Source organism: Trachypithecus francoisi, unplaced genomic scaffold, assembly GCF_009764315.1.
Source record: "Trachypithecus francoisi isolate TF-2019V2 unplaced genomic scaffold, Tfra_2.0 Lachesis_group2, whole genome shotgun sequence".
Taxonomy (NCBI): Eukaryota; Metazoa; Chordata; class Mammalia; order Primates; family Cercopithecidae; genus Trachypithecus; species Trachypithecus francoisi.
The window spans coordinates 75,709,177-75,997,534 of record NW_022681465.1 but is presented as its reverse complement, the minus strand read 5'-3'; the positions used below and the strand labels follow the sequence as shown (position 1 = coordinate 75,997,534).

General features: G+C 37.7%; 1 protein-coding gene across 1 annotated transcript; it reads left to right on the top strand.

Moving 5' to 3' along the window:
- Positions 1-61,554: 61,554 nt before the first annotated feature.
- PLCXD3 (phosphatidylinositol specific phospholipase C X domain containing 3) lies at positions 61,555-270,102 on the top strand. Its single transcript, XM_033179457.1, has 3 exons — positions 61,555-61,882; positions 191,373-192,081; positions 269,717-270,102. The coding sequence occupies exons 1-3, from the start codon at positions 61,780-61,782 to the stop codon at positions 269,868-269,870; spliced, it is 966 nt and encodes a 321-aa protein (XP_033035348.1). The 5' UTR covers positions 61,555-61,779; the 3' UTR covers positions 269,871-270,102.
- Positions 270,103-288,358: the final 18,256 nt, after the last annotated feature.

The window sequence follows — 288,358 nt, the reverse complement described above, 5'->3', positions numbered from 1 at the left end:
AGTCTGCATTAACCCACTGCATCGGACTACATAGAGGTGGGCTTGCTCAGATTGAAAACATCTCATTTGTTAGTAGAGAGAGACTAATAGCAGATAACACGGCATGAGTGGAGTGAACCCAGCCAAGTGAATATCTTATTATATGCACCCACATTTTAAAAAATTGCATGTATGTGGGGAGTGGTATATGGGAAAATATTAATATGAAAATTATGTATTAATTCCCTAGCTGATAGCTGTCTCCCAGGAAATCTGGCATACAGGTAAATTGTGTTGAAGATTAGTAAAATGTAAGCATATGCCTGGCTTCCTGAGTGTTGAGTGGGAAGATAAATCTGGCACTGAAGAGAGAGTATAACCACAGCAAACCTGGTGCAGCAGGAACAGCTAATAGCAGCTAAAGGCTCCCAAGTGAGTGCAGCTGATAGGTATTTAATAAATGTGAGTTCCCATCCTGATTCCCTTCCCATGTTGCTAAAATAAATCAGTTCTGCAGAATTATGTTTCATGTATGAAATACTTCTGAAGCACAGTTATATCTAAACAAATCAAGCCCGATCAGAAATTCTAATCTTTGTCTTTTTCTTTCAATTAAGAAGATCCAAACAGATATTTCACGGCAACTCTTTAAAAACTTCCTGTTTCTATTTCTTCCTACCCCTAAACTGGGAGTGTCTCATTGTTTGACCTCCCAAAAACATTGTACTCCATGCTATTCAGTGCTTATCTTAGTTCTAAGACAAACTCTTTTGTCTCTGTTATCTGTGACCCCATGACATGCTCTTGACATTTCAAGTCCCCTAGATGTAGTCAGGTTCCCAGGGAGTAGGGTGCTTCCTTTTGCACTATTTTCTCAAGAGAGTACACATGATGGGATTTTATCCTTTTTCTCCTTGATGAAGAAGGAAAGAAGCAGAAAATAATCAGGCAAAAGATGTCAGGAAAGGACTGCAAACCTCCCCACATTAAATGCTTTTATTCAATTATATACAATCTAATAAAACTACATTTGACTTTCTTGGATAGCACATTTCTCTTATCTCATCTCATTTAGATGACTACTGATTCTTCATTTGCAACCTATTACCCAAAATTGCTTGATGGTGATAGGTGACATATGATGTGGATGGGGAAACAACACTAAGATGAGAAACTTGCCTACAGGAGTTATCACTAAGAAATATAGGGAAATGTTTCTACATTTCTCTTTGCCCTAACATATCATTGTTCTTGCTACAACTATTTGACTCCTACTGATTTTTTAAGGCCACCTTTTATATTGTACCTCTACTGTGAACTCTTTTCTATCTTCCCCAGGGATAATCTCTTTGTTATTATGATACCACATGACTTATTACACAATTGTTTTTCTTTTCTTTTCTTTTCTTCTTTTCTTTCTTTTTTCTTTTCTTTTCTCCTTCCTTCCTTCCTTCCTTCCTTCCTTCCTTCCTTCCATCCTTCCGTTTTCAAAGTCTTGCTCTGTTGTCCAGGCTGGAGTGCAGTGTTGCCATCTTGGCTGACTGCAACCTCTGTCTCCCAGGTTCAAGTGATTCTCGTGCCTCAGCCTCTCAAGTAGCTGGAGCTACAGATGCATGTCACCACACCCAGCGAATTTTTGCATGTTTAGTAGAGAGGGGGTTTCCCAATGTTGGCCAGGCTGGTCTCGAATTCCTGGCCTCAAGTGATCTGCCTGCCTCAGCTTCCCAAAGTGCTGGGATTATAGGCATGAGCCATCGTGTTCGGCCATTACACAATTATTTCTGTGTTAGTGATTTGTAAATTGTTGATTTATCTATCTGTTGGCTTTTGGGCAAGGAATTTTATCATGAGAGTAAAGCATATTCCTAGCAAGTATTCTCTAAATAGTAAATATTTTTGAATATTTCTACATTTCAACTAAACTGAGGTTATCTATACTTTTCCATGTACTTTCAACTAAGTATAATGAAGACAATTGGGCCTCTGTAATTCCAAAAAGGATAATATCTTAACTCACTGGTTTAGGTTTTGTCTTTAGTGAGTTTTTACACGTAGTTTTTGATTAACTAGTATGACTGAGGCAGTGCATTTTGTGTGGCTGCTTAATTTCATAGTCCAAATGACCAGACCATCATCATGTTAGTAGGGATATTCTATTATCTGTCAGATGTAAATAAGTGGCTTCCCCTGAGGAAACAAGAAAAGCTTGGAGAGAGTAAAGAGATGGTGGAGATCATGCATTCAAAAAGACCATGACAAATAACCTAAAATGTGGCTTCTGGAGAGGGCTGGCAGCATCTGGCCCCTTTACACTCAGGTTTCCATCTGCTTCCTCTGAAGGACTGCCCTCCACTAGGCTTAGCCCAGTCATCCATGGACTAGAGCTCATCTTGGTTGGCTCTCTAAAGGTCTCTTTTACACCAGAGGCTTATTTTGTGTAAGGTCTGTGAATAAAATTAGTTAGGATATTTTGCCCTAGAAGGCTGTGAGACACATAAAGGCGATACTGAAGAGGAGTGGTAAGAATTGAGAAACTCCTCCTTGTACACATGACTGAGTGAAAAGATACCGAACTTCGAGACTGCAAAACCATCCTTGGTACACAAAAGTAACTGTGAGAAGTGTGTAGAAAGAGTCCTGCTTATTGCTGGCCCAAATATTGGTTTGCTGTTAAAGTACACAAGGATGGACATGACTTAATATCTTCTTGGAAAACTTGCAAGTTTGCATCAAACTGTATCTTTAACAAACATTTCCTAAGTTGATTGTCAGTTGTATTAACTTGAGTGAAGGTTACCCACTGGTATGCAAAATTGAATGGTCCAGAGCACTGGCCTCAAAGGGACACATTCTGACTGTTGCCAGAGCAGTTGAGCTACAGGTGTGTTCCTTCACCTAAAATGATAATAACAAGTTGCTAAAATTTTGGTGTTCTCCAGGTGACAGAATAAAAGTGCAGCTTCTATATTACAGACATAATGATAACAGCAATTATTGGTTCTGTTAACAGCAGGAATCCCAGAAAGCTAAAAGAATTTTAAAAGTGAAATTTAGGGGAGGCTGAAGTTGCTGGAAGAAAAATTAAGCACATTATCATTTGTCTTCCTTTTAGTCCTCCTCTGGGAAAAGAAGAAGGGCAGAAATTTTAAGTCAAACATTTTTATCAACAACATTTATACAGAAAGTGCATCAAATGGCTTCCCCCACCTTTCCCATGAATTAGGGTGAAACTGTTTGGGGCATTTTATCTCTTCAAGAACCAAGCCCACTATTGTCTACTAAGAACCTTTGGAATTCACAGCTTTGAAGAAGAGATTAGCTTAAAATAACACATTAATATCTGGCTTTACAGAGATTTTCAGCTTTGCTTTAAGTCATGAGGGTTCCCCCCCGCCCCGCCAAAACAATAAATAGACACAAAGGACAGAAAAGCAGATACTTAGAAGGTTAAATATATCACTAAAGACAGAATATGTGAACATTCTCAGCCTAATGTGCATATTTCCTTTAGGATCTCCTGTTAGCTTGTGGAATAGCTGGTAGAGTTGACATTGAACAGGAGTTCTGGAGGTGATTACTATCATGAGTGTGGAATACAATGAGGCATATTGTGGAGCAAGAAGAATTCCCTGATGGAATTATATAAAAAATCAGAACTGAATGATGAATATGAATTAATGTTGCAAGGAAGAGAATGAAATGTGTAAAGTATCTAGGCATAGAAACTGAAAGAATACTTATTTGGGCAGAATTTGTGTAGAGTTAGAAATGTGAGAAAACTGTTTTAGAGGTGCAAGTGGACCTGGAAGGGACTTTGAAGACATTTTTAGTGTTTTGGACTTTGTTGTATATATGGTAATAGAAAATGAGGGTTTTCCTTAGAGAAACAATTATGAGATTACACTTCTGCGGGAATGGAAAGATCATTCAAACTTAATGACTGATGCAAATGATAATATTCAGGGATGCTGTGGTGATTTTATGTGTCAATTTGGATAGGCTAAGGTATCCAGTGGTTTGGTCAACCACCATCTAGATGTTGCTATGAAAATCTTTTTTTTGTTTGTTTTTTTTTTTGTTGTTTTTTCAGGTGTATTAACATTTGAAATAGTAGAGTTTGAGTAAGCAGATTATCCTTCATAATGTGGGTAGGCATCATCTAATCAGTTGAATGTCTTAAGAGCAAAGACTGAGGTTTTCCAAAGAAGGAATTATCTTCAAGACTGCACCAGAGAAAACGCACCTTAGTTTAGAAAGATATAGATAGATATAATATATCTACAATTTACTTTCAAATAGTACAAATAAAAATGTGAACATATACAAACGATATATAAAAAGAGCAAAATGAAGCAAATATAATAAAATGTTAATAATTGTGGAATAGAAGTGAAATGAGGCTGGGCGAGGTGGCTCAAGCCTTTAATCCCAGCACTTTGGGAGGCTGAGGCAGCAGATCATGAGGTCAAGAGATCGAGATCACCCTGGCCAATACTGGTAAAACCTGGTCTCTACTAAAAATACAAAAATAAAATAACATAAAATAACTGGGCATGGTGGTGCACTCCTGTAGTCCTAGCTACTCAGGAGGCTGAGGCAGGAAAATCACTTGAACCCGGGAGGCAGAGGTTGCAGTGAGTTGAGATCATGCCACAGCACTCCAGCCTGGTGACAGAGCAAGACTTTGTCTCACAAAAAGCAAACAAAAATAAGAAGTGGAATGAATATGCATGTTCATCATTCATGGTTAAACCTCTTTAAATATTTTCATAATGAAAAGTTGGTCATAGAAAGGACAAGTATTATAGAATAGAGAGGAATTTAAAAAGGGTGGATGTCAGGCAGTCAGTTAGGTGGTTTTAGCAGTAGTTTAGCTAAGGCCTGGAGTATACATGAAGGGAGTGTTGGAAGAGACAGTCTGGCAAATTTAATCACTATTTTGGTAACAAAATGGATTAACAGAATAGATTAAAGATGATCATTTGGAATTGTGCCTGGAACATAGTAGGTACTCAATTGTCTCAATGAATAGATCATTGACTTGGAGTTAACATGGGATTAAAGAAGAGAGAGAAGTAAGAATGCCTTCCATATATTTTGCTTGAACAACTGAGGGCATAATAAGACCATTAATTAAAATTTTAAAAAAAAGGAAAAAAACAAGAAACACATTTTTAAAGGAGAATGATATGGACGGATTGAGTATGAGGTTTCTTATAGTTCACGAAAGAGAAGGCGCAGGACTGGTAGTTGTGTATAAAGCTCAGGAGCAAAGAATTTCAGAATTAGTGGTCAATCACATAATCAAAGCAATTAGAATAGAAAAAAAAAAATCCCAGGAAGAGTTTAGAGAGCAAGAGCTCAAGGAAAACAGTCCAGGACAAAGCCCAGAGGCACTCTGACACTTACTGTATGGGTAAAGCAAGGCAACTAGCCAAGAAAACTGGGGACCAGTGACCAGCGAAGTTGGAGACAAAACAAGAGAGAGTAGCAATAGGGAAATCAAAGGAGGAGTATTTTAAGAAGGAAGTAGGGGTCAACAGTGTCAAATACTATGGAGAGGTCAAACAAGATGGATCTGAAGAATGAATATAAAGCCCTGTAAAACTTTGGCTGTTGGCCTGAGAGAACAATTTTGGAAGAGTAATAAGGGCAGACATGAAATAGGACTGGGCTGCAAAGCTGAGTGAGCAGTAAGAAATGAGAAGAACGAGTGCAGCTAACTCCTTCAAGAATTTGGACTGTGAGGGGAAACAGACTAAGAATTGAAGGGAGGCATGGATAGAGGGAGAAATTCATTTTTAAAGGTGGGAGACATTTGAACATAAATAAATGCAAATTAGAAATAATAAGTTGTGAGGTAAAAATGTAGTTACAGAAGAGAAGGAATAATTGACAGTGCAAGTTCTCTGAGAAGACTGGAGATGGTACAGTCTAGGGGCAGAGGTATGGAAGGCAGGCTTAGATAGGAGAGATGGCTCTTCTAATACTGCAGAGGAATGGAAGAGAGCATGGATGCAGATTCTTGCTTGTTGCATGAATTTTAGAGTAGGAAAATGAGTGGTTTTTTGTCTGATGGCTTTTATCTTCTCCGAAAAGTAGGAGGCAAGGACATTTTCTGACAATGTGAGAGGGGTGAAGGTTTACGGAGGACATATGAAGACTGAGATAAGAACTGAAGAAGGAACATTGAGCTGATCAGAGGAAGAGCAAGATTTCTGGGCAGTGTTAAAAGTCTAGTGAGATGAGAGACCCCAAACCTTGAGTGAGATCACTATTTTGTTCTTAAATGACTGTATTCCAGTTGTCTGGATGAGGTTTAGGGTCATCAGATGGTTGGCCTCATTCAAGTTTGAAGTTTTCCTTGCAGAGTATAAGACATAGGAGTTTGGAACACTGGAAATATTGGCTGATATGTTGGTCCTGAAATCTAATCTTAAAAGAAGAGGACTTGGAGATAACAGAAGGCTAATGGACAGTGAGAAAATAGGGGTAACTGGTGAACTGAGAAGTTGAATAATAAGTTGCAAATAAAGGGGCTGTGGCCAAAGACAGTGACCAGGCAAACATTCTCTTAACCATGTTAGGCTTCAAGTTTTTATTCGTAAAATGAGGGCATGGACTGAAAAAAATTTCAATATTCTTTCTGGATCTACAATTTATATTTGTAAGTGTTTAGAGAAAGGTAGAGGACTTAGAGGATGGATCCTATTAGGCAGCAAGGGTGTAAAAAAGTCACATGATATCATCAATTTATAGGGTCAGAAATAACAGTCTTAGAGTGACTATTCCTGGAATATCACCTGTAGGAGGATGAAATGAATGGATCGACACCTGTGATAATCACTCTTAACCCTGAAGTGCTCCTTCGCACTATTCTCATCTGAGCAAGGACAGGAGGAAACCGAAATCAAATTACATTTTGCAGTTTTACCTATGGCTGGCCTTGCAACTATTAGAGCTGTAGAGTCACAGTAAAGATTTTTGTTTTGTAACTGGCAGTTGAACTTAACATTCCTTTTAGGATTGTTTTTATATGCAATTTTAGTAAAAGGGCTTGCCGGTCCTACACATCTTTTGGACTTCTATGATGACTGTGCCTGATATTAGAAGGTTTGAAATACTACACACTTAGAATAGGGACATAATGAAAAGATGAATTAGGAACAAGGCATGAAGGTGAATGGTGCAGTGGAAAGGATAAGGTGGTGAAATTGCAATTGGTAGGTACTGATACTGGTTGTGACTCCTGTAGGGGCCCAGGAGTCCATTTTTATTAATGCTAATGTAGATTATAACAATAATAATGATCATTTATTAAGGACTTACTATGTGCCAGGCACCATGCATGTTGTTCATTCTTCCATGTAATTGTTCTCAAAACAATCTTATGTGGTAATATCCTTATTCTTGTTTTGTTTTTTTAAAATGTCATAAAATATACATAACATAATATGTGCAATTTTATTCATTTTAAGTGGCGTTATGTACATTAACATTGTAGGATGATCTTCTATCTCCAGATTTTTTCTCCATATTCCCAAATGAAATTCTATGCCTACTTAACAGTTACTACCTATTTTTCCTCCTCCCTATTATTCCTGTTTTAAAGATAAGGCAGCTAAGTCTTACAGAATATAAAAACATTTTATAAGGGCACAGAGCTGGTATGTGCTCTCAAGTTGGGGTCTAGCCATGGCCTGGAAGTGCTTAATCTGCAGTGCATATGAATTTCTAGGCAGAATTTCCCATCAATGCCTTAAGTTCCTGGATTCATTGAAGAAAGATTGGGCTGAGAGTGTAAATAGATCTGAGATTGGAATACCAGAGTGTTTTTAGAACAGTTAACACATTACTCTTATAGACCTGCGTAAAGAGTTCATTATTCCACAGTCTTTCTTACTCACAGTCAATACGTGGGCCTTTATAATTATCTTTTGCTGGCCAAGAATAGCCTTTGGATGACCACCAGAAAACGTTCTTGAATTTCCTTTCAGGATAGAAGAGCTAGCCATGAAATAGTCTAGGAAAGTATATCACTTTACCCAAATGTACAAATTTCCCTAGAAATTAGTAATTTATTAAACAATAGTAGCCTGCCCATCATTTTTTAAAAAATTGAACAGAAAATAAAAGTAACAAACAAGCTGGGAAACTGTTATGCTTTCCCTCGTGATTTTATTTTGCTTTTTCTTTTTATGCCACTTGATTTCCTTACTTTTAACCTCTTTCTATAAAGTCAAGCTCACCTACAGACTGTACATACATCAGTTGGAAGCACATTTTAATGTGTTGCTTAGATACAGATGTTTGGAAATATAGGAGCACCATTTATACCTGATTCTGTTGCTAAGGAAACCGGAGAAACTTTGGGCTTTTCCTTCGAGACTCATGACTACAAACTGGAAAAAAAATTTATTATGAGTTTTAGAATAACTATATGTAAACAGTGATTTAATTGTATTTCTACACAGGCAAGTTAATTTTTATAAGTTTCTGTAATCTTTTCCTGCCTGTGGTATAAATATTTCTATGTAAGCCTTTTATAGTAAGTTTGATCACATTACATGGCATGTGGAGGTGGTCAGTATATTGAAATATAAACACAAACCACTCTTGTGAAACATTTCATAAAACAGGGTATAAATAAAATTATTGGTGCTTTAAGGGATAACATTTGAAGGATTTTGGTTCTACAAACTTTTCTTTCACATCAGAGCATAGGATTTGCAGGAGAAATTCTTTGCTAATGTCAGTTCTACTGTAAAATTAACTCCAGGAAAAACAAACAAGAAGTTAATTTGCAGCATCTATTTTGTTTCTCCAGCTACAAGGAAACATTATGACCATCTGAGAGGTTCCTTCAATCAAAACCCAGACAGGTTGCCTTAAAATTATTGAGGCTGACAGTGTGAGTCTGCCCAGTCTGGCTGACAGACCTTTTAACATGTATGTATCAGTGTGTGCTGGAATATAGCTATGCATGAAAATGAGAATGATCTCCTCTAGACAGTGTCTTTAAAAAAGCTCAGAGTTCTTTTCATAGCTTGTCGTCATCTAAAAATTGCCAGAGCCTGACTGTAGGAAGTACTTTGTCTCTGTACACAGAGCCCAAACAGTGCTAAAAAGGGAAATGGAACATATGGTAATAAACTCTGTGAAGCTTTAAAGTCGGGTTGTAATAAACAACCAGGGTGAGAGAGGCACCAGTAACCATGAACTCTCCCTCTAGGGTCTCATTAGCAAGGCCAACTGTACTGCAGTGGAGGAAACAGTATCACATACTTGAGGGAGATTGCAGCCATTCAAGGCAAACCCTAGATTTGTCTTTTACTGGGAGGAGCATGAATTGGATGGAAAGGAAACTTCAAAAAGGAGTTAGAAGAAAACCACCGCCTGAGTGGCCCCTTTACCAAAAGTGTCTTTGTTCATTTGGAAATAATATTCATGAGCTTTTGAAAGTTTACTGTGGTCAAATGTTGCATGTAGAGCATGGAACATGATGGATCTGAAGATTTATTCTTTGGTTACTCCACATTCTGACCATATGATGGTAGGAAGTCATTCTTTGCTTCAGCTTTCCCATAGGTGGCATAGGGATGAGAGTGTTGGACTCTGGGAGTGAGTGTACCTGGCCAAGGTATTATCTGGGATCTTCCTATGATCTCCCTAAGATCCTCCTTTACACAAAGGCACTGATTTGCAGACATATTTTCTAGAAGGACAAGAAGATGAAAAGGTAATTTTATGGACACTGTCATGTCAGTATTTCTGTACTTCATTTTAAATTTCGAAAGCCTTAGGTACAAGTTGTTCTGAGGGGCACATATATCTTCTTATACTGAGTACAATCCAACACCTCCTTTCCCTAACTGGATCTTTCTCCTCCTTCTCCTCTTTATCATTTTCTAACTTATTAAAGATAAATTTTCAAAATTTTTGGTACTATGTACTAAAAATACCACATCAAAATAAGACATGGAAAAGATTCAAGGTTGTATTAGGTTGGTGCAAAAGTAATTGCGGTTTTTGCTATTACTTTCAATGGCAAAACTTGGTTTTGCCAACTACTTTAGTCAAAGTAGCCTCTAGTTACCCATTCGCTATCAAATTTACTTATCTGTTTGTATCCAGGGTTTTGTTTGTTTTTTAACCTTTCATTTCATAACTTTATCTTACCTCTTTATCAACTTAAGTACCACTTCATTTTGCAACTTTCTTTTGATAATAATAATAATTATTAATCAGCAGTTATTTATTCTCTGCCTCCTACACTCTATATACAGCATCATAATTAATTATCAGAACAAGGCTTTGGTTTATTTCTGGGCTTTCTATTCTGTTCCATTAGTTGAAATGTGTGTTTTTATGCAAGTACCATACTGTTTTGCTTAGAATTGATATCAGAGAGTGTGAAATTAAGAGCCTCCAGCTTTATTCTTTCTGCTTAACATGACTTTGGTTATTGAGGTCTGTCTTTGTGGTTTCTTTAACCATTTTTAATTGGATTATTTGTTTTCTTACTATTGAGTTGTTTGAGTTATCTATTTTGAATATTAACCTTTTATCAGATGTATGGTTTGCAAATATTTTCTCCCATTCTGTGGATTATCTCTTTATTTTGTTAAGCATACAAATGATAGCAGGTACATGAAAAAAAAATGCTCAGCACCACCAATTATCAAGGAAATGCAACAATAAGATATGAACTCACACCTGTTAGAATGGCCTTTATCGAAAAGACAAAAGATAAGTGTTGAGAAGAATGAAGAGAAAAGGGAACTCTGGCACATTGTTAGTGGCAATGTGAATTAGTACAACCATTATGGAAAACAGTATGTAGGTTTCTCCAAAAATTGAAAATCAAGTTGCCATATGATCCAGTAATCCTACTTCTGAGTACATATCCATGGCAACTGAAATTAATATATTAAAAGGATATCTGCTCTTCCACATCCATTGCAGCATCTATCAGTGATAAATGAATAGAGAAAATGTGGTACATATACACGATGTACAGTTTGCCTGTTCCTATGTCCAGAATGGTATTGCCTAGGTTGTCTTCCAGGTTTTTTATAGTTTTGGGTTTTATATTTAAGTCTCTAATCCATCTTTGGTTGACTTTTGTATATGATGTAAAAAAGGGGTCCAGTTTCAATCTTCTAGCTAGCCAGTTATCACAGCAACATTTATTGAATAGGAAGTCCTTTTCCCCTTGCTTGTTTCTGTCAGCTTTGTTGAAGATCAGATGGCTGTTGGTGTGCAGCCTTACTTCTGAGCTCTCTATTATGTTCCATTGGCCTATGTGTCTATTTTTGTACAAGTATCATGCTGTTTAGGTTACTGTAGACCTGTAGTATAGTTTGAAGTTGGGTAGCATAATGCCTCTAGCTTTGTTCTTTTTGCTTAGGATTGCCTTGGCTATTCAGTCTCTTTTTTGGTTCCCTATGAATTTTACAATAGTTTCTTTTAGTTCTGTGAAGAATGTCATTGGTAGTTTGATATAAATAGCATTGAATCTATAAATTGCTTTGGGCAGTATGGTCATTTTAATGATATTGATTCTTCCTGTCCAAGAGCATGAAATGATTTTCTGTTTGTGTTATCTCTGATTTCTTTGAGCAGTGTTTTGTAATTCTTATTTCACCTCCCTGGTTAGCTCTATTTCTAGGTGTTTTATTCTTATTGTGGCAACAGTGAATGGAATTGTATTCCTGATTTTGGTCTTGGCTTGGCTGTTGTTGATGTATACAAATGCTAGTGATTTCTGCATTGATTTGTACACTGAGACTTCACTGAAATTGTTGATCAGCTGAAGAAGCTTTTGGGCCAACACTCTGGGGTTTTCTAAATATAAACTCATGTCATCATTTGGACATGGGGCCTCATGCCTGTAATCTCAACATTTTGGGAGCCTGAGGTTGGTGGATCACCTGAGGTCAGGAGTTCAAATCCAGCCTGGCCAACATGGCAAAACCCCATGTCTACTAAAAATATAAAAATTAGCCAGGTGTGGTGGCGTGTGCCTGGAGTCCCAGCTACTCAGGAGGCTGAAGACAGGATAACCACCTGAACCGGGGATGCAGAGGTTGCAGTGAGCTGAGATCGCATCACTGCACTCCAGTCTGGGCAATAGAGTGAGACTCCATCTCAAAAAAATTACATAATTGGCAAACAATGATACTTTGACTTCTCTCTTCCTATTTGAATGCCCTTTATTTCTTACTCTCACCACTATCCATGTTGCTGCAACTAAATGATAGGCATTTAGGTCAATTCCATGTCTTTGCTATTGTACATAGTGCTGTGATGAACATATGTGTGCATATGTTTTCATAGTAGAATAATTTATATTCCTTTGGATATATACTGATTAATGGGATTGTTGGGTGGAATGGTACTTCCGTTTTAAGTTCTTTAAGAAATCTCCAAATTGCTTTCCACAGTAGCTGACTAGTTTATATTCCCACCAGCAGTGTTTGAGCATTCTCTTGTTTTCTACAACCTCACCATCATCTGTTTTTTGTTTGTTTTTTTAGACTTTTTAATAATAGCCATTCTGACTGCATGAGGTTGTATCTCATTGTGGTTTTGGTTTGCATTTCTCTAGTGAATAGTGATGTTGAACTTTTTTTTATATGCTTGTTGGCCACATTTATGTCTCCTCTTGAAAAGTGTCTGCCCATGTCCTTTGCCCACTTTTTAATGGGGTTGTTTGGTTTTTGCTCACTGATTTAAGTTTCTTATAAATTCTGGATATTAGACCTTTGTCAGATGAATAACTTTCAATTTTTTCTCCCATTTTTCAGGTTGTCTTTTCCCTCTTTTGATAGTTTAGTTTGCTGTGCATAGTTTAACTAAGTCCCATTTGTCAAATTTTTGTTTTTGTTACAATTGCCTGCGGCTTCTTTGTAATGAAATCTTTGCTAGTTCCTATGTACAGAATGGCATTATCTAGGTTGTCTTCCAGGGTTTTTATAGTTCTGAGCTTTATGTTTAAATCCTCAATTTGACTTGAGTTGATTTTGTATATGGTGTAAGGAAGAGGTCCAGTTTTAATCTTCTGCATATGTCCAGCCAGTTATCCCAGTACCATTTATTGAATAGGGAGTCCCTTCCCCATTGCTTGTTTTTGTCAGCTTTGTCAAAACTCAGATGGTTGTAGGTGTGCGACCTTATTTCAGGGTCCTCTATTTTGTTCCACTGGACTAAGTGTCTGTTTGTGTACCACTATCATCTGTTTTGCTTACTGTAGCTCTGTAGTATAGTTTGAAGTCAGGTAACATGGTGCCTCCAGTTTTGTTCTTTTTGCTTAGGATTACTTTAGCTATTCAGGCTCTTTTTTGATTCCATATAAATTTTAAAATAGTTTTTTTCTGGTTCCATCAATAATGTCATTAGCAGTTACATAGGAATAGCATTAAGTCTGTAAATTGCTTTGGGTACTATGGCCATTTTATCAATTTTGATTTTCCCTTATCCATGTCCATGGAACGTTTTTAGAAACAAATCACTTAGACTTTTGTTCAGGTTTCTGCTCACACTACAACATAGGCTAGTTTGGCAGTGCACCTGCCAAGATGAGATATGGAGTATGGATGTTTATTCTCACACATACGGGCCCTTACAGTTAACTCTATACTGAACATCTAAATTTGTGTTTACAAATAAAACATTTGAAACTTAGTATGTCCACTGATTTCTTGGTGTTCTCTCTAGTATCAGCTGTTTCCATATTCTATATGTCTAGGTTATTGGCAACTGTCTTCTTTCATTTACTATAGCCAAAAACCTTGTTTCATTGTTGACTCATCTGTTTTATTTTTCTTCAGACCCCACAACCAAAATCTGTCGACAAGTTTCATTATTTGTACCTTCAAAAACTATCCAGAGGTGAGGTGCAATGGCTCATGCCTATAATTCCAGCTTTTAGGAAGCCAAGCTGGGCAGATCGTTTGAAGCCAAGAGTTTGAAATTAGCCTGGGTGACAAAGTGAAACTCTTAGCTCTACAAAAAGTTAAATCAATAATTTAGCCAGGTGTGTTGGCCTCTGCCTGTATTCCTAGCTACTCAGGAGGCTGAGGCAGCAGGATGACTTGAGCCTGGGAGGTTGAGGCTGCAGTAAGCCATGATCTTGCCACTGTACTCTAGCCTGGGCAAGAGAGCATGACCTTTTCTCTAAAAACTGAAAAAAGAAAAATCAGTTATGGACCACTAATCACTATACCAACTGTCAAACCACCATTATCTTTCATCAGGATTATTTCAATAGTCTTTTAAGCTGAATCCCTGCTTCCACCCTGCTCTCCTATATTCTAATTTCAATAGTTGCCAGAGAGGTCCTGTTAAGATGTAAGTGAGGTCATGTCATACTCTGGTCAAAACCCTCCACGGGCTTCCCATCTCACTTGGAATAAAAACCAAAATCTTTACAATCTGGTTCTCCTGTTACTTCTCAGAACTCATCTCCTAATATTTCACCCTTTTTTCACTCTGGTTCAGCTATACCAGCCCCTTTGCTGTTCTTTGAACATGTATGGTTTATTCTATGAGCCTTTGCACCTGCTCTTGTCCAACCATGCACTGGCTCCCTCATCTTCGGATCTTCGTGCCAATGTATTATTTTCAGTCAGACTTCTTTCAGCTACTCTATTTATACTACTTTTGACCTCCACCTCCTACCTACACACACATCCTCTTGAGTTTTCCTGCTTAATTTTTCTCATAGTGTGTGGTATGGGTAGAATTGTGTCCCTCAAAAGGATATGTTTAAGTCTTAACCTGAGGTACTTATGAAGGTGATCTATTTGGAAATAGGGGCTTTATAGATTTAATCAAGTTAAGACGATGTTATTAGGGTGAGCCCTAACCCAATATGACTATGTCTTTGCAACAAGAAGGAAACACCAAGTGAAGATGGAGACACACGGAGAGAATATATGTGATGACACAAGAAGAGATTGGAATGATGCAGCTGCAAGCCAAGGACAGCCAGGAGTGACAGTCACTGCCAGAAGCTATGAAGAAGCAAGGAAGGATTCTACTCAGAGCTCTAGAGAGAGCATAGATCTGCAGACAACTTGATTTCTGACAATTTTTTTATTGTTTTAAGCTACCCAGTTTGTGGTACTTTGTTATGGAGCCCTAGGAAACTAACACAGCATGTATCACTCTGAAACGCTACAAACTTTACTAATTTATTTTTGTTTGTTTATTGATTTTCTATCTCCTCAACGTTGTAATGTAAGCTTCAAAGCAGGCACAGGAGTTCTGGCCCTGTGTGTCCCACTGCCATTAACTCTACCGGGTTCTACTGAATTGACTTCTGCCTAAAGATTGATTGGTCTTAATGCTTCATGGGTGAACCTGCAAATGAATCTCTTGATGATAAGAACTGAACTCAAGGCAAGAAGTGAAAAATTCCAACTACTTCCCTAGAAGAATGGAAGAGTAATTTGGATTAGATAGAACCTTGGCAATTACAGAGACTTTGGTGCTACCACACAGTGGTATCTATTTGGACTCCATCTAATGATGACCATGAGCCCAGACCAACTGGTTAAAGTACCAAATACTTGACTGTGAATTAGGTAAAGAAAATACTAATGGATCAGTTAGATACAAAAGAAATATATACACCACTCATCTTTTGTACTTTCTCAAACTGTCAGTTTTAATAGCTTTTGATTTTTTCACAGTACTCAGTGTCTCAATAACACTTTGCCTCAAAGGGAAATGTATTAATTCTGTAACACAATATTTTATGCACTATTGAATTCTGAAGCAAAACATGTTAGAAAAGCAATGTGCGTTGTACAGCATAGTCTCTAGATTGCATCACAGCACTTAGAATGATAGTAAAATGAAATGTCCATCACTTAGGAGATATCCTTTATATTGTCCCTGGTCTGTAAATATAAATGGAAAATGTTAGGGGAAGAAAAAGTAGGAAAATGAGAACTCTTGGGGCAATACAGTGTGGTAGTTGGAGGAATAGATACCCGCAGTTAGACAGAACTGGACTTGAACTTTTGCTTCAAGACTTAGTAGCTGTGGATGGTCACTATCAGTTATATTTTCCAGGAATAATATCTACCTCAAAGTGTTATTGTGAGCTGTAGAGAAAACATACATGGAAAATAGCTCACTGCTCAGCAAATGGTACCCATTTTAGTTATGTCACACAATGAAATTTCTTGTAAGTGAGACTTATTTTAATGTATTGTGAAAGAGCATATAATGAGAAAAAGACTCAGCTCACTGCTGTAGAGCTGCTCAGAACCTCCTTTCAGGAAATGATCTGAGTGTGTTTGTTGACAGTAATTGTTATTGTGGGAAAGAAACCTTTCACAGTCTTTCTGATTAACTACTATATCACTTCCCATCATTATCCTTTTCATCTTACTTGACTATCAATATATAATTTAATGATCCTTTCATTGAAATAGTTTCTTTGATAACAGTATTTTCAAAGTGTTTTCCAGTCATGAATTAATTAGGCAGATCTGCCCATTTTTCTAGACTGTACCGTTGAGAAACTTAGCTTGGGGGAAGAGAAAACCTGCCCCTGATTTTCTAGCAGAGAAAGAGAGGTAGCCTCACAAATTTTAAAGCATCATGTAGAGGAGGGAAAAGGCTATTCCAGGAGTTAAACATTTTTACTGTTGCCTTATTAATTTTATTTATTTGCAAGTTCTCTTGAAAAACTTTTACCAACTGCCTGAATGACCATGGTCTATGATATGACAATTAGTCCCTCCCTAAAACTGTGATTTTCCTATTTTAATTATTTTCCTTTTTAAGACTTGATATCATAAATTCTGATTCCCCTGCATTACCTTCATCTCTCTGATTTTATGCTATGGCAAAGAGTTACCTAACCGAGCATTCAATTTCCTTTTTAACTAAGTAGGAATGGCTATTGGATAACTATACATTTAAAACTACCTAGCTAAGGGAAAATATCAACTGAACCAGGAACTTGATTGGATCTGAACTTTAGCTGGCAACCTGAACAGGGAGTGTGGCTGTCAACAAACGAGGCATGTTTTAACTAAGAATTTTTGTTACATCACAACAACACATGACAACAGTGTAGGTCTGGAGATTGTACCTTAGGTGCTTAATAAGTCTCTCCTGCCATAGGACTCTTACAAAATCCGACTTTTGCTGTTCCAGAAGATGATGAGAAAGAAAATATGCTGCCTTACTTTGCTTGCACAGTGGTTTAGAAAACCAGATTCTTTGAAATTGCAGAAAAATTGTCACTCTTCAAAATATTTATTTTTGGAAAAAGAGTATGAAATCATTGCCATGCCCTATGCAGGGAATCCACATCCCAAGAATGGAATGGATTATTTATCTTATATTATCAATAGTAGAAGTATGTATTAGTATTGGCTGAATTTTATAGCTAAGGAAACTAAAATTTAAATTAAAGAACTTGCTTAAAATCATTAAGTAATAAAAAGCAAAGTCAGTGGTTCAAAATCTGAAAACCTACCAGTGTAATACACCACATTAACAGAATAAAGAATTACAGTAAATAATTATTTCCATTGATACAGAAAAGCATTTGAAAACATTCAACACTCTTCCATGATATTAAAAAAAAAAAAAATTCAACAAACTAGGAATAGAAAACAAAAACAAAAACAAAAAAACCTGTTTCCGTAAAAAGAAACATAATAAAAGCCAAGTGTGAAAACCCCATTGCCAACATCATAGTCAATTGTGAAAGGCTGAAAACTTATCCTCTAAGATCAGGAACAGGGCAAGAACTTCCACTTTTACTGTTTCTATTCAACATGGTACTGGATGTCTTGGCAAGAATAACTATACAAGAAAAATAAATAAAATGCATCAAATTGGAGGGAAAGAAAATTATCTCTGTTCACAGATGACATGATCTTATATGTAGAAGACCCTAAAGCATCCATGCATGCCAAAAAAAAACCTATCAGAAATAAATTAAAAATTCAGTAAAGTTACAAAATACAAAGTTAAGATACACAAGTCAGTTACACATCTGTACACTAACAATGAACAACTCAAAAAGGAAATTAAAAAACCAATTTCACTTATAATAACATCAAAAAATACTTTGAAGCAAAATTAACTCAGGAGACAAAAGTATACCAAAATTATAATATATTGTTGAAATAAAATTAAATAACAAAAATAAATGAAAATATATTTCATGTTTTTGTTTCAGAAAATTTATTATTGTTAAGATGTCCAAAGTGATCTATGGATTCAATGCAACCCCTCTCAAAGTCCCAATATAGTTTATGATTTTTTTGTAGAAATGAAAAAAATCCATCCTAACATTTGTATGGCTATGCGACAGAGACCACAGGGGAACTCCTTGTTTCTCCCAAGTCCTGGAGCTAACGTGCAGAGAGGTTGGGAGATAAAGACACTGGGAAAAGCTGCAGGTATTTTTGTTTTTCAGACCTGGGACTGAGAGGATGACATCATTTTCTTTTTTTCTTTCTTTTTAAATTTTAGATTCAGGGGATGCAGAATTCTTACAAGGATATTTAGAGTAATGCTAAGGTTTGAGTTTCTAATGGTTGCATCACCCCAGGTAGTGAGCATAGTATCTGATAAGCAGTTTTTCCACCCTTGCTCCCTCTTTCCCTCCTCTCTTTTGGAATCCCCAGTGTCTATTGTTCTCATCTTTGCGTCTGTGTGTACTCAATGTTTAGTTCCCACTTATAAGTGCCACTTGTAAGTGAGAACATTTGGTATTTGGCTTTCTCTTTCTGCATTAATTCATTTAGAATAATGGCCTCCAGCTGTATTCATGTTGTTGGCAAATGATATGATGTCTTTTTTTCTTATGGCTACATAGTATTTCATGGTGTATATGTATCACACTTTCTTTATCCAATTCACCATTGATGGGTACCTGAGTTGATTCCATGTCTTTGTTATTATGCATAGTGCTGCAATAAATGAATGCAGATGTCTTTTTGGTAGAACAATTTATTTTCCTTTGGGTATATATGCAGTAATGGGATTGCTGGGTCAAATGGTAATTCTATCTTTACTTCTTCGAAAAATCTTCAAACTACTTTTCACAGGGGCTGAGCTAATATGTTATTTCCACCAACAGTGTATAACTGTTCCCTTTTCTCTGCAACGTCACCAATATTTGTTATTTTTTTACTTCCTAATAATAGCCATTCTGGCTGATAGAAGATAGTATCTCATTGTGGTTTTGATTTGCATCTCTCTGATGATTAGTGATAAGCATTTTTTCTTATGATTTTGGTCACTTGTACGTCCTTTTTTGAGAAGTGTCTGTTCACAGAGGACACCCATTTTCTTTTTTTTTTTTTTTTTTTTTTTTGAGACGGAGTCTCGCTGTGTCGCCCAGGCTGGAGTGCAGTGGCCGGATCTCAGCTCACTGCAAGCTCCGCCTCCCGGGTTTACGCCATTCTCCTGCCTCAGCCTCCAGAGTAGCTGGGACTACAGGCGCCCGCCACCTCGCCCGGCTAGTTTTTTTTTTGTATTTTTTAGTAGATACGGGGTTTCACCGTGTTAGCCAGGAGGGTCTCGATCTCCTGACCTCGTGATCCGCCCGCCTCGGCCTCCCAAAGTGCTGGGATTACAGGCTTGAGCCACCGCGCCCGGCCAAGACACCCATTTTCAGTCTGGGTTCATACAAAGTCAGTCATTGTTTGGTGACCTGGTAGCAACAGCTGCCACAGGCATATATCTTCAGCTGGAGATTCGAGCACTTGATCTGGAGTGAGAAAGGGCTCCTACAGCCAGAATTGAGAAATGAGTGTGGAGTGCGCTGTAGACATAGGCATTGGAATTGTGCTCTTTCCTGTCACTGAATTGGAGTAAGAAGAAAGTTGCTGAAGCTGTACTTTCTCCTGGGCTTGTGTGATTTGCAGCCAGGAGCAGCCATAAGGCATGGAACTGATCTGCGTGTGTCATTGCTAGGTGCCTCAGCTTGCTCCTTTAGTCAGTTAGGGGAGTGTTCCAAGGAGTGTTCCAGTTCCAAGGAGCAGGAGCAAGGCAGACCCCACTCTGGCTAGCCTGGATTGGCAGCAAGGGCCACACTTCCCTTCTCTTACAAGAACCAGATGCAATGGTGCCCCCTCCACCCACCACCTGGGCATATTTCCAGGCATTAGGTGCACTCACTTGCCAGGAATAGTGGCCTGAACTGCCCTTCCCTTCCACTACAAACACCCTGTTGTAATGGTGGTAACTCTGTTCCATAGTGGCTACTCTGCTGTTCTCTGGGCAACACATTTCCAGACATTTGGTGCAACTGCTTGCATGGATGAGGAGCTTGAGTCACCCCTCCCTTTCTGTGCAGAGATCTTGGTGCAGAGTGCCCTCTCTCCTCCATGCCCAGGAATATTTCCAGGCATTTGGTGCACTCATTTACCTGGATTAGGAGTCTTAGCTTCCTGTCTCTTCAGATGCAGAGATCTTGGTGTTGCCACTTGATGCCTAGTAGTATCTCCAGGCATTTGGAGCACCCACTCTTCTAGGTTAGGAATTAATGCTAGTCCTCCCTTTCCAGCAGAGAATGTGGGACAGCAGAAATTTCTCCACTTCATACCCCAGCATATCTCTGGGCGCTTGGCAACTGCCCCCAATCTCCAACTTGGAGCTCCTGCTTATGCTTGTCACTGGCAAAATGTAGGCACGCCTGCCCGGTGCAACCCTGTCCAGCCTGGTGCTCCTTGACTCCCTGTAGGTCTGAGCAGGTAGTTCAGAACAAGGCATATTCCATACGACAACTCACTGCCTGAGGAGACAGAGAGCTTCTCATAGTAAACAAAGATCAGGAATATACCCATCTGTATCCATAAGCAGTATATACTGGCCTGGAGGTTGAACTGCATAACCCAATAGAAAATCCACTGACATAAGTGCACAGCACTAGGGAATGAGATAAACTTCCTAAGACCTCTGTCACCCTGGCCCCACAGAAGGCAGTGAGCCCACTCACATGCCCAGTATATCACTGCTACAATCAGCATTTGGGAATGCCACCATACAAAGGCTATTTATAAGGAAGGAATTTATACAGAGTCTTGGCCACTGAAAACATCCAGAACCAAAGCCAAGGGACCCTACATAGTACACATTATAGTCACATTCTCAAGTGGGAAAATCCCATCCAAATGAAAGTGATTTTTATTTATTTATTTATTTTACAAAAGGAGAGAGAGATTATCCAGATGAGAAGGAACCAGGCAAACAATTCTAGAAGTATGAAAAAAATGTTACAACACCCCAAAATGATCATACTAACTCTCCAGCAATGGATTCTAACAAAATTGAAATCTGTAAAATATCAAATAAAGAATTAAAAATATTGATTTTAATGACACTCAATGAGATCCAAGAGAAAGTTGAAAACAAATGTAAAGAAATCAGAAAAAAATACACGATATAAAATAAAAGATTAAATACTATTTTAAAATTTTAAACAGAACTTCTGGAAATGAAAAATTCAATAAAGGAATTATAAAATACAGTTGGAAGCTTGAACAATACACTTGACCAGGCAGAAGAAATAATTTCAGAGCAGGAAGACAGGTCTTTCAAATTAACCCAGTCAGATTAAAAAAAGTTAATGAACAAAGCCTTTGAGAAATATGGTATTATGTAGTATCTAAACCTATGAGTTATAGGCATTCCAGGGGCAGAAGAAGAAAAAGTAAAAAGTATGGAAAACTATTTGAGAGAGTAATTCAGGAGAACTTCCCTGGTCTTTCTAGAGATCTAGATATCCAGATATAAGAAGCTCAAAGAACTCCTAGGAGATACATTGCAAATAGGCACTGGAGACTCCAAAACACCCACTCCAATTTCTGTGGCTAACGGGTCTGAAGTTTCACAAGTTAAATCTGCTGTTGATCTCTCAAGTCTAAGAGTTTGAACAAGCTAGTGCCCTTTTCCTTTTCTATCTCATATCGACTCAGAACTTTATAACCACTGACAGTTATACAGGAGGATGGGAAGGAGTTAGGAATGAAACACTACTTATTGTGTGCAATATTTGGATGAATGGCACACTAAAAGCCCAGACTTCACCACTATGCAAATATCTGTGGAACACAACTGCATTTGTACACATAAATCCATAAATATAATAAAAAAATAAATAAACACATGCAGCTACACAGTCAAGATTAATGTACTCTATGTGCTTTACTGGAAGTATGTTTTGCTTCAATTTAAAAGTAAGAAAAACTAAAAATTTGAATTTAGTGAAAGTAGTTTCAATTAAAGAATAATCAAGTGGTATAAAATCATACGGGTAAATCAACAAGTGGATGAACACAAATTCCAAATTTCACTTCTCATGCAGGCATGTACAGACCACCAAATTGCAACACTGTACTGAAACAGCAGGCAGCATGTACCGAAATCTGTGCAGAGTTTAGATTCACTAGAGGTCAGCAAATTTAGACAGCAAGCTTCAGTGGCAACAACCGTTCAGCTCTTGTCAGAGGCTCAGCTGACGCCAGATAGGCATGAATATTTCAAAAAGAGAAGAGCACCAGTAGCCCCGAGAGAAGAGGCAGCACAGCTGAACTCTCTACAGTCCAGTAGCCTCTAGCAACCAGAAATGAGCTTTGGGAGTTAATTTTTCCCTTTTCTCACTGGTGGACTTCCAGAGAATGCTTCTGGCATAGACTAATACATGATATTTACCTTTTGTTCATTACCCACAAAAAAGCAATTCTATTCTGTGTAGACCTTCTTTTTGATGGTGAGTTTTCTGGGCATGGTCAGTAGATCACCACTAGGTAATCTATTTAAGGACATTGTAAAACTATTTGCAATAAATTCTGATGAAAAATGTTGTTTAAAAATGGAAAAAGTATTTTGAATCACGTGTTTGGGTTTTTTAACACATCATCAAGCTTTGTTATAGAAAATGAATGAAATTACCAACCAAGGAACCTGGTCTAAACCATTGCTTTCTGTTGCTCTAATCTTGCTCACTGTGGATGCTGGCCCAAATTCTGAGCTGAATAAAGAACACAAACATAAAACTATAGTTTTTAGGAATGGGGCATTATGAAGAACAATAGAGTATTGTAATTGTAGCTCTTAGCCCAGCACACATTCATACTAATGTATATTATATATGTATAGCACTTCTCAATGTCAATATGCTTCTGTATACATTGTCTCATTTGATTCTCAAAATGTTCCATAAAATCGGTACCATATTGGTTGGAGATCACCCAGTAAGTGAAGGAGTTGGTACTAGAATCCAGATGTTTTATACTCCAATTTCTGTGGCTAGTGGGACTGAAGTTTCACAAGTTAAATCTGCTGTTGCTCTCTCAAGTCTGAGAGTTTGAACAAGCTAGTGCCCTTTTCCTTTTCTACCTCATATCGACTCAGAATTTTGTAACCGCTGACAGTTATACAGAAGGTGTTTATCACTCTATCCGATGAAGTAGGTTATACTAGGAACATGGACTACATGGAGATCTTGTTATATTTTCCAAAATTATTAGACATCTGTGATCAAAATAGGGAGCTGGTTAAAAAATAAAGCACATTTTGCTTTAGGATTAGAGAGTGTCAGAAAAACTTTTATGAAATCATAACTCCTGTCTCTAACACCTGGAAAGTAACACTAATTTTTTATAAAGTGTAAAATACAGAACCTAACTCTAAGAAGGAAATGAATTAGAAAAATTAAGTTCTCTGTAAGTTCATTCAGCATCTGAAGTGATTAATAATGGATATAATTCATGAACTATCACTATTTCCTGCACTGTCCTTGTTATTTTTCTCTGTTGTTTTATTAAGACATATAACACATATGGTTATATAAATACCAACAAAATTAATAAGCAGAACAGTCCCATTACTTCTCCAAATTCTATACCAATCTTGTTTTATGACTTTATACAATTATCTAAAGTGTATTTACAAACCATGACATCCTCACACATAGAAGTTAAGTTTGTATATGCCAAATATGTGTATATTTGGGCATTATTTGTACTAAGTTTACAGATTGGAAAATTGAGGTGAAGGGAGGTTGCGGTGGCTATTTATGTCCCTCCCTCCCCCATGAATTCACATGTTGAACGTAATCTCCAGTGTGATGGTATTAGGAGGTGGAGTGACTAAGTCATGAGTTCTCATGAATATGATGAGGGCCTTTATAAAAGAAGCCACAGAGAAGTCCTCTTTCCCTTCTGCTATGTGAAGAAAAAGTGACAATATGCCATCTATGAATCAGAAAGTAGGTCCTCACCACAATCTACTGTGCCATGATTTTGGACTTCCCAGCCTCCAGAACCATGAGAAATAAATGTCTGCTTTCTCTAAATCACTCAGGCTATGGTATTTTGTTACAACAGCCAAAACAGATGATACAGATGCAAATAATTTGCCTGAGTAGCAGAGCCATGGTTGAAAGCATGTCTAACTAGTGAATTATTATCACTACCCTGCTTATCCAGGGTATGCACAATTAAGATTTGGATATATAAATCTAAGGGCTATGCTATTTTATGTAGGTGGAGCTAAGAAATACCCTCAGTCAGAAAAGTAGAACCTGCTGGAGATAGACTACAACTCCCTAGTTATACAATAAATGTGTTGGTCTTCTTTTTTCTTTCACCACACAAATGCTTCTTCATCAATAATTTTTGACTTTTCCAACTGTGAGACTTTTCTTCTATATGAATACTGCTCTGATCTTACTGCAGACATTTGAATTGAATTTATAGAACTGTGGTGTATTTGTAGAAATGATTAATTCCACAGTTCTATGATTCTAGCTGCAATTTGATCATACAAGATGATTAGTTTTATCAATGGGCAAGCTATCCTGAATTGAAACCCCACAGAGGAAGAGGGGATTATTAATGAGACAAGCAAAAATTTGCTTCTTGTAGTATTATCCAACTGTGTAGATAGCAAGCATCATTATATTTTAACATGCTGGGAACACTCGTCTTGAATGAATGTTAGTCAATAAAAGTTCCCTTTTAAAGGATTGCTACTGTGGGATCTGCTTCTGTTTCCCAAAACTGTAGAGACATCCTGAGAATACAAAGAAAAGTATACTGTACAATAGTTAATAAAATTCTATAAAGTACTAAAGAAGTTCAGTCCCTTGTTTATTAAAAATGCAGTACATTTTTTGGAAAATTATATTTAATATCATGTGGGTAATTTTCTTCCTGGAAAATACTTAAATATTTTCATTAAATCTATAGTAGATTGACATGATAAAAATAATTAAATAAAAATTATAGTTACCAATTGGATATTAAGAGAATAAGAAGATAGGGAAATTTATAATAAAAATAAAACTCAAGAGAAATCAAACTCATTTCATTTGCAATTACAGGATGCATGTAAGTCACTATGTTATTCAGCATTGGCAGACCAGCTGAGCTAATTTATAGGTATTTAATAAAACCCATATGGTGAAGTTTCCTATTTGTTAATATAATATTTATATTGATAACTATAAAACTAGTTAAAAATGCAAAAGGAGACCTAAAGGAGTATGGTAAAGCCCATTTTTCTCTTAGACCACAAATGGTCCATATCATGTTGCAAAAATTGGCATAATGTTCAGGTAGAATGTTACTGAGAAATTTCAGTGGTGGAGGACATGAATGGAAAGGGAGAAAATAAAAAATGAAGCAAGAGTCCTTCCTTTTGTTTTATTTGTAGAGGGTTAAATGTTTGTGGTGTGGGAGCATCTCACTCTTTGTGACTTGTTTTCATTTTTTGGCCTTGCCTGAAAGTAGCATAAGACCCACAACAGGAAATGCCATATTCTTTAAAAGGTACAGACCGCATAATATTCCATGGTGTATATGTGCCACATTTTCTTAATCCAGTCTGTCACAGATGGACATTTGGATTGATTCCAAGTCTTTGCTATTGTGAATAGTGCTGCAATAAACATACGTGTGCATGTGTCTTTATAGCAGCATGATTTATAATCCTTTGGGTATATACCCAGTAGTGGGATGGCTGGGTCATATGGTATATCTAGTTCTAGATCCTTGAGGAATCGCCATACTGTTTTCCATAAGGGTTGAACTAGTTTACAATCCCACCAACAGTGTAAAAGTGTTCCTATTATGCAGCCATAAAAAAGGATGAGTTTGCATCCTTTGTAGGGACATGGATGCAGCTGGAAACCATCATTCTTAGCAAACTATCACAAGAACAGAAAACCAAACACCGCATGTTCTCACTCATAGGTGGGAACTGAACAATGAGATCACTTGGACTCGGGAAGGGGAACATCACACATCGGGGCTTATCATGGGGAGGGGGGAGGGGGGAGGGGGGAGGGGGGAGGGATAGCATTGGGAGTTATACCTGATATAAATGACGAATTAATGGGTGCTGACGAGTTGATGGGTGCAGCACACCAACATGGCACAAGTATACATGTGTAACAAACCTGCACGTTATGCACATGTACCCTAGAACTTAAAGTATAATAAAATATAATAATAATAATATTAAAATAAAAATAAAAGGTACAGACCACTAACGAATCAGTCAGCTCCTCAATTATATTTATCAATGCATGTTTTTTAACTTCTCTCACTTCCCTCATTTTCTACACAAGCACTTTTTTTCTCCAAATGTAAAAGCCTTTACATTTCTTTCTTCCCCCTTTCCCTTTAAGAACTGACTTAATTCTGGAATTCTCCCAAGAATCAGCCTGCATAGGCTACAGAACTCAGGAGATTATGAAACTAATTGTGCTCTCTCAGTATCAAAGAACCATATTGTTGAGTTTAGAGGGGAGAATGTTTCTGGTAAATAATCTATTAAACTCAAACTTCTCAGAGAAAATAATAGAAATGTAAACGAAGGTACTATTTACTTCACGATATTTATTGAGCATTTATGGGCAGAGTACAATGTCTGCACAATTTGCTCTTGGCTTCATTCTCCTTGTCTTTACAGAGCAATGTGGAGAGTGCTCATTTTCGAAATTGTCTTGAGTTAAAGCTGTGGTGGCTAACAAAAGTATTAGAGAAACTGCCAGTAGAGTAAATATATTTTTAAAAGAATAATAAACATTTTATTTACTACTCTGAAGTATGAAATCCTATACTATACCTATCTACTACAATACTCAAATCAGAGGTGAAGTGCAAGAAGACTCCTCCAGGATTTAATAACTAGTTCTTTAAAAGTAAGCTTCTTAGCCTGACATTTAATCAAATCTCAATAAACGTTCCCAGCCTCATCTCCTTCTTCCTGTGAAAATGAATAATGCTTCTCTGAGAAGAAGACTATGAAGATCAAAGACATGGTATGCCATTGGAGAAGAAAACCAGCTCTATTTAATAAGCAACTACTTCAAATTTTGTTTGCCCAGGTGCAGTACAGTATGTTCATATATATATATATATATATATATATACACACACACACACACACACACATATATATATATATAGTGGGAAAAGTTAAGGCCCATTGGTTAGATTTATTAGGCCAATGTCAGTTGTCCAAAACCAGATCATATTTTTTCATAATTCATTCTTTCTGGCATGAAGTCTCAACACTTAGTTTTCTGACACTTGAAGTTCAAAAATAAGATGCCATAAGGAATTAAAAAGTCCATATATAACAGGCACCTCAAGAATGATAGGTATTCAATACATTATCTCGTAATAATAGTTACTTGGGAGCTTGTTTGGAGGTTCTAGCAGGGGAGCGCAGCTACTCGTATACCCTTGACCGAAGACCGGTCCTCCTCTAGCGGGGATGGTCGTCCTCTTCGACCGAGCGCGCAGCTTTGGGAGGGACGCACATAGAGCGGTGAGGGAGGAAGGGGACACCCGCCTAGCCAGCCAGATCAGCCGAATCAACCCTGGCAATCAATGGGGTGACAGATGTCGCAGCCAGATCGCCCTCACATCCGATAATAGTTACTTGGAACATGCAATAGGTCTAAGCTGCAATATTAAGTCTAGTCAAAAGGCACTATTATCTAACACAAGTCATTTTCTACCATAAATTTTATTTAAGCTTATTGTTTTAGTTTATGTAACACGAATAAATTATATACCTCCAAATATATGTAGATAATTATGAACACTTTTATTTATTGTAAAAGTTTTCTAGAAAGTATCACTAGTAATTCTCAAAAAACTGAAAAGTTTTGATTAATAAAAAGTGTCAGCCATCATGTTTCATAAATGTTGAAGAAAAAATTATTCTGATTTTTGTTAAAATGATAAATAAGATTATTTAAAACTATTGGAATAAAATATTGCAATGGGGAGACAAACTGGGCTCAACTTTGAGTACAGCTAGACCAAAGAGAATTTATAATCAAGGGATCAGTAGATTAAAAAATCAGTAAGAGATTACATCAAGAGTAGGGGCACTCTTGATAAATAGACTTAGCAGTAATCTAACCCTGACAAGAAGACACCCAATGTTTCTCTGCCTTTGCAGCTGAGGTATAACTTTCATACTGTGATATGTATAGCTCTTCAATATACAGTTTGATAAGTTTTCACAAATTTATATTACATTTTAATGATGATATAACTATCACCCAAATAAAGATATAGAACTAAAAACTCATCTCAAAAAGTTTTGCAACTTTTTACAGTTAATCTTTCTCCAAGGTAATCATTGCTCTGAGTTTTTTTTTTTTTTTTTTTCCTTAAACTTATCTCAGTCCATCTAACTGAAACTTTGTACCCTTTGACCAACACCCCCTCAGTTCTTTCCAAACCTCAATCCCCTGGTGACCATCATTCTGTTCTTTTCTTCTGTGAGTTTGACATTTTTAGATCCCACTTACAAGTGACATAATGTGGTATTTTTCTTCCTATGCCTGGCTTATTTCACTTAACACAGTGTCCTCCAGGTTTATTAATGTTGTTGCAAATGACAATATTTTCTTTGTTTTTAAAACTGGATATTATTTCATTGTGTATATGCTATATTTTCTTTATCTATTCATCCATTGCTGGGGACTTACGTTAACTCTGTATCTTGGCTATTGTGAATAATGCTGAAATGAACATGGAAGTGCAGTTATCTCTTCAACATACTGATTTCATGTTTTTTGGATATATACCCAGTAGTGAGATTGCTGGATCATATGGTAGTTCTAGTTTTAATTTTTTGAGGAAGCTTCATACTGTTTCCATAAAGGCTATACTAATTTACACTCCCTCCAGCAACGTACAAGTGTTTCCTTTTGTCCATACCCTTGCCAACACTTATCTTTTGTCTTTTGAGAATAGCTCTTTTAATAGGTGTAAGGTGATAGCTTAGTGTTTCAATTTGCATTTCTCTGATGATTAACAATATAGAGCATTCTTTCATATGCTTGTTGGCCATTTGTATATCTCTCCTTTTGAGAAATGTCTATTCAGGTTTTTTGCTCATTTTAAAAATCAGGTTATTTGTTTTCTTGCTATTGTGTTGTTTGACTTTCTAAACATATTTTGGATATTGATTGCTTGTCAGATGCATGGCTTACAAATGTTTTCTCCCACTGTGTAGTTTGCCTCTTCACATTGTTGTTTCCTTTGCTGTACAGAAGTTTTTTAGTTTGACGGAATCCCATTCTCATATTTTTGCTTTATTTGTTTGTGCTTTTTGGATCATATAGAAAACAAAATTACTGGTCAGACTGATCTCAAGAAGCTTCTTCTCCTATGCTTTTGTGAACCTAAAATATCTGAGAAAATCTCAGTCAATTTAGAAAGTTTATTTCGCCAAGATTAAGGATGTGCCTGTGACATGGTTTAAAGAGGCCCTGATGACATGTGCCCAAGGTGGTTTGTATGCAGCTTGGTTTTATACATTTTAGGCAGACATAATATATCAATCAGTACAGGTAAGATTTATTGTGTTGATGCAAAAGTAATTGTGGCTTTTGTAATTAAATGTAATTTTACTTGTTATGTGTAAAATAATGTGACATACCACATTATGTCTCTTATATGTGGGATCTCAGCAGACTTAGCAGCAATCTAAGTAATCAAAAGTAATAATAAAATTGTAATTGCTTTTGCATCAACCACTCTGGAAGAGTGAAACAACTTTAGGGGCACTTCTACATCATAGGTAGATTGAAACACATTCTGATTGGCAATTGGTTGAGTTATTACCAGTAGAAAGGAATGTCTGGGTTAAGATAAGCGGTTGTAAAGACCAAGGTTTTATTATGCAGATGAAACCTCCAAGTAGCAGACTTTAGAGAAAATATATTGCAAATGTTTCTTATCAGACTTAAGGTCTCTGTTGATGTTAATGTTGGAGGGGCATAATAAGGCATGTCTGATCTCAACTTTCCATCATGGTATGAACCAGTCTTTCAGGTTACATTTAGAGTGCACTGGTCAAAGAGAGAGTCCATTCAGATGGTTGCAGGGGGCCCTTTGAATTTTATTTTTGGTTTACACTTTCTTCTAGTAGTTTTAAAGTTTCAGGACTTGTGTTTAAGTCTTTAATGCATTTTTAGTTAATTTTTGTATGAGATATGAGATAAAAGTCCAGTTTTATTCTTCAACAGGTAAATATCCAGTTTTCACATCAGTATTCATTGAAGAGACTTCCCCCATTGTGTGTTCTTGGCATACTTATTAAAGATTAATTACCTATAACATGGATTTATTTCTGGCCTTTAGATTGTGTTCCATTTATCTAGATGTCTGTTTTTAAGCCAGTATCATGCTGTTTTGATTACTATGACTTTGTAGTATATTTTGAAATCAGATAGTGTAATGCATTTAGCTTTGTTTCCTTGTTCTTAACTATTCACTTTTATGATGTTTATTGTCAGATTTTACTTAGTTTGTTTCTTTACTTCATTAGTTAATTGCTGCTACATACAAACCCCAAAACTCAATAACTTAAAACAACTCCTTATTTAATTCACAAATAAATGGATCAGCAATTTGGTCTGAATTTGTCTGTGTGGTTCTTGTTTCTGTTGGGCTCATGCAAGTATTTGTGATTAACTGCTAAGTCTGCAGCTCCAGGATGGCCTTGGTTATAACATTTTACCTCTACTTTATATGGTTTCTTATCCTTCTATTATTGGAAAGAGGTCCTGATCCAGACCCCAAGAGAGGGTCTTGGATCTCCATGCAGGAAATAATTCAGGATGAGTCTACAGAGTAAAGTGAAAGTAAGTTTATTAAGAAGGTAAAGAAGCAAAAGAATGGCTACTCCACAGGCAGAACAATGGCATGGTCTGCTCATCTGAGTATACTTATAGTTACTTCTTGATTATATGCTAAACAAGTTGTATTAGTCTGTTTTCATGCTGCTAATAAAGACATACCCGAGACTGGGTAATTTATAAAGAAAAAGAGGTTTAAGGGACTCAAAGTTCCATGTGGCTGGGGAGGCCTCACAATCACTGTGAAAGGCGAAAGGCATGTCTTGTATGGCAGCAAACAAGGGAGAATGGGAACAAAGCAAAAGGGGTTTCCACTTATAAAACCATCAGATCTCATGAGATGTATTCACTACCATGAGAATAGTATAGGGGAAACTACCCTCAAGATTCAATTATTTCCCACCAAGTCCCTCCCACAACACACTGGAATTATGGGAGGTTCAATTCAAGATGAGATTTGGGTGGGGACACAGTCGAACCATATCACAAGGGGTGAATAATTCATGAGTTTTCTGGGAAAGGAGTGGGCAGTTCCCAGAACTGAGAGTTCCTCTCTTTTTTAGGCCAAATAAGGTAACTTCCTGACATTGCCATAGCATTTGTAAACTGTCATGACACTCGTGGGAGTATCTTTTTGCATGTGAATGTATTATAATTAGCATCTAATGAGCAGTGAGGATGACAGAGATCACTTTCATCACCATCTTGGTTTTGGTAGGTTTTGGCTGGCTTCTTTACCACAAATTGTTTTATCAGCAAGGTCTTTGTGGCCTGTATCTTGAGTCAACCTCCTATCTCATCCTGTGACTAAGAATGCCTAACATTCTGGGAATGCAGCCAAGCAGGTCTCAGTCTTATTTTACCCAGCCCCTCCTTAAGATGGAATCACGCTGGTTTGAATGCCTCTGACACATCAGCAGACTATTTTGGGACTGCTCACATGGTGCCTAGATATGGTTCAGAGACAGAGTTGGGTATGTGAAGAATCTTGTCTGAGAACTGGTACACGATTACTCCCACTGCATTCAATTGACAAAAGTCACATTCCAGTCCAGATTGAAGAGGTGGACAACTAGCCACCTCTTGATGGATGGTTAAAAAAATATTGAGAAAGGTATGGATGTGAGAAAGAGTTATATGGTCATTTTTACTATTATCTTTATATAAAGGGAATAATATGGCATGTGTTCTTTTGTTTCTTCTGGTATTTTTTTCTGCTAACATAAAGTTTTTGAGGGTTATCCATATTGTTAAGTCAATCAGAGTGGCTTAAAACAACAGAAATGTATTATCTCATGGTTCTAGGGACTGGAAGTCTGAAATCAAGGTGTTGGCAAGGCCATGCTCTCTCCATGATCTCTAGGAGAGAGTATTTCCTTTCCTCTTCTAGCTTTGGTGTAAGGATTAAACTCTGACCGTATTTTTTTTTAATGTTATCTTGCTCAAATTCCTTTCTAAGGGGTCTGGAGAGCATGCCCTACAAACCATAAAGTCTCATTAGACGAGTTTTATTTAACTCTGTATAACATGGACTACTTTCCAACCTGACTGTGGCATGACATCACACAACAAATAAGGAAGGAAATCAAAATATTTTAACTCTAAATATATTTTCTTGTCATATCTTGAAATTGGCCTGCAAAGTCATCTCTTGTGGGAAAAATCTACATTCTGTAGAGAATCCACTTTTCAACTAAGAGTCAGGCACCCTTTTATGTCTGGTAAGAAATATTTTATAACCTATTTTCCCTGAAGTCTACTATGCGAAGGCTTCCTCTGCACAATAAAACTTTGACCTCCACAATCCTTTATTCTAACCCAAACATTTCTTTTCTATTGATCCCAGGCCTTTATATAAACTCTACCAATTGTCAACCAAAAAATGTTGAAATTTAGCTATAGTCTGAAAGCCACCTCTTCAAGTTGTCTTGTCTTTTTGAACCAAACCAATGTACATCTTAAATGTGTTTGGTTGATGTTTCATGTCTTCCTAAAATGTATAAAACCAGGCTCTTCCCTAACCACTTCAGGCACACGTTCTTAGGATCTCCTGATGGCTGTGTCACAGGACATAGTCATTCATATTTGGCTTAGAATAAATCTCTTCAAATATTTTAGAGTTTGACTCTTCGTTGACAGATATTTGCCAGCAAACTTTGGCATTCTTTGGCTTCCAGGTATATCATCACTCTAGTCATATAACTTTTCTCCCTGTCTGTCTTCACATCATCTTCACTCTGTGTGTGTCTTTGGACATATTTCCCTTTTAGGACAGCAGTCATATTGGATTAGAGTCTATCCTAATGACCTCATTTCTACTTGATGACCTCTGTAGTGATCCTATTTCCACGTAAAGTGATATTCTGAGTTACCCAGGGTTAGGATTTTAACATGTCTTTTTGGAAGGCTATAATTTGACCCATAATGGGGCTACTATAAGTAAAGTTGTTGCAAACATACTTGTATAATTCCCTTTGTGGTAATATACTTAATTATTCTGAGATATATATCCTGGAGTGAGTAATAGGTAAAGTGTATGTTTAACTTTATTGGAAGCAACCAAAGAGTTTTAAAGGGGTTGTATCATTTTACATATATATCAGAAATTCATGAGAGTTCCAATGATTCCACTTTCTTGCCAAGAATTGATACTCCTGGGGGCCGGACGCAGTGGCTCACACCTATAATCCCAACATTTTGGGAGCCCGAGGCGGGCAGATCATGAGGTCAGGAGTTCAAGACCAACCTGGCCAACATGGTGAAACCCTGTCTCTACTAAAAATACAAAAAATTAGCCAGACGTGGTTGTGGGTGCCTGTAATCCTAGCTTCTGGGGTGGCTGAGGCAGGAGAATCACTTGAAATTGGAAGGTGGAGTTTGTAGTGACCTGAGATCACACCACTGCACTCCAGCCTGGGCAACAAGAGCGAAACTCTGCCTCAAAACAAACAAACAACAACAAAAAGAATTGATATTGTCATCTTTTAAATTATTGCCATTCTAGTAGGTTTGTACTGATATCTCATTTGGCTCTAATTTTCATTTCTGTGATGACTAAGAATGATAAATACCTTTTCATGTGTTGACCATTCATATATTTTTTTGTGTGTGTGATATGTCTGCTCATATCAGACATGGCAGAAGACCTCCTATCTCATCCCATGACTAAGAATGACCTTTTTGGGGGCAAAGGATGTTGTTTACTTCTCTACCTTCAAAATGGTATAATTCAGTGCTATGCTTCTATAAAAACTTACCACACACATAGTGGCTTAAAAATAACAAGAGGAGGTCAGAATTTCAAAACGGGTCTTATGAGACTAAAACCAAGGTATTGGCAGAACTGCATTCCCTCTGACGGCCCTAGAAGGAAATCTATTTCTTTGCCTTTTCCAGATTCTAGAGGCTTCCTGCATGTGCATGCCTTGGCTTATGCCCTTTCCTCCATCCCCAAAGCCAGTGGAATAGCACCTTTAAATCTCCCTCTCATTTTCTCGCCTTCCTTCTTTCCCTCTCTCCCTCCTGCTTCTTTTTGCTTCTGACCTCACATCTCTTTCTTTGACTCTGACTTTCCTGCCTTCCTCTTATAAGGACATTTATACTTCTATTAAACACATTCAAATAATTTAGAATAGTCTCTCCATTTCAAGATCCTTAACTTATTTAAATCTGCCAAGTCTCATTTGCCATGTAAGGTAACATTTTCACAGGTTTCAAAGATTCAGATGTGGATACTGTTGGAGGTACCATTATTTTGTCTACCACACCTGCCGGTTACTAGGCTGTTCTTCCTTGGTAACAAATCCACTCTTCCATATCTCTGATCTGAGATAATGGAACTCTGCAAACTATACTTCTGTTTTTTTTTCAGCTGGTTCTTTGTCAGGTTCTGCCAATAGGGGGCACTAAGAGATACTGGAAGGCAGGAAGAGGAAGGAGGGACTTCAATTTTTTCTGTTTAGCTTGATGGTTTTATTGGTTGCCCTAGCAGTTCTTTCTCACTGGCAGCAGTAGAGGGGAAAGATTCCAGCTATTTTCTAAATGTCCAGAACGGTCACACTTCTAGAATGAGTCTCATCACCCTAAGAGGTGCCCATATAAGCTGGGCAATGTCAGTCTTTCAGAGGTACTGCTATTCAGAACCACTGCTCCAAGCATCTGGGTTCTGATAACCTCAGATTGTTGTCTTTACTTCCTCAGCCCTAGAGATGACAGCGGGTTCTTGCAATGATTACTGTAGTGTTCATTTTTAGATTTTTTTTTTTTTTTTCAGTTCTCCAGCATCTATTTAACAGTTTCCTTTTATTGAAATATCTTGGTTGAAAATACTTGGTGTACTTTTGTTCTCCTGTTACATTTGCACTATGATTAGTTATTCAACTCTCCCAATACATGGAGACAAAACTAAAGAATCATAGCCCAAGAAGAAATAGGTGGAAATAGCTGTGAGCAAGGAGAAATTATATCAAGTCGACTTCTTTTTCAGGAAGCTTCATGGCATAGAAAGACATGTCTATCTTCCCCAAAAAATCATTTCACAGGGCTATAGGGTCAAATTTTCTTTTTAATGTGGAGCATCCAAATTCCAAAAGTCACTCATATTGGTTTTGATTATTTTAAAACTGAAAAATTATTTAGAGGAATGCAATACAGGAGTATCACAAAGTTTAATCCAGCTAAAGTTAAAACTGTGCTGAAAACTTATTTAGATTGACTAAATTTAATATTTGTGAATTTTTTGAATATCAGTAATTTAATAGTCCATCTCAGTAAAGATCTTAATACAATTTTACACACACACACACACGCACACGGTATAGGGGGATGCAAAAGGAAAGAGATTTATAAATCATATAGCCTTATAGTCTTCAAATAAGCTACCCAAAGAAACTGTCCATTTGAATTTCTAGATGTATGCTATAGTGGAACAACACTCAAAATGTATGAACATTTATTGCAAATTTGAACATCTTTTGGACTACACTATTGCCAGAGACAAATGCATTCAATATAAAATAATAACGTTTCAATCATAGAAATGTGATCTTAATCATATTTAATCCTGCTTTTTATCCTCTAACCTTAATTAGTAACTCAGAGCCCTTTCTAACTTACACGCCCAGGCTTTGAGGAGGTTATTCATCAGATAGGAATACTGTTTGTCTAGGAGTGCACTTATCTTAATGGACTTAATTTGATCATTTAAAAAATATTCAGATCCTCCTCCTCCTCTTCTCCTCTCCCCAACTTTCTACCCAACTTCAATTTGACCTATATAAATGTTTCAGGTCTTTGGGACCCTGGGAAGAGGTGATGTAGAGTAAATCTATCTGGAACCTTGGCAATCAAGCACATACACGTTAAGACATAACACCGTGGAGGTTGAGTGGGAGGAATTGGGGACATGGAGAAATTCACACTGAAGGTTACCATATATCTGAAGTTGGGTTAAAACAAACAATGGCACTGTAAAGGGAAAATGATTCACAAAAGGAAAAGGAAAAACTGAAGTATATGAGCGTGAGGGCAGGAGAGAAGGGGGGGTTATAGAAGGTAAATAACATTACTGTATTCCAATCAGAAGTTTGGTGTCAGTGATAAGTAACCGAAAGAGGTTCTGTTGTGTAGAAACAGCTGGAGACCTGCCACACTCTCTCCCTCCTGCTGCTTCCTGTGTTATTGCTTATCCATCTGTTGCACCCTCCTCCTCAAATACAGAGCCTGGGAGTCAGTACAGAGCTCTTCTACACCGTTAAGAGAAGTTAGTTTACTAATAACTTAATAAGGGCTTACAATGAGATATTTATGCTATTGTCTAATATTTTGACCAACCATAGAAATAATCTTGATCTGGATTATTGTGCAATATAAAAGACTTAGGATGTATGCTAGTTAGAAAAGAAAGAAAAGGAGAGGAGAGGGAAAATATTAATTTAGGTTTGAAAAAAAATAAAGATGAACTAGAGGTACACAAATCTTGTCCTTGAGTTTTAAATTATTGAAGAATAATATCAAGCAGAGATATCTAGATTGGATTGAAGATCAAAGAAGGAGCTAAACGTTAAGAGCAAAACCCACCTACAAATGAATTTCAGGTTTATCAATCATACTCACGCTTCAAAACCACGGATGAACATCTAACTGGCAACTATGGTGCTATGCCTGGACTCTTCCACTCCTTTCCCCTTAATATCACAAGATAGTAAGCACAGAAGAAATGAAATTATTAGAAAAATATACTAAGAGATTGAAAAAAGGGCTATGGTTGTAGAGGGAAAATTTTGGCATATTTAATACATTAGCAAAAGAAACATGTAGATCATGGCTACAGTGAACCAAATGAGAAAAACATTTTGAGAGAATATCACTGGGACTTTTACATTTCTCAGACTCAATTTCAAGTTCGAGCCTGGAGATGGGGCCATGAACACTGACAGGTTAATGCATCTTAATCCCCATGTGAGGATATAACAGAATCATATACATAATGCTTTGTTAATTCTGGTGCCTACAGCATATATTCAGAACACAGTAACTGTCACCTAATATTATTAGTGGGCCTGGTTTCCACCCTGGCAGTTATTTTTTCAAATGGCAGCAAGTCTGTGTCACTGAATATGTCCAATTAATTTCTATTTTAGTTATGGCAGATGAAGATATATTTTAATACTATTTTTAAATATTTAAGTTAATTTTTAATATGTTATTTTTCACCCTCTTTTGGGTTGCCATATGTCCCTGACAAAACAAAAATTAGTACTTTTCATGCGTGTCTGTGTGAAGAGACCACCAAACAGGCTTTGTGTGAGCAACAAGGCTGTTTATTTCACCTGGGTGCAGGCAGGCTGAGTGTGAAAAGAGAGTCAGCGAAGGGAGATGGGGTGGGACCATTTTATAGGATTTGGGTAGGTAAAGGAAAATTACAGTCAAAGGAAGTTGTTCTCTGGCAGGCAGGGGTGGGGGGCCACAAGGTGCTCAGTGGGGGAGCTTTCCAGCCAGGATGAGCCAGGAAAAGGAATTTCACAAGGTAATGTCATCAGGTAAGGCAGGAACAGGCCATTTTCACTTCTTTTGTGGTGGAATGTCATCAGTTAAGGCAGGAACAGGCCATCTGGATGTGTACCTGCAGGTCACAAGAGATATGATGGCTTAGCTTTGATTAAGAGGCCTGACATTCCTGTCTTCTTACATTAATAAGAAAAATAAAACAAAATAGTGTTTAAGTGTTGGGGTGGTGAAAATTTTGGGGGGGTGGTATGGAGAAATAATGGGCGATGTTTCTCGGGGCTGCTTCAAGTGGGGTTGGGGCAGCATGGGAACTTAGAGTGGGAGAGATTAAGCTGAAGGAAGATTTTGTGGTAAGAGTGGAGTTGTTAGAATGAGCATTGGTTATATAGAATGATTGGTGATGGCCTGGATGTGGTTTTATATGAGTTGAAAAACTAAACAGAAGATACAAGGTCTGAATAAGAGAAGGAGAAAAAAACAGGTATTAAAGGATTAAGAATTGGGAGGACTTAGAACATCCAATTAGAGACAGCCTAAGGGGGTTCAGCGTAATTACTTGCTTGGTTGATGAGTTTTTAGGCTCTGTCTAAGTTTTTGGGATGCAGTTCAAGTTGGGCTGGTGTTTGGAATAAGACTGGAACCCAGTAAAAAGGAGTGTCCACACAGGAGCTCAAATGGGCTGTAACCTGTAGCATTCTGAGGACAGGCCTGAATTCTGAAAAGGGAAAGTGGTAAAAGTATTGTCTAGTCCTTTTTAAGTTGGTGACTGAGCTTGGTGAGGTGTGTTTTTAAAAGACTATTAGTCTGTTTTACTTTTCCTGAAGATTGAGGATGATAAAGGATATAAAGGTTTCACTGAATACTAAGTGCCTGAAAAACTACTTGGGGGATTTGACTGATAAAGGCCGGTCTGTTATTGGACTGTATAGAGGTGGGAAGGCTAAACTGAGGAATTATGTCTGACAGAAGGGAAGAAATGACCATGGTGGCCTTCTCAGACCCTGTGGGAAAGACCTCTACCTATCCAGTGAAAGTGTCTACCTAGACCAAGAGGTATTTTAGTTTCCTGACTCAAGGCATGTGAGTAAAGTCAATTTGCCAGTCCTAGGTGGGGGCAAATCCCAGAGCTTGATGTGTAGGAAAGGGAGGGGACTTGAACAATCCCTGAGGGGTAGTAGAATAGCAGATGGAACACTGAGAAGTGATTTCCTTGAGGATAAATTTCCATGATGGAAAGGAAATGAGAGGTTTTGAGAGATGGGCTAGTGGCTCGTAACCTAGGTGGAAGAGGTTATAAAATGACAACAAAATAGAATGGGCCTGTGAGGCTGGAAGGAGGTATTTTCCTTGGTCTAAGAACCACTTGCCTTGTTTGGGAAGAGATTGATAGGTGGAAGTTATGAGAACTGTAGAGTGAGTTGAGCATAGTTTGTGATTTTTAGGGCCTCTAAAAGTATTAAAGCAGCGGCATCTGCTGCATCCAGACATGAGGGCTAGGCTAAAACAGTAAGGTCAAGTTGTTTGGACAGAAAGGCTACAGGGTGCGGTCCTGGCTCTTGTGTAAGAATTCTGACTGCTCTAACCATGCCTAGGAAGGAAAGGAGTTGTTTTGTAGAAGGGATTGGGGTTTGGGAGATTAGCTGGACATGATCAGCAGGGAGAGCACATGTGTTTTTATGAGAATTATGCCGAGATAGATAACAGAAGAGGAAGAAATTTGGGCTTGACTGAAGTAATGGGGGCTGTCTGTGAAGCCTTGCGGCAGTACAGCCCAGGTAATTTGCTGAGCCTGATGGGTGTCAGGGTCAGTCCAAGTAAAAGTGAAGAGAGACTGGGATGAAGGGTGCAAAGGAATAGTAAAGAAAGCATGTTTGAGATCTAGAACAGAATAATGGACTGTGGAGGGAAGTATTGAGGATAGGAGAGTATATGGGTTTGGCCTCCTGAAGTGGCTAGGCAAAACAATTTGGTTGATAAGGCACAGATCCTGAACTAACTTGCAAGGCTTGTGCGGTTTTAGGACAGGTAAAATGGGGGAATTGTATGGAGAGTTTATAGACTTTAAAAGGCCATGCTGTAACAGGTGAGTGATAACAGGATTTAATCCTTTCAAGCATGCTGCGGGTTAGGATACTGGTGTTGAGCAGGGTAAGGGTGATTAGGTTTTAATGGGATGGTAAGGGGTGCATGATCGGTTGCCAAGGAGGTAGTAGAGGTGTCCTATACTTGTGGTTTAAGGTGGAGAGATACAAGAGGAGGATGTGAAGGAGGCTTTGAACTGGGGGAAAAGGCAACAATGACATGTGGTTGTAGCCTAGGAATAATCAGGGAAGCAGATAATTTAGTTAAAATGTCTTGGCCTAATAAGGGAACTGGGTAGGTGGGGATAAATAAAAAGGAGTACATAAAACAATGTTGTCCAAGTTGGCACCAGAGTTGGGGAGTTTTAAGAGGTTTAAAAGCCTGGCCATCAATACCCACAACAGTTATGGAGTCAAGGGAAACAGGCCTTTGAAAAGAAGGTAATGTGGAGTGGGTAGCCTCCCTATTGATTAAGAAGGGGACGGACTTACCCTCCACTGTAAGAGTTACCCAAAGCTCGGCGTCCGTGATGGTCCAGGGAGCTTACGAGGTGATCGGGCAGCATCAGTCTTCAGCTGCTAAGCTGAGGAGGTCTGGGAAGGATTCAGCCAAGGAACGTTGGGTTTGGGCTCCACGGGCTTTAGAAGTGGCAGCGATGTGAGTCGGACAGTCCTACCTCCAGTGGGGGCCCACACAGACAGGGCACAGACTAGGAGGAATCCCGGGCTGCAGGCATTCCTTGGCCCAGTGGCCAGGCTTTATAGCATTTGAAGCAAGGCCCATGAGGATGTTTTGAAAGAGCCCTGGGAGCTGTGGCTTGGATTTTTTGAATTTCTTTTATGCTGGAGACCTGGTTGTGGGTTGTCTTACGGTAGAGGCAAATAGCTGTAATTCAGTAATGCATTGTTGTCTGGCTACCTTGTCTCTGTTATTGTACACCTTGAAGGTGAGGTTAATTCCTGTTGTGGGGTTTGAGGTCTGGATTCCAATTTTTGAAGCTTTTCTTTTAATGTCTGAAGCTGACTGGGTGATACAATGCATATTAAGAATAAGGCAGCCTACTAGCCCCTCTGGATCTAGGGCAATAAAGCATCTAAGGGTTGCTGCTAAGCGGGCTGTGAACTGGGCTTAGTTTTTGTCTTTACCTTGGGTAGTTTTTTTAAGTTTGTCATAATTAACAGCTTTGTAACCTGCCTTTTTAAACCCTTCAACTAGGCAGCAAATCGTGTAATCTCACCTAGCTACACCTGGGGAATCTGCCTGATAGTTCCATTGGGGATCCTCTCGGGGAACTGCTATAATGCCTTCCTGGAGGTCTGGCTTGTGAAGCTGGTGGTTATCAGTGTGAGATTGGGCTAGAGAAAAAACTCTTTCCTGTTCATCTGGGGAGAGGGTAGAAGTCAGGATGACATTTAAGTCACTCCAGGTTAAATTGTAGGACAGTTAGATATTGGAATTCCTGTATATATTTAGTGGGGTCTGATGAGAAAGAGCCCAAATGCTGACTGATCTGAGAGAGGTCTCGTAGAGAAAAAGGTATATGTACCCTGACTATGCCTTCAGCTCCAGCCACTTCTCTAAGAGGGAATTGTTGGGTAGGTGGGGGAGAACTAGTCACAGAACTAAACTGTAAGCCAGACCGGGTGTGAGGAGGGGAAGTGATAGAAGGATTGTAGGGTGGAGGAGCAGAGGCTAAGGATGAATTGGGACTTAGCTCAGCTGGCAACAGGCAGCCTGGGGAGGAGGGGAGAGATCAGATGGATCTGTAGAAAAGGAAGACTGGAAAGACTCAGAGACGCTTGGGGGCTTGGGGTTGGGACTGAGGAGACAGGTGGGAGGGAAAGGAGGATTTGGGAGGAATCGCACTGGGAATAGAGACTAGGGAGGGAATGAAGCATAAAAAATGCCTGGATGTAAGGCACCTCAGATCATTTGCCCATTTTCCGACAAAAATTATTTAGGTCTTGTAGGATGGAGAAATCGAAAGTGCCATTTTCTGGCCATTTAGAACTAAGGGAGGAGACCATCCCTCATATTGTCTTATGCCCAATTTCTGCCTCCAAAGAAAGAAGAAGTAAAAATTAAAAGGCAGAAATGAAATCTACAGGCAGACAGCCAGCACCACACCCTGGGCCCGATAGTTAAAGGTCGACCCCTGACCTAATTGGTTCTGTTATCTATAGATTACAGACATTGTATAGAAATGCACTGTGGAAATCCCTATCCTGTTTTGTTCTAATCTAATTACCAGTGCATGCAACCCCCAGTCACGTACCCCCTCTTTGCTCAATCAATCACGACCCTCTCACATGCACCCCCTTAGAGCTGTGAGCACTTAAAAGCTCGGCTCTTGAGACAGAAGTCTTGCTGATGCCCCTGGCTGAATAAACCCCTTCCCTCTTTAACTTGGTGTCTGAGGAGTTTTGTCTGCCACTCATCCTGCTACATTTCTTGATTCCCTGACCGGGAAGCGAGGTGAATGGTGGATGGTCAAGGCAGCTTCTTAGGTGGCTTAAGCTTGCCCTGTGGAACATCCCTGATGGGGACTCCAACCAGCCCAAGCGATGCGCATCCTGAGAGCGCTCCAGGGTAGGCATTTGCCTCGGTGGGACGCCCCGTCAGAGCAGTGTGTGGCAGGCCCCCATGGAGGATCAACACAGTGACTGAACACCGGCAAGGAATGGGCACCTGGAGTCTGGACATCTAAAACTTGGTAAGACTAATCTTTGAACTTGCCCACTCCATTTGAGTGGAAGCATGGCTTGATCACCCATGGCGTGCCTTTACCGGCACTTTGGTTTTGATTTTGATTTGGTTTGAATTGCTTGACAGGACTGGTCTTGGGAACTTGCCCACTCCATTTGAGTGGAATTGTGGCCTGATCACCCATGGTGTACCTGTACTGGTACTTTGGTTTTTGTTTTTGACTTGACTTAGATTGTTTGATACTTTCGTTTTGGTTTTGACATGGCTTGGATTTCTGGATACTCTGATTTTGGTTTGGTGTAAACTACAAAAGTGTGTGTGTGTGCCCTTTTTACCTGTTCTTTGTTTTGTGGTGTTTTGTCTAGAGGAAACATGGGTGAGGCACAAAGTAAGCCCACCCCACTAGGAACTATGTTGAAAATTTTCAAAACAAAGATTTAAGGGAGACTATGGAGTACTATGACACCAGGAAAACGTAAAACTTTGTGTAAGATAGACTGGCCAGCGTGAGAGGTAGATTGGCCATTAGAAGGAAGCCTTGACAGGTCCCTTGTTTCAAAGGTATGGCACAAGGTAACCTGTAAGCCAGGGAACCCAGGCCAGCTTGTTTTAGATCCCCTGCCCCCAACATACAGTGGTTGAGAGAACAGCAGCAGAAGCGGCTGGCAGAGGCAAGAAAAGACCAGTAGAGTGAGAGAAAGGAAAGAGACAGAGAGGAAAAGAGGAAAAGAGAGAGAGAGAGGAAGAGATGGAGAGGAAGAGACAGACAAAGAGGGAGTCAACGAGAGAGAGAGAAAGACAGAGGCAGAGAGAGAGAGGAAGAGACAGAGGCAAAAGGAAAGTCAAAGAAAGAGAGACAAAGTCAAAGAGAGAAAGAAAGAGATATACAAGTAGTTGATAGGGAAAAAAAAGTGTACCTTGTTCCTTTAAAAGCCATCATACCAATTCTAATTTGGACAAAACAAGGTCGTATTAATAGCAAAGGATAATTAAAATCCCAAACTTACAAGGTTTTTAACAAAAGTAAAGTTTGTTAAAAGTTAACAGTGTAACATGTATTACAGTAATTCTATTCTTGTGGCCTTAGACAGTCTAGTCCACAGACATAAAAAAAGGCTCTCTTTGGAAAAGAATGGTTATTATCTTCGGAAAAAAAAAAAAAATAGGGGAAAAAAGGGCGGGGGGTTGAATTTATCTAAAAAGAGTATTATATGGTAAATTCTTGTCCTGAAATAAATTAACTGGTTGTTTAAAGAAATAAATGTTTGTAATAAGTCAGAAAGTTAAGGCATGTCAAAAAATTGCCTGTAAAATTCGTGAAAAAAAGTTATTTAAAAAGTGTATTAAAAAAAGAATTTATGCAAAAAATGTTGTATAATTTAAAAGTAACTAGGCTACCTGAATGTAAAACTGTTGAAAAAAAACAAAAACAAAAACAAAAAACAGTTTACGTGCAAGGTGTATAAGAAAAGCAAAATATAACTTTGGTAAAAGGATTATAAGGAGGCATAAGAATGTATATTTTTATCTACACTAAAAAGTTAAAAATTACTGTTTTGAAGGTTTCAGCAAGGTTTAAAACATTAATTGTAAAGAACATTCTGTGTGTAAACATATTAGCTAAATTTAAAGAAGTATCACCCAGTTCTTCTGTGAACTGGACATTAAAGTAAAAGCATAACAGGTTTTTCTTAAAGCACCAACCTGCTCTTTAGCAAAAATTATAAAAGATTAAAAAGAGTCTACAAAATCTTACCTTATTGTCAAACATTAAAAATTAAATAAAAATGTCTACAAGGTTTTATTAAAATTAGGTTTAACATTAATAACACACAAATATAAAGATAAAATGTAGCTTATCTTGTATAAAAATCATACAAGAAGCATTGCTAAATGTGAAATGGTATTTGGCTTTCTTTGGTTTAAAAACTAATAAAAATAGGTGCTAAAGGAAATTTCTCAGTAAAAAGGCACTAAGGACCTAAATCCACTGCCAAGGCCCCCACATTTAAAACAAAAGGTCATTTTCTTAAAAATTATGTACTTGGTTTATCTTCCACTTTCCTTTCTCACACACACACACACCACACACACACACACAAAACCCTAAAAGTCTTTTTTTTTTTTTTTTTTTTTTTGAGATGGGGTCTCACTCTGTCGCCCAGGCTGGAGTGCAGTGGCTAGTTTTCAGCTCACTGCAAGCTCCGCCTCCGCCATTCTCCTGCCTCAGCCTCCGAGTAGCTGGGACTACAGGCGCCCGCCACCTCGCCCGGCTACTTTTTTGTACTTTTTAGTAGAGACAGGGTTTCACCGTGTTAGCCAGGATGGTCTTGATCTCCTGACCTCGTGATCCGCCCGTCTTGGCCTCCCAAAGTGCTGGGATTACAGGCTTGAGCCACCGCGCCCGGCCCTAAAAGTCTTTTAGCACATGTACCACCCCTAGAATTTCCAGTAAACCAGCACCAGCCTGAAGATCATGTTCTCATCGAGAGGTAGAAAGAAGAAAAACTCGAGCCAGCCTGGGAAGGACGCTACCTTGTGCTGCTAACCACCAAGACTGCTGTTCGTACAGCAAAAAAAAAGGATGGACTCATCACACCCGAGTCAAGAAAGTGCCACCCCCTCCAGAGTCATTGGCCATAGTCCCAGGGGAAAACCCTACCAAACTAAAGCTAAGAAAAATTTAACTCTTTTAATCCATTCTGTTACTCTTTCTTCTTTCCTCATTCTATTGTTGACCATCTAGTTATTAATATAACCAAGTCAATTTTGCCTCAAACTATTGCATTTAATGCTTGCTTTGTTATACCCTGTGAGGACTTGCCAAGTCAAAGACAGCTTTCTACTTCTGAAAAGTACTTCTGTCCCTCCTGACTGTCCTCAGACTAGGCATTAGTAAAGTAGGACCATTTAATCTGGGGAGATTTCGATAAAGACCCCAGTGCCAACCAGGAGTGTTACCCCCCGATGTACAGCTTTCATGCCATAGTTGGTCCAACATTCTGTGGACCACTGAAGAGCAAGGATGGACTGCCCCAACTGGTTTTTGTAATTTCCCTAAAACCATACATTCATTTTACTAGAGGATCATAGAAGTTAAAGACTTAAAACAAACTTTAGCAATTAAGACAGGATACCAAGATGCAAATGCCTGGTTAAAATGGATTAAATATTCCATCTGCACATTAAACAAAAGCAATTGTTATGCTTGTGCACATGGCAGGCCAGAGGCCAGATTGTCTCCCTTCCACTAAGGTGGTCCTCCAGTCGACCAGGCATAGGCTGCATGATAGCTCTTTTCCAGGATTCTATAGCTTGGAGTAATAAGTCATGCCAGGCTCTCTCTGCTATATCCCAAAGTCCCTGTGGGTCAGTCCCCGAGGGCCATCCAGCTTCCGTCTCCCAACACTAAGTTCACTTTGTGTCTCTCACGGCAGGGAGGAAACTTAGCATTCCTTGGAGATCTGAAAGGATGCAGTGAGCTTAAGAATTTTCAAGAGCTTATCAATCAGTCAGCTCTTGTTCATCCCTGAGCAGATGTGTGGTGGTATTGTGGTGGACCTTTACTGGGCACTCTGCTGAATAACTGGAGTGGCACTTATACTTTAGTCCACTTGGCTATCCTTTTCAGCCTTGGCATTTCATCAACCAGAAGGAAAAAAAATAATAAGACATCATAAAGTGAGAGAAGCCCCCTATGGGCCTTTTGACTCTCATGTCTATTTAGACGCAATTGGGTTCCTACGAGAAATACCAGATCAATTTAAAGCTTGAAATCAAATAGCTGCAGGATTTGAGTCAATATTTTAGTATCAGAGAGCCCAGTTGAACATAACTATGTAGAGGTGTTGGACTCAGTTTATTCCAGCAGGCCCAACCTCCGAGACCATCCTTAAACATTAGTAGACTGTAAGCGGTACGTGGATGGGAGCAGCTTCGCCAACCCCTGCAAAGTGACTCTGAAGAAGATGACAAGCCCTGCTCCAGTCACACCCGGAAGCTGACTGGTCCACGCACGGCTGAAGCATGAGGAAACTCATTGTGGGATTCATTTTCCTTAAAATTTGGACTTGTACAGTAAGGACTTCAATTGACCTTCCTCAGACTGAGGGCTGTTCCCAGTGTGTACATCAAGTCACTGAGGACAAAAGGTTGCTATGGTCCTATTATTTTACGGTTATTATAAGTGTACTGGAACTCTGAAAAGAACTTGTTTGTATAATGTTATTCTATACAAGGTACGTATACCAGGAAATGACCAACCTGATGTGTGTTATGACCCATCTGAGCCTCCCATGACCACAGTTTTTAAAATAAGATTAAGGACTGAGGACTGGTGGGGACACATAAACAATATGAGTAAAGTGTTAGCCAAAACAGAGGAAAAAAAAGGGTGCCCAAACAAGTCACCTTAAGATTTGATACCTGTGCTGTCATTAATAGTAGTAAGTTAGGAATAAAGTGTGGTTTTCTTAATTAGAAAAGAGGCTATATGACAGAAAATAAGTACATCTGTCATAAATTAGGACTGTGTGGAAATAAATGTAAATACTGGTCTTGTGTCATTTAGGCCACTTGGATAAAAGGAAAAAAATGATGAAAAGGATCCAGTCCACCTTCAGAAAGGAAAAAATGGCCCTTCCTGTACTAAGGGACAATGTAACCCCTTAGAGCTAGTAATAACCAATACCCTTAATCCCTGCTGGTAAAAATAGGAGTGTGTGACCTTAGGAATTGACGGGGCCAGACTGGATCCTTGAGTAAATATCTTGGTTTGAGGAGAAGTTTACATACGTTCTTCTGAGCCAGTGTTTCAAACTTTTTATGATGAGCTAAATGTACCAGTACCAGAAATTCCAGAAAAAAAAAAAAAAACAAGAAATTTGTTTTTGCAATTAGCCGAGCATGTAGCCTAATTTCTCAATGTCACTTCATGTTATGTATGTGGATGAAATTTAATGGGAGATCAATGGCCATGGGAAGCCCGAGAATTAGTGCCTACAGACCCAGTTCCTGATGAATTCCCAGCTCAAAAGAATCACCCTGATAATTTCTGGGTCCTAAAAGCCTCAATTATTGGACAATATTGCATAGCTAGAGAAGAAAAGAATTCGCTCACCCTGTGGGACAACTTAGTTGTCTGGGACAGAAACCATATAATAGTACCACAAAAACAGTCACTTTGTGGAGTTCAAATCAAACAGAGAGGAATTCATTTAGCAGATTCCCAAAGTTGCAAATCATGTGGACCCACCCAGAGTCCCACCGGGAGTGGACAGCCCCCACTGGATTGTATTGGATATGTGGGCATCAAGTTTATACCAAATTACCTGACCAGTGGGCAGGTAGTTGTGTTATTGGCACTATTAAACCATCTTTCTTCCTACTGCCCATAAAAACAGGCGAATTCCTGGGCTTCCCTGTCTATACTTCCCGTGGAAAGAGAAGTATAGCTATAGGAAATTGGAAAGATGATGAATGGCTCCCTGAGAGAATCATACAATATTATGGGCCTGCTACTTGGGCACAAGACGGCTCATAGGGATACTGAACCCCCATTTACATGATCAACCGAATCATACGGTTACAAGCTGTCTTAGAAATAATCACTAATAAAACCGGCAGAGCCTTGAGTATTCTGGCCCGGCAAGAAACTCTGATGAGAAATGCTATCTATCAAAATAGATTAGCTCTTGACTATTTGCTAGCAGCTGAAGGAGAGATCTGCAAGGAAGTTTAACCTTACTAATTGCTGCCTACACATAGATAATCAAGGGCAAGTAGTTGAAGACATAGTTAAGAGATATGATAAAACTGGCACATGTGCCTGTGGAAGTGTGGCATGGATTTGATCCTGGGGCCATGTTTGGAAAATGTTTCCCAGCACTAGGAGGATTTAAAACTCTTATAATAGTGCTATAATAATAATAGGAACCTGCCTATTGTTTGATACCTGTACTTCTTTGAATGATAAAAAGCTTCATCGCTACCTTAGGTCACCAAAATGCCTCAGCACAAATGTACTATGTAAATCACTATCGATCTGTCTTGCAAGAAGACATGGGTAGTGAAAATGAAAGTGAGAAATCCCACTAATAAAATGAGTGAGAGTCTCAAAAGGGGGGAATAAGGGAGGAGACCACCCCTCATATTGTCTTATGCCCAATTTCTGCCTCCAAAGAATGAAGAAGTAAAAATTAAAAGGCAGAAATGAAATCCACAGGCAGACAGCCAGCGCCACACCTTGGGCCCGGTAGTTAAAGGTCGACCCCTGACCTAATTGGTTCTGTTATCTATAGATTACAGACATTGTATAGAAATGCACTGTGAAAATCCCTATCTTGTTTTGTTCTGATCTAATTACCGGTCATGCAGCCCCCAGTCACATACCCCCCGCTTGCTCGATCAATCACGATCCTCTCACATGCACCCCCTTAGAGTTGTGAGTCCTTAAAAGGGACAGGAATTGCTCACTTGGGGAGCTCGGCTCTTGAGACAGAAGCCTTGCCAATTGCCCCCGGCCAAGTAAACCCCTTCCTTCTTTAACTCAGTGTCTGAAGAGTTTTGTCTGCCACTCATCCTGCTACAGAACCATTGTCAAATTTGTATTGGGGCCAAGCGGTGTTGCAGAAGAAAATAAGATGCTTAGATTTTAGGTCAGGTGAGACTTGAAGAGGTTTTAAGTTCTTAAGAACACAGGCTAAAGGAAAAGAAGGAAGAATGGAGGATGGAAGGCTGCCCGTAGTGAAAGAGGCAAGTTTAAAGAGAAGGGTAGAGACACAGAGAAGGCAGGCGGGGAGAAACCCTGGGCTGCGATGTGGGTGAGCAGCCAAAGCAGGTGTCCCCACAATTGACTTGCCACCAAGGGAACGTGGGTGAATGACCAAGGCAGGTGTCCTCACGGAGATCAGACACCAATGGAACATGGGTGAATAATCAGGGAGGTATCCCTGCAATGATTAAACACCAAGGGAAAGCTGCCTTCCCGAATCTGTGACCAGTGCCGGAGTTTTGGGTCCACGGATAAAACGTGTCTCCTTTGTCTCTACCAGAAAATGAAAGGAATTGAAATAAGAGAAGGGAGATATTGAAGTGTGGTGCCACCACTGAAAGGAGAAAGAGGTTGAGGGATAGTGGGAGAGGTTGGAGAAGAGAGTAAAAAGAGACCACTAATCCAATTTAAAATCGGTGAGATGTTCCTTGGGCTGGTTGGTCTGAGGATCTGAGGTCGTAGGTGGATCTTTCTCACAGAGCACAGAGCAGGAGGACAGGGGATTGATCTCCCAAGGGAGATCCCCCAATTCCAGTCACAGCACCAAGTTTCATGTGCGTCTGTGTGAAGAGACCACCAAACAGGCTTTGTGTGAGCAACAAGACTGTTTATTTCACCTGGGTGCAGACAGGCTGAGTCTGAAAAGAGATAGAGGTGGGACCATTTTATAGGATTTGGGTAGGTAAAGGAAAATTACAGTCAAAGGGGGTTGTTCTCTGATGGGCAGGGGTGGCGGGGTCACAAGGTTCTCAGTGGAGGAGCTTTTCAGCCAGGATGAGCCAGGAAAAGGAATTTCACAAGGTAATGGCATCAGTTAAGGCAGGAACAGGCCATTTTTCACTTCTTTTGTGGTGGAATGTCATCAGTTAAGGCAGGAACAGGTCATCTGGATGTGTACATGCCGGTCACAGGGGATATGATGGCTTAGCTTTGGCTAAGAGGCCTGACAGTACTTGGGATTGATTTCTATTAAATGATATTTACTGCCAAAACATCTAAATGAAGAAAAAAATAAAAAACCTCAGGCTTTACTTATGTAAGCAAAATATCCAAATAATTGAATTAATTACCCCTATTTTAATCTGGGTGTTTTCTTAGAGGTTAGCTGTAGGGAGTATTCATGCAACAGAAAGTTAAGGGAAGAGGAACAAACTAATTAGTTTTATCAAATAAGAGTCTTGTAGAGTGAAATTTGATATCTTGATTTAAATTAGTCAAATTTTCTACAATAGTTATATTAGCTAAGTAATTTACAAATTTCTATTTTACTTTTTGTTGTAAAGAATGGTCAAAAATGTTCATGATTAATTTCATAATCATTCCATTTCGCCCTTTATCACAATTTCCCTCTAATTCTTCTTTCCTCTCCTTGACTTCCTTCTACAGTCCATTGCTTCCAGCACAGATTATATAGGCTAATCTATATGTTAACATTAAAATAGTTAATAATTAACAGGGACAGACCCTTGAAATGATTGGTTCTTGGTCTGAAACCATTGCATTACACTACTCATTAGTTGACCTGCCAATATTTGCTTTATATGAAATCTGTCCACATAATTTAAAAACTGTTTATATTTTAATTTCTCCCATGACTATTAACAAATGTCTTACTATCAAATCACTTCATTAAACACAATTACATACTGAAATGCACTTCCTTCAAATTGATTTATTATTATTTCCAACAACTATTTAGTGTATTTTATTTCACAATGGTTTTTGACTAGGCGCTGGTCTACCAATCCCCTTTATAGCCATTGTAATGAACTGCAGTCAATTCAGGCCCATTCTTTTTCTAATGCCGAATTTACCTAACCCTATGTCTCTTAGCCAAAAGCCACATCTTAGATTTTTCAATGCTTGTTAAAGAAGGCAAGAATAAGATGAAAACCAATAATAGTAAATATATTATTTTTCAATCTCGGTAATCAAAGTTGATGAGGTATAATAAGTAGTATCATTGTGGAAAATTATATCCACAATTATCATGTGTGAAGAATTTAAGTTTTATAATTACACAAAGTATATGACAATGCTGTGTTATAATTTTTTTGAAAAATTATAATGAGAGCAAACTCATTAATTTGGAGGATGAAAATTATAATGAGAGCAATCTCATTAATTTGGAGGATGAAAGCTTACTAATTTTATGAAGGTATCTCTATAACTTCCTCATCCCACCATGGTGTATATGCAGGGATTTCTTCTTGAGTTATATTTTTTCATCTGTCCTATTCTCTTCTACTATGCTTAAATTAGCAGAGTCTCACTCTGTTGCCCAGGCTGGAGTACAGTGGCACAATCTTGGCTCACTGCAGCCACTGCCTCCCGGGTTCAAGCGATCCTTCTGCCTCAGCCTCCCAAGAAGCAGGAATTACAAGTGTGCGCGACCACACCCGGCTAACTCTTATATTTTTCATAGAGATGGAGTTTCACTATCTCAGGCTGGTCTTGAACTCCTGACTTCAGGTGATCCACCCGCCTCAGCTTCCCAAAGTGCGGGGATCACAGGTGTGAGCCACCTCATCAGGCTTATAAATTGTTTTAAACAGAAAATAACTTCCTATTCTTAGCATAAGAATGGGATATTCTTCCTCTGTTGCTTAACAGCCTGCAGGTGGCCACATTACCTAACCATAAATTTGAGTATTGTATTTTCAAATTCCCATGCAAAATCAAGACTAGTCTTGTGACCCTTTGTGTCTGCAAACCTGCATTATTCACTTTAAGAAGTATGCCATTTTTCAGTGCCCTATGTGAACTTTCTACTAAACTCATTAATTTAGAGGATGAATGCTTACTAATTTTACGAAGGTATCTCTATAACTTCCTCATCCTACCATGATGTATATGCAGGGATTTCTTCTTCAGTTATATTTTTTCATCTGTCCTATTCTCTTCTACTACACTTTATAAATTAGAATCATTCAGTCAAGGAAATAAGGCATTGTGCTATTTGCAGGTCTTCTTTTGGACCTTTCTGTCAGTTGTTATATGATTTATGATAAATTTTGGCCTTCAACTTATCTGGACCCAAAATTTTTTTGCTGAAGCCAAGGAAGCTGCTCCTAAGCCATTTTGTATCCATAATTTTCTCTTATTTAATGTAGTAGAAATTTTATAACACTTTCTGCAGTGTGTGTAAAGGCAAGTTTATTAACAAGCTCTTTATATAACCTTTCAAAGATACGTTGATTCCAAATATAGCAATTTAGCACTCAGTTCAAATGTTATTTGTTATTATATAATTATTATGTAATGTATTCCTATGTCTTAGAAATATGCCATTTTTCTATAACAGTAAAAATGTCTTTATATATTAATAAGGACATCTGCAAATGTATTTTTAATATTTTGTTGAATGCTATTTCCAAGCTAAATGCAGTAATTAAATAAAATTATATTATTGCCCATATGTAAAATATATATGGCATAGTGAACAAGATGAGGACTAGATCCATTTGTTTATTAGAGATAGATGTATTTTATTTTGCTTTTTTTGGAAAAAAGGGACCAACATTGTGATAAAAATACACAAACTTCAATCATTTTAAAATAAAAGGTTTTACATTATTTGGAATAAAGGCAATGAGTATAGTACACTGTAATTGCAGTGATGATATACATGGATACAGGGAAACTAATTATCTTCTTAACAATGTATGTCCATAGTGATTACACAACTGGAGTTTGTGGTTACTTTGAATTTAGGATGGTCTATATTCATGAAGTTTTAATTTCACTTTTCATAATTTCCCTACGATGCAAGTCCTATGCATTTATCTACATATGAGTTAATAAAAAGAGAAGAGTGGCTGGGCACAGTGGCTCACGCTTGTAATCCTAGCACTTTGGGAGGCCGAGGTGGGTGCATCACCTGAGGTCAGGCGTTCAGGACTAGCCTGGCCAACATGGTGAAATCTCGTATCAGGAGGCGGAGGTTGCAATGGTCAACAGATTTTTTTTGTCTCCTGGGTGACAAAAAAAAAAAAAAAAAAAAAGGAGAGAACTTAAAACTTCAAATTTATATTGTATCCAGGTGACTAATCTGTTAAGTCAGAAAAATTTAATCAGTTAATTCAGCCAATCATTGGTGATTTTTAAATCTGAATGGGCTGTCTAGATACAATAGGTATTAATTTAATATATTTAAATATTATGGATTAAATATTGTTATCATATATGGACTTTACTTCAAAATAATCCAGCTTGGAAGGGAAGTACGTGATATAATTAAAATTGCCCATGAGCTGATAATTACTGAGATCAGTGAGGGAGATGTGGAGGTTTATTAACTGTACTTTCTACTTTTTTGTTTGAACTTTTTCATCACAAAATGTTTTCAAAGACAGGGCCAAAAGAAAGATTTGGTTGGGAACCACAAAAAAAAGTTTAGTATTTATCACCATACTGATGTAGTTACAGGCTTACAATAGAAGCCACAATAAACACATGCCCAGAGCAAATTATGAATCTGTTTGTATTCAGCACTGAAGTTGTGGACAGCTATTCAGTTTCTGTAGCTTATGACTTGATGCAAAATACCTCAAATTTTTGTGTTTTAAAAAAAAAAAAAACCAAACCTCGACATTTTATATTTTTTCTCAAGTTTTTGAAAATATAAATAACTTTTTAAATACAACTTTTTTCTCAAGGGATGAAGAAAAAATTAAATGCATTCTGCTTTATTTTCCCCCATGCTGCTCTCATCCTTAAAATCTCTTTGACAGGAGCGATGTGCCCACATATTACAGTGTTGATTAATAAAATCAAGGTGCTATAAATTATGTGGAATTAACCTCTTCAATTGAATAGGACATGGTAACATTTCCTTAATGCATGGTTACATTTGAGCCATTGAGCTCAAGTATGAAAATAAATAGCTCCAAATTTTAATTGTTCGTATGATGAAAACAAAAAGAAAAAATCATACTTATGGATTAGGGGGTTACATAAAGTTGTAAAGAAGAGTTTAGTACTGAATGGAGGTGACTGTTCTTTAGAGTAAAATTTTATTAGGCAAAGCTGTAGTCTTAAATGTTGCTAGACTGACAGCCAGAAAAAAAATCAATAATTACAAAAAATCAGTCTCTAATTCTTCTTTTTCCAAGGGCTTAGCATTGCTCTGAGTTCCCTGAACAGCAAGACATCTATCCCGCCTCTCACACCATGTCCATATTTCTGACACACTCTTCCACAGGCTGAACTGCAGTTCTAGGACTAGAGCTAGACTGAGAGCTCATTATCTAACTTTTCTTCTCAGAATCTCTTTCTCTACAGTGCCAGAGTGTCCCACAGCATTACCTGTGCCTGTCAGACAGCCCTAGATATAGATGATTGCCTTTGGGGTTTGCAAGAAGAGGCTGGAAAGAAATGCAAATTGAGTGAGTTACCTTGCAGCAGGGATTATCTTTGCTTCTGTGTAGCTGACAGACTATTTGAGAATGACAGAAATATACAAAAAGTCTTGGAGGGCATACTTGTGCAAGAACAACAATCAGTTTGCACACACAGGAATATAATTTACTTTGTTGCATCAATTTGCTCTTGCTATAAAATGTAAGTTAAAATGTCATTAATGGGAAGTACATGTCAAAGTTGCCAGTAGTGTCTATCATTGACAAAGGTCCACTAGACTAGCATTCTTGAAACCTCAAGTAAATGAGACTGGACTGTGTCCTTCTACTTATTTATGAGAAAGCACAAAATAGTCCCTGGCATCTAGGAGCTCTCCTGGTACTGTCAGCTAGGCCTTGGTGTCCACCTGTTGAACATACACATGCTCTGGATCATGAGCATTATACAGGTGACCTTGGTGAATCAAGAAGAGAAAAGAAAATGAAGTCTTTGTAATTATGCCTGAAAATAAAATATTAATATTGTCTTACACTGCAAAAATGACCCACGGTTCTATTCTAATGAATGACTCCTATTTATCATTTACAGATTTAGCCTTAGTTCAGTGTTTCTTCACTCTAGATGAGGTTTCTCATGATACCTAATTATAGAATTACCTTCTCCTCACTTTTTGACAGCATCCAAATCAGAGTGAAGCTCCACTTTCTTAAACTCTCTTTCAAATCACCTAATGCAAGCTCAAATATTTTAAGTTCTTTCTAACATCCTCTTTCTAAGGTGTCCCCAGGTTCCCATGGTGCACATTCTCACTCAGCGCAACAAGTGATAAGCTCAATTTGTTCAACTTGAGATGCGTTCTTGATAGTCATTAGCTGGAGAATAAACTATTATTAAAACTAAGTGGTTATAATGACAACTTTATAACTGAAAAAACAAATAGGGTAAATTTGTCCAACAGAGTCAATGGTCATTTTTTTATTTAGTAAAGTATACATAACATACAATTGACCATCTTAACCATTTTGGGTACAGTCCGGTGGCATTAAGAACGTTCACATTGTTGTGCAACCACCACTATCTATCTCCAGAAACTTTTCAGGATCCCAAACTGAAACTCTACCCGTTAAACAAAAAGTCCTTGTTTCTCCCTGCCCCAATCCCTGATAACTGCTATTCTATTTTCTGTCTCTATGAACTTGATTATTTTGGGAATCTCATATAAGTGGAATTATAAGATATTTGTCCTTTTGTGTCTGGCTTATTTCACATAGCATAATGTCTTCAAGTTTCATCCATGCTGTGGTAGGTGTTAGAATTTCACTCCTTTTTAAGGCTGAATAATATCCCATTGAATGTATATAACACATTTTGTTTATCTATTCATCTGTCAATTAACATTTGTGTTGTTTCCACCTTTGGGAATTGTGAATAATGCTTCCACAAGTATTGCTATACAATGGTCCTAAGTTTTTGGCAGTGATGGGTAGAAGAGTTCCAGGATTTTTTTTACTCTGCACATGAATTTAAAACAGTTTCCCTCTCCCTTCCCAGGCCACTTCCACCTCCACCAATGCCCAAGCTCTGAGAAATCAAACATTTTATAGTAATGACCCCCGGAAATCTAGAAGAATTTGTCATGTTATTTCCAAATTTATTCCCTATTGTATTAGGGGAAAATGCAATAGAGATGGGAAAGATTAAGGGAAAAAGTATAGAGAGACAAAACAATTCTTCCAATTTTTGTTTTAAGATGTATTTTCAAAACTAAGGTGTAAGTCTTTGGTGTTTTGCTACTTACCCAAGTGCTAAAAATAGGGATGCAAAATTTGGATTTTGCCATTGAGATAAGAGATACAGCCAAGTCATTTATTTATTGAGCCATAAAGCTATCATTTGCCACTTTCTGCCTGGAGCATCAAGTCAAAGAGTTCAGGGACTTGCTGCTCTATTTTTTCTGAGAGCACATAATAGACACTCAATAAATATTTATGAAATAAGTGAGTGAAACGAATGATTAGAATGAGCCCTTATTATGTCTTGGGCTCTGTGAAAGACATTAGAGAGTGTTAAATGACATCATCCTTGCCTACATTATGCTTTAAGACTAGCTAGAGAATGAGAGACACAATACTACAAACAAACAGCAATGGGTGTACAGAGATAAGAAAGATTACTTCTACTTACGGATAGTAAGGGAAATTGCAAAGAGGCGTTGGTTAGAATGGAAAGAATTTTGATAGATGAAAGCATGAAGTACATTCATTTCATGTCCATGAGCAAAGTCATGGTGGGAGCAAGAAGCATGAAAGTATAATTTTTCATGTTCCAGTCTGTTCAATAAACTTTAAATTCCTTACTTTATTAAGTTTCATAGCATCTTCCATTTCCCCACCTCCAGGAGAAAATAATCATTCTTTATATTTCAGAAAAAGATATGAAGAAACGCACAGTAATTGACTGGGAAGACCTGGATTTGAATCACCGCATTCTGTAACTGGTGGTTCCAGCCAATAGATTATATTCAGTGAGTATAAATTAGCTTGTTTAGGGCTGACATATAAAAGGTAGACTAGGGGAGGACAAGAGAGATAAGACAGAAAACTCTGCAGGGTTAAACTGGTGGTGAAAAGAGAGGGTCATCACTTTTTTCTACTGTGAATTTAAGTACAAAAGCATTTTTTGTCCTTAAAACACAGAAAAATTCTTTGGGTGGAATATCTAAATAAAAATTGTATAGTAAAAAAATTTGATTATTAATAGTTAATTTCACAAAGGTTCTTTATTGCCCTTTTGGATATGTTTTAAGTCTGACTCTGTAAGTGTATATTTTAGAATACTGTGTTTAAAAAAATAATTTGGCAGAATTGTTTTAAACAAAGTTCCTCTTTCAAAATATTCTTTGACTAAAATGTGTTCTAAAGTTTTCTGATCTATAAGAACCCTTGCTTTTCAGAGCATAATTCAAAATAAATCCAGTTACAAAAATAAAATATATATCTCCAATGATTAAGAAAGATTATGAAGTAATGGAAGAACATACATGGCAAAGAGTTATGCATTTTTATGGGTGGAGGAGGATATGAAGTAAGAAAATGTTCCAGATGAGTATCCATGTTCATCAACTTTGCATAGTATGAATTTGATGGACAGCAGAGCATTACACAAACAACTTTTGGTGGTAGCACGAAGCCACTGCAATGAGTCGTTTTTCTCTTTTCATTTATGCCTAAAAGCATTTGATTCTCAGAGGTAGACTACTATTAATGCCATAATTAAAAACCATTGGTGTTTTCTCATCTGTTTTGTGGGGGAAAAAATGTTGGTCTATATCTTGAGTTGTCTGCATGAATTAAAAATTGAAAGTAGGCCAGGCGCGGAGGCTCACGCTTGTAATCCCAGCAATTTGGGAGGCCGAGGCGGGCAGATCACGAGGTCAGGAAATCAAGACCATCCTGGCTAACACGGTGAAACTCCGTCTCTACTAAAAATACAAAAAAATGAGCCAGGCATGGTGGCGGGCTCCTGTAGTCCCAGCTACTAGGGAGGCTGAGGCAGGAGAATGGTGTGAACCTGGGAGGCGGAGCTTGCAGTGAGCCAAGTTTGCGCCACTGCACTCCAATCTGGGCGACAGAGTGAGACTCCATCTGAAAAAAAAAAAAAAAAAAAGAAAGAAAGAAAGTAAATATTACATGCCTCCTTTTGCTATTTTGAGCAGCTGTATAAATGGGAATCATAAAGAAAATAAAATGATAGAATAATAGAGTCAAAGGGGGCTTTAGAGTTTGGTAGTAACTTCTAGTCAATTTGCAAGTGGGTTTGATGGTTTATTTTATATGTCAATTAGGCTAGGATGTGATGCCCAATTGCTTGGTCAAACACTAGTGTAGATGTTGCTGTGAAGGTGTTTGTGGATGTGATTAACATTTATAATCATTTAACTTTGAGTAAAGTGCATTACCTGTTATAATGTGGGTGGGCCACATTAAATCAGTTGAAGGCCTTAAAAACAAAGACTAAAGCTATCTGAAGAAGCAGCGATTCTGCCTCAAAACTGTAACATAGAAGTCCTTCCTGAGTTCCTGCCTGCTGGTCTGTTCTGCAGATTTTGAACTCAAGACTGCAGGAAAATTCTTATCTCATGTTCCAGCCTTCCAGTTTGCCCTACATATATTGGACTTGCCAGCTCTCACAATCATATGAGACAATTTCTCTAAACTAAATCTCTTTTTCTCTCTATATACTACTGGTTCTGTTTCTCTGGAGAACCTTGATTAACCCAGTGATAAAATTAAAGCCCAGATAAATTATGTGATTGTTCTAATGTGTTTTAATAAATGGTAGCAGGGTTGGTGATAGAAAGATGGAGAAACTGGGTCATATAATTGCCCAAAATATTGTTTATAAGGTTGAGAAAGAAATTCACAACTATCAACTTTCAGGCCGTCTTTTTTCATGGGTTGCAAGCAGAAAATGATAATAACTTATATTAAACCAAGACATTTAAAATCCTGAAATCCAAATCAGACGAAACACAGAAGGGATTGTTTGTTTGTTTTGCCAAAAGATAATATGATTCTTTAGAGAGGGAAGTTTCCTTACCATTTAAGGTGGTTTCATTTTTCAAAAAATGCTTTGTAAACTTTTAGGGCCACATAAGCTCAGTATACTTTAACAGGGCACGTTTCTAAAATGTGTCTTATTAAAAATATACCCCAGATTCAATAATTATTTCATGCTCTTGAAAAAATATTTCATAAGTATAGAAAAGACAAAGAATGGTAAATACACATATCCTGTTATCTTAAACATATATGCACTCTCTTCTGGAAGCTTCACCACAAATCTCTGAGTTCTTATTACCACTTTATAATGGAGAAAACTGGTCCTAGCAGAGACTAGAGGACTTGCTCAAACTGCTCAGAGACAGAGCAGCTGACCGCTAGATTTGAACTTTCCTCATTGCCCTGCAATCATGCCCTTAGATCACCAGCATTAGGTGGTGTTTGTAGGTTTCTTACAGAAGGGTGGTGTTTGTAGATCTCTTTACCAGGAGTCCTATAGTAAGCTGAATTATCATCCTAATTAAAAGGATATGTGGATTCTGTTGTACTAGCATGTATATTAAGATTTGTTTGGGGAAAAAAATTCAGTACATCTCTTCCTCATCATTAAAGATAACTGTACCATGTTGTCTTGAAGGTATGAATTTATTTTATAAGGGAGATGGAAAATTTGATAACCAAAATGAGACATTACCTGTCCTCTATCTTTCCCATATTGCTCCCCATTTGGGGTGAATATTCTCAGGACTTAGCATCATTGCAGGAAATAAGCTAGGCTCTAGGTTTTTTTCTTATTTTTTTAATGCTATTTGGGATTAGATGGATTCACTAACCTTGAATAATTATTGTCATATTTTATGGCTCTCTTTGTCTCCTATGTTGATTTTCATTTCCCCAATCTAATAGCATTTCCCATAGAAAAATAAAAATTTACACAACCCTGGCATGAAAGAACAGAGGTCTCTTTATTGCATCTCCATTTCCTGGGTTGCAAAGGCCCAGCACACTTTCAGTTCATCTCCTATAATTCCTATTGAGGCCACTGCTGTTCTCATTACATTTGTAAAACTTCATCTCTCTCCTTCTACTCGTCTGAGAGCAGGTGGACCCAGACAGTTCTTTGGAGGCTCAGTGAGTGATTTCTCTTGAGAGAGGCACATCTTTCCAGTCTACAAAGAATGAAAATCCAGACAGTTACATAGATCACTTTGAATGGTACCAAATACATTCCAACAAATGCTACTGGCAATAATTGGAGCATGTCACTGGGAGATGTGGTGATTTTCTTCCAGCATAAGACTCCAGTCTTACCCTGAGTGCCATGAAACTGACAGGACTGAGGCAGTGTTCTCCATAGAAATAATATAGACTTCTCATGATCTGAGAAAAGAAGGGGGGACAGCATTTCTTGACTTTGAAATGTCTGGAGCAAGGTACCCAGGATTAGGTGGGAACCACCTAGAATTTACCATGCCCTTCACTGACCCACACTTACCAGATATTTCACAAAGTAGGCAAAAGAGTGAATAAAGATCATCATTTTTTTAATAAACAGGGTTGTGGTCTCTGGCTGAGGAAAGGTATAACCTGTTGTAGATTACAAAAAGGAAAGCTCTTTGATAGCGATGGAAAGCCCTGAAAGCCAGCATGAGAAGTCTGTTCCTCAGGAAGCAATAACATCTCAAAGTCTACTAGGATTTTAGGTTCAACTGCAAGACTGTCTTTCGTACAAACAGGACGAGAAAGTCACACCAAAGGACCGAGCAAGCCATGGGCAAAGCAGTTGGAAAAAAAAATGAATAGAAAAGAAAAATAAACCAGGGAAAGCTGCAGAATGGCGAGGAAAGGCAGAGACGCCTAGAAAGGGTAAGACGGGAGGAGGGAGTTGGAGAGGGAGGGGAGAGCGGAGAGAGCAGAGCACCGACGTCAGGAACAAAAGCTCCAGCGGAGTCTGGCGGAGGCACTAAGGGAGCACGGGGTGTTTTGAATAATTATTAAAATTAGCATGTGTCTGCGCCATCCTGTGGGTGTGGCGCACAGAGGAGTGTAAACTCTAGCGGGGCTGGAGCAAACATTGGATTAGCGGCAGCAGCCTGCCAACCTGCCCGAGGAGTGCTGGGACCAGCGCGCTGCACGCCGACTGCACGATGGCCTCGTCTCAGGGGAAAAACGAGCTGAAATTAGCCGACTGGATGGCAACTCTGCCGGAGAGCATCCACAGCATCCCCCTCACCAATTTAGCCATTCCAGGTAGGAGCGCAGGGGCTGCCGGCTAGGCGCTCGGCGCCCGCTCCACCTGCCCCGCCCTGCTTTATCTGCCACTAAGTGGTAACTTGCCACGATGCCCGTGGGAGGGAAACTCGTCTTCCAGGGTGGGTCTCAGGCCAGGCGAGCCCGCGCCGGGTAGCCTTGGGCTTCCTGGCGTTTTCCAGACCTCTAAGGACCGAGGCGCTAGAGTCAAGGTGACTGCTTTTATCCTGGGCGTTTGAAGCAGGTTATATGCGGAGGACTGGGGCAGAGGAGAAGCTGGGCTCCAGGATGGTGCCTCCTGACCCCCTCCTATGGTTTCCTCTGCAGATTTGGGGGAGTGGGAGCGATCTCTGGGTCTGTGGGGTGACAGTGTGCGGCGAACGCGAGCTAGTGTCAGGAGCTCGCCTCCGGTGCAAGGACCTGAGTCTATCCCTGGCATGGAATTGAGCGGATTTGATAGATTCTCGGCTAGAGTCATTAATATTCGTCCCCAATCTCCTTTAAAAAGACAAAGCGCTTCCCGAAGAGTGATGAAAGTTCAGGGACCAGAGGCGGCGTGATAGCTGTCCTTGAAAAGGAGCCGAAGGGGGCGACGGGCAGAGGGCACCGTTGCGTATTGGCATGCACCCCGGGGGCCCTGGCCAAGTGGTCGCCGTCTGGAGTCTGGTCCCAGTGCGTGTTGGCAACACACTTCGTCAGAAAAGCAAACCCTTGTGAACCGTGTGTTTGCTGCTCGGGACAGAAGCTGGGCAGGGGAACCTGGGTGACCTGCAGCGGAGGGGTGGGATTAATAGGCAAATTTTAGGGAAAAGGTGACTGAGAGTGTGCCCAGACAGCGTAGAAGGAAAGAAGCGTGGACAAAACGAGGAAGAGACCTGAGGGATCAAGAAGCTTCGGCTTGATGTGTGCGACTTGGACCATAGACTGGGCAGGTTTCTAGGGTGGGAGATTCTAGCAACCCCCAGATCAGGTATCCAGGAGTGAGGGTTGTTTCAGACAGTTTACAACAATGACAGCTGGGGACACGGCCATACTTTATTAGCAATTTGGCTATGCAGTTGGGCTACGAGAGCACACACCTGATCTTTTCAGAGCTGGGCTGGAGGGCAAATTACTCATGAACAGTCCACTTCTGGCCCTGAAGTAAGCTGGATTATTAAATTCAGCGTTCTGGTCTACCTCCTCTTGATCTGCTCCATCCAGCGCCCCCTCTCAGCTATTGGAGGAAAATATAATAAAGAACAAAACACAACAAAAACAAAAACAAAAGAAGGGTTATTTTGAAAATCACTAGATGCTTCAACCAACAGTGCTGCCATTGATTAGTCCCTCAAATCAATGGTTGTTAGTCAAGTGAATATTTGACAGCAATGGCAGGCACAGTCTCTGCTACAAGTGCTATCCACAGAAGGAGCTGTCTCCTTTTGTCCTTCTTCAACAGATAGCTTCCTAAGGGCCAGGGATCTCCAAGGAAAAGAACCAACCCGAGGTTCTCCATGCAGCACTTACTCTGCTACCTAGGTGAGCCTGGGGATTGCTCTTTTCAAGGAGACAGTAGAAAGCACAACTTTGGCATAACTCCATTCTCTCTTCTATAGGCATTCCCATTCCTTTTCCGTCTTCATTTTTATTTGGATTTTTGACAGTTTCTTTCACATGGTCTCCTCTGAATGTTTTTATATGCATAGAAGGTAAGAAGGGCAATCACTGTGATGCAAACCTTCTGGCAGGTGACTCTCTAGACATACAGGATTAAAAGCCTAAGTTTGCTTATGTAGTTTGAGAGATGGTGTGATACCTTTTTGAGTCTACCTTACATTTCTGTAATATTTCACTTTACAATCTCTGTTATGTACACCAGCTCACATAATCCTTCCAAAACCCCATAAAGTAGGCAGTGCTGGCACTATTACCTCCGTGTCACAGATGAAAAAACTGAAGCTAAGCAAAGACAAATGAAGATCCCTATCAGTTCAGGGATCTGACCCCTTAATTGGACCTTTGGGAAGATACCCTATGAATTTTGGAGGGAAAGGCTTTTTGATTTGTATCTGGATGATTCAGCAGCAACTGTGACTAACCAGGGTTAAGAAACAAGGAAGAAAGCATTAGTGGGAACAGAGTAATTTTCCTTTCCTCCCATGGACAAAATAAAAACCTGAAGTGAGAGATTTTGGTATCTGGGTGATCTTAGAGTACAGACATGAAGATGATGATGGCATTGGGCTTCCATGAGAATTTATATTGTTTTCCCAACTCCTCTTGGTATTACACTCAAATGGATCCTCTGTAAAACTTCTCCTTCTCACTCCAATACTTGTAAGAAAAAAATAGACACAACATATTTCATCAAATCTATACTCCTGAATACCCCCATGTTTCTGTAAATTGGTTTGGAAGATACATACATGTAAAAAACCAGGTTTAAAAACAGGTTTGGCACCTTTTTGTATAATTCAGCACTGAGAATTTTTGGAGGAAAAAAAGATATTCAAACTTTGATAGTCAGAGAAGACTAATTGGAGACTATTAAACACTAATGGAATAATTGCCTTAAAATCATGCTAATAGCTTCCTGGCTGCTACATGTTTACTTGGCCAGTTGCTACAGCTCAAATTAAGTAATTATCTCCACCATTTAAAACCACTCCTGGTGCACCACACAAGTGTTTCTGTTGAGGGGAACTGCTGCTCAGTCATCCTCAAAGCTTCAGGTTTTCTTAGGTAAAGCGGCTGGAAAATGAAGAGCTGCCTAATTATAAGGCTACCCACCTGGGGCAGCTGACCCAGATTACCCAGAGTTACAGAAGAAAACAACGTGCAGCTGTGTGATATTCCCCACCAGAGCACAGTTCTGGTGTCTTTAAATATTTCTCAAATCTCTGCATTTTGAATACTTTCAGAGTAATCTCTCAATAGCTGTTTTGCATTTAAATGGCTCCATGATATGATTGATATTGACTGGACTGAGGAATTAAGTTAGTAATTGGTGTTAGTATTTCACTTTGAATTTATTTTTTAAAGAAATGACACAGCCAGAACACATTGACAGTTACTCGAATTTCAGCCTTGTTTATCATTTCTTTCTCTCTCTGATGGCACTAACCTTAAGTGTTCATTCATGCATATTTGTTTAATAATGGCATTTTGGATTATGAATGATACTGCCCTTCACTATAAGCAGGTGAAAGAGCATAAACAGAGATGGGAGCAGGAAGACAAAGTATAAAATTTAGGTAAAAGTGAGACTGATGAAAATTCAGTTTCTCTGAAGCAGAGTTCTAACTCTGTAATCATGGTGGCTCCAGAACTATTGTAAAGAGGTTCATCATGGGAACAAGTAAGGTGTTGGTAATCTGCGTCTGAGTCTCTGTTCTTGTGTCTGATTTACTAGTTTTTAATTTCTTCCCCTAACAGTGATCCCTTCTTGTTGCTGCCTGTGTTCCTGGAGCCAACCATCTTCCTCCTCTTTGTAATTTTCTATTTCTATTTTACTTGGAACAAGTCAATCTCTAGGATGTATCTGGTACTGGGTCTAATTGTGCAAATTTCTAAAGAACAAAACAAGAGCAGTTCCCACCTCCCACCCCATTTTTTAGTGGATAGTGATACAGAAGTGAATCTTTCAAGAGAGTAAAAAAGCAACAATATTGTTTAGGATGAATATCTCTCTTGTTCTGCCTCTCTAATTCCCAGTTTTGTTTTTGGTTTTGTGAAAAAGGAAAAACTGAACAGTATCTGAAACACAATTTGTTCTACTAGGACTTTTCTGATGAATTGAATCCTTGACTATTTTTAATCAATGTAAAGTGTTATATATGCTATTTTACCATTCACAAAGTGTCTTCCTATGCACACATGTGCCTTCTCACCATTCTAACAATAATTTTCTAAGACCTTGGTACTCAAAGTTGGTTCAGGGACCAACAGCATCAACATACATGTGGGCTTGGTAGAAATGCTGCATCTCAGACTCCATGCATCACACATCAGATCTATTTAATTACAATCTACATTTCAACAAAATCCCTAGATGATTTATGTACACATTTAAAGTTTGAGAAAACTGCTTTAGTGTATCTCTAAAGAGGGCTTTTATGTAAATGTCAGAGCCAAATTTAAATATACATTTTTTTACTAGGCCCTTTCTATTGCACCATGCAGTCTATACATGTTTCCAAATTTATAATTAGGCATAAAGTCAGAACATCATATTTGACTCAAAGCTAATTGCACAAGTTAGGGACATTTCTGATAACTGACATTATAGGTCATCATGTACCTTGAGCAGTAAATGTGATTTAATTGCTACTTAACTCTTCAAATTAGGTCACTGTGATAAAAGTAAAATCTTTCCTCTCATTTCCTTAAAGTTCTGCTGCTTCTTATTGGCCATTCATAGCACTTACAATCAGCTCATCTGATGATGCTAGTGATCCCTAATGCCAATTTAGGAAACATCTCTATATTGGTTCTTTGTTCATTTGGAGTCGTTCTTTGTTGTGCATAAGACCAGCTCCTTCTGATATAAGTTGCAGGTTGATTCATTTTATTTATAAGCTAGAACTTTGCAATATTGTTCTTGAGTAAAAGTGGCATCATGAAATAATGCAAAATGTAGCATCAGAAAGCCATCAAAAGCATCAACATTAAAGGTAAACAGTAAATTGGTGTTCTTTTTTTTTTTTTTTTTAGACGGAGTCTCGCTCTGTCCCCAGGCTGGAGTGCAGTGGCCCGATCTCAGCTCACTGCAAGCTCCGCCTTCCGGGTTTACGCCATTCTCCTGCCTCAGCCTCCCGAGTAGCTGGGACTACAGGCGCCCACCACCTCGCCCGGCTAATTTTTTTATATTTTTTTAGTAGAGACGGGGTTTCACCGGGTTAGCCAGGATGGTCTCAATCTCCTGACCTCGTGATCCGCCCGTCTCGGCCTCCCAAAGTGCTGGGATTACAGGCTTGAGCCACCGCACCCGGCCAGTAAATTGGTTTTCAATAGAAAATGACCTATCTTGTTTGTGTTGGCAAGTCACATGTCATTTATTTGAAGCATAGCTTACATGGAGTACAGGCATATATAACAGTTTATAATCCACTAGATTGGATGTCAGTTGTTTGATACTATAATTGTTCTAAAATAGTTAAACTTCACACACACACACACACACGCACACACAGTCCTCCAATTGCTTAAATGGATATCACAATGTTCATAAATTAAGGCTCATAAACTTTACTCATATAAAGATTTATTATACCCTTACTTAGAGTTTATTTAGTCATATTTAATTCCAACTCTACCCAATGAGAATAGAAAGAGTAAATTATAAAGAAGATGAAAACTGTTGAGTGTCACACATCATTAATGACAATAGGGAATATTTATGAGGGGAGACTAACAAATGGAGATACACTGACACAAAACATAGTGTTCTCTACACTTTACCAGTCCAAAAGTAAAATCAGAATCACAGCAACTGTCAGTTGTTCAACTCCTCCCAAATACCACCTTAATGAACTTCCAAATAGTTTTAAAAATCTGGATGGATTCTTAAGTATGATCTACAAACCAGTCATTTGGGCTGGATTGAGAAACTAGTCCTTTAGGCTACAACATGGTATCTGTCATTTTCCTTCTTTCCTGTTTTGGGAAAGCTTTGGAGAGTTGTCACCCTTGCTCCTTTGACATATAGAGAAACTGTGCTTCTATAGTTTGATGCCCCAAATATCACTAACACTACTAATAGCTCCTCCAGAGCGTATTCTGTGTCTGCAGAGGCCCAACATTGAGCATGTTAATGTCTAACAAGAGTCAAAGGCTCCCAGAGCTTGATCCCCCATTGTGGAAGCTGCTGATGCCAACATCTATTGCTGACTCTGCCATCACTGCTGAAGCCCTGAGTGCTGGCACTGCCAAAACCAGGCATCTTTTTGCCTGGTTTATATTGATTATTTTGTTGTTGCTCCATTGCCCGGGGACTAACGTATGATTTTATGTGGCTGGGCAGAGGAAAAATATGTGGGACAAATTTTGTTCTGTACTCTGCATTATGCTCAATGTTAGCTCACTCTCTGCATTGGCACATATGTGTTTGTATTGACTTCCTCTTAAGAAAACTTCTTTTTCAGGAAGCGTCTTGATTTTTCCTATAAGTAAACTTCCAGTGGGTGCAATGTAATCATTCCTTTAGACAAATCTAGAGTGGGAGCACAGCTAGGGTCTATATTTTTCCCACTGAGCAGGCTGGGATAATGTAAACAGAGCCAATTAATCCCATGTCCCTAAAGTAATCCCTAAGGGCTCCATTGTATGAAATCACATTAGTAGCTAATTGATGTGCTCTGACCCATCAAGAAAAGGTTAAATCATTCACACACACACACACACACACACACACACGTGCACACACACACATTTTAATTCCTGTTGTTAAAGGGGAAAGCTCTGTTTTCTGGAAAACTTAACTATTACCACCAGTGAGGATGCCTCTCGCTCAAAAGTATTAGTTTTTGGAAACCAGAGAACATGACACCATGATGAGCACTCAAGGAAGTCCTAGACGTAATCATTGAAATTAATGTCCTCAAGAAGTTTATAGACTCTTCTCATGTCTTCTGGTTTGGATAGGGTTCAAATCGATCTCAGAAGAGTGGGGACCAAAAAATTATCTATATCGTATATTCTAGAAGGAAGGGAAATGTGAACAAAAAATTTAATCGTGGTTCAGATGGAATTTCGCTGCCAGAAGCTTTTCACAGTACCATATGTTTTTATTATGCTCTATTAAGAGAGGAAGATAGGTCAGTAAGAGAGGGGCAGGAGGAGATAGTTAAATATTCTTGAGAAGCAGCCAGGATTAGTCACCTCCGGAGGTCAGGTACTGAAACAGATGGCCCACGGATTTGTTAGATGCGCTCTTGTTATGTTCCTATATTTCATTACAGATCCTGGGAGTGGACAGCTCTTACAACACTCTATCTTAAATGCCAGCTAATGTTATTTTTTACATAGACGAATTATTTCCGTGAGTTTATTTTATTTTATTTTATTTTATTTTTTTTTGAGACGGAGTCTCGCTGTGTGGCCCAGGCTGGAGTGCAGTGGCCCGATCTCAGCTCACTGCAAGCTCCACCTCCCGGGTTCCCGCCATTCTCCTGCCTCAGCCTCCTGAGTAGCTGGGACTACAGGCGCCCACCACCGCGCCCGGCTAGTTTTTTGTATTTTTTTAGTAGAGACGGGGTTTCACCGTATTAGCCAGGATGGTCTCGATCTCCTGACCTCGTGATCCACCCGTCTCGGCCTCCCAAAGTGCTGGGATTACAGGCTTGAGCCACCGCGCCCGGCCTCTGTGAGTTAATTTTTATGAAGCAGTCACATTTATCCTTAATTATCATTATAAAGAAAAATTTGGTTCCTCCATTCACTTGAAAAATGTTCATTTCATGAGGCAAAGTGGATTATGATAAATGGTCATCTTAATTTCCTGCTATGCTTTCCTGGAACCCCCTATGGCTTGTTAGGTAGTGGAGAGAAAGATGCCCTTGTAGTCCTACTGGGCAAATAGGACTTATCTTCAATGCATGTCTCAGGCCATACACCCATGTTGCCATTTAGAGGAGGAAGAAGAGTAGGAGGAAGATAACCACAGCTGCCTTAGAGAGAAGTTAGCCCTAAATACACACCCATGTGACCTCTCCTGGCCCTTTCTCAAGAAAAGGTTGTCAGGGAATGTAAAGCTCCTGCCATGAATACTGCTAGAGAAGAAGGCTACAGAATGTGAAGTCTTGTTTAGTCTTCATCACCCCTTCGTGTCCTCATTTCTCTTCTGATAAAGCCAAATTTCTTGATCCAACATGAGATTCCCACCTTTGGAAATTATCTTAATTCTCTTGTCTCACTTTTTCTCTTCTATGTACCTGGAAAACCCCAATTCAGTTAAACTCAACTTTCTAATTACTCAGATACTAGAAAACTTCAGTGGATGAACATTGTTGGTGAGAAATTACACAGCTTGGATGACTGGACTCACTGGAAATTTCTGACCAGAAATTTTAAATGGGTATTCAATACAGACAGAGAGACTTACTACACTTCCCTAGTAAATTCATTTCTTGTTCTCTAAGATGAGAATTTTATAACTCTTCTTGATTTTCAAATCAGTACCTTCTTCCTACTTCATCTGTACTGATTACATCACATCTTATTTTATATTAAAGAAAGGGCTCCATTGTATTAAAGCACATTCACAGTTAATGAATGTGCTCTGACCTATCAAGAAAAGGTTAAATCACTCATACACACACACACATACACACACACACACACACACACACATAATTTTATCCTATTAATTCCTCTTTGCCACCTCTTCTAAACTGATTACTTCACCTCTGATTTTATATTTAAAAACTGGATGCAAACAGACAAGATCTTCCTCAGTTTTCCACCATTGAACCTACAATGCATCTATTTCTATATACTTCGGAATTCCTTTAGATAAGAGGAAGACCTGGACCTACTCATACCTAAGCTAAGTTTTCCCACTTGTGTTCTGGATCCCATCCACACAAATCTGTTCAAAGCTTACTTTTGAATTTATCCACTCTCTCTTTTCTGTGTCATTTTTCTCTACCTCTATGGGATCATTCCAATTAGCACACAAATATATGTAATAATGCCCCTTGTAAAAAAAAAAAAAAAAATTGTTACCACACTTGCCTCTCTATCAGTAAACTATTTCTCTTATTCTTGTAAAAATATCTTGTCTGCCTTCAGGTTGTTATATCTCTTTCTCTCCCTAGTCTATACTAATCTCATTAATTGTTCTTATCAAGGTAGCCAATGATCTGTATTTTGCCAAAGGTAATGGTTACTTCTCTGTCATCTTATTTGACCTTTCAGCAACATTGATGTGGTTCACCACACCTTTCTTCATGAAACATGTTCTTCCTTTGGCTTCTTAGCACACCTCATTTTTTTTTTATTATGATAAAACCATAACATCCATAACATGAAATTTACTTCTTAAAATTTTAAGTATACAATACAGTGTTGCTACCTGTAAGTACAATATTGTACAGCAGACCTCTAGAACTTTTTCATCTTGCATGACTAAAACTTGACACCTGTTGAATAGAAACTTCTCTTTTCCCCCTCTCTCCTCTCTGTCTCTGGCAACCACCATTCCGCTCTCTGCTTCAATGAGTTTGACTATTAGATACCTCATCTAAGTGGAATCATGCAGTATTTGTCCTTTTGTGACTAATTTATTTCACTTCACATAATGTCTTCAAGGTTTACCCATGTGGTAGCATATGACAGGATTTTATTCTTTTTATGACTGAATAATAGTACATTTGTATGTATATGCCATATTTATTAATCCATTCATCTGTTGATGTACATTTAGATTGTGAACAATACTGAAGTTTATTGCAGTGAGAATAGAAATCCCGATTCAAGATCTCAATTTCAATTCTTTTGGATAAATACCCCAAAGTGGGATTGCTGGATCATGTGGTAGTTCTATCTTTGAAATTTTGAGGTAATTCCATTCTGTTCTCTATAGAGGCTGCACAATTTTACATTTCCACTAACAGAATTTCAATTTCTCTACATCCTTGCTAACATTTATTATTTTATATATTTTTGATAGTAACCATCCTAACAGGTATTAGGTGATATCCCACTGTGGTTTTTATTTTCATTTCCCTGGTGATTAATGATTTTTGAGTTTCATAATCCTCTTAGCTATTTCATGTCTTCTTTAGAGAAATGTCTATATTTGTTCTTTGTCTAGTTTTAATAGGGTTATTTAGTTTCTGCTACTGAATTGTAGGAATTCCTTATATATTTTTGGAAATTAACCCCTTTTCATATATATGGTTTGCAAATATTTTCTCCTATTTCATTCTGTTGATTATTTCTTTTGCTGCAGAGAGGCTTTTTAGTTAGATGTAGTTCCACTTGTTTATTTACGCTTTTGGTACCTGTGGCTTTGATTTCATTTCCAAAAACTCATTGTCAAACCCAATTTCATAAATCTTTCCTCCTACATTTTCTTCCAGGAGTTTTACAGTTTCAGGTCTTATGTTTAAGTTGTGTGTGTGTGTGTGTGTGTATATATATATATATATAATATACACATTTATGGGATAAAATTGTATAGATTGAATAATGGTCAAGTCAGGCTTTTAGAGTATCTGTCATCCAAATAATGTACATTGTACCCATTAAGTAATTTCTCATTATCTCTCCCCTTTTATCCCCTTACTCTTCTGAGTTTCCATTATCTATCATCCCACTTGCTACATCCATACGTACACATATTTTAGCACCCACTTGTGAGTGAGAATATGCAATATTTGTCGTTCTGTGTCTGGCTTGTTTCACTTACAATGTGACCTCTACTTCCATTCATGTGGCTGCAAAAGAAGTGACCTTATTATTTTTTATGGCTGCATATTATAGTATTCTGTTGTGTATATATGCCACCTTTTCTTTATCCAATCGTCTATTGTTGGACACTAGTTTGATTCCATATCTTGGCTATTGTGAATAGTGCAGAGATAAACATTATGAGTGCAGGTGATCTTCCTCTTCTTCTTCTTCTTCTTCTTCTTCTTCTTTTTTTTTGATGTAGTGAATTCTTTTCATTTGGGTAGATGACCAATATGGGGTTGCTGGATTGAATGGCAGTTCTATTTTTAGTTCTTTGAGAAATAGCTATACTATTTTCCATAGAGGCTGTACTAATTTACATACCCACCAACAATGTCTAAGACTTGCCTTTTCTCTGCATCCTTGCCAACATCTATTGTTTTTTGTCTTTTTGACAATAATCATTCCAACTGGTGTAAGATGATATCTCATTGCACTTTTAATTTGCATTTCTTTGATAATTAGTGATATGGAACTTTATATATATACACACTTTATATATATACACTTACATATATAAAGTGTGTATATATACTTTATATATATACATATATACTTTATATATACACACTTTATATATGTAAGTGTATATATGTAAAGTGTATGTGTGTGTGTATATATATGTTGACCACTTGTATATCTTCTTTTGAAAAATGTCTATTCATGTCCTTTTCATTTTGAGTTGATTTTTGTGTACAGTGTAAGATAAGGATCCAAAATCATTATTTTTCATGTGGATATCTAGTTTCCCAACACCTTTGTTAAAGATACTATCCTTTCCTCATTGTGTATTCTTGGTATCTTGTCAAAGATAAGTTAATCGTGTATGTGAGGTTTTATTTCTGGTCTCTATTCTGCTTTATTGGTCTATATGTTGGTCTTTCTGCCAGAACCATACTGTTTTGATTACTGTGCTCTGTATAATGTTTTCAAATCAGAAAGTATGAGGCCTCCAGCTTTGTTTTCCTTTCTCAAAACTATGAGGGTTTTTGGAGTCCTATGTGGTTCCATATAAATTTAGGATTACTTTTTCTCTTTTTGGAAAAGGCCATGAGCTTTTCATAAGGATTGCATTAAATCTGTAGATTGCTTTGGGGAGTAGTAATATTTGAGCAATATTAAATCTTCCAGTCCATGAACATATGATGACTTTTCATTTGTTTGTGTCTTCTTTAATTTCTTTCTGCAATGCTTTGCAATTTTCATTGAAGTCTTTTGTCTCCTTTGTTAACTTTATTCCTAAGTATTTTGTTCTTTTTGATAATATTGTAAGTGGGATTGTTTTCTTAATTTTCTTTTCAGACTGTTCATTTTTAGTGTATAAAAACACAACTGATTTTTAATGTTGATCTTATCTTCTGCAATGTACTAGATTCACTTATTAATTCTAGCAAATTTATTTATTTATTGGAATCTAGGTTTTTACATATAAAATCATGTTATCTACAGAGACAATTTTGCTTCTTCCTTTTCTATTTAGATACCTTTTCCTTCTTTTTCTTTTCTTTTTTAATATAACTACTCTCACTAGGGTGTATAGTATTTTGTTAAATAGAAGTGGTAATAATGGCCATCCCTGCCTTCTTCCTGATCTTACAGGGAAAGCCTTAAACTTTCACTATTGAGTATGACTATGGGCTTGTCATATGTGGCTTTTATTGTGTCGAGGTATATTTCTTTTATATCTAATTTATTGAGCATTTTTATCATGAAAAGATGTTGAATTTTATCAGATGTTTTTTCTGCATCTATTGATATGATCATGTTATTTTTATCCTTCATTGTGTTAACATGGTGTATCACATTAATTGATTTTCATATGTTGAATCATTTTTGCCTACAATAGATAAATCCCACTTAATCATGGTGTATGATTCTTCTAATGTGCTGTTGAATTCAGTTTCCTAGTATTTTATTGATAATTTATTCATATTTATTCATGTTTGCGTTTATTAGGGATATTGGTCTATAGTGCTCTCTTCTGGCAGTGTTTTTGTCTGCCTTTGGTATCAGTGTAATGCTGATCTCATAGAATGAATCTAGAAGTGTTCACTTCTCTTCAGTTTTTTTTGGAAGAGTGTGAGAAGGAATGGCATTAATTCTAGTAGAATTCACCTTTAAACCATCTGGTTCTGGGCTTTTCTTTGTTGAGAGATTTTAGCAACTGAATCAATCTCCTTACTATTATAGGGCTGTTCACATTTTCCATTTCCTCATGATTCAGTTTCAATAGGTTGTATGTTTCTAAGAATTTATTCATTTCTTCTGGTTTTTCCCATTTTTTGATATATAATTGTTTATAGTAGCATCTTATAATCCTTTCCATGGAATTAGTTGTAATGTCTTCTCTTTCAATTTTGATTTTGTTTATTTGAATCTTCTCTCTTTCTTTCTTTAGCTAAATGTCAATTATGTTTATCTTTTCAAAAAATTCCTAGTGTTGATTTTTTCAATTGCCTTTTCTATTCTCTATTTTATTTATTTCTGCTCTAATCTTTATGATTTCCTTAATTCTACTAAATTTGGCTTAGTTTGCTATTCTTTTTCTAATTCCTTGAGGTATAGAATTAGATTAAGGTTTTAATCTTTTTTAGTGTAGGCATTTATTACTGTAAATTTATCTCTTGGTACTGCTTTTGTTGCATTCCATACGTTTTGAAATGATGTGCTTTCATCTCGCCTTTTTTGTCTCAAGATAATTTTTTAAAATTCCCTTTTGATTTCTTGTTTGATCAACTGGTTGTTAAAGAGTGCATTGTTTAATTTCCACACATTTGTGAATTTTCCAGCTTTCCATCTGCTATTAGTTGTAGTTGAAGAAGATACTTGAAGAAGATACTAGGTATAATTTCAGTATTCTTAAATTTGTTAAGATTTTTTGGGGGGTCTATTGTGTGATCAATCTTGAAGAACATTCCATGTGTGCTTGAAAAGAATGTGTATTCTACTGTTGTTAAATAGAATGTTCTATATATGTTTGTTAGGTTCATTTTGTCTAAACTGTAGTTGAAGTCCAATTCCTTCATGATTTTCTGTCTGGATAACTAATCCATTATTAAATGTAGGATATGAATTTTTTTCTTATTATTGTATGTTGTCTATCTCTTTCTTCAGTTACGTCACTGCTTTATATATTTAGGTTTCTGATATTGGGTGTGCATATATTTATAATTGCTATATCTTCCTAGTTGACTTGACTCATCAAATTATATCATCATATAATGAGCTTCTTTGTCTCTTGCAGCAATATTTGACTTAAAATCTATTTTGTCTGATATAAATATGGCCACTCTCATTCTCTTTTAGTTACCATTTGCCTGGAATATATTTTTCTATTCACTTTCAGCCTATGTATTTTCTCAAATCTAAAGCAAGTCTTGTAGACAGCACATATATCTTATGAATTGTTGTTCTTGTTGTTTAATTACATTTTTAAAAAATTGTATAGGAAAAGACTTACTATTGCTGTCTTGTTAATTGTGTTTTTCTTATCGTCTTGTAACTTTTTCATACCTCTTTTCCACCATTGCTATCTTCATTTGGGTTTATTGATTTTTTTGTAGTAATACTCTTTGATTTTTTTCTCTCTTTTCTTGTATCTTCTGTATATTTTTTCTTTGTGGCTACCATTAGTTTTACATGAAATATCTTATAATACTTTATTTACATTAAAAAAACATAAAACACATATAAAATCCTCTACTTCTCCCTGCACATACTTTGTTACCAATGTCATAAATTATATTTTTATATTTTCTATCCATTAATATATTTTTATAACTATAAGTTATTTTTAATATTCTTGTCTTTTAACTTCTTATACCTGAATTGAAAGTGATTTACATATCATTATAGTATTCTGTATTTATCTCTATATTTATCTTTACCATTAAGTTACATAGTTTCCTATGCTTTTACATTACTATTTAGCATGTTTTCATTTCAACTTAATGAACTCCCTTTAGCATTTCTTCTAAGGTAGGTCTAATGATGATAAACTTTCTAGGCTTTTTTGTTTTTTGTTTTTTGTTTTTTTGGTCTGGGAAAAGCTTTATCTTTCCTTTATGTTTAAAAGACAATTTTGTCAGATATTGTGCTCTTGGTTGGTTGCTATTATTCTACTTCCTTCTGTCTCACAAGTTTTCTGCTGAGAAATCTACTTATAGTCTGGAATTTTCTTTGTATGTGACTAGTCACTTTTCCCTTGTTATTTTTAAAATGCTTTCTTTGTCTCTGATTTTGGCAATTTCATTATAATGTGTCTTGGTATTGACTTATTTGGGTTTCTCAGATTTGAGCTTCTTGAATCTGAATGTCTATTTCCTTCCTCATATTTGGGAAGTTTTTGGCCATTATTTCTTTAAATAAGCTTTCTTCCCCCTTTGTCTCTCATTTTTCCTCTTTTAAATTTCATAATGTGTATATTGGTCTGCTCAATTCTTTTCCATAAATCTTTAAGGATTTCTTCTGTCTGTTTTATTCTTTTTTCTTTTTGTTCCTCTGACTGGATAATTTCAAATGATCTATCCTCAAGTTTGCAATATTTTTCTGCTTGATTAAGTCTGCTGTTGATTATCTCCAGTGGATTTTTTCAGTTCAGTTATTACATTCTTCAGCTCCCAAATTTCTGTTATTTTAAAATATTTTCTATGTTTGATGAAGGTTTTATTTTTTGTATATCTTGTTGTCCTGAATTAATGAACATCTTTATGATGATTATTTTTATTCCTTGTCAGGTAATTCACATATCTCTGTTTCTTTGAGGTTGGTTTCCAGAAATTTATTTTATTTGTTTGATTTGATTATTTTCCCATTTATTCCTAATTCTTGTACCTTTGTGTTGGTATTTAGGCACTTGAAAAAAGTCCACTTCCCGTAATCTTTACAGACTGGATTTGTAAAGGGAAAGGCATTCATCAATCAGCCCAACTAGGGATTCTGTAAGACTCTCAAACCTTTTCTGTGATGTGTCTTCTCTGGACCTGTGCATATAGATTTCTAATTAGAAAGGTTTATTAGATTTTTTCAGGAGCTTTTAATCTCTGACTCCCTCTGATGCCTGACTGCTGTACTGTGAGTCCTCTGAAGAAGCAGCACACCACCTGCTATGTTATATTCTCAGAGCTTCCCAGGCATCTAGAATATTGCCAGGTCCTATCAGTCCCTAAAGCCAGGATATACAGAAACTAATCCCTTGGGTATCCCATCAAAAAGCAGGAACATTGGCTGCATACTTTACCTTTCCCTTTCCTTCCTGAGGGAGAAGCTACTGAACTGTGTTGGCTTCTGTCAGCTGTACCTCAGACCCTCTGGAGAGGCAGTAAATTGCCCAACAATTTTGTTTTCAGTGACCACCAGACATTCAGAATACTCTGGGTCTCATTAGCTCTCTTTTACAGGTGAGACAAAAGCCAGTCCCCTAGGCAGCCTTCTCCAAAAGTCAGAATGTTGGACATGCAGTCTAGTCTCCTCTTTCTCTCTCTGGGGACAATCTGGGAGCTCAAAGTGTCTTCCCAATTGCATGACTCTGCTGGAAGAAGGGACTCTGGTGAGAGGATGCCAAAAATCTTCCTTCTGGCTTTGATGTGGCACATTTCATACTCACCTGGAGTGCAGGATGTATCATAAAGGAAATTAGTCCATGTATTGTTGAATTAGTGTGTCCATGAGAGAAAGGAGAGTCTGGAGCATCCTATTCTGCCATCTTGCTGACATTACTCCTAACCACGCTTACCTTGTTTTTCTTCCTTCACTGCCTTCCCTACATGCTTCCGTAAGGTTATCTTTGTGAGCTGTAGCCTCTTTTATTGCCATCTGAAGAAATCTTAAATTACCCTGGGCTCAGACCTTGATTCCTTTTTTCTATTGTTACATTTTTACCTTAGGTGAAAATATCTAATCCAATCACTCGAAATAACATCAATATGCTAATGACTGCCAAATTTAAATCATTAGCCCAGACCTCTTTGCTGGACTCTATCCTCATATATCCTACTACCTTCCCATCATATGCATTTGAATTTCTTATAGCAATCTTAAACTTAACTTGACCCAAATAGTGCTATTAATATCACCATCCATTGCCAAATGTGTTCCTCATCAAGCTTTCCCCATCTAAGTACTTTGTATCATTACCTGTTAGTTTCCCAAGCCCAAAACCTAGGAGTGATTCTTCATTTTTATTTTTAACTCAAATCCTAAAACCACTCAAGGAATAAATTCTGTGGAATATTTCTCTAAAATATATCTACAATCCTTCCACTTTTCTTTACTGCCACTGTTACAATCCTAATCTAGGCATTGCCATCTCCCACATGAATATTTCCACTTTTCTTCAAACCAGTTTTCCTGTCCTCACTTTTGACCTTCAATACAGAGTATCTTTCGGACGTGTAAGTTAGGTGTATAATTTGCTTATATAAAACCCTCCACACCTGCAGTCCCAGCTGCTTAAGAGGCTGAGGCAGGATGATTGCTTGAGTCCACTTCAAGGCTCCAGTGAGCTCTGATCACACCACTGCACTTCAGCCTGGGCATCAGAGCAAGACCCTGTCTCAAAAATAAATACGTAAAAAATAAAATCCTCCATTGTAACTTACTAAACTTACTTGTTCCTGTGTATTTTTCTGACCTCAACTCCTTTCACCTTTTCCTTTCTCACTAATCCTATCCATTCTTTCTGGCCCTCATACCCTCCAGGCTTCTTGTCTTAAGATTTCATTGGCATCTTCCTCCAGATCATCACCAGGCTTCCTTCTTTTCCCCGTCTACTCTCCAGTGTGACACCTCCTCAGGAGACATTCCCTGACCATGCTAGCTAATTCAGTCTATTCCATTTTTATCATTTTTCTAACAATTACTTTGTCTTACTCATAGTGCTTATACATTATCTAGTGCTTATGAATAACTACTTTATTTGTTTATATATTTTTATTTCTCAAATGAGTAGAATATAAGCTATTCAAGGTCAGGAACTTGTCTGGATCTTTCCTGGTGCCCTGGCCTATAGTCAATGTCCAATTAGTATTTGTTGCCTATCAAATGACAAAATACGCATAGAGAGACTCTGGCCTTGTACAAAGGCTTCTACTCTGTTGATCTAAGAGAAAGAGAACCCAAAATGAGTAGTCAAGTGAGCTTCTTTTTTTCAAAATCTTTCAAGAAGCTCTAACTGAAATAAGTTAATTCAAGCCAAGGGATCATCTTGTTACATTTCAATAAAGACTATCCTGGCCTTCAATATTTTTTGAACAAGGCACATGATAATTAAACCAAATGAAATAAGATTTTGTTTCAAGGAACAATTTTTAGCCATTATGGCACTATATGTGCAATCACATTTCTTATTTCTGTATTTATATACTTAATGACTACTAATCATAATAAAAGCTTTGAAGAAATTTTAGATTGGACGGTACCTTCAGAAAAAAAAATGTATGCTATTTTTAACACTGGTTTGGTTTTTAAATTCTCATTCCAATTATCTATAAGTTGGTAATTCAAGTAGGATCAGGTGTTGTATCTGTAAAACTGCTGGGGGATTCATGTCATAGACAGTCTTGGTTTAAACTATGGCTCTGCTACTTACAAATTAGCTCCAGGGGAACCACTACATATCCTCTGAGGTACTATTTTCTCAGCCCTAAAATTGAGATGAGTACAGTATTAACCTCATGTTCTTTGTTGTCAGAATTCAACAGGATAATATACATAGTATGTGTATCACAGAGTAAGTAGTCAATAAACGTAGCTCTTTCAAGCATTACATCATGTCTAATTAACCTCATTTACTTTGCTAACAGGGTCTCTGGCAGGGACTTCCTGGTTCTCTGACTAAGCTCCTTTGTTTCTTGTCTCACCTCAGTTGAAGATTCTCATATTTTCTGTCCTTCCATTTGAGGCTCAGCTCTGCTTAGCCTCCAGAAGCAGTCCAACCATGTACTGTGAAGAGGGAAAGTAAAGAAAGCTATTTTAATAGTTAACTTATTGTGTCTAGCACTCAACTTCTGTGATGCAGCTGGACATAGAAAAATGGGCTGTTGTGGGAGGGGCAGACATGAGGTACCCAGAGAGAGTGAGGTGATCTTCCTATTGGTGGAGATGTTAGCCAGGCAGACATAGTGACAAGTGATTAGGAGAATATCCTTATCCGGGGAGGACAATGACCACCAAGAGTTTTGATTCAGCAGAGGAAACAGAGTCTAATATATATTGACAGAGAGAATAGGAAATCCAAAAGCAGATTTCCCAGAAACACAGGGAAGCTTCAGCCAGATTGGACTTCATTGTATATTTACTCGCCCAAGTCTAAGCTTTGGACAAGCTTGTATCATCAGACTTTTCTTTCTAGGCTTAAGTTCTTCAGCCCTGGACTGTCCTCATATCTTAGAATGAGAAGGGTTCCCTGTAATTCTTCCTGCTCAGGCTCCTGATGCCTCGTACTAACTGAGCTGTCTCTCACTGTGGGAGAAAACTTCCAGTTGTTACAAGGCTGATTGTAACCTTTGTAACTTGATTGTAACTTGAAGATTAATTGGACCTATTCTGATGAGCTTCAACAAGACTCATACTAAAAAAAAATTGGAACATCAAAAAATGAACTATGTAAGAGCAGGTCAGTAGAAACATGACTTAACCATGGTTTGTGAGAAAAAGTCCTAGGGCAAGTAGCCAGCTGGTGATAACTGACTATAAGTCAGTAGCATGACATGGCAGTGAAAATGTGTAATGCATACTGGGCTGCATAACCAGATATAGTTTGTAGAGTAAGCAGTGTGATAGTCCTGCTGATTCTGTACCAGGCAGAGCCTATCTGCAGCATGGTGTTGCTTTGTTTTGGGATTCAAGTTTCCACAAAAACTCTAGAAAGCTTCAGTGTGTTTTAGAGATGGGGCTGGGACTGAAGGGTTGGGATTGTGTGGGAGGACACTACCAGGTCATAACTCTGAAGGTTCTGGAAGCCACCACAAATAGAATAGAGCCTTCTTTCTTCATATATATGAAGGAGGGGGTCTCTGGAGTTCTAAATTAAAGCAACCAAAGAATACAATTTAGAAGGATGAAGGTTTTGGCTAACTGAAAGTAAGGAAAGAAACTTTCTTCAATGTGATTTTTTAAGTAGTAAACTCATCCTCTTTAGTAGAAGTTTATAAAGAGAGGCTCATGGCTATCTTCCAAACATCTGCATTGACACAGGATTTGAGCTCAATAACCTTTAAGACATTTTTTCACTCTAAGATACTGTGTGATTTTGAGTGTGTTACTTGGCCTCTTTGAATGTCTTTTTTCTTACCTAAAAACGGAAGTAGAATAGTGTCCATCTTCATAAGATTATGTGTGAATTAAACAAAATAATTAGTGTGAAACATTTGGATAATGCTTAATACCTACTAAGTTCTCAATGAATAAGTTATGAGTTAAGCTAGCAAATTCTTGATATACTGAATAAATCAAATCTCACCTATCCCTGCTTATACCTTCCTATCCTCTATCCATAAAATGGTTCTGGTCTTTACTTTCATTTCTTATGAAGTTTTATTTATTTATTATTTAATTGCCGACAAGGATTTAGCAGTTTCTTAGCAGGTGGGACATGAAACTGAAAATTGAATTCAGCAGGAACAAATCTCAATTTAGGACCCGAATGTTATTTCCAAGGCTATTGGATTAAGAACAATATTTTAGCATGTCAGTAGATGGAATTTATTTTTCTCATATGTCAATGTAATTATAGAGACTTCTGCAATAGAAGATGTGCAGACTGCAGACTGTGATCATTCTGTTACCTAGACACAGGTTGGGATTACCTGGGCCGTTCCTGAAGTCAAGATGCTAAAATGACCCTCAGGACAGAGTTCTTAAAATTTTGTGAGCAATATGTTTCTCCCAAAAGCAAGCTTACCATTTAGATATTTTATATTAATGAACATTTCATCTAAGGGCCATTTAAACAATTTAATAAGGCATACAATAATATTTGGCAACAGTATTTGCTTACTAAATGTGGATCAAATCAATGATTGGAAAAAGAAAAAGCTGCTGGACTTCAAAGCCTAGAAATGTAAGGATAAACACTTTACAAAAAGTTGCTCAAAACTAAAGGTGTGTGACTAATGCATACAGTAACTTAAACTTGGCTCATCTATTTTGGTCCTAATTGTTCAATGAACATGTGCAAAAATATCTTAGAATACAGTTAGTGTGTGTGTGTGTGTGTGTGTGTGTGCATGTTCCAGGATCTTAAGTCACAGACTTTATGAGTACAAGAATTTACTTAACCAAGTCAATATGCTTGAGTTTTGAAAATCAGACATATAGCTGCAGCCCCCTATACTCCTAATGTTCATATTAAAATGGTTATTACATTTTTGGGGTCATAACTGGAAGTCTGGATTCCTAAAGTGGAGCAAGTCCCTTAATATGTTTTTGCTTCTATTTTCTTACATATTAGATGGTGAGATCAATAACTGCCTCCTCAAAATGAGAGGAAACCTACATTAATGCATTTGGAGCCTTTAAAAATATGTATGAGAATACCAAGATCAGTAAAATTACACCATTTAATTTTGTGTGTGTTGTGGTGTTGACAATATTTTGGATAGGGGAGGACCAAAAATGGCAATTCATAATCTAAATAGAAAACGAATGTGAATTGCTATTTCTAAAATATTTCATCTGATTCAGCAATTACTTTTTAAGGCTGAAATATTATCATATTTTTAAAACATTTTTTAATAGTTGTGGTAAATATGCATAATGTAAAAGTTACCATTTTAATCATTTTTAAGTGTGCAGGTCAGTGGCATTATGTACATTCACATCGTTGTACAGCCATCACTGTCATTTATCCACAGAACATTTTTCATCTTGCAAAACTGAAATTCTGTACTCATTAAGCAATAACATTTAAAAATTACTTTAAAAATAATTTTTATTTCACTTATAAAGCACTTTATGTATTATGAAGATACCGCATATGTTTTATCTTATTTTACAACGACAACCTTTTAAGATGGGGTCTCAAGGCTCAGAACCATTCAATAACTTGCTAAATCTCACCCTTCTGGTTAATTGGAGAACCAGAACTTGAACTCAGGTCATTTCTCATCTGGCCCAATGTTCTTTCTTGCTTAATCTCATAGGTAATGCAAAACTCACTGATTGTCTGTTTCACCTGATCTCTCAAGCAACTGGAATTATATTGAATTTTGTTAACCTACTGTAAACTTTGTGCTTGCTTTGCAAGTTCTCCTTTAATCCTAAGTATTTGAGATTTGTATTTTGTTCTGATAAAATTAAGATCATGTCAGGTTCACTTTAATTGACATCCTTAGAGCTTTAAATGATGTAGGTAGAAACTGATCTTCAAATGAACTTGTCCAATGAATGAACCTTGAGAATATTATGCTAAGTGAAGCAAACCACAAAAAAAAAATACTATATGATTCCACTTATATGAGATATATCAAATAGTTAAATTTGAAGAAATGGAGACAAGAATGGCCGTTGCCAGTGCTGGGGTGGAGGGGAAACGGGAGTTGTTTAATGTGTACAGTTTCAGTTTTACAAGATGGAAAAGTTCTGGTGATTGCTGATACACAATGTGATATTATTAACACTACTGAATGATACACTTAAAAATTGTTAAGATGGTAAGTATGAGGTATTTTTTAACCCAAAATTGAAGAAAACAAGAAAAGAAATGGCCTAGTCAGATTTTTAAAAATATTTTTTGACATAAACACCTTTTGCCCTGTAGTTTTCTGCAGTGTTCCTAATTTTCTGAGGCTCTAACAGCAAGAAAGGGTCATCCTCTTTAACTTTGCTTCCAGCTACATGGCCAATAACTTTGTTTTTTCCTCTTGTTATTTCATTAATGGTTTCACTGATTAAAGATGGCCAAATCACATTACTTTCATAGGTCTCTGCCTTTAGTATGATATCAGACTAATGTATTATACTTTGTGCTCTTAAGTATCCTGCTGGTAAGGGTTAATGGAATAATATATGGGAAGCTTTCAAATTATTTATATTGAAACCATCTTCCTAGATTTGTAAGTATGTTAAGAGTCATGTGTCCCAGAGATAACCCACAAAGACAATGTCTCTTCTTGGATAGGGTCAGTAGCACCATAATACAACTTGGATTCAGGACTCATTCATTCAGAAATTACACACTAAACAGTGAATATGTTCCAGGCTATGCTGCGAGCTGGAAACGGAGATAAACAAGCTAGATGAGGCATTTCCATTCTAATGTTAGGAAGGAGATTGTAAACAACTGCAGAGAAAAAGACCCATGGAAAGAATTCACTTAAGCCAGAAGAAATATATCTTTTTTTATTGACATATCTGAGTTCCATATCAAAAAAAAAAAAGGCATCTTGAAGGACTTTTCATTTTCACAACAAAATTTAGAAAATGGGCATAATAACTGGTAGCCCATCACATGTCCTTACACTGTAAACACTGTTAGTTAGGTCCTTATTCACATGGCTTGGGCTCTGAATGTCCAATTAAAGAGTGAAAAATTCAGTCTTCATTTTTGGTAGGCCCAAATATCCAGATGAAGGCCTGACCTATTCATGTTTCACAAGGGCCTACACCCTGCTGTCCATGCCAGAAGGGAGAAGGGAAGGAGGCTGTAGCTAAGGCGCTCACCCCAGAGGGCAAAGCAGTGCCCCAGAAGCTTCTCTCCCTTTTTTCGACCTTGCTCCAGACACAGCTTCAGTTCCTTTCACAGTTTCCTTTCAGGTGTGGTGGCAGTTACTTGAACCATATCATACTTGTTATTTACTTGCACCTTCCATTTCAGACACTGACTAGGATAATTTCAGAAGATAGCATCCCTGCTTTTGCCCGGTTTTTTCAGAAGCTGTTGGAGAGTACTTGCTGAGTTTCAGGGTCCCTCTGCACCTTAGAATCCTGAAGGAAGTTGTTTCAGAGGTGATGAACAGATAATTGTTGGTTTTGCTCCATATGTATGATTCCAAAAGTATTATCTGACTCATCTTCAGTATGCTGGGTAGCTCTTATGCAGGCAGAAGTCCAGTTCTGGGAGATCTAGCTAATGTATTATAGCATTACATTCATAGGAAGAGATCACAGTAATTGTGACCATTTGTTAAAGGCTGCTGTCTGAAAATCACTTACATATATTAACTCTAATCCTTATAACAACTCTACAGAGTCAATATCATTCCCATTTTGCAGATATGCAAATGGAGAGACTAAATACTCAGGAAGTATTAGGTGAGGCAGACAGAGAAAGAGTTGTTGGATTTCTAAGTCCAAGCTTTTGTCCTTCCTTTATTTTTTATTCTATTTTACAAATTAGGTCTTCATTATTTCTTCAGGATTCTCTCCATTGACAATTATAAATTTGGGAGGGTATTTTTCTGATTAATTCATTAAGTGCATACTAATTTGACCCCTTTTAGAAACAGTCAGTATTAGTATACTTTAATGCTTCAACTTATATTTCCACTATGCTACAATTTTGTTTTATTTATTTATTTAGAAATGGAATCTTTCTCTGTCATCTAGGTTGGAGTGCAGTGGTGTGATCTTAGCTCACTGCAACCTCCACCTCCCAGGTTCAAGCGATTCTCCTGCCTCAGCCTCCCGAGTAGCTGGGATTGCAGGTGCCCACCACCAAATCTGGCTAATTATTGTATTTTTGGTAGAGATGGTGTTTCACTACATTAGCCAGGCTGGTCTTGAACTCCTGACATCAGGTGATCCACCTGCCTTGGCCTCCCAAACTGCCAGGATTACAGGTGTGAACCACCGTGCCTGGCCTACTATGCTATACTTTTAACAACAGACCTAGACATTTTCTTAAATCCTTAAACAAGTAAAGGAACAAACTAAACAGTACTGAATTTCCACAAGAGTGAGATTAAAAGTTTTCTTAATTCCTTAAACCCTGAACTATGTTTTTTCTCTGTACCTAACCTCTGGCTGCAAAATGTCATCATATCAATTTCTATTAGAAGAGAAAAAAAGCAAATGTTATAAATGAAACAAACAAACAAACAAACAAACAAAAAACTCTGGTACAACTACATCAGCCTCACAAGTACCCAAGTGGAACTTTAAATCCTGATGTTATATTCAAAAGGACATTGCTGTGTCCTGGAGCTCAGAGAGCCTCTCAGTGGGTGACTCATTGGTCCTTGACCCTGGGAGATGGCATTTTGATTTTGATTGCTTTTTTATCAAGAGTTTAGAACCTTTCCCAGTATATTCCCAGCTTTCAGGGCATTTTTCTTGGCTAATGTTTGGGCAAAAATCATTTTAATTCCTATTGAAAGGAAGGTTTTCACCAGAATTCAGAACTGAAAAACTTCTGCTCGTATCCCTCTAAAATGGTTTGGCTTCATTATAATATCAACTGACAATCATAACAAATGCATTTTCCCAAATTTTGAGACAATGCTTTAATAGAAAATTAAATGAAAGAAATAAATTCTACTAGATTCTTTTCTCTGTTAAAAATGTAACAAATGCAACCAACATTTAATAATTAGTTTCTATATTCTAGGTGATGTATTAGTTGTTTTGACAAGTATTGGCAAATACTCGTATGTATTGAACCTATAGGGTTATTTTCTAAAATATAGAATTTGCCTTTTTAAGGTAACACCATGATTAATTTCAATGATTTCAAATAAATGTTTTTAAAGTCCATGCTTGCTCTCTCTCTCTCTCTCTCTCTCTCTCTCTCTCTCTCTCTCTCTTTTTCTCTCTCTCTCCTTCTCAGCAGAGTACTAAGGACCAATATAATTTAATCAATTTTATACTACAAAATTATTATTAGCCTATTGAACTGTATATCACAAAGAGATATTTTGAAGAAGCTTTTGGTATGCGCATAGCTGTTTATGCCTACACTCACTAAACTAGACATCTATGTTTTTAAGCTTTTGTGTTTGAATGTTACAGCTTTTTTATCGTGGTAAAATATACACAACATAAAATTTACCATTTTAAACCATTTTTAGGCATAGAATTCTGTGGCATTAAGTACATTCACATTATTATGCAAACATCACCACTATCAAGCTCCAGAATTTTTTCATCTTCCTAAACTAAAACTATACCAATCAAACACTAACTCCTCCTCATTCCTCCCTCTCCTAGCCCCTGGCAACCATCACTCTACTTTCTGGCTCTATAAATTTGATTACTCTAGGCACCTCATATAAATTGAATCATGTAATATTTGTCCTTTGTGACTGGCTTATTTCACTTAGCATGGGTCTGGAACTTTCATTTATACTGTATCATGTATCAGAATTTTCTTATTTTTTAAGACAGAATAATAAAATACTATATGAATATACCACATTTTGTTTACCCATTCTTCTGTCAATGAACATTTGGTGATATGGTTTGACTCTATGTCTCCACCCAAATCTTGTCTTAAATTGTAATCCCCATGTGTTGGGGGAGGGGCCTTGTCAGAGGTGATTGAATCATGGGGGGCAGACTTCACCCTTGCTGTTCTCATGTCAGTGAGTTCTCACGAGATCTGTTTGCTTCAAAGTGTGTAGCACTTCACCCTTTACTCCCTTTCTGCTGCTCTGCCATGTGAAGAAGGTGCTTGCTTCCCCTTTGCCCTTCTGCCATTACTGTAAGTTTTCTGAGGTATCCCCAACAATGCTTTCTGTACAGCCTGTGGAACTGAGAGTCAATTAAATCTCTTTTCTTCATAAATTACCCAGTCTCAGGTAGTTCTTCATAGCAGTATGAGAATAGCCTAATACACACCTCTTTACACTTTGCTGTTTATTTTCCTTTAGCTGAAGAGTGATTTAGCTAAGTTGATTATAATCATTCTTAAAACAGAATAGACTCTGAGTGAGGCTTCAAGAAATGTTTAATTAATTAAAGTACATCAGCTTTAGTAAATACATTTTATGACATCTGTTTTAATCACTGAAAAGCCTTCCTATTTCATATACTTTCAACTTATTAATGATGTTTTAGATAATTAAGATTACAAGAGTGATGGCTTCTAGAAAAGTGACATAGTTATTTAAATTAAGATTTAAAAATCTAGATGTTAACTCTGTATGATTATATGTTCCGGTAAGGGACCAAATATTGGATAATATCCATAGTAAAACCTTTTCGCTTTAAACTCATGAATTATTATTACTTATGGTTGCTTATTTTGTATCTATGTCAAGCCCTTTGTTGCTCAGCTAACAAATCCAGTGAGAATTGAGAAATTGAGACCAAGCTAAAGATCAACTCTCTAACAATCCAGCACTTTGGTAGCAGATACAATCACCTCTGAACCATCATTGCATCTTAAAAGGCAAAGTACTAAGTCACTGCAATGTCGTCTCTGAACCAGAACAGCATGGCCAGCCTATCATGAGATGAGAGTGGAATAGTAGTCAGCCATTGCTATACTTTGTCAGGCATTTTGTATGTCCCTAAGCCATGCAACCCACTCCCATCTTACTGTGAGACAGTATATGTCTGTCACCAGTTCTTAAAGTCTCTACTCCTGGCAGAGTCTTGAGTGACTTTGTAATTTTCCCAGCTATTTTTATTGGGCCATTCTGACCTAGATCATTTGAGGGAGGAAAGAGAGGCTGCTAAAGAGATGAAGGCTTTTAATGAGCCTCTTTTCACTGAAGTCTTTACAAATTAGGTCAGTTGCAATCTGATGAAAGCAGGCTATAGTCTGGAGTGGATAAGTAGGAAATTGCACTGAGATGTAGGACAGCCTCTTCAGAATGACTTCTAATGCCCAGATGAAGTGTTTGTTTTTTTTTTTTTTTTAACTTTTTTTGGAAGCAAACTCAATGCTAAGAAATCCAGAGTTTGGAAGTGACTATGATGTAAGGGAGCTGGAGATTAGAATCATGGGAGGGACATCTTGATCCTGGGTACCACTTCAGACCAAGGAGCTGTGAAAATATGCACCTGATTCTTTGATTTACCTTTTTAACAGAACCCAGGCAAATGTTACAGGCCTATTTGCAACAAGGAAGCTGGCACACAAAGAGGGTAAGAAATTGGCCCAAATTTTCTGAACCAGGAGTGACAGGTATGGGAATTGTATCTAAGTCTTCTGATTCCAGAATCCTGATGACTTTCTTTTGTACCATGCTAATAAACTTGTTTCTGTTTTTAAATGTTTATTGATAATCTACAATAAACTCTATACTAGGAGATAAATACTGAGTATTATAGAAACCACAATTACTACTAGTAATAAGTACCATTTCTATACTGTTAGGATAACATATTATTCCCATTTTTCAGATGGAAGAACTGAAGTCCAGAGAAAAGAAGTAAATTTCTCCAAGTTCAGAGGGCCAGAAATATATGGGCTCCAGATTTTAGGAGATTAGGGACTTTTTTCAGGATCACAGGGCTAGAAAAATAATATGTGGGAGATAAAAACAGTATACGTTGCACAAGGTTGGCTAGGAGAGGAAGGCCTTGAACATGAAGGGTCTGGAGGAGGGGGTTTCAAACTTTTTCTATAAAGGGCTTTGAAGGTGATATGATCTCTGTTTCAACTACTCAAATCTGCCATTGCAGCATGAAAGCACCCATAGAAATACAAAAACTAATGAGAATACATATTTTCCAATAAAGCATTATATATGAACTCTCTTAAATTTTAATTTCTCGTGATTTTAATGCATTACACAATGCTGCCTTTTTTCTCAACCTGTTAAAGATATAAAATTTTTCTTGGCATTCAGGTTGTACAAAAGCAGGTAGCAGACTAAATCTGGCTCAGATTTCACCTGTTCTTGTGTTGCCGGTACATTATGTGTGTGTGTGCGTGTGTGTGTGTGTGTGGAGGGGCATGTATAATTTGTATATATAATTTATATTTACATATTTTATATACAAATGTATATTTGCAGCAGGAAATGGGAAGAACATTGTCACTGACAGAAAAACATGAATATCTGTGGAAACTACATTATGGAAACATCTCAAAAGCAGTGGAAGTTTAAGGTATTAAGTACCATGTCTCCCCAGAATCATATTTGACCCTTATAAAAGCCTTGATGGAAACACTATGACCTCCCTAACCTTTCTGTGCTTCAATTTTCTCTTCTGTAAAATGTGGATAATAAAAGTATTTACTCTCTGTGTTGGTGTCCTCAAGACCAACCTCGGGTTCCATAATTTGCTACGGGGACTCACAGGACTCAGCATATGGTCACATTCACAGCTAAGATTTAACTACAGTGAAAGAGTACAAAGAAAAATCAGAAAAAAAAGCACATGGACAAAGTCTGGGAGAAGCCAGGTGCAAGCTTCCAAGAGTCTTTTCCCAGTGGAGTCACACAGAACACGTTTAATCCTCTTAGCAACAAATGGAGACAACACATATAAGATGTTGCCAACCAGAAAAGCTCATTAGATTATCAGCACCCAGTTTTCAATAGGGGCTGATCAGGGAGGCAGACTTTACCTGGCATGTATCAAATTCTAGACACCCAGATGGTTAAGATATTCAACATAAACCACATTATTTGTCCAAATAGTTAAGGCACATTGAGCCATTCTTATTAATTCTGGGAATGGTGAGGACATGCCTGAAATTCAGATTTTTAGATGCCAAAGGTAAACCTTGTAATAAAGCCTTTCTAAGGATAGCAATCAGGCCTGCTATATAAACTTTTTTCTGCACACTCTCCCAAAGTGGTGAGGATCAAATGAGATAATGTACAGACTGTTCCCAACTTACAATGTTTCCACCTAAGATGGTTCAACTTGTGATTTCTCTATTTTATGATGGTGGGAAAGTGATATGTGTACAGTACATGCCTGGATTTATGATGGGGTTATGTACAGATATTATTCATGTGTAATGCCATTGTAAGTCCAGAGGATCTGTATTGTAATTCAATAATTATCAGCAGAGATGAGCCTACAAATTGCACACTTCACTCTCAGCATATTAACCAGGTGGCAAGAAGTATTACACCTAAAGAGAAAATCTCACATGGTCTCAGATATGGCACATTCTTTTGTAGATATATTTTTGTGTTATGAATCATTACGTACAAATATCACCACATAGAAAAATGTCATTCATTTCACCTGTCAAGCTACAGCAATAACAATCATTGCTTCCCCAGTTATCTCTTGAGTGTTATCCCTTATCGGTCAAACAAAGACATCCACACACAAGAGACAATGTCATCCTGAGGTTCAGGATTCCTCCAAGAGTGGAAGATACTCCTTCTCTGTTGGAGGCTGAAAGAATGAGGGTTGTAATCAACTCAGTATACCACTGGAGGCTATATGAATAAACAGTAAATTGTTTCTCATAAATGCAGAATGTTGGCAAACTGACAAACTGTGTCTGACACCCAGAAGGAATGCTGAGGGCAGTCATGCCCCAAGCGCAGTGTTTCTTGTGATTAGGTACATCTGAAGCCTGCTAGTAATAATATGAACCTGTTATCAATTAAGCAACTGACCAATCATTACCTCCTCCTCCCTGCTCTTGCTACCCAATAAATGCAAAGGGCTGTGGAAGCTCAGGGGCTGCCTTTGCTCACTAGAAGCAGGGAGCTCTCTTCTTCTTCCCCTGGATCTTTCCTTTAAAACAGTTTCTTTTGTCTTAAGTTTTCATTTCTACATTCGTCCTTTCATTCAGTCTCATAATGATGGTCTCAATTAGTAACAGCAGTAACTGTTATAATGACGGTCTCAAGTAGTAACTGCAGTAACTCTTGTAATGATGGTCTCAAGTAGTAACTGTCGGAGTGATGGTCTCAAATAGTACTTATGGCAGACAGCCACAAGTGGCACCTGAACAGGGACAAACAGGGACATCAGGGACAAACAGAGATCTGAAGAGACCTGAAGAGGCCTACAGGGACAAATAGAGATAAATAGGGATAAATAGAGATAAATAGAAATACATAGAGACAGAGACAAATAGAGACAGGTAGGGAAAGAGAGGGACTTACAGGAATTCACAGGAACTAACAGGGACCATACAGACAGATAGGGACAGATTGGGATAGATAAAGACTAGCAGAGACTAGCAAAGACTAGCAGAGATTAGCAGAAGCCAGCAGAAACTTGCAGGGACAGACAGGGTCAGATAGGGTCCTATAGGGACTTGAATGAGGAAGGTCTGCTGGAACGGAAAAAACTAAAACCAACCAGATGAATGAGAAACCCCGTTACAAGTCTCCTGGCAGTAACATAGGGTCAGTGCTCTAAAAAGGTACTGGTCAGTGCCCTAGAGGTACAAAGAACAGGAAGTTTTTGAATCAGGGTAACATGGGGAAGAATTTTGTTATTTCTTTTCTCTTTTTTGTTTGGAGTTTGGTATGTACCATCTCTTTGTTATTATTTCAGAGTTTGAGAGAATTTTTTGCCCCACCTACAGCACCTATCAAGGGTGGCAAACAGGAGAGGGAGAATGAAAATTGGCTTGTACTGTCTTCTTCCATGGCTGCAGAAATGCTAGCTTTGACTTTGGCTCTAGCTTTTGAGAATGCAAACGTGGATTGCAGAACACCTGGAAGTGCAGGATTAGATCTCCCAGAGAACAGGTTGCATTAGTTGGAGGAGACAAACTCACTAAGATTCCCACTGGTGTTTGGGGACTTTGCCAACAGGATACATGGGATTAATTTTGGGTAAAAGTCATCTTAACTTACGGGGCATTTCTATAGTCCCAGGAGTTGTTGATTTTGATTGTGAAGGAGAAATTCAGGTAGTAGTGGTAATGTCACAAGATCTCTGGGTTTTTGAACCCGGAGAATATGTTGCTCAACTGTTGTTTATTCTCTGTAAATTGCACCCTTCTTCATGAAAGGAGAAATGAGAGAATCAGGGATTTGGAAGTGCAACTCGGAGAGAGATTTATCTATCACAACCCACGGCATTTAGTGGACCCATCTGTACAGTACAAATTGAAGGCTGCACGTTATGCAATTGCCTTTCTCAATTCAAAAACAAAAAGGGAGAAATGTTGGAGGCTGAAAGAATGAGGGGTGTGATCAACTCAGTATACTAGTGGAAGCTACATGAGTAAACAGCAAACTGTTTCTCATAAATGCAGAATGTTGGCAAATTGACAAACTGTGTCTGCCACCCAGTAAGAATGCAGAGGGCAGTCATGCCCCAAGCGCAATGTTTCTTTTGATTAGGTATATCTGAAGCCTGTTAGTAATAGTATGAACCTGTTATCAATTAAGAAGCTTACAAGTTACCTCCTCCTCCCTGCTCTTGCTACCCAATAAATACGAAGGGCTGTGGAAGCTCAGGGGCTGCCTTTGTTCACTAGAAGCAGGGAGCTCTCTTCTTCTTCCCCTGGACACTTCCTTTAAAACAGTTTTGTTTGCCTTAAGTTTTCATTTCTACATTTGTCCCTTCATTCATTCTCATAACGATGGTCTCAAGGAGTAACAGTAGTAACTGTTGTAATGACGATCTCAAGTAGTAACTGTTGTAGTGATGGTCTCAAGTAGTAATTGTGGCAGTCAACCACAATTCTCATGGGTTTCCTGAGGGTTTGTAGATTAGTTTGAAATTTAAAAAGAGGAAGGCGCCTCTCGTAAATTTACATGGAAGGATGGGGGCAGGGGGAGGGGAACCCAAGTCATTGTATAATGGTAATTAATGGAGTTACCTCTGTGGACTGCTTCACTATGTGCCCTTCCCTCTACTGAGGATGCTTGAGTATGGAATGGTTCTATCCATAAAAAGTAATGGCAAAACTGCAATTACTTTTGCACCAACCTAATACTACCAGTATACTTGTTGCATTTCTCAGAATTGGCACTAAGAAAGGATGATACATGTGCTATCAATTTGTATGAGGGGAAGGGGCGGAGCAAGATGACCAAATAGGAACAGCTCCAGTCTCCAACTCCCAGCGCGAGCGACACAGAAGACTGGTGATTTCTGCATTTTCAACTGAGGTACTGGGGTCATCTCTCTAGGGAGTGCCGGACAATCGGTGCTGGTCAGCTGCTGCAGCCTGACCAGCGAGAGCTGAAGCAGGGCGAGGCATCGCCTCACCTGGAAGCGCAAGGGGGAAGGAAATCCGTTTTCCTAGCCAGGGGAACTGAGACACACAACACCTGGAAAATCGGGTAACTCCCACCCCAATACTGCACTTTAAGGAAACAGGCACACCAGGAAATATATCCCACACCTGGCCGGGAGGGTCCCACGCCCACGGAGCCTCCCTCACTGCTAACACAGCAGTCTGCGGGATCTATCCGCAAGGCAGCAGCGAGGCTGGGGGAGGGGCGCCCGCCATTGCTGAGGCTTAAGTAGGTAAACAAGCCGCTGGGAAGCTCGAACTGGGTGGAGCTCACAGCAGCTCAAGGAAGCCTGCCTGTCTCTGTAGATTCTACCTCTGCGGACAGCGCACAGCTGCAGTCCAATAGGGGAAAGAGCGGGGGCCGGTGCAGATGCGAACGACTCTGTCTGACAGCTTTGGGGAGAGCCGTGGATCTCCTAACGCGGAGGTTGAGATCTGAGAACGGACAGACTGCCTGCTCAGGTGGGTCCCTGACCCCTGAGTAGCCTAGCTGGGAGACATCCCCCACTAGGGGCAGTCTGACACCCCACACCTCACAGGGTGGAGTCATCCCTGAGAGGAAACTTCCAAAGAAGAATCAGACAGGTACACTCACTGTTCAGCAATATTCTATCTTCGGCAACCTCTGCTGCTGATACCCAGGCAAACAGGGTCTGGAGTGGATCTCAAGCAATCTCCAACAGACCAACAGACAGTCCTTCTGACTGTCAGACGGAAAACTATCAAACAGGAAGGACACCTATACCAAAACCCCATCAGTACGTCACCATCATCAAAGACCAGAGACAGATAAAACCACAAAGATGGGGAAGAAGCAGGGCAGAAAAGCTGGAAATTCAAAAAATAAGAGCGCATCTCCCCCTGCAAAGGAGCGCAGCCCATTGCCAGCAACGGATCAAAGCTGGTCAGAGAATGACTTTGACGAGATGAGAGAAGAAGGCTTCAGTCCATCAAACCTCTCAGAGCTAAAGGAGGAATTACGTACCCAGCGCAAAGAAACTAAAAATCTTGAAAAAAGAGTGGAAGAATTGACAGCTAGACTAATTAATGCAGAGAAGATCATAAACGAAATGACAGAGATGAAAACCATGACACGAGAATACGTGACAAATGCACAAGCTTCAGTAACCGACTCGATCAACTGGAAGAAAGAGTATCAGCGATTGAGGATCAAATGAATGAAATGAAGCGAGAAGAGAAACCAAAAGAAAAAGAAGAAAAAGAAATGAACAAAGCCTGCAAGAAGTATGGGATTATGTAAAAAGACCAAATCTACGTCTGATTGGGGTGCCTGAAAGTGAGGGGAAAATGGAACCAAGTTGGAAAACACTCTTCAGGATATCATCCAGGAGAACTTCCCCAACCTAGTAGGGCAGGCCAACATTCAAATTCAGGAAATACAGAGAACGCCACAAGATACTCCTCCAGAAGAGCAACTCCAAGACACATAATTGCCAGATTCACCAAAGTTGAAATGAAGGAAAAAATGTTAAGGGCAGCCAGAGAGAAAGGTCGGGTTACCCACAAAGGGAAGCCCATCAGATAACAGCAGACCTCTCGGCAGAAACTCTACAAGCCAGAAGAGAGTGGGGGCCAATATTCAATGTTCTTAAAGAAAGGAATTTTCAACCCAGAATTTCATATCCAGCCAAACTAAGCTTCATCAGTGAAGGAGAAATAAAATCCTTTACAGATAAGCAAATGCTTAGAGATTTTGTCACCACCAGGCCTGCCTTACAAGAGACCCTGAAGGAAGCCCTAAACATGGAAAGGAACAACGGTACCAGCCATTGCAAAAACATGCCAAAATGTAAAGACCATCGAGGCTAGGAAGAAACTGCATCAACTAACGAGCAAAATAACCAGTTAATATCATAATGACAGGATCAAGTTCACACATAACAATATTAACCTTAAATGTCAATGGACTAAATGCTCCAATTAAAAGACACAGACTGGCAAACTGGATCAAGAGTCAAGACCCATCAGTCTGCTGTATTCAGGAGACCCATCTCACATGCAGAGACATACATAGGCTCAAAATAAAGGGATGGAGGAAGATCTACCAAGCAAATGGAGAACAAAAAAAAGCAGGGGTTGCAATCCTAGTCTCTGATAAAACAGACTTTAAACCATCAAAGATCAAAAGAGACAAAGAAGGCCATTACATAATGGTAAAGGATCAATTCAACAGGAAGAGCTAACTCTCCTAAATATATATGCACCCAATACAGGAGCACCCAGATTCATAAAGCAAGTCCTTAGAGACCTACAAAGAGACTTAGACTCCCATACAATAATAATGGGAGACTTCAACACTCCACTGTCAACATTAGACAGATCAACGAGACAGAAAGTTAACAAGGATATCCAGGAATTGAACTCATCTCTGCACCAAGCGGACCTAATAGACATCTATAGAACTCTCCACCCCAAATCAACAGAATATACATTCTTCTCAGCACCACATCGCACTTATTCCAAAATTGACCACATAATTGGAAGTAAAGCACTCCTCAGCAAATGTACAAGAACAGAAATTATAACAAACTGTCTCTCAGACCACAGTGCAATCAAACTAGAACTCAGGACTAAGAAACTCAATCAAAACCGCTCAACTACATGGAAACTGAACAACCTGCTCCTGAATGACTACTGGGTACATAACGAAATGAAAGCAGAAATAAAGATGTTCTTTGAAACCAATGAGAACAAAGATACAACATACCAAAATCTCTGGGACACATTTAAAGCAGTGTGTAGAGGGAAATTTATAGCACTAAATGCCCACAAGAGAAAGCAGGAAAGATCTAAAATTGACACTCTAACATCACAATTAAAAGAACTAGAGTGGCAAGAGCAAACACATTCAAAAGCTAGCAGAAGGCAAGAAATAACTAAGATCAGAGCAGAACTGAAGGAGATAGAGACACAAAAAACCCTCCAAAAAATCAATGAATCCAGGAGTTGGTTTTTTGAAAAGATCAACAAAATTGACAGACCGCTAGCTAGACTAATAAAGAAGAAAAGAGAGAGGAATCAAATAGACGCAATAAAAAATGACAAAGGGGATATCACCACCGACCCCACAGAAATACAAACAACCATCAGAGAATACTATAAATGCCTCTACGCAAACCAACTAGATAATCTAGAAGAAATGGATAATTTCCTGGACACTTACACTCTCCCAAGACTAAACCAGGAAGAAGTTGAATCCCTGAATAGACCAATAGCAGGCTCTGAAATTGAGGCAACAATTAATAGCCAACCCACCAAAAAAAGTCCAGGACCAGATGGATTCACAGCTGAATTCTACCAGAGGTACAAGGAGGAGCTGGTACCATTCCTTCTGAAACTATGCAAATCAATTGAAAAAGAGGGAATCCTCCCTAACTCATTTTATGATGCCAACATCATCCTGATACCAAAGCCTGGCAGAGACACAACAAAAAAAGAGAATTTTAGACCAATATCCCTGATGAACATTGATGCAAAAATCCTCAATAAAATACTGGCAAACCGGATCCAGCAGCACATCAAAAAGCTTATCCACCATGATCAAGTGGGCTTCATCCCTGGGATGCAAGGCTGGTTCAACATTCGCAAATCAATAAACGTAATCCAGCATATAAACAGAAGCAAAGACAAGAACCACATGATTATCTCAATAGATGCAGAAAAGGCTTTTGACAAAATTCAACAGCCCTTTATGCTAAAAACGCTCAATAATTTGGTATTGATGGAACGTACCTCAAAATAATAAGAGCTATTTATGACAAACCCACAGCTAATATCATACTGAATGGGCAAAAACTGGAAAAATTCCCTTTGAAAACTGGCACAAGACAGGGATGCCCTCTCTCACCACTCCTATTCAACATAGTGTTGGAAGTTCTGGCTAGGGCAATCAGGCAAGAGAAAGAAATCAAGGTATCCAGTTAGGAAAAGAAGAAGTCAAATTGTCCCTGTTTGCAGATGACATGATTGTATATTTAGAAAACCCCATTGTCTCAGCCCAAAATCTCCTTAAGCTGATAAGCAACTTCAGCAAAGTCTCAGGATACAAAATTAATGTGCAAAAATCACAAGCATTCTTATACACCAGTAACAGACAAGCAGAGAGCCAAATCAGGAATCAACTTCCATTCACAATTGCTTCAAAGAGAATAAAATACCTAGGAATCCAGCTTACAAGGGATGTAAGGACCTCTTCAAGGAGAACTACAAACCACTGCTCAGTGAAATAAAGAGGACACAAACAAATGGAAGAACATACCATGCTCATGGATAGGAGAATCAATATCGTGAAAATGGCCATACTGCCCAAGGTTATTTATAGATTCAATGCCATCCCCATCAAGCTACCAATGACTTTCTTCACAGAATTGGAAAAAACGGCTTTAAAGTTCATATGGAACCAAAAAAGAGCCCGCATTGCCAAGACAATCCTAAGTCAAAAGGACAAAGCTGGAGGCATCACGCTACCTGACTTCAAACTATACTACAAGGCTACAGTAACCAAAACAGCATGGTACTGGTACCACAACAGAGATATAGACCAATGGAACAGAACAGAGTCCTCAGAAATAATACCACACATCTACAGCCATCTGATCTTTGACAAACCTGAGAGAAACAAGAAATGGGGAAAGGATTCCCTATTTAATAAATGGTGCTGGGAAAATTGGCTAGCCATAAGTAGAAAGCTGAAACTGGATCCTTTCCTTACCCCTTATACAAAGATTAATTCAAGATGGATTAGAGACTTAAATGTTAGACCTAATACCATAAAAACCCTAGAAGAAAATCTAGGTAGTACCATTCAGGACATAGGCATGGGCAAGGACTTCATGTCTAAAACACCAAAAGCAACGGCAGAAAAGCAAAAATTGACACATGGGATCTAATTAAACTAAAGAGCTTTTGCACAGCTAAAGAAACTACCATCAGAGTGAACAGACAACCTACATAATGGGAGAAAATTTTTGCAACCTACTCATCTGACAAAGGGCTAATATCCAGAATCTACAAAGAACTCAAACAAATATACAAGAAAAAAACAAACAACCCCATCAAAAAGTGGAGAAAGGATATGAACAGACATTTCTCAAAAGAAGACATCCATACAGCCAACAGACACATGAAAAAATGCTCATCATCACTCGCCATCAGAGAAATGCAAATCAAAACCACAATGAGATACCATCTCACACCAGTTAGAATGGCAATCATTAAGAAGTCAGGAAACAACAGGTGTTGGAGAGGATGTGGAGAAATAGGAACACTTTTACACTGTTGGTGGGATTGTAAACTAGTTCAACCATTATGGAAAACAGTATGGCGATTCCTCAAGGATCTAGAACTAGATGTACCATATGACCCAGCCATCCCACTACTGGGTATATACCCAAAGGATTATAAATTACTCTACTACAAAGACACATGCACATGTATGTTTATTGCAGCACTATTCACAATAGCAAAGACTTGGAATCAACCCAAATGTCCATCTGTGACAGACTGGATTAAGAAAATGTGGCACATATACACCATGGAATACTATGCAGCCATCAAAAAGGATGAGTTTGCGTCCTTTGTAGGGACATGGATGCAGCTGGAAACCATCATTCTTAGCAAACTATCACAAGAAGAGAAAACCAAACACCGCATGTTCTCACTCATAGGTGGGAACTGAACAATGAGATCACTTGGACTCGGGAAGGGGAACATCACACACTGGGGCCTATCATGGGGAGGGGGGAGGAGGGAGGGATTGCTTTGGGGAGTTATACATGATATAAACATCATGCACATGTACCCTAGAACTTAAAGTATAAAAAAAAAAAAAAAAAAGACTGTTTAAAATTGAAGAGAACATTTGCAAGCACGATGCAAGATAGGTGCTTCAAAGAATAGTTTAAACATCAAAGGATTTAAAAAGGCCCTTGGGAAAATGAATCAAGCTAGGGATATTTTTGTAAAAACGATTCTTTTTATAAGATTGTAAAATCAACCAGGAAGCAAAACCCAATGTACAGTTGTGTCAGAAAAGTTCCTCCCCTCTCCAATCATGCATTTTTGGTTTATTTCAAGACTTAGTCTTTACATCTAAATAAACCTCTTTTTATGTGAGGAAAAAAATAATAATAATAACATATAAAAAGAACTGACAGATGTAAAAACAAAAGAATCAAATGGATCTTCTAGAAATAAAAACTACATTACCAAAGTTAATAAATTTACTAGGTTACAGCATATTAAAAGATCAGTAATCAGAACATATCAGAACAATCAGTAACAGAAATAATATTTGAAAAAACAGTGGCTAAAATTTTTCCAAATTTGATTTTTAAGAAACACCGTTCATGCCATAATCAAACTGCCAAAAACCAGTGATAAATAGAAAAGTTTAGAAGCATACACAGAAATAACATGCATTACATTATCTAAAGGCAGGAAACGTGACTCGTCTGGACTTCTTATCAGAAATATTTCAAGTCAGAAGATAATGGAATTTCACTTTCAAAGTGCTAAATTAAAAGCCTTTCTTTATCTCTCCACTAATCTGCCTCTCAATGAATGTAGTAATAATTCTTAATATGCATAATTTCTATAAGGACTTAATAAAATAATACCTCTTATTTTTAAAACTCTGAAAAAAAAATTTGTATGAGGGAGCAAGTCATTAGTTTGTTTTGTGCTATAGAAATCTTAGCACAAAAGTGATTGCAAATTGATTCATTAAAGGCCCAAGATGTTAGAATTGCTCCTTTATTATTTTGAAATACTGTTAATCCTCAATTATCTGCCTATGGATTTTCCACTTGTTGGCTAATTTAGATACTAATTTTTAATACCAGGCAAAATCTCCCTAACCACCAAGAATATTTCTTTACTTGCAGATTTTTTTTAGGCAATAAAAATGCTTTAGAAAGTAAAACACTTAAATCTCTTCATAAAACATCATATAAAATGTTAAGAATATAGATAGGAGTGGCTTATAATTTATTTATTATTCTAGATTATCCAAAAACTTGATGTGGTTGTTTGAATCAACCATGAGTTTTTTCTAAATACACGTATTCCCTAGAAAGAGCACAAAATATTCCTCATATGAGGTAAAACAGTTATCTTTTTTTATAATGGAGAGATAACTTAAGATTTATATTAGTACCAACAATGATCTGTCTTTCTTTTGTTGGTCGACTAATGAATTCCCTGAGTACTGAGCAATTTAGGCCAACCTAAAGATTATCAACGCTAATAATCCAGCACCTTGCTAACAAATATCATCACCTTCAAACCATTATTGCTTCTTAAAAAGCAGAGCCTTAAGGTACTTCAATGTCATTTCTGAAATAGAACAACATGGCAAGCCTATTCTGAGATGAGATGTTATGTTATTTTATTATATAGAAATGATGGTATAGATTGTTCAATATTTTTTAAGTGCCCATTCAATTATTCAAGGACTTCAAAAGAATTCCACTTGGATGAAAATTTAATAATATAGCCATTTCCAATGCTGTCACATACAATTTAATATAGTTTATATTCTTCTTTGTCCCCTTAAAATCTGTTGCTGAGTTTTGTAGACAGGAAATCTAAAGTCATGAGAAAAACAGTATAGTTAGAGAATGAAGAAAATAGATGGTTTTCCCAATTCTTAAGCCATACTCTCCAAATGGTCCAGAAACCAGCCAAGGCAGATCAGATGTTGCCATTGATACTTGAAGAGTTAACTTCCTGTTTCTCAAATTTAAGGGATGGCAGAAGCATCACAGTTTAACAGATAAAGACACACATGCTTCAACAATGAATCTTGTCATAGGCCTAAATATTCAATTTGCAGCTTTAAATTGTGAACTCATTACATTTGCCAATTAGCATTTTAGGTGGGAAATATATCCAGATTTAAATTATGTGGCATTGTTCTGGGTTTGAGCCAGGTGCTTGGAGTCTTGGTTGTCAAAGTAGGAGAGAAGGAGAGAAGAAAAGGAAAAAGGGAGGGAGGAAGGAAGGAAGGAAAAGTCTTGAGAAGTTGTTGTAGTTATTATCTTTGTTTGGTTAATCATTTAGTCTTTATATGTAAGATGAGAGTAGTTTACCAACCAGAGTTACAGTGTTTTAATATTCTGTGTTTTTCTGTGTACTTACTATTACAGTGAGTTTTGTGCCTTCAGATGATTTCTTATTGCTCATGAACATCCTTTCCTTCTAATTGGAGTAGTCCCCTTTCACATTTCTTGTAGAATGGGAATACTTTAGCCTGAAGTCGCGAGACTTGCCAGAGCTCAAGTTCTAACCACTGGGATGGGCAATTTCCCTCGGCGAGGACTGGTTTAAATACTCCCTTCATAGGTGGGCATCAGCTGAGAGAAACCGAGTTTTGATTTTTGCTGTGACAGGGCTACAATGCATTCAATGCAATGTCTCACAGTTGTTGCACTCTCTTTATCTCTAGTGCACAGGTTCTCTCTCTGCAGCACCCACCCAGATGCTGCTGGGGATGAAGGAAGGGTGGCATTGGCAATTCAACACTGTCAGTGCCTCTTTCAACAATATGATGTTAAAACCGGTTGCTGTGATTACTCACCTGACTTTTGGTTTTTATGAAAGTGCTTTGTTTGTGTGCATAGTTGTTAAATTGGTGTCCTTGCAGAGGGTACTATCAGTGCAGCCTTCTATTCTTCCATCTTCTATTCTTCCATTCTTCCCTCTCCCCTCTTAGTAATTTTTATACACTGACCCCTGCCCTGCTCCCTGACTGTAAGTCCTTAGTTATCTACGATGAATTTAGAATTGAGCCAAGTTCTATACTGAGGTCTCTTTTCCCCAGTTGCATTAGTTCCTGGGTAAAATCTGTTTTTACCACTTTAACTACTATTCATTTCTGGTTTGCTTTGACAGGATGCACTTGGGAATGCAGTTTATTAACTCTTGGGACTCACTGCAAGGTGATCAGGTGGCAAATGTGTCTGCTTACTGAGGTAGACACCTCCCCAGGTTGTTTGGTGGAAGGTTTTTTTCTTTTTCTTTTCTTTTTTCTCAGGAGTTCTTTGGACTACCCAAAAAAGAATATTCTAGTCTTTTTCCTGTTTAGCTTCTAGTATTAAAGGAACTAAGCCAATAAAAGAGCAGACATTTTTACTGTTTAGTGGCATTTGTCCACCTTCAATTTCCATGGTATGCATGCTCCTCCTGGATCAACTTCTCTATAGGAAAACCTTAGTTCAACTTTCAGTTTTAGGGGGAAGAATTCCTGCCCAGTTGTATGGCCTGGAGGAAGAGCCATGTAGATCTAACTGGTCTGAGTCATAGACTGATGCTCTCCTGATTTCCACCTTGTCTCCTCCATGATACTTGGTGCTTCTAAACCTTATGCTTTTTTTTTTCAGATTTCTGTCTGAAATAATTGTCTTTCTTTTCATCAGTATTCTCCTCTCCAGACCCTCGGGTTTCAAATTCTGCTGCTCTTTTTTTTTTTTTTTTTTTTTGAGACGGAGTCTCGCTCTGTAGCCCAGGCTGGAGTGCAGTGGCCGGATCTCAGCTCACTGCAAGCTCCGCCTCCCGGGTTTACGCCATTCTCCTGCCTCAGCCTCCCGAGTAGCTGGGACTACAGGCGCCCGCCATCTCGCCCGGCTAGTTTTTTTTATTTTTTTTTAGTAGAGACGGGGTTTCACCGTGTAGACCAGGATGGTCTCGATCTCCTGACCTCGTGATCCACTCGTCTCGGCCTCCCAAAGTGCTGGGATTACAGGCTTGAGCCACCGCGCCCGGCCTGCTGCTCTTTTAAGTCATTTACCATTCATTTGTTCATCTACTCTTTATCTTTCAGATACTCATTGATGTATCTTTGTCCTCTTTCAAATTACCATAATTCTTATTTTTTTTTATTTATTTTTATTTTTATTTATTTATTTTTTTTGAGACAGAGTCTCGCTCTGTCGCCCGGGCTGGAGTGCAATGGCCGGATCTCAGCTCACTGCAAGCTCTGCCTCCCGGGTTTACGCCATTCTCCTGCCTCAGCCTCCGCAGTAGCTGGGACTACAGGCGCCCGCCACCTCGCCCGGCTAGATTTTTGTATTTTTTTTTTTAGTAGAGACGGGGTTTCACCGTGTTAGCCAGAATGATCTCGATCTCCTGACCTCGTGATCCGCCCGTCTCGGCCTCCCAAAGTGCTGGGATTACAGGCTTGAGCCACCGCGCCCGGCCTGCTGCTCTTTTAAGTCATTTACCATTCATTTGTTCATCTACTCTTTATCTTTCAGATACTCATTGATGTATCTTTGTCCTCTTTCAAATTACCATAATTCTTATGTTTTTTTTTAACTGCCACCCCCCTTTGTTTGGCAAGGAGATAGAGATAAACATGCATATTTAATTTGCTGTGTTTTCACTCTTTCTTTTCGTCTTCTTCTTCTTTTTTTTTTTTTTTTTTTTTGGAGACCGAGTCTTGCTCTCTTTCCCAGGCTGGAGTGCAGCGGCGTGATCTCCGCTCACTTCAAGCTCCGCCTTCCAGGTTCACAGCCATTCTCCTGCCTCAGCCTTCCAAGTAGCAGGGACCACAGGCGCCCACCACCACACCCAGCTAACTTTTTATATTTTTAGTAGAGACAGGGTTTCACTGTGTTAGCTAGGGTGGTCTCGATCTCCTGACCTTGTGATCCACCCGCCTTGGCCTCCCAAAGTGCTGGGATTACAGGCGTGAGCCACCGTGCCCGGCCTAATCTGCGGTGTTTTCTAAATGTATTCCACATTGTGTGTTTTTGTATAATGCCTTAGCTGGCAAAATCACTGGACAGAGCTGCTGGTCTGGATCACACTTCAGAGGCTTTTGTTGAGTTCTTTCTAAACTAGCTCTTATCAGCCCAGTCTCACTTTTGGTCCCACCGTTCCCATTCTCCATCTCACTCAAGAGAGGCAAGGTGTTTAAAAACCATACATGACAAATGTGTGGATAATCTTTGTTGGTACCTAAGAACTTTCATTTGGATGAAAGAATATGTTAGGTGAATTTATCTCTCACACCCTTTAAAAAGTAAAGAAAACACCACTAGCATGTTATAATACAGAAAGAATGTCTTCCTACCAAAATGGTATATAAGCATAACACACGTGTAAATACACTTCAATTTCTTTCCCATTTATTATTTAATTGATGGTGTTTTTTAAAAACAATGAATTACTTCTAAGAATCGTAAAACTACTATGAACAATTATAGACCAATAAATTGGATAACTAGAGGAAGTAGATAAATTCCTAGACACAGTTCAGCAGACTGAATCATGAAAAATAGAAAATCTGAACAGACCAATAACAAATAAGGGATTGAAACAGCAGGTGGGAAAAAAAAAAAAAAAAAAAAAGCACAGGACCAGATGGATTCATGGCTGAATTCTACTAAACATTTAAAGAAGAACTAATACTAAACGTTTTGAAACTCTTCCAAAAAACTCATGGAGGAAATATTTTCAAACTCATTTTATGAGGATAGCATTACCCTGAGACCAAAACTAGACTACAAGAAAAGAAAAGTATAGGCCAATATCCTTGATAAACATAGACACAAAAATCCTCAACAAAATATTAGCAAACCAAATTCAAAAACACATTAAAAGAACCATTCATCATAATCATATCTTGTTTATTTCTAAGATGCAAAGATGGTTCAGTATATGCATATCAATAAATGTGATATACCACATTAACAAAGTTAGAGATAACTTTCCTATGATCATCTCAATAGATGCAGAAAAAGCATTTGATAAAATTTAGCAGCTATTCATGATAAAACCTCTCAACAGATTAGCTATAAAGGGAATGCACCTCAACACAAGCCATATATAACAAACTTGTAGCTGACATCATTCCCAGTGGTGAAAATTTGAAAGCTTTTCCTCGAAGATCAGAGACAAGATAATGATGCTCTCTTCACTTCCTCGCAACTTAGTATTGGAAGTCCTAGCTGGAGGAATTAGGCAATAGAAAGAAACAAAAGGCATACTAATAGCAATAGAGGAAGTGAAATTGTCTCTATTTGTTGATTACATAATCTTACATGTAAAAAATCCTAAGAACTCCATCACAAATCTGTTAGAACTGTAAATGAAATCAGTAAAGTTATAGGACATAGAATCAACATACAAAAATTAGTAGCATTTCTATATACTAACAACAGACTATCTGAAAAGAAAAATAAGAAAATAATTCCATTTACAATAGCAACAAAAAATTTAAATACTCAGGTGTAAATTTAACCAAGGAGGTAAAAGACCTGAACACTGAAAACTATAAAACATTGATGAAAGTAATTGAAAAAGACAAAGATAAATGAAGAGATATCCTGTGTGCACAAACTAGAAGAATTCACTTTGTGAAAATGTTCATACTACCCAAAACAGTCTACAGATGCAAAGAAATTCTTACCAAAGTTTCAATGCCATTTTTCATAGAAATGGAAAAAAGTCCTTAAATTTGCATAGAATCACACACACACACAAAAAAGAAAACAAAAAACAAAAAACAACCCAAATAGCCAAAACAATCTCAAGCAAAAAGAGCAAAGCTGGGCTAGGCCAGTGGCTCATGCCTGTAATCTCAGCACTTTGGGATACCAAGGCGGGTGGATCACCTGAGGTCAGAAATTTGAGACTAGCCTAGTCAACGTAGTAAAACCCTGTGTCTACTAAAAATACAAAAATCAGCTGGATGTGGTGGCAGGTGCCTGTGATCCCAGCTACTCAGGAAGCTGAGGCAGGAGAATTGCTTCAAACCAGGAGGTGGAGGTTATAGTGAACCGAGATCGTGCAGTTGCACTCCAGCCTAGGCAGCAAGTAAAACTCTGTCTCAAAAAAAAAAAAAAAAGAAGAAGAAGAAGAAGAAGAAGAAGAAGAAGAAGAAGAAGAAGAGGAGTAAAGCTGGTAGTATCACACTCCTGATTTCAAAATATATTATAAACACATTGTAATCAAAACATCATGTTACCTGCGTAAAAACAGAGACATCAAGACATCAACCCATGGAAAACAGTAGAAAACTAAGGGCCTAACCCATGCATTTACAGTCAACTGATTTTTGGCAAAGCTGCCAAGAAGACACAATGGGAACAGGATAATCTCTTCAATTAATGGTGTTTAAAATACTGAATATCCACATCTGGAAGAATATAATTAGACCCTAATCTTACACTACATACAAAAATCAATCAAAATGGATTAAAGACTTACATATAAAACCTGAAACTATAAAGCTACTAGAAGAAAACATAGGGAAAAATATTCATGACATTGATTTACGCAATGTTTTTTTTTTTTTTTTTAGTATGACCCCAAAAGCATAGGCAACAAAAGAAAAGATAGACAAATGGGATTGCATCAAACTAACAAGCTTCTGCACAGCAGAGGAAACAAATAACAAAGTGCAGAAATGACCCACAGGATGGGAGAAACTATTTGCAAACCATAAATCTGTTAAGAGGTTAATATCCAAAAAATATAAGAAACTCAACTCAATAGCAAGAAAACAAATAACCACATTAAAAAATGGACAAAGGACATGAACACACATTTCTCAAAAGAAATCATATGAATGGCCAACAGGAATATGAGAAAATGCTCATCATCACTAATCATTCACGAAATTCAAATTAAAACCTCAATGAGATATCACCTCACATCTATTAGAATGGCTTTAACAAAAAAGATGAAAGTTAAGTGTTGGAGAGGATGTAGAAAACAGGGAATTTTTAAACATTCCTGGTGGAAATGTAAATTAGTATAGCCATTATGGAAAATTGTATGGAGGTTACTCAAAAAGCTAAAATTTCAATTGTCATACAATCCAGTAGTCCCATTTTTACATGTGTATTCAAAGAAACTGAAACCAACATGTCAAAGGAATATTTGCACTCCTATGTTCATTGCAGCACCATTCACAATAGCCAAGATATAGACTTAACCTAAGTGTCTATCAATGTATGAATAGATAAAGAAAATAGGGTATATATATGCATTGGAATACTATTCAGTCTTAAAAAAGAGAAAATTTCTGTCACTCATGACAACATGGATGAATCTTGAGGATATAATGCTAAGTGAAACAAGCCAAACATAGAAAGACAAATACCACGTGGTGTCACTTATATGGGGAATCTAATAAAGTTGAATTCATAGAAGTTACAGAGTAGAACTGTGATTACCAGAGGCTGAGGGAAGCAGGGAGTTGGTGGTGAGGAGTGAGGGAATGGGAGTTGTTGATCAAAGGGTACAAAATTTTAGATAGACAAGAAAAATAGATTTTGAGATCTATTGCAAGCAGAGTTACTATAGACAGTAATAATGTATTATATATTTCAGAATAACTAAGTATAAATCTCAAATGTCTCCCCATAAAAATGATAGGTAAGTGAGATGATGGATATGTTGATTAGCTTGACTTAATTATGCCACATTGTATACATATATAAAAACATCACATTGTATCTCATAAATTATACAATTATGATTTTTCAATAAAAATAATAATTTTTTAAAATTAAACTGAAAAAAGAAACATTACTGTTGTTTTATGAATATGTAATACTCACATTTTTATAGTACATATGATTTTTCTCCCTACATTGCTAAGTAGATTCAATTATTAACTTTATAAACATTTTTAATGTATTTTTTCTGTTCAGTGCTCAATTTTCTTACACACTTGAAAAAAATTTTTAATTAAATCTTTAAAAACAATTTTTAACCCTTCAAATCTGTTTTGATTAAACAGTTGTATTTTAAGGTAAAAATTAAATAAAAATTTTAATCTATTTGGAGACTACAACACTTCAGGAGACTGGAAAACAGAGTACAAAAGAAAACAATACTTTTTCCAGTGTTAGTTAATGAGATCTAGGGGAAAAAGATAAAAGAAATGTGTTTTTCTTTGTGTTTGCACAGGATAAAGTGAGAAAAGGTAAAAATGATGTAATTAGGTAGTTTCTTTTCTTAGCTAAGATCTTGTTTGGTGGGTAAAGAAAATTGGGGCTTAAAAACTCATTTAATTTCATAGCAGATTATATTCTCAAATTGAATTGAGGGGAAAGGTCTTTTGAGGTTAGTAAGAAGCATCAATAAGGGAGCTGAGACAGCAGTTTTTACTTCAGACTATTTCAAAAATCAAGAGCAGAGCTAAGAATAGATGTTCATAATGGCCAATCCAGTTTTCAGACCACAGACACATGCTCCCTGGCCCCCATGCCTACTTAGAGCATCATCTTAGAAAATGCGGTGTTTGGATATCTCTAAAGAGACTCTGAGTCACTTCCCTACTCAACCTCAATTTCTTTTATTCCCTTGGTTCATTATTATACTGATAGCAAAGCTGAGACAAGAACCAAGGAAAGGCTTCTGATTCAAGAGAGTGCATTGAACATGAGCACATGCTGAATTATCTTCCATCTGCTTTAAATTCATGAAAAATACTGGGCACATACTTATAATAATTAACACACAATTATTGTTAAATTCTAGGAAAGAGAAATCTCTGGAGAATACAAGTGGAAATGCAAAAAAAAAAAAAAAACAAAAAAACAAACAAACAAAAAACAATAAAAAGACAAGAATTCATAGGGAAAAGTAGGAACTGAAGATTAGAGACATAGAGTGATATTCCTAAGCTGAATTTCCCTACAGCACCACACAGTCAATGCTGAGGCCTCCATGAAACTACTGTGGATTTACACAGATGTCTTTACAAGCAAGAAACCTAGAGTAACTGAGAAGGCCAAAATAATGAAAAACATGTCATATGTTTAGTAAGTTTAGGAATCTACCTCCCCAAAATATGGATAATTAAATAATTACAAACAATTTTACAACAAATGCTTTTAATAATTTTTAAAAGAAAGAATGGAATGAGAACACCCCTAAAAAATGTACAGTTGATAACAAAATAAGAACAAGGGATAATGAAACAAGAAGCAGATATTTTGAAAATGACCATTACATTTCTTAGAATTTAGTAAAGTCATTATTGAAATAAAAAGAAAGCATAATCACGTACATTGAATAGAAGATCAGAAACAGCTGAAGAAAGAATGACGCAATGAAAGAACACAACGCAAAGATATAGAAATGGAAACTATGAAAGAGTTAGGAGATTTGGAAGATAGATTCAGAAAGTCCAGCATACATATGCTATGAATTCAGAAAGGAGAAAATACAGAGAATGGTATATAACAATATTTAATGAGATAATGGATGAGAATTCACCATGAAGAAGACATAAGTCTTCAGATTAGAAACACCTCTGAGTACTGAGTAAGATAAACAATAACTGGGAAAAACAAAAACCTTTTAAAAGTGAAGAAAACTTTATCATATATATTTTTTTTCAATTTTTTATATTTTAAGTTCTGGGATGCACGTGCAGAACGTGCAGGTTTGTTACATAGGTATACACATAGCATGGTGGTTTGCCACACCCATCAACCCATCATCTACATTAAGTGTTTCTCCTAATGCCCATGTAATTTTATATTATCTAATCTGTATTTTTAGCATATGCATTCTACCGTTCTCAGTGCATAAGGCAATAGTACATGTAAGTACATTTTTGTCTACCAATAGTGGTGCACAATCAAAAGAGTTTGGAACTCACTGATGTTTATTTCTTAGGAATATGATCTTTGAAACACTTAACTAAGTAGGTAATTGAGCTCAACCAAAACTGGGAGAACTCAATAAATGGCTCTTCATCTGTCCTGAGACTACAGATTAAAGACCTCTTCAGATTAAAGCAGACTAGTAAATGAACACAGTCAGGGCAGACTGAGGGATTCCATCACACTAAATGATGGACTAATGATAATTTTGTAATCAGTAGTGGGTATGAGGTTGGAGTGGTCTGTGAGTGGCAATTAGATACATTAGACAATACAATTATGGTAGCCAAGGTAGTCAGCAAAAACCTGACAGAAAGTGTCTAATAATGCCTGTAGCATAATTGTTAATATAATATTTACATTAAAAAGTGTTGTTATGATTGTGTTGAGCTCCCAAGGATTTAGGAGACCAAATTCTCTTAGAGAGGATAAGTATTCAAAGAGGAAGGGTAGCCCTGAAAGTGATGCTATCATTGGCAGAAAAGAAGGAAACAAGGAAGACAAAGGCCATTCATAGTGAGTGCCAAGGCACTACACAGAGATGATTCAAGAAAACAGTGCAGCAGCAATATGAGGACATCTGCCACACTGAGAACTCCTAGCTCTTATGTTATGGTAATTTAGTGCTGGGGAAAATATGGAACCTCTGCCCCCATTCAGCAAGGTCTAGGAAGATCCCTAAGAAGTTGTAAACATGAATTAGTAATGGAAAGAAACTAATCAGAGACCAGAAATGTGAATCTCTTGCAAAAGAAGCAAGTATATTCTCTTTAAAGTGGTGATATGGATTGAACGTTTGTGCCCCCCCAAATTTATATGTTGAAATCCTAACACTCAGTGTGATGGTGGTAAAAGATGAAACCTTTGGGAGGTATTTTAGGTCATGAGTGTGGGACCCTCACAAATGGAATTAGTGTGCCTACAGTAGGGACCCCAGAGAGCTCTCTTGCCCGCTTTCGGCCACTTAAGGATACAACGAGATGGTCATGTGTAACCCAGAAGACGGCTCTCAGCAGAACCCAGCCATGCTGGTGCCCTCAGACTTCCTGCCTTCAGAACTGTGAGAAATAAATTTTTGTCATTTAGAAGGTACCAAGTCTGCGGTACTTTGTTATAGTAACCAGAACTGATGAATACAGGTGGGATCGATGGTTAGGTGAAATCACACTGTTGTATAAAATTTATTGTAAAAGATACAGTCACTTTACTCAAGAATAATTTGCTCAGAGGCCTACATGTGCTATTTCCAGTTTCTTACTTTTCATTCGTTCTCCTACTCAAATCAGTTTAGCTGGTGCCCTCCCACTGTAAGAGTCCTGCTATGCTATTTGATTTTCTTACTTTTCATTAATTCTTCTACTCAAATCAGTCTAGTTGGTGCACTCTCATTCTACTAAAAATGTTCTTTCTAAATCACTGATAATTCTAGGTTGGCCAAGCCAAAGAAAATGGACAGTTTTAATTCTCATCTCAGCATCATTTCCCAAAGTTGGGCCCATTCTTTTTCTTTTCTTTCTCTTTTTTTTCTTTAACTTTTTGAGACAGAGTTTCACTCTTTTGCCCAGGCTGGAGTGAATGGCCTGATCTCGGCTCACTGCAACCTCCGCCCCCGCAGGTTCAAGTGATTCTCCTGCCTCAGCCTTCCGAGTAGCTGGGATTATAGCCATTCTTTTTCTTTAAGAAGACACATTATTCTACAGGCTTCTGCTACATGGAACTCTCATGGATTTTCCTCCTAGCTCTTGAGCCACTCTTCTTCTATCAGATTTCAAAATACTAGAGTTAGCTTTATCCTGGGCCCTCTGCTCACTTTAGATGAGGTAATTATTCCTATAGTATTGAAAAATACTTATGTGCAAATAAGTCCCAAATGTATATTTCCAGACAAGATTAACTATCTGAGTTCCAGGACTACCCAAATACCAATATACCATCTTCATTGGATTGTCTCACAGGTATTGCAAATATGTTTAAACTTCACTTCTGTTGGTACCCATTTCCCTTGCTGCAGCAGAATCTGACCTTTGATTAGCTCACTAGTTCTGTTCTCCTGGCAACCTGATAAGGGTAAAATGTAAGCTATGTTTTTAGGCTGAATTGCTTGTGATAAAATGACCCTGGATTTCTAAACTGAATCTGGACTAGGCGCAACTCTGTATGCAACCGTTATGATGTGGACCTCATAGTTTTAGGCTTTCCTGAATATGGCAACTCTTGTAACTGTGTATGTTTCCTACAGACGTATGACAACTGCTGCCTAGATTAAACGCCTTGCTAAAACCTAGCCTGAGTGCACATGTGAGCTTCCGGCTCTTTCAGGCTACTGGGAGAGGTTTTCATACAGTATTTCTTCAGGACTGTGGGTAGAACCAAGTTGTCAATTACAAGGCACATGCTTGTTGAGTAGATTTGATACCTAAATTAAAATTGAGTCTCTTAATGGAAACATAGGAATATAGGACTAAATTATCACAACTCAATTTCTAATGTGTTTTCCCTGGAATGGGAGTGAAGGGGATGAGGTGTCAATGTGGAGTCTGATTGAGTTCTGACCATGACACTGCTTTGGTCTGCTGCTATGGTTTGGGAGCAGAATAAGCTGTTTCATTCGCTTATGTTCAAGTAGCTGTGGTGACTCCTTGTATGGTGTTACCACCCCTTTCTCTCTCTCGATTTTCTTCTCACCTAGTTATTTGAAAGATGATCAGACACCTCTGAAACACTGTAAAAACAAGGCTAAATGTAGAAATATCAGTGCAGGTTAACAAGTGAGGCAGTGATGATAAATGGTCCTGCAACCCAGCGTTTTAGAAAGCAGGAAACCACCATGGTTTTGTAGCACACTTTATGGAGAAGAGAAAAATAAAATTCCAAGTGTACATGAAACAGATTGCAGCGACTCAGTGGAGAATTACCGCTTCAAAAAAATCATATTACACTTTCTCCCCTTTTATTGTTTTTTAAGGTAGGAGGGATAATTTTCTGATCTTTAGTAGGATACCAAAAAAGAAAGAAAGAAAGAAAAAATGTTTCAGTCATGTTTTACATTGTTCCTGTAGAATTTTTTTAAAACTTAGGATTCTCTTCCTTTTATTCTCAATGTGTATTACTCTAATGTACCCCGTTGATTTTCTCTGCTGAGTCAGTTTATAGACTACATACAAAAACCTGTTCCAATTCATAGAAAGAATTTTTTTAGTTTATTTACCAATAAACCAATACAATTCCAAAATATATTATATGCTTTGATTATTTATTCTATTTTCCACATGTAGTCCAGATAACTTTTGGATCCTATCAGAAAACAATAAACCAATTGTTGCAAGACAAAGATTCAACACTACTGAGAATAACACTACTCTGAATGTATTGCTGATTGATAAAATATAAAAATGTAATCTTATACCAAATTTGTTATAATTTATAAGAAGTTCTAGCTCCAGAGACATGAAACACTTAGGCAACAATAGTAATAAGAAAAAAAAACTCACAATTCCCAAACAATGAAAGAATAGTTCCAATAATTTTGCACATTCATAAACAAGAATTTTAAAATACTTATTGAATGTAAACTATAAGCCACTTGGTGATAATACATGAAATCTAATTATCAAAGATTTCAAGTGAAATTGCATTTTATAAATTCATAATGACTATTATAAAAAGGGCAATGAATCTTGCAATTCTTGTAGCATAATGAGGGCTCACTAGATAAAGTTATTTGTGTGCAAACACACTTAATTTCCTGCTCACCAAGGGTACAATAGCACAAAAGTAGATGTCATACATAAACTGCTTGGTTTCTTTCAATATGCCAGGTACTCTGCTATAAATGTTGATGAGTTGTGATAAACCCTGGAATTTTCACGCTGGTATTTGACAGCTCTCACTGTAAAGTTTCTCTGACTTTCGAAATTACAGATGTGATAATGCACATATACTTATAGAACATGAGGAACACATTTGTATTAACTGCACACATCGAAATTAGACTGTACGTCTAAGCACCTCTGTTTATCCATGCTATGAATTAAGTACAGTTCAACAGGATCAAAGGTAAAGGATATTAAAATTCAACCAACACCATTGAGAATTAACAGCATACTCACCAATATGATAGGCACTGGAGTGCTAGGAATGAACATTTCCTGCCTCTGAAAGGTTTGCAACACAAATGGGAACACAGCATCCATGAAATCATATCCCAGAGGAGACTGGGAACCGTTATGTTATACTCTATATACACATGTCTTTGTGTGGAAAACAGGTTTAAAAGGTCTCGTAAATTGCAGTTCCTTTTCTCTCTGCAAGGCATAGCTATGCCCTTTGTTACACATGATCTTAATCTGGGGTTGTTTCTTGATGCTATACCTTGAACTCTAGTATTAGCTCCTTGCAGGATTTGTCTTTATCTAATCATTTCTCCTTTGCCTCTCCTTAGCCCAGTGACAAGCACAGAATAGATGCTCAGTAAATCATTATCGCTTGCTTGATTGTACACTTAATGGCGGCAATCCTTAAGTTGGGTACAAAAGAAAGTTTGCAAGAAGTGATATAAATCTGACAGGTAGATTAACAGTGTTGACTGAAGATGTTGGCAGAGAAATAACTTAATGGTTGACTGAGAAATTGTTGCAGGGAGGTGTCTCTAATGGAATTGAGTGGAATGTGTTAGGAAGCAGTAAGAGACAATGGTGGCTATCTAGTTGGCAGTTCTGAAGTCAGAGCTATGAAATTTTGTTATTGATTTTGTTATTTTAGGAATATTAATTTGGTATTGATACTCTAAATGGACTTGAGCAGTGTGATGCTAGTTTGACATGTCACATGAATGTACCAAATCTTTAAAAATTGGCAAGATTAGGCTGGACCTCTAATGAAGTATTTATTCATTGTGACATTATATTTGGTCCCGGGTTGTGTTGATTGATTTTTCACCTCCATTTATAGCAATAGAATCTAATCGAAGGGCTTTTAAGCAAGTCACTCTGCCACATTGATTTGGATGATTTTTTAAAATAACATTTCTGAAATCCTGGAGACTATTTTTTTCCTTTTGTCTAGCCTGAATGCCATTTATATTAGGAAGAATCAAGACATAAACCCCTCCCAACCTGTTCAAACATGAAAATGTCTAAAAATATGTTTGTCACTTGTCTTCTCAAACCTTAAATGTAGATGAAGACACTCAGAAAGAGAAGGGATTCTTTGATCGATGATTCTAATATTTTTCTATTTAGACCCTTGAAAGAGTAGTTGACATTGAAGGGAAATATTTTTCTTAGAAAAACAGACAAGAGAGAAAAAGAAAATCAAGCAATATTCTATAGGAATGTCTAAACAAAACATGCTTTTCATAAGGAAATAAGTTATAGGAATAGATATTCTAAGAAATATAAATATATCTCTTAACTGAAAAATGTACAGCTAAAATGTAGCATACATTGCTTTTGTCTGCGTAATATCACTCAATATTTCTTTGTAAATTATTTTACAGGGTCTCACAAGGACTTTTCCATTTCAGATGTGTATGTAGCACCTGGAATAAGTGTAACTTATTTAAACAGATGCCTTTTAGTGTTTTTCTTCTGAACCCTTATTTTTCATTTCAGCCCATTGCTTCTGCTTTAGTTTTCTGTGACCTCATGGTGCTAAGAAAATCATTCAGATTTCCATGGGATTTTAGCATTAGCGTCAAATGACCTGACCCTTTGCCCTGGCCACTCACTTTAAATCTGCTGTTTTTTCCACCACTTGATCCCAACACTTAACACAGTTTCTGGCACAGGGTGACAATTCAGTGAACATTTATTGAATGAAAATAGTTAAACTTTTTAATTTTGACCCCAACTTTCCTTGTCATTGACAAACTTTTTATTATCAAGGTAAATAAATGGCTTTTTATATCTCTTATTCAGCCTGGTCACATTTCTTCATCCCTTCTAACTCTCAGAATTACATTTTCACTAATTCTGGTTTTATTTTTCCAGATTCCTGTTTCTCTGTCTAATCTTTCACTTCCACTAGAGATTCTTGGGCTGTTCAATATGTTTTTTATTCCTTTTATATTCTGTTCTTTAAATATGGAATCCCTAAAGCTTCAGGTATTTGAGTCATATTTGAATCTGTTTTCTAAAGTATTACACTGACCACCTTCAATCCTCTTCCATCTAGCTCATTTTTATCATTATTGACATTATCAGGCACAGGGAGAGGGAGTAGGGAAAACACATGCAGGTTGAACACTGTTCCAGTAACAACTCCTATTTAGTTTCTCCCTTTTAAATCATTGTTGTATCTTAAGCAACCATAATGATGGTTGATTCTCCCGTAAGTTAAAATTGGTGCCTCTATTTTTTCCTTTTTCCCCATGTCTACACAGTTTTCCCTTACATCCATTACAGCCCTGTGTTTCTGTGGTCTATGACTGTTTTCTTTCTTAGAACTCCAGGACATCATTTTTATGGAGAGTGAGCTGAAACACAAAGTTTCAGGACAGAGGACAGGGAAGGCCCAGTCTTTCCGCATTTTCTCAGTGCTCATCTTTCTCCACTGATGTGTTCTAAAAGGTGACCTGTTATGGTATGAGCTTTCATGTACCTCCTCAGCTTTAAGAACCCTAGTCCCATGAGAATGTTTCAAAACAAAACAGGTGAAAGGGGTTTATGTGGAATACGTTAAAAGGCACCATTTTGAATATAGTCCCACTTCTCTGAGAGCAAAGGTCACTTGAATACAGACAGCTTAAGTACAGATGTCCTCCCAACATTGTATCTGAGGTGCTGGTCACAGGTACAGGTTCCTCAGGAGTGGGCTATTCTTCTATATGCAGGTTATGCTGGGGAGGGGTGTACTCTTGGGTTCCAATAATCTGAGAGGAGATTTGGAACTCCCATGACCAGGAGTCTGTATCTTTGAGTGACCTGCCATCTCCAAGGTATAAGAACTTCATGTTGATAGCTAACTATATCTACCACAGTCACTTAAAAAATGTATAAATAGCTCCCTTTATTATTAGTAGGCTACTATCATGGTTGTACTTACTTTTGTTATCATTTAAAAATAAAACAGAGGGTTCTAAGAAACAGGTTCATGCCAATCGCTTTCCAGCGGCTGTCTGATATGAGGTCAAGAGTGGACACCAGGCCACATGGATGTCAACAGCTCCTTAAGTTGGTTATCCAACAGAATTTCAAGGGTTTACACTGGCTTGAATTGTTTTTCAGGCTTATAAAGTAGCAAAAACATTTTCAATATTTATTTTTGCAGAAAGTTCGTATGCCGCATTGAATCGTATGGGTTGGGTATGTATGTTTTCCCATTAGTGCTAATGTATTCTCATAAAACCCCATTGCTTTTTTAAAATAGTAAGAAGACAATAGGGAAATAATATTTCTTAATAGTCTTAGTCCATTTGGGCTGCTGTAACAAACTACAATAAATTATGTGGCTTTTAAACAACAGAAAAGTATTTCTCACAGTTTTGGGGGCTGAGAAATCCTAGATCAAGGTGCTGGCAGATTTGGTGTTTGGTGAGAGGATGAGAGGCTGCTTCCTGGTTGATAAATGGCTATCTTTTTGCTATGTCCTCATTTGGTGGAAGGGACAAGGGATCTCTCTAGGATTTCCTTTATAAGGACACTTACCTTATTCGTAAGAGCTCCACCTTCATGACCTAATCATCTTCCAAAGGCCCAACCTCCAAATACTCTCACATTAGGGAACAGATTTCAACATATGAATTTGGAGTGTCAGGAGGACACAAACATCTACTTTATAGCATTAATAAAATGGGTAAGTCTAGAGATTAAGAACTTGTTTTTCTTTTTTTTTCCAACATGAATGACTATATTATTTTTCTATCCTGAACTTATCTCTTTTAGAAAAAAGTTAGCCATTGTACATACATATTTTGTAGTTAACAGCATACAGAATGTTTTGGAACAATAGGTTTTAACAAAACATGATGGATATTTATGTTTTTATTTGCTAAGTGATTGTGTGAAGATTACAAACAAGATTCAGATAATTTCCACAGAACTAGACAGAATCCAAGATGCCAGGAGAGTTCCAGAATTCTTGAGGGTAATAAACAACTGCCTATTATCTATCTACATGAATGAATCACACACTTCAGATCTCTGTTTAAAGGTCACTTTCATTATGATGGTTACCCTTACTATCTCATTTAAAATTGAACTGCTCTCCCTCCTCATTACCAGTCCCTTTTATCCCACCCTATATAGCTTAGTGAGTGCATAGTAGAATTTTGGTCCCTATTTTCTTACTACAGACTCCATCTATCATTGTACCATACTACCAGCAGTAGTAACACCTTGTATTTTAAATGATTTTATGCTTTGTGACAATTTGACATGCATTGTTTTTAACATGATGGTGATACGGGACAATAACTGTGTTTCTTGTTCTCTCAAGACCAGTATTATCACACTTGAAAATGTGGTAGGAGAACTGCAGCTTCCTGAAATTTCCTCTTGGGCTTATTACAGGATTGATAACGGTCCTAAAGTCTTTTCAGAATATGCTAAAACAAATATCCTTGAACTATAAGCAGTTTTCTTTTTTTTTTTTTTTTTTTTTTGAGGCGGAGTCTCGCTCTGTCGCCCGGACTGGAGTGCAGTGGCCAGATCTCAGCTCACTGCAAGCTCCGCCTCCCGGGTTCCCGCCATTCTCCTGCCTCAGCCTCCCGAGTAGCTGGGACTACAGGCGCCCGCCACCTCGCCCGGCTAGTTTTTGTATTTTTAGTAGAGACGGGGTTTCACCGTATTAGCCAGGATGGTCTCGATCTCCTGACCTCGTGATCCGCCCGTCTCGGCCTCCCAAAGTGCTGGGATTACAGGCTTGAGCCACCGCGCCCGGCCAACTATAAGCAGTTTTCTAAGGACAAGCAGTGTACCTTTTCAGAATGCATACATTGATTCTCACGTGGTAGAATTGCCCTTTCATATTTAGTTTTATTTTCTGAAGGCATGTTTCTGCACTTCACATTACATGGCTTACACCTAACTTTCTACTTCCCATTTTCTCATTCCATCAGAGTTGATGTACTTCCTTTCTCTTCAGTTTCTGGGTTCTTTAGTGCTGTTCAGCTATTGCCTGTGAGCTAAAGGTTTACTCCTTTGCTCTGGTTGCTTCCTACCCTGCTCTCTGACCCTATCATCCCTCTGAGACAGCATGAGCATCCTTCTTTTGTGTAATTTAAACTTGTCAGTCATATTTAAACTGAGAAAATGATGGTTTCAGCTGCTGAAATTGGAAATAGGAGAGTCAGGTTAATGGAGGAATAAAGAAATGAAAATCCTCAGTTATCCTCAGTTACAAGTTTCCTAGAACTGCTGTAACAAATTACCATGAGCTACATGCCTAAAAACAACAGATATGTATGATTTCATATTTCCGGAAGCTTGGAATCTAAAATCAAATTACTGGCAGGAATGGTGACATGGTTAGACTTTGTGTCCCCACCTAAATCACATCTTGAATTGTAATCACCATGATTCTCACATATCAAGGGAGAGACCAGGTGGAGGTGGTTGAATCATGGGAGTGGTTTCCCCCATGCTGTTCTCATGATAGTGAGTGAGTTCTCATGAAGTCTGATGGTTTTATAAGGGCCTTTTCCCTTTGCCCAGCTTTTCTCCTTCCTGCTGCCTTGTGAAGAAGGTGCCTTGTTTCCCCTTCGCCTTCCACCATGGTTGTAAATTTCCTGAGGCCAATCCAGCCATGCAGAAATGTGAGTCAAATAAACCTCCTTTCTTACTAATTACCCAGTCTATGAAGGCAGGCATTCATAGCAGTGTGAAAACGAACTAATGCAATTGGTTTCTTTTGTAAACTTGGAGAGAGAATATGTCTCGTGTCTCTTAGGTTCTGGTGGTTGTCAGGAATTTTTGGTGTTCCTTGACTTGTGGATACATAACTCTAGTCTCTGCTTCTATCACTACATGACCTGCTTCAATCTGGGTATGTTTCTGTGTCTTCTCATGACTTCCTTGTAAGGATAGGCATGGTCTGAATGTTTGCATCCCTCCAAAGTTCACATTAAAACTCATCACCAAGGTGAAAGTATTAGAAGGTGGAGCCTTTGGAAGGTGATTAGGTCATTAGGGCCCTGTCCACAAGAATGGGATTAATGCTCTTATAAAAGAGATCCCAGGGAGTTAGTTAGCACCTGCTGTCTTGTGAGGACACAGCTGGAGGTGCCATCTGTGAAAAAGGAACTACGCCCTCAACCAATACCAAATCTGCCAGCATTTAGATCTTAGGCAATCCAGCCTCGAGATCTATGAAAAATAAATTCCTGTTGTTTAAAAGCTACCCAGTTTACTATATTTTGTTATAGTAGCTTGAACGAACTAAGACAGGACACCCGTCATTGGATCTAGGGCCCACTCCACTACAGTGTGACTCTATCTAAACCAATTATATCTGCAAAGACCCTATTTCCAAATAAGGTAACATTCTGAGGTTGTGAATGGACATTAATATTTGGGAAGACTTTATTTAACCCAGTATACATTGTGATCTATTTCTAACCCTCAGAGGAGTTCTGGTGTTTTGAGGTGTTCTTGTGTGATTTAATAGATTCCTGGGAGGTCTAAATCCATGCCAAAAAAAAAGGTATTTTTCTCTTGTTGATGAAAATAACTTCTGCAGAGTTGGATGTTTGGAAAATTGAAATATAGAAGCCTAAAAGTTATGACCATTATTTTGGAGAGTCTAAAAAGAACACACAGTTGAACCATGGCCCTCAAGAACACCAGGGACTGAGAGACTTTGGGCAAATCACTGGCTATACCATTCTGGGGAAAAGTGACTGGGACAAAACTTTCCAGGGCATGAAGTTAGTAGCCTGACCAAGCATTGGAGTCTAAGTTTGCACAACCCTAGGCAGAGAAAGCTTATAAATTCCACTGAGGAAATATATTTTGTACTTACCACATGCTAGGTGCCATGCTGGCCTCTCTATAAAACATAAGTAACTAATTTATTTCTCAAAACAACTTTGTAAAACACTTATTAGTCCAATTTTACAGATGAGGTAAAGATATTAAGAAAGGTGAATAACTTGACCAGGATAAATGTTTCTAGTGAGTCATTGATCCAGGATTTGAACTCACATCTGCCTATTCTTGTATCATAAAACAGAAGCAAAACAGAGTGGAGAAACTTCAGGTGAGTGGCTGAACGAAGGACTATGAAAGAATAAAGATATTGAGGAAATCAATTGCCATGTGGTCATTATAAAAAAAGAGAATGGGTAGAAAGCATAGTAGCAAAACATATAGCCAATAGTTGGAATCATCTCTTTGGCACTGGAATCATCTCTTTGGCACTGGAATCATCTCTTTGGCATAAGATTATGATAGACTTTCTGGGAGAAAATGGAATGGCATATATGTGGCATCTAAAAATGTCAAAGTCATGGAAGGAGAAGAATAGAATGGTGATTACCAGAGCCTGGGAGATTGGGTGGGATTGGGGATTGTTGGAGAAAGGATACAAAATTTGGTTAGACAGGAGGAATAACCTCAAGAGATCTATTGTACAACATGGTGACTATAGTTAATTACAGTGTGTTATATACTTGAAAAGTGCTAAGAGGGTAGATTTTAAACATTCTCATTACAAATGAATGATAAACATGTGAAATACTGAATATGTTAATCAGATTATTTATCTATTCCACAATGTATACAATTTTAAAACATCACATTGTACCTCACAAATATATACAATTTTTATTTGTAAATTAAAAATAAAATGAAGAAAAACAAGAAAGAAAGATAATGGAATGTGGTACTGTTTTTGAGACTAGAGTTAGCTATGGGAGCCCCAGAAGTATGTTCTTTTAAGTGGAAATGCTTTCAATTTCTGGTACTAGCTGAGCTTGCCAGCATTGCACAAAAAAAATCATTAGCCATTGTTCAAGTAAATATGTCTCTGCCCACACTGACCTTGAAGTAGATTGTACAGAAATGCTCGTGGGTGCAGAGGGGCGGCTTGAGTGCGTTGTAGCCCTGCCTTTGCATCTGCTTTTGTGATTTTTCATTTGGAGGTCATATTTGACACAATTTTTATACTTTTGTTGTTTGTTTTGTTTTCTTTGGAGTCTAAGGTATGTCTGCTTAACAGCAGGCACATAGGTCTCTGGTACCAAGTTGCACCTGCTCTGGGGGATCATTGCCTGTTCATTTTAGGGGCTTCCCTGGATGAAAGCCTTATAGTCTCTGCTTATAAAGTTTAGATCACTTCAAACATTCCTTCAAAATTTGGTGAAAATCTAACTAGTATTGCTTTATGTATACAGATTTTTCTTGAATCAGTTCCCCTTTGCCATTCCTTAGTATTCAGTAAGGTTCTGCATGTTTGAAATCCTGATGGTATAGGACTGAGGAGAATGAAAGGAAGATGGTCTGATCCAAATTTATACAAGCAATTTAACAGGAGACAACATCAGCTAAATTTGAAAGGTGAGGATAGCAAAGGAGGAGCAAACTTGGGAGACAGAATCAGGCTGTACAGTCTGCTTTCACCATGAAGCTCCTCCTTCTGGCACCAATACCTTGGGGTCCTTGATTTGATTTCAGTGAGGAAAGCAATCCTTTGAGCAGAAAACAATACTTGGCTGAAAGTATGGCAATCAAAATATCTCTGTTTCTCAACATGCACACAAAATTGCCCTCATGTGAGAGTTGGGTAAATATACTCAAAGGGTCAAGTAGGCCTTGGGAAACCTCCAATCCAACAAGAAGATGGTATTTTCTCTTACTGCTCAGTGAATCAGCTGATTATATTGTTTAAAGAAAATTGCTGTCCGAAGGCTAGCAAAAAAGTGACAAACGTGAACAAAGGAAGAACCTCATGGAGAGCTAGTTCTTAGGGTCCAGTTTCCCTTCAACGTCTTTCAGTAGGTGAGTTCATCAGGTTCTTTGCTGAGACCAAGGATTAGGGGTGGATACCCAGTGGAAAACAAAGAGAGGAAAGATCTCAGATCTACCAGACAAAATAATCACTCTATTTTTCTTTGGGACTGTTTTTAAATATTCTCGAAAAATCAATGCTTTTCCTCTCTGCATATACATTTAGGCATAACACTTTCGTTATCACAGTTGTCTGTACCCATCTTTTCTGCTAGAGCGTTGCCTTGTTGACATCAGCAACAACTTTGTGTTCACTTTCGTAATCAGAGGCACTTAAATATCTATCGAATTGAATTGTAAATGGAATCCCATTTCCCTCCTCAAGCAGAGATCTTTTAAAATATTCCTCAAATATTATCTTATGACAAATATTCTAAACATTCCTGGTAGCAGGAAATTCACTGACATATAAAACATTCTACTTCTGTACTTCAGGAGCCAAAAAAAGAGTAAGACAAATTTACTTGTCCTTTTCTGCTTTTGACTAAGATGTCTCAGGTTATGTTGAGGTGTATGAAACCCTTGAGCCTTTGGTATCTTTTGAAGAGTCCACTCTAGAGTAAAAATTGTTCAATATGTGCCAAAAGAACATTGTTTTCCCAGAATCTATTTATTTCCTCTGACACGTACACCAGGGGAAACTGCTCCTAGCTTGGAGAACTCCTCCAGACCAGAGATGAAGATACAGCATGACTCTCCAGTGTCTTCTCAGTTAGGCATGGAGATAGCAGGAAGCTCAACCACCAGCTTTGATAATCAGCCTTCTATTTCTCTTCCTCCCTTCTTTCTGCTTCCATTCTTCCATTTATCTGTGCTGCAATCCATCTCCTTCTTTTCCCGTTTCCTACTTCTCTTTTGTCCATCTCTATGTGTAGAATTCCTTGCATGTAGAGGAGAGAATGGGGTTGTGTGGACCCCTCACTATATACATCATGGAGAAGGATCTGCAGATGGTATCTGAGGCAGCTCAGGGACTTGGGAGACCTGCATTTAGAAAATGTATCACTGTTAAGAAACTTCCATAGAAAGTCTTAGCAAGTAAAGTGTTTTTGGGAAGATGAGAGTGAAATTGGAAAAGAGTTAGCTTGCCTCTTTCTTTACTACTAGAGAGACCTGAATTCAGGTGTATTTGGAGGAAACTTACAAGCTGCTTCTATCAGCATTGTCAGTTTTGTAAAATATTTATAAACAGCAAGCAGCTCTGACAGCCACCTTTCCCAGGCACTACTTGGGAAACTTCATCCTTAAACTATTGATGAATAGAAGGTTCAATTTTAATTCTCTGTCAATTGAAACTTGCTAATTAAAGTCCATGTCCTTTATCTTGGAGACCTTTGAAAAACAAGAGTAGAGAAGCTTGTTTAGAGATAAAATAACTATCACCTGGCTGGGAGCTTTTGTGTCTAAGATGTTATGAATGTTAGTTTCCTATCAATTCAGACTTGTAAGAAAATCAGCAGGTTTTCCTCCTTCTTGTATCAGTCTTTATGCAGCATCCTCCCAGCTCTATTCTTCCTTCTTACTTTCACCGGACTCCTCATGATCTTGTTTTGGGTGAAATCAAGCTAAAACTAAGGGCAACTTTGAAGACAGAATAAGGAATAGAGCTTCATAGGACAGAATCACTTTTTCGTTCATTTTATTTCCAGTGTGTAGATGTATTTACTATATAGATGTTCTCTTGTGTACTACTCCAAAGAAAGCCATTGATGTCTCCTTTAGAATTAAAATTATAATGTTATTCAGTATACCTCCCCATCTATCTGTTAGGGGAGGTAATAGTCAGTGTCTTCAATATTTATGCTTTAAGATAGAGCAGACACTATTAGTGTAATGCTCATATACCCTTGCCCACCCCACCCCCCATTCCTATGCCCACCAATGGCTTTTTGATGCAAGGTTCTGTGGTTGGACAGTGAGGGCAGAAAAGAACCTTAACCAATAACAACAGGAAACTGGTAGATGAATATCCCAGTCTCCTCAATCCCCAGGTGAGATAGCTCTGAGGCACTCCTATAGTATGTCCTACGTGTTCCCAGTAGGACGGAGCCCCACTTCTCACAATGGTATTCTGCTTATCATTGTACCTTGCACTGGCTTTTTCTCTTCCCTATCTTACTGCCCCCCTCTTCTATGGTCCTTTTATGATCACCTTTCGAATAAACTACTTGCACTAAAATCTTAGTCTCATGGTCTGTTTTGGGGCAATACAAATTAAGCTACATACAGAGAGAATGCATTTTAATTTTTGAACGTGAAAATCTATGGTGTCACTGAAAATGGTAGACAAGTCTGTGTAGTTTAGAAAATTAGAAAGTTATCATGAAATTTGACCACTGACTATGCTCTAAGCTGTACTTTAAGATTTCAGCTTTACATTCTCAGCAAAATCAATCTTGTTTAGTCACTCATTAACATTTTTTTCTGAGCTTTAGTCTAAAATGCATTAATGCAAATTGCTACGAGGATATCAGTGAGTGTGATGTCTTTTTCTATTTATAAGAATGTTAGATTGTACTTTTGAGGAGAATGAGAACATTCATTACAACGTTAAATGATAATAGATAAAATAATATACAGCAATGCAAAGGAGTAAATGGTGAAATGTAATGTGAAAATAGACATTATATATATATCATAGATGTCCAGCGAAGTCATGGATATAGAAAGTTTTCTGGAAAAATCATGGGCAAGGATCCATAGTGTGGGTAGAGAAAGTTCTGCAGGTGCAGAAAGGGAAAGGTGCCCATGTTTAGCATTTGTGTCTGGCTGAAATGGAAGATTCTTTTAGGGGAGCAGAGAAGTTAAAAATATGTATGTACATATATTGGACCAAAGTTAAGAAGATTATAAATGTTATAATAAGAAGTTTGGGAAGTGAGTATTATCTTTCTTTGTTTTTTTTTTAAACATGGTAATGGCATTCATTTATTTCATTCATCCATTCATTAACCATACTGATCTTCTCTATTTAAAGACATACATTGGGTTTTGTTACTTGGTGAAAAAAGAGGAAGGGAAAGAAGAAAAGGATGACCCAAAACTTGTATAATTGGGATGTTAGGAAAGTTAGAAAGGAGAATTGAGTTCTGTTTTAGATAAATTATGTGTTTAGTTATTTGATAACTTTTCCAAAAAGAGTTAAGGCAGGCTACATGCAACCAGTATGCTAGTTCTGTATGATTTTGCAATACAAGAGGTCTTTTGTAAGATTTATTTTGCTCTTTAATTCTATCAATTTTCTCAGTTACTTTTGGAAAACCTAATTGGCACCAATTTCCGAGGCATTTTTCAAAGGATTGTCATATTGGCTAGATGCCAGTTTGGGATGTGGGAAGCAAGATGGCTTCAGCCCAAGTAAATCTGCCTTGAGCTTGGCCTCAGACCTCTCCTGTTGAAGAACAGGTGGCTTTTTCATCCTTCTCAGCATGTTGAAGTCAACTGGGTTTCTGGTTTGTATCAACTCTGCAGGATTCAGGAATGATGGGAGGGATGGGGTCCAGGTCCCAGTCAAGAGCATCTTGCCAGATGCATTGATTTCACAACAGCTTATGTCTGTTTTGGTCCTAGAGATCAGGGAAAAATTATAGCCTATGTCTTAAGTCTTTATGGCTTTTAAGAGCTGTTATGAGGCTTTCAGTTACAGCTGCACCAGAGCCTGAGGATAGGTTTCTCTCTTTCCTCCTTCTTTGTCCCCCATAATTTTGGTCTATGAATGATTGGTGACATTTGTACTGTTATATTGCATGTCAGCTGACAATAGCCAGAATGCTTCTAAATCTGAATTTAATTTATTCACAGCACAGCGTGTAGCCAGACGATGATGGCAAGTTAATGGGCTTTGCCTTAATGAGATAACTGTTTGCCTCCTAGGTTTGAAGGTTTATGCTGGTTTTATTTGTCAGCCTTACCTAAGCAGATACAGGAAGAAATAGTAACTTTATGCCAACGTATTATCCATTCCATTTGCAGAGAGGGATAGCTGTTATGGCTTCCTCCTCCTGCTCTGTTCTTTGGGCCATTTTAATGCCTCCCTCCCAATCTTGGCAATTAAATGCAATATCCTCTGGGGCTCACACATGTGATTTAGATGAAGAGGCTATTCAAGTTGCCTGTACTCCATGGATTCACATCTGAATTCTAATATGCTGTTATCAAACAGGGCCTGTGACTGTACTGGTTCTGTCTCTCTGAACAACTCTCCCTCTCTCACCCTTCTGCCTCTTTTCCCTCCTTCCTTCTCTCTTTTAATCCCACATGATTTAGGATATTGAAAATAACATGACATGAAAACCTAACATCTTCCAAAGAAAGAGAAATTGACAAGATGCTTGGTTTTAGCTCCTTAAATATTTTGGCCTTGTCTTTTTTTTCCTCTCAAATTATTATTTTTCACTTCATTTCAATTACCACTGAGTCTTTAACCCCGGCTAACAACCACCTCTTTCCTATCTGCCTTTCTGTTAACTTATTAATGCTTAGCAATGAGAAAAAAAGGGCAACAACTCTATTAACATGACTAAATTGATCATAATCAGACATGAACCAGGAACTGGATAAGAGTTTTACAAACACTAAAGGTTAATAGAACCATTCTCCAACCTATTTTCTAAGCCAACCTTCATGAGGTTTTCTGACCTCCACTCCCAGAAATACAGCTATTAGAGAAGAACTTTTGGCATGGATGGAACATAGGCAGATGTTATTTCTGAACATTAATAGCCTTTTCAGCTATTGAACAATTATTACAGCTTCCCAATATGTAGCCCCAGCTAGGTTCAGTATAAAGCAATTATATAGTTAATTTAGCATTTGTCTAGAAGACGGGTTTCTAAATTAAAATCTTGTTCAGTTGAAACTAGCACTTATTCATTCCATGGGGATTTTTACACAGGCTACATTTGCCAGTGTGAAACACCCATGTGAAGCTCTTTTTTGGAATTGACTAGTTGAGTCAGATCACAGCCCAATCAATTTTAGAATGAACAGTCAGCTGGATTGAAGCCATGCTTTCCATTACTAGTTAATGGTTTTGGTATGAATGTGATTGGCCAATCCATTCTCCAAAGCCAAAGATAGTTTAAAACAGCCTCTGGATGAAATTTTCCTGGTAGGAAGGAGCCAAGCAACAGTACTCCTTACCCACCCCTACCCGCCCCCCCAGCCCTCACTATTCTCTGGTTGTTTCTTTTTTTAATTTAAATACTTACTTTAACTTTTTGTTACTTTTTAATTAATTACTTATCATGATTATTTTTAAAAAGTAGGGAAGATGTTTTGTGACCTTGGGCTGGGCAAATATTTTTTTAAATAAGACCTCAAAAACACAGGTAACAGAAGCAAAAATAGACAAATGTAACTACCTCAAAATTTCTGATTGTTTGGAATTATAATTTTACATTGTTCCCTCTTTCTCAAATATACTTTCCCCTGCATCTTACTTTTTGGAGGCTTATTTCATTGTTCTCTTCCTCAAAGAAAATTCTGATAATCAATTTCAGAGAGGAAGTTGTGGAAGTCTTATATCACTGATTTTCAAGCCTCTCTTCCTAGTGAGGAGAATTGGTGGCATCATTGCCACATTTCCATAGGAGACTCATAGATGAGACTAATTCTTTACCTTCTGAATGCCCCACTTTTTGAAATACTGTCATGCTTTTGAGAATGATACTCGTTTTATTTGACTCACTGAGTAAAAGGTGGTACAATAAGTATGTCCTAATCAGCATAATTTCTGATTTTGAAGCCAGGAGGATCTGACTTATGTGCCCTTCCTTAATGAGAGACCCTGAGCACTGGACATAATAAATTGGTACTTGAAAATACTCTGTCACCAGGAATGATTCTCCACAATCCAATAAACCAGACTTGTTATGGATTCAGTTGGCAGGATCCTTACAGTCACAAATTAAAATTGACTTTCTCCCTTGTTGGCTGTGCTCAGCACTATAATATTACAAAAGCAAGTTTCTCTTCAGGGCCGTGGACTTTGATTCTGATCAATGGAGAATTATTTTTTCTGGAGCTGTGTTCAGAAAAAGCATGTCCTATTTACACTTTGTGAATAGCTGTATATGTTGACAAAAGAGCATCTAATAAGCTCTTACTTTTACTTCAAGAATATAAACCAATTATTTCCCTTCCTTCCTTTTTAAAATAGAATACCCCCAAAATATTCTAATAATTTACTGTCAACACAAACACTCATAGCAAACTATTATACAGAACTTACTATTTGCTAATCGAAAAGCCTACCAGGTGATAACAAAATAACTTAGGCACGGCTTTGCTATGAGTAATTTCTTTGTGTGTCTGCTTGCACAATTAGTGGAATTCAGCCTATGGTACCCATTTAAAGTGGGACTGGCCATTTGATAATGCATTTCTATTAGCATCATTATCTGTAGTTATGAAACTGCTGCTTAAAATGTGTCATCTTTTATTAATTCATGTATTATTAGCTTTCCAGCATGTATTGCAGCTTAACTGGCATTACAGAACCTGAATCATTTGTTTAAGTGCTGGAGACAAAATAAGAATTGGGATTATATTTCAGCAGGAGGAATTTAAATCAATTACAGATAAATAGGCTGTTCTTGGCAGACAAAGTTGATGTTACTGCCCAGGTAGAAGATGTTGGCTGATGCTAGCTGAGAAGCACTGAATGAGCTCCTTTAGCCCAACCCAAAAATGTGACTCTATGTGTTTATTCTGGTACTTGAAGTGCTGTCATTATAATTTACTCTCTTTGATTCTAACTTTGCCATCCTCAGACAGAATTGATGATAATATTAACCCTCTTAAGACAGCTTGAGGAGTCTTGGGGACAAGTGTCAGCAAACCCTAATCTGAGGGAGACACCCAGGTTTAGACTAGGTAACATCATATTTAAAATACTAGACAAATAATAGAATGACTATTCTGTGAGGAATATGGTTGTCACCACTGCTCACCCTTAATAAAGGCCACCAATTACAGGGTGAAATTTAATTAAAGATACTGGCCTAGAGATGAGAAAAAAAAACACCTGAGAAGAAAGTATATCCACAGATGGATTTGTACTTCACTAATTTTCCCATTTAAAAGAATACTATTTAACTATGAGAAAAGCAGAGTCCAACCTTTATCATCAAAATAGCTCAGGGAAAATATCTAGACAGAGTAGGGTTAAAAGAAAAACTAAATGGTACAAAACAATATATACAGAATCTCAGACCAATTTGCTATTTTAAGTACAATCACAGGCTGTCCTAGTGCTTATACTTAGGTATGGTCTGTCTGTACTTCACCCAGCCTGCCCTGAAATGCTTGTCAAAAAAGATAATCATTTTATTTTATCAACACATCTCAAGTTTCCTTAAAGGAAAGACTCAGTTCAGATGCTCTCCCTCAGACTGCTAACCACCTCTGCATTCCTGCAAAAGGCCAGCACAGTCTTTCCATCTTTTCACCCTCCATGCTCTGTCTCTCCTAATAATAATCATAGTAATAACAATATAATGGATGCTTACCAGGTCTCAGGTTTTGTAATGACTGATTGCATACATATATATATATATATATATATGTATATGTATATGTAACATATATATATGTTATATGTATATGTAAAATAATTACATGTTATTTCATTTATATCAACTAATACATATACAGTCATGTGTTGTTTAATGATGAGGAGATGTTCTGAGAAATATACCATTAGGCAATTTCATTATCGTGTAAACATCATGGAGTGTACTAATCTAGCTGGTATGCCCACTATGCTCCTAGGTTATATGGTATGGCAGACATTGCACCGAAGCTACAAACCTGTACTGAATGCCTATGGTACTGAGTGCTGTAGGTAGTTGTAACACAATGGTAAGTATTTGGGTATCTAAACATAGCGAAGGTACAGTAAAAATACGGTTTTATAATCTCATGAGACCACTGTGGTATGTGCAGTCTGTCATTGATGGAATTGTTGTTGTGTAGTGCATGACTATTGGGTATATATGAATTATATACATATGTAATTATGTATTATAATTATACAGCCTCTGGATATAGATATATATTTATATATTATAATTGTATATGTATACAAGAATACACATATATGGACAAATATTAGTGTGTGAGAATCCCTGCATCTCCTCCTTCTCCTTCTCTTCATATATCATAAGGAGAACTCTGTCTTTCCTGTCTTTATTTTTGTGACCTGGGTAAGTTGGAGTAAAGTCAAGGGAAGGACAGAAATAAACCATGACAAGTTGGTTGAGTCACACTGGAAAATATGGCTAGAGGAAGAAGGACAAGGAAGACAAGAGTAATGCAATCAGATTTGATTTGAGGTGTTCAGGTGAGGGAAGGGATTTAGGGCCAGCTAATGAGACAGAAAAAGAAAACTTTATGGACTTTCCCCTGTGTGGTAAATGAAACTGTCCTTAGACATTGTTCTACCATCACAACACAATTTTTAACCTTGCTTAGTTTGCTCACTTTTGGATGTTGGAAAAGTTACTTCTCAATGTAAGTCTGCTAAAGCAAATCATAAAACACCTCAATAATGTCTTGTGATTTTTTTTTTTTTTTTGAGACGGAGTCTCGCTCTGTCGCCCAGGCTGGAGTGCAGTAGCCGGATCTCAGCTCACTGCAAGCTCTGCCTCCCGGGTTCACGCCATTCTCCTGCCTCAGCCTCCCGAGTAGCTGGGACTACAGGCACCTGCCACCTCGCCCGGCTAGTTTTTTGTACTTTAGTAGAGACGGGGTTTCACTGTGTTAGCCAGGATGGTCTCGATCTCCTGACCTCGTGATCCGCCCGTCTCGGCCTCCCAAAGTGCTGGGATTACAGGCTTGAGCCACTGCGCCTGGCCATGTCTTGTGATTTACACATTCATTATTTCATTTAATCCTTATAACACCCTCTGGGGTTGTCTTTTATTTTTCTCCCACTTTACAGGTAACAAAACTGTGGCTTGGAAATGTGGTGTTTGGGCAAGTTGGCAGTACCTTGGTCTTAGTATATGTTTATTATTACTTTAATGTGTATGATATATAAACTGTTGGGATACATTAACATTTCAGAACATGTTAATGAACTTCTTCGGCACTGAAAACTGTCCAGTGAATTTGGAAGATTGTGGGATATTGTTAACTAAGTTACATGTGCATAGTTTGTGTATTTGCTTCCTTGTCAGATAAACACATGTCTGAGTTGTTTATTCATTGTTACAACAGATTTAGAAGGAGAATTCACTATTATCATTGCATAGAGAAGGCTTGCTCTTTTTAATAAAAATTACCTTCTTCCCAAATATGGGATGATTTAAATTGCAACATAATCATCTGAATAAGAGTCTAGAATCTTTTGCTGGTCTCCATGTTCTTCAATGGACATCAACAATTAGGTTGACATAGTGGAGAATCTAAAATGGTCTGATACTGAAAATCTAAATTTTGCTTTTACAAACAGAGTTTTTTAAAAGAAGAATTTAATCCCAGCGATTGAGATCTCTACAAAACTTAAACTTCATAAAGACTTACAATTTTTTCTGATGTTTAGAGATGATCAAAACAAGCATTTGTATCTTATGTGTGGAGACAATCTGGGTCTCCACATTTATCATAGATCATATTGTTATTTTCATTTTATAGGCAGGGGATATGAAATACACAGAGTTGAAATAATCCCTTTATGTTTACTTGGCAGAATTGAGCTTATCCCCAAGATGTTGTCTACACTTCTCCTACAGGTCATATGTAAGACATGCAGAGACAAAAGAGTAAAAAAACTACCTTAAAAGTGCATAGTGAGGTCCAAAATATAGAAATCTACATAGTGAAGTAGTGGTTCATGTGGGCAAATGCAGATGTTCTGGAGCAGTCTCTTGGATCCACCTTGTGCTCCTTCCTGGAGGGAGGTTTCTTCAGGAGACTGTTTGTTTAGACAAACTTTCCCAGGTGAGAAACTAATTTTGGCCATAAAATGAGAAACTAGCTTTCCGTAAGAATGAGGAGAGGAGTAAAAATCTGAGCAGAACTAATGTATTCGCAATGCATGTCTTATTTTCCATGCAAAATAACGATCTTACAAACTGTGGCGGAGAGGATGCCGTGTCTCTGTTAGAGTTGCATCTCATTTATTATTCACACTGCATGAGTGCATTTTCTAAAGAAATTCTTTTCTGCATCTCTTGGCTGGGTATCCTGTTTACTGGGTACCCACTTCCTTTTCATTACAAGTCTTCTTAAGACTGTGTTTTCAGGTTTACTATCTTTTCAGGTACCAAAAGCTCAGTTGAACTGTCTTAAAGAAAAAAGAAATGAATGAATGAATGAATGAATCAATGAACAGGCAAATGAACAGGATTTGGTGGCAAGATGTTGGAGAGTAGTTTATAAGGTTAAAGGAAGGACTGCAAGAACCAGAAAACTCATTCTGTGGGCCTGGAGTTCACTCTGTCTGTTTTTGTCTTTGCATTGTACACTGACTTTCTGAGACTCCTAGGTAGCTCATTCTGATAGCCTGATCCCATGGTATCTGATCTCATGATTTTAAAAGTTCAAGAGAACATCCTTCCTGCCTTAGGTTAAAGTTACAACTTCACTTTTTGAAATAAACAAAATGACCACACGGTAAGGTATTCTTTGGTCCAGCTTGGGTCTTTTCATTCACCTGTAGGATTTTGGGGGGAAATAACATGGTTATTGTGAGGTATAACAGGTTTCTAAAATGAAGAGAGTGATGTTATCAGAAAAGGGTCCAAATCAGAATCATAATAGCTAACACCCATACAGTACTTATTATATGCCACACACTCCTCTATGCATATATATACAGAGACTGATAGAATCAGTAAGACAACTCTATAAGATAGATATTATTTTCTCTATTTTATGGATTCAAAAACTGAGCCATTAGAGATTATATAATTTGCTGGGCTCGATGGCTCACACCTGTAATCCCAGCACTTTGGGAGGCCAAAGCAGGTGGATCACCTGAGGTCAGTAGTTCAAGACCAGCCTGGCCAACATGGTGAAACCCCGTCTCTACTAAAAATACAAAAATTAGCCAGGCATGGTGGCAAGCACCTGTAATACCAACTACTCGGGAGGCTGAGGCACAAGAATCATTTGAACCTGGGAGGCGGAGGTTGCAGTGAGCTGAGATTGTGCCACTGCACTGCAGCCTGGGTGACAGAGTGAGACCCTAACAGATTGAGAGATTATGTAATTTGCTCATAACTGTATAGCTAATAAGTAGTGGAGCTGAAATCTGAACCCATGTGGTCTGGCTCCTGAATCTAGGGACTTATTCACTATACTCAATTACTCTATAAATGGCCATCATACAAGTCAGGTCCATGTTCCATCAGTGTGTGAATCCTTCCTCTTCTACCGTTGTCCCGATTGGCTTCTTCTTTCCATTTCTTAAAACTCACAGTCACTGACATCCAATTTAACACATTAGTATTATTTTTCACTTTTTATTCTGCAGATTCCACCTGCCCAATTAGCCTGAGCAAATATATGAAGAGAGACAGTTTAAGATAGTTCATTTGTGTCACTGGAAAATCTAGTACTTGATAAGTGACCAATAATCAAGTCAACAGAATCTTGAGATACTGAATGTTTTAGATATTAGGTTTTAATATATGGGGGACTATCAATTTTGGAGTGAGTTTCATTGCATATAACAGGAAAATATCCAAATAATAGTAACTTAAACAAGATGAATATTTTCTCTCACCTAAAAGACATTTGAAAGAAGTTAGTGCAGAGCTGAAATGGTATATGATGTCTTTAGGAACCCAGGCTCCTATCTTTGGGCTTTGCAACTCTTAGAACTTGGAGACTATTTTCAAGGCCACCTCTTGGTTAAATATGACACCCACATTCCAGACAACAGGGAAGAGAAAGAGCATTCTGCAATGGAAAAAAAAAAGGAAAAAACTTTTTAAAAAGACTTCCTGAAAGTCTCAAATAATACAAAATACTTTGGCTTACATCTCATTGGATGGAACTTTTACAGTGGCTACTTCTAGCTGCATTGGGACATGCAGTCTTTCATTTAGCACATTAATATGCCCACCTAAAAGTCAAGGTGCTACTACTAAGTAGGAAGGAGAAAAATAAATGTTGGATAGGCAAGTAGTAGGCTTTACCACAGAGAGTAATGAAAATAATCTCTGTCAGTTTCTTCTTAGAAACCTTTTTTTTATGGACAAATTTTCCATTCACGACCCATGCAGGAAGTTAAAATGTGCTTTGGATGGTTCAGAGGAGGTGCAGGATACCTGGAGGACAGCCTGGTCTCCCTTCTATGGAAATGGAATATCAAAAAGTGTCCGTGAGCTCCACTGTAAACTAAGACAGTGTTTGTTTGTTTTCATTTGCTTAGATTGTTAAAGACAGGGGCTCTCCTACATTAAAACAAACAACAGGTCTTGAAATTTTTCTTGATAAATGTATTTTTATAGTCACAGGAAAAAATACATGTAAAGCTGTGCTTTCTTTAACTCTTTTCCATGGAGAGAAACATTTGGCTCTTCACTTAGTTTTTTTATGCTCTGACTTTAGTCAATATAGATAGTTTGTAAAGTTTTTTTTTTTTTCTAATGACAGGGTAAGGACTAAATAATAAGCTCCAAAGGACTAGATCTCCTTGGATATTTCTAGAAGAGAGACTTTCACATGTTAGTGTTGTAGAAAAAGCTAGGTTCTTGTCACATGACCAGGATAATTTAGGCACGCAGACATGTTGTAGGGTGATTAGGGCAGGGTTTATTGAGTGAAAAGGAAAACAAGAAAGGGGAACTCTCAGCAAGGGGAGAGAGAGTCCTGCTAACAGGCTCCCACCTTGCAGATTGAAGCCCAGGCCACCACACAGGAACTGAAGAGGCCGGGCTTCTCCCCTCTGTGAATGGGGCAAACTTCCCCTGGCTCCACCCCATTTCCCCTAGTTTCCCCTAGTGTATGAGTGGGCATCATTCAGAAAGAATAAGTCAGGGAAAGGGCAGGCTTCATCCAGGACCAGCAGTTTGGTTTTTCAGGCTTCAGGCTATTTTAGGCTTGAAGATGGGGTTTCGCAGGGGACTCTTGTCCGCCTCCTGTCTCTATTATTAGCATGTTACTCTTATTGCCTTTTCATCATTAACTAAGGAAAATTGATCAAAATGCTAAAATAAGAAGCACAATACTTTTCACTTAAAAGTGAGCAATTTAATTTTCTTCTCACATAAAGATCTGTCAGGACTGTTCGAAGTTGGTGGCAGTTTTTCTCTACTTAGTTATTCAGGGACTCAGTAACAATTTCTCTAGTGGTCACCTTTCCAAACAACTTAAGGCAGAACAAACCAAAGCCCAGGGATAGGAATTTCTTCCCAAGCAAGTGAGGAAGAAATAATTGCAGGTATTACTTTTGTCATATTCCAATGGTAAGCATTACGCATGGCTCCAGGAGAGGCTGGGGGATGTGCTATATAGTCCACGTCCAGGAAGAAGGAAACCTGGATTTTGGTCAATACCTAGCAGTATTTATCACATATTGATGGACAGTAGTTAGCCTCCCTTTTTCCATTCTCTGCACCTTATAATCCAGTCTCTGCCCATACCAAAGAGATCTTTAGAAAAAGTAAACTAGGTGATAGCACTCTTTCAATCCAACCTCTCCAGTGGCTGCCCCAATGCTTGAATATCAAGTCCAAACTTTTTGCCAGTATGTGCCAGACATGACATCTATCCGACATATGACTTTTCTTCAAATTCCTCTCTTTATTCTTGCACCAATGGGGTTCTGGCACATTGGCGTATTTGTATTTCCTGAACTTGCCAAGCTCTTTCCTATTTTAAATTTTGTGAATTTGCTGTGTAATGGGTCTAGAACGAAGCAAACTGAGATCCATTGCTCCTTCCTTTTCATCATTCTAGTTGCTCCTCAAACATCACCTCTGCAAGAAGATCTTCCCTCACCACTGCCCACGACCATGAGTCACTATCACAGGGCTGCATTATTATAGTCTTTGTAAATTCTTAATAGTTCCTGAAATTGCTGTATGTTATGCATTCACTTACAGTGTTTACTTGCTAAATGTCTATCACCATGTATTTGAATGAAAGATCATTGTGGCCAGAGCTTCATCATTTTTCTCAAATCCATAGCCTTTTCCAGTGGGCTTGATATCTCAGTATTCCACTTCTCTATTAGTTTCATGTATGATGTCTTGTCACTGTGTTTAGATTGTAAGCTCCCCAAAGACAGGTGTGATGTCTTCTGATTTACTCATATCTTTATATTCCAACTAGGATAATTTTATTAAATAAAAGATAAAAGGAAATAAATACAGAGTCCTTAATGTGAGAATGGGCCTGGGAGCTAACATTGCAATCACAAGTTCAGATTTTATATTGCTCTCTTCTCTAACCCTGTGAGATTCTGTGACAGGCTTGCTCAGGTGAAGCTTAAGTAAAAGAGCTTTTAGAAAGAATGAAGGAGGTACTTTCATTTAAGTATATATGTTTTCCTTGACTATATTAAGTATTTAAAAGTACAGAATACATGAAATTAAATAACTGAAATTTAGTTGAATTCTATAGATAGATTATTTTGGTTTTCAATACTTTTACATTTTCTTTGGAAACACCTATTCTGAAGTAGGTTTATATCTTTTGTCCAGTAGCCCATAGATGTGTGAAGTAGTTTTTGATTTCTTCAAGCTCGGATTTGGCCCTTTACACACTGTTGTTGTGTACCTGCTAAGTGCTTAGTAGGTGGTGGTTTTGTTGCATTGAAAGATGTCAGGGCCACTTACCATGGTGGGAAGTATTGGAAGGCTGCAACTATTGGAATTTCTTAGTAGAATGGCTGCTAATGCCATTACAAAGAGGTGCCTAATAAGAACTTTTCAAATAATTCGGCAATAGCGATAGCTATCATTTACTGAACATATTAAGTAGCAAACTCTGAACTAGTCTTGTGGGTGTAATTTTTTTTCTTTATTATTATTATTATCCTTTAAGTTTTAGGGTACACGTGCATAACGTGCAGGTTTGTTACATATGTATATTTGTGCCATGTTGGTGTGCTGCACCCATCAACTCGTCAGCACCCATCAACTCGTCATTTATATCAGGTATAACTCCCAGTGCAATCCCTCCCCCCCACCATGATAGGCCCTGGTGTGTGATGTTCCCCTTCCCGAGTCCAAGTGATCTCATTGTTCATTTCCCACCTATGAGTGAGAACATGTGGTGTTTGGTTTTCTGTTCTTGCGATAGTTTGCTAAGAATGATGGTTTCCAGCTGCATCCATGTCCCTACAAAGGACACAAACTCATCCCTTTTTATGGATGCATAGTATTCCATGGTGTATGTGTGCCACATTTTCTTAATCCAGTCTGTCACTGATGGACATTTGGGTTGATTCCAAGTCTTTGATATTGTGAATAGTGCCGCAATAAACATACATGTGCATGTGTCTTTATAGCAGCATGATTTATAATCCTTTGGGTATATATGCAGTAATGGGATGGCTGGGTCATATGGTACTTCTAGTTCTAGATCCTTGAGGAATCACCATACTGTTTTCCATAATGGTTGAACTAGTTTACAATCCCACCAACAGTGTAAAAGTGTTCCTATTTCTCCACATCCTCTCCAGCACCTGTTGTTTCCTGACTTTTTAATGATTGCCATTCTAACTGGTGTGAGATGGTATCTCATTGTGGTTTTGATTTGCATTTCTCTGATGGCGAGTGATGATGAGCATTTTTTCATGTGTCTGTTGGCTGTATGAATGTCTTCTTTTGAGAAATGTCTGTTCATATCCTTTGCCCACTTTTTGATGGGGTTGTTTGTTTTTTTCTTGTAAATTTGTTTGAGTTCTTTGTAGGTTCTGGATATTAGCCCTTTGTCAGATGAGTAGATTGCAAAAATTTTCTCCCATTCAACCCTACAGGTTGCCTGTTCACTCTGATGGTAGTTTCTTTTGCTGTGCAGAAGCTCTTTAGTTTCATTAGATCTCATTTGTCAATTTTGGCTTTTGTTGCCGTTGCTTTTGGTGTTTTAGACATGAAGTCCTTACCCATGCCTATGTCCTGAATGGTACTACCTAGGTTTTCTTCTACGGTTTTTATGGTATTATGTCTAACGGCATAATTTAACTGTTTCAACAGTCTCTGCTTGGAGATGAGGCAACCAAGGCTTAGAGACATTAAGTAACTTGCAGATAATCACACAACTAGTAAGAGGTGAAGCCAGGATCTGAATCTAACTATGTTTTAGATCTCATTCTCTTAAGCAATGCTAACTTGCTTTGTATCAATACATATTTATAGGGATGGCATTCAGTGATACATAGCCTTAAAAATGCTACACTAGACAGTTGCTAAGGTACTTTTAAGGGTTGACATTTATGAGTCTAACCACGTGTAATATTCAAATATTCATCAGACATTTAGTCAGAATGAATGCCTAACCCATCCAAATAGGGGTGGCCGGTATATCTCACCTGGTGTGTGCCTCTTAAATATCAGCCCATTCCCAACTTCTCTTTCAATATTTGTTGTTTCTTAGAGGATACACCAGTAACCCCTTACCCCCAACCAATGTGTTAGGATTGAGTGGTATCCACAGGGCAGACCAGGCTGGCAGGTGCAGAGGCACTATTCAGTAGGTGGTATAGAGTGACCTCAAGGGCCATGAGGCCACAAAGGTTTCTATCTCATATGATGCTGAAGGGTGGGCCCTGTTTCTTTATGGGAGAAGGAGAAACGCCTTTCTTTGCTAAACTCTGAAGAAGAAGCTTAACATCTTTAGTCTCCACAAATCTTATTTTCTAAACGTTAGCTAGTGTTTCAAAACTTGCTTTGCAACAGAACCATTATTTTTACCAAGGAATACCTATTAGGTTTCCTCAGAATTAGTGTTTTGAGAAGTTCTATCGAATCCACCGTGGCTTCTCCACCTGTCTTCCCCTATCCCCATTCTTACCTATGAGGAAATTCAGAGTCAGAGAGGCCAGCAGACTTTTCCAAGATTACTCAGGAAAAGAGCTGGGACTCAAACTCAAAACTTTTCCCATCTAGTCTAGTTCACTATGCACCAATACCTCTGCCCGCACCCCACAGCTGCCAGTGTCCATGTGGGCAGTGCTCCATGAACCTCAGCTATCACACAATGCAGCCAGACACTAATCTTAGATTTCAAGGGCATATTGACATTTTTTTTTTGCATACTCTGACTTATCTAAGAATATTTATCAGAAGATTACTTACAGAGCCAAAAGGGGAAAACTAATTTTCTCCACATGGGATTAGTAGTTATAGAAATTGTGGTAGAACCATACAGTGGCCTCCACCATCTTCGTAAAAATGATGACAGAATTGTACACTTTGAATTGGAGAAATGCCCAGGGCATATTGAACAAGTGATAAATGCAGATTACAAAATAGCATTCTCACTATGACGCCATTTAAAATCTTACATGCCTTTGTACACATAGATGCACATGTGTATGCAAAAAAAAAAAATAGCTAAAATTCCATATGCCGAAATACTGACAATTTCTTTGAATGGTGACACTATATGTAATTTTTATATTTTCTTTGTTTTTTTTTTATTCTATTGAAAATTTTTGTAAGTGTGTGCTAGCATTAAAATTAAGGAGAAAAAATTATATCCCTTTCGTTTTCTGTCAGTTCCAACCCTATCCCCTTTCTCCTGGCCCTCCACAATTTGTGCCTCGACAACAATGTCAGCTCCAGGCACAAGGATGGGAGCCCTGTGAAAACAATCCCTCCTGCCCCTACTCTCACCAGGCTCACTTGCACCCAGGTCTTATTAATATGTTTCCCAGTTTTCTACACAACGCCTGTCCCTTCCTTTCCAACTTATTATCTCCATCCATCAAAATTCCTTCCATCTTTCAAGAACCCATTCCAAGCTTCCCCCTTTATAATTTATACTCCTAATGCGATTGAAATAATTCCACTGATTGTGTTCTTATTCTTCTTATACAAGATTTCATATTACAGGGTTGGATTCAGGGCTCCTATACCAATTGTGCCCTACAAAAAAGGCAAGTACCTGGGGGCATGAGTACAGACTGAAACCCAGGCTTCAATCTAGTCACCAAGTGGAGCTCCATGAACCTCCCTAGCTAGGTCAGATCTTTCTGATATTAGCCATTCTCTCAGTTGCAATTGTACATTTTTAATGCTCATCTCTTCGCTTTCCAATGCAGAGAGAGAACAGGTTTGCTTTTGTTCACATCACATTCCCAGCACCTAGTATAGTATCTGGCACTCAATATTCATTAGATGAATTAATAAATGAATGAGAGGTCAAGTGAGTTGTCCAAAATCACACACAGAGGTCAAACCCAGGGTGCTTTGAGATACAGCAACTTGGGTAGCAGCCACCAGGGCAAACTAGAATAAGCAAAGATATATAGAAAAACCACAAGGATCCACAGTTGTTGGCAAATAGCCCCCAGGATCTTTGTCAGCTGCTGTATGGGCATTTCCTGCTCTTTCCCTGAGGAGAGGGTTAGAAGTGAATGGCTCCTGCTGCTGAATGTGTTTGCAATGCCCGGACCATCCCTGCTGAAAGACTCCATCCCATTGGCTCCCATCAGATAATATTACATCACAGCTATACAAGTGACCCATACTTTTTCCCTTCCCACCTGTAGGCTTTTGATGGAACAAGATTAGAGGAGGGGGAAAAATCATATCACTTCAAAGGAGAGAAGTCATTTTATGTTTTTGTTTCTGTGTGTTTAAAGAATTGATTAATGGATTACTTGATATGGCAGCAGTTTTCTCTCCCTCCTGTGAGGGCGCTGATTAGATCAGCTGAGATGAGCAAAGCTGCATCCATGCGGTTTAATCATTCTTAGAATGAGCATTTTATTTCCTGATTTCTACTGTCACTTTTGTGAGGCAGTAATAGAGGAAACACTTTGGCACCAAGGGCTCAGATCTCATTTATCCTGTGCCTGAGCAAACATGGAAAGCTCAGGAAACACACAATTGCTCTCAGAGGTTACTGAGAAATTAATCTGGCTGCTTCCATCTTGAGATGGTGGAAAGGGATGTATAGGCAATGATTGAGGGGAATACTTTACAATAGGGAGGTTTAGGGGAGCCAATATCTGTCTATTTTATGACTTCTATTCTTCAGCACTCCTTAGGTACCTGATGAATCGAAAAAAAAGGGGCAAGAGGGAAAGTCATAAATATTATTTAATGAACACTGATTGCACTTCACATTATGAGCTTTAGGAACTTATTATCATAAAATCCTCAAACAAGGGATGAGGTCAGTGTCATTATTTTCACTTAGAGTGTGAGATTTGAGGCTCAGAGAGGCTAAGATTTGCCCAAGGCTACCCAAGTCGGTAAGCAGCAGTCCAAATTCTCATCCTGGTCTGACTCTAGCAGATGAGCGGCCACAAAGGCAAGAAAGGCAGCTGGTGCCCTGAATGCTACTTCTGAGCTTCTCTGCCATGTGGTGGAGAAAGCTGGCCTCTGCACCAGCTAATTGAACAGAGTTCCAGGTGTACAGCATTCTGACCTCACCAGCTCACTGCTACAGGACCTTGAAATTAAGGTCAAGTTCTTCATGACATAAGAAAATGGTTCTGGGCCAAAAGAAAACAGCAGACAAGACAGACTGAGATGTGGACAGAGTGGATAGCTCTTTTGGTCCTTTCCCAGGAAAAGAAAAAATCCATCAGCCTATTCAACCTGTAAATAGGTCAGTTCAACGAAAATATCATGAAAACCTGTTGAGAATGGCTATTTGAGGCAAAAGATTGGTTGACCTCACTTTTTTCTTTTATCTGTTAGTTGCATTATTAAATAAACAGAATTTTCTTGCTTCTATTTATTTACTCAGCGAATATCTCTTACACATTGATTGGCATGTTCTTCTGGGTGCTCAGGCATTACAATATGGTGCCCGCCCTCTTGGAAGTTGGCTCTCTTATGTGCTTTTCTCTGGCAGGTTGTACTTTGGAAAAGACAGTTTTAACATAACTTTTAGAGAAGACATTAAAAGAATAACACGCAGTTTATCACTAAACTTTTTAAGACCCTATCAAATAAGGAATGAACAATCTCAATGTAGTACATCTTCTCTATCCCCCCATCCACTTTCATCCCCTTGTTACTTTCCTTTATATGTTGAATAAACCCATGCTGAACAGCAGAAAAACAGTGATAGCCAAAGAAATAGAAGGGTTTTTAACTTTTGATAAACTTACCTGAATTTCACACATAGTGAAATTCACATTTAGAAAGAAGCTCGATTAGCACAAGTCTGATAATTGCAATTTGTGCATTAAGTTTATTTTGAATTACATAGTAGGGAGAGGGGAGGTAGGACTGTAATATGATTCAAGATGGGAGGCTTCTTTAAGTCATAATTTATCCTGGATTGTAAAGTCTGTTTAAACAATTTCACAGTATCTGAGGGCAAGAAACCAGAAAAAGCTGGATCCCTTGTGGGTGGACATTAGAGAGTTGGAAAAAGGCTTTATTGTCTCCAAGATGGAAGGCCTCTCACCTCTGCTTGGTCTTCTGTCTTCTCCATTCTTCTCACTCCCTAACTGGCTTCTCCCATGTGGTCCTCTTGCTCGAGGTCCCACATGGCTGCCTGGGGCTCTTCTAGATCCAGCAAATCTCATGGACCTAGCATCCATCATGGACAGGCTGCAGGAGAATGGCTTGAAATTGGAGGCAATCACACCACCATTTCCCCTCCTCCATTTCTAAAAGTAAAGTATCATTTGAATTCTGAAATTAACTGTGTCTAACTTTAAAAACTTGTCTTGATTAGAGATTTATGAATAATGGCTCAGCAAGACAGCCAGGTCAGTGAGACCTCCCTCTGTGGGTTTTAATGTAAAATACTCCACCTTAATCTGAAAACAATCAAATGAAACAGATAATTGGACTTGTTATGCTACTTTTATTTTTGAATGAAGAACAAAAAGGTGAAATACATATATACATGTACATAAGCAAACAGCTATATAATGTAATATCTAGTGAGTATTTTCCCTCCCAATTCATGTTCATAATTTTTGGAACCTGTCTATGAAGTGATCTACTTTGGCATGAAAATTTAGGACAAATTCATCATGAAAGTGATTGTGTTGTATGAATAAATCTGTAACCTAACACAAAAGTCATCACTAAGTAATATGTAAGAAGGTGTAAGTCAAAACATCAAAAATATTGCATACTTAATGTGTCTTTTACCTTTGCAAACTCTTAGCACAACCTCTAATGTATATTCAGAGAGTGTAAATTTTTAAAAAGTTTTCATTCCTATTCAAACCAGAGAATAGGCCCGTGGTTCTATCTATTACCACTTCTTAATTAAACAAAATTTTAAGCGATATTCCAAAATCTAGTGCTTGGCATTTAGAAACATCGTCAGTTAGAGATGAAATCTCTGTATGAATGGAGACTGATGAGGTCAGCCCAGAAAATTGGCGTGGATCCTCTCTAACTCTGACGTTCTGTGCATCTGTTAGGTGATTTGTGCTCATTATATAATAAGTTTCTCAGTAAAGAATTCCTTTCTCACATGTTTCTAGGACAATTTGGTCAAATACCCCATTAGAGGATGACCAATTGGTCAGCTCAAAGCTGGGAGAGAATACTGTTCCAAATTAGTTTGGATAAGCAGCAGATGGAAGCATTTTGATGGGCTGTGGGTACAGAAGTTTCAGGAATCAAAATTTCATTGTGACTTTTCTATTTTCTTTATAGTTGGCAATAACTTTTAAAGAATAGTATCCATAATTTAAAATTTTTATTTCCCTCAAAATCTTTTGAATAATTTATATCCTCAAATTATGCCAGCCCTAATTACTACTCTGACCCCTGGAAGGGATTCAGAAGAGAAACTAGAGAAGGACACTAAATAATCAATTCCCTAGGCATGAGTGCTTACACTGGGTCACAGAATTCCCTTCCAGGTTTTTGAAGTTGATTCTGGACAGATGAAGGCCCAAGAAGAGAGGCAAGTGAAACCCCAACCATGCTTATGAAGCATTTTGTATCTTTCCTAAATATTCTCTGCCTCATTAAGCCCTGATCTCAGAAGAAGATACGGAAATTTTTGTTCCTTCAAGCTACAGTTATTTTCAATAAATTGAATTAGTGTTGTTTCATATTTAACCCTGGAAATGTTGGCTTTATAATCTAATCCTATCAGGGTTCCAAGCAACTATTCAATTCCTCTTTTTCTTGAGCTCATTCCTTTCTTATGGAAAGCAAATTAATAAAATGTATGTATTTACTATATTTATATACAGTTATATAGCATTTTCTATATACTAGGAACTATTAAAAGTGCTTTACAAATAAAACTCATTCAATTAATAACTACCCTGTGGGATAGGTGCTATTATTATTACTATGATGGAGTTGATGCATCTAAGGCACAGAGAGGTTAAGCAACTTGTTCAAGCTTGCACATCTAGCAAGTAGCAAAGCTAGGGTTCAAACTCATTTGCCCTTTTGTTTTAGATCATTGGGAGATGCTTTGGTAATTTGGCACCAGGCTTCATCTTTGGCATTTGCTTTGCTCTGCTATGTAAATAGGTGTTTCCAGAGGCGTCAAGGTTGGTTAGAAGCTGAATATTTTTCTAAAAATATAACATTTTAATTGGTGCTAAATAAGAACACTAAACATAAGTTAAAACTATACCTTATCTGACTCTTCAAATGACCTATAGATTTTTAAATTAGTTTGTGTGTGAATAGATGTTATCCCTTACAAAACTGTCTTAGATCTGAATTCCTTCCTTCCTCATTCCTTTTAATCCTCTTTCCATCCTCCCTCCTTATCGTATTTCTATATTTCTTTCTTTTTCTCTTTCAAGAGCATTTACTTCCTAAAGCATAGCATCCATTTCCAATAAACCGACTGTGCCTTTTTTATTTGAAATCATATTAATACATATCCACATTCAAGATGATTTTGGACATGAATTCAGTGATGTAGAAATCCCAATCCTATAAGACACAAATCCATGAGGTTTTCCTTAATTTGGGTTATAGTCCTGTTTAATCAATCTTTGCAATTCAATTGTATCAGGTATATTGCTAAGGTAATACAAGATAACATTATTAATGTGTCTCTCTCCTCCGCCTTCTCTCCCTCCCTCCCCTGATTCCCCTCGTAGCAGAGAATCTCCTGATCCTGAATGTGCCCTTCCCCCATCCCTAGTAGCAGTGTTGTCTTTGTCCTATTCTGAAGAGTTTTCAGTCTCATCCATTTCTGACTTTATTGGAAGATCACTTTGTCCTTTGTAAGCAAACATTGGAATGAAACAGATCATGGAGCCAATGACTTCTCTTGGTGGTATAAATTTTCATTTTTGTTTTGGTGATTGACAATATGCTTAACCTGATAGGGTGGGTGATTTCCCCTTTGAGAGTTTAGTACTCCCAAAGTTGGGCTTCTTGGATACATCCTGGGCAGTATAAATATTGAGAAACCTTCCAGGAAGCAACATGTCTTCAAAATAGATGCCCTGTCTTCTGGTTCCTCCAACTCAGTCTGTAGTCTGACTATTCCAGTATCTGGAAATAATCTGGACTCAGGGAGTCTTTGAAATATTCTATGGCTAAAACTGGCCATAGTTTTACCTCATCCTATTTATTTTTACTGTGAAATTGTTTTGTTAAACCACCTTTCCTCAGCATCTATTTGTTTTTTAACAGTGCATGAAGCTTCTATAAAACATTTTCTCTGTGTGGAAGAATGCACTAAGTGTTAATGAGGTGGAAATAGGGAAAATGAAAGGACTGATTTATTTAAGAGTTGAGAAAGTTTTTGAAAACTTTTAAGTTGGAGACTTTTGTGGTAAAACACTGTTAATGTGCTAGGGCTGGCATATCAAAATAACAAAAACGGAGTGGCTTTAAAACAGAAATTTATTTCCTCACAATTCTGGAAGCTACAAGTCCAAGATGAGTGGGTTGGCTGGTTTTGTTTCTTCTGAGGCTTCTCTCCTTGGTTTGCAGACCTCTCTGTGTCCTCGCGTGGTCTTTTCTCTGTGTACACACACCCCTGGTGTCTGTTTTTGTGTCCAAAGTTCCTCTTCTTATAATGACAGATTGGATTAGGGTCCACCCTAAGGGGGAAAAAAACCCCTCATTTTAACTTAATCACCTCTTTTTGAATTAATAGATAAAACATCTAATACAGACATTCACATAAGTGTACATAAAATTATTCAGGAGAGTAAAATAATGCTTAGAAGCCAAAGGAAAGAGTAAAGTGTCACTTGAAAGGATAAAGAAAATACTAAAAATAGTTTTAAAAACTTCTATATATGCAAGTATTCTTCACTGAATTTAAAATACAGTGAACTGGGTAAATAGCAGATTAGACACAGTTGAAGAAATTTAATGAACTAGAAAACAGAGCTGAGAAAACTAACCAGACTCTAACTCTGAGGGAAAGGGATGGAATACAAACTAGAGGATAAGAGTCATGAGTAAAGCTGATAGGATTTGCAAAAAAGAAACAAGATAGGTAGTGGGTAATATTGAAAGAAATCATGTCTGAAATTTTTCCAGATTTAATTAGCAACATGAATTGTCATATTGAATAACTCCCATGGACACTGACAAGGAAAACAAAAAATAAATCTACATGGAAACGTAGTGTAATTGCAAATCAGCGAAGGGAAAAGTCTTAATAGCAACAAGAAAGGAGAGATTGATAGTTTATTGAGGATAAAATCAATTAGCAGAATTCTCAAAATCATTAGTGATCAGAAAGAGTAAAATGTACCTGTGAAATACTGATACCAATAATAGTCATTCTAGAATTCTCTATTTAGATAGATTATTATTAAATGAGCACAAAATAAAGACATTTTCAGAAAAAATAAAAACTGAGAGAACTGATTACTCAGCAATCCTCATCAGATAAACTACCTTAAAAAGAAGAAAACTAAGAAGGAATGGGATGCAAGAAGTAATGGTAAGCAAATGAATTAATAAATATGTATGTAAATCTAATGAATATGAACTGTAAGGCTTGATAGTTCATTTGGGCAGAGAATTAAAAGCAAAGTAGAAATAAAATTCTAGACAATAATAACATGATGGTGGAAGGGGATAATTATTTTAATAATATCATTATATTTTTCAAGAAAAGGGTAAAAACATTATATTTAGATGGTCAAACTAAGTAGCTTTGTTAACACATGAAGGATAAAGACTAAAAATAGAACTAAAATGTATACCTTCCCAAGCCAGTAGAAGTACAAAAGAGAAATAAAACAGGCGTGATTAATACAGAAGTAGGCAGAAAAGAATAAAATAAGAAAGAAAACCATATGGCAATTGGAAAGCATAAATGAGATGGTAAGAGTAAATTCAAATTCATTGATACAATTAATATAAATAAATTACAATTAAGAAACAACTCTATTAAAATAAATGAGCCAAAGGCCTTAACCCACCCCTCACCAAAGAAACTACACAGATTGAAAGTAAGCATATGAAAAGATGCTCCACATCATAAGTCAGAAAAATGTAAATTAAAACAACAATGAGATGCCACTACATACCTATTAGAATGACCCAAATCCAGAACACTGACAATACCAAGTATTGAAGATGTGGAGCAACAGGAGCTCTCATTCATTGCTGGTGGGAATGCAAAATGGAACAGCCACTTTGAAAGACAGCAGGGCAGTTTTCCCCAAAACTAAACATACTCTTATCATACAATGCAGCAATCACATTCCACGGCATTTACCCAAAGATACTGAAAACTTATGTCGACACAAAAACCTGCACATGGATGTTTATAGCAGCTTTATTCATAATTGCCCAAACATGGAAGCAACAAAGTAACCTGTGGTATATCCAGATAATAAAATATTATTCACTGCTAAAAAGAAATGAGCTATCAAGCTATGAAAACACATTGAAGAAACTTAGATGCATATTACTAAGGGAAAGAAGCCAGTACAAAAAGCCTTCATACTTTTTAACTCCAACTATGTGACATTTTAAAAAAGACAAAATTATGAAAACAGTAAAAAGATCAGTGTTGACCAGGGGTTAGAAAGGAGAAATGGATGAGTAGACAGAGCACAGAGGATTTTTAGGGCAGTGAAACTACTCTGTATGATACTATAGTGGTAGATAAATGTCATTATACATTTGTCTAAACCCAGAGAATGTACAATACAAAGAGAAAATGCTAATGTAAACTATGGACTTTGGGTGATGATAATGTGTCAATATAGGTTCATCACTTGTAATAAATGTACCACTCTGGTGAGGATATTGATAATGGGAAAGATTGTGCATGTGTTGGGGAAGCAAATATACGGCAAACCTGTGCACCTGATGCTCAATTTTTCTGGGAACTTAAAACTGTTCTGAAAGTCTATTTCAGAAAGAAAAACAAAGACAAGAGACAGATTCACTTTTATATTATATGAGACACACTGGAATCATAAAAACACAAAAAGGTTGAAAGTAAAGGGAGGGAAAGATATTCTAAGCAAATACTAATAGAAATTTGGTATAGTTATATTAATATCACACAAACTGTGATGCAGAAGGCATTATAACAAGAGAAAGATTATTACTATACAATTATTAAAAGATTTGTCAAGTATTTAATAGCTCTAAGAACTCCAAAGCTGCATACAACTACCAAAACAGTCTCAAAATATATAAAGTAAAAGGTTATTGCATTTTAATAACTAAAATCCACAATTTTAGTTGAGAACTATTTCTACCTTAATTCTCATATTGTGTGCTAGATCATAAAGTGAGAAAATTAGTATGATTTGACAAGGCAATAAACAAGTTTGATGATAATATAGAACATAAAATGCTGCTTCCCCAAATCAAAAGACACTCATTTTTCTCAAAACACTTGAAGCATATTTAAATATTAATTGCATGTTATGTCACATAGCAAATCTCAACAAATACAAAGTAACACATACACAACAAATTCCTTATTTATAATGCAAAAAAGTAGAATAAATAAAAATATAGAAAAATAATTTAAAAATTAAGGAAGTCAAAAATTGCAGTATTTCTTGCATCAAAGAAAAAATAATGGACAGTAAAAGTAGATATCAAAACGTGATGAAACTAAACTGGTTCTTAGAGTGAAATTCACAACCTTTTTTTTTTTTTTTTTTTTTTTGAGATGGAGTTTCACTTTTGTTGCCCAGACTGGAGTGCAGTGGCACAATCTTTGCTCGCCACAACCTCCGCCTCCCAGGTTCAAACAATGATCCTGCCCCAGCCTCCCGTGTAGCTGGGATTACAGGCATGCACCACCATGCCCGGCTAATTTTGTATTTTTAGTAGAGACGGGATTTCTCCATGTTGAGTCTGGTCTCGAAATCCTTACCTCAAGTGATCCACCCGCTTGGCCTCCCAAAGTGCTGGGATTACAGATGTGAGCCAGGGCGCCTGGCCAGAAATTCACAACCTTTTATGTATATATTAGAAAAGAAAATATATAAAGTAATAATATAATCATCTAACTCAAAAGTTAGAAAAATAAAAAGGAAATTAAACCCATATATTGGCTATTGTGAATAGTTGCTGGGGGTTGGGGGAAAGGGAATGGAGAGATGTTGGTCAAAAGGTAGAAAGTTTGAATTTTGCAAGACAAATAATTTCTGGAGATCTAATGTATAGCAGTGTGAGTATAGTTAACATACTATATTGTATATTTGAAATGTGCTTGAAGAGTTGGTCTTAAGTATTCTCACCAGACACACACAAAAGAAAGATAATGGTAGCTATGTGAGGTGATGGATACTTTAATTAGTTTATTGTGATTATTTCACAATGTATTGAAACATCAAGTTGTGCACCTTAAATATATACAGTTTTTATTTTTCAAAAATATCTCAATAAAGGTAGGGAAAGATCAAAACTCAATAAAGGAGAAAAAAATGGTGAGAGCAAAAATGGATTAAATCCAAATCAGAAAATATGGAGTCAACAAAATTAAAATCTATTTCTTCTAATAAAATAGACTAATCTGTGGAAAAATTGATGAAAAAATGAGAATATAAAAATAATCATTCTAGAAATGAAGGCCATAACTACTGATGCAGCAGAATTTTATGAGAATTCCATGAACTACTTTGTGTCAATACGCTTGAAAAACTTAATATTTTTAAAAATAGAACTTAGCTGAGAATGACTCAACTAGAAACAGAAAATTCAAAAGGCTTGCAATAATTAAGCATAAAAATACTTTATTCTAACCACAAAACACAACATGTAGACCAAAGTGTATTTTCAGCATAATCTACCAAACTATCAAAGAACATATAACCTATTTTTCATATAAACTGTTCTGGGAGAAGATAAAATAATAAATCAAAGTCAGATAGGGCTTCTGCCAAGAATGCAAGAATAGTTTAAAATTAGAATATCTATTAATGTTACCATATTAACAGAAAAAAAAAGAACAAATAATTTGATCACCTCACAAATATAGGAAAGGCATTTGATAATATTCAACACCCATTCATAATTTTTTAACAAAATTAATATTTTTTTAGAAAATTAAGAATAGAAGAGAGATTCCTTAAGCTGATAAAGTATATCTACCAACTACCTAACATGGTATTCTATTTCACAATGAAAAGGACTCTCTTTAAATTCACAAAGAACACAAAGATGCCTGTTATCATTACTGAAAGAATGCAGGAAATGCAGGGGAAAAGTATCCCTGAGTGTTAATAAATAGTAGCATTTTATTATCTGTAGCCTCATATAATGGAGTTATATGGTCACATGATTGCCGAGAGAAGCTGCCCAGAAGAATTAGCATAGTGAAGACAACCAAGAACTTGCAGACAATGCAAAGGTGATGTGATAAAGTTAGGGGGTGGAGGAAAGACTAAAAATGCTGAAATAATGCCATTTTGTATCTGTGTTTCATGTCCTGGCTTATTGTATGCAATTATCCTGCCATGCAAAGATAAATTCTCTCTACAAGCATTGGAGGTGCCGCTTGTCACTGAGAAGCAGAAGGAATTAAGACTGCTAAGCATGGCAGATTTGGCAGAATCCCAGTCTGAGAGATGTAACATGTTTTCTAGCTAAGAGGGGAAGGGGTTTGGAGGTAGGCCCTGAAAGTTTGATTCCTTTGCATCTTTTGATGTCACTGTTACATTCCTAAAAGAAAACGTGATTATTATAATCCTGTTTTATGCAGCATCTAAAGTTGGTTGTTTTGGAGGGATGAGGAACACTGAATTTATGCCACTAGAGATCATGGGTTTTTGCCTAGCTTGGACTTGGATTTCTGTAATAACTCTATGACTCTAAAAGATGTGCATTTCTGGGCTGAGGAAAAGTTAAACAAGCACGATAGATTCATTTCAAATAAGACCAACTTAAAGACGTGTATCAATTTTCTTCTATTCCCTTTTGTTTTACTCTCTAGTTAATATATATTTAGGAGTTCTTTCTTTTTGTGTGGGTAGAATATAGACGTAAAAGCAGTCTATTTAAAAACTCATAGATGAGATACTTGATAGAGGTCTAATCATTGTCTTTATTTTTATTTATAATTTATACTCTGTAAACTTTTTGAAAAGGTTGGAAGCATATTATAGCAACAACACATTTGACAGAGAATAATTAAAATTTTAAAATAAAAATAGATAAGCAATTATGGGAAATGGGAAAAAGGAAAGACTATGTACCTCTAACATGGAATTATTTAGTTACTAAAGGTGCATGCTGTGAAATATCAGAGAAATATTTTTCTAACAATAATCATAATCATATCATAATAATTAATTATTTGACACTTAAGCACAGTGCTAAGTGTTTTCCACATATCACCTCATTTAATCATCACAACAACCTATTGAGAGAGGTTGGTCTGTAGTCTTTTCCCTATTTTACAGCTAAAGAAACTCAGGCACAAAGAGATTAAAGAATTTAACCTGTTTTCACATAACTAAGAAGTAGTGGGACTGGGGCAATCTAATTCTAGAATACATGTCATTTTCTCCAGTATGGCCATTGGTGTGAAATCATTCAGTGGACAATCGAATTGTATCATTCTAAGAAATAAGATTTTGCTTAGCTGTCTCTGGGGGAAAAATCTCAGTATTTTTTTTTAATTACTTCGTGGCTAACATGGAGCAGAAATGCTATCTACTGTTTTCTGAAAACTTCAACCATGTCTTGGCATATGAAGATGTGACTGACTTGCCATATGATATGTTGTTTTCTATTGGAAAAACACTATCATACCCGAGGAAATCTCTGAAATGTTCCCCTAGCACTTTGATTTGAATACTCCAGGAAATTATTCCAAATAAAGAATATCTTGCATAGTATTTTTTGTGAGGTCCTTTATTATCATGAAACCTTGGAATTCCTGATGATAAGAAGCTTTGATTTGAGGAAGATTTGTAGCTATAAAATCTTGAGCCGAACTGGAAAGGGAGGGATTCTCTTGCTGCTGGCTACATCTTCCTATTTTCTCTTCAGTTAGAAGGCTTTCCTTAACATTATTACCTTTCGTTCCCACCCCCTGCTTCTGCCAAATTTTCAACTTTCATGTTTCTAACATATACCAAGTGAGAAGAGGGAACTAATAATAACATAAAGTAAAACCCACTGTTAACAATCAAGGGCTGTAGCCTCAGTCACTCCTCCAATACAGTGCAATGCAGAGCACTCAGCTGCCTGCTGCTCAGCCTTGGCAACTCTCTGACTCCTACCGTTTTCCATTTACAAGGTGCCTTTTGTGATGAACAATGTAACCTTCTGAGGTGGAACAGATCATAACTTCATTGTAAATCATAGGAAATGACAAAATATTTGGGGGTCACACTCTTCTCAAAAATGATGACTGATTCAGTGTCACTGTTGGAATAACAAACAATTAGGATAGTTTATGAGTGAATGTGTTTTCAGTTCATATCTGGGATGGAAGGCAGTGTGGGGAGGCAGTGTGGCAGGAAGAGATGGAGGCAAGAACTACACTACTCCACTTAATGTGGGTTGATTCATACACTGGAAGACTTGCAACTGAATTATATACCATTCAGTTTTAGCTTTGCCTCAGTATCTAGGATATTGCCATACAAATGTTAAATATTAAATAAAGTTTACACAAAATCTTAATATGACTCATGTGTTTTTTTGTCTTCAGCTTCTAGGTTTGTAAAAGACCTTACAGCTGTTTCTACTTCTTATCCCTCTGCTTTCACATAAGGCTGTGTGTCACCAGAATTTCTTACCTAAGTACTCATAATAGCTGTATATGAAGAGCAGACCCCAGGTGTGTGGGTCTGTGTTATTTAAAGTAGCTTGCTACAAGGAAGAAAAGTCTTTGAAGCCTCATGTTTTATCTTAAAAACAAAAGATAATTTTGACCTCCTCTTCTTAATGCACTTGTGTGTGTGTGTTTTAAATGAAAATAATTTCTTTCTCTTTCAAATATTAGATAAAATTTATGTTCTAAAAATATATGCCATGCATATTGCATTGGCTTCTAGATCACTGCACTGCCACATACCTATATATTGCAGTTTGAAAACCATAATATCCTAAGCAATCCTGGACAAATTTTTTCCCCTAACGAAGAGACAATTACATGTTTTGTTGTATTATTTAATAGAATTTGATTTCAGAAAACTTAATATGACATTTGAATTCTTAAAACTAATATATAGATAATTCCATACTGTTAGTAAGTAGTGAAATAAGACAACACATGAGGATATTCTGTTTTTTTTAGCTCATACATCCAAATCTCCAACAACCTGCTCAGTCAGCTTGGCCAATCCAACATAGGCACCCCCTCATGTCCACAGTGGGCACGTTTCTCTGGCTGACCTCCTGGGATATCCTTGGTCATTTTTGCCCAAGTATACCTGGTTCCTTGGGAAAGTCCCATCCTCCAGGTTTGCTCAGCGCAGCCCTATACCATGGCTTAACAGCTTTGTGATGGTAGCACTCTCCTAATCATCAGGGAAAAGCTCAGTAAATTCATTTGCAACAATTAGCTGCTAATCAAAGTGTAGCTAATATAAATGTATTATTCTCTTCCAGGATTTTCTTTCCTCCCTTGAGATTTCTCCAAGGATTTCCCAGAGACCTGATTGCCCCGCTTCTATTGATTCTTCAGTAACTGGGTCTATCTTCTTGCCTTGCTGGGTAGAACAAGCAGCAAGAAAGCACTTCTTCCCAGTTTGACCGAACAGCCTCCTCTATCCTCTCTTGGTAGTTAGTCAAGTTTCATCTGCTTCTGGCTCCTAATTCCTGGAATGAAAAGGAGAAGGCTGACCCAAAAATCAGCCGGGGCTCTTGAGAAGACACTCTCCATCACCTCATCCACCCAGTGGCAATGGCAAAACTCTCTTTGTAATGTAGGCTTTAGCAATGGAACCATCCTCCAGGATAGTGGCCAAAGTGAGGGGTGGAAACAGGTCTCCCTTCCTGGGACCCTTAGGCAGCTCTCAATAGGTAATAGTAATAAATGTCATGTAGGAAGCCCTATGATTTACAAAGTGCTATTTCAGTGTTTCACTTGATTATCATAATAGCTCAGCAAAGGATATGTAAGAGGAATAATAGACATGTTAGTGCCACAGATTTGAGAAGAAAAGAGAATCATCTACTAGATTAACCTTAAATGTCCTCACCATTGTTCTCATCTTGGTCCATGAACGCCAGTGTTTTCAGTCTGATGATTGGTTTGGGGAAGAATCTTTTGTTCATGTTGGATTAACTGGTTTCTCATTCCTGGTTGCAAACTTTTCACCCTCACTAAAGGTGAATTCCTCATCTTTTGTACTCTGCGGCTCTCCTACGTGGAGGTGTAGAAAAGCTGCCTTCAATCCCACTCTTGCCTTCTGAAGTTCAGTTTCACATCTAACTGGGGCATGGGCAAAAGGATATGATGGTTTTTGAATGTTCTCAACCTGTCACATCTCTAACTCTCAAATGCTGAAAACTAACATGTCTCTTTTAATCCAGCCCAGCTCTATCTTTGGCTCTGGTCCTACACATCACACAGTGTCCAGCCTGCCATATGCTGGGTTGTGTCAGTGTTTAGCAAAAGAGGATGCTGAGTGGGTCTGGTTGCTTGGAACATTTACTCACTTGGCCCTGGGCACTACACTGGCTTCCCATCTGCTTCTGAGTACAGTTCTGGGATCTGATTCCAATTCTGAAAGTAGGAGATGGTCTGAGACCTACTCTCACTGGGACCTGGCTCAACATCAGGTACACAGACCTTCCTTCTGGTTTGGCAGCTTTCAGTCAATTTAAACTTAGCTCAATTCATTAAGCACTTTTTGAGCAAAGTAAGAGTTATGTCCGGTTGAAAGTAAAGTTGGAGTTAGGAAACCTCTATTCCAGCCAAACCTAAATGTCCTAGATATGGTCTCTTTTTCCTTCTAGATATCCTCACTCTTCTTCACCTTGCCCTTGGCTCCAGAAGGGTAACTATTATAGGATTTATCAATGAGCTTCTTTGTTCTCAAGGTTACAATTGGGTTTGACCAATGGAAGTACCCAGAGTGGATATGGGAAAGTGATGTCAGGATGTTTATTCCTCCTAATCGCCCTCTTTGAGCTTGTTTGGGGATATCTGAGTTCCCTTACTGAAGATCCTTGTTCCTCTCAAGGTGTCTTCATTATAGCCGTCTCCTTCCAGTTTCTGGTAACGCTGCTGATTCTTATCAGTTAAGAGTGGCAATAGTTACCTGTTACTAGCCTTGAGGCACTACATTATAATATGTAGTTTCCCTACACCCTATCCAAACAGTCCCATTATAAATAAACTCTCCTTGAATTATCCTAATTGGGTTGTGTCATGTTTTAACACTCTGACAGATACACTGTGTGATTTGGGGCAAATCACTTTATAGGGGCAAATCACCTCAAATGTAGTATAAGAAGTTTCAGGCAGATAATAATATCCCTTCCTGTTCTAAATTTTCTTGGTAATGCAGGGACTGCAAAATAAAGCTCTTTTTTGGGGAAACTTTGAGTCACATTGAGGATATAACCTATATACCTACTAAATGCAGAACAGAACCAAGTATCTAAGTGATTAGGATGCATAATAAGTGCTCTCAGAATTCAGAAATGGGCAAGGTCATTGTGAACTGAATAGTCAGAGGAAACATATGGATCTGTCAATAAATTTCACCCCAACACCAGATAATCATTTCTTAGTGGATTTTCTAATCTAGATCCAGGATGAATACCGTATTCAAAGATGTACTAAAGCGGATGGCCTGTTTTGGAGCTATTCCAAAGAGCCCACAGAGTATTTGCCAATCTGAGACAAGGTTTCCTGCAAATGACTTCCTCTTGAGACTGCAGGCTCAGCCACATCCCACAGTAAAATACAAAACTTCTGGGATGTCTTGAATTGAAACACTCTTTTTAAAAAGTACAGAAAGAGCAGGGGATTAGGAGTTGAGAGACTGGAATTCTAATCTTACCTGTTATTTAATTAACTATACCTTGAACTTTTTAATCTAAAAATAATCTCTATCTTTGGTTTTACAATTCCCCTTATCCATAGGGAATACATTCCAAGATCCCCAGTGGATACCTGAAATTATGGATAGTACCAAACCCTACATATAGTATGTTTTTTCCTATACCTACGTACCTGTGATAAAGTTTAATTTATAAATGACACACAGTAAGAAATTAACAACTAATAATAAAATGGACCAATTATAACAGTGTATCAGCATCATTATTCATGAGCTTTCAGGCCATTATTACATAAAATAAGAGTTATTTAAACACAAGTCCTGTGACACCTGGACAGTTGATCTGATAACTGAGATGGCTTCTAAATGACTAAAGAGTGGGTAGTGTAGACTGTGGGAATACACTGGACAAAGGGATGACTCATGTCCCTGGCAGGAGATTTCATCATGCTACCCAGAATGGTGCACAATTTAAAACGTACAAGTTGTTTATTTCTGGAATTTTCCATTTAACATTTTTGGGCCGTGGTTGAGCACGGGTAACTGAAATTGCAGAAGGCAAAACTGCAAATAAGGGATAACTACTGTATTTGTAACAGGATACTTATGCTTTTTCATTTGATTCAGAGATATTAGAGACATACAAATTAATATAATAATCACCCTCATATTCATCACACAGGTAAAGAAATAAAATATTCACAATACAATTAAAGACCACAGTAGAATTGTCTTTCTTAATTAGATACATCTCTTTTCCCATCAAAAATAATGCCTGAACAACACGGGGAAACCCTCTCTCTACTAAAACTGCAAAATTAGCCGAGTGTGGTGGCGCATGCCTGTAATCCCAGCTACTTGGGAGGCGGAGGTTGTGGTGAGCCAAGATTGCACCATTGCACTACAGCTTGGGCAACAAGAGTGAAACTCCATCTCAAAAAAGTAAAAAATAATAAAAAAAAACCCTACTCCCTCTCTTCCCTCATGCCAATCAAGAGCTAAGGCTAAGACAGACAAGTTACTTTGAAAACTTCTTTGGATGGTATGGAAGCCTCAGTTTCATTGGGCTATAGTATAGTACAGCATGCAGGTCTTAGCTTATGTGATTACTGCTTGATCAGGCCCAGGCCTTTCTATCGTTTTTATGTGATTACTGCTTGATCAGGCCCAGGCCTTTCTATCATCCTAGGTTTTTGTATCAGTAAATATCATCAGAACCTCCAAGGCTTCAGGTCTGCCTTACCCACCTGGATTCTGTCTGCTCCTTGGTTTGGTTTTAACCCTTGAAAATTGCCCTTGTGTTCTTACCAGCTCAGCGGTGCATTTTAAAAAATAAATATTTAAAACGTATATTTGCATCTTATGGGAGAATTTTTTTTACAACTCTAGTTTATCATATTTTAAGGTGCAGAATATAGGTGCTTTTTATTGTACTGAGAATCAAAGCCTACTCATACTGGTAGATTAAAAATTCTTCTTTCACTTCATAAGTGTGATGATCATTGCCTAAACTAATGATAAAATAGAAACACTTTTATGACCCAGAAGCTAATCCAGTTAACACATATCTCCTGTGATTCAAGCACGTTGATTGTTAGAAACAAATAACGGAAAAGTGGAATAACAGTCTCTTTGGCAGGATTGGCCAGAACTTTTCATTTAAAGTGCCTAAAGGCAAGGACCATTGTTTTGAAAACATTCACAAATTTATTAGGTTTGAGTTTATTGGGGCCAGAAGTGGTCATATTTATTTTTACATTTATCATAGTGTTTAGCAAATTTCCTTTTGCATTGCAGGTGTTCAATGCATGTTTGCTCATTTGATTTGAAATGACTCTTCCAAGTTCAGTGCAGAAACAAAATGGTTCTAATATTTCTTCTTGCTTTGACTAGCTTGACACTGCAATTGAGCCAGCTCACAGCCATCCTTTCCCTGTGTTCCACAAAATTTATGACTTTCATGATCTAATCTTGGCATCATTCACTTGCAAAGTATTTGTTTGGCTTGTAGAAAAATAAGTAACTTGTAAGTAGGCAATTTAAAAAAATTATTTGCAATCTGCTATGAACTACTGGTAACTCCCAAGTTAAACATAAACTCCAGTAAGTGTAATACAATAAATGGCAGAGTTTATTATTATTTTTTGTTTTGTTTTGCTCTCAACTTAAGATCATTGGAAAATTACTCGTTGTCATGTCGTTACTTCTTTTATCCTTAAGAGACAAACACGAGTAGGAATTAGAATGCAAATTTGATCACAATTTAAATCTAGTCTTAACAGTTCCTACCAGAAGACAGTACAAATAGTTGAATATAAAGAAAGGCTTTAAAATTTTCCTTAAGAAGTAAAACACTATTAGAGATGTGTTTGTGTCTGTGTATACTCTAAATGGTGTGTCACCAAGTCCAGACAATATCAAGTCCTTTTCGCATTAGGGGGATCTTTGAGGTGAGACCTTGAGTGACTACAGATAAGAAGTAGAGGCTGACACAATAGAAGGACTGCGAGACATTAAGGCTGAAACAAGAAACGCCTGTCTTCAGAGGCGGAAGGGTGCAGACTGAAAACAGTATGTGATTAGAAGGTCATTATCAAGGGCGAGTGGCAAAGGAGCACATTGCCACTATAATTTCCCACTAGCAGCTCTCATGTCCTTTACTTCTTTTAGGTTAGGTACACAAATCTGAGAAAAGACAGGAAGAAATAATGAAGTAAAAGTAAAGAAAGAGTATTAAATCACCTCCTAATAAATGAGACTATTGAATTTCTGAGAATTTATTATAGAAGATATAGGAAGAGTTTCATTTCAGTATAATTAATAAAAGAGGTAACTCAGAAACACATACTTATAAAGGAATTGTTAAAGTATTTATTAGTATATTCAGCACAGTGCAATCATTTAAACAGTGTTTGAAGACTATGTAATACCATGGAAAATTCTTGATGTTGTAACCTAATGTATTTGATATATATTTTTTCCTAAAGAGACCAAACATGAGTAAGAATATAGATTATAAATTGGACCACGATTTGAATCAAGTCTAAACAGTTCCTATCAGAAGACAATATAAATAGTTCAGTGCATTAAAAGGCCTAAAAAATGTTCTTAAGAAGTAAAACGATTGTTAGAGATGCGTTTGTGTCTGTGTGTGCTCTAAATGCAGCTATACATACATACATACAGATAGATAGATAGGGATATATATGTAGATATATATGGATATCAATATGGATATATATATCTCTCCATGATCAATACTCTATATGACCAAAATTATTACAAAAGTAATGCTTTATAAATATATTTGGAGTAAGGAGTTTGGGAATGTTTGTATGCCGTGTAAAATTTATAGGACCAAATATCATGTAGCACGAAGGTGATACCATTCAGAATCATCTTATGATGGGCTCAACTTGGTGCCTACCTTCTAGTTTTTAGAAACCAGTTTGTCTGTTTGTGCCAGCTTCATAAACATGTCTTATTGTCCCAGCTCTGCTGTGAGATTGGAGAGCAAAAGGAAATATATTCTCTACATATCCAGATCTCAAGTCCCAAGGCTAGAGGATGAGAAAGGGAGACTGTAAGGAAGAGCAAAGAAATAATCCCCTCCAGCACCTGTTGTTTCCTGATTTTCTAATGATCGCCATCCTACACTTTTACACTGTTAGTGGGACTGTAAACTAGTTCAACCATTGTTGGAAGACAGTGTGGTGATTCCTCAAGTATCTAGAACTAGAAATATCATTTGACCCAGCCATCCCATTACTGGGTATATACCTAAAGGATTATAAATCATGCTGCTATAAAAACACATGCACATGTGTGTTTATTGTGGCACTATTCACAATAGCAAAGACTTGGAACCAACCCAAATGTCCATCAATGATAGGCTGGATTAAGACAATGTGGCACATATACACCATGGAATACTATGCAGCCATAAAAAAGGATGAGTTCATATCCTTTGTAGGGACATGGATGAAGCTGGAAACCATCATTCTCAGCAAACTATCACAAGGACAAAAAACCAAATACCGCATGTTCTCACTCGTAGGTGGAAACTGAACAATGAGAACACTTGGACACAGGAAGGGGAACATCACACACCAGAGCCTGTGGTGGGGTCGGGGGAGGGAGGAGGGATAGCATTAGGAGATGTACCTAATGTAAACGATGAGTTAATGGGTGCAGCACACCAACATGGCACATGTATATATATATGCAACAAACCTGCATGTTGTGCACATGTACCCTAGAACTTAAAGTATAATAATAATAATAGTAACAACAACAACAAAAGAAATAATCCCCAACCCTCAAACACTTCTTTGATAAAGAAAAGATCTAGCTATTGGCAAGAAGCAATGTTTGGTGAGGGCATCGTAGAATCAAAGGCTAGTATTTCAAGGAGATGTTATTTCTGTAGCACAAACATGATTAAGGGTAATGTTGTGTTATTTCAGATTTTCTTTATTCATAAAAGGAAAACAAATAGTGGCAGACATACAAGAACAAAGGTAAACAGGCTTCAGAGGCCTTCTTGGCTCTCAAATCTAAGAGAACTTAATAATTAGACTGTTTATTTGCCATGTTTTATGTTTGTTTTCTTCTTAGAGGGAAAACACAATCGAGTTATTGTCTTTCAGAACAGTTGGTTTTAGTGATATGGACTTGGTTTTATCTAATCTGTCCTCCCCTACTTGCCCAGGCTATGTGTTCTGTCTGCCCACACAAGCAGAGCTGCTCTTGTGGTTACATATATTCAAGATTGTCCCAAACTGCAGTGTCTGCCACCATCGGTGGCAGTGTCTCCCAGTGCAGAAATCAGGGGAGAAGGTGGCATAAAAAAAGATATCAACATCTTATACAATTAGCTGCTACAGAGGAATAGGGAAAATGTGGCTGACTGTGTGGCAACCACATTTCCTTTCCCAACTTTCTTTTCTTATGCTGCATGTTACCTCTATATGGCACTAACTTTTGTTTGCTTCTCTTTCAAAGGTTGCTCTTGATGCTCGGTTTTAGGTCCCTGTCACAAGGATAAAACGGCTGGGAAAAAAGGTGGTCATAGAGTGAGGTGCCCTACACTTGTGCCTCCTTTAGGTGGCCTGGGTAGAAGGACAGCTGTCAGTTCTGAGCCTGGATATCAGAATATACAGTAATAGTAAGAATCTGAAACGACATGTGTGTAAGGAGCAGAACCTTCCAGAATTGGCAGGGCTTGGCATTGTGACATCTGGTGCAGGAAACTCACAGTCCAGGGAATCATAAAAGGAGCCGGGGGGTGGGGGATGGGCACGGCAGCTCACACCTGTAATCCCAGCACTTTTGGAGGCTGAGGTGGGCAGGTCACGAGGTCAGGAGATCAAGACCATCGGGGCCAACATGGTGAAACCCCATCTCTACTGAAAACACAAAAAAATTAGCCAGGCGTGGGGGCACACGCCTGTAGTCCCAGATACTCAGGAGGCTGAGACAGGAGAATTGCTTGAACCTGGGAGGCGGATGCTGCAGTGAGCTGAGATCATGCCACTGTACTCCAACCTGGGCAACAGAGTAAGACTCCATTTCAAAAAAAAAGAAAAAAGATAAATAAAAGGAGGGGGCTTTAGAAGACATTAATCTATCTAAAGTACTCCAGAGGCTGTGGCAGTATTTTCTTTGAGTTAGTTCTGAGAGCTTATGACAACCATGTTGTTTGTAATCTCTCAGTATAATTCTTATTCATTCATTCATTCATTCATTTGGTTAAAACCTACTATGTGCCAGGCACTTAGTTCTCAGTGTTAATAATGTAGAAATTATAATTCATGGTGATAATAAAAGCTAATACTTCTTGAATACTGTCTGCATAATTTGTGTTTACTGCTTATAACTTATTTTATAATCTTTATAAGTAGTGATATCAGTCCTAATTATAGATGAGGATGTTGAGGTTTAGTGAAATGAAAAGATATTATTTCACACAACAAATATTTATGGAACATCATTCATGTACTAGTGGCAGTGCCTTTTGTTGAGGGCACAATAGCTAACAAGAAAGATTCTATACTAATTCTCAGAATTTAAATGCTGGTGGGGAGAGCTAGACAACAAGCAAATACGCAACTAAATAAAATTAAACTTGAAGTTAGTAATAAACGCTATGAAGGAAATGTCACTAGATCATGTGATACAGACTGACAGGCAGCAGAGGAGGGTTGGATTAGTTAGGTACTTTAGATACGAGACAGTTTATTTAAGAAGATGACATTTAAGCTGAGACTTGAATGAAAAGGTGCCAGCCGTGCATACAACGAGGGGCAGAGTATCGCAGGCAGTGGGATTAGCAAGTGCAGGGGCTAAACTGAAATGAGCTTAATCTATTTGATAAGCTCAAAAAAGCCTGCTGTGGCTGGAGCCCCGCCAGCAAAGGGAGAGTGATCCATTTTGTGACCTTAGCACCCTTGGCTAAAGGCTGCTCAAGGCTCCCAAGATCCAGTTTCTCCAACTTCATAGGTCATCTTTGGGGGCAGTGAATAGGAAAAGAACCAGACAGTTTCCTGTAAAAAACAGATTTTTTTTAATGTTTTCTTGTAGATAAAGCACATCTTTCCCTTAGGTCAAGACTGTCTTGTCCTCCTGGGGCTGTCCAGGCTCTTCGGAGGCTAAGGCAAAATAATGCCACAAGCAACTGGGTTCGCTTCTGGTTCTCTCCCCAGTTGTTTGCCAACAGACATGTCCTTTTTGAATTCTTCTCTGTGTTCTGCTAAAATAGCCAAGGCAATAGTGTTAATAAAATCTGCTATTTTTCTTCCTCATTTTTGCCACATCCCTCTTACGGACACTTTCCTCCCCTATCTTTCTTATTATTTAGTCATCCTTGATTCATCCTTCTTCCTGACTCACTACATCTGGAAGGGTGATCATTACAAATCTAGAAATATATACATTTGAAAGTGTAACTTGGTGGCCTCAAGGATAAGAGGAATTAGGCTTACTTATGCGACATCTTATTCTTATGGCCACAGACTTGTGTTTTACTTCTTAATAAAGATGTGCAGATTGACTTCCAGAGTTCTTCTTATGAGTATTAATAAATAAATAACCTCAGTTTGTTAAAATAAAATTAACCATAAAACTTATTAATAAATGTTCGTCAATCTGTTTGTTTTTTTAAAAAGGTTTAGTTCAGATTTTTTAATATGTGACAGGAAAGTATTCAACAAACAACACAGATGTTGTGACATCTCTCAAAACTTAGAATGTCTTCATATAATCATAACTCAGATCAGATAAGCAGATGTATGTGTGTCAATATGTATGTGTGTTTGTGTATATGCGTGTGTGTGTGTGTGTGTGTCAGAAAAGATAGAGACTGAGAGGGGAAGCACAGGAAACTCAGGGCTCAGGAAAGAAGGCAATGGAATGAGTAGTTGATGAGCAAGAAGATGTCTGTATTACCTTAATACCTCACATTCAAAGTGTGGGCCTTGAAAGAGCAGCATTGGTAATACCTGGGTCTCTTATAATTCTTTTCCTGGCAGCCCTGCTAATAATCTTTAAAAATAAATTCATATGAAAAAGAGGCTTAATAGTTTCACCATGGATCGCAATGGGAGCCAGCTCTTTTTTTTTCTGCCTCTTGATCTGAATAATCTGAATATTGATGCTGTTAAATGATTTGTTGTCAGCTCATCTACTGGTTTAAAGAAATGACCCAGCAAGTTGATAAAAATTGTGATGAATACTGAACTTCCCTACTCCTCAGAGTCATCAGTAAAATAGGACTTCTCAAATTTAGCATCTTGAATCCTGGATCAAAAGACTTAAATAAGGAAACCAACCTTCTTTACACGAGCTCACTGTCTGTAAGATGTACTGAGGAAGAGGCTTTACACAATATGAAAGATACAGATTTGCCCAAAGAGAAATCACAGCATGACCAGTTTGATGCTTTCTTTAGAAAAGGATTAAACTTAGTGTTCCATGAGCTATTTTGGGTTTAATAATAAAAAATATATTTCCTATTCATTTAGTATGTCAAGTGAAATATACATATTAAGTTACAAGTCTGTGGTTTTCAATGCTCTGTTCAATTCTAGAAGTCTTGTAGTTTGTGATACATATTGTGCATTGTCTTTATTGACATAAAATCTCTTGGGTTGTTCATAAAGACCCAATCATGAGCTGGAGGACTGAGGCAAAATTATGTGCCAGGAAAAAAAAGTGATCCTTACTGTTCAATGGCTGGTCTTTGTCTCCAAAAGTCCAAGTAACTGATAAGTTTAATACACATGGTAAGCAAAAATTGACATTAATTGTTAACCGTCAGGTAAGAATCAAGTGAGTAAATTTTGAAATTTTTTCTTGTCATATTGATTATCATGTAGTCACGATTTGAATTCATTATCTTCCAAACCAACTAAAAGTATTTTGAAATTTAATACTATTTTCATAATCCGTGTATTTTATCTCCTCAGTTACAAACCAAGAGTAGATTTTATTTTTTCTGAGTACTATCAGGAATGAAGCACTCCCATCCAACTGCATGGAGGACCATGTACTGAAGTCAAGAGTCCCACATATCATCAGCCAGATTTGAAACCTCTCAAGGTCAGAGTCCACACAAAGGGCCATGCTTAGGGATTTGATGCAAGGCAACAGGGAATGGTGCTAGCTTAGAATTCTTAAGACAGTGATATGAAAAACATACTGACAGGCAGGCAGACTCAGCAGATGACCAGGCTCCAGCTACCAGTCTAGCATTTAGTGATAGGGTGGTAGGGGGCTATAAAAGCAAATGTTCCTTTAGGCGAGTTGAATACTAAATACATTACCAAGTCAAAAGTCTTATTAATGAAAATGAGACAAAAAGCAAAAGGAACTTTTTAGCAAATGCCAATGTATTGGGCTGGAAAATAATTATATATCTTTTCCCTAAGATTAAATCCATTCTAGAGGCTGAGGCAGGGTAATGGCCATAGAGGAGGGTTGAATGGTGGCAGCTGGGATGAAGGGAAAGCTACAGAGGATTGAATCAAAGCAGTACCTGAAAGCTATTTCAGTGGACCCCACAGGAAGCCAGACCACTGTCAATGGAATGGAAGAGAACATAAAAAATCTGAGAGAGGATTTGGAGAGAGAGGATTTATGTGTCTACACAGTATGTACCGTGACACAGTACAACTTGAAGACTGATTGAGTGTAAGATTTGAAGGTCAAGCAAGAGTTGAAGATGAACCCAAGGATGAGATAGCAGGATGATGAGAAAAGGATATATGATAGAGGACAAACAAAAAAGAGCAGATTTAAAGGGGAAGATACTAAAGTCTGTTTGGGACATGTAAGCTTATAGTACCCATGGAACAATAAAATTTAGTTGTCAGGTAGGCACACAGGGGCTCTAAAATGCAGTTCAAATTAGATGGTATCAATATTTGATGCATCTATATAAAGGGAAAAGAGACTAAAGAAATGGATGATATCACCCAAGGAAAAATATGAAGCAAGTTGAGGTCTTGAATAGAGCTTTGGGTGAAGTGAAACGAAGGTGTTAACCTTCATTTGGGAGTTGGAAGGACAGGAGGCAGTAAAGGACAATCCCAGAAAGACAAGAAAATCTAGGAAAGATCCATGTCTCAAAAGCCGAAGGAGGAAAATATTTCAAGAAGGAAGCATAGATGTATCAAATGTTCCAGAAAGGCTGAGAAGGATTCACTTATTTGTTTATTTAATAGAATAAACTTATGTCTCCCAAGCTTTGTGCTGAGACTTAAGAATGAAGTCAAGAAAGTGACTGGTCAATTTTCTTTAGTAGTCATCAATGGCATTTTGCTGGGGTTTTATATGAGTTACAATAGTGATAACCTTATTACAGTGGGTTAAAGATGGAACCAAAGTTGGGGAAGAGAGAGGCAGACTAACTAGACTAATCTGAGAATTTGAATGGAAATGGTAAAAAAAAAAAAAAAAGACCAATGATTGCCTAATTGGTAAAAAATGTTATTAGTGGATGTAGTTCTCTCACTTTTGTAGCATATCTCATGTGAACAATGGACCCATTGATTTGAATCAAGTATTTTTATATTAATACAACAAGATGCAGCAGTGGGAACAGGGAATTATAAGGCATAGGTTTTTTTTTTTTTTTTTTTTCTCTGTTAGGAAGCTTATAATCTAGCTTAAAATCAAGTGTGTGTACATGAGAGACTGCAGGTATACAGCAAGATATAAAGACAGAAAAACAATTTAGTGAACATAACAAGTGTTTGTAATAACATCCAATAACAATTATTACTTGATAGGAGGAGTGGTAGATGATATGAATGTGAATTCAGGAAAAAGACAACCATGAGTAAAAAAAGGTTTTGGTACAAAGGAGGAAATACATGTTGGTTACCAAAGAGACTAAGATAAAGACTTTCGGCCGGGCGCGGTGGCTCAAGCCTGTAATCCCAGCACTTTGGGAGGCCGAGACGGGCGGATCACGAGGTCAGGAGATCGAGACCATCTTGGCTAACACGGTGAAACCCCGTCTGTACTAAAAATACAAAAAAAAAAAACTAGCCGGGCGAGGTGGCGGGCGCCTGTAGTCCCAGCTACTCGGGAGGCTGAGGCAGGGGAATGGCGTAAACCCGGGAGGCGGAGCTTGCAGTGAGCTGAGATCCGGCCACTGCGCTCCAGTCCGGGCGACAGAGCAAGACTCCGCCTCAAAAAAAAAAAAAAAAAAAAAAAAAAGACTTTCATATGGGAAGACAAGAGGGTAAGCTTCACTCCAGAATTCCATCTCTTCCCATGGAAAGTAGAAATATTGCCACTTGTCTTTCTTCTATCCTAGAAAAAGACCTCTAACAACAAAGCTACCCTATATATCTCCGTCCAGCAGCATCTTTTTGGTTCATAGGTGGAAGGTATGTTTGCTTCCCAGCAACCATAGTGTTGGCCCTATTATCACTAAAAGGTATGGAGGTATTATATATGTAGAAAGTCTATTGCCAGAAAGCATTGAGTCAAAGAACAGAAATAGAACAGGCAAGGAGAAGAAAACATGATGTACTAATACATAGTGTTGTCACAAGCAAGCTCAGTGCTCTGCCAAAACAAGGAGAGAAGCAGTTCTTATTTTGACTGAGTCAAAGCCTGAATTCCAAGGTCAGGATATGGATACTGGAATTGAACATTCACAGCATGTCAAACCTCAGCACACTGGGGCCTTCTTGGTCTGAAGGGTCACAGATGAAATTGACTTGATACATTTTCTTTGATGTTTATTGAACCTATAATTTTGTAGAATTTGAAACGGGATTATGGCTAAACTGAGAGACCAACCAGAAGTTCATTCCAAAAACTTCTATAAATAATACTGGAAAGATATTAAATGGCGAAAGATTCATACTTACTATATATCATATACAAGTTTTATTAATATAGCAGAATATAAATCTTTAGATGCTGCTCAAAGCAATAAAGGATGAAGCAGTTTTTATTGTTCCATATTTATAAAATCTTAGACAAATGGTAGATAATATTCTTATTTTTATTAATATTTACAAATCTAAATTCTGCAACTTAAATCATTTGCTTCCTTGCACTTCTTCCTTATGAGCTTGCATAGCTATCCTAATGTGCATTTGTGTAGGTGATTTTTTTTATTATTATTCTCAGGTGAATAGATGTTTGTGATGAGTTATACCATAAGAAAATAAAATAAGGAATTTTAAGTATTATAGTACTTTTATGGGACTTTCATTAACATGGTTCTGCTTGTTCCTTATAAGAGTCCTGTAAAGTAAGTGTGAAAGGTATTTTAATTAACCAAACTAGAAAACTGGAGACAGAAGTTTTGGTGATTCTCGAGTATTAAACAGTGAGTTACTGAGTGTAAATTTGAGCCTATTCTTCCAACAATTCTTTCAATGATGCTTTCAGTGCACTCCATTGCTTAATGTATTTTAATCTAAAGCCCAATTTATATGAGTCATTTGCTAGGAAGAGCCCAACTTGGAAGTTAATACATTTTGATACCTGACTCTATGCACCATTTTTCTTTATTAAGCAAACATATATTGTCTTTGATTTTTTTAAAAATAAAACTTAAATTATTAAGATGTTTTATTTAGGCTTATAGAATAGCTATTTTAAGAGTTCCTCTTTTCTAAGCTTCTTTTTAGTTTTAAAAGAACCCCTAAAGTGATATTGAAAATTCTTATAGAAATGCATTTTATATCCTCCTCACAAAGTAAACCTTTTTAGTAAAGTCAAAGGTAGAAAGTCTACCTAATAGGCCGAAGGTTGGCATAAGATAGAATTCTGAGAATGGTTCAACTAATTCAAAGAAGGAAGAAAAAAGAGAAAAACAGGAACGCAGGACAGATGCGAAAAAGTAAATATAAATGGTGTATTTACCTAACCATAGCAGTAAATACTTAGATGTTATTGGATTACAATTGGATTCAAAGGCACACATTGTCAGACTGGATATAAAACTAATTGCCAACAAGTTGTTTTCTCCAAGAAACTCATTTTATATCTAAAAACAAATAAGTTAAAAGTAAAAATACAAAAATGATATATAATATTAAATATTACTATCCAGGACAAGGGCTACTACTAATTATAAAAAGAAGCTTTTCATATTAAAGATATTAACATATTAAAAGACACAACAATTATAGTACTTATAAACAATAAGAGAGCTTCAAAATATATAGAGCAAAAAGTGATGCAATAGAGAATAAATTCACAATTTAGTTAGACATTTTAAAATTCCTTTCTCAATAATTAATAAAACAGATAGAAAATTAATAGAGCTATGGAAGACTTGTACATTATCAACCGGATTAACCTAATTAACATTTACATAGTACTTTGTGCAATAACAGTAGAACAAAATTATTTTAAAGCACACATGAAAAACTTACCAAATAAAATAAATATCAATAAATTTGTAAGAATTAAAATTATTGAGAGCATGTTCTCTGACAAAAATGAAGTTAAGTTGAAAAGAATAACAAAATGTTACCTGAGAAATCTATAAATATTTGGAAAATAACACATTTATAAATTACTCAGAGGTCAAAGAATAAATCAGAGGGAAAATTATAAAATAATTTTAATTGAATGAAAAGGGAAATATAACATTGCAGAATTTCTGAGATGTAGCTAAGCAGTACTTAGAGAAAAAGCTAACATTAAATATTTATTTTAGAAAAGAATAAGGTACAAAAATTAGTGATCTAAATGTCAGCCTTAAAAAGCTTAAAAAGGGAACACATTAAACCAAAAGCAATTTGAAATAAGAAAATTATATATGAAAAGTAGAAATCAACAAGGAAAATAATAGCAGAAAAAACAATGATACAAAAACTAGTTCTTAGGAAATGTCAATACAATTTAGCATCTCTACTTGCATTCATCGAGAAAATGAAAGAAAGAAAAATATTAACCGACATCAGGAATGAAGGAGGGGCATCACCAGATCCTACAGTCATTAAAAGTGTAATAAGAATATTATGAACAACTTTGTATCCATAAATGCTACGTCTCAGAAAGTAAATGTACAGATTTTTTGAAAGGCAACTATTACCAAAAGTTAGTTAAGCAAATAGCCTTGTTTTAGTTTAGAAATTGAATTTATGATTTAAAATATTCTCACAAAAGAACTCCAAGACTTGATGGCTTCAGTAGTTCATTTAATTCAAAATTTAAGAGGAAAATAATGCATATCTTACACAAACTCTTTTAGAAAATCAAGAGTCTCATTATAATAGAGTAAGAAAACCAGAAAGCAAAGATCACTGGGAGCCATCTGAAAGGCTACCTATCATAATAGTTAAGACAGTGTGGTGTTGGCATATAGAGAAATCGGGAAACTAATTCGATATTCCAGAGCTAGGCCCATACATATATGGTCAGTTAATTTCAGCAAACATGCCAAGGTAATTTAATGGAAGAAAAGACACTTTTTTTCAACAAGTAGTGTTTGAACAACTGGATATTCTTTTGACCTTTTGACTCTTACCTCGTGTCATCCATAGTAACTAACTCAAAATGGTCTGTGGACCCAGATATAAATGCCAAAACTATAAAACTTCCAGAAGACAACATGTTTAAATTTTTGCAACTTTGGGACAGGCAAATATTTTTTAGAGCACAAAAAAAGCAAACCAAAGAATAAAAAACAAATGCATTGAATTTCATCAAAAATAAAACTTTTGCTGTTTAAAAGACAACATTAAGTACATGGAAGAAAGTCACACACTGAAAGAAACAAAATATTTGTTTCCAGAAGAGCTCTCAGAACTAAATAGTTAACCAAATTTAAAAATGAGTTAAAAACTGGAATGAACACTTCAAAAAAAAAGTGTCAAATAAGCACACGATATTCTTTTTTATTATTTTTAATATTTTTAGCTTTTTAAAATTTTCATGGGTACACAATAGGTATATAGATTTATGGGGTACATGAGATGTTTGGATACACACATGCAATGTGAAATAAGCACAACATACAGAATGAGGTATCCTTCCCCTCAAACAGTTATCCTTTGAGTTGCAAACAATCCAGTTATATTCCTTAAGTTATTTTAAAATGGACCATTAAGTTGTTATTGACTATAGTCAACCTATTGTGCTATCAAATAGTGGGTCTTACTCATTCTTTAACTAGTTTTTCTGTACCCATTAACCATCTCTACCTCCCCTGCAGCCCCTCATTATTCTTCCCAGCTTCTGGTAACCGTCTTCTACTCTCTATCTCCGTGAGTTCAATTGTTTTGATTTTTAGATCCCACAAATAAGTAAGAACATGCAGTGTTTATCTTTCTGTGCCCAGCTTATTTCATGTAACATAATAATCTCCAATTCCATCTATGTAGTTGCAAATGACTGGATCTTATTCTTTTACATGGCTGAATAGTGCTCCATTGTGTATATGTACCATATTTTCTTTATCCACTCATCTGTTGATGGACACATAGGTTGCTTCCAAATCTTAGATATTGTAAACAGTGCTGCAACAAACATAGGAGTTTCAGTTAACTGTTCGGTATACTGAGTTTCTTTCTTTTGGGTGTATACCCAGCAGTGGGATGACTAGATCATGTGGTAGCTCTATTTTTAGTTTTTTGAGGAACCTCCAAAATGTTCTCCATAGTGGTTGCGCTAATTTACATTCCCACCAACAGTGTATAAGGGTTTCCTTTTCTCCACATTCTCTCCAGCATATGTTATTGGCTCTCTTTGGGTATAAGCCATTTAACTGGAGTGAGATGATACTTCATGGTAGTTTTGATTTTCATTTCTCTGATAATCAATGATATTGCACATCTGTTCACATCCCTGTTTGTCTTTGTATGCCTTTTCTTGAGACATATCTATTCAGATCTTTTGTCCATTTTTAATTGGATTATTTGCTTTATTCCTATACAGCTGTTTGAGCTCCTTATATATTCTGGTTATTAATCTCTTACCAGAGGAGTAGTTTGCAAATATTTGCTCCCATTCTGTGGGTTGTCTCTTCACTTTGTTGATTGCTGTTTTTGCTGTGCAGAATCTTTTTAATTTGATGCGATCCCATATGTCCATGTTTGCTTTGATTGCTTGTGCTTCTTGGGTATTGATCAAGAAATGTTTGCCCACATCATTGTCCTGGAAAGTTTCTCCAATGTTTTCTTGTAGTAGTCTCATAGTTTTAGGTCTTAGATTTAAGTCTTTAATACAATTTTGATTTTTTTTTGCATATGGTAATAAATAGGGGTCTAGTTTCATTTTTCTGCATATGGATATCCAGTTTTCCCAGCACCATTTATGGAAGATACTATCTTTTCCCCAGTGTATGTTCATGGCATCTTTATCTAAACTGAGTTTAATGTGGGAGTGTGGAGTTGTTTCTGGGTCACTATTTTGTTCTATTGGTCTATGTGTCTGTTTTTATGCCAGTACCATGCTGTTTGGGGTACTATAGCTTTGTAGTATAATTTAAAGTCAGGTAATGTGAGTCCTTCAGTTTTGTAATTTTTGCTTAGGATGGTTTTGGCTATTCTAGGTCTTATATGGTTCCATATACATTTTAGGATTTTTTTTTTCTATTTCTGTGAAGAATGCCATTCATATTTTGATAGGGATCACATTGAATCTGCAGACTGCTTTTGGTAATATGGGTATTTTCACAATATTGATTCTTCAATCAATGAACATGGAATATTTTTCCATTTTTTAGTGTCCTCTTCAATTTCTTTCATCAGTGTTTTATAGTTTTCCTTATAGAGATCTTTCACTTCTTTGGTTAATTCCTAGGTATTTAATTGTATGTGTGGCTCTTGTAAATGGGATTACTTTATTTCTTTTTCCCATCATTCACTGTTGGCATGTAGAAATGCTACTTTTTTTGTATGTTGATTTTGTATCCTGCAACTTTACTAAATTTGTTTATAAGTTCTAATAGTTGTTCTTTGAAGCCTAGATTTTTAAAATATTAGTTATATCATCTGTGAACAAGGATAATTTGGCTTCCTTTTCAATTTGGATGCTCTTTATATCTTCATCTTGTCTGATTGTTCTAGCTAGGGCTTCCAGTAGTATGCTGAATAACAGAAGTGACAGTAGGCATCCTTGCTGTGTTCTAGATTTTAGAGTTTTTCTCCATTCGGTATAATACTAGCTGTGGGTCTGTCATATATGGCTATTATGTTGAGGTAGATTCCTTCTATCCCCAGTTTTTGGGGATTTTTATCATAAAGAGATGTTGCATATTATGTTTTTCTCAGCATCAATTGAAATGATCATATAGTTTTTATTCTTCATTTTGTTGATATGATGTACCATGTTGATTGATTTGCATTTGTTGAACTATATTTCATCTCAGGGATAAATCCCACTTGGTCATTATGTTAGTCTTCTCACATTGCTATAAATAACTGAGACTGGGTAACTTATACAGAAAAGAAGTTTAATTGACTCACAGTCCCACAGGCTGTAAAGGAAGCATGGCTTGGAGGCCTCAGGAAACTTACAATCATTACAGAAGGTGAAGGGAAAGCAAGCAGATCTATCCATGGCAGAGCAGGAGAGAGGAAAGAGGAAAGTTCTACACACCTTCAAACAACCAGATCTCATGAGGACTCACTCACTATCACAAAAACAGCCAGGGGGAAATCCATCTCCCATGATTTAATATCTCCTACCAGGTCTTTTTTCCATCACTGGGGATTACAATGCAACATAAGATTTGGATGGGAACACAAAACCAAAGAATACATATTATTCTGCTTCTGATCCCTCTCAAATCTCATGTTCTTCTCACATTTCAAAACACAGACTTGCCTTCCCAACAGTTCTCCAACATTTTAGCTCATTCCAGCATTAACTCAAAAGTCCAAGTCCAAAGTCACATCTGAGACAAGATAAGTTCCTTCCATCTATGATCCTGTAACATGAAAAACAAGTCAGTTACTTTCAAGATGCAATGGGGGTATAGGCATTGGATAAATCCTACCATTCCAAAAGGGAGAAATTGACCAAAACAAAGGGGTTACAGGACCAATGCAAGTCCAAAACCCAGCAGAGCAGACATTAGATCTTAAAGCTCTGAAATAATTCCCATTGACTCTGTGTGTCACATCCAGGCCACAATGATGCAAAAGTGAGCTCCCAAGGCATTGGTAGTTTCACATCTGTGACTCTGCAGAGTACAACCCTCATGGCTGCTTTTACAAGCTGGCATCGAGTGACTGTGGCTTTTCCAGGCACACATTGCAAGCTGTCAGTGGATCTACCATTCTGGGGGCTGGAGGATGGTGTCCGTCTTCTCACAGCTCCACTAGGCAGTGCTCCAGTGGGGACTCTGTGTGGTGGCTCCAACCCCACATTTCCCCTCTGCACTGCCCTCATATGGAGGGCTCTACCCCTGCAGCAGACTTCTGCCTGTACATCCGAGTATTTTCATACATCCTCTGAAATCTAGGCAGAGGCTTCCAAACCTCCACTCTTGCCTCCTGTGCACCTGAAGGCCCTAAACCATGTAGAAGCCACCAAGGCTTGGGGCTTGCACCCTCTGAAGCAATGTCCCAAGCTGTAACTAGGCCCCTTGTAACCACAGCTAGAGCTGGGGCAGCTGGGATACAGTGCTGCATGTCCCAAGACTGCACAGAGCAGCAGGGTCCTGGACCTGGCCCAGGAAACCATGTTTCCCTCATAGGCCTCCAGGCCTCTGATGGGAGGGGCTGCCACAAAGGTCTCTGAAATGCCCTGGAAATATTTTCCCCATCGCCTTGGCTATTAGCATTCATCTCTTCTTATGCAAATTTATGCAGCCTTGAATTCTTCCCCTGAAAATGGGTTTTCCTTTTCTACTGCGTGGTTGGGCTGCAAATTTTCCAAACTTTCATAATCTGCATTCCTTTTAAATATAAGTTATAGTTTCAGGTCATTTCTTTGTTTATGCAAATGATTATAGGCTTTTAGAAGCAGCAAGGCCACATCTGGAGTGCTTTGCTGCTTAGAAATTTTTCCTGCCAGATATTTTAAATAGTCTTTCTCAAGTTCAGAGGTCCACAGATCTCTAGAGCAGAGGCACAATGCTGCCAGTATCTTTGCTAAAGCATAGCAAGTGTGAGCTTTACTCCAGTTTTCAATAAGTTCCTCATCTCCATATGGACCACCTCAGCTTGGACTTTACTATCAGCATTTTGATCACAACCATTCAACACATCTCTAGAAAGTTCCAAACTTTCTCTCATCTTCCTGTTTTCTTCTGATCCCTCCAAACTGTTCTAAGCTCAGCCCATTATCCAGTTCTAAGGTGGCTTCCACATTTTCAGGTATCTTTATAGCAGTACCCTACTTCTCTGGTACTAATTTTCTGTATTAGTCCATTCTCACATTGCTATAAAGAAAACTACCTGAGACTGGGTAATTTATGAAGAAAAGAGGTTTAATTGACTCACAGTTCCACATGCTGTAAATGAAGCATGGCTGGGAGGCCTCAGGAAACTTACAATCACTGTGGAAGGTGAAGGGGAATCTAGCATGTCTTACCATGGTAGAGCAGGAGAGAGAGAGAAGGGGGAAGTGCTATACACTTTTAAATAACCAGATCTGTTGAGAACTCACATACTACCATGAGAACAGCAAGGAGGAAATGTACCACCATAATCTAATCACCTCTCACCAAGTTCCTTCCCTAACATTGGGAATTAAAATTTGTCATAAGATTTAGGTGGGAACACAGTCAAACCATTTCAGTCATGGTGAATGATCTTTCTAATGTATTGTTGAATTCAGTCTCCTAGTATTTTGCTGAGAATTTTTGCATCAATATTCATCAGATATATTGGCCTGTACTTGTGTTTTGTTTTGTTTTGTGTGTGTGTGTGTGTGTGTGTGTGTGTGTGTGTTTTTTTTTTAATGGGTCTTTGCCTGATTTTAGTATCAGCATATGCTTGTCTCATAGAATGAGTTTGGAAATTTTCCCTCCTCCTTATTTTTCAGAAGAGTTTGAATCAGATTGGTATTAGTTATTCTTTAAATATTTGGTAGAATTCAGCAGTGAAACCATCAGGTCCTAAGCTTTTCTTTAATGGGAGACATTTTATCACAGCTTCAATCTCATTACTTCTTACTGGTCTGTTCAGGTTGTGGATTTCTTTTGGTTCAATCTTGCTAGGTTGAATGTATCTAGGCATTTGCCCACTCCATCTGTATTTTCCAATTTATTGGCATATAGTTGCTCATAGTAGCTGCTAATGAGCCTTTGAATTTCCATAATATCAATTATAATGTTTCCTTTTTTGTTTCTAATTTTATTTAGATGGTCTCTCTTTTTTTCATTGTTGGCTAAAGGTTTTTCAATTTTGTTTAACTTTTCAAAAATCAACTTTTTTTCATTGATATTTTGTATTGTTTTCTCATTTCAATTTCATTTATTTCTGCTCTGACGTTTATTATTTCTTCTACTAATTATAGGTTTTGTTTTTTCATACTTTTCTAGTTCTTTAAGATTATTAGATTATTTATTTGAAGTTTTTCCTTGTTTTGATGTAGGCACTTACAGCTATAAATTTCCATCTTAGTACTAGTTTTGCTGTATCTCATAGGTTTTGGTATATTGTGTTTCCATTATCATTTGTTTCAATAAATTTTTCAATCTCCTTTTTAATGTCTTCATTGATACACTGATCATTCAGAAGCATATTTTTAAATTTCTGTATATTTGTATAGTTTCCCAAGTTCATCTTGTTATTAAAATCAAATTTTATTCCACTGTGGTCAGAGAAGATGCTTGATATTATTTAAATGGGTTTTGAATGTTTTAAGATATGTTTTGTGACCTAACATATGACATATTCTTGATAATATATATATCCATGTGCTGAGGAAAAGAACATGTATTCTGCAGCTCATGGATAAAATTTTCTGTAAATATTAGATCCATTTGGTCTATGGTGCAGATGAAGTCCAACAAGTTTCCTTGTTGATTTTCTGTCTGGAAGATCTGTCCAATGCTGAAAGTGTGGTGTTGAAGTCTCCAGCTATTACTGTATTGGGGTCTATATCTTTCTTTAGCTCTGATAACATTTCCTGTTCATATCTAGGTTATCCACTGTTGGGTGCATATATAGTTAAAATTGTTATATAGTTTGTATACTCTTGTGAAATTAACACTTTTATCATTATATAGTGACTTTCTTTGTCTCTTCTTTTAGTTTTTGTCTTGAAATCCATTTTGTCTAATATAACTATAGCTATTCCTGCTTCTTTTTTTTGTTTCCATTGACATGGAATATCTTTCTCCATCCCTTTATTTTCAGTCTGTGTGGTCTTTATAGGTAAAGTGTGTTTCTTGTAGGCAACAGATCAACAGATCTTGTTTTTCCATTAATTTAACCAATCTATATCTTTTGATTGCAAAGTTTACCCCATTTACAGTCAATATTATTATTGATAAGTAAGAACTTACTACTGCCATTTTATTATTTGTTTTCTGATTGTTTTATGGTCTTCTCTACTTTCCTTTTTCCCTTCTGTCTTCCTCTAGTGAAGGTGATTTTTTCTGATAATGTGTTTTAGTTTTTCTTGCTTTTTATTTTTTATGTATTCATTGTATTTATTTTTTATGTATTCCTTTTTCTGGTTTCAGGTTACCATGAAGCTTACCAATGCTATCTTATAACCCATTATTTTAACCTGATACACAACTTAACACAACTTGCATAAACAAACAAGCAGAAACTAATAAAAACTTTATCTTAACTTTGTCTCCCTGCTTTTTAACTTTTTGTTGTTTCTATTTATATTTTATTGTACTGTCTATGTCTTGAAACGTTATTCTAGTTATTATTTTTCATTGGTTCATCATTTATTTTTTTACTTAGGATAAGAGCAGTTTATACACCACAGTGACAGTTTTACAGTATTCTGTGTTTATCTGCCATATTTACTATTACCAGAGAGGTTTTTTTTTTTTTTTTCCCCAGAATCTCACTCTGTCACCCAGGCTGGAGTGTAGTGGTGCAGTCTCAGCTCACTGCAAGCTCTGCCTCCCAGGTTCATGCCATTCTCCTGCCTCAGCCTCCTGAGTAGCTGGGACTACAGGTGCCTGCCACGATGCCCAGCTAATTTTGTGTGTGTGTCTGTGTGTGTGTGTGTGTGTGTATTTTTAGTAGAGGCGGAGTTTTACCATGTTAGCCAGGATGGTCTTGATCTCCTAACCTTATGATCCACCCACCTCGGCCTCCCAAAGTGCTGGGATTACAGGCACGAGCCACCGTGCCCAGCCACCAGTGAGTTTTGTACCTTCAGATGATAAGTTATTGCTCGTTAATGTCCTTTTCTTTCTGTTTGAAGGACTCTTTTTAATATTTCTTCTAGGGTGGGTCTGGTGTGGATTAAATTTCACCTTTTGTTTGTTTGGGAAAGTCTCCATTTCTGCTTCATGTTTGAAGGATATTTTTTGGCAGATATACTATTCTAGGGTAAAAGATTTTCCCTTCAGCACTTTAAATATGTTATGCCACTCTCTCCTGGCCTGTGAGGTTTCCACTAAAAAGTCTGCTGCCAGACGTATTGGAGCTCCATTTCATGTTATTTACTTTTTTTCTTGGCACTTTTAGGATCCCTTCTTTATCCATGGCCTTTGGAAACTGATGACTAAATGTCTTGAGGTAGTCTTCTTTGGGTTAAGTCTGCTTGGTGTTTTATAATCATCTTGTATTTGGATATTGATCTCTTTCTCTAGGTTTGGAAAGTTCTCTGTTATTATCCCTTTGAATAAACTTTCTACCCTTATGCCTTTCTCCAGTTTCCCTTCAAGGTCAATAAATCTTAGATTTGCCCTTTTGGCACTATCTTCTAGATTCTGTTTAAGTGCTTCATTGTTTTTATTCTTTTTTTCCCTCTCTGGCTGTATGCTTTCAAGTAGCCTGTCTTCAAGCTCACTAGTTATTTATTCTGCTTGATTAATTCTGTTATTAAAGGATCCCAATGCATTCTTTAGTATACCAATTACATTTTTCAGCTTCAGAATTTCAGCTTGATTCTTTTTAATTATTTCAATGTCTTTGTTGAATTTATCTGATAGAATTCTGAATTTCATCTCTGTGTTATCTTGAATTTATTTGAGTTTCCTCAACACAGCTATTTTGAATTCTCTATCTGAAAGGCCACATATCTCTATTTCTCCAGGATTAGTCCCTGGTGCCTTATTTAGTTAATTTGGTGAGGTCAAGTTTTCCTGGATGATGTTGATGCTAGTAGATATTCTTTAGTGTCCAGGCATTAAGCAGTTAGGTATTTATTGTAGTCTTCACTGTCTGGGCTTATTTATAGCCATCCTTTTTGGGGAGGTTTTCTAGATACTGAAAAGGACTTTGGTATTGTGATCTAAGTGGTATCTGCTTTAGGGAGCACCCCAAGCCCAGTAACACTGTGATTCCTGCAGACTTGTAGAGGCATCACCTTGATTGTCTTGGTTCAGATCCAGGTTAATTCTCTGGATTACCAGGCAGAGACTTTTGTTTTCTCTCTTACTTTATCCCAAATATACAGAGTCTCTCTCTCTGTTCTGAGCCACCTAAAGCTGGGAGTGAAGTGACAGAAAAAACTTTGTGGCAACCACTATTATGACTGTGCTGGGTCAGACTTGAGGTCAGAAAAACACTGGCTGTAACCACTCCCTGGCTACTGCCTATGTTCACTCAATGCCCTCGGGCTGTACAATCAGCAGGTGGCAAAGCCAGCCAGGCTTGTGTCCTTCCCTTCAGAGCAGAGAGGTACTCCAGGCCCTGGGTGAGTTCACAAGTGCTGTCCGAGAGTCAGAGACTACAGTCAAAAACCTTACAGGTCTACCTTGTGTTTTACTGTGTTGCAGCTGAGCTGGCATTCAAACTACAAAATGCAGTCCTTGCCACTCTTCCCTCTCTTTTCCAAAGGCAGAGGAGCCTCATCCATAGCCACCACCACCACCCCAGGCCATGAGGAGTACTGCTACACTATTGCTGGTGTTCTCTTAAGGCCCAAGTTCACTTAAGTCAGCTTGTGGTGGATGCTGCCTGGCCTGGGACTCACCCTTCAGGAAAATGGGCTCCCTTTGATCCAGGGCATGTCCATAAATGCTGTTCAAGAGTCAAGTCCTGAAAACAAGGACCCCAAGAACCTGCTTGGTGCTCTATCCCACTGTGGCTTTGCTGGCACCTCAGGTGCAAGACAAAATCCCCTTTGCTTTTCTCAAGAGTAAGGAATTTGCCCAGTAGCCACCACAGGTGGTAGGTAATGTGCTAAGACTCACTTGAAGCCAGCAAGTCTCAGAGGCTCAACCAAAGCCCTTGATGTAGTAGCTGGGTATTACTGCTGTTTACTTGGGGCCCAAGGACTCTTCATGTAGTAGGTGATGAATGCTGGCAGAACTATGTCTCTTTCTTTAAGGCAGCGGGTTCCCTTCTGGCCCAGGGTGTGTCTAGAAATGTCATCTGGTAACTAGGGCTGAAATGGGGACCTCATGACTCTGACTGGTGTCCTATCCTGCTGTGGCTGAGCTGGTATTCAAGATGCAAGACAAACTCCTCTCAACTCTTCCCTTTCGTTTTCTCAAGAGCAAGGAAGGGGTCTCTTTTGGAGCCTCAAGCTGTGCAGCCTGGGGTTAGGGGAGGGGTGAAAACAGCACTCTTTTGGCTTCCTCGACTGATGTTTCTGTGTGTCATGTTCCCCCTCAGTCCACTGTCTCTGGGCTGAATTCAGCTCTAGAACTTGCCTGAATTGTAGTACTTATGGTCTAGATTGCCTTTCAAGTTTACTTGGAGGCTCAGAGTGCTGTAGCCTTCAGTACTGAGGTTTGTAGGCACTCAAGTTTGGACCACTGGTATCTCCAATTCTCCCTCTGACTAGGGCTGTTTTAAATGCTCCCTTGGCGAGCATCATCTGATTTTTGTCCAATTTTCATTTCTGCTGTAACAGGACAACATGGAGTTCAATGCCTCACAATTGCTGTGTTCTTCCTCCCCCAGTACCCAGAGATATTCTCTATACCAGGCCACTGCCACCAGGGTAGGGAAAAGTGGCATCAGCAATTCAGGACTGTTTTTTCTATCTCTTCAGAGCCTCTCTCAACAATATGAAGTTAAAACCCAGTACTGTGAGTGCTCATCTGATTTTTGGTTCTTATGAAGATTTTTTTTTCTATGTAGATAGTTGTTAACTACTTGGTGTCCTTGCACGGAGGACGATTGGTGGGGCCTTCTATTCCACCCTCTTGCTCTGCCTGTCTCTCAGAAAGATTCTTAACATCTTTACTTGTCAGATATTAGAAAATTAAAACCACTATGAGATACCAGTGTACAACCACTCAAATGACTAATACTAAAAAGACTGACATTACAAAGCATTGGTACCTTGTGGAGTAACTGGAACTCTGATACATTGCTTGAGGAAATATAAAATGAGACAATCTCTTTGATAAATTTGTCAATTTCTTATAATGTAAAACAAATACTATTTACCCTAGCAATTCTGCTCCTTGGACTTGTGCAATAATAATGAAAGAGAAATGTTTCCAGAAAAAAAATATTCAGCAATGAACAGTTTTGTTCAGAATAGTCAGCAATGGAAACCACCCAAATGCTCAAAAACTAATGAATGGTTAAATTAATTGTGATGTATGCAAATGGTGGAATACAGTTGGAATATGATTTCACAATAAAAAGAAAAAAACTACTGATACATACAACAACATAGGATGAATCTTAAAATATATACTCTAAGGAAAAGAAGCCAGACTGAAGAAAGTACATATTGTATATTTCATTTATATGGAATTATAGAGAAGTCAAAACTAACTTAGAGTGATATATAGCAGATTAGTGGTTGCCTGGATCTCGGGGTGGATAGGGGGAATTTGCTACAAAGGGTCACAGGGGATGACCTTTGTGGTGGAAATGTGCTGTATCTTGATTGTGGTGGCAATTACTTGGATGCATACATTTATCAAACTCACAGAATTGTATACTTAAAATGAATGCATTTTATTGTCTGTACATTATTCTTCAATAATAATAATTTAAAAAGGAACATATCAATGTAAAAAATTCTAGTTAACTGAAAGTTACCATGTAAAATATATATGATGTGTGTATTTTTAGGCATTTAGAAAATTTAAAAGAAATACAAATTGATCACAAAAATTATATTGACCATGATTTCCTTTTCTATGGGAGATCTTTCACTTCCTGAAGTTTCTGATGGTTACTATTACCAACATCAACAGCAGACATGGTGTTGACTGCCAGAATGCCCAGATGTATGACTATTTTGAGTACTGAAAGTACATGGGAGCCTTTAGCTACACTTGGTTATCTTTGTCTATATGCAGAGAGGCTCTTCTCATGTTGGGATATTTGACTTCAATTGCAAAGAACACAGTACAGCTTACCTTGTGCTTTGTAAGTTAACACCTGTTGCTCAGAAATTCAGCTATGTCTTCTTATGCATCTGTGTTGGTATCTGGAGGAAGGAGGTATTCTGCTTAATTACTCTCACACTGCTAAATGTTACTTCCCAGTAGGGATTTGGGAAGCAAGGAAGGAGTAAAGAATGGTATTCATTTTGTGGTGTTTTCTGATGCCAGTATCTGTATCTTGTAACATGAGGAGAAGCACTGAGGGCTGAAGGTTTTCAGTATGTTTTATTTCACAGAGACGCTCTATATCTCAAATCACTAGCACATCAATAGGCTTTAACTGGTTTCTCTGTCTCCAGTATTTTCTGATTCAAGTCATTTTTACTTAGTTCCTCCAGTCTAATCATTCCAGTGGACTAAATCAGAGGCCTTCCTATCAACTAAAAAAAAAAATCAAGCAAGAAACTATTATAGAAGTATATTTATCCATAAATTTTATGAGTGTGTTGTATATGTATAAATATTATAAATACATTTACATATAAATTATACAAGCATTACTATACTACTAAAGTATAAAATACATGTTATTTTAAAACATTTATTATTGTAGTGTTATTATTCTATTATGAACTGGTATTACAAAACATGATATGTACGTAGGGTGAAGTTCACAGTTAATAGTAAAAGTGAATCCACATATCAGATAGTCTTCTTGGTAATTTCATATTATTTTGGTTGTCCTTCTATTAGCTAAAATTATAATACAGTAATATGACTAATGAAAAGCTCATAATAAAAGTATAGGTGTCAGTTTTAGATTTCTTATTTACTTAATTGAATTATCTTTAGTCTGGACCTTTTTTATGAAAAAGAAAAAACTTCTAAAATCACATGTCTGTTTTGGGAGTGCTTGGATAATTAAACTCTGCAAGTCTAAAGTCTACTTAACCAGCCAGGATATTACAGCAAACTGCAATGCAGCACAATCTGATCAAATGAACGAGGGTACCATTCAGGGCAGTGGTATTCCCACTTTAAAAAAAAAAATACCTTGAGTACTGAATATGGTATTTGACTATCCTGGAGGTGACAGTGGCAATACATATGTAAAATGTTATTAATGTTTAATTTTTATTATTTTAAGATAAATATATAAATAAAAATAGAAGTGTACGTTTTCCTTCCACATCCAAATCGACTGTCTTTAACTTCCACTGCCTAATTATAAGTGCCTTGAACACAGCTGATGCTCAGTAAATGTCTGTTGAAAGAATGAAGGAATGCTATTTGGTACAAGGATTCATTTGTTTGTGTCTATGCCTAACTTCCCTAATTAAATTATAAGACTCTTGAGGGCAAGGATTGTATGTAATTTTTTTTTTTTAGTTTCCAACTAGTCCATAGCAACAAACTAAGGCAAAGTTAGCCAGATGCAAATGCTCCCATTCTGTACCCTGTTTAGTGTGGCTCCCAAGAGCCATTTATCATTTAACCCAAAAAGCAAGGCTACTTTTGCATTTAGTCTAGCTCTTTTAAAATTATTTGCATAAGCTCATTGATATTAATAATCAGTTATTACACATTTTCTCCTCTCTACCCCATGCTATGCAATAGTGACTAAAGAATCATTACCAACTGTACTATAATTATTTATCTATGTGCATCACATATTAAGCTGTAAATTTATGAGAATGAAAACAATGCTTATCTTATACTTAGCATAATAACAACACTTATAGCAGGTGCTTGACAAATGTTTTACTGAATGAGCAATTCATTAGTTTAAAAATAAGAACATTTCTTTCCATCAGGAAAGTAGACCATTTTACTTGAAGAAAACATTTGCAAAATAGAATTAGTGGTAGATACAATTTTTTACACAGAGAGGCTAACTTACTTCCAGTTACTGGGGGCCATTAATCAGAATGATGTAATTGCCTCAAGTCATTCATATCCCTTTACACACAAAGTCTAAAAATTACAGAATACTCGCACTAATTGCCTCAACTATACTGTAATACTCATATGACACTACATATACAGATGATCTTAAGTAGTGTCCAAATGTATTAGTTTTCTATTGTTGCATTAAAATGACCACAAATATAGTGGCTTAAACAATACAAATTTTCTCATAGTTTCTGTAAATAAGGACTATGGATATGAATTAGCTGGGTCCTGTGCTCAGGATGATACCAGGCTGAAATCAGAGTGCTGACCAAGACTGCAATCTCTTTTGCGGCTAAGGTTCCTTTTGCAAGCTTGTTGTTTGTTCACAGAACGTGGTTTCTTGAGTTATAGGAGCTCAGACCTCAGCTCCTAGAGGCTACTTAGTGTCCACTATATTTTAAGGAAAACCTTTTCCCTTTCATCTTGAGTCCAGTGATTGTTGGCCTGTAAACTAACTGTCAATGGACAGATTAACATATGAAAACGCAAGGTTTATTTATGCATGCATGGTATGCAGATGGGAGTGCTCAGTGAGGAGTAACTCCCTGAATAACCACAAATAAAGGCTCACATACTAAACTTAACAAAAAGGTTAAGATTTTAATTGGAAAAGTATGGAATGGTCTACTGGGCTTTATGATGCTTATGGACAGCTATATTTGCACTTTCTGGTGATAAGGATCAGTCTTTTTTTCAATCAGAAGGGGAGGCAATGGCAACTATATTTTCAGGAGGGTCTGCTTAAGTTTTAATAATATTTTTTTCTGTTGCTGCTGATTGTTCAGATGCTTTCAGTTTAAATAAATGTTTATACCACTTTAGTGAGCTATTAATGACTTCCTTTGCCGTATGGCCTTCTCTACAACATTGCATTTTGCTTCTGTAAGAGCAACAGGAAAATATCTGTTGCAGCTTGTTGCCTCTTTTAAGAGCTTGTCTGCTCAAGTCAGGCCTACTCAGGATAATCTCTCTTTGATTAACTAAGAGCCAACTGATTAGGGACCTTAATTACATATTTTTAAAAATCTCATTTCTATATAATGTAACATAATCACAAGAACAATATGGAATCATAGTCCTTACATTCAAGGGGAGGGATTATATAGGTCTTATCACCAGGAGAAGGATGTTTTAGGGACAATCTTCCTACCATACCAAATGACAGGATGAGAAGTTAAGTCCAGTACTACTGGAAATCATAAAATATAGAAATGATTACACACATTCTACACTGATAAGGTAATAAAATTGATGCTATGTACCAATTGGTTAGGCCAGATGATATCTCAGATCATCCATAACAGTATGTGGAAAAAAGAAAGTCCATTTGTGAATTCAATATTTTTTAAACCATCTTTAAAATTTTTTCTCATATCTGATACAGTTTTCAATCATAGAAACATGCATATAACATAAACATAGTTAATTTCTCTTCTTTGAAATTCCAACTTCTCCTTTTAGCCAGTTGGGTCTATTGGCCACAAGTCCCCTCATTAACCACAAAGAGATGGCCTATATTAGTTCACTATTTCTGTGTAACCAATTGCCCCTGAATTTAGTGGCACAAAACAACACAGAGTTTCTGGGTACTTCTGTGAATCAGGGATCTAAGCATTACTTAACTGGGTTCTCTGCTTTGGTCTCTCTTACAGGGCTGCAATCAAGATCTCACTCAGGCAGGATCTATTTCCAAGCTGACTCATTGACTGTTAACAGGATTCAGTTTCTTGAGAGCTGTTAGTCAAAAGACCTCTGCTCCCAGCTGGTTGTTGGCCAAGGGCAACTCCCACCTCTGTGTCACATGGGCCTCTCCAACATGGCAGTTCACTCATCAAAGCAAGGAAAAAAGTAGCAAGACAGAAGTTATAACCTTTTGTAACCTAATCTCAGAAAGGGCATCCCATCATGTTTGTCTTATGTAATTCATTAGAAGCAAGTCATAGGTTCAGCTCACACTCACAGACAGGGATATGAATGCAGGAGGGCAAGGATTGTTAGGTGCCATCTTAGAAGTGTGCTTCTCACAGTGCCTGAATGATGGTACAATTTATCACACTGAGGAGAAACAAATTAAAGTGCTTATTTCCAAGAAATGAAATAAATAGTTGCTCTGATTACATTTACTTATTCAGAGCCAAAGCAGCCAAACTTGATGGGACTGGGTGTATAATGGGAGTGGTTAACCCTTGTCTAAGGAGAGAGGGCAAATGGAACCTAAAGATGAGAAACTAAATTCAACATCAGAGGAGTGACATTAAGTACCAGGTCCAAGGTATGAGTTTGAGACTGTGGATGACAGAAGAATAAAAGGTCAGAAGCCCAAGAATACCAACTCAATATAGAAGCAAAATGTCAGACCAGATATAGCAGAAAAGTTCAAGAACAAAGAGGACTCCTGGCTTTAAAGACACGAGGTTAGGCTTTTCCTCACAATTATTGAATGGTTATGAAGTACTGCTGTATTTCTGCTTTACATTCAAACGAATAGAAAACTTACTGGTTCCGTAAAAATGTTGAAATTGAGAAGTATTACTCCAAATAAAATTAAAAGTCATCAAAATATTCATTTTTTTTAGCTAAAAGTAGATTATATATTTTCTTACAAAATGCATAGATACTGTTTTGTATCTATTGATTTTATTTTTTTCCTAATAATATTTACAGTATGAAGCACCATTTTATACAAGGTGCTATGGCTACACCTCAAAGTCATCTGGCTTAAAACACATACTAGTGAAGCTACCATTGGCTTCTCCTTCTGACTGTTTATTTTTATTTTTAACATTCCCTTATTTTGACCTTAAGAAGCTACTTTCCATGAAAGTCAACAAATCATGTACTCTAGAAAGTATAATATCCTTTCACAGTATTTTCAAAAGTGGTGATTTCCTTGCCTTTAAAATTTTATTTTTATAATTTTTTTATTTGCCACATAACCATGTGATGGAAAGGTGAAACTAAAGCCATATTGAAAACAAAGAACCACTCATTTCTAGTAAAAGAAATCTAGTTATACTTAATTCCCTTTTTGCCTGCCTCCAAGTATAATTTCTACTAGATTACAGAAGTAACCAATTACTTTCATCTACCTTTCCCTTCATGTGCCTTGAAACTAACTTTTTAACTTTTATTTTGAGAGTTTAAATTTATTTTTAAATAAATTTATTTATTATCTCTCCTAATCTTAGGTCATTTAATCATAATTCTTCTTAAATTTTCTTTCATTTCTATCTTTAATCACACTTCTTTGTATATATTGAGCTGTAGCACCATTTGTTTAGCTTTCATTTAAATTAGCAGTCAAATGAATAGCAACTAATAAACCAGTATGCAGCAATTTAAATGCTTATTAAAACTTGCCAGTCAGAACCTAACTCCCAGCTTTGCTTATTCAGAAAGGATTGACATTTTCTTGCCACACCATCTACTAAAGATAAGACATGCAGTTTCAGATTAAATTAAACATGGCTTTCTGTATATTTGAGTTATCTTTTATTGTTTTTGAAAAAGCAAATCATTCTGAGAACTTACTTAAATTTTAAAGGTTGTGATTTTCAGGGTATCAAAATATTTTGCAAATTATTTTCTTTAACAATCTACCATGGTGTCTGAAATTTAGGCACTTGTGATTCTTATGGGCTGTTAAAGCTAGATATAGATAGATAGATAGATAGATAGATAGATAGATAGATATAGACTTAGATATGGAATATAGACGAATGGTATATATTGTATCACTGAAAAAAGTGCTTCAAATAATTTATCAGACCAAGGCTTTGAAGTATTGTATGGATAAACTTAAGATTCTTGTGTGTGTTTCTGTGTATTTATATGTATGTGAGTTTTGGGTTGGGGAGTGAAAGAACTAGGAAAATATGTGCCTCAAGGGAGGAAAATCAGGAATGGGTCAACAAAGTGTACTTAGAGGAAGCTTGAGTAACAGATGGGGAACGATGGTACTAGGACAAGGTCATGAAACAGGAAAGGGTGTCAGAATTTAAAGCATATCTGCCCTCTAATGTATGAAAATTTTAGAATATGTTAATTTAATTTTAGCTCTTCAGTGGGTTATGCCTAAGAATTAAAGGAGGCTTTAAGAAATAAAATGCAACCTTGAAATAACTTTCCTTTATTGGGTCCTAATAAAGAGTTTCAAATGCCACTCTCTATTTGTGACAAATCACACACATGTTCATTGCTACATTTCTGGAGTCTTGAAATTTGCAACTGCCAAAACTAATCAAATAAATAGTCCTGTTTCTTCCTAGGAAGAAATTATTCTAAATTTAGAAGCCAATTCCCAAAAGAGTTTATGCTCTTGAGAGAAAATTTGTGAAGAAAAGAGTCTATTAGTTACTTTTTAAATGCTGCCAATTTTTAAATGCTGTTAATTTATAAATGCTGTTGACTTGCAAGAACAGTTAATCATTTATTCAATATGTGAAAAGTACTTGACCTCATCTAAGTTTACAGTTGCCCAAATACAAGGTCAGGAATAAAGTTAAATATGTCAGCATTGTACTGCCTTCTTGTCTTATTTCTCCTTCCCTCTATCACTTTGACCTCCTGTGCCTTCCAAAGTGAATGAGGTAACAATTCAAATGCTGATTGCTTGTGAAAATGGCATCTTTATTCATTGAGACAATCCTTCTAGGCTTAAAATCAGCCCAAAATCAAGGAAAAAAGGAAGACTGTAAAGTATTGGGGTACTGGTGAGTCTTCATACATATCACTTTATGAATGATCACTTATGTCACCCATATGGAAAGCCAGTTCTAGTGAGTGTATTACATTCTTGGTTCACAGAATAGATGATTATTTAAATTTTAAATTTAATAACAAAATCTTCTTATTCTTTTATAACCAATTTGATCTATTGAAGTGTTCTGTGTCTGATGTCAATTTATATAAAGGACCCTCCTAAGGCATAAAAAATAACTAGTACTAAATTTCTTAGTATTTCCTGTGTCTCATTTGAGGGAGAGGTATGGATATTGCAAGAGGGAAAGAAGTTGGGAAGGGCAAAGACCTGGAAATTAACCACACTATGCCTTGTTATTCTCCTAGGGTCTCATGATTCCTTCAGCTTCTACATTGATGAAGCCTCTCCAGTAGGTCCTGAACAGCCAGAAACTGTCCAGAATTTTGTCTCTGTGTTTGGAACTGTGGCCAAAAAGCTCATGCGGAAATGGTTGGCTACTCAGACAATGAATTTTACTGGCCAGCTAGGAGCTGGAATTCGTTATTTTGATCTTCGAATTTCCACCAAGCCCAGAGACCCCGACAATGAACTCTATTTTGCTCATGGTTTGTTCAGTGCCAAAGTCAATGAAGGCCTTGAGGAGATCAATGCATTCCTCACAGATCACCATAAGGAGGTAGTGTTCTTGGACTTCAACCACTTTTATGGGATGCAGAAATATCACCATGAAAAACTGGTCCAAATGCTGAAAGACATCTATGGAAATAAAATGTGCCCAGCGATTTTTGCCCAGGAAGTTAGTTTAAAGTACCTGTGGGAGAAGGACTATCAAGTGCTGGTCTTCTACCATAGTCCAGTGGCTCTGGAAGTGCCGTTTCTCTGGCCCGGGCAGATGATGCCAGCACCCTGGGCCAACACCACAGACCCTGAGAAACTGATCCAGTTTCTTCAAGCATCCATCACTGAAAGAAGAAAGAAGGGATCGTTTTTTATATCTCAGGTGGTGCTGACTCCCAAAGCTAGCACTGTAGTCAAAGGAGTAGCAAGTGGCCTCAGAGAAACAATCACAGAAAGGTAAGTGTCTTTAAAATGTCAGGGGGAAAACCTCAAATAATTTAACTTGAATTCATAGAGCTCATCAGTGATGAAGCTAAAATTCACACCTATGTATGTTAGGTCCCCAGGGCTGCAATAACAAAGTACCACAAATTGGGTATCTTAAAACAATAAAAATATATTATCTCACAGTTCTGAAACCTAGAAGTCTGAAATCAGTGTTGGCAGGGTTGGTTCCTTCTGAGGACTCTAAGAGAGAATCTGTTCTATGCCTGTCTCCTAGGTTCTGGTGGTGGCTGGCAAGCCTGAGTGTTACTTGGCTTACACATGCATCACTCCAGTCTCTGCCTCCTTTTTCTCATGCCATTTTCTCATGTGTCTCTGTCTTTTCCTTTGCTTATAAGGATACCAGTCATATTTTGAATTAGGGCCTGCTCTAATAACCTCATCTTAATTACTTGGATTACTTAATTACTTGCAAGGAACCAATTTCCAAATAAGGTCACACTCACAGGTAGCAGGGGTTAGGACTTTAACAAGTCTTTTTGTGGACCACAGATCAACCCATAACCCCATGTATTTTGACTCCATGTCTAGTTGTCTTTTCATAGCACCCTTTTTTCACATTTGTGTGTTGCTTTATAGATTGCAATATCCTTTCTCTACCATTTGCAGAGTCTTTTAATATCCCTAATTCCATTTGAAATGCGTAACAACCCTGAGAAGTAGATATTGTCTTACAGATTTAAAAAATGAGGTTCAAAAAAGTGATATATTTTTCCTAAGACCGCTTCAACAGTGAATGATAACACGGATACTCAAACTCTATTCTCAAACTATATCCTATGCCTTTTATACTACATATGCAGCCTTATAAGGAATGGTTACCCCTGAGACAGTGGTCACTTCATTGGTCAAGCTCAGCCAAACATGTAGAATGTTCATTACCTGTGAGGTATAACTTGAACAGTCACAGTTTTTTTCCTGCAAGTGTGACACAATATGCTGAATTATACATATTATTTATTCTTTTGAGTTAAAATGTTAAACAGTGCAAACATCATCTGAAGAAAGAACATAAATCCTTATCAGATCTCTTATTTTTATCTTTCATTGACATTTTGAATTATGCTAAAGAAACAGAGCATGAATGTTTTGCTTGGACTCAAGGTCTTTGTGGAAAAAGACAAAAGATGAAGAGAAAAGATTAGGCAGTGAAAGTAGTATGTGTGACCTTGTGGCGTAGCATATAGGACAGGAAATGAAAGGAGTTAAAGCTTAGAGTGGTGCAGGAACACATTTTCCAGAAATCTTTTGACCAGGCTACAGAGAACCTCATCCTGTGAGCAATGGGGAGCTAGATAATAAAGTTTAAAAGTAACATGACTTGACATGATCTGCGTTTTATGTAATAATTGATGCAGCCTGGAGGATTGATGGAATGGAGAGAGTGAGCAGTTGAGAAGTTCTTAGAACTGTTTCAGCAAGGTAATGCAAGCTACACTGGGGAAGCGAAAAAACACAGAAGGGGATAATATGCAAGCAGTGAAAATTAAAATGGTCCGGTGACTAGTTCCATATGTGGTATAAATGGGAGAAAAGAGTTCAGGATAAGCAGGACAGGTAATGGAAGCATTCACAGACTCAGGAAACAAAGACACAGGGACTTGGGAGGAAGTGGGGAAGGTACTATCAGGGTCATGCTGAATTTAAAGCATGAGTAAGGCATTCAAGTAGATATGCCTAATTATCATTAGAAATACAGGCCAACTCATTTAGGGGCTGTTGGCATTTCTTGGTGGTGAAAACTCCAAGTCTTTGGAGTGGAAAGGTTCCTCCACATAAAATCAAAACTTTCTTCTGTTATTCAGAATGGTCCATTAGCTGGGACTGCTGTGTTCCTTAAAATTTAAATAACATTACCAACCATTCATTGTATAGTCTATGAAAGTGCCTGGCTTTCTCTATGATTTCTGCTAATGTCTACATTTCTTCTATTTGTATGGTAGGAGCCCTTTCTACTACTGGATTATATCATTTTATGACTTAATTGTCCCACACAGTCTGTCCATGTCCCATTCTGAGACATGAAACTTGCTTCATGTTCATTTCCACAATATTTTTAAAATTTTACTGAAGATCTGAAGAGGTCAGGAATGGTTTATAATCACAATAATGTACATAATTTAAAATCAAATTTTAGGCTTGTCTTTAATTATAAATCTTCTGCCCTAGGATAACAGCCCCTGACAACATCTGCAACACTGTATAACTCAGCTTCACATCCTCTGACTGAATCTTCTCCTCCTTTACCGTTTTTCGCTTATTTTCTTTCTTTACCCTTAGATTGCCTTTGAGATCCAACATTCTAGATGATTGTGTAACCAGATTAACACATCTAGATGATTATGCCTAACTAGTCAACTCTCTCCAGCTTCCTAAGCCTAAATTCAGCTAGTTGCAACAAAGTATTCATCAAAACAAGAGGACTTTTTGCTTTATAGTACCGCTGTCTACAAACATTATTTTTTCTGGTAATTAGCAATTTACCCCCTTTCTCACAAACTTAGAAAGTGAGGGAGTTGTGTACATATAAAAATGTGTTGTTTTTAACTGTATCCCATACAGTCCCCAGATTTTGAAGAATCTCTGATGGGTCACTAGAGGTGGGGAAAAGGCAGCAGGAGCCTGGGAAGGAACTCACTCCAACTCCCTCCATTCTCTCCATACCTTGAATGAAAGAAGCTTCATTTTTAACTTTGACATTTTGGGCATGATGCAAGTCTTCCTATGACCTCTTCCAGCTTCCAGCATAGTTCTATGCGTAGGAAAACACTTACTCATATTAAATCCTTGATTTGCATTTTAGCCAAGAACTTTACCCTCATTTTACCTGTGTAGAGATCATCCTTTGAAGAAGCCAAGAATTTACTCAAAGATAAACGGTTTTCATTTTTCCCCTCTTACGGCATTTGATGTAATCTAGAAGTTTTCAAGTCATAGTTAAACTGCTTTTTGGTTACTCATGCTCTAGTACGCTACTACTAAAGTAGGATTTGTGGGTAAAAAAATCAAATCAGTTAGGAAAGTGCTGAACATTATATTCTACACAACTCTCCCAAAGGAGTCACAGTGTACATTAGCATATAAAAGGCACTAAGGAATGTTTTAGTGATGAATCCTATTTAAATTTAACTAATGCAATGTTTTCCAAGCACTTAACTTTTGTTCAGGTAACACTTATTAACAGCACATGGAATTAATTTTTAAAAACTGCTCTCAGCCCTTTATTTCAGAACTTCTTACTTGCCTCTCTAGCTTATATACTTGGAAGAGTAGAGTTGTATCATTGACAAGAAAAAGGAACAGAAAACGAAATTTTAAAAGTAGAAATGATGACTCCATATGTAGAACTAATTCTTTCCTCTATAGGATTATGAAAATTACTTAAAATAATTTGCCAATATGTCTGAACCTTGTCATTATAGATGTGCTGGCATTCTCCAGTGGAGTTTAGTCTCAGAAGTACTAGAAAGACTTCCTTTTCTACCATTTGCAAAGCTGTATTCTGAATGTTATATTAATGTGAAGCTCAGTTTTTTGTTTTGGTTTGGTTTGGTTATTGGACATACTCCAACCTTCTACATGGAACCTACAGGAAAAGCTTATTGTAAGCTCTGGGGTCATGCCTTGCAAAGGCAATTTATTAATACTTATCACTTATTCAGCGAAGGAGCACTTGACTCCCCAGAACTTGTTGGCTTTCTCTTCTTACCAAGTGATGAAGCCTATGAAGTGAACTGATTCTGATATTGTCCTCTTCGCTTTTGTGCAAAAGCCATTCATTCATGAAGTCCTGTGATGGCACCAAAAGTTGTAGTAAGTTCTTCTGTGCCACGAAAGGAAAGTTACCAGGCAATTATAAGACCGCTCTAGACCTTACATATTTTCATCTGCAAAATTTGGAGTTTGAGCTAGATTACCTCCAAGATCCATTTCAGTTGTAAAATCCCACAGTTCCAAGATTCTGTATTTGACTAGCTAGTTTCTCTACAATTTTTAAAATCATACCTAATATTTGGGTTAACAAAACTCTGAGCACACACATTTAGAAAACAGCATTTAGAGTTGTGGGTGGCTTTCAGGGAAACTAAATCCAGCCTGGATTTAGGTACCATAGCTTTCAATCTGGCCAATGGTTCTAAATACTGCAGATTCATTTTCTATATTGTAGCAATGCCAAAAGACACAGATTTTTTATTTCTTAAAGACTTATTTTTATTTCTTTTTCAAACACCAGTTTTTGCACCCCACCCCCACGCAATTCACACATTCTTAAAAAGAAGGTGTGCAACTTGAGTAAAGTCCTTTCCTAATTTGTAGAAGTTTATTAACTTACAGGTTTTTTTAATTTAAAAAATGTAGACATATTACCTGTCTGAATTTTTAAGCAGCAATGCATCTGTGCAAGTAAAGTGATGCTGAATTAAATTAGACAATATTTGTTCAGGCCAACAAGTTAGATAATGATTAATATAACAATAATAATAACTGTTATTATTATTCTGGGCTATTATAAGGGTTCACTATCTGTTAGATCCTTTACTGTGTTATATTCATGATTAGGTTCAATATTTATAAAACCTCCAAGTGTAGGTACTATTGCTATCCTATCTTAACAATAAAGGGACTAAGCCTTAGAAGTGTTAACCAACTTAGCTGGATAGCATAATTAAGAAAAGGTGGATTCAGGATTTAAATCTAGGCTGCTCTATCTGTTCATTTATTCACAAAAGCAAACATTTAAATGCCTAATCTGTTCTAGACACTGTACTTCAAGTGACTGATCTCAGATATGCAGTCTTATAACCATTACATAGTACTATCTCCCTGCTATTTGTGAGAATCCAAAGAAGTGACTGCAACTTTGTTTTCATCTTATTAAATGACAATATCTAGATCAAATTTGGCAGTACATTCAGGTAGACTGAGTTCAATTTAGTACTTACCTGTTGAACAGCTCCAATGAGTATGGCTCTGCATTAAGTATTGTGAGGCATATTAAAAGGTATTTGCCATTGTTCCCATCAAGCATCAAGTAGGTTTGAAAAGACAGGAACATGCAAGACCTGAATACAAATTGGAGAGAAACAGGAGAGTTAAATATCAAGACCTATGGTGATTTAGAGGAGAGAGATATCTGGAAAGATTTTGGCTGGCTTTGACAAAAAGCACTGTGATAGGCAGAGATGGGTAGGGGTAACTTCTCAGGATGAGGAAATAGCAAGAGCAAAGCATGGAGGTAGGAAATCTTAAGGACAAGAGAAATCAGGGTTGGTTAGAGAAACAGTGATGTGCAAAGGAACATGGGGGATGATTCGAGGAAAAAGTGAAGGGGGAGATTATGGTTGGCTGAATTAGGCATATATTAGGAAGATACTGAGGAGGGCAAATCAGGACTGGACCTCAGGAGATGAAATCCACCTAATTATGTAAGTTGAGTAAGGAAGGAAGAGACTGAAGATGAAGCTACCAGTTTAAAGGGGGAAACAGAGTAGCAGGCCAGCAAGTGTTTAGAAAGAAAGAGAGGTAAAAATTCTGACATGGTTTGACTTCAGCACTACTGACAGTGCTGCCCCCTTGGAATACGATTTACAGTGTCATTTTATATGGATGACGTCCCTTGGAACTGGATGATGGGTAGCCCTGGCCACTTAGTCTCATGGTCACAGTGATCACCTTGAGTGTAAGGCAGAATTTTCAGGATGTGGTTGTGAGTATACACCAATACTACCCAGCTGGGCAAAGGAAGACAACTATAGTTGTTGAGCCCACATTATGTGCCAGGCACTGTGCTAAGAGCTCTACATGATTTGTATCTATTTAAGGCCTTGCAGCCTTACAAATTAGGTTTTATTAAATCCATTAGAGGTGGAAATTGAGGCTGAGAGATGTCTAATACCTTGCTTTAAAATCCCATATTAAAGTCATTCCTTAATTAATAAGCTAGGATTATTACATAGGTTTGTTTGACTCTAAGTCCCATGCTTATTCTTGCAGATTAGGTAAAATTAATATTGCTTAGCACTGGCTGCATTTAATATATTATCTGTCATCTTGGAAGGCAGAGTCAGGTCTAGGGGTTTGGGAAAGTCAATTATGCTGGTGACAGAGTGGGTAAAGCTAAGAGAAGAGAAGGTCTGAAGTGTGTGGCTTTGCCTCAAGAAAGCAAACCCTGATAGGATGTTAGCATGGAACCCCCTAAGGAAGCATTGACATAGAACATGAAGGGAGTTAGAGATGGCTGGGCTTAATCCTTCTTGGCTTGTGCTTATTGCTCATTTCACCATTTCTTTTTTATTAAATAAGGAAGTTGAGGCCAAGAGGAATGCTAATTGATTGCTCAAGGACACAGAGCTAACTGGCAGCAGAGAAAGGATTAAAATCCAGGACTCCTGGCTCCCAGTCAAAAGAAGAGACACCTCAGAGAGGGATAAGGCCAGAGGATAAACAGAAAGCCTAGGGGTGGAGGGGGCAGAGCATACCAGGCTGCGCATACCAACATGGAAGGGCTTTCAGTCTGCACTGCACTCAACACTGCATGGTGCCCTGGAGTCTTGCCAGGAGGGAATGTGGGTAAAGCCAAAGGACTGGGCCACAGATTTTATGCTGGGCCTACTTTCCCTGGACTTTCTCTCTCTCTCTCTCTCCCTCTCTCTCTTTCTTCTACTCTTTTTCTCTCTCTACATCATGAATCCAAAGGACTCTTTATTTCTCTCCAATGGGGACACACTCCAGCTCACAACCCTCCTATTGCCCAATTTGCCTTTTCCTTGCCCATATCCAGAAGGGATGGGTCTAGTCTCTTGGAAGTTTTTCAGCTGCAGTGCCAGTCATCTTAGCAGTTTGGAGAGCCAGGAAAATCCTCACTTAGAGGCTGAGACTCAGAATGGTTCAAAGTCACCTATAGTGACACGAGACAGTACCTATCTCCATAAAGGGCAGCTTTCCAGCCCCGCCCTTCCACCCTAGGCCATGTCCCAAGACAGGTCAGCACAGCAGCAGAGCAGAGCAGCTAACAATGGATATTTGGGATATTCTATTCAACAGATGGAGAAAGCGATCTCCTCAAGCTACATATCCATGAGGAGAAAGAACACCAAGGAGACTATGGAAAGCTAGTGTTTCAATAATCATTGTTTACAAAAAGCTTTCACCATAAGATTCATTTGTTCGACCTGTCTTTCTCTCTGTCTCTCCCTGTCTCTATAGATATGTATGCATACAGATACATATATGTACTTGTGTCTCTGTGTGTAGGTCTGTTTGTATGTATGTACATGGCTTCATTTGTACAAGTGTTATTCCTAATTTGCAATTTAAGAAACTGAAAGTCAGAATGGCTAAATAATTTTACTCGGATGATGTTATAAGTTAGTGCTGGGAGCAATTTAGAATCTTTCTGAACCACTGGAAAGCGGATTCTGGCTTGTAAATCAAAAGGAAGCTCCAGAAAACACCCTTTCCCAGCCCAGGACTTGGCAAACTGGAATACACTTATGGAAATTTTGTTACAATGTAAATTCCTGGGTACCACTTTCAGAAATTCTGATTCAGTAGTCTGTGGTTCAAAGTGTTTAATTCTTAGCAGACTCAAGTGAGCCCCACTTCAAGTAGCACTGCTCTGCTCATACCCACAAACAAGCTGCACCTTAATCATCCCTACCGACAAATTAATCTGGTTTTGGTTAACCTAGAGAACATAAACCCGAATATTTATTGGTGTCCTCCTCCCTAGGCTCAGTTAGTTCTTCCTAAAATCTAAGTTACAACTCCTCTACCCACAAGACCTGCCAGATTTAAGTTCATATTTCCTTGCTGTATCACTCAGATAGTACCTATCAATGATTTCCAAAAAATAGCCCTCGGCTTTTGGCATCTTCTGTCTTGTGTGACTTAGTTTGATTCTAGAATTATTGCGCTAACGGGCTAAAAAGCACATTCTCATGTAAGAAGACTTAATAACTTCTAGACTCAGTGTCTCCTACCAAAGCCGATTAACATTACAGCACTGCATCCCAACTGCTTCCCCAATGCTAATTTCAAACATGATGAGAAAGAAGAAGAAGAGGAAAAGGAGGAGGAGGAGGAGTTTCAACTGAAGAATTATGAGTTTCATAAATCAGAGAGAAGAGAGCTTTATTTCTTATAAAGAATTGCCACCTGCAGGCTGGCCATTCCATGGGTTGGGAAATGTAGCCTCCAGTAGAAACTGAGAAAGGTACTTCAAGGAAAGGAAGGGTGAGACAAAAATTTAGGCTGAAAGGGTCAGCTAAGTATACATATTCAACAGGTTGTAAGAGAATCTACGAATATTCACAAAGTGGGATCGTTGCATTTATAAATAAGTAAACATACATATTTCATAAGTCCTATGCTCACTTCCGGGTGGAGACTTAACATTTAAATGCATTAAAATTAGGTCCTATATGTCAAAAAGTGAAACAGAGGACACAGAGGCATGTTATGTGCAGTCTCTGTAACTGACCAGAACCAGTCTACGATTTGTTGTTTCTGATCAGGAAGACAAGCTGGTCAGTTGTGTTGAAACCACAAAAATGTGGGGAAGTTGGATGGATTGATTTCTGTTAAACTCTTGGGAAAGAAAGTCTTTTAGTGGCAGTTAGTGAAGAAGGGAGTATAACAAGGCATGTCCAATCTCCCATCCCATCATCGCCAAAAACTCAGTTGTTTTTGTTTTCTTGTTTTGTTTTGTTTTGAGACAGAACCTTGCTCTGTCACCCAGGCTGGAGTACAGTGGCATGATCTTGGCTCACTGCAACCTCTGCCTCCCAGGTTCAACTGATTCTCCCACCTCAGCCTCCCAAGTAGCTGGGATTACAGGTGCGTGCCACCATGCCCAGCTGATTTTTGTACTTTTTGTAGAGAAGGGGTTTCACCATGTTGGCCAGGCTGGTCTCGAACTCCTAACCTCAAGTGATCTGCCCGCCTCAGCCTCCCAAAATGCTGGGTTGACAGGCATGAGCCACCCTGCAAGGCTAAGAACTCAGTTTTTAAGGTTTCTCTGGAGTCCTTTTGGCCAAGAAGGGGTTGTACTCAGTTGGCTGGGAGGCTCAAGATTTAATTTTTATTTCTCAGAAGGAAGAAGATTCTGTACCAGCTTACAGTTGTGAGACTGTGTGACAGAGGAGTGAGTTCAGCCTGTGTCCTCTGGAGTATGGCCGGAGGAAGGGTTGTCTGTAATTCTCCATTTTAACAACTTTTAACCCCAAAATTTTTGAAATAAGAGTGCATATAAAAACTCTTTTTCTCCTTCATTCTGCTGATGTTGTATGATTAAAGAAGATTAAAATACATTTAAATACAGGCAGGCAGTTTTCACTGTTTCGGAGAGGTTAAAGACTAGAGAAGGCTCCAAGTTGTTGAGAAGTCAGACATCTATTCAGTGCCTGCTCTGTGTGTGTGTATGTGTGTGTGTGTGTGTGTGTGTGTGTGTGTGTATGAGCAACAGAGAGAGACAGAGAATGAATACATATACTTTTCTGAAAAACTGTGGCATAGGATGGAGATTCTCCTACTTTAGTAAACCTCTCTGGATCTCAGTTTTCTTCTATGGAATTGCTGGGCAGATTGAATTTAATTTCTAAAAGAAACTAGCTTAAAATATAGCTAGTATGTATAGCTAGCACTCACCAAAAACAAAAGTTGAAAGTAGGTAGGTTGATGGGGTAGAGAGAATAAAGATGGAGTATCCAGGCAGCAGGGCTATTTAGTCAGTCAAGTAGTGACACAATAATTTGTGTAGTTTAGTCAGCAACTGAGAGAAAAGGGAGATTTGTTTGGAATTTCAAATGAACCATATAATATCAGTAGATGAACGAGTAAAAGGTGTCTGATTCAAGAAGTAAAATGGACCACATGTGGAAATCTCAGTTCACATTCCACAGTCATGAGAAGGGGCCCTGCAGGCCAGCTCTTCCCTTCTGCTCTATGCAGGCAGGGCTCCTGAGTGGGGCACAAATCCATTCAGCTGAAAAGCTCCAAGAGAAGAGACGTAAGTATTTTGTGATTGTCCTTTAGCCAAAGATCTCCAGGCACAAACATTTGTTGAACATGCAGGGTTTATTATTTGTTGCAGCGAGGGAGAACATACCATGGAGTCCATACATGAGATATCCCGGTAAGAGGATGCTAGAAGGGACTTACAAGATTGGGTTGAGTTTGGGTGACTTCAGGGAGGGTCTAAGGAAGCAGAGGTTCTCTCTAGATCAGATGCTGTCAGAAAGCAAGGACTAGTCTATATTTGGGTATTTCAACAAGCGTAATCCATAGGGCTAGAGCAAGATCAAACTGTAATTGGTAAAGGAGTCACAGTCACTTATTTTAGTGAAGAGAGGTGGTGACTTTATCTGAAGTCGGTATTGTGGGAGATTGTTTATGTCCAACAGGAGAATAACATGGCCTGATTTTAAGTGTCTGGCGAGCTCTCAGTTGTCAGGGGCTGCTTTTTCTTTCCCCCTTTTTCAATAACATGGGAAAACAGAAATATCACTTATTCTCATTTGGCTTAAAAGCCTCTAGTATAAATCAGTCTGTCCATGTGCTTTTTCTTTGTTCTTTTTCTCATTAAAATGGTCGGGGTTGTTTCTATGCAAAAGCCCAGACCATTTTGATAATGAGGCAAATCAGAGTTGGTAATATCCTAACTGAGGGATTGGCTACTGAAAATGCAAACTCTTCAAATTAGGCTACACTGACAGTCAGCTTGACTTTCTTTCTCTGTGATCTTAAATTTCTCCCTCTACCCTTGGAAAACTGTTGAAATTTCCCAGATGATGGAGAGACAGGATACAGGGCAGGAAAAAAATAGAACACAGCTCTTTGTAAAGGGAATTGCTGTTTTTTTAAGATTTGGGAACATTCCAATCATCTTCCTAAGGTTTCACAACTCATTCAGGGCATAAGGAAGCAGGAGATAGGATGCAGACTGTCATATTTTCAGCTAAATTGGTTTGTTGTCCTCTTTCATAGAGGGAGGTATATTTTTTTCTCGGGCTTGTTTGCATGGGTGCCCCTGAGGGCTTGCGATCCAGATGTTTGTGCTGAGTGTACTTGCTAGACGCGGTTTTCAGAGACTGACCTACTGATAAACAAGGGTGACTCTGACAAGTACAAATGGCTAGTCGAGTGAGGTGATATAAGCCAAATCCTCTCTGTCAAAAACAATAAAAGGGCAAGGAGTTGCTGTAAGCATGTCCTACCTAACCAAATTGTTATAGAAATATTAAATAATGAACTAACATCACTCTAGGCAATGAGATGTCAGCTTTTAACTTACCACATTTGGTTGATAAAATGACGTTTTCTATAATATTTTCAGTGTAACAACAGCAATAAAAAAGTTAAAACTATGAAATTTTCTCAGAATACCTGACCTTGGAGGATTTTACAAGAAAATACTGCATGCATCAGTTGCAGGCATTAATATTTGGCTTTGATGATTACAGCACAGATCTTCTGGCTCTTGCTCTGTATGTCTGGGATTGTAGCCTATTGCTAATTAACTTATTTTAAAGTATTAACAATAATTAGACAAGAACGGCTAGAGACTTGATTGTCATAATTGATTTTTTTGCAGAAATCACAATTATATCTTGAACTTTTCCTTTAAAATAGTCTTTCCTTCCACCTCCTCATCATTATTTCCCTGTGGCTTCAGCTGTTAAGAGACAAAAAGCTTACAAGTTGTTTCTGGGGCTGTGACATCCTATCTGGAGGAAGTAGTATGTGGCAGTGAGACTGTAATGTGTGGTTTCATTAGTGAACGCTAACAGCACAGGTTGCCCTTTGGAAATGGATGTGAGATGTAGCCAATATAAAACAGACCAAATTCACTGTGCTGTCTGCTACTTATCTGAATACTGAACAAAAAAGTTGTTGCCTATATAATTTAGCTCAGGTTCAAAAATTAACCAGTCAAAAATAGATAATAACTCTATCAAAAGCTGTTAATTGGCTCATCATGGTGGCTCACACCTGTAATCCCAGCACTTTGGGAGGTCAAGGTGGGTGAATCACTTGAGGTCAAGAGTTTGAGACCAGCATGGCCAACATGGTGAAACTCCTCTCTAAAAAACTACAAAAATTAGCTGGGCATGGTGGTGGGCACCTGTAATCCCACCTACTCAGGAGGCTGAGGCAGAAGAATCCCTTGAACCCAGGAGGCAGGGGTTGCACTAGGCCCTGATTGAGCCTCTGTACTCCAGCCTGGGTGACAGAGCAAGACCCTGTCTAAGAAAAATCAACCAAACAAAAAAAAGACAAAAACAAAAGCTACTAATTAATGGACATGTTTCAGTTTTTGTGGTTCATTTTCAAGAGTTTAATACACATTGCCTGTTTTTCTAAATAAAGCTAGCTTATAATGAATAGATTGTAGGAAAATTTGATCAAGTGTGTAGTTTAGTTTCAGTCTGTTAATAGACAGTCTATGTTAATAGACAGTCTGTTAATAGACAGTCTATGTCAATTCAGAAGAGTCATGATGGATGTATTGTTAAGTATCCTGAAAACTTCGTTTTTTCTTGTCTCACTTTCACATTGGCTGGTTAGAGGTTACTTGGTTATTTAATAAATTTGACTCTATTGCTGTTCACAAGCAGAGCAAGTGCCACAGACATTTCTACATGGTGTTATATGACATAAGGAGAATTCCACACCCTTGAGCACACACAACTTATTGCCACTGTATGCTCATGTGTCCACATCACTCATGTGTCCACAGACCAAGAAGACCCCAAACACAATATGGCTGAGAACTCTTACAAGCAATAAAGATGGAGAGGCTTTTTAATACTGTAAACCATGAGGAATGACATTTCCATGTCTCCTGATGCAGGCTGTTTATAGAAAGGCTGCCGCACTTGTCCACCATTTTCTACTCCAGTTAACAAAAGGGTGGTCAGCTGTAGACTGAAAATGTTTATGTGAAAAAGAACTAAAGACAAAAACCTCATGATTATCTCAATAGCTGCAGAAAAGACTTTTGATAAAATTAAACATCCCTTCATGATAAAAGCTCTCAATAAATTAGGTATCGAAGGAACCTACCTCAAAATAATAGGAGCCACATATGACAAACCCAAAGCCAACATCAAAGTGAATGGGCAAAAGCTGGAAGCATTTGCCTTGAAATCCAGCACAAGACAAGGATGCCCTCTCTCACCACTCATATTCAACATAGTATTTGGAAGTTCTAGCCGGAGCAACCAGGCAAGAGAAATAAATAAAGGGTATACAAATAAAAAGAGAGAAAGTCAAACTATCTTTGTTTGTGGATGGCATAATCCTATATCTAGAAAGCCCCATCCTGTCAGTCCAAAACCTTCTTAAGCTGACAAGCAACTTTACCAAAGTCTCAGGATACAAAATTATGTGCAAAAATCACTAGCATTCCTATAAACCAAGAATAGACAAGTAGCCTATAAAGAATTTGGCTCTATGCCAAATTATGAATGAACCAAATATACAGCCAAATTATGAATGAACTACCATTCACAATTGCCGTAAAAAGAATAAAATACCTAGGAATACAGCTAACAAGATAAGGGAAGGACCTCTTCGAGGAGAACTAAAAACCACTGATCAAAGAAATCAAAGATGACACAAACAAACAGTAAAACATCCCATGTTCATGGATAGAAAGAATCACTATTGTGAAAATGGCCATACCGCCCAAAGCAATTTATACATTCAATGTTATTCCCATTTCCAAAAACAGACACATAAAAAAAAAAAGAAACAGAGTAGAGAATCCAGAAATAAGAGCGCACACCTACTGCCATCTGATTTTTGACAAATCTGACAAAAACGAGCAATGGGAAAAGGATTCCCTATTTAGTAAATGGTGCTGGGAGAACTTGCTAGCTGTATGCAGAAAATAGAAACTACACCCTTCCTTAAGCCATGTACAAAAATCAACTAAAGATGGATTTAAGACTTAAATGTAAAACTCAAAAGTATAAAAACCCTAGAAGAAAACCTAAGAAATACCATTTAGGACATAGGCACAGGCAAAGATTTCATGATGAAGATGCCAAAAGCAATTGCTACAAAAGCCAAAATTGACAAATAGGCTCTAATTAAACTAAAGAGCTTCTGCACAGCAAAAGAAACTATCAGCAGAGTAAACAGGCAACCTATAGAATGGGAGAAAAATTTTGCAATCTATCCATCTGACAAAAGTCTAATATCCAGTATCTACAAGGAACAAATTTACAAGAAAAAAACAAACAACCCCATTAAAAAGCTGGCAAAGGACATGAACAGACACTTCTCAAAAGAAGACATTTTTATGGCCAACAAACATTTGAAAAAAAAGCTCAACATCACCGATCATTAGAGAAATGCAAGTCAAAACCACAATGAGATACCATCTCATGCCAGTCAGAATGGCGTTATTACTAAGTCAAGAAACAATAGATGCTGGCGAGGCTGTGGAGAAATAGGAACATCTTTACACTGTTGGTGGGAATGTAAATTAGTTCAACCATTGTGGAAGACAATATGGCAATTCTTCAAAGACCTAAAACCAGAAATAATTTGACCCAGCAATCCCATTACTAGGTATATACCCAAAAGAATATACATCATTCTATTATAAAGATCCATGCACATTTATGTTCATTGCAGCACTATTCACAATAGCAAAGACATGGAATCAACCCAAATGCCCATCAATGATAGACTGAGTTTTGAAAATGTGGTATATATACATCATAGAATACTATGTGGCCATAAAAAGGAGGAGATCATGTCCTTTGCAGGAACATGGATGAAGCTGGAAGCCATTATCCTCAGCAAACTAACGCATGGACAGAAAAGCAAACACTGCATGTTCTCACTTATAAGTGGGAGAGGAACAATGAGAACACATGTACACAGGGAGAGGAATGACACACACTAGGATGGGGGGGAGTGCATCAGGATAAATAGCTAATGCATGCTGGGCTTAAACCTAGTGATGGATTGATTTGTGCATCAAACCACCATGCACACATTTACTTATGTAACAAATCTGCACATCCTCCACATGGAGCCCTGACTTAAAAGTTGGAAATCAAAAAAAAAAAAAAAAAAAAGAAAAGAAAAGAAAAAAAGAAAATGTTGATGTGTTCTTGTGTTGTGGATGCATACACATACACAAGTTGTGTGTTGATAGGGGTAAGAGAATAGTTTGAAAATAAGTATTAACATAGACTTCTCTTTTCACCCGTAAGTATTCATTGCTTTCTTCCTGCTTATTAAGGAAAGAAGAGTTTCACATGCAGTGTGATCTTATCTCCCAACTGAAGATAAAAATGATGACCTGAAAGTGCTCAGATACCCCATGTGGTACTTTTTCACCTAAGTTCATGATTGTCATAGGTGACATGCATTTACATTATTTTAGCTTGCTCTGAACCTCATATTTTCCTTTAGTGCTTTTACTGAAGGATTTATTTGGCAGTGTAGTTTCAAAAGTTGTGTTCTGTTTCCAACATTGTGTGGCTTATCTCTGTGATATTTGGGGAGCTTTTGTATATCTATGACTCTTCTTAAAAATTGATATGGGGTGCATGTTCTCACTCATAAGTGGGAATTGTACAATGAAAACACTTGGACACAGGGTGGGGAACATCACACACCGGGGCCTGTTGTGGGGTTTGGGGAGTGGGGGGGGATAGCATTAGGAGATATACCTAATGTAAATGATGAGTTAATGGGTGCAGCACACAAACATGGCACACATATACCTATGTAACAAACCTGCATGTTGTGCACATGTACCCTAGAACTTAAAGTATAATAAAAATAAATAAATAAGTAAATAAATAAATAGAAAATGGTGACCTACTGAGAACAAGGACAAATAATATTTTCAAAACTCTATTTTACAAAAAGGGTTCTGCTTGAGATATTTCAAGTGAGTAGATGTAACTTATGAAAAGTGAATGAAACATTAAAATGGAGCAGATACAATACTAAAAAACAATTGAGGTGGAGAAGAAAGTAATATAATCCACTTGAAACTAGGATGGCATTTATGGTATGACTTTACAGAATCCTAATTTCTTTGAAGTAGACCAAAATAGCGTTTCCTAGTGTCCCAGCACTCTTCAGGTTACCCAGGGACAGAAACAAGAATCCATTCATTTACTGAGTTGGCCAGTCACTCAGCCAACAAGAATATAATAAGAATGTGCTGTGGGCTTAGAGTGGGGACTGGAGTGGCATGATACAGTGTCTTAAAATTTTTCTTCATGGTTTTTGTCCTCCAGTTACAGGACACTCTCCTTGGAGTGTGAAATTTTTATAAAAGACAAAACTAGAGAATGGCATGAGACACTGTTTGCAACTGTGTAGTAAAATTATCTATAGTTGACATATGCCATAGGGATTCCAAGGAAGGAAAGATGACAAAAGTGACTTCCTCAGCATCTAAGGACAGAAATATGCTGGCCTTTTCTGAACTTTACCTTTCATCGAGACATTGCAATTTATGCTCATATATCAGGTGCACATCTATTTTCTCTACTCAAATGTGATATACTCTTGTGATTATCTAAGTCACTGACCACCAAAAATGGTAAAAGAAAAAAATCTTTTTTATGGTGAAAAATTGTGCTTGGTTTTGAAAACACTTCCACATAATAATATATTAGACTAGACCAACAAGTGAGAGTTCCCTGGAGGGTTGGAAGATCCAGCTACCGATTCACAACACTTTGTGTGTCTATTGGTGTTAGGAACAGAGGTACATAAGAGAGAAAAGTGAAAGCATTATGTGAAAGGTCTGTATTTTGACAACAATTTTCAGCAAGTTCCCTCAGAAAATTTGCTAAATGCATGTTACATATTACATTTTTAAAATTCAAGGTGGAAAAATATGCTTTGAGAGTTGACATTCCGTCCTGCACAGTTTACATGCCAAGATACATTCATTGACTATCAAAAGTACACATCAAATGAAGTAGATTCCCTCCCTTATTGAAGTAACCTGACAAAAAGGGAACCACTGCTGGGACTTCTGAAAGACAGCTGAGGAGCAACCTTTTAACAAATGTGGTTGACCTTTGCACTGCTTTTTCTCTTTTCCTTCTCAGTCTTTTAGTGAGAAAGGATAATTTTATAGCAACTTGGCAAAATGATAGTGCAGGAAGTCCCAGATGTTCTTGCCCCAGCTGTCTCTGAGATCTAATAATATAGAGTGGGAATAGCACATCTCCCTAAAGAGCACACACATTTTAAGTGGCTTTAATTTTCCTGCCAATTAGACACTTAAGATGCCAAACCCATCTCCAGGCAACCTTTGTGACAATTTCGTATCCTTTGGTGAAAGAACCTAAGGCAAATAGGATTTTCTGGTGGCAAAAATAGCATGGAAAAAAATTTTACTCTTTGATTACCAAAGAAAAACACATCATGCACTCACTTTTGCTTATGGAAATATCAGGATACAGGGATTTTAACACTGATTGTAGTGAAGGACTCTGAAGAGACTGAGGGTGAGAATTCTTATCCTCGAACAGGTTTTCTCAGCCTCAGCAATATTGACATTTTAAGCAAGGTAATTCGTTATGGGAAGCTGTCTTATGCATAGTAGGATGTTTGGCAGCATCCATGGCCTCTACCCACTGGATTCCAGTAGCACTTTCCCCTGAGTTATGACTGAAAAAAATGTCTCCAGATATTGCCAAATGCTCCCCATGCCCACCCCTGGAGGAGGATACAGAGTTGACCCTGGTTAAAAATTAGTGGCCTAGAGCTGCCACTGCACAAAAAGTCTTGTGACAGTCATTTACTTTTGCTGATGCTCTATTTCTTTACACATTGAACAGATGATACCAACTGTCCAGGGATTAGAGAAGCATAAAATATTTAGTAATATGGCATGTTTTTTGTTTAAACAAATATGACCAAGCTTGCACATTTTTAGTGTCTACTGACACCTGCTTATTAATCACCTTGGGAATTTACTCATTTATCCAAGTGATACTGAAGCAATTTTAAGAATAATTTTAGTCAGGGATAAGTCCTTCTCCCTTCAGGGTAAATTGCTTTTTGAAACAAACTAAACTCATTCAAGTTTAGCAAATAAGATAAGTAAGCAAAGCTAATGAAGGCTCTTTGGAGTCAAAATCTAAGTGAAACAATAATGAGATGGATTTTTCTTTCCTCATGAACAGATACTAAAGTCAATTTCAATAAAGGAGTCTTTAAAAGATTCTGAGTCATTCTGTCATTGATGGGATAAGTGAACAGTCATCTCCATGGGTAATAATTCTGAATGACAGCTCATCTTCAGCTTATAAGTGTTGGGATGTCAGTTAAAAAAATCCACTATTTTAGAGTCATCTGTCATAGAATAAGATAAGAGAAAATATCCTGAATTCTTGGATAAATTCTTTTTAAAATTCTTTTATTATCTGTATTACTTCGATCAAGTAATAGATATTTACAGAACGTTTACTGAGTGTGTGCTAGTGACTGTACTTTAAAATGATTAAAACATAGCCCCTTATCCTCAACATGGTTACTCTGTAGTGGGAGAGACAAATTAATAAACAGTTTATTTCCACATCATGTAGTAACTTCTAAGATAAGTCAAAATCAGTTATTTACCTGGTTTCTCAACCCAGCGCTGCCATATACCGACTGACTGTAAGCTGGGAGAAGTCACTGAATTTCATCTGCTTTCAGTTTCCTTATCTGTAAAGGCAGTTGTCCCCTCTTCTAGCGTCATTATGCTGATTCTGTGGTAACAATGACAGTTTCTATGGACATATGTACTACAATATTTTGTATAAAAATCTGATCATATGATGTCTAAATACTAACCACTAGTTTCATTTGAATTATTACCGAAACAGGAAGAGATGCCAAAGTAGACATTCATGAAAACTAACTGTTGAGACATCCGACTTGTTACTAGTAGTTCATTATTAAAGAATGACCATAAACCAAGTGAATTGCCCTTATTTCTTCTTCCTGGACTATGCAGCACTACAATAAACTACATGGTTCGTTGGCCAGGAGTTGCTGTATCCCAGGAAAATAGCAAGCAGTGAAAAGCAAAATAAAATGTCTACATTTAAAGCTTAACTCATAAATCCTTTGTAATTTAAATTATTGTATTATTTTAAATAATATGAGTGACATCCACAAACCTAAGCTGAAGTTTGTTTGACTTTCAAGGTATCGGTTTCTGGCTTCAACATTCTGAATTGTAAAATGAAGAGATTGGAATTAGAACTAATCTTTTTCGCACGACTACAGTAGACACATTATTTATATTCTTATTTCAGTCCTTGTAACAACTGAATGATGCAGATATTTTTATTTATATTTTGCATATGGAAAAAATGAGGGTTAGCCAAATAAACCAACTCACCTAGCATCTGTGGCAGAGCTAGGATTCAAACAGGTGTCAGTCTGATTTCAAAGTCTCTGTTGCTTTTTTTCACCCCCTACACATCACTCCATTTTTTGAGTTGTCTCTGATGAAGATCTGAAATTATGTAATTCTTTTCACAGTAACTCAAAAAAGTAATATGAAAGTATCACACATTTTCTAACTATAAAATTAAAAAGAAGAAAATGTTTATGTCTACTTCCAAATTCAGGGACAAACAAAAGTCCTGTCAGATGAGTAGCTTTTTACATGTAAAAATGGCTTCCAAAGAGTGTCACTGATTCTCGTCCAGAATATTTCTAAATCCAGAAAGTATCAGGGATAGAGCAAAAACCAATCCAAATTTCAGGTTATCTCCCTTACTGACATGCTAACATGAAAGTAGGTGTGGTGGTCTATTATCTCTAGTTTTGTTTTTAACTCTCATCTGTGAGAGCATTGATGATTCAAGAGTTTGTATATTAAAATTGTGATAATTAGTTCAATATTCAAGCAGTCAATGAAGTAAAATATTCATTGTAACTGTATTACTTCTGTATCATGTAGACTTTTATTTTAATGTGGTAAATAGATTAACTGACAGCTCTGAGATGTTGCTTCTAAAAGAGTGTGACAAAGTAGGCTATCCATTCATTTACTCACTCTTTTATTCATCTTTCATTATGAGAATGAGTGAGGTAGGTTTCTATTGTTCATTCCATTTGGCACCTTGTTCATGTTTTTTGTGGGGTTTAAGTAGACCAAAGCGGATAATAGGGATTGAAAGATGGAAGATATAAGGCAAGACTGGCTTGCAGCTCCTGTGGGGATGAATGGAGCAACATGTGGAGATTCACGTCATGAACTTTTGCTTCAAGAACTACTCCAGGGACATTCCAGGAAAGCTGAGACAATCCACAGACTATGTGAAGGAACTGGATCACTACTGCAGGCTCCCTGAGACACCAAAAAATGGTGGGTCTGCTTGCTTTCTCAGCAGGGAAGCTCATGGTATGGGGCAAATTCTCAGCTCTGGGCACTGGCTGCCTGGAAATAAACTCAGTGTTACTGTGTGGGGGCACAGTGGGAGTGAGACTAGCCTTTAGGACTGCCGGCTGCATGGGAGTGGGGTGAGGCCTGTGACTGCCAACTTTCCCCCACTTCCCTGGTGACCTGTATGACTCAGAAAAGGCAGCCATAATCCCCTGAGAACATAACTTAATTGGCCTGAGAACCACACCCCCATCCCCCACAGCAGCCACAGCAAGCCCCACCCACAGAGAGTCTGAGCTCATGCATATCTATCCCTGCCCCCACTTGGTGGTCTTTCTCTACTTGCCCTGGTAGCAGAAGACAAAAGTCATAATCTCTTAGGAGCTCTATAGCCCTTCCCATAGCCTGAGAAACCTGAATACTTAACCAGGTATCCCTAAGGTGAGTTTGCAACCTCCTTATATTACCACAGCTGATGTGCTCTTGAAAGTGCTATCTCCTGGCTGGAGGCCAACCAACACAAAACCAATGCATTAAACAAAAATACAACCAAGGACCCTCACAGAGTCCACTTCACGCCCCTGTTACCTCCACCAGAGCAGGTGCTGGTATCCATGGCTGAAAGACCTGAAGATGGATCACATCACAAGACGCTTTGCAGACACTCGCCAGTACCAGCTGGGAGCCTGGTAGCTCCACTGGGGTGGCTAGACCCAGAAGAGGAAAACCAATCACTGCATTTTGGCTCTCAGGAAGCCCCATTCCTAGGGGAAGGGGGAAGAACACTCCATCAAGGGAGCACTCCGTGGGATAAAAGAATCTGAACAGCAGCCCTTGAGTCCCAGGTCTTCCCTCTGACATATTCTTCCCAAGTGAGAAGGAAGCAGAAAAACAATTCTGGTAATATGACAAAACAAGGTTCTTTAACACCCCCAAAAGATCACACCAGCTCACCAACAATGGATCCAAACCAAGATGAAATCTCTTAATTGCCAGAAAAATAATTCAGAAGGTTGATTATTAAGCTAATCAAGGAGGCACCAGAGAAAAGTGAAGTCCAACTTAAATAAATCAAAAAATTGTTTGATTTATCATCTCCTGATACAGGATATGAAAGGAAAAATATTCAGTGAAATAGATAGCATAAATAAAAAACAATCACAATCTCTGGAAATCAAGGACACACTTAGAGAAACACAAAATGTACTGGAAAGTCTCAGCAATAGAACCGAACAAGCAGAAGAAAGAATTTCAGAGCTCAAAGACAAGGCTTTCAAATTTACCCAGTCCATTAAACACAAAGAAAAAAGAATTAAAAAAAAAAAAAATGAACAAAGCCTCCAAGAAGTTTGGGACTGCGCTAAAAGTCCAAACCTAAGAATAATTGGTGTTCCTGAGTAAGAAGAAAAATCTAAAAGTTTGGAAAACATATTTGAGGAAATAATTGAGGAAAACGTTCCCAGTTTTACTAGAGATCTAGACATCCAAATACAAGAAGCTCAAAAAACAACTGGGAAATTCATCACAAAAAGATTATCACCTAGGCACATAGTCATCAGGTTATTTAAAGTCATTAAACTGGAGAAACAAGAACCTAGCAGAAGAAAAGAAATAACCAAGATGAGCAGAACTAAATGAAACTGAAACAACAAAATACAAAAGATATGTAAAACAGAAAGCTGATTCTTTGAAAAGATAAATAAAATTGATAGACCATTAGCAAAATTAACCAAGAAAAGAAGAGAGAAAATCCAAATAAGTTCAATTAGAAATGAAATGGAAGATATTGCAACTGATACAACAGAAATACAAAATATTATTTCAGGTTACTATGAACACCTTTATGCACATCAACTAGAAAACCTAGAGGAGATGGATAAGCTCCCAGAAATATACAACCTTTCTAGATTAAACCAGGAAGATATAGAAACTCTGAACAGACCAATAACAAACAGCAAGTTTGAAATGGTAATAAAATACTGCCAACAAAAAAATATCCAGGACCAGATAAATTCACAGCTGAATTTTCTCAGACATTCAAAGAAAAATTGGTACAATCCTATTGACACTACTCCAAAAGATAAAGAGGGAATCCTCCCTAAATCATTCTATGAAGCAAGTAACACCCTAATACCAAAATCAGGGAAGGACATGACAAAAAAAAAAAAAAAGGAAACTACATACCAATATCCCTGACTAATGTAGTTGCAGAAATCCTCAACAAAATACTGGTGAACCGAATCCAACGGCATATCAAACAGATAATCTACCATGATCAAGTGGGTTTCATACCAGGGATACAGGGATGGTTTAACATATGCAAGTCAATAAATGTGATACACCACATAAAAAAAATTAAAAAGAAAAAAATCACCTGCTCATCTCAGCAGATGCAGAAAAAGCATTTTACAAAATCCAGCATCTCTTATGATTAAAACCCTTAGCAAAAATGGCATAGAAGGGACATACCGTAATGCAATAAAAGCCATCTATGACAAACCCATTGCCAACGTAAGATTAAACAGAGAAAAGTTGAAAGCACTCACCCTGAGAACTAGAACAAGACAAGGATGCCCATTCTCACCACTTCCATTCAATGTAGTGCTGAAAGTCCTAGCCAGGGCAATCAGACAAGAGAAAGAAATAAAGGACATCCAAATTGGTAAACAGGAAGTCAAACTGTGGCTGGAATACTACTCAGCCATAAAAAGGAAAGAAAGAATGGAATCTGCACCAACCTGGATGGAACTAGAAATTATTATTCAAAGTGAAGTAACCCAGGAATGGAAAACCAAACATCAGATGTTCTCACTTATAAGTAGGAGCTAAGCTATGAGGATACAAAGGCATAAGAATGATACATTGGACTTTGGGGACTTGGGGGAAAGAGTGGGAGTGGGGTTGAGGGATAAAAGACTACACATTGGATACAGAGTACACTGCTCAGGCGATGGGTGCACCAAAATCTCAGAAACCATGATAAAACTTATTCATGCAACCAAATACAACCTGTTCCCCAAAAACCTACTGAAATATAAAAGACATAAAAAAAAAAAAAAAAAGTAGTCCAAAGCATTCACTCTGGACACAGAGTTGGGCTTATCCTGACTACCACTTGCCATTGTGTGATCTCAGGCAAGTTCCATAAACTCTCTGTACCTCAGTTCCTCCTCTGCAAAATTAAAATAAATTACACCTATCTCAAGACTACTGTGAAGCATAAAGTAACAATCATACAAGGTTTTTAGCTCTATGCCTGGTGCCTAGTGAGTGATAAATAAATGTTAGCTTTCATTAACAACATATTTTTGTAAAGATATTCAATGGTGGGGGGCGGAGCAAGATGGCCGAATAGGAGCAGCTCCAGTCTCCAACTCCCAGCGCGAGCGACACAGAAGACTGGTGATTTCTGCGTTTTCAACTGAGGTACTGGGGTCATCTCGCTAGGGAGTGCCGGACAATCGGTGCTGGTCAGCTGCTGCAGCCTGACCAGCGTGAGCTGAAGCAGGGCGAGGCATCGCCTCACCTGGAAGCGCAAGGGGGAAAGGAATCCCTTTTTCCTAGCCAGGGGAACTGAGACACACAACACCTGGAAAATCGGGTAACTCCCACCCCAATACTGCGCTTTAAGGAAACAGGCACACCAGGAGAATATATCCCACACCTGGCCGGGAGGGTCCCACGCCCACGGAGGCTCCCTCACTGCTAACACAGCCGTCTGCGGTGATCTATCCGCAAGGCAGCAGCGAGGCTGGGGGAGGGGCGCCCGCCATTGCTGAGGCTCAAGTAGGTAAACAAAACCGCTGGGAAGCTCGAACTGGGTGGAGCTCACAGCAGCTCAAGGAAGCCTGCCTGTCTCTGTAGACTCTACCTCTGCCGACAGCGCACAGCTGCAGTCCATTAGGGGAAAGAGCGGGGGCGGTGCAGACGCGAACGACTCTGTCTGACAGCTTTGGGGAGAGCCGTGGATCTCCTAACGCGGAGGTTGAGATCCGAGAACGGACAGACTGCCTGCTCAGGTGGGTCCCTGACCCCTGAGTAGCCTAGCTGGGAGACATCCCCCACTAGGGGCAGTCTGACACCCCACACCTCACAGGGTGGCGTCACCCCTGAGAGGAAACTTCCAAAGAAAGAATCAGACAGGTACACTCGCTGTTCAGCAATATTCTATCTTCAGCAACCTCTGCTGCTGATACCCAGGCAAACAGGGTCTGGAGTGGACCTCAAGCAATCTCCAACAGACCAACAGACAGTCCTTCTGACTGTCAGACGGAAAACTATCAAACAGGAAGGACACCTATACCAAACCCCATCCGTACGTCACCATCATCAAAGTCCAGAGACAGATAAAACCACAAAGATGGGGAAGAAGCAGGGCAGAAAAGCTGGAAATTCAAAAAATAAGAGCGCATCTCCCCCTGCAAAGGAGCGCAGCCCATCGCCAGCAACGGATCAAAGCTGGTCAGAGAATGACTTTGACGAGATGAGAGAAGAAGGCTTCAGTCCATCAAACCTCTCAGAGCTAAAGGAGGAATTACGTACCCAGCGCAAAGAAACTAAAAATCTTGAAAAAAAGTGGAAGATTGACAGCTAGATAATTAATGCAGAGAAGATCATAAACGAAATGACAGAGATGAAAACCATGACACGAGAAATACGTGACAAATGCACAAGCTTCAGTAACCGACTCGATCAACTGGAAGAAAGAGTATCAGCGATTGAGGATCAAATGAATGAAATGAAGCGAGAAGAGAAACCAAAAGAAAAAAGAAGAAAAAGAAATGAACAAAGCCTGCAAAAGTATGGGATTAGTAAAAGACCAAATCTACGTCTGATTGGGGTGCCTGAAAGTGAGGGGAAAAATGGAACCAAGTTGGAAAACACTCTTCAGGATATCATCCAGGAGAACTTCCCCAACCTAGTAGGGCAGGCCAACATTCAAATTCAGGAAATACAGAGAACGCCACAAAGATACTCCTCCAGAAGAGCAACTCCAAGACACATAATTGCCAGATTCACCAAAGTTGAAATGAAGGAAAAAATCTTAAGGGCAGCCAGAGAGAAAGGTCGGGTTACCCACAAAGGGAAGCCCATCAGCATAACAGCCGACTCTCGGCAGAAACTCTACAAGCCAGAAGAGAGTGGGGGCCAATATTCAACGTTCTTAAAGAAAAGAATTTTCAACCCAGAATTTCATATCCAGCCAAACTAAGCTTCATCAGTGAAGGAGAAATAAAATCCTTTACAGATAAGCAAATGCTTAGAGATTTTGTCACCACCAGGCCTGCCTTACAAGAGACCCTGAAGGAAGCCCTAAACATGGAAAGGAACAAGCGGTACCAGCCATTGCAAAAACATGCCAAAATGTAAAGACCATCGAGCTAGGAAGAAACTGCATCAACTAACGAGCAAAATAACCAGTTAATATCATAATGACAGGATCAAGTTCACACATAACAATATTAACCTTAAATGTCAATGGACTAAATGCTCCAATTAAAAGACACAGACTGGCAAACTGGATCAAGAGTCAAGACCCATCAGTCTGCTGTATTCAGGAGACCCATCTCACATGCAGAGACATACATAGGCTCAAAATAAAGGGATGGAGGAAGATCTACCAAGCAAATGGAGACAAAAAAAAGCAGGGTTTGCAATCCTAGTCTCTGATAAAACAGACTTTAAACCATCAAAGATCAAAAGAGACAAAGAAGGCCATTACATCATGGTAAAGGGATCGATTCAACAGGAAGAGCTAACTCTCCTAAATATATGCACCCAATACAGGAGCACCCAGATTCATAAAGCAAGTCCTTAGAGACCTACAAGAGACTTAGACTCCCATACAATAATAATGGGAGACTTCAACACTCCACTGTCAACATTAGACAGATCAACGAGACAGAAAGTTAACAAGGATATCCAGGAATTGAACTCATCTCTGCAGCAGGCAGACCTAATAGACATCTATAGAACTCTCCACCCCAAATCAACGGAATATACAGTCTTCTCAGCACCACATCGCACTTATTCCAAAATTGACCACATAATTGGAAGTAAAGCACTCCTCAGCAAATGTACAAGAACAGAAATTATAACAAACTGTCTCTCAGACCACAGTGCAATCAAACTAGAACTCAGGACTAAGAAACTCAATCAAACCGCTCAACTACATGGAAACTGAACAACCTGCTCCTGAATGACTACTGGGTACATAACGAAATGAAAGCAGAAATAAAGATGTTCTTTGAAACCAATGAGAACAAAGATACAACATACCAGAATCTCTGGGACACATTTAAAGCAGTGTGTAGAGGGAAATTTATAGCACTAAATGCCCACAAGAGAAAGCAGGAGAGATCTAAAATTGACACTCTAACATCACAATTAAAAGAACTAGAGAGGCAAGAGCAAACACATTCAAAAGCTAGCAGAAGGCAAGAAATAACTAAGATCAGAGCAGAACTGAAGGAGATAGAGACACAAAAAACCCTCCAAAAAATCAATGAATCCAGGAGTTGGTTTTTTGAAAAGATCAACAAAATTGACAGACCGCTAGCTAGACTAATAAAGAAGAAAAGAGAGGAATCACATAGACGCAATAAAAATGATAAAGGGGATATCACCACCGACCCCACATAAATACAAACAACCATCAGAGAATACTATAAATGCCTCTACGCAAATCAACTAGAAAATCTAGAAGAAATGGATAATTTCCTGGACACTTACACTCTCCCAAGACTAAACCAGGAAGAAGTTGAATCCCTGAATACCAATAGCAGGCTCTGAAATTGAGGCAACAATTAATAGCCTACCCACGAAAAAAAGTCCAGGACCAGATGGATTCACAGCTGAATTCTACCAGAGGTACAAGGAGGAGCTGGTACCATTCCTTCTGAAACTATTTCAATCAATAGAAAAGAGGGAATCCTCCCTAACTCTTTTTATGAGGCCAACATCATCCTGATACCAAAGCCTGGCAGAGACACAACAAAAAGAGAGAATTTTAGACCAATATCCCAGATGAACATCGATGCAAAAATCCTCAATAAAATACTGGCAAACCAGATTCAGCAGCACATCAAAAAGCTTATCCACCATGATCAAGTGGGCTTCATCCCTGGGATGCAAGGCTGGTTCAACATTCGCAAATCAATAAACGTAATCCAGCATATAAACAGAAGCAAAGACAAGAACCACATGATTATCTCAATAGATGCAGAAAAGGCTTTTGACAAAATCAACACCCTTTATGCTAAAAACGCTCAATAAATTTGGTATTGATGGAACGTACCTCAAAATAATAAGAGCTATTTATGACAAACCCACAGCTAATATCATACTGAATGGGCAAAAACTGGAAAAATTCCCTTTGAAAACTGGCACAAGACAGGGATGCCCTCTCTCACCACTCCTATTCAACATAGTGTTGGAAGTTCTGGCTAGGGCAATCAGGCAAGAGAAAGAAATCAAGGGTATCCAGTTAGGAAAAGAAGAAGTCAAATTGTCCCTGTTTGCAGATGACATGATTGTATATTTAGAAAACCCCATTGTCTCAGCCCAAAATCTGCTTAAGCTGATAAGCAACTTCAGCAAAGTCTCAGGATACAAAATTAATGTGCAAAAATCACAAGCATTCTTATACACCAGTAACAGACAAGCAGAGAGCCAAATCAGGAATCAACTTCCATTCACAATTGCTTCAAAGAGAATCAAATACCTAGGAATCCAGCTTACAAGGGATGTCAAGGACCTCTTCAAGGAGAGCTACAAACCACTGCTCAATGAAATCAAAGAGGACACAAACAAATGGAAGAACATACCATGCTCATGGATAGGAAGAATCAATATCGTGAAAATAGCCATACTGCCCAAGGTGATTTATAGATTCAATGCCATCCCCATCAAGCTACCAATGACTTTCTTCACAGAATTGGAAAAAACGGCTTTAAACTTCATATGGAACCAAAAAAGAGCCCGCATTGCCAAGACAATCCTAAGTCAAAAGGACAAAGCTGGAGGCGTCATGCTACCTGACTTCAAACTATACTACAAGGCTACAGTAACCAAAACAGCATGGTACTGGTACCACAACAGAGATATAGACCAATGGAACAGAACAGAGTCCTCAGAAATAATACCACACATCTACAGCCATCTGATCTTTGACAAACCTGAGAGAAACAAGAAATGGGGAAAGGATTCCCTATTTAATAAATGGTGCTGGGAAAATTGGCTAGCCATAAGTAGAAAGCTGAAACTGGATCCTTTCCTTACCCCTTATACAAAGATTAATTCAAGATGGATTAGAGACTTAAATGTTAGACCTAATACCATAAAAACCCTAGAAGAAAATCTAGGTAGTACCATTCAGGACATAGGCATGGGCAAGGACTTCATGTCTAAAACACCAAAAGCAACGGCAGCAAAAGCAAAAATTGACACATGGGATCTAATTAAACTAAAGAGCTTTTGCACAGCTAAAGAAACTACCATCAGAGTGAACAGGCAACCTACACAATGGGAAAAAATTTTTGCAACCTACTCATCTGACAAAGGGCTAATATCCAGAATCTACCAAGAACTCAAACAAATATACAAGAAAAAAACAAACAACCCCATCAAAAAGTGGGAAGGATATGAACAGACATTTCTCAAAAGAAGACATCCATACAGCCAACAGACACATGAAAAAATGCTCATCATCACTGGCCATCAGAGAAATGCAAATCAAAACCACAATGAGATACCATCTCACACCAGTCAGAATGGCAATCATTAAGAAGTCAGGAAACAACAGGTGTTGGAGAGGATGTGGAGAAATAGGAACACTTTTACACTGTTGGTGGGATTGTAAACTAGTTCAACCATTATGGAAAACAGTATGGCGATTCCTCAAGGATCTAGAACTAGATTACCATATGACCCAGCCATCCCACTACTGGGTATATACCCAAAGATTATAAATTACTCTACTACAAAGACACATGCACACGTATGTTTATTGCGGCACTATTCACAATAGCAAAGACTTGGAATCAACCCAAATGTCCATCTGTGACAGACTGGATTAGGAAAATGTGGCACATATACACCATGGAATACTATGCAGCCATCAAAAAGGATGAGTTTGCATCCTTTGTAGGGACATGGATGCAGCTGGAAACCATCATTCTTAGCAAACTATCACAAGAACAGAAAACCAAACACCGCATGTTCTCACTCATAGGTGGGAACTGAACAATGAGATCACTTGGACTCGGGAAGGGGAACATCACACACTGGGGCCTATCATGGGGAGGGGGAGGAGGGAGGGATTGCATTGGGGAGTTATACATGATATAAACGTCATGCACATGTACCCTAGAACTTAAAGTATAAAAAAAAAAAAAAAAAAACTTGCAACTGAAAAAAATAATAAATAATAAATTAAAAAAAAAAAGATATTCAATGGTACTCTGCTAAATTTAAAGAGTAAATAATCTTCTTTGAGAAGCTTATTTCCTAGGAATTGATTTTATCATTGGGAATAATTAGGTTTACTTTAAATAGAACCTTATTGTAATACAGATTATGATGATTTGGAGTTTTCAATAGATGTTGGCACATATAACAATTTTGTACACTAATTGTCAGATGCTGTATGGCCATTGCAACAAATATCTTGGGGTTTTGTTTTTCTCTAACACTAATATTACAGCTTTTTATTATACATATCATTATTTTTATTTGGCTATAATTATTTTTAGAATTAAGTTTAAATCTATTACAGGGACTCTGTAATCAGAATTATCAGTGAGACATTACAATATAGACTTGCTCAAGCTTGTGTAAATTCTGCAGTAGGCCTGGATCCCAATGTTATTTTAGTGTCACATCAAGCTTGAGAAGCACTGATTGACTGTCTGATCAGCTCTTTGAAAATAGGGAGCACCACCTATTCAATTCTGTAGCCCCTAAAATTGCTCTAAAGCTGTTAAGCATTTTCTGAGTAGTTTTGGAGGCCAGATATCATAGAATATAATAAAGGAGAAATTAAGTTGCATATTCCAAACAGAAACAGAGTCTTATATGTTCTAAGAAGTGAGAACTAATATCCAACGAATTTATAATTGGCCAATGCCACCTTAAGTTATGGCAGTAACAATTTTTAATTGATAATAACTTTTAAAATATTCAATATACAGTATTTTTGACAGCTATATTGCTTTATACCAAGGTACAAATATAAGCCACAATTAACGAACAGTGTGTATACCCACCCTTCAGGGTGCTGTTGAAAGGTCAGGCTAGCTGGTTACTGTTGACAAGACACTGTTCTGAGAACGACATATTTTGTTACTATTAATCACATTTCTGTTATTTAAATATATCAAGCGACCCAGCAGATTCTGTTGCAAGTAAGCATATGCCCATCTCAGAGTTAGGTCAAGCGTGTCTGCATACACATGGTTGTTATCATAAAACTGAAAATGGTTCATTAAGTTGCATCTAGGATCTCTGTCACCCTTGGTGACCATTTGGTGTGACTGCGATAATTGTGCAGCTAATTCTAGCAGCTAACAGTGGGCCCCTGGGACGTGTGAGTTCTCCACAGCCCCACGCAGCCCTTCCTGTTTGCCCTGTAGCTTGTGATAACAACATGCAGCCTTCCAGGAGGGATGACCCGGTGAGATTTTCCTACTTCAGCCTCTCAGCAAAAAGATGAAAGGAAAAATATGTCTTATCTTTGGGGGGTCACTTCACCAGGGAAGTTTTGTTAAGGGTTCATAGCATGTGTTTCAGTAAATATTAATGGCAAAAAGGTTTGTTCAGAAATGATATTCTGTAAATTGAGTTACAGATAAACTGGATTAAAATAAGGGGCCGTTTTCATTTTTAAAAACAGGGATCCACACATTTTGGGAATTGTTGATATTCCCAATAAGAGGCTTAACATTTGCATTAATCAAGGAACAATTAAAAGGAATAACCCAAAAGTCAATTAATAATAATAACATCTGACAATTTATGGTACCTATACTCTTAGATCTCCACACATGAAATGATTTGCCTAGTGTTACCTTATTAATTTTTACCCAGAATCAAGTTATCCTGTAACCATCCCCAGTTTTTTCTTAACCAATACTAAGCCAACTCTAAGTAGTAACAGTTATCATTGTAGTTCATTTCTCAGGGACATGAACATGTTCATGGTTTTGTTTGTTTGTTTGTTTGTTTGTTTGTTTTTGAGACACAGTTTCGCTCTTGTGGCCCAGGCTGGAGTGCAGTGGCACGATCTCGGCTCACTGCAACCTCTGCTTCCCAGGTTCAAGCAATTCTCTGGCCTCAGCCTCCCAAGTAGCTGGGATTACAACCACCCGCCACCACGCCCAGCTAATTTTTTGTGTTATTAGTAGAAACAGGGCTTTGTCATGTTAGGCAGGCTGGTCTCGAACTCCTGACCTCAGGTGATCCACTCACCTCAGCCTCCCAATGATCATATTTTTTTTTTTTTTGGAGAAGTTATTGGGTAACAAAGATAAATGTCCTGGTGGTATAAAAAGTCATTTCATATAAGTTAAAATTTAAACCAAAGGAGGCCATTTGATGCCCAGAGGAAAAAAAAAAAAATGTACTAATGGAAAAATAATCTTTGATGAGTGAACTCCTGATATGAATTTATTTTCTTGTGTTTTGCTTTTTCTCTTAAAAGCTGAGTGTGTAGGCCGGGCATGGTGACTCATGCCTGTAATCCCAGCACTCTGGGAGGCCGAGGAGGGCAGATCACGAGGTCAGGATATCGAGACCATCCTGGCTAACACAGTGAAACCCCATATCTATTGAAAAAAAAATACAGAAAATTAGCTGGGCGTGGTGGCAGGCACCTGTAGTCCCAGCCACTTGGGAAGCTGAGGCAAGAGAATGGCATGAACTCGAGGGGCAGAGCTTGCAGTGAGCACAGATCGCACCACTGCACTCCAGCCTGGGCAACAGAGCCAGACTCTGTCTCAAAAAAAAAAAAAAAAAAAAAAAAAAAAAAAAAAAAAAAAAGCTGAGTGTACAACATGTTGGTTTTGACTGAACACTCCAGTAGGCAGTGCTTTAGTTAAACCAAAACTTCACTGTGCCATGAGGATTATTCAAACCTCTAGCAAACCTTCTTAGCCATGATATGCACTGGCTTTAAATCATATGAGAAAGCCTGCATATTTTCTTGCTCTTTAAGATTTTTCACTAAGGAGATTGTCCTTCAAATAAGTCAAACCCTGGGAAGTATCCTACAATCAGTGATGAAACAATGGGCCTTTCTTGTAATTAACTCCACTCTTTAGAACTCTCCTAGAAAATTACCTCAAACTTAAAAAAAAAAAAAATTACTCAGCCACAAAGAGAATGATTTGTTAAAAAACCATTTGTCTCCCTGACCAAATAATTTTTCAGCTGTTAAGAATTCTTCAGATGTGTATTTGTTTTATACTTGGATAACTAAAAGACAACTAGGTCTTAAACATTTTAGATTCTACTAGTGCAGAATGCTTAATAGAGAAAGGTGGTTTGCGTAATGGATTGCTACCTTTATTCTAATCAAGTACATTCAGAAAAATAGGCAGAGATGTAAGACTAGGCTAATTATCATAAATTTATTTTCTGCACACTTGCTTTTGCCAAAATTTGTTAGATGTTGCCAATTGATTTTACAATAAATAAGATACTGTCCCTGCCCTCACGAACCCAGAGATTTCCAGAAAAACTTCACAAAGAAAGTGATTTTTGATCTGAGAATTAAAACAAGCAGAAATTTTTCAGGTGAACCTGGGGGAAAAAAGAACGCTTGAGGCAGAAAGAATACGATACGCAAGGCAGAGGAAGGATGAAATAGGCAAGGATGTTCATAGTCAAGATGCACAAAGTGTTTAACGGGTCTTGAACTAAATTCATGTGGGGGAGGGCAGGATGAAGTGACTAGAAGTTTAAGAAAAGTCAGATGATGGTGTCTTCTGCATGCTGAGCCTTTCTATTGATAAAGGAAACACAGTTCTTTATTTTATAATTTCAAATGAGTGGGTGACAGGCCACATCACCAATAAGGTCTGGCCTTGTTAGCTTGCATAAGTTAATACTACAGTAAATAAATTAAGTAAAAATGACATAGTTTTGAAATGCAATAGTCACCATGAAATGTAATATTCACCTTGCCAGAACATTGTAATTATTTTGTTCCTTTATTCAAATATTTTAATGGCATATTTCCCACATATTTCAAAACAGAAAAATGAAGAGTAGTTCAGTTATATTAATTAATTGAACAATAATATAAGCTAGACTTAGCATTTAAACTGAGATCTGTTTGGTTCTTAAAGTATAATAGGCAATAGTACTATCATTAATATTTCTTATTCATTGAGTGAATGAATAAGCAATCTACTACCCTGGCACCAGTGAGAACCATAACATTTGAGAATTGAAAGGGCTCTTAATCGCTCTTCTTATAGTAACTTCATTTTAAAGATATGAAAACTGAAGACCACAAGCCAAGGCACAATTTAGTAGAGTTGGACCTAAAATCCAGATCTTTGGGCTTTCAGTTCAGTGGTTTTTTTCTACTAGGTGTCTTCTTGTATGACTGAGATATCCGTTTGAACTGCCCTTGTTGTGCCACAAGCCCATAGTAGGGAGTGAGGTGAGAGCCTCACATCCCTTACAGGCCTTGAAGTCTACCATGTGCTCAGCCCCTGTGCCGGGTCCGGGAATGCAATGATGGATGAAAGGAACCCTGCTAGCCTAAAGTTCACACTCCAATGGGAAGAGACATTCGTGTGATACTAATAAAGTCACACTGATGTGAAATGTCAAGAGGTGGGGAATGGGGGGTAAGAAAGGTGTGTGGTCCAATGAAAGCAGATATCAGAGGGACCTAATGAGCTAGGATATCCTCTACCCTGATTGTTTGTTTTCTTAAATATCTAAGAAATCCAAAAATTAGAACAAGTTTGCTTCAAAAAAAAAAAGTATCTGCTCTGAGGACTTGTGGTTTCTTTGATAGTTTATAAAACATAATTTATAGTTTATAAATAGTTTATAAAACATAATTTAATACTTTATAAAACATAATTTAATACTTTCTCCAGTCCTTGCCACAAACAATAGTATAAAGTATGGTTTGGTGACTTCTGCCCACTGTAAGACCAGAAATCTTTTTTTAGAGCTTTTTACTCAAGCTGAAGACAAAGACATAAAGTTGTCAAAACCAGGTACAAAATAAGCTTATGTTACCAGTCCCAGATTCTACGAACAGGAAAGAAAAAACTAAGACATAAAATGGAATTTAACATATAAGAGATTTTGCTTATGTAATATACTTATCATGCTTTAAGAGGTAACTTCCTGGGAAAAATAATTTTGTCTATAATTACTGTACTTCATAAAGCTCTTTGGGACTTTTGCCATACTCTGTTTTCTAGGGAGGACACTCGGGAAAATTTTCTTGACCTTGTCTTGGGAAAGAATTGCACCTGATTATGCTGATTCACGTTATATGCTCAGAATACACTATCGTATTTTTTTAAGCATGATGTAAGAATGATGTAATCTGTACCTAATTACCCAATTATTCCATACCTTGAAAGAGTCTTTCAATGGAATGCATCTATTCTCTAAGAACAAAGAAATCCATGAAAATTCATAGTATACTCTTCATATGGGGATAGAACCTAACACCCTAAGATTGTTTCCCTTACTCTTCAGAAGGAGAAAAAGGAAAAAGAATGGAGAAACAGAGCACGTAAAGAAAAAGAATCAGAGAGAAGATGAAGAGTATAGTAGATATGGGGTCAGGTAGTGGGTACTGCCGCAAATAGAGCTCTGAGGACCTCTATGCTATAGATTTAGCTTAAATCCAATGTGCCTCATTCATTTTCAATGAGAAAACAGAGGAGGGAATTTAAAAAATGAAATAATTGAGCTCTGAAAGAAGTGGGAGGAGAGCATAAACTGGGCTTAAAAATGTGAGAGAGGGAGCTGTGTGTATATTAGGGTCTCTTGTGATGCAGGAGACTGGAAACTTCTGGCACGGGAGGTATGAGAGAAGTCTTTATCAACTTCACCCATTGTGGAGTCATCCACAGATATTAGCCCAGCTGAACAAGTAGGGCACCACAGTGAATAGCTGGCTACAATTTTCTGCAACAAAATGTTGCAAAGTACTACAAAAAAAAAAAAAAAAAAAAAAAAAAAAAAAAAAAAAAAAAAGTCCTACATGTTTACTAGGACATTCCAGAACTTTCCCTGGGGAATTTATGGGTACAGCAATCAGGAAATTAAGCAGACTATCCACAGTGCTAAAGGACAACTAAGGGACTAGTGCTCTGTAACTATAGGATAATTTACAGACCTGTGATGCATGCAATTGTGTTGTAATGATTACTGGCTTGCTTGGTGCATTTTTGAGTTTTTAAATCTCCTCAAGTGTGGAGCAAAAAATGACAGCATTTTGAAGTGTTATTTAAACCTCCAAAGTACAAGAACTTCTGCTTTAAACTCTTGAACCATTTCATAAAGGGAAAGTGTGGAATGCTTTTGTCAGTTCCTCATCTTCAACTCCACATCATGCATGAAGTGTGATATGCTCTAGTTGCTGCAGTTTAAAGGAATGTTGATTTCTTAGTGATAATGTCCATTTAACACAACTTGTGGCAGAATTTAATATAAGGAAAAGTTTAAAGCACTCCATACCCTTTTCCCAATAGGAGCATTTGACCATCTCTGAATTTGAGAGAAGTTATTCTTCTGAAAGTAGCACTCCTTCATCGGAGCTGTTTGATGATCATGATGACACTTTTTATCCTGACACAACATTTTGAACTTCTCATTGCTTCTTTAATCCTAAAGCCATGCTTAGCATCCTAGCAACCTCTAATGAGTGCAGCCATCCTTTAAAAAACTAAATCTTGCTTTGGAAACAAAAGACCCAACCTGAGAACAATTTTCTGACCATTTAAACAACTACTAGATAGAGCTAGGAGTCTTCACATTCCATGTGCAGAACTGGTAACAGGTGGATATGTGGACTCTCTCTAATCCTTTGCATTGTCAGTATCTGTAGGTGGATATTGTCAATAAATCATAGAAAAGATGAGTAAATCACATTAAAAGCATCCAGAAATTTTGAATCGTAGGTTTCAGATCCAACTACTGGAAAACTGGAGCAAATACGTGGATGTGTGGTTAGTATTTGACTTGTTAGACCCTACTACTTTTCATTTCTTTTGGCAAATTTTCCAGAGCTCAGTACTGTATTTCCATACCTTTTCTGAAAGAGATGGCTTATTTTCATTCCCAGGAGGTTTAAAAGTCTTCCTTCTTTGCCGAGCAGTCATGGATCAGCTGCAGGTCTTGTTCTTCCCCAGTCCCTCTGCACTTAGTAAGTCTGCATTACAGAGGCTACCAAGCACCTAACGTATTCAACATCACACCTGGCCCAATGCTCTTGCAATCTATCTATCTATCTATCTATTTATCTATCTATCTATCTATCTATAGATTGATTGATCAGTAATTTTCTCTATTTGTAAGTGGTCATCTTATATGACAGTGATGGGATTTCTAGGGGGAGAAACATCTATTTTCAAAGTTGGAAGACCTTTATTATTATATTTGCACAAGCTTCCTTGTCTTGTTAACTAGTTAAGCTAGAGTGCTACCTATTGACATTGCAAAATATTACCAGGAATGTTTTTCCTGGTTTCCCTCGCTGATTCAAAATCTTACTCTCATGACATCTGACATTAGATACAAAGAAAACAACAACAAAAAAGTGAGTTTCTAACAGGAATTCTCAGCTGTACCATGATTACTTCTTTTCATCCTCCTACCTTTGTGCAATTACTAACTCATCTATATTTTAAGATAATGGTACATTGGGGTCCATTTAGAATGTCTATTAGATCATAATATCACACAAGCAATGATGTCTTTGTTTTGAAAATAGCATCCAGAGCAGCTGCTCCCCTAACTCATTTAGGAAACGGGGCTAATACTATTAACCTACCTCACAGTGTGAGAAGCACTTTACAATAGGGAATTCCATGATATGTTAACTAATAACTTGGAAAAAATATTTGTTTCTCCAAATATCCACTGGAGCTGCCAGAGAACATCTCTAAAAAATCTCCACTGAACTATTTTTACTTAGTGTTTTGGAGAACAATTGCCCACTATCCCAAAACGTGTAATGCCTATGACAGCGATTGATTTAGCTACTAACAAGAGAGGTATGGAATAAAAGAGAAAGAGTAAGAAGGCCAGCTACATTTCATTTTTTATGGCCCAGTTACCTGGTTTTGGACTATATATGTTTTTCCTCTCTCAGTCTGTCCTGTGCTTATTTGGTGATTCTTTGAATAACAGTGCCTCCCGTTGATTTGGTGTTAAGAGTAGGGAAAGACTGAGACAATTACAACTCAGGACAAAGGTGTTAGAGAGAAAATAGTAAAACTGAAGACCAGGGTGAGTTTACATTCATCTTCCATGTCTTTCTTTAATAGCTGTCATAATCAAGAATAACTATAGGTTGGTAACTAGTATCTACAGATGTGCTTGCACAGGGATACAAACACAGCTACACCAAGATCCCTGCCTTTTTGACCCCAAAATTCAGTGAGAAAGATTGGCAGAGCAATACACTATTACAATGTAGAATGGTGTGTATAAGGTGTTGAGGTGCTGTGAGATTTCAGAGGAGAGATAAATTGCTTTCCTAGGAGTGAGAGATTGCTAAAGACCTATGAATCTGATCTAATAAATGTCCAGAGTAAACCAAATCTACTAGGTGACAAGCCTTGCCAAAAGTGAACCAGAAATCATTTTAATAGATAAAGATTTTTTTTCTAATTTTTTCTAACTTTACTGTGCTGAGGCATCTCTTCAGCATTTTAATTTGGAAAGTCCTAAAATATCGATTTATTAAAACAAGATACCACGACTTTGAATGGCTGAAATCCAAAACACTGACAATACCAAATGTCCCACCAAATATGGAGCAACAGAAACTCTTATTCATTCCTGTTGGGAATGCAAAATGGAACAGCTATTTTGGAAGTCAGTTTGGCAGTTTTTTACAAAGCTAAACTTAGTCTTACCATATGATCCAGTAATAGCAACCTTAGGTACCTACCGAAATGAATTGAAAACTTACATCCATACAAAAACCTGCACATGGATGTTGATAACAGCTTTATTCACAATTGCCAAAACTTAGAAGGAACCAAGATGAAGCAAATAAGATGTACCTCAGTAGTTGAATGGATAAACAAACTGTTAAATCCATACAATGGAACATTATTCCATCATAAAAATAAATGAGCCACAAGAGGGCATGAAGGAAGCTTAAATGCACATTGGTAAGTGAAAAAGACATTCTGAAAAGACTGCATAGCATGTAAGTTCAACCATATGACATTCTGTAAAAGACAAGTTTATAAAGAGTTGGAGAGTGGTGATGGCTGTATAATACAACAGTGTGAATGTACCCAATTCCTCTGAAGTGTACACTTAGAAATATTTAAAATGGTAAATTTTATATTATGTTAAATTGATAAATATATTAATATATATTTTACCACAACATACGCATTCAAAATTATAGAGACAGTAAAGGTAAAAGATCAGTTGTAAGGGTTTGGTTTAGGGGAGGGATGGTGAGCAGGTAGAGAGTACAGAGCATTTCTAGTGCAGTGAAACTGTGGTACTGTAATGGTAGATTGAGGACATCATGCATTTGTCAAAACCCATAGAACTGTGCAACACAGAGTGAACCCTAACGTAAACTCTAAACTTCAGCTAATAATACTATATTACAACTAGTTTATCAATTCTAACAAATATACTCCACTAATGCAAGATGTTAATAATAGGAGAAACTAGCTAGGGGTTGATGAGTAAGGGTTGTATATGAGCACTCTCTGTACTTTCTGTGTAAGTTTCCTGTAAACTAGAAACTGCGCTAGGCTGGGCATGGTGGCTCATGCCTGTAATCCCAGAACTTTCGGAGGCCGAGGCAGCGGATCACCTGAGGTCACGAGTTTGAGACCAGCCTGGCCAACATAGTGAAACCCCCTCTCTACTAAAAATACAAAAAATTAGCCAGGCGTAGTGGTGGCTGCCTGTAATCCCAGCTACTCGGGAGGCTGAGGCAGGAGAATCACTTGAACCCAGTAGGCGGAGATTGTAGTGAGCTAAGATTGTGCCACTGCACTCCAGCCCAGGCAACAGAGCAAGACTCCATCAAAAAGAAAGAAAAGAAAGGAGAGAGAGAGAGAAGAGAGAGAGAGAGAGAGAGAGAGAGAGAGAAAGAGAAAAGAAACTGCTCTAATAAATATTCATTTGGATAAAGACAAGTAAATATATAGCAAAAATTAAATATGGAGTTAGCCATGAGTTAAATGAGTTAAAGTTAGGATCTATAAAGTTAGAGGCTTTAGCGACCTGAACATGTGTGTGTGTGTGTGTGTGTGTACACATATATATGTATAAATTTGGAGTAAAGGATGAAACATGGTAAATAACTGGACACTTATCAAGATATTTGGCTGTATGCATAAGCAATTTTTTTCTATTCGCTACCAGCCTGAGCTGAATGACAGTTTGTGTTCAGAAAACAATGTTATCTTATGAATATTCTCATTCTCTAGGCGTTCTTATCATATTGCTATTCCAGTTATTGCCTTAGTGCATCAGAGTAGATAACGTTAGATAAACCAGACCCAGAATAATATGAAGAAGAAGGATAACCTCTGGACAGGATTTTAGCATAATGGGTTCCAATTTCATCTCTGCCACTGAGTGAAAACAAGCAAGGGCAAGCTACTCACCCTCTCTCATGATTTGTTTCCACATCTATCCAACAAGAGGGTTAGACTAAATACTCTCTGAATTCCATGTTTGCTCTCAAGTTCTTTTGTCTTGTCTGGTTAGATTTAGCCAAAGACATCATTTGGAAAATCTCAGAGAAAGCCCAAGTCTGCAGAGATCATATTATTTTGACACAAATCTAATGTTGCCTTGCTTCATCAATTACTATTTGGACTTTTGGAAAGAAAATACTCAAATCAATATTCTTACTATCTTGACTGTGTCCAAGTCTCCCTACTATATGCTGTAATAGAATCATTTTGTTTATAGAACCAGTTTGTAATAATGCTTTTATTTTTGTGATTACTTGTTAATGTCTGCCCACACCCACCCACCTCTAGATTACGAGTTGTATGAAGGAAGGTAATGATCTGATTTTATTCACCATTAACTCCTCAGTGCTTAGTGCCCAGAGTAAGTAGGCAATATATATTGAATGAATGATTCTTTATATTAGTTTAATGAAACATAAATATAATTTTTAATTATATGAAGTAAAAGAGAATTGAGATTTTTTGATACATAGTTTGCTCTGAGTTAGGATATTTTTTCTAAATGGTTGTAGGTTTGAGATAAAAATTTTCCAACAGGAACTTAATATTGTAATTTTTAGTAATTCATGGTAATTTCTTGTCCATAAAAGATCTTCTGTTAACTGATGTGAGTCACAGATATCAGCTGCATTTTTACATTTCTTATATAAAATAAATTCTAGGCAAACAAGTGAATTAAAATTATAAGAGCAAAATAATGGGAACTATTATGAATATAAAACTTATAACAAAAATAACTATTTCCTTAAGTGACAAATGAAAATGGATTTCTCATTCTAGATTCAAATATTTTTTTAATTGATGAGTTGATCATTTGGATTTCAGATTTTCATTTTGCTGTGGAAAATAACTGAAAAATGTGAAAAGTTCTACCTTTTATTTGAATAAGAGCTGACTAAATCTGAAACCTTAGTCTACTCTTTCTAAAAATAAGTCCCATTTCTGGATGGATGACTTGGCACTTAGTCTTCTGGCCAAATATGTAAACAAAATATTGGACAAACTATCTTTTGTCTTCTTCTATTCTGTGTTCATGGAGTGATTCTAAATGCTAGCTTAATGCTTGCTCTTTACGACCAATGAATTATTCATGTTTTAGACGTCCATCTGAAATCATTCCTTTAAAACATGCCCATTAATTCAGAGCATCAATTTAGAAAGATTACTTTTTCAGTTCAAGATAATGTTTTATGGTTAATGGAGAATCATAGATGCCATTTGAAACTTAGAGCAAATACAAGAATATAAGAAAAAAAAAGCAATACAGTTGTTACTTATTTGAAGTTGAAATGGAAGCCTGAGGTGTGAAGAATTTTTCTTATCAGACAAATCATCCAGTTCTGCTTAAGCAAGTAAATAACACAATTCATGAAAATGTTGGCTTTGTGTATAGCAAACATAATGCTTGAGCTTTAGGAAAAAATGTTTTTTTTTTTTTTTTTTTTTTTTTTTTTTTTTTTTTAGGACTATGTGGTTCCTTTTTTTTTTTTTTATACTTTAAGTTCTAGGGTACATGTGCATAAGGTGCAGGTTTGTTACATATGTATACTTGTGCCATGTTGGTGTGCTGCAGCCATCAACTTGTCAGCACCCATCAATTCGTCATCTATATCAGGTATAACTCCCAATGCAATCCCTCCCCCCTCCCCCCTCCCCATGATAGGCCCCGATGTGTGATGTTCCCCTTCCCAAGTCCAAGTGATGTCATTGTTCAGTTCCCACCTATGAGTGAGAACATGCGGTGTTTGGTTTTCTGTTCTTGTGGAAAAAATGTTTTAATATGACTGTGACTTGACATTAAACCACGTTTTCATTAAGATCAGAAAAAATGTCAGAATTTCTCTTCTAGCTGATGATATTCTCTGTTTTCTTCAGGTTTAAGTATATTGGATTTTCATTGTAACTACAAATGTTCTCAGTCTAGACACTGTTATGACTTTAAATTATTTCAATCCCAAGTTCAAGATGTAGACACAAACTGAGTTTGTGATTTTAGTAGTAGTACATGTGAAATCACCTGTTGGGGTTAAAAATTTTGACTGATTTTAGAACTGAATGGACCATTTATTTTAGCCAAAAAGAAGTTACTTACTTTGCGTATAAGCAAACAATTTTCCTTTTGCCTAGTAGTAATTCATTTTCAATATATTCACCAAATACATGGATGATTTCTTTGGCTTTGGATTAATTTTTTTCTATTTATGTAAAAGAGATTTTTGAAGCAAAACAACTAGGTTTCAAGTAAATATAAAAAGTTCAGATTGCATAAAAATGCTATTACACTTGAAGGAAAAAACCATAATTTTAATATCTTTCATTCAATTTTCTATTATCATTGTGGTGAATAAAGTGGTCCTCATGTACTCATTTACTTAGAAGCCTAAAATGAGTAAGGAGCCAGAACAGGGAAAGGTGGAGCTACCTAGGTTTAGCTCTAAGGATCCTATGCTTGTGCGAAGTTGCAGCAAGTTTGATACCACAGTTTTGTTGATGATAATGCTATTTATCATTAAACTTTTACATTTTTCTAATGAAAAGAAAATCTGTACCCACTGTGTATTTGTATTCAAAAAAGTAGATTTTTGAAGATGCTAATTTGTTAGTTTTGAGAACTGTAGACTTCTAGGACCCATCCATTATTCTTGCTTTTGTCTAGAAATCAACCTTCTTAGATACAAGGCATATCCCTGCCACAAAAATGGAGGCATCATTGATTATATTTTTCAAATTGTGAAGCAAGTATTCTCAGCTTATTGAAATAGCTAAGTATGTTATAAATTCTTGTAGTTTTTAAGTTTTGGAATGAATTAGCTTCTCCTTTTCTACTAATATTTTATGCTGCATTTGGAGATGTTGCTTGTTTTGAGATTTCTCCTACAAAAATTATATTGACTCAATATATTGATATACTACTAAACCTAGATAAAGAATGAGATAGTGAAGTGGTAATAAAATACCCACACTAAATTTACAAAGCATTCTGTACATTTTCAGTTTTGGAAGGTACTCAGCTGCACAATTTTATATGTACAAGAAGATATCATTTGTGAACTTTCATTTTAATCATCAAACTGCCTTTTGGCCTCAGCTGCTTTGAGGCCCACAGTTTCTCTTCCATTGTTAACAAGTTTGGGAAACAGAGTCAATAAAATCTAATTATTGCACCGATGGTGAAATCAGTACTATTTCCTGAATATATGCTCTGACTTTCTAGATTAAACTAGAAAGTTTAGTCTCTCTTTACACACACTTTTCTGGGCTCACTCTTCAACACCTAAAACAGCTCCTCTGTTGCATAACACAGTGCCTAGCAGGCAGTAACCATTTGGTATAACTGGATTGAACAAAAACTATGACATCATTAGAGGAATTCCAAAGTAGGATACTCTGAGCTGATAATATCTTGATCAATATAGATACCCTATAGGCCACAGTGTCCTGAAAATCACATCTGCATTCTCCTGTGCTCATTTCCAAAAGTAACAAATCCTTTCCCAATTACCCAGATTTAACCCTAAATAGAAAGATGAGCAGGCAGGAGCTCACTAGATCACAGCTGTATGATCCAGTCTCATTTTTTACAACTATTGGAACAAAGCCTTCTTGTAGATGGTGGAAATGTCTTACTGCGGATTCACATCTTGAGAGATAAAACATGGCTAGGAATGGGCTCCTTGGTAATCTAGGTGAGTTGTTTGGCACCTAAGCAGTATGATGGCATCACAGCTTATAAGCAATGGGTACATAATAACTAGATGACAACTTTCATTTCAGATTTAAGTTATTTGGGATTAGCAACATGGGTAGATTCCAACAGATGTAAAAACAAGTGATAAAAACTTTCTTTTATACCATGGCCTTGCCTATTTACCCATCACCCACCCATTATGGCCTCTCATAAGGTAAGAGGAATGATTCATAGCCACAACAGGTAATATTGCAAACAGGTAAACATTATAAACCCAATGGCAACCAATTCCATTTACAAGTAAAAAGTTCAGCTGAGGGACAGGACTATTTCTAGTTTACATAATCCAAAATCATTAATTTATTTGGAACAACTTAAATTTGTAGGGCACTTTGAAATTTTCATGGAACTTTGAAATTTGCATGAGTATTCATAGTCATGATTATATGTAAGCTTCCTATTAATTATGAGGTAGAATGATGTATTTTCATGCTGCATGTTGCACTAAAGGATCAGCAATTTGTAGACATGATTTAGGTGGAGTCACAATCCTGGTTTCAAGAATGACTTCACAGAGTTAGCTAGGAAGCTGTCCATTCTGGACATTAGCATGGCAGTGTAGACATGGGATATTGATAGTGCTCTCTTCCATACATACTCCATTGGTGACACAGCCCAGTTTAGAATCAAGTATTCATAATTCTTCAGTCAACTATATATGGTATTAGTTTGGTTTTTCACTGAATTCCACTAGATATACTGGTTTAATGTAGCTAAGAAAATGAAGCAACATTATAAACTTTTGTCATTAGAAACAGAGCAACTTTCAAAACTGGCAAGTATTTTGTCAGCAACATTTTTTTTACATTTATTTAGAATACCTTACTTTGGTGAGATATTAACAAATATTTGTACTTCTTTAATATCAAAACCTTTTCATCTCCTAAAATGTAACTCAATGCCAAGAGTAAGACCTGTTATAAAATACATTCTATTATTAGTAGCTAAAAAGTCACACAATTAAAAATATTTTCAAATAACGTCCACTTAACGACTTCCAGTGGGACATGAGTTCCCAAAAAAATTAGCAACAAAATTCTTTAGGTTCTATCCTGCTGACTGCAACTTTGAGTTGGAAAGTATTTATTCATTCTTTCACTTGAAAGTAGCACTATCCCTCTAAACAGTTCTGCCTGAGAGATTTTAACTGCTTGGGAGAAGACTCTTTCCTTGCCTTGGCCTGTCCCTGGGGTCAGTGTTGGTAAAGGTGATAAGCAACTGATGCATGCAGTCATCAGAGACCATGGCCATCTCTAGTATCATTGTCTAGCTCACCACTAACTTCCCTTAGTGGGTGTCTTCCAAATTTGAACCCCAGCTGTGGAAAGAAAAATTTCCAGTTTGGAGTGGTGAAGAATAATGGGACTTTTCAAATTGTTCTTCTGGTCTAGGGCAGAGAAACTGAGAATGCATGGCATTCCATTTATTTTTACAACTTTTAGTTAATTGATGAAACTAATATATTTTGTTGCCTCTAGGATAATTTTGATATTTCAGTACATTAGCTATTTAATTAGTCATTTCACAGTATCATGTTATCTGTTTTTAGGGATACTATGTGCAGCGAGTTGCAAAATTCAGTGTAGAAAAATGCTCTAATAAAAAGAGACTGGTGAATGCTGGTTCCCTCATTCCCTGAATAAAACTGCTGCTGATTATCTAACAGAGGCACTGCTGAGAGAAGGACCCAGGGCAGCAGCATCTATATAAAGGCATGCAGTTAATGCAATTGTAGGTGTGAATCTATATAACTTTAGAGGTTAACTGAGATTCCAGAAACATACACACACACACATATAGCCATTTATCTGAATTCTCAACACCTCTCCATGTGCCTGACCAAAGGCTCCTCTGGCATTTCTATGGCGAGTGTCTTTCCTTTTGTTCCATCTAGAATAAATCCTATAAGCAACTTTTAAAGACCTATCCCTGCAAATCTCCCTTGAAATAACCCAGCACTGCATATGATTATGAGGAAGTATTTTAATTCATCTTTTTAAGGTCATTTTTATAGCATTATAGATTAACGTGAAGGAAGATTTAAGATAAAAAGTATAGCAAGGGTTCCTTTAGGATGACATTTTCAAATGCTTCCCTAGAATACAACCATACCAAGTTGTTAATAACGCTTCCCTTCCATATAACATATTCTATGATGTATATTATAATCAATAGCTAGGCAATCAACGACTTAATTAAAGCTAATGTGAGCACAAGCCCTGAGAAAGGGCAACACTACTGTCATTTTGTCACCCTGAAAACGCTGCTTCTGTATTTGATATTCAGTCAGGCAAATAATTTACATGACCAACTAGTCACACACATCAGTGATTCCAATTTTTGAAAAAGAAAAAATAGTACGATTTCTCTGTATCCATTGACATACTCACTCTAAAGCAAGTCAGAAGAGACTTACTCAGATGGCTATTATCCCCTGGCAGCCCCATTGCTACTACTAGCTGGAGCTATGTCCTAGAGGATCCAAATTTTCATGTTTCTCCCCTGCTCCCATTCCTTAGTTTCTGACCATTATCTAGCCTCAGATCACTCTTGAGGACTTTTCTTGCAGTTCTGGTGGGATCTCAGCTTCTGCATGCTTTATATCTTCTTTGGAAGCAGAGAGGAGATTCTCTGAGCTAAAGAGGGAGAAGAATATATATGCTAGCAAACTACTGTTGACTCTTTCAGAGGTACAGCAACTTCCTCCCTACCCCTTCCTCTAATACTGCCTAATACCTTCCATTCACTGCAGAAGAAGCCATGAAAGAATTCCAGGAAAAAAGGTGATCATGAAACTACTGGGAAACATTAACAAAAAATAGCCAAAATAATCTTTGGCCGTAATAAAAGAACCAGAATGAGGGTGGAAATACTCTATTACACTTTACACCCAAGTAAGAATATTGCATTATTTTCCAGTTACCCTTTTTAGAGGAAGTATAGACAAAGTGGAACACTCAGAAAAGAGTGACAAGGACAATAACAGGATTCCAAGCTGAAAAATCAAGGAAAGTAAGTGGGGGTATTTAAGAAGAATAAGGGAAGATACAGATGGTGGGGTTAGGGGAATATCAATTATTTTCAAATATTTAAGGAATATCATGTTAAAGAGGAATACACTTGTTTTACATGAACCTAAGTAAATCTAGTGGGTGGTCAGAAAGAAACCTGTAATAGTGAGAGGGAGGCTATGAGAATTCCAAGCCCCTAAAACATATGTTAGAGTTGAGCCCCAGAAAAGGATGCTCAAATTAAGCCCCTTGAAAAGAAACTGCAATATTTTCAACAGTGTTCTGTAGAACACTGGGTCCACTAGATGTCATTGGTGATTTGTGTGTGTGTGTGAGCACGCATGCACTCATGTTAGTAGGGGCCGTAGTAGCAGGGCTATTCTCAGGTCAAATAAATTTGTTTCCCAATTTAAAAACAGGGAAATAAATCCTTAACTTCAGGACATTTCAATATTCTTAATATGATAATGGTCTCGATATGCTATTATGTGTATTGTGAACATCAAAGAGGCTTCAACATTCCCTGAACTTATGTGGCCAAGAAAATCTTTTGTTTCAGGCACATCTTTAATCTCTCATGAAGCATTGTTCCATGGAATTTAATTCAGGAAACATTTTTGTAGAGAATATGATTATTTTATAAATATCTTAAAGACATCTTCAAACCTGATATTCTCTGAGACTTTTCTAAACATGGCAATGAGGAAATATACAAGGAAGAGGAAGAATGTATTACAAATTAAGACACATATGTGGCACTTCTATGGGTTGACAATATTTATTGCACATTATTAAGTTCCTAGGAATTTGCTTAAAAATGTTAACATGGTCAAGCAATTTAGAGAAGTGTCAGGTAATATGATTTCCCAAAGATATAATGAAGAGATGACACCATGGGAAATACTCTTCTAACTCAGATTAATTGACTTAAAATTTCTCTCCCTGATGGTACTGTTAAAAGATTCTGACTTCATAAGGCCACCGACAGGAGGAAATTATAGAATTAACAACATAATGAATATTATTTTCTTACGGAACAGATGACATATTTTCTCTATCCTTTGCAGCTGCAGTTGTCACTGATTAAAAGGGATAAAAACAAAAAAATCACCTCTGATAATTATACGTGATTGCAAGTGTCCAAAGACACATTGACATATTAGCACCTGGGTTGTTTTGATCAAATTAAATTCTACTTATATTCATCCATTCTGCCTGTTAGCATTTTCTCTAAAGAAAGTGAAATTTCTGAATTTGGCTTTAAAAAAAAATCAAACTCAAATTTGGATGCTATAATCACACTTATCTTGGAAAGGATGCACTGGGGACATGAAGCTTAACAAAGCACTATACACAAAAAGCCCTGATGATGTAATCAATATCCTCCAGCTTCTGCTGGGCAGTTTGGACTGGAAAAGTCTCCCATTAAGTGCCCATCCCAAACTTTTTCTGAGGGGTAGCTTTAGATTTTCTGAGCCTTTTGTATATTATTCATAGCTTCATGGTATCCAGAGGGAAATCCTGGATGAGGTTAAGACTCTGTGGTCACTGACAATAAGTCATCTAGTTCTGATGGCCTTTCACCTTTGCCAAAGTAGAGGTACCCACGTGGGTAAGTACAGTATACTGCCTAAGCATAAATGCAGTTTCTTTTGGTTGGCCATCACAAAACACCCTAACAGCAGCTGAAAACCTACCCCAGTGGCATTTTGGAAATGAAAATGTAGTTTTAATTTTTCTCCCTTATGAAGTTTGTCAGAGGCCACTCTTAATTCTTACTCTGGCAAAAGGACAGATTTTATGATCACAGAATTTCCTGCCATCTAGATTACACTTGTAGGTTGGGTTTCCCAGAAAGCAGACTCTAAGATGCCAAGATTGGTGTGCAGAAGGGTTACCCTAGAGTTCTTTTAGGATCAGCACCTATGGGAGAGTACAGGAAACAGAACTATGTAGAGGAAGAAACTGGACTGTGATGCGGTCAGAACAAAGGCCTCAGCCAAGACTACAGGAAGCTCTGGAGCTGGGGAGGATCTTCAGATCTGTCCTCCCAGCCTTCCCCAGACATCAGTCATTGCATACAAGTTATTCCAAAGAGCATGTGTAGCATTGAGTGAGGTGGCTTTCTTTTGCTGAGGTCAATTCTCAGACAGAAACTTAGTTGGGAATTGACAGCCAACAACACTTTCAGAAGCTAGAAGAATGAGCACTCTCCATCTGGAAGGGAAGCTCTGGGAGGCTCATCACAAGCATTCACTAAACACCTGAATGAATAGAGAGCTCAGTCACCTGCCTTGAAGTCACTCAAAACTAGAAAAAATGAAAGTAACTACATGTATTTACTGTCTATGTGCTAAGCACTTGAAGTATTAACACTAATAATGGAGTAACAATTAACCTTCATTGAGTTCTCGTCTCTTGGGTACAATTCTAAATTTTATATGCTTTATTTCATTTAACTTACTATTCACTTTTATTACTCTCTTGCATAAGTGACTTACCCAGGATTTGAATTCAGACACTCTGCTCCAAAATCTTCACTCTTAACCTCTATGCCATACCACCTATCTATAATGTATTATTTCATTTTATTGTTACAAAAACACTATGAAGTGTTACCATTAATATTGTCGTTATACAATGAGGAAGATGAGAACTGGGGAGGTTAAATAACCTTCCAAGGGCTGCATGTTATTATAACTCAAATATGACTCTGTCGGATTCCAAAGCTCTTGATCTTTCTGCATCGATTGGAGGGAGTCCACTAAAAGTCGATAAATACTCACTTAGCTTATGAGTCCTTGGGGAGTAGTTTTTATTTAGTCTCATGAATTTGTGAGAGTCCATGGAATATTTCCTTTAGAATTGGAATGTGTGCCAAAAAAGAGACAAATAGCTAGTTCATGAAGCCAAAGGAGGCTTTATGGACATCTCCTTTTCCAGTGCTTCCATGCAAGGCTATTCAGAGCAATTCAGCAATTTCTGTTTGTAGGATTTCAAGTAATTCTGGAAGTAGTCCCATGGTCAAGGCAGGGACCACATCTGATTCATCCACTCCCAACAAATGCCACATGACAGGTACTCAATAAACACTTGTTGACAGTATGAGCAAATGTATGAATGCCATGGAGACCAGCAGTTTCCAGGATCTTACCATCAAGGACCTATTTCCCTATTTCTCCCCACAAAGTCCTTCTCTTCTTAATAAATGCATATTTTAAAGTAATACTTTATTTTCCCATTGCTAAAATTAAAGACATACAGAATACACTAAAACTTCCAATCAGCAATAGGTAGTCAATACTAAACCTGGATTGATAAAACGATCCTGCCAACAGTGAAGTAGCATTTTTGTTCACTCATGTGACTATGGATTATGGGAATTGATTTTTGTTGCGGCTTTCAACGTTACTGCCTCTAATAGTACTAGATCCAGAACTCTCAAGTGGATTTAACCACTGACAGCCAAAGGATAAACCTCGATAGTCCTTGAGATATTTGTTCCAAGCAAAATCAGAAACTTCCTTTCATCACAGCTCTTTCTTATCAAATGGAAATTTTTCCAAAGAGGGGAAAGGAAGGAGAGGGCTAGCAATAGAAACTGTCTGCTTTGAGGAAGGTAAATTGCTTTTGAGCTTTGAGCACCCAAATTCCCTGTGCATTTGCACTGAGTGAGGGGCTATTTGTGCCGAGGAAGAGACTGTGAAGTGAGAACACTTGATGCCACACGGAAGAGTTCATTATATTGAGACTCTGCCCTTGAAAGAAAACCCATTGTCTGTCTCCTGGCAATCAAAATCTTAGTAATACACAGAAGGGTCTCTTTGTTTAAAAATTGCAAAGCTTTCTTTATTATTTCATTCCCCTGGAAAACTAGAAGACAAAATAATCCCTGCACACCAGGAGGCCCCCATCAAGGGCTGGCTGTGCTCACATTCTGTCTCCTGGCAGGGTTTGTGACTCATTCTGAAACCCTGACTTGGCGCAAACGATGAGTCTGAGGACAGAGTGCATTTTATGAACTCTTAAACACCATTTTTCTTGTAGTTTATATGAACTTATTTTAATTGAAAATAGATTTTTAATGGTTTTCCTTGCCACAACAAAAAAAGGGCTGCTGTTGTCATCATCAAAGGAAACGGATGTCATATTTTGCTTTGATTTTCCTGCATTACTTTTTGTTAAACAAACAAACAAACTAAAAAACAAAAGCTAAACTAAACTAACAACCTTCTTGGCATGTAAATAAGATGAGATATGTCCCATGTACTTCTGAGGGCTTGGAATTTTCCACTTGGAAAACTGTAAACAACTAGTGTCGTTAGGATGAGGGTGAGGCTTGGTCAGTTCCTGTGCCCAATGTTTTTGGTGCAACAGCAGTTCTTCTATCCATATCCTGCATCTCCCAAAATATGACCGTACCCAAGGCTGTGGCTGAGTAGTTTTGAATGACCCTGGACTACATTTGAGTAATAGTATCGAAGATATTGTCACCTGGGTATGTGTTGGCAATGAGGTGGTGTGGTGTGAGTGTGATCCTTATAGTAACCCCAAAGTATTATTGTTCCTAATCTTACAAATGGAGAAAATTGAGACTCAGAAGGTCTGCATAATTTATGTAAGATTATAAATAAAGTACATTACTCTAGTCAGGACCAGAACTCAAATTTTTAACACCAATTCAGTTGATGTGATTGTTGTTTGTTGGTTTTAAAAATAAATCTCTCAGCAAAGGTGGTGCTTGTTTCTGATCACTATTGTGTCCTCAGCACACAGAATAATATTTAGCAAATAAGGGTTGCTTTATAAATATTTCTCAAACAGATGTCTTTATCAAGCTATAAATGGGGTTTGAATTTGATTTGGGCAGAGAATCTGGGAAAGTCAAGGTGAGGGGATTTTTTTCCTTTTGCAGGGACAAGGGGAAAATTCAGATTAATGTTTTCTTTTAGCTGTGCCTTTAATTGCTTTCTGTTTTACACCTAAATAGTTACAATAACTTAGTTCTGAAAATACATAATGAAGGACATAGTAAGACTTAGGAGGACTTTAGCCCTATTCAGGAAAGCCCAGGTCACTTAAAAGTTCAAGACTTGCTTGTTAGAGCATTGTTTTTCAGATAATTCATATGACTTAATTATTTCTCTGAGTGTAATTTTAGGGGAAAAATATTTTTTAAATGAACTGTTTTCATCAGACACAAATCAGATATGCTGCTTCCTACACAGAGATGAATTTAGCAAAACCCATAAGCCTTGTGTTTACAGATGCTATGATTTATGAGATACATTTGTCTACCTGAGGTTTTTCTGAACCCCTCACCACTGTTTTAACCTATAGATGCAAAGGCCTTGCCTTTTATCACAGAATGCTTCAGTGCATGGAATACTAACCTTTTGGGCAAGAGTTTATTTTCATGTTGTCATTCTCTTGTTAACATTTTCAAGTGAAATTTCCAAACTTTCAGAAATGACCACATGAACAAGAAAACACATCTGAAAATCTGTCACACTTGACTTTAATTAGTTGGTCTGTGGGGGCTCAGTTGCTCAAAGGAAGAAAGATCCATGATCATTATTTTAAACTTTGCAGATCAAGGAAGGCTTCATTTCTGAGTCTGGGTTTGGGACGGGCAGTCACAAGGCACTGACATTTTTATAATAATCTTTATCCCCCAGTGCATCAGAGAGTTCTGGAAAAATTAATGAATTGATTTCGGAAATTTATTTCATTCAATAAAAGATATACTTCATTGAAAATTAAATGTATTCAAAATAAATTCATTAAAAGACACAAATGATTTATTATCCACAATTGTTCATCCATAACTGTAAAATATAAGTTTAGAAGTGTTAGAGAAGTAGCATATATGAAATACAATTGTTACAAAGCTATTATATTCACAAAAACACTTATACTTAAATAAGAATTTGACATGAATTTATAATATATTTCTAATAAATTTAATTCTAATTAATAAAATGATAAGCAACTATAATTATAATTAATATATAATAATTAGATTACATACATCTGATTATATAAAATATTTAATTCTAATAAACTTTACTCTTACAAAGATGGTGATGATTACTGCTTTCATTATCATTAACACAGAACCTCCTGACATTACATGTATAATGTAAGGAAAGGCACTTTTCTTTTATTATTATTATTATTATTATACTTTAAGTTCTAGGGTACATGTGCATAACGTGCAGGTTTGTTACATATGTATACTTGTGCCATGTTGGTGTGCTGCACCCATCAACTCGTCAGCACCCATTAACTCATCATTTACATCAGGTATAACTCCCAATGCAATTCCTCCCCCTACCCCCTCCCCATGATAGGCCTTGGTGTGTGATGTTCTCCTTCCCGAGTCCAAGTGATGTCATTGTTCAGTTCCCCCCTATGAGTGAGAACATGCGGTGTTTGGTTTTCTGTTCTTGTGATAGTTTGCTAAGAATGATGGTTTCCAGCTGCATCCATGTCCCTACAAAGGACACAAACTCATCCTTTTTGATGGCTGCATAGTATTCCATGGTGTATATGTGCCCCATTTTCTTAATCCAGTCTGTCACAGATGGACATTAGGGTTGATTCCAAGACTTTGCTATTGTGAATAGTGCCGCAATAAACATACGTGTGCATGTGTCTTTATAGCAGCATGATTTATGATCCTTTGGGTATATCCCCAGTAATGGGGTGGCTGGGTAATACAGTACATCTAGTTCTAGATCCTTGAGGAATCACCATACTGTTTTCCATAATGGTTGAACTAGTTTACAATCCCACCAACAGTGTAAAAGTGTTCCTATTTCTCCACATCCTCTCCAGCACCTGTTGTTTCCTGACTTTTTAATGATTGCAATTCTAACTGGTGAGAGATGGTATCTCATTGGGGTTTTGATTTGCATTTCTCTGATGGCAAGTGATGATGAGCATTTTTTCATGTGTCTGTTGGCTGCATAAATGTCTTCTTTTGAGAAATGTCTGTTCATATCCTTTGCTCACTTTTTGATGGGGTTGTTTGTTTTTTTCTTGTAAATTTGTTTGAGTTCTTTGTAGGTTCTGGATATTAGCCCTTTGTCAGATGAGCAGTGTGCAAAAATTTTCTCCCATTCTGTAGGTTGCCTGTTCACTCTGATGGTAGTTTCTTTTGCTTTGCAGAAGCTCTTTAGTTTAATTAGATCCCATTTGTCAATTGTGGCTTTTGCTGCCGTTGCTTTTGGTGTTTTAGACATGAAGTCCTTGCCCATGCCTATGTCCTGAATGGTACTACCTAGGTTTTCTTCTAGGGTTTTTATGGTATTAGGTCTAACATTTAAGTCTCTAATCCATCTTGAATTAATCTTCGTATAAGGGGTAAGGAAAGGATCCAGTTTCAGCTTTCTACTTATGGCTAGCCAATTTGCCCAGCACCATTTATTAAATAGGGAATCCTTTCCCCATTTCTTGTTTCTCTCAGGTTTGTCAAAGATCAGATGGCTGTAGATGTGTGGTATTATTTCTGAGGACTCTGTTCTGTTCCATTGGTCTATATCTCTGTTTTGGTACCAGTACCATGCTGTTTTGGTTACTGTAGCCTTGTAGTATAGTTTGAAGTCAGGTAGCATGATGCCTCCAGCTTTGTTCTTTTGACTAAGGATTGTCTTGGCAATGCGGGCTCTTTTTTGGTTCCATATGAACTTTAAAGCAGTTTTTTCCAATTCTGTGAAGAAACTCATTGGTAGCTTGATGGGGATGGCATTGAATCTACAAATAACCTTGGGCAGTATGGCAATTTTCACGATATTGATTCTTCCTATCCATGAGCATGGTATGTTCTTCCATTTGTTTGTGTCCTCTTTGATTTCACTGAGCAGTGGTTTGTAGTTCTCCTTGAAGAGGTCCTTTACATCCCTTGTAAGCTGGATTCCTAGGTATTTTATTCTCTTTGAAGCAATTGTGAATGGAAGTTCATTCCTGATTTGGCTCTCTGTTTGTCTGTTACTGGTGTATAAGAATGCTTGTGATTTTTGCACATTAATTTTGTATCCTGAGACTTTGCTGAAGTTGCTTATCAGCTTAAGGAGATTTTGGGCTGAGACAATGGAGTTTTCTAAATATACAATCATATCATCTGCAAACAGGGGCAATTTGACTTCTTCTTTTCCTAACTGAATACCCTTGATTTCTTTCTCTTGCCTGATTGCCCTAGCCAGAACTTCCAACACTATGTTGAATAGGAGTGGTGAGAGAGGGCATCCCTGTCTTGTGCCAGTTTTCAAAGGAAATTTTTCCAGTTTTTGCCCATTCAGTAAGATATTGGCTGTGGGTTTGTCATAAATAGCTCTTATTATTTTGAGGTACGTTCCATCAATACCGAATTTATTCAGCATCTTTAGCATAAAGGGCTGTTGATTTTTGTCAAAGGTCTTTTCTGCATCTATTGAGAAAATCATGTGGTTCTTGTCTTTGGTTCTGTTTATATGCTGGATTACATTTATTGATTTGCAAATGTTGAACCAGCCTTGCATCCCAGGGATGAAGCCCACTTGATCATGGTGGATAAGCTTTTTGATGTGCTGCTGAATCTGGTTTGCCAGTATTTTATTGAGGATTTTTGCATTAATGTTCATCAGGGATATTGGTCTAAAATTCTCTTTTTTTGTTGCGTCTCTGCCAGGCTTTGATATCAGGATGATGTTGGTCTCATAAAATGAGTTAGGGAGGATTCCCTCTTTTTCTATTGATTGGAATAGTTTCAGAAGGAATGGTACCAGCTCCTCCTTGTACCTCTGGTAGAATTCAGCTGTGAATCCATCTGGTCCTGGACTTTTTTTGGTTGGTAGGCTATTAATTATTGCCTCAATTTCAGAGCCTGCTATTGGTCTATTCAGGGATTCAGCTTCTTCCTGGTTTAGTCTTGGAAGAGTGTAAGTGTCCAGGAAATTATCCATTTCTTCTAGATTTTCTAGTTGATTTGCGTAGAGGTGTTTATAGTATTCTCTGATGGTAGTTTGTATTTCTGTGGGGTCGGTGGTGATATCCCCTTTATCATTTTTTATTGCGTCTATTTGATTCCTCCCTCTTTTCTTCTTTATTGGTCTTGCTAGCGATCTGTCAATTTGGTTGATCTTTTCAAAAAACCAACTCCTGGATTCATTGATTTTTTGGAGGGTTTTTTGTGTCTCTATCTCCTTCAATTCTGCTCTGATCTTAGTTATTTCTTGCCTTCTGCTAGCTTTTGAATGTATTTGCTCTTGCCACTCTAGTTATTTTAATTGTGATGTTAGAGTGTCAATTTTAGATCTTTCCTGCTTTCTCTTGTGGACATTTAGTGCTATAAATTTCCCTCTACACACTGCTTTAAATGTGTCCCAGAGATTCTGGTATGTTGTATCTTTGTTCTCATTGGTTTCAAAGAACATCTTTATTTCTGCCTTCATTTCGTGATGTACCCAGTAGTCATTCAGGAGCAGGTTGTTCAGTTTCCATGTAGTTGAGCGGTTTTGATTGAGTTTCTTAGTCCTGAGTTTTAGTTTGATTGCACTGTGGTCTGAGAGACAGTTTGTTATAATTTCTGTTCTTGTACATTTGCTGAGGAGTGCTTTACTTCCAATTATGTGGTCAATTTTGGAATAAGTGTGATGTGGTGCTGAGAAGAATGTATATTCCGTTGATTTGGGGTGGAGAGTTCTATAGATGTCTATTAGGTCTGCCTGCTGCAGAGATGAGTTCAATTCCTGGATATCCTTGTTAACTTTCTGTCTCGTTGATCTGTCTAATGTTGACAGTGGAGTGTTGAAGTCTCCCATTATTATTGTATGGGAGTCTAAGTCTCTTTGTAAGTCTCTAAGGACTTTGCTTTATGAATCCGGTGCTCCTGTATTGGGTGCATATATATTTAGGAGAGTTAGCTCTTCCTGTTTAATTGATCCCTTTACCATTATGTAATGGCCTTCTTTGTCTCTTTTGATCTTTGATGGTTTAAAGTCTGTTTTATCAGAGACAAGTATTGCAACCCCTGCTTTTTTTGTTCTCCATTTGCTTGGTAGATCCTCCTCCATCCCTTTATTTTGAGCCTGTGTATGTCTCTGCATGTGAGATGGGTGTCTTGAATACAGCAGACTGATGGATCTTGACTCTTTATCCAGTTTGCCAGTCTGTGTCTTTTAATTGGAGCATTTAGTCCATTTACATTTAAAGTTAATATTGTTATGTATGAACTTGATCCTGCCATTATGATATTAACTGGTTATTTTGCTCGTTAGTTGATGCAGTTTCTTCCTGGCCTCAATGGTCTTTACATTTTGGCATGTTTTTGCAATGGCTGGTACTGGTTGTTACTTTCCATGTTTAGGGCTTCCTTCAGGGTCTCTGGTAAGGCAGGCCTGGTGATGACAAAATCTCTAAGCATTTGCTTATCTGTAAAGGATTTTATTTCTCCTTCACTGATGAAACTTAGTTTGGCTGGATATGAAATTCTGGGTTGAAAATTCTTTTCTTTAAGAATGTTGAATATTGACCCCCACTCTCTTCTGGCTTGTAGAGTTTCTGCCGAGAGATCTGCTGTTAGTCTGATGGGCTTCCCTTTGTGGGTAACCTGACCATTCTCTCTGGCTTCCCTTAACATTTTTTCCTTCATTTCAACTTTGGTTAGTCTGGCAATTATGTGTGTTGGAGTTGCTCTTCTGGAGGAGTATCTTTGTGGTGTTCTCTGTATTTCCTGAATTTGAATGTTGGCCTGCCCTACTAGGTTGGGGAAGTTCTCCTGGATGATATCCTGAAGAGTGTTTTCCAACTTCGTTCCATTTTCCCCCTCACTTTCAGGCACCCCAATCAGACGTAGATTTGGTCTTTTTACATAATCCCACACTTCTTGCAGGCTTTGTTCATTTCTTTTTCTTCTTTTTTCTTTTGGTTTCTCTTCTCACTTCATTTCATTCGTTTGATCCTCAATAGCTGATACTCTTTCTTCCAGTTGATATAGTCAGTTACTGAAGCTTGTGCATTTGTCATGTATTTCTCGTGTCATGATTTTCATCTCTGTCATTTCGTTTGTGACCTTCTCTGCATTAATTACTCTAGCTATCAATTCTTCCACTGTTTTTTCAAGATTTTTAGTTTCTTTGCGCTGGGTACATAATTCCTCCTTTAGCTCTGAGAAGTTTGATGGACTGAAGCCTTCTTCTCTCATCTCATCAAAGTCATTCTCCGTCCAGCTTTGATCCGTTGCTGGCGATGAGCTGTGCTCCTTTGCAGGGGGAGATGCACTCTTTTTTTTTAATTTCCAGCTTTTCTGCCCTGCTTTTCCCCATCTTTGTGGTTTTATCTGCCTCTGGTCTTTGATGATGGTGACGTACTGATGGGGTTTTGGTGTAGGTGTCCTTCCTGTTTGATAGTTTTCCTTCTAACAGTCAGGACCCTCAGCTGTAGGTCTGTTGGAGATTGCTTGAGGTCCACTCCAGACCCTGTTTGCCTGGGTATCAGCAGCAGAGGCTTCAGAAGATGCAATATTGCTGAACAATGAGTGTACCTGTCTGATTCTTACTTTGGAAGCTTCCTCTCGGGGCTGTACTCCACCGTGTGAGGTGTGTGTTGTCGGTCTGCCCCTAGTGGGGGATGTCTCCCAGTTAGGCTACTCATGGGTCAGGGACCCACTTGAGCAGGCAGTCTGTCCCTTCTCAGATCTCAACCTTCATGTTGGGAGATCCACTGCTCTCTTCAAAGCTGTCAGACAGAGTCGTTTGCGTCTGCAGAGGTTTCTGCTGCTTGTTGTTGTTGTTGTTGCTGTTTAGCTGTGCCCTGTCCCCAGAGGTGGGGTCTACAGAAACAGGCAGGTTTCCTTGAGCTGCTGTGAGCTCCACCCAGTTCGAGCTTCCCAGCGGCTTTGTTTACCTGCTTAAGCCTCAGCAATGACAGGGGCCCCTCCCCCAGCCTCGCTGCTGTCTTGCCAGTTAGATCACAGACTGCTGTGCTAGCAATGAGGGAGGCTCTGTGGGTGTGGGACCCTCCCGGCCAGGTGTGGGATATAATCTCCTGGTGTGTCCGTTTGCTTAAAGCACAGTATTTGGGTGGGAGTTACCCTATTTTCCAAGTGTTGTGTGTCTCAGTTCCCCTGGCTAGGAAAAGGGATCCCTTCCCCCTTTCACTTCCCAGGTGAGGCGATGCCTCACTCTGCTTCAGCTCTTGCTGGTCGGGCTGCAGCAGCTGACCAGCACCAATTGTCCGGCACTCCCTAGTGAGATGAACCCAGTACCTCAGTTGAAAATGCAGAAATCACTGGTCTTCTGTGTCGCTCATGCTGGGAGTTGGAGACTGGAGCTGTTCCTATTCGGCCATCTTGCTCCGCCCCAGTCAAGCATCGGAAAGGCACTTTTCAAATTGAGTGGTCAGTTTGAAAATTTGTAAAAGTTAAAATTCTTCAAGTTAATTTTTTTTTTAATTACTTTTATTCAACAAAAAAGCAGAGAGTCCACAAACTAAAATCTGTGGCAGTAGCCACAATGAGGAATACTGAGTAGCATTTTTATGAATTATGTTACTGCATATACTTTTGTTCTAAAAGTAAACCTTGTTTCTAAAAGAAAAGCCTGTTCATTTATTCAGCAAATATTTACTGAGTCCTTAGTCTGTGCCATACACTGTGCTAAGCACTGAGGCTACAGCACTGGGAAAACAGCCCTCAAAGAGCTTACAGGGTAGTTGAGGAGATAGACATTGATCAAACGCATAAATACAATTACAATTCTGACTAGCGTTTTGAAGAAGTGACATTCAAACTTTCACCTGAAAGATGAAAGTACATTACTCTAGTCAGGACCAGAACTGAAATTTCTTTTTTAACACCAAGTGACAGGGCAGGGAAGATAAGGCATCTTTGGAAAAACAAAACAAAACAAATAACAACAAAAACAATCCAGAAGTTTCCCTGAGGGAAAATTAGACTAGTCAAAGTGAGCAAGACTGATAACATGGCTAGCATTCACTGATGGAGAGCATGCCAAGAGATGAAACTGAAGAAACCTCTAGTGGCCATTGTTCAGGGCCCTGTAGGCCAGTTAAGCATTTTTACCTTTGTCCTAAAAGCACTGAGAGGTAATTGAAACATCCTAAGCAGGAGATTGACATGAAATAACAGGTCAAGTTCAGCACATTGGGGGTTACTGAACTCAATAGATATGACCTGCAAAAGAATTCCTCAGCACTTCCAATTCTTAAATATTTTTCTTTAAATCTTTTTAAAATCAGTTCTTAATGTCAGTGTATCAGAAAGACAACCTCTGGTTCTCACGTCTCTTCACTCCTGTGGCTTCTTTGGAAGAGGGAGGTTTTCTGATTCCTGTAGCCTTCCCTGTTTCTCTTCTAAGAATCCTGTAATCAGTTTGAAGATGCCTTGCCTCAGAGGAGCTTCACATTCCAGAGGGGCTTTGAGACTTCACATGCCAAATTTGGGACCTGCGATTGTACCAACTTACTTTAGATACTGCAATGGGAAAAGGATATTCGGATATTTGCCACAATTACGTGCCCAGGAAACAAAGCCATTTCAAGAATACTTCCCCAAATGCCTCATCACCAGTCTTGTCTGACAGCACCAGGACGTTATTATCCTCCTCTTTTCTGTCTTTGAAATTGTGAAAGTTGGAAAGAAATCTTGCAGACTTATTTTATATCACAACTGTATTATGCCCAGGTGTTAATTTCCAGCTCTCAGAATCCCCTACTGAAGCAGTGAATTGACAGGCTGTCACTCGGTGATTATTGAATGCAACACCACTACAGAGAGACAAGCACTCTTCTCATCATTCTACATGTACTAACTAATTTAATCCTCATTATTATGCCCACGTTATAGATGGCAAAACTAAGGCTTAGAGTGATGACCAACTTGCTCATAATAAACGGAACTAAAACACAAATAGAAACAGTCTTGCTCTGGAACTGACAGTAGTGCTATGAATTTTTTTTAAATTTCATTTATCTTGAAATTATTCTCCTGGTAGTCAGTGAGGTCTTGCAAGCAATCAGAGTCTAATCCACACTATAAATCCAGCATCTGCCAAGCACAGTGACTTAGGCCTGTAATCCCAGCGCTTTGAAAGGCTGAGGCAGGAGGATCACTTGAGTTCAGGAGTTCGAAGTTACAGTGAGCTATGATTAGGCCACTGCACTGCAGCATGAGTAATAGAGTGAGACACTGTCTCTAAAAAAGAAAAAAATTCAGCATCTAATGAAAAGAAAGATTAAAGAATGGTTGGGGGACATTTATAAGACAACATCACAGTAACTATATAATCACAACTTTCTATACTAAAGTAGACCATTCTATAAATAGATGTTAAAATGTTAATATACAAATTCAAAGGGAATTTAATTATCTCTTCAGATTACATAACTCACTTAGAAATATTTTCCTTCATGATACTGGTGGATAATACTAAAAATTTCCACTAGCAACATCTTGGCTATAAGGAAAGGTAGGGGTAATATGAATGAATTAAGGCTTTTTTAGACTCTCACAGCAATCTGAGAAGTTTCAAAGGAAGACAATGAGCTCTTTATTTATAGGTGAAGAAAATACAAGTTTCAATGTCTCATGAGCCTTTTAATGGAATTAATATTATATTTTTCTTTGCATGAGAAAATTTTTTAAAAAATTTCTTTCATTGGACAAACCTTTACTTACATATAAAGTCAAGCTTAGACTCCACAACATGTCAAAGGAAGTCCTTAACGATTTGTCCAAACACCTTTTCTGCTTCTTCTCAACTGCAGTCAGTGCCCCCACACCTCCAGGGCCCCTGCTCTCTGGTCCCCATGTTCTTCCTAGTTGCATCATCTCTTTCATGCCCATATACTTTTGCATGTGCTGTTTCCTTTTCCTACGATACCTTCCTTCAATTTCTTTGGAACCTCTTTCTCTTTATCTTACGAGTGCCTAGGCATGACCAAGTTCAAATAGCCTCTATTTAGTGAAATGGTCCTTAAATTCCCCCTTAATTTCTCCCAAGTAAAATGAATGATTTTATCTACTGTGCTCCCACAGAATTCTATGCCCACTTCTATTGTACCACATCATATTGTTATGGTGGGTTTACACCTATTTTGCTTCTTAAACTTTGAACCACCTGAGCCCAGGACATTGGAGTTCAATGAACGTGTTGTTTTCTCTTTGGGTTCTAGGGATTGTAGTAGGTACAGGAAATGTATTAATTAATATAATATGATATTTTAATGGGCAGGTACTGGTAGAAATTGGCATGGAAATGGATAATCACAATGTTATGTGCTATGTACACTCACAAAACTATGCTTAAGAGGCATAAAGCATAAAAAAAAAAAGGATTTTCACTCAGATTTGGATGGGAGGGGTTGAGATAATGCCCAGGCCAAATCTTAAAGGGTAGGGAGCAATTGGCCAAGAAGGGTATTGGAAGAAGACAGGCCTGAAAAAACAGGCAAGGCATGTTTGGGGGAAAATACAAGCATTTCAGTATCACTGGAGAACAAATGAACAGGAAGTAGCAATGAATGAGGTTGAGGAGGAGATGGCAGCTGATATAGTGGAGATAGGAAAAACTCATACACATTGCTGAAGAGTTAGGTATATCTTACAGGTGAGAGATGAATTTGTAGTTGTTCATGAAGAGGAATAATAATGCTCAAATTAATTTGAGAAACATTGTCCTGATTGTAGTGTAGAAAACACACAAAAAAGGAACATAGGCACAAGACTGTGGCAACATCTCTCCAAGAGAGATGAGGAAAGTCTAAACTCTGAAATGGCCTTAGGGAGTTACAAGTAGCACCACTGATGCACAATACATCTTTGTTAGATGAATGCATGGATGGATGAATGGAGGTACAGAAAGATAGGTGATTTAAATAAAGTTTAACCAGTTTTTCTTTGCTGTGATGTTTGTGTCTCCCCAAATTCATATGTTGAAATCCTAACCTTCAAGATGATGGCATTAAGAAGTGAGGCCTTTGGAAGGTGATTAGGTTGTGAGGCAGAATCCCCATGAATGAGATTAGTGCCCTTATTAAAGAGGCATGTGGGATCTTGTTTGCCCTTACACCATGTGAAGATACAGTGAGAAAACTCCATTTATGAATCAAGAAAGGAGCCCTCACCAAACACCAAATCTACTAGCACATTGATCTTGGACTTCCAAGACTCCAAAACTTTGAGAAATAAATTTCTGTTGTTTATATACTACCCAGGTTATGATATTTTGCTATAGCAGCCTCAAACAAACTAAGACAGCCTCATACCATAAAAATTGTTACATTGATGGCATTTTATTACCACCAGAGTCATCTTTCAGTTCATTCTTATTACCTGTCCAACACCAAGTATAACCAGCAATGTCTTAATTAGCTGTACATCATACATTATCAATGGCAAAAAAAAAAACAACAACAACAATTGGTTCTTTAGACATCAAACAATTTTTTTCTTTTCACATGTAAAACACAGATATATAAACAGTTATACAACATATCTGTAGTATTAAAATTTCATGGATGAGGAGGACAAATAGGAAAACAATATTCAAAAAAGCTCCTTGGGAGGTAATATTGATAAAAGATTAAGCAATGCTATTCTAAATAATTGTGGTAACTTCAGTAGCATTTGCTAGTTTTAATCCAGTACGGTGAGTCTTTTTGTTTAACATAATTCTACTTGACACTATCTGAGTATTTGAGGTTTAACTTGGCATTATTGCTTGTTTTGTCTCTGGTATCATATTGACTTTAGGAAAGTATGCCTGAACAGAAAATAGAAATATTCCCATGACTCAGAGGAATGATATTTTAAATGTAATATTCATATTTCATCTAAGGACTACAAGTTATTTTGAAACAATGTTTCATCAATTCTCAAAGCAATCTATTTTATGGGGAAACAAAAAAGAACACTCTTGTGTTCTAACCTCTCCCTGTGGAGATAACTAAATTATCCAGTTGTTCTAAATTCAGGCCTTGATATTTTAACTTCTGAGTAACAGACGGCATCTGAGGAGCTGTTTCTGTGATGATCAAGGTTCTGAGATGTGCTCAGGAACCTCCCATTACCTAGTACCCAAGGGATCTGCTGAAGAAGCTACTCAGTTAAGGCTAATACAGAATCAATACTGGCCTCAGCATCACACTTACCTACTCCACCTCTCATCTCTCAAGGTGAGTGAGTCTGTTGAAAAATCATTCTTCCCAGGAAATACACTGTCCGTGATACTATCTCCAAAGAGCATTGGTCTTCTCGTATATGCAAAGGTGATGCCCCAGGCACAGCAAAGCCACTTCATCTGTTCTAGCAAGGCCAGAAGAGAAAGTTTTGGGTTCAACCAGACTGGCTGCACACATACTGCCACTGTACCTGTCGTTCTAATGAACTTGAATACACTCATGTCTGTGCTCCAGGGATTCAGATTGTCCTTTTTAAGATAGAATTATCTTTTAAAACTATTGCTGTGGGGACCAAATGTCTCCACCTGCTACTCTGTTTTCTAAAGGCATTGGGCCATTTAGGTCCACATTATGCTCTTTTAGAAACAACTTAGTCCTCCTATATCTAGGTCTCACAGGGAAATGTATATGCTGAAATTATGGATCAGGATTTTTAAGGTACTAGCCAGGGAATAGTGTAGCTCAAGGCCATTGACCCAGTGTTGTCTGAATGGGTTGAATTTCTTTAGACTAGATATACTTTCTGAGACCTGGGGAAATGTACATTTATCGCACTCCCTGCTTCCATCTCACTCAGCTCTTCTTAGTTTCCAAAAGGAGCATGGCTTCCTTCTTTTCTTGATTTTCATGACACTATATGCTCCTGATTTTCCTCCTACTTCTATATCTACTTCTGCTTGCCTTCTATGGAATCCATTTTCTTGCCCATCCCTTAAATGCTTCTGATTTTTTCTCTTTTTTCCTCCTCCTCAAAATCTAAATGATTTTATCCACTTTCACAACTCCAATTATTCTGTTTGTGGTGACTTCTGACCAGCTCTCTGTCCTGCATATCAGACCTGTACTAACCTGCAACTTGAGATCTCAACTCATGTTTTCCAAAGTTACCTCAAAATCAACGTGTTGATACAGGTGGACTGAATTTATTATGCCTACTGGAAAGCCTTCGCTCCTATCTTTCCAAGATGAGTGAATGATGTCCACCTGCCAGAATACTGTTAGAAATCTAGGCATAATTCATGGCCTCTTTCTTCCTCTCCTTCTACATCCAATTTCATATCAGATGTCATTTTAGATGACATATAGATTTCAGGTACCTTTCAGATACACTGCTGCTACTGCAATACAAACAGGCACTATCTCTGGTCTGCATTACTTCAGCAGCTCCTAATTGCGATTTCTGCCCCTAGTATTGCTCTCTCCCATCACTTGTCTACACTGAAGGCAAACTAATCTCTAAATCACTAATCTAATCATAGTATTCCACCAGCTAACAGTTTTCAGTTGCTATACGTTTCTTTTCTTTTTCTTTTTAATTTTTGTGGGTATATAGTAGGTGTATATATTTATGGGTACATGAGATGTATTGATAAAGACATGTAATGTGAAATAAGCTTACCATGAAGAATGGGGTATCCATTCCTTCAAGCATTTATCCATTGAGTTGCAAACAATCCAATTACACTCTTTATTTTAAAACGTATAGTTATTATTGACTATAGTCACCCTGTTGTGCTATCAAATAGCAGATCTTATTTCTTCTTTCTAACTTTTTTTTATACTTATTAAGTACCCCTGCCACCTCTGGTAACCATCCTTCTACATTCTGTGTCCATGAGTTCAATGTTTTGATTTTTAGATCCCACAGGTAAGTGACAACATGTTATATTTGTCTTTCTGGACCTGGCTTATTTCACTTACTACAATGATCTCTGGTTCCATGCATATTGTTGCAAATGACTGAACCTTACTCCTTGTTATGGCTGAATAGTACTCCATTGTGTATATGTACCACATTTTTTTTTTTTTTAATACAGAGTCTCACTCTGTCACTAGGCTGAAGTGCAGCGGTGCGATCTCGGCTCACTGAAACCTCCGCCTCCCGGGTTCAAGCAATTCCCCTGCCTCAGCCTCCTGAGTAGCTGGGACTACAGGTGTGCACCACCATGCCCAGCTAATTTTTTACATTTTAATAGAGATGGGGTTTCACCATATTGGCCAGGATGGCCTCTATCTCCTGACCTCATGATCTGCCCACCTCAGCCTCCCAAAATGCTGGGGTGAGCCACCAAACCCAGCCACATTTTCTTTGTCCAGTCATCTGCTGATGAACATTTAGGTTGCTTCCAAATCTTAGGTATTACAAACAGTGCTGCAGCAAACACAGGAGTGCAGATATCTCTTCAATATACTGATTTTCTCTCTTTTGTGTATATACCCAGCAGTGGGATTTCTGGATCATGTGGTAGCTCGATTTTCAGTTTTTTGAAGAAACTCCAAACTGTTCTCCATAGTGGTTGTACTAATGTACATTCCCACCAACAGTATACAAGGGTTCCCTTTTCTCCATGTCCTCTCCAGCATTTGTTATTGCCTGTTTCTGGATATGAACCATTTTAACTTGGATGACATGATTTTCATCTTTCTGATAATCAATGATGTTGAGCCTCTGTTCATATGTCTGTTTGCCATTTGTATGTCTTCTTTTGATAAATGTCTGTTCAAATCTTTTGCTCATCTTTTAATTAAATAATTAGCTTTTATTCTATAAAGTTGTTTGAATTCTTTATATATCCTGGTTATTAATCTCTTGTCAGATGGGTAGATTGAAGATATTTTTCTCCCATTCTGTGGGTTGTCTCTTCACTTTGTTGATTGTATCCTTTGCTGTGCAGAACCCTTTTAATTTGATGTGATCCCATTTGTCCATGTTTGGTTTGGTTGCCTGTGTGTATGGGATATTGCTCAATAAATTTTTGCCCAGACCAATGTCCTGGAGATTTTCCCCAAAATTTTCTTACAGTAGTTTCATAGTTTGAGGTCTTAGATTTAAGTCTTTAATCCATTTTGATCTGATTTTTGTATATGGTGAGACGTGAGAGATAGTGACCAAGTTTTATCCTTTTCCATATGGATATCCAATTTTCCCAGCACCATTATTGAAGATACTGTCTTTTCCCTAGTGTGTGTTTGTAGCACATTTGTCAAAAATGAGTTCACCATAAATGTGTGAATTTGCTTCTGTATTTATTCTTTTCTGTTGGTCTATGTGTCCGTTTTTATGCTAGTGCCATGCTGTGTTCGTTACTATTTCTCTGCAGGATAATTTAAAGTAATGTGATTCTTCCAGTTTTGTTCTTTTTGTTTAGGATAACTTTGGCTATGCCAGATCTTTTGTGGTTCCACATAAATTTTAGAGTTGACTTTTCTATTTCTGTGAAGAATATCATTAGTATTTTGATAGAGATTGCATTGAATCTGTAGATTGCTTTGAGTAGTATGGACATTTTAACAGTATTGATTCTTTCAATCCATGAACATGGAACATTTTTCCTTTTTTTTTGGTGTCCTCTTTCATCAGTGTTTTATAGATTTCATTATAGAGATCTTTCACTTTTTCTGGTTAATTCCTAGGTACTTAATTTTATGTGTGGCTATCGTAAATGGGATTGCTTATTTTATTCCTTTTTCACATTGTTCACTGTTGGCATACAGAAATGCTACTGATTTTTGTATGTTGACTTTGGATACTGCAAATTTACTGAATTTGTTTATCAGTTTTGTTTTCTTACAGAGTCTTTATGTTTTTCCAAATATAAGATCATATCATCTACTAACGAGGAACATTTGACTTCTTTCTTTTCAATTTGGAAGCATTTTATATCTTTCTCTTTCTGACTGGTCTAGCTAGAAATTCCAGTACTATTTTGAATAACAGCGGTGACAGTGGGCATCCCTGTCATGGACCAGATTTTAGAGGAAAAGCTTCTAGTTTTTCCTCATTCAGTATGATACTACCTGTGGGTCTGTTGTATATGGTTTTTATTATGTTGAGATATGTTCATTCTATCCCCAGCTTTTTAAAAGAATTTTTATCATGCAGGGATGTTGACTTCTATCAAATGCTTTTTCAGCATCAATTGAGATGATCATATAGTTTTCATTCTTCTTTCTGTGGATATGATGTATCACATTAATTGATTTGCATATGTCTAACCACTCTTGTATTCCACGGATAAATCCCAATTGGTCATGATGAATGGTCTTTCTAATATATTGCTGAATTAACTTTGCTAGTATTTTGTTAAGAATTTTTACATCAATATTCATTGGCGATATTGGTTTGTAGTTTTCTTTTTTTTCTTTTTTTCCTTTTTTAGATGTGTCTTTCGTTTTAGTATCAGGGTAATACTGGCCTCACAGAGTGAATTTGGAAATATTCCCTCCTCCTCTATTTTTCAAAATGATTAGAGTAGAATTGCTATTAATTTTTCTTTAAATGTTTGGTGGAATTATTCAGCAGTGAAGTCATCAGGTCTCAGGGTTTTCTTTACTGGGAGACTTTTTATTATGGCCTTGATCTCATTACTTGCTATTGGTCTGTTCAGGTTTTTATTTTTTTCCTAGTTCAATCTTGGTAGGTTTTATGTGTCTAGGAATTTGTTCACTTCTTCTAGGTTTTCCTATTTATTGGCATGTATTTGCTCATAGTAGCCACTAATGATCTTTTGAATTTCTGCAGTGTCAGTTGTAATGTCTCTTTTTCCATTTCTGATTTTATCTATTTATGTGGATCTTCTTTTTTTTTCTTAGTATGGCTAAAGGTTTGTCCATTGTGTTTTTCAACAACTGACATTTTTGTTTTCTTGATCTTTTGTATTTTTTTCATTTCAATTGCATCTATTACCACTCTGATCTTTATTATTTCTTTTCTTCTAATTTTGGGTTTGGTTTGGTCTTGGTTTCCTAGTTCTTTAAGATGCATCATTAGGTTGTTTATTTGAAGCTTTTTTCTCTTTTGGGACATAGGCACTTGTAGCTATAAACTTCCTTCTTAGTACTGCTTTTGCTGTATCCCATAGGTTTTGGGGTGTTGTTTCCATTATTATTTGTTTCAAGACATTTTTCAATTTCCTTCTTAATGTCTTCATTGACCCACTGGTCATTCAGGAGCATATTGTTTAATTTCTATGCATTTGCATAACTCCCAAAATTCCTCTCGTCATTAATTTCTAGTTATATCCCAATTGTGGTCAGAGAAGATGTTTGATATTTAGATTGTTTTGAATGTTTTAAGATGTTTTGTGACCTAAAATATGGTCTATCCCTGAGAATGATCCATGTGTTGAGGAAAAAAATGTGTATTCTGTAGCTCTTGGATGAAATGTTCTGTAAATGTCCATTAGATCCATTTGGTCTATACTGCAGATTAAGTCTGATGTTTCTTTGTGGATTTTCTATCTGGAAGATCTGTTCAGTACTGAAAGTAGGGTGTTGAAGTCGCTGGCTATTATTGTATTAGGGCCTATTTCTTTCTTTAGCTCTAAAAATATTTATTGTATGTATCTGGGTGCTCCAGTGTTGACTGCATATATATTTATGATTGTTATATACTCTTGCCAAATTGAACCCTTTATCATGGCACAGTGACATTATTTGTCTCATCTTACAGTTTTTGTCTTGAAATTTATTTTGTCTGATATAAGTATAGCAACTCCTGCTTTTTTTCTGTTTATTTGTTTCCATTGGCGTGGAATATCTTTTTCCAGTCCTTTATTTTCAATCTATGTGTGTCTTTACAGGTGACATGTGTTTCTTGTAGGCAATAGATCACTGGGTCTTGTTTTCTCATCCATTAAGCCAGGCTATGTCTTTTGATTGGAAAGTTTAGTTCATTTACATTCAATGTTATTATTGATAGGTAAGGACTTACTCCTACCATTTTGTTATGTGTCTTCTGGTTGTGTTGTGGTCTTCTCTTCTTTTTTTCTTTTTCTGCTTGTCTTCTTCTAGTGAATATGACTTTCCCTGGTGAGAGAATTTAGTTCTTGCTTCTTATTTTTTGTGTATCCATTGCATGTTTTTGGTTTTAGGTTACCAGGAGGTTTGCAAATACTATCTTATAACTCATTATTTTAACTTGATCACTTAACACTATTTGCATAAGTAAACAAACAAAAAGTAAACTAATAAAAATATGCCTTAACTTCATCCCCCAACTTTTAAACATTTTGTTGTTTCTACTTATATTTTATTGTACTGACTGTGTCTTGAAAATTTGTTGTAGTTTTTATTTTTGATTGGTTCATTGTTTAGTCTTTCTACTGAGGATAAGAGTAGTTTACACACCACAGTGATGGCGTTATAATATTCTTTGTTTTTCTGTGTACTTACCATTACCAATAAGTTTTGTACCTTTGACTGATTATTTATTGCTCATTAATGACCTTTTCTTTTTGATTGAAGTACTCTCTTTAACATTGCTTGTGGGGTGGGTGTGGTATTGATGAAATCCCTCGGCTTTTGTTTGGGAAAGTCTTTATTTCTCGAAGGATATTTTTGCTAGAGATCGCACTCTAGGGTAAAAGGTTTTCCTCCTTTCAGTACCTTAAATATGTCATGTCATGCTCTCCTGGTCTTCTTGTGTTTGGATATTAATATCTTTCTCTAATTTTGGAAAGTTCTCTGTTATTATTTCTTTGAATAAACATTCTACCCTTATGTCTTTCTTTTTCACTTATTTAAGGTCATTAACTCTTAGATTTGCCCTTATGAGCCTATTTTCTGCATCCTGTAGGCATGCTTCATTGTTTTTTATTCTTTTTTCTTTTGTCTCCTCTGTATATTTTCAAATACCCTGTCTTCAAGGTCACTATTTCTTCTGCTTGATCCATTCTGCTATTAAAGGACTGTGATGCATTCTTTAGTATACAAATTGCACTTTTCAGCTCCAGAAAATTTCTGCTTGACTCTTTTTAATTATTTTAATATTTTCGTTGAATTTATCTGATAGAATTCTGAATTCCTTCTCTGTGTTATTTTGAACTTATTTGAGTTTCCTCAACACAGCTACTTTGAGTTCTTCATCTGAAAGGTCACATATCTCTGTTACTCCAGGATTGGTCCCTGGTGCCTTATTTAGTTCATTTGGTGAGGTCACATTTCCCCAGACGGTGTTGATGCAAGTTAGATATTCTTTAGTGTCTGGACATTGAAGAGTTAGGTATTTATTCTAGTCTTTTCTGTCTGAGCTTTTTTGTAGCCATCCTTCTCAGGGATGCCTTCTGGAAACTTGAAAAGACTTGGGTTTTGTGATCTAAACTGTGTCTACTTTAAGGGGCACCCCAAGACCAGAAATGCTGTGATTCTTGACGACTTATAGAGGTATCATCTTGATGGTCTTGGTCCAGATATGCGAGAATTCTCTAAGCTACCAGGCAGAGATTTGTTCTCTTTCCTTACTTCCTTCCAAACATACAGAGTCTCCTGCTCCATTTTGAACCACCTAAACCTGGGGATGGAATGAAACAAGCACCTCTGTGGCCACCACCACTATGACTGTGCTGGGTCATACCTGAAGCCAGCAAAGCACTGGGTCTCACGCAGGGCCTGCTGTAACCAGTCCCTGGCTGCTGTGTATGGTTTCTCAAGGACCTGGGGCTGAACAATCAGGAGGCGGCAAATCCAGTCAGGTCTGTATCCTTCCTTTCAGGATGGCAAGGTTCCCCAAGCCCTGGGTGCGTCCAGAAATGCCATCTGGAGTCAGGAAGTAGAGCCAAAACCCTTAGAAATATATCTGATATCTTATTGTATTGCAGCTGAACTGGCACTAAAAACACAAGACACAGTCCTTACCAGTCTTCCCTGTCCTTTCCAAAGGTACAGGAGCCTCACCGTATAGCCACCACCACCCCAGTCATGATGAGTACTTCCAGACTACCACTGATGTTCCCTTAAGGTCCAAGATCGCTTAAGTCTGCTTCTGGTGGATGCTGCCTAGGCAGGGACTCACCCTTCAGGGCACTGGGCTCCCCTCTGACCCTGGGCAGGTCCAGAAATGTCATCCAATAGTCAAGTCCTGGAATCAGGGACTCTAAAAGTCTGCTTGGTGCTCTACCCACCATGGCAGTGTTGGTACCTAAGGTGCAAGACAAAGTCCCCTTTACTTTTCCCTCTGCTTTTCTCAACAAGAAGCAGTTTTGTCCCACAGCCACCATAGCTAGTAATGGGCTGAGTCTTACTTGCCAGTAAGTCTCAGAGGTTCACCCAAGACCCAAGATGTAGTACCCGGATATCTCTGCTGGTTATTTGGGGCCAAGGGCTCTTCGGTTAGCAGGTGATGAATGCTGGTAGGTCTACATCCTTTTCTTCAAGGCAACGAGTTCCCTTCTGGCCCAGGGTGTGTCTAGAAATGTCATCCGGGAGCTAGGGCCTGGAACGGGGACTTCATGACTCTGACTGGTGCCCTATCCTGCTGTGGCTGAGCTGGTATCCAAGAGGCAACACAAAGTCCTCACCATTCTTCCCCCTCTTCTCCCAAGTGGAAGAAAGGGGTCTCTTTTACAACCACAAGCTGTGCAGCCTGGGTTTAGGGGAGAGGTGATGCCAGCACTCCCTTGGTTACCAAGCTGATGTCTCAGTATGGAGTTGCCTACCAGTTGCAGTTCTTAAGACCTAGACTGCCTTTCAAATTTACTTGGAGATACAGAACACTGTAGCCCTCTGTGGTGAGGTTTGCAGGCACTCTGACTGCTGGGATCTGCAATTCCCTCTCTGGCTAGGCCTGGTTTAAATATTCCCTGTGTGACTGGGCATCAGCTGAGTTAGGTGTGGTTTTCATTTCTGCTCTAGCAGGACAGCACTGAATTTAATACCTCACAATTAGTGTATTCTCCCTTCCCCAGAGCCCAGAGCTGCTCTCCATACCAGGCCATTGCTGCTGGGGGTTGAAAGGGATAGTGTCAGTGATTCAGGACTGTTTTTTCTATTTCTTCGGTGGCATTTTCAGCAATATAAAGTTAAATCCAGGTACTATAGGTATTCACCTTATTTGTAGTTCTTTTTTTTTTTTTTTTTTTTTCTATTATACTTTAAGTTCTAGGGTACATGTGCATGACGTTTATATCATGTATAACTCCCCAATGCAATCCCTCCCTCCTCCCCCCTCCCCATGATAGGCCCCAGTGTGTGATGTTCCCCTTCCCGAGTCCAAGTGATCTCATTGTTCAGTTCCCACCTATGAGTGAGAACATGCGGTGTTTGGTTTTCTCTTCTTGTGATAGTTTGCTAAGAATGATGGTTTCCAGCTGCATCCATGTCCCTACAAAGGACGCAAACTCATCCATTTTGATGGCTGCATAGTATTCCATGGTGTATATGTGCCACATTTTCTTAATCCAGTCTGTCACAGATGGACATTTGGGTTGATTCCAAGTCTTTGCTATTGTGAATAGTGCCGCAATAAACATACGTGTGCATGTGTCTTTGTAGTAGAGTAATTTATAATCCTTTGGGTATATACCCAGTAGTGGGATGGCTGGGTCATATGGTACATCTAGTTCTAGATCCTTGAGGAATCGCCATACTGTTTTCCATAATGGTTGAACTAGTTTACAATCCCACCAACAGTGTAAAAGTGTTCCTATTTCTCCACATCCTCTCCAACACCTGTTGTTTCCTGACTTCTTAATGATTGCCATTCTAACTGGTGTGAGATGGTATCTCATTGTGGTTTTGATTTGCATTTCTCTGATGGCCAGTGATGATGAGCATTTTTTCATGTGTCTGTTGGCTGTATGGATGTCTTCTTTTGAGAAATGTCTGTTCATATCCTTTCCCCACTTTTTGATGGGGTTGTTTGTTTTTTTCTTGTATATTTGTTTGAGTTCTTGGTAGATTCTGGATATTAGCCCTTTGTCAGATGAGTAGGTTGCAAAAATTTTTTCCCATTCTGTAGGTTGCCTGTTCACTCTGATGGTAGTTTCTTTAGCTGTGCAAAAGCTCTTTAGTTTAATTAGATCCCATGTGTCAATTTTTGCTTTTGCTGCCGTTGCTTTTGGTGTTTTAGACATGAAGTCCTTGCCCATGCCTATGTCCTGAATGGTACTACCTAGATTTTCTTCTAGGGTTTTTATGGTATTAGGTCTAACATTTAAGTCTCTAATCCATCTTGAATTAATCTTCGTATAAGGGGTAAGGAAAGGATCCAGTTTCAGCTTTCTACTTATGGCTAGCCAATTTCCCAGCACCATTTATTAAATAGGGAATCCTTTCCCCATTTCTTGTTTCTCTCAGGTTTGTCAAAGATCAGATGGCTGTAGATGTGTGGTATTATTTCTGAGGACTCTGTTCTGTTCCATTGGTCTATATCTCTGTTGTGGTACCAGTACCATGCTGTTTTGGTTACTGTAGCCTTGTAGTATAGTTTGAAGTCAGGTAGCGTGACGCCTCCAGCTTTGTCCTTTTGACTTAGGATTGTCTTGGCAATGCGGGCTCTTTTTTGGTTCCATATGAACTTTAAAGCCGTTTTTTCCAATTCTGTGAAGAAACTCATTGGTAGCTTGATGGGGATGGCATTGAATCTATAAATCACCTTGGGCAGTATGGCCATTTTCACGATATTGATTCTTCCTATCCATGAGCATGGTATGTTCTTCCATTTGTTTGTGTCCTCTTTGATTTCACTGAGAAGTGGTTTGTAGTTCTCCTTGAAGAGGTCCTTTACATCCCTTGTAAGCTGGATTCCTAGGTATTTTATTCTCTTTGAAGCAATTGTGAATGGAAGTTGATTCCTGATTTGGCTCTCTGCTTGTCTGTTACTGGTGTATAAGAATGCTTGTGATTTTTGCACATTAATTTTGTATCCTGAGACTTTGCTGAAGTTGCTTATCAGCTTAAGGAGATTTTGGGCTGAGACAATGGGGTTTTCTAAATATACAATCATGTCATCTGCAAACAGGGACAATTTGACTTCTTCTTTTCCTAACTGGATACCCTTGATTTCTTTCTCTTGCCTGATTGCCCTAGCCAGAACTTCCAACACTATGTTGAATAGGAGTGGTGAGAGAGGGCATCCCTGTCTTGTGCCAGTTTTCAAAGGGAATTTTTCCAGTTTTTACCCATTCAGTATGATATTGGCTGTGGGTTTGTCATAAATAGCTCAAAAAGCTTATCCACCATGATCAAGTGGGCTTCATCCCTGGGATGCAAGGCTGGTTCAACATTCGCAAATCAATAAACGTAATCCAGCATATAAACAGAACCAAAGACAAGAACCACATGATTATCTCAATAGATGCAGAAAAGGCTTTTGACAAAATTCAACAGCTCTTTATGCTAAAAACGCTCAATAAATTTGGTATCGATGGAACGTACCTCAAAATATTTGTAGTTCTTATGAAGGTGTTTTTTGTTTTGTTTTGTTTTGTTTTTTTGCTATGTAGATAGTTGTTAACTTGGTATCCTTGCAGGTGGGACGCTGTCCTTGCAGGGGGATGTGGAGCCTTCTGTTCCACCATCTTGCTCAGCCTCCCAATTCAGTTGTTATATATTTCTCAAGGCCCTCTATTGTCTGGGTTTTTTTCTCTTTAACATCTTTCAAAACAACCTTACCTTTTTTATACAACTTCTTCTAGGTTTTTAAACTCTCCTCCCTTTTTTCCCTTTTCTCTCCCTCTCCTTCTCCCTCTCCATTTCATCAGGAATTTAATGTTCACATGTATTTCCATCAAACTTTCTTTGTTAGTACACTATCAGGTCTCTGGCCTATTCATTTATCCTTTTGTCATGGAAACCTCCCTTCCTGCCCTGCCCAAGTTATAGTAGTTCTCATTCCAATATGCTGTCAGATGAAGCTGGACATCATCATTAACATCACCTGTATCTGTCTGCCTGTATCCCTTGCTCCTAAGCATACACCATGATTCTGTCAATGAATGTAAAAATGGTATTTCCTCTGCCTGAAAGTGCATTGCATCATCCTCCACCTACCATTCCCACCTTTGTCCATCTAAATCTTCATAATCTTTCAATATTTATTTTAGGGAGCATGCTTCTGAAAGGTTTTCCTTGATTTTCCAGGCTATGCTAGGTGACTCTCCACTGTGATCTCATGGTGATGAATGAGCTCTTACAGTGAAAGTCTAATCACACCGCTTCTCTGCTCAAGATACATCAAAGGCCCCTATTTTACTCAGAGTGAACATCAAAATGCTTATAATGGCCTAATGTGCCCTACAGAATCTGCCCCCTTTTCCTCATTATCCTCATTTTTTACTACTCTCTTCTTTTCTCTAAGCTTAAGCATGCTACTCCTTTTGTGCCATGGCAATAGCTGGGATGCTTTCACTAGATAGCCGCATGACTAACTCCCTTGTCTCCTTCAAACCTTTGCACAAATGTCCCTTTATCACTGAGGCATATTAAGCCACCCTATTTTAAAATGCAATCTGCATCACTCCTCCCCACCTGCAGATTCCTAATCTTCCTTTCTTTTTTTTTTTTTTTTTTTTTTTTTTTTTTTTTTTGAGACGGAGTCTCGCGCTGTCACCCAGGCTGGAGTGCTGTGGCGGATCTCAGCTCACTGCAAGCTCCGCCTCCCGGGTTCACGCCATTCTCCTGCCTCAGCCTCCCGAGTAGCTGGGACTACAGGCGCCGCCACCTCGCCCGGCTAGTTTTTTGTAGTTTTTAGTAGAGACGGGGTTTCACCGTGTTAGTCAGGATGGTCTCGATCTCCTGACCTCGTGATCCGCCCGTCTCGGCCTCCCAAAGTGCTAGGATTACAGGCTTGAGCCACCGCGCCCGGCCTAATCTTCCTTTCTTTTCTCCATTTCTATAGCACTTATTCCCTCCTATCAAACTATACATTTTTATGACTCTTGTTTATTGTCTGTTTCTCCTTATGAGAATGTAAGTTCCACAGGGAAAGATATTTTTATCTGTTTTGTTTACTTGAATCCTCCAGGTGCCTACAGTGATGACTGGAACTTAATAGGTGCCCAGTAAATGTGTTTGAAGAAATGAGCCTTGATTATATTGTGCTACAATTTCTTCCTTGTCTGCCTACCTACCACCAAACTGTACACGTTTTGAAGGCAGGGGATTTTACTATTATGTCTATTTACATTATCTTAGCACATTTCCTCATAATAGTGGGTTCATAATAAATGTTTACTAAGTGATGTATTCATCTCTGACCTCCCCACTCCATAGTTTTGAAGGGTTTGTGATGACACCATATAAAATCAGAATATAAATGCAAGAATGTTGTTTTTTTAGTAGGGAAGCGTCATTATAAACTATTACAGTATCTAGGATCTGCCGAGATGAGGACTCCAATACGGACCAATATGAATATTTCTCCTACAGAGTTTCTGCAAAGGTTAAGAAACCCCCAGAGTCCATGTGGCCTTTTCCTCTTCCTGTACCTATACGTGAAACATTTATTTTAATAAGCTAGAAACTAAAGGGAAGACTGAGAATTGTAGAGCTTGAAAAATAATATCTTGCCTTCTGTGACTTTTCTTTTTGTTTCCTTTCTCAGAGCTCTTCCTGCCATGATGCAGTGGGTCCGCACACAGAAGCCAGGAGAGAGTGGCATCAATATTGTCACTGCCGATTTTGTAGAACTTGGTGACTTTATCAGCACTGTCATAAAGCTCAACTATGTCTTTGACGAAGGAGAAGCCAACACTTGATAGCACTACTTGGAGTTTCCATGATTAAGATGGAGAAGGCTCATTGTATTAGGGCATATTATCTGTAAACAATCTGATCTTCCTATTTCACTGAGTCTCTGAAGGGGATAGGGCTGGTAGTGGGTGGGAAAAGGGGAAAAACTATTTCTTCAGTGATTACAATCATACTCTTCATCACTATAAATATTTCATTTCCCATTTGATGCGTGAAATCTACTTCTAGTGTTAGGAAGAAAAAAAAAAAAAAGACCAGTAACTTTGTTTTTCAAAATTATTCTTTGTAATATAGAACTTATATGTGTTTAGGTTCTCTATTTCCATCCTACAGCTCCTACACTGTCTATATCCTGTAACCTTTCTGCTCCCTCTCTTGCTCGCTCTTTTTAATCAGATACTGTATGGAAATCAAAACAATTGAATGCCCAACATTTTGTGTATTACGTTGTTGTCTTAAAACGTACTTGTTTTGTGGGACTTGGTATAATACTCTATAGTCATCTGCAGTTGGGCAATCATAGCTAACTTTTGGTCATAGAAAATCTTCATCAAATCAGTTTCCATGCATCAGTAATATTGAAGGTCATAATCAGTGATTTTTGTTATATGAAAATAATAGTGTTTCACAGTATTTCTATTTAAGGCAGCTATAAATATAGGATTAAAATGTTTTTGGAGAACTGTGAATGCCAACTTCAGAGGGAAAGATGATTAAGGGGTGAAAGAGATGGATGGCATTTTAATTTGGCAATATCTTAAATAATATTTCCCTGCAAGTACCCAGTACATGGTAAGGTACAACTGTGTTAAAATTGAAAACTTTGAAAAGAACTCTTTAAAAGGCCCTCTTAATGAGGCTCTTGATGAAAGCAAAAAAAGAGAAGGAAGGAAGGAAGGGAGGGAGGGAGGGAGGGAGGAAAGGAGGAAAGGAGGAAGGGAGGGAGAGAGGAAAGGAGGAAGGGAAGAAGGAAGGAAGGGAGAGAGGGAGGAAGCAAGGAAAGGAGGAAGGAAGAAAAAAAAAGACTGCAAGCTTTCCTGCCAATTTGGGATTTTCAAATATTTAATTCTAAATTCCATATTTTAAGGAAGATTTTTCAAGAAACTTCAAGTTTTCAACTTGAAGGAAAGAAAGAGGAAGGCTGATAGAAGGAGTTAGAGCAATGTTTCTGAAATTATGTTCATGAAATCACAGGGATCTGTGAAATATCTTTAGGAAACTCTTGAAATTTATGAGATCTGAGTGGACTTGTTTAAAATTGGCACTGACTCCTCACTTCTGAGTTTCATCCTATCTGAAGGATGAGATTAAGGCAGAGGCAAAAGTTTCATACAAAGTTTCTGCAACCTAATATTTAATCTTCCGGGTCTACAGGGAAGAACAATGAAATAGCTTGAGCATTACTTCCTCCTTGGAGTCTTTGTGATATTTGACAACTCTAAAAAGTAAAAAAAAAAACTTAGTAAGAGCACAATAATCCTTGGCTATGTACTTCACAGGAATATTGTGAGATGTTTATAAAAATTATAAAATTTGATGAAATTCTTACAATTATGAATTATTTTATTTTCACGTTTAGAAATAATCACACCTCAATAGTTTCCTAGGATAATACAGTCCATGCAAAGTAGGGTCATAGAGAAATAAAAGCATGCCCTCAGCTTTTAATGAACTTAAATGTAGGACATATGGCTAAATGTCTTAGACTTAGATAAGGGAGTTGAATTCAAAGCTATATATGTCAAGATCATAAATAATCAAGAGTTGATTTCAAGATTATAAATACTCATAATCAGAAAATAGTACTTATTAGCAATTAAAGGGAGGGAAAGGAATTGTTTTTACTGAAGAGAATGTTTATAAGGAGTGTGTATGTACCTGTGGTATACCAAATAACATACATGTACACACAAAAATGTGTGTATACATTTGGGTTGTGTGTATACATCTTGCCATACATAATATACAAACATATGCCCACTCCTGTGCAAGCATACAGATTCAAACATACACAAACACACATAGATATGGACACAGTACAATTCTTCTTTTCAAATGAAAACATTGATAATATTAAATAATTTAATTTTAAGACTGAAACCCTTAATCATGTGTGAAAAAGAGTAATAAAACCTTTGAGAGTAGAGTCAATGATCACATTAAAGTATTTTTGTAAAAGAATTCTAGTGCAGGACTTAATTATTTTAAAAATATATTTCTTTTCTTCTTTCCATTTTCCCTTCCCCTGTAGTTTTATTATCGTTCTTTTACACCTGCTCTTTATGTGACAATGTATATGAATCCTTTTAAAATGATTAGGATTATTGAAATGTATGTCCCGTACATTTGATTTTGGGACAGACTTTCTCTCTAACTGGCTATTCATTTATCCTTCAGGAGGATCTTTAGCCAAGCATACTTGCAATGACACACTAATTTAATGTTATAAATATAATAGAAAACAGATTTTTCATCATATTAATGAATAAAATATAGAGGTAACTATGTTATATTTTCTTGAACCTAGATACTTTCTCATAGTGTTTGCTTAGAATTAACTTTGTCCTATTTGTCAACTGGGTGCTGGAAAAAAACAAACATGATGAAGCTTTTGAATAATTGTGCAGTTTTTTAACTAGGGAAAGGTTTGTACTGCTGCTAATGATATGCACCCAGAAACCTTGTTAGACAAAAGGCACTTTCAAGCCAATGCTATAATTTCCTTGTGGACATACAGTGCCTATGTAGCAGGCGCTGAGTAAATGGACTTGCCTTAATTTATAAAGGAGGGAAGAGGTAGAAGGGAGCCATGGGTCCGCTAGCAAGAGGGGGAGTTTACTAAAAGGGAGTCCTTGGAAATGAGAATGGAGAGAAGGTGGCTTTGACTGTCTTCTATCCATTAGCCCTGCCCTGGAGCACACTGGGGAAGCAGACTGCAGGCCTTCCAAAAGTAAAAAATGGTGACATGCAATCGAAGGTTACCCTCAGCCTATGCACCTTTGTCTTAGCTGGGCATTGTCTTTTCAGAGAGCTTGTAGCACAAGGGCTACACATGGGCCCCAAGATGGCGGTAGATACATCTTGGTGCACTTTTTGTTTTGCTTGTTTCTTAAGACTGTTTCACAAGTCCTGCAAGGCAAAAAACAAAACAAAACAACCAAACAAATACAATCTAACTTTTACCCAATCTACAGCAGGAAATCAAAGGAGTGGGTGCGATGAGAGAAAATATGCAAAGAGATCATTTTTAAGTTTGCTTTCCTATCTGTAATTTTCAAGGACTAATATAGTAGATTTTTCTTCTGCCAATATTATTTATGTCTCCCTATTTACCACACAATCATGTAAATGCAGAGAATGAGGAGGCACCTTTTAAAAGCCTTAGGATATTCTATATGATGACCTCAATATTTACTTTCAGCCATACTGGGAAAACTTACTTTTCATGGAGTGCCACCTAACAGTGAATGTATTAGAGTATAAAATGTTTGCCATGTATACACCTGTATGTGTACATACACACATTACACACACACACACACAGAGAGAATGCACATTCCACACACATACACTTATTATTCAAGTTGAAACTGCACTTGAATCAATCTGATTCTATTGCTGTTTCAACTCTTAAAATCAGTTATCTCCTACATTAGTAGATAATTCAAATATTTAAATATTTAAGAGGAGAAAGGTAACTAGAAAACCAATGAAAAGTGAGACCATCAGAAATAGAAAATGCCTGGCACTAACAATCTATCTAAATTGTCAATTTCACTTCATATTAGAGAATTCAAGATGGACTAGACTATAAATTACAAACACATACACACATCTTCACTTAAAGTTGTTTAAGTTCTTTGAAATTCTGACATGATTTTAGCCAGGGTTATTTGTTCAGGTTCTTCCTTGTTAGGATTCCAGACTGGAAAGTTGGAATTCTCAGGAAATGCATGTTTCCATGAGTTTTTCAGTTTTACAGTTTTACAGATCCAACGACACAATCTTTTAATCTTTGGTCACTCAACCAAACAGGAGTTCCATAGGCACAGTGCTCACACTTTGAATTGCTAATAGAAAATAATGCACAACGTCCTCAGGATATGCTAAACAAGGTTTTTAAGAGCATTTTATTTTACAGCACTTTAGTCTTTTCAGCTAGATTTCAGTGACACCATAGTGTAAATGCTATATTTGCCATAACTTATTGGTGGCCCCTGTGTTACATACAGTTTTAAATAATGCTCTAAATTGTTTGTTTCCCAATGATAATGATAAAATGTTCTGTAGAATTTGTAAAACATGTCAATTGAATCTGTTGAAAATTGTGTAACTGTTATTTCAATTGTGATACTATTTTGCAGGTATTAGTTTTAAATGTATATTTGTATGAGTCCAAAGTATGTGCTTGTATGTGGTATGCGTGTGTAAGTATATAATCTCTTATCAAAAATCAAACTTATCCTAAAGAAAAAGGGCACGTTGTGACCAGCCTTAATTTATTAACAGTTTTTCGTTGTTGCTGCCATTTGGATTTAAAATTGAAACCGAAATTAAGTTTTTGTTAAAAATGGTGTCTTTTAATTTTTTGAGGAATGGGCTTTAGAACCTATCTGAGTTCCCACAAGCAAACTGTCCAGCTTGTGAGGCACCTCCATTGCTTTTCAAAATAATCAAACATCAATTCATGTATTAACTTCATCAACACACAGACTAATTTGTTTTCATCAGCAATAAAACCAGTACACCTCGAAAGTTGACCTTCCCAATATGGCACCCATTTTTCTTTAATGATAAATTTTCCAAGAAAAATTGTTTCTCCAAACCATTACTTTTTAAAATTCGATCTTCTCAAGTTAAATGAACTGCCTTGGTGTTAGGAGAGCTTTTAAAGGCCCACCCATACTAGGCGGTTCCAATACGGTTCTCTTCTCGAGAAAACAAGCATGCAACCTGCACACTTTTCCGGTCTGCCCCATGTGTAGAATTAGTCTAGCGATAGAAAACTCGTGACTGACAAGGATCTACATACGTGGTCAAGCTTGAAGCAAAAATTCTGACCTTCTTTGGACTTGGCATCTGGGTACAGAATATTAATTAACTTTCTTATTTCCTTTCTTTCTGCATCCTTAGTTATTCCTTTTCAATATTTAGAGTTGCCAGGTAAAATACAGGATACCCAGTGAAATTTAAATTTCAGATAAACATTATTCCTTTAGCGTATTTCTCATATATTTTATCAGAAATACTTTCACTTTAAAAAAAGTTTATCTGAAATTCAAATGTAACTGAGTATGTCCTATATATTTTTCCTTAAATCTCACAATTCTATCCACACTGCCTTTCTAATCTTTTTCAGTTGGGCTAACTATAAGGGGCGAGATCTACCTCCCTCCATACCCCTGTGTTCAGACACCTTATGAATATCTGCAGTCATAATGTCCTTGAAGAAGGAAAACATTGGTCATCTCTAGATCCTGAAAATGCTTTTTGAAGGACCAGCTTGAATACAGATGGGATATTCAAGTAAATATCTTCATAAGATGAATGCCACCATGTTCAACATTTCCCTTCGCCAGCCTGTTGTGAGGTCCAAGTTTCCCCATTAATCCCTTATGTAGCATTTCCCACTAACTGGGAAAACCAAAACACACCAACATATTATAAATGTTCCTGAAAAGTGGCAGCACCTCCTAACTTAGTACCAGGACCTCTTTTAAATTCAATTTCTTTTTTCTTTCAGAGAGATAACAAACTAATTCATTATTTCCCCCATTAACAACTTACCACAAATTATTTTTATCAGGTTAAAACTGGTCATCTATGGAATCATAGAAAAGGTGACATAGGAAGGAACTGTCTTCACTGCTGGAAGAATAAAAGAGTCTGAGGTATAGACACTGCCCTGGTGACACCTCCTTAGAACATTGTTGGGAGACTGGGGAGGCAGGCACGAGTAAGGGATAGAATCTGACCTGACACGAAGCTATATCCTGGCAGAGAGACTTGTCAAAGAAAATTATAACAACCAGCACTATTTTATTTTTTTGGAATTGAAAACCCAAGAAGCCCCAAAATAAGAACAGTGAGATCAAAGGCTAGTTTCTAAAAACAGTGTAGAAAATAGAAACATGTTGGAATTCCTAAATTCTAGCTTACAAATACTCTCGTTTCCAACAGTGAATCCTTGACAGAGCCTGAATGCAGACGGAGTTTTGAAACATTTTCTGTAGCTACCTCCTCTCTTGAAATGCCTATAAGTGGCAGAGGAAAATCCAAATCCTTTAATATAACATGTCCATCTTCTGACTCCTGCTTACACACATTTCCATTGATTTGCTTCAGTTCTGGAGGATGGGAATTTGCAGGGCTGGTGACATTTCCTTCATTAGACACCAGGAATTCACCAGAGAGAGACAGATTTGTGCCTTCTCTTTTTAGGATCTGGTCATTGATACTTTAATAAATGTAGTGTAAAGAAAATCCATGCCTACAGTCTGTATAGAAAATGTGAATTTTTTTAATAAGATTGTGTTCTTAATGTAAAGAAGTTTATTTGTATTCAGTGAAATGCCTAATAAAGTCCTGGTATCAATTATCTTTATTTTTATTTTAATATTCATCAGTGCTTCATTATAAGCTCAAAATGGATCTCTTAAATAGGGCATGACTCAGAGCATCAAAAAATATAATTCTTTTTTAACAATGTGAATCATTATATTAGGGTTTCTACCATAAAAATATATACGTATATTATCTGCCAATAAAGTCAATGCTGTGAGTCCTTCAATTTGTATAAAAGTTAGGTATCTGATGTCCAATACACTTCACTTCCGATATTACGAACAAGCCCCATATCAATGTAGCAATATTACAGTAACATAGTATATTAATATTACAAAACACCATTTCAAAGTTAAAAGCTTCGCGTGAAGGAAGTCTATCTACTTTTGTTGGACCTGCATGGTACCTAATACATGAGACATTATTTCAGAAGTGGAATTGCCTTTGTATTTCACCAAGTAAATCCTACCTGCTGGGGTTTAAATCACACTTAAAACAAAATTTAAGCATTGTAATAGTATTATCAAAATAGTAAAGCAAATAAATATGGTCCAAGATTATCTCTGGGACTGAGCATGGACATAAATCCCCCAAAAAACTCTACTAATATGCATAGATGATTTCTATTTATAAAGCTGTAGTGATTGCTACATTCAAGAAGTAGTGTATGTCTGCAAATAATAATCCACATAACTATATCTGTGTGTCCTTAATATTGTTGGAGCTTCATCAGAGCTGTTATTCATTTATTGTGTCATTCAGCAAACATTTGCCTACTTTGTGGCAGGCTCCCCACTAAGCACTATAAAACATTTCTAAAAAGTTTCCTAGGAAAATGGACAAAGTACATCTTTGGTAGTCTCTCACTTGAGCTAACAACTGGCACTATTTTGTCTCCAAGCAAAGCATTCATTCTCAATGACATTTTCAAAGTAATATCCCCAGATAATAAAATGGTTTGAACACAGTTACTCCTAAGCCTGAGAAGAAAGGGACAACTTCTAAAATAAGTATAATTGGAAATAGGTTGGTCATGATCACAGGCAATGAAGAGTAGACTCTTGTTCTCTCTCTAACACAAACTTTGTCACTATGTATAGGACACTGTGTGCAAGCCAGTGGCCACTTCCTACCGTAGCTTTAAAACAGAAAAAGCAGGCGGCGGAGCAAGATGGCCAAATAGGAACAGCTCCAGTCTCCAGCTCCCAGCATGAGCGACACAGAAGACCGGTGATTTCTGCATTTTCAACTGAGGTACTAGGTTCATCTCACTAGGGAGTGCCGGACAATCGGTGCTGGTCAGCTGCTGCAGTGCGACCAGCAAGAGCTGAAGCAGAGGGAGGCATCCCCTCACCTGGGAAGCCCAAGGGGGAAGGGAATCCCTTTTCCTAGTCAGGGGAACTGAGACACACAACACCTGGAAATTCGGGGAACTCCCACCCCAATACTGTGCTTTACCAAGGGTCTTAGCAAACGGGCACACCAGGAGATTATATCCCACACCTGGGCGGGAGGGTCCCATGCCCACGGAACCTCCCTCATTGCTAGCACAGCAGTCAACGATCTAAGGGCAAGGCAGCAGCGAGGCTGGAGGAGGGGCGTCCACCATTGCTGAGGCTTAAGTAGGTAAACAAAGCCAAGCCGCTTGGAAGCTCGAACTGGGTGGAGCTCACAGCAGCTCAAGGAGGCCTGCCTGTCTCTGTAGACTCCACCTCTGGGGACAGGGCAGAGCTAAACAATAACAACAACAACAAAAGCAGCAGAAAACTCTGCAGATGCAAACGACTCTGTCTGACAGCTTTGAAGAGAGCAGTGGATCTCCCAACACGGAGGTTGAGATCTGAGAATGGACAGACTGCCTGCTCAAGTGGGTCCCTGACCCATGAGTAGCCTAACTGGGAGACATCCTCCACTAGGGGCAGACCAACACCCCACACCTCACACGGTGGAGTACACCCCTGAGAGGAAGCTTCTAAAGCAAGAATCAGACAGGTACACTCACTGTTCAGCTATATTCTATCTTCTGCAGCCTCTGCTGCTGATACCCAGAAAAACAGGGTCTGGAGTGGACCTCAAGCAATCTCCAACAGACCTACAGCTGATGGTCCTGACTGTTAGGAGGAAAACTAACAAACAGGAAGCACACCTACACCAAAACACCATCAGTACGTCACCATCATCAAAGGCCAGAGGCAGATAAAACCACAAAGATGGGGAAAAAGCAGGGCAGAAAAGCTGGAAATTCAAAAACTAAGAGCGCATCTCCCCCTCCAATGGAACGCAGCTCATCGCCAGCAACGGATGAAAGCTGAACGGAGAATGACTTTGACGAGAAGAGAGAAGAAGGCTTCAGTCCATCAAACTTCTCAGAGCTAAAGGAGGAATTACGTACCCAGTGAAAAGAAACTAAAAATCTTGAAAAAGCAGTGGAAGAATTGATAACTAGAATAATTAATGCAGAGAAGGCCATAAATGAACTGACAGAGATGAAAATCATGACACGAGAAATACGTGACAAATGCACAAGCTTCAGTAACCGATTCAATCAACTGGAAGAAAGAGTATCAGCGATTGAGGATCAAATGAATGAAATGAAGCGAGAAGAGAAATCTAAAGAAAAAAGAAGAAAAAGAAACGAACAGTCTGCAAGAAGTATGGGATTATGTAAAAAGACCAAATATAAGTCAGATTGGGATGCCTGAAAGTGAGGGAGAAAATGGAACCAAGTTGGAAAACACTCTTCAGGATATCATCCAGGAGAACTTCCCCAACCTAGTAGGGCAGGCCAACATTCAAATTCAGGAAATACAGAGAACGCCACAAAGATACTCATCGAGAAGAGCAACTCTAAGACACATAATTGCCGGATTCACCAAAGTTGAAATGAAGGAAAAAATGCTAAAGGCAGTCAGAGAGAAAGGTCGGGTTACCTACAAAGGGAAGCCCATCAGAATAACAGCAGATCTATTGGCAGAAACTCTACAAGCCAGAAGAGAGTGGGGGCCAATATTCAACATTCTTAAAGAAAAGAATTTTCAACCCAGAATTTCATATCCAGCCAAACTAAGTTTCATCAGTAAAGGAGAAGTAAAATCCTTTACAGATAAGCAAATGCTTAGAGATTTTGTCTCCACCAGGCCTGCCTTACAAGAGACCTTGAAGGAAGCCCTAAACATGGAAAGGAACAACCGGTACCAGCCATTGCAAAAATATGCCAAAATGTAAAGACCATCGAGGCTAGGAAGAAACTGCATCAACTAATGAGCAAAATAACCAGTTAATAACATAATGGCAGGATCAAGTTCACATATAACAATATTAACCTTAAAGGTAAATGGACTAAATGCTCCAATTAAAAGACACAGACTGGCAAACTGAATAAAGAGTCAAGACCCATCAGTTTGCTGTATTGAGGAGACCCATCTCACATGCAGAGACATACACAGGCTCAAAATAAAGGGATGGAGGAAGATCTACCAAGCAAATGGAGAACAAAAAAAAGCAGGGGTTGCAATACTAGTCTCTGATAAAACAGACTTTAAACCATCAAAGATCAAAAGAGACAAAGAAGGCCATTACATAATGGTAAAGGGATCAATTCAACAGGAAGAGCTAACTATCCTAAATATATATGCACCCAATATACGAGCACCCAGATTCATAAAGGAAGTCCTTAGAGACTTAGAAAGAGACTTAGACTCCCATACAATAATAATGGGAGACTTCAATACCACACTGTCAACATTAGACAGATCAACGAGACAGAAAGTTAACAAGGATATCCAGGAATTGAACTCATCTCTGCAGCAAGCAGACCTAATAGACATCTACAGAACTCTCCACCCAAAATCAACAGAATATACATTCTTCTCAGCACCACATCACACTTATTCCAAAATTGACCACATAATTGGAAGGAAAGCACTCCTCAGCAAATGTACAACAACAGAAATTATAACAAACTGTCTATCAGACCACAGTGCAATCAAACTAAAACTCAGGACTAAGAAACTCAATCAAAACAGCTCAACAACATGGAAACTGAATAACCTGCTCCTGAATGACTACTGGGTACATAACGAAATGAAGGCAGAAATAAAGATGTTCTTTGAAACCAATGAGAACGAAGATACAACATACCAGAATCTCCGGGACACATTTAAAGCAGTATGTAGAGGGAAATTTATAGCACTAAATGCCCACAAGAGAAAGCTAGAAAGATCTAAAATTGACACTCTAACATCACAATTAAAAGAACTAGAGAAGCAAGAGCAAACACATTCAAAAGCTAGCAGAAGGCAAGAAATAACTAAGATCAGAGCAGAACTGAAGGAGATAGAGACACAAAAAACCCTCCAAAAAATCAATGAATCCAGGAGATGGTTTTTTGAAAAGATCAACAAAATTGACAAACCTCTAGCAAGACTAACAAAGAAGAAAAGAGAGAAGAATCAAATAGACGCAATAAAAAATGATAAAGGGGATATCACCACCGACCCCACAGAAATACAAACTACCATCAGAGAATACTATAAACACCTCTATGCAAACCAACTAGAAAATCTAGAAGAAATGGATCATTTCCTGGACACTTACACCCTCCCAAGACTAAACCATGAAGAAGCTGAATCCCTGAATAGACCAATAGCAGGCTCTGAAATTGAGGCAATAATTAATAGCCTACCAACCAAAAAAAGTCCAGGACCAGATGGATTCACAGCTGAATTCTACCAGAGGTACAAGGAGGAGCTGGTACCATTCCTTCTGAAACTATTCCAATCAATAGAAAAAGAGGGAATCCTCCCTAACTCATTTTATGAGGCCAACATCATCCTGATACCAAAGCCTGGCAGAGACACAACAAAAAAAGAGAATTTTAGACCAATATCCCTGATGAACATTGATGCAAAAATCCTCAAAAAATACTGGCAAACCGGATCCAGCAGCACATCAAAAAGCTTATCCACCATGATCAAGTAGGCTTTATCCCTGGGATGCAAGGCTGGTTCAACATACACAAATCAATAAATGTAATCCAGCATATAAACAGAACCAAAGACAAAAACCACATGATTATCTCAATAGATGCAGAAAAGGCCTTTGACAAAATTCAGTAGCCCTTAATGCTAAAAACGCTCAATAAATTCGGGATTGATGGAACGTATCTCAAAATAATAAGAGCTATTTATGACAAACCCACAGCCAATATCATACTGAATGGACAAAAACTGGAAAAATTCCCTTTGAAAACTGGCACAAGACAGGGATGCCCTCTCTCATCACTCCTATTCAACATAGTGTTGGAAGTTCTGGTTAGGGCAATCAGGCAAGAGAAAGAAATCAAGGATATTCAGTTAGGAAAAGAAGAAGTCAAATTGTCCCTGTAGATGATATGATTGTATATTTAGAAAATCCCATCATCTCAGCCCAAAATCTCCTTAAGCTGATAAGCAACTTCAGCAAAGTCTCAGGATACAAAATTAATGTGCAAAAATCACAAGCATTCTTATACACCAGTTACAGACAGAGAGCCAAATCATGAATGAACTTCCATTCATAATTGCTTCAAAGAGAATAAAATACTTAGGAATCCAATGTACAAGGGATGTAAAGGACCACTTCAAGAAGAACTACAAACCACTGCTCAGTGAAATAAAAGAGGACACAAACAAATGGAAGAACATACCATGCTCATGGATAGGAAGAATCAATATTGTGAAAATGGCCATACTGCCCAAGGTAATATATAGATTCAATGCCATCCCCATCAAGCTACCAATGAGTTTCTTCACAGAATTGGAAAAAACGGCTTTAAAGTTCATATGGAACTAAAAAAGACCCCGTATTGCCAAGACCATCCTAAGTCAAAAGAACAAAGCTGGAGGCATCACGCTACCTGACTTCAAACTATACTACAAGGCGACAGTAACCAAAACAGCATGGTACTGGTACCAAAACAGAGATATAGACCAATGGAACAGAACAGAGTCCTCAGAAATAATACCACACATCTATAGCCATCTGATCTTTGACAAACCTGAGAGAAACAAGAAATGGGGAAAGGATTCCCTATTTAATAAATGGTGCTGGGAAAATTGGCTAGCCATAAGTAGAAAGCTGAAACTGGATCCTTTCCTTACTCCTTATACGAAAATTAATTCAAGATGGATTAGAGACTTAAATGTTAGACCTAATACCATAAAAACCCTAGAAGAAAACCTAGGTAGTACCATTCAGGACATAGGTATGGGCAAGGACTTCATGTCTAAAACACCAAAAGCAATGGCAACAAAAGCCACAATTGACAAATGGGATCTAATTAAACTAAAGAGCTTCTGCACAGCAAAAGAAACTACCATCACAGTGAACAGGCAACTGACAGAATGGGAGAACATTTTTGCAATCTACTCATCTGACAAAGGGCTAATATCCAGAACCTACAAAGAACTCAAATAAATTTACAAGAAAAAAACAGGCCAGGCGCGGTGGCTCAAGCCTGTAATCCTAGCACTTTGGGAGGCCGAGATGGGCGGATCACTAGGTCAGGAGATCGAGACTGTCCTGGCTAACACGGTGAAACCCTGTCTCTACTAAAAATACAAAAACTAGCCGGGCGAGGTGGCGGGCGCCTGTAGTCCCAGCTACTTGGGAGGCTGAGGCAGGAGAATGGTGTAAACCCGGGAGGCGGAGCTTGCAGTGAGCTGAGATCTGGCCACTGCACTCCAGTCTGGGCGACAGACCGAGACTCCGCCTCAAAAAAAACAAAAAAGAAAAAAGAAAAAAACAAACAACCCCATCAAAAAGTGGGCAAAGGATATGAACAGACATTTCTCAAAAGAAGACATTCATACAGCCAACAGACACATGAAAAAATGCTCATTATCACTCGCCATCAGAGAAATGAAAATCAAAACCACAATGAGATACCATCTCTCACCAGTTAGAATGGCAATCATTAAAAAGTCAGGAAACAACAGGTGCTGGAGAGGATATGGAGAAATAGGAACACTTTTACACTGTTGGTGGGATTGTAAACTAGTTCAACCATTGTGGAAAACAGTATGGCGATTCCTCAAGGATCTAGAACTAGAAGTACCATATGACCCAGCCATCCCACTACTGGTTATATACCCAAAGGATTATAAATCATGCTGCTATAAAAACACATGCATAAGTATGTTCATTGCAGCATTATTCACAATAGGAAAGACTTGGAATCAACCCAAATGTCCATCAGTGACAGACCGGATTAAGAAAATGTGGCACACATACACCATGGAATACTATGCAGCCATAAAAAAGGATGAGTTTGTGTCCTTTGTAGGGACATGGATGCAGCTGGAAACCATCATTCTCAGCAAACTATGGCAAGAACAGAAAACCAAACACCGCATGTTCTCACTCATAGGTGCGAACTGAGCAATGAGATCACTTGGATTCAAGAAGGGGAATATCACACACCGGGGTCTATTATGGGGAGGGGGGAGGGGGGAGGGATTGCATTGGGAGTTATACCTGATGTAAATGACGAGTTGATGGGTGCTGACAAGTTGATGGGTACAGCACACCAACATGGCACAAGTATGCATATGTAACAAACCTGCACATTATGCACATGTACCCTAGAACTTAAAGTATAATAGTAATAACTTTAAAAAGTAGCTACAAAAACAAAACCAAAAAAAAACTTATAAATTACTATTTGAAGAACATTTTTACTCATTAAGTGCAAAATGAGCATTGAAAGTGACTTAAGATCAGACAGCTTCTTGTATATTTATAAAAATAATAACTCTCCATATTTCCTCCATCCTATAAAATATTATTGTTTGCCTGGGGCCAAATGTATAATATATTTAGAAAGGATATTTGCACATGGCTTTTTGCAAATCAAAACCTTACGTATACTGTGCCTTCCTTTATAAATGCATTTTCTCCTCAAAAACAATAGTGCCAGTAACAATTACTTGTTGTGGGGATTATTTTACATGAAACATATATGCATAATACATATATAATATGTATAGCAGGACTATTTGCTATTCAATAAATCAATAAATACACAAATATACAAATAGAATAATAAGCTTATGTTTAAAACAGAGAACAATGTGACATAAAATTTTACACTGGAATGCAATTTTGTGTACCTTTTTATGACAATTGTGTGAGATCTAGTATATAGATAGATAGGTAGATCTTGAAATGTGCTTTAATCTATGTTCTTTTACCCTTTTTTGAATATGTATATTAAAGTCTGATTTCAACTAAAAAAAAAAAAACAGAAAAAGCAGAGCTCTATCCCTTTTCCTTTCTCCCCTCACCTCCAGACTTGAGAAGAAACTGTCTTTGCTCCACAGGAGAGACTGATGGCACCACTGAGATGTTAACAAGTAGACTTCTGCATCTCAGGTAAGCTGACCCCATAAATAAGAGAGGTATCTCCTCTATATAAGGTAAAAATCATGGTACTTCCTATATCAAAGTGGTAAAAATATCATCTGGAATTGAAGGGGATAATTCTTTTCGGATGGAAAAAATACTGTAGCACAATAAGAGGTTTCATCATTGGCTCTCGACATATAGTTCAATGTATGTTCTTAGCAATAAGACATAATAATGGCTGCACTGGGATTAAGTAGCAAGAAGTGAATCTAAATCTGATGGGCACTGTTACCATATTCACTCTTCAGTACTGTGGACAGAACTATTCCTGGACACATCTGGAGCCGTGAGGCAAAGGTGAACTACATTAAACTCTAACAAGTGGGCCTCAGTGCCATTAGTGACAGGGAGACGAAGGTGTTTGAGAACACCAATGCTGGCAGCTCCTGAAGCACCTCTTGGCAGAACCCTTATTCTCTATTTGCACTTATTCTTCAGAGGAAGATGTCAGCTTGACCTCCTGGGGTTATACTGAGAAACAAGAAAAAATATTTTGCCTCAACACAACTACCCAGCTGTTATTAAATTGTACCCTTTCATTACAGAAAAAAAAAAAAAAAAAAAAAATGTGCCTGTAGACTGGTTTCTACATTGTATGAGGATAAGGCAGAACATTTTAATTTAGAACCAATAATCTTTTTCTCTTAAGACTATAAGAATATTAGCCTTTGATTTAAGCATTGAAGATAAAATATTCTTGTATTCCTAGGGCAGAGCAGGTATTAAAACATGTTTGGAAACAATGAAATCAAAGTGCGGCTGATTGTGACCCAATTGAACCGTGGACACTTGCTTGATGAGGGTCACATACTTGCTAAGTACTGATAAGTGGTAATGAAGATTCAAAAAACTATAAGGCAGTGTCCTTTACCTCCTGTATTCCTTGGAGAAATACTGAGAAAGTGAAGAGAATTTAGGGGAAAATACCCCACATGGTGTCCTCTAGAAAAGTAAAAGACCCTGTCTCTTAGGCTTTAAAGTCAACTCCAAATTTTTATGAAGAATATTCAACCATGGGAACTTGGCTTATCTATCCTAAAAAGAGTGAAAAAGAGTTGGGGAGGAGATCACATTTTGAGCTTCAACAAAATGTCCTGTTTAATTTTCTCAAAATATCCTATTAAATTTTTCATTCGCCCATAGACACATGTGGGGTTGCATAAATTGTTAACTAAAATTCCACAGATTCCTGCTCCCACACAAGACCTCTACTCACATACCCTTTTGGAAGACTATCTCTTACCCCATGCTTTTCTGAGTGCCTAGAAGATACTAGGTTGTTGCAAAAATAATTTCAGTTTTTGACATTATTTCCTGTTCGATTCATATTAAACTCCACTACTTCTGGGTACTGCCTGTGCTTCTTTCTCATCTTGATGCCCACTGCAGTCTCTGGTCACTGCCCTTTCTCTGCCAGACCCAGCAATCTGCCCAGTTACCACTGCTTATCTACAGCTGGGCATCCTACAAAGGTGGAGTCTTCCAGGACTAAAGGGGTAGCTGGCCTGTGGCCAGGTAAAGCTAGGTGAGGAAATGTTTCCCCTCCCTTTATGTTACATTCTAACAGAGGGGCTTAGATATAGGCTCTTATGTTCTAATAACTACCCAAGATCAGAGGAGTAGAGGAGTGGAAGCTCTTTTTTTTTTTTTTTTTTGAGACAAGAGTCTCCATTTGTTCCTTAGGCTGGAGTGCAGTGCAGTGGTGCAATCATGGCTTACTATATCCTCAACCTCCTGGGCTCAAGTGATCCTCCCACTTTGACCTACCTAGTAGCTGGGACCGTAGGCATGCACCACCATTCCCAGCCTTTTAAACATTTTTGGCAGGGACAGGGTCTCACTATGTTGCCCAGATTAGTCTTGAACTCCTGGTCCCAAGTGATCCTCCTGCCTCACCTTTCCCAAGTGCTGGGATTGCAGGTATATCATTTTTAGATCTGGTTCTCTCGCTCTCCCTCCCTCTCTCCTACTATCTATCCCCCTCCCCCTCTCCCTCTCTCTCGTCTATGGCCTGGAGACAGAAATTAATTCCAGTGACAACCACTGTGCTATTCTCAAAATTGCCACTCCTCTTTGAGGACCAGAGCTTTGTTCTTGGTCAAATTTATCTTCCTGGCTTCTCATTCTCTCAAGACATTATCCTAGTTGATTTCTTAATTTTTATAAAAATAGGGCTCTGAGAGATCCACCCTCCCAACTCTGTTATTTAGAATCATTCTAGAACCCCATGTGTATGTGGTCTAAAAGAACCAGCAGCTCCTGCTAGCATCCATCTCCACACAGACAGGCAAATGACAAAAGTGAGTAGGGGGCTTTGTGTGTTTGGGTTCCAAGCTCTTCCTTAGTAGAATTCTTCCTTCCCCTATCCTCCCCAAACAAAACTTATTCTCTCTCTCACACACACACACAAAATGATGAGTTCATTTACAATGAAGTATTTAATGTGGCTTAAAATAGCAGTTTTTCATTTTTTTTTCCTTACTGTAAAGGAGTGTTTACAGAAAAATGAAATCACAAAGCAATATATTACAGGATGGCTGACATAGGGAAAGACCAGTGGCTTTATGTCCCCTTTCCCTATCCCCTAGCTTTCTGAGAGGCTCTATGGAAATTTCTAGGACTGTCCAGAGTAGCACTTCTCAAACTTTATTGTGCAAACAACTACATAGTGATCTTCATAAAAGATCAGATTCTGATTCAGCATGTCAGAGATGGACCCCAGATTCTGCCTTTCTGACAACGTTCTAATGATACTGATGCTACTGTCACAGGCGTCCCACTGTCAGTAGCTAGGCTATGGAGTCCAGCTTCAAAAATCTGCTTCATAGTCTCAAATGTTCATGAGACGTGCTTTGCAGATGAATAAACGACCAGACTTCTAACTATAAAAACAGTTTAAATGCAATAATTATTGTAGGAGAGAGAGCTATAACAATTTTAAACCCTTTGGTTTCCCAGTCCTAGTCAAACCAAAACCACCAGTAACTACTTGTAGTCTAACAAAATCAGATTTATTTATCCATTGCAAAGTTCATCTCACCAAAGGAAAATATAAGTTGTTACAGAGTTCTGTGCAAAAGTAGAGTTTAGATGAAATTTAAACAAAACAGTATTTTGATAGACTCAAAGCAAAGCAGGGCTTTGTAAAGTCTAGTGGAAGTCTAGACTGCAAAGCGGACTCAGGGTCCGGTTTCCTTTCACCCTGCAAAGTGATGTAGCTATGGAATGCTGTGTGCAGAAACTCATTATCTAAAGTTCTGCTCCTGGGTTGTGAATTGAGGCTGCTTCTCTGTGTCAAAGTGACTTAAATCCCGCATGCACAAGTGGAATGTTTTCTTTTTACTGACAGAATTTAAAACAGCCATACTCATTCAAGAAGGGGGTTGTATTCGAGAAGGGGGTCGTACCTTAGAACTGCAGTGTGTCCTCGTGTGAGTGTCTCCTTCCTTGCAGAGTTGGCTTTATCTATATATTTCTGTTATAC

What these genes read in the sequence shown, in the direction of transcription:
- PLCXD3 (XM_033179457.1), top strand. Translation starts at nt 61,780, where the DNA reads ATGGCCTCGTCTCAGGGGAAAAACGAGCTGAAATTAGCCGACTGGATG. An exon ending in CACCAATTTAGCCATTCCAG is followed by an intron (nt 61,883 to 191,372) that starts GTAGGAGCGCAG and finishes TTATTCTCCTAG; the next exon opens with GGTCTCATGATTCCTTCAGC. An exon ending in AGAGAAACAATCACAGAAAG is followed by an intron (nt 192,082 to 269,716) that starts GTAAGTGTCTTT and finishes TTCCTTTCTCAG; the next exon opens with AGCTCTTCCTGCCATGATGC.